This window comes from Ochotona curzoniae, unplaced genomic scaffold, assembly GCF_017591425.1.
Source record: "Ochotona curzoniae isolate NIBS_2020 unplaced genomic scaffold, NIBS_Ocur_1.0 scaffold_4812, whole genome shotgun sequence".
In the NCBI taxonomy this organism is placed as follows: domain Eukaryota; kingdom Metazoa; phylum Chordata; class Mammalia; order Lagomorpha; family Ochotonidae; genus Ochotona; species Ochotona curzoniae.
Window position 1 is genome coordinate 2,240,319 of NW_024467124.1, and position 288,358 is coordinate 2,528,676.

The window sequence follows — 288,358 nt, forward strand, 5'->3', positions numbered from 1 at the left end:
AAGTAGCAGGGAACATCCCAAAGCCTTGGGACCCTGCAACCTCATAGGAGACCAGGAAGGAGTTCCTGGCTCCTGGCTTTGGATCAGCTCAACTCCAGCCATTGTGGCTACGTAGAGTGAACCAGCAGACAGAAAGTCTTTCTCTCTGTGTCTCCTTCTGTTTATAAGTCTGCCTTTTCAATAAAAATAAATATTTTAAAATAAGAAAATATCATTGCAGAATATGATAGATTTGAACCAGAGTATCAATTCTTTAATGCGCTACAAATGTTTCAAGCTGTGATTTCTACAATAGGCAGGCAGTGTTACCGGTTACATTCCAGCAGGGGGCGACAACTGACTGCCAGAACTGCCTTCATCCCAGCTCCAGCAGCTGCAGGGGCTTTTTGGTCAAGTTTCCTTCCTTCATCAGGACCTGACCTAACAGCATCTTTTCCTGGACAAGGGGAAAAAGTGACTTCAGCGCAAGTTAGTACTTCCTCTGTTGGCGATTTCACTGCACTCCCCGGCTTGGGACTATGCCTTGATCAGCTCCCTTTTCCAGGAGAATGCGTGTAACTTGAAGAGAAACTTTCAAAACTAGGCATGTGTGTTTATTGGTCTGAGCTGCACGCTCAGGTCCTGAAGCCTCGTGTGTCCTCTGCACGTTTTGCGCTGAAGTCGTGGCTGCTGCCCCACATGCCTTAGAAAAGGCACTTTTGAAATGATTCCTTGAAGGGAAGTTTCACAGTGCCTGCTCACCATTAAGGAATATGGGAAGATATCATCTATTATTTGCAAATGTCATATCTTTTTATGTAAGAGAGAGCTTCCATGTGCTAGCAGCAGCAAGAACTGGAACAAGCCAACGCTGGGATATCAGTCTAAATCTCCCATGTGCGAGGCAAGAACCTACACACTCAGCTATTCACCACTGCCTTCCCAGAGTGCACGTCAGCTGGAAGCAGAGCCGGGAGGCACTGTAATGCAAAACAGGAGCATCCCAAGCAGCTTAACCACTGTGCCCTGCACCTCCCCACTCTGCAGGTGCTGCAAGCACTTCAGCACACCCTCTGCTGGCTGCTCTAAGAAGCACGGTCCTCCCTCAGAATCAAGAGGGACTGGTCCCAGGATGCTTGTGGACGCCCACATCCAAGGATGCTCAAGATTCTTGCAGACATGTCCCACCACACTGTCCTCGGTGGTTCTTGTGGTCGAGGAACACCGTCATGTCACACCCTCAAGGGTTTGGGGGCCTGCTGGCAGGAAAAAACATCCAAAAATCAAATATTATCAAAGTTTCAAATACTCATTAGAGGGAGTTTCCATCCACTGGTTTATTCCACAGAGGTTAGACCAGGCTGACTCCAGAAGCTGGGATTCCCGTCTAGGTCTCCTACGTGGGTCGCAGAGGTAAAAGTGAGCCTCCACCTTGGGCCATCCTGGTGTGCATTGAGAGAATGCTGGGTAGAAGCAGAGCTGGCTTGAACTGAGGCACTGGGATCCAGGCAATGGGAATCCCAAATGTGTCACTGCTGGGCCAAACACCTGCCCTGGCTATAGTCTGTGTATTAAAGATGGCTTTTCTTCTAACCTGCTTGGTCTGGCAACCCCACTTTACAGACTCTACAGGCACGAAGATGTTGCTGTTCCTTGCGTCACCACCAAATGATTCAAAATGAAATCAAGTTTACATCTTAAAGTCCATAAAAGATATTTTTCTCATGATGCTTTTTTATGGAAATGCCAGTGTTTATCCCCCCAAAACTCATTTTTGGTGACCCAATCCAATATTTAGTCTGCTTGTAATCCAGTACTTTTTTTTTAATGTAGGGAAATATTGATTACATAAAATATACTATCTTAGCCATTTTAAGTGTACATTTTACCACACCCATCTCGGAACTATTATCATCTTGTAAAACCAAAATCCTGTGCCCTGGAAACACTAGTTACCCATTCTTCCATGCCCGGAACTCCCGGCAAATGCCATCCTACTTCCAGTCTAGAGTTTGACCAATCTGAGGATCACTGCAGTCCTATCATTTTTCTGATCGGTATCTTTCACATGGCATGTTTGAAGCTGCATCCATGTCGTAGCATCAGTTAGTATGCCTTCACTGTACTGTAGGTTTTTACCTTGTTTTGTTTATCTGATGGACAGTTGAGTTGCTTCTGTATTTCATCATTGTGAATAGAGCTGCCCTTAATGTGGCTAAGTTAATATCAGCTCTGAATCCCTCCTTGGTGTTCTGGGTATCAGATACCCAGATGTGGAAATTAAGACATATTGTACGCAATACACTATTGATTTTACTTTATTATCTGCTCACAAGAACAACTCTAAAATGTTGCACTATAATCAGAGGGGGTGCAAACATATCTAAACATGGAACATCCGTATGTTAACACAGTTTATTATTTAAGTGCTAATTCAGTGCCCAAACAAGGTGAGACAAAAATAGTCCAACAATCATTTCAAATCAACGGCATCTGAAGACATGTGTTTTTACCGTGTAACAGTATAAATCACAAACCAATCTGTAATATGACACACAAATGATGACATCGTTTTGTGAAAGTTTAAGGAGGCTGCTGTAACTGGAATCACAGCATGTATGAAGGCAGCATTTGTGGGTGCAGCCCAGTGAACAGAGTGCTTCCATCAGCACAGTGACATTTTGACTGGAGAAGGGAGTTAGGGGGTAAGTCACATGGATCCAAAGTGCCCAGTTTGAGACTGGACAGCTGCAAGGAGGAACAAGAGTAAGGAGAGAGAAGGCACAGTGACGGGTTTGATCCTGGAGAGCTCGGCGAAACCAAGTGGGGACAAAGGAGACTTGCCTTGATGGCTCACATGGCACCAGGGTTTGGGAGAGCTGTGAGGAAATGGTGCATTTGAAGCTGTAAACTTGCTGGCAAGGAAAGCCTGAGGCAGCTCGCTGAGCCAGATGAACGGAATATGGCTGACAGCCAGAGCGATGACAAGGGACAGGAGAGCTGTAGAGAGAGCAAGAGGTTCCAGGGAGCTATTAGCATTGGCTCAAGAGGGAGGTTGGAGCAAGCAGCACGGCGAGTCCAGTAACAGGAAGAGGAAATGACAAAGCATAGGAGCTGTATCTTGGTGGATGAGCCTTGGGTGGCTGGACAGAGATGAGGGACAGGTGAGCCCAAGAGCTGCGTGTTGCTGTCCACTTGGAGTGGCATGCGCCTTGCTGAGTGCTGGCTGAGGAAACAACCAGAAGGCCCTCAGAACTATGATGAACACCAACCTGCGAGTCAACGCTCACGGGGCAGCACTGCGCCTGGATATTTTCTCGGCTCTGCTAGGTTTGGAGAGGGGTGGGTGGATCTTCCACAAAGAGTTGTTGAGTGTCCCAAAGGGCTGTAATTTACACTCATCAACATTTATTTCTTCTTCATTCTGCATCTTTTATCTGTGGCTAAATGCTCTATTTTCTAAAGACGATGTTATTGAAAAGATCAGGCAATGGGTGATGTAGGTACAAGGAAGTGTCCCTGGATTTCTTGTAATGACAGTGGCTCTTGCTGTCTGCAACATCCCTACCCCCTCAACAGGAAAAGCACCTCAAATGATAGTCTGTGTGCTTTCTCTGAGGCCACAGCTTCCCACCAGCCTGTTACCTGCTCTTCTTGTCCTATTACCTGGAGCCATTCTCCAGTAACCTCAGCAATATTGTATCCTGCCCAGGACTTGTTTTTGTTTCAGAAGTACTCACTTTTGAACTTATATATCAACTTTAGAATCATTTGTTCCTGGAGGGATTGTGCCTCTTTGTGACATTTCTAAATATCTGAAGGGAGACAACAGCCCGAGCAGGTAGGATTAGGGTCCACCCTCCCTGGGACTGCCCTGGAAGGCCACGCAGGTGTAGGCCCGTCTCCTATCATGTGCAATAATTGCTTTCTTTGTTCTTGAAGTTGTATTGAACAGCCTTACATTCCTTTGTGAGATTCGTATTCATGTTGTCTTAGCCCGTTTTCAGTTGTTTGGCCAGAATACTAAGACTAATTGATAAAGGAAGGAAATCTATTTGGCTTAAGGTCCTGGACACTTGGGAGTTCAAGGACACTGTGACAGCATCGACTCAGCTTCCGGCGCGAGGAAGCAGAAAAAAATGGAGGAAGTTAACTTGTTCCGATTGAAGACCCTTTACTGCAATAGCTGATCTAGTCTTGTGTAGTTAACACAGGCCCAAGCATGCGTCTTCCCCTTAAGAATCCATTCACCTCTTAAAAGCACCACTTCCCAACACTTTCACAAGAGCGATGCTACAGCGGACAAACCGTAGCAGGTATAATTTTCAAAATTATACATGGATTTGTGTGTTCATGTGTCTGCTCTACTGGGCAAAGTCACACCTTTGCCTTCTGATGTCCGTGAGAAGTCTCCCTGAGTAGTCCTAGGACACCCCAATCCCTCAGTAGGATACTTGTTCCAGTTCTTGTTTGCTCTTACTTCAGTTCAACTCCCCTCTTGGAATGAACATGCCCTTCCAGGATTCTCTGGTTAGTGCATAGTTCATTGAAGGTCTCCATCATATTGACTATTTCGTTGGCATTTCTCCCAGAACGAAAATAATGAGGGCCTCGGGGAGGTTATTAGTAAATAACTATTGAATTGAATATTCATCTATTATGTCTGTCTAAAAATACTTCGGTGGTGAAGTTCTTGCTATCAGTCTCCGAAGTGCTCTGCAAATGGAGCTCCTCTGAGTCATCTCATAAACATAAAGCAAACGGCAGAATAAGCCTCTTCTGTAAGATAGTCCCAAAGGAAGCTCTGGGGAGTTAGCAGTTTCCATAAGATGCAGTGAAACTTTCAACTTCATATAGTCTCACTGTCAGCACCATCAGGACTTTCACAGGGAGACAGAGGCATGGCTTCCTCTAGAGCATCTTCCATGTCCAGCAATGTGACCCAGAGCGTGTTGGGAGTAAGGGCTTGGATGAGCCCATTCAGGAAATCATTTCTTTCCGAGTGACGCAATTTAAAATTTATGTTGTCTTGCAGTCATGTTTAATGGCTAATGATTAATTATAAGGTACTACAACATGAAATTTTATATGAACACTGAAGCATTCTGATCCCTGCATAATCAGGAGGATTTCATGGCTATGACCGGATGGAGCCTGTGACAATTCATTTTATGTGCATCAAGACATTTCATTTTTGTATGTGTTCAGATTCCAAATAAGTCAAAGTTTTATAAAAATTGACCAATGCAGGGTTGCATCATTTGTTACATGGTCCAGAAGAACAACTGAGAAAGGAATAAGCACTGAGTGAGCAAACCAGACATTGACAAGGACAGACACGGAGCAGACACTACCTTTGTCTTTGCTACACAAAGTGAAAGTGAAGCAGGATTTAGGTAGCAAAAATAAGTCAGTGCAATTAACCCTAAGCGATTTCAACAGAAAATCAAACACTCCTTTTTCTTCCTTGCATTACATGTTATCTTGGAGCTGAGTCAATTGGGGGGAAGAAAGAACAGAATCCTAAGCTAAAAAAAATGATTAGAGAAATCACTGCTAACTTTTTTTTTAAGATTTATTTATTGTACTTGAAAGAATTACAGAGAGAATTACATTCACTGGTTTATTCCTCAAATGGTCACCATGACCAGAGCTGTGCCAGTCTGAAGCCTAAAGTTTCTATCAGATCCCTCACGTGAATGTAGGGGCCTAGGAACGTGGGCCATCCTCCATAGCTTTCCCAGGCCACTAGCAGGGAGCTGGAGTGAGAGTGGAGCAGCCGGGTAAGGAATCAACACCCATAGAGGATGCTAAGACCACCGGTAGAGCATCACACCACCTCTCTGCTGACTCTCATAGCAGCTCCCAAAGTTCTACTGAAGACACATGTGTATATTTCAATTGATAGAAGCATAGAAAGTGAACTTACATTCTAAATGTAGGTTAGCTGATTTACTACCAAAACAAGAAGTATACGCATTCCTCAGAAGTTGATGAGCGGTCTCATTGTCTAGATGCTGTGACATTCACAGTGTCCAGTTTCCAATTCAGACCTCTCAGCATACAGATAAGCAGGAAAAAAGCAGGATTAATTCTGAAGATAACAAAATAGTGTACAAATGCTGATTCCAAGTCAAGGAATGAAATAACAAAAGCTCTCAATGGAGAAATGGAAAATATAAGAAGGAACCAGGTAAAAGTTGCCAGGCTGCAAAAGTGAGCTATCAGAGTTGAAAACAAACCATTTGATAACTCAATGGGAGAATGGAGATGATCACAGAGAGGCCCAAAGAACTTGAAAACAATGCAAATGGTTGAGAGACAATGAGAGATACACGAAGAGACAGATTTTTAAAAAAATAATCCCAGAATGTCAAGGACCTATGTACTGACTGAGTCAAACAAGGCCAGGAGAAGGAAGTTGGACTAGAAGCTCACCAAATTCAAAGTTATAAGCTTACAAATTTGAGACATTTAGCAAATTCAGGATAAATTCAAAGACAATAATGCCTACGCATATAATAAACTCCATAATCCAACATAATTGGAAATTCAGAAAGCACGCATCACGTGGAGCAAGCTAATGATTCAATATCCGCGAGTTTCCAATCGGAGACCACAGAAGCAACAAGACAGCAGGATTATACCCTCGGAGAACCGAGAGAAAAAAAGAGCTTATCAACTCCAAGTTCTATATCTGGTGAAACTGTGTCTCAGGAATCAAAGCTAGTACATTCTCAGGCAAAAGACAATGAAATGAATTCAATCTCAGCAACCTTGCTCCCATGCTCCCAACACAGAGAGAACGGCCATCGTACAACGCACAGAAACCAGTTAAACATGAGCAGAAGAAGTGAGCATTTTCACAAAAGGAGAATTGTCAATGCCCACCAACCCCAAGAACGTCCTGGACGTGTTTAAACAGATGAAGGAACAGTCCAATTCTACACAGCAACAAGGAATAAGCCACCGATATACACAGCAGGGAGGGCGAGTGAATTCAAAAGGTAGTTTTAGGCAGATACTTACGATGTGATAGTATTTCTAGAAAATTCTAGAAAATGCCTAGGGTCATGGTGGTGGTAGCAACAGGCTTCAAAACCACACAAGGACACTTTGGGAGATGTGTGGGAGCTGGACCATCTGCACGGTGGTGTTAGCTTCATGGGGATAAATGTAGCTCAAATCCAATCATTTTACTTAAGGCTGTTTAATTGATCTTATTTCTCAATACAGAAGTGTAAAAATAGTTGTAGAACGTGGCTTCCCTATTTTATCTCTCATTAGGGAATAACTACTACTAAGAGATCCATTGCAAATTTGGCATGGGCATTTGAATATAATGCTCAAAGTGGGCCCAGAGCACGGCAGGGTACGGGCGCTGTGTGAAGGGCCTGGCTCTGCTGTCACAGGGGCAGCCTGGCCTCCGGAGCTTTGGCGCTTGCCAGCAAGTGAACTTGTCTGTTGCTGCTATCAAAGTGACAGACAACTCTGCGAATGTCGTTATTAACTAGGAATTTCTATGTGTTCAAGATTTCTTCAATGAATTTGCTGCCCAGGAGGTCATGAGAAATCAATTTTTATTCATTTTAAAATTTTTTACATTTATTTATTTTTAAAGATTTATTTTTTCTAACTGCAAAATCAGATATAGAATGAGAGGAGAGACAAAGAGGAAGATCTTCCGTCCAACGATTCACTCCCCAAGTGACTACAACGGCTGGAACTGCACCAATCTGAAGCCAGGAGCCAGGAGCTCTTCCAGGTCTTCCACACAGGCACAGGGTCCCAAGGCTTTGGGCTGTCCTCGACTGCTTTTCCAGGCCACAAGCAGGGAGTTGGATGGGAAGCAGGGCTGCTGGGACTAGAACCGGCACCCATATGGGATCCTGGCACTTTCAAGGCGAGGACTTTAGCTGCTAGGCCACCACACTGTGCCCGAGCAATTAATTTTTAATTGTGAGGTGCTGAGCTAGGCCTGAGGGCGGTCATCTTCTGCCTGTACAAAAACCAGACATTTTGAGGCCTTTTATTTTTCTGGATATATGACGCTGTGGCAGAAACCAGGAGGGACTAGCCTGCGCTTGGAACTAGACCTCGAGGATGCAGGAGTCTGATGGGAGGATGGCAGAGGTGTAAGGCTGATCACGTGGCTGGGTAGCGCTACATGGAGACTCTTCCCCAGGAAAGTGAATACAGATCTTGATTTTAATTCTATTTCATTTTTGTTATCAATTGCTCTTAGATCATCGAGGACTCATTTCTGCTATTTCACATCATCAATCACTCTTAATATTGTGCTTTTAATCTTCCTCACGGTAGTCTTTAACTGCTAAAATTATGTATGCAATTTGACGTTCTGAAATCAGAACGACACTGATTGCTTCTTGTTATGGTTTTTTTTCTGTTCCATCCCTAACAAAGATGTAACTTACTCCCTAGGTACAAAATATTCCAGAAGTTAACATTCAAAATCCTGACTTCTCTTTCCCAATCTAGTTCTTATTATCTGGTAAATATGCCCACTGCGGTGTGTCACTCATTCCCTCAAAACCACCGTGTCTAAGCACATCTCTGTCCCCGCCTCCTCTAACCTGTCTCACTGGTTTCATCCCTAGATTTGCACACCTTTATTTCCCAATGAGAACATCAACTAAAGCACTACAGGTGGATGGAAGGAACTTCATAAGAGCTCAGGAAAGCAGTCACAAACATCAACCAAGAGAATGGCTAATCAAGAGAAAGTAGCATTTGCAATGGTAACACATTTCCTACCAGGCTTCCTCGCTTTGCCCCCCTTCTTTCCAGCCGTAGCAAGCACGATGAGAGGAAGGTCCCTTCGGTACCAGAGGGGCAGGTGGAGCTCATTTGCATCCTTGTGCCTGTGTGTGGGACACTGTTGTTCCCTCGCCCTGACTTCAGGCCTACACAGAATGTGGCAGGACAGTTTGGCTGGCAGGCTGCAAGCTGGGAAAGGCGGCGGAAGGCACGACGGTGCATGCCAAGTGCAAGGGAAGCGCCGATCTACTCATGGCCAGGGAGACATGCACAGACAAGGAAAACTGAGCCAAGCGTATGTGTGTTCACGACAATCACGCTACACAGTGGCGCTTTGGTCCGTGGCAAAGCACATGGACAATGATGATCTCCTAAGATTATAACGATGGTTAAAAAAAAAGATTCCAATCACCGGGGCGGGGGTTCTGGCAAATCAGATAGAGCCACAGACTCTGACGATGCTAACGTCCCTGGGAAAGTAGCAAGGATGGCCCAAGTCCTGGTGCGCCGGAACCCACGTGGAAGACTCAGACACAGCTCCTGGCTCCTGGCTTCAGCTGCCGTGTCACTGTGGCCATCTGTGCAGTGAACCAGCAGATGAAAGAATCTTATTGTATCTCTCCATCTCTCTTTAGCCTTTTTTCCTTCTCCCTCTCTCTTCAGCAACACCCCCCCCCATACCCCTTCCTTTATAACATGTTCTTTCAAATAAACTTTTTTTTAATTGCAAAGTAAGATATACAGAGTGGAGGAGAGACAGAGAGGAAGAGCTTCCATCCCAAGATTCACTCCCCCAGTGACTGCAATGGCTGCTGCTGCGCTGATCTAAAGCCAGGAGACAGGAACTTCTGGGTCTCCCACGCAGGTGCAGGGTCCCAAGGCTTTGGGCCGTCCTCCACTGCTTTCCCAGGCCACAAGCAGGGAGCTGGATGGGAAGCGGGGCTGCTGGGCTTAGAACCGGTGTCCATATGGGATCCTGGCGAGGACTTTAGCTGCTAGGCCACCACACTGTGCTGGGCCCTCAAATAAACATTTAAAAGCAATTCCTGTCATCAGTGACACTGTCGTCCTCAGAAGCCCATGACACAATGCATTACTCACCCGTGGGGTAGCTCTGCCATAAACAAACCTGAAGCACTACCAATTGTACAAAATTCCAACACGCTGCTTGTTCATGATAAGCGAAATAATTGGCTAAGTTTCCAGTATTTTCCAGTCTTAGAAAGAGTTCCAGAACTTTTGGTGTGATCTCAGGCAGCCTGTTGAATGTGAGTAAGCTGTCTCATTTCACAGAGGGGGAAATTCAAGGCCCCAAAGGTAGAGGTTCCGCAGCTCTAATCCTTTGCAGACACCTAGCTGGTTTCTGAGGGGCAGCAGGCGCTTGGCAGGAGGCCTTTCCGCTCATGATCTAGACCACAAGCCATCAGAGGGCGGTATGTTTACCATGTAGGCGTTTTAGGCTGCAGGTGTTTTCAGGCCGTTGACCAAGATGATGCTGGTACAGTGTGGCTTATCACACAAGATGCTAACAAGGATCCTATGTAGACAACGAACAGCAGAAACACAAGTAACAGCCACATGATTTGGAAAGCAAGCTTTGTTCTTTCCATCGAGTATTTAAAGAGCCAGCGTTAGATGTTAGGGAACCCATAGGAAGCCGAACACGCATTTTGATGTCTGCCTCCGCCTCCCCTTCCGCCCCAAGATCTCAGTCTACCACCCCATGTGTGGTGAGTACGGTGGACAGAGCAAGGTGTTTTGTTTAATTACTAGACTTTAAGGAGCATGGTGCTCCCCCAGCCTGGATAGGAGAGGGCCTGCGTCAGCCTGGCACGCAGGGACAGGGTAGACCTGTTAAAGAACAGACGGCAAGGCCCAGCTTGCAGGATGGGGTGCTGCACCCGGCCTGGCCGCGCGGAGTCCACCTGTGGAGGGAGTGGGGCTGGTGTGTTGGGGGTTGGGGTCACGGTGGCGGCGGGGGCCGGTGGCCTCGTGTCGGTTGGGCCAGCGGCTGGCCGTTGGCGTGGCCGTTGGCCCGTGGGCGTTGAGCTCCGCTATTCAGGCTGCAGAAGCAGAAAGGCGCAGCCATCCGAAGCTGGGGTGAGCGTGTGCGGTCCTTCCCGACGCGGGAGGCAGGGCCACGGGGAAGGATGCCTGGTCTGTGCCCTCCGTCATTGTGGGCAGACGGGCTGCCGGGCACGGTTCTTACGCTCTGCCATCAGAAGGACGAGGGGAGGAGGATTTCCATAATGGAGGAAGATTCGCAGTCGTTGGACAGAAGGCTTTGGCAACCAGAATAGGGGTAGGCTTCCCACATTCCAGCACCGGGTGCCTGGGGCGCAGTGCAGTGGGTGGGCAGGACTTTGACAATGAGTGGGACCCTGGGTTGGTCATCTAATTCTCTTAAGTCTTAATGTCCCGCCCCCCCCAAAAAAAAGATTTATTATTTTACTTGAAAGAAAGAGAGACAGATAGGCCACTGATTGACTCCCCAAAAGGCTGCATTTACCATGCCGGGAACCAGAAGCTGTTTCAGGCTGACCCCATGGGTACAGGGGCCCAGGTCCATCGCCTGCTTTCTCGGGCCATGAGCAGGGAGCTGGATGGGCAGTGGAGCAACGGGAACTGGAACAGGCACTCATATCGGATGCCGGCAATGCAGGCAGAAGAGTAGCTTGCTATGTCCCCGTAGCATCCCCAAGTGTTCCCATTTCTCAAATGCAAGAGCAGGGCAGGCCCGGTGTGGCAGCAGTTGTGCCCCCAGCTTGCGAAGTTCCCAGCTCCTGGTGTGGGCTGCGGCCAGCGCCACTAATGCCCCCTGTGGGAGCAGGGGGAGGCGCTCAGAGTTCCTCAAGGTCCCACAGACTCAAGACTTGAACTTGGGCAGGCTACCTCCAGAGCCCATATGCTCAACACTCCAGTGTTGCTTCTGCTGTTGTTAGTATATTCTAGAACAAGCTCCTAGGACCAACCATGAGGTTTGGGCAAATCTTAACACATCCACCAGCAAGACTTTCATCACGATAGCTTACTATCTCTCCGAGCTTTGAGCTTCAGCAGAGAATCCTGTCACCGAGTCAGTATCCCCGGGACTGACCATGCCTGACAACAAGTGTGCAGGTGGAAATGTCCCCTCGGAGTGGGTGTGGAGGAGAGGTGCTGAAATCAGGATACAAACAATTCACCTCACCCAGCGCCTCTCTGATTGCAGTGAAGGGCCAGTTAGCTGCTTTCTAAATTTCCTCTTCATTGTGGCCTGGTATTGCTGTAAAGGACTATAAAGTTGATTCACTAGAACAATGGGGTGTGGTGGGTACACAGTGGGGTGCCTGGAGTTGGAGTCCGGCTTCCAGTGCAGCTTGCTGCCCATGCACATGCCGGGAGGCAGCAGACGATGGCACCACGGCGCCAGGGGGAGACGTGGCCTGATCCGGCTCGTGGCTTTGGTCCTGCACAGCCCCGGCCTTGCTGGCATTTTGGGAGTGAACCAGTGAAGGACTGTGTCTTTCTCAGCCTTTCAAATAACTACACTTTTAAAAAAAGAAATTGAATAAAAAAAAAAAACACATAAAATCGAACTTTTTGTTAAAGAACCAATGAAACTACATTTTAATAACAGAATATAACAGGAAAAAAAGGATTTCAGAATCACATTCATTTGCTGTGTGTTAATACAGGGAATCTCCATGACGGCATGTCGTTAAATGCGCTTACTTATGAATTTGGATTTATGACCTCACTGTGGTAGGATAATGTGCATCAAATGGATTTGTAAATTTCATTTCAATAACTCAAGTTAGGAAAACTAGTGGCATGGAATGTGTTTATGCTACAAGAAAGTGCGATTTTAAGAGTTTCAGCAAGTTCGGGGTACTTGTTTTGAACTTTGATCAAAAATGAAACAAGTGATGCTGTATTTTCAAAATTCATTTGCAATCTGCCCACACCTAGTTGCACAGTTTGTCCTGCAGAGTTAGATCTCAATGACCGTTTGGTGAAAGACACAAGGGCGTGTGCCTATGTGTCTCCTGCGAGAGGAAGGTGACATTTAAAGCAGTCTGCCCAATTCAAGTTCCTAAGTTTTCCGATTGGCATTATTAAACTCATCATCTGCTTTGCTGGTAGTCACTGTCATGGGCTAAGACACATCAAATCCTGTTAAACTGTCCTGCCAAGCTTTTAACTTTCGTTTTTGCTCTTCAAAGACTCCAGTGCCAGGATGGTCACTCCCAGGGCCGATACAAGGGCTGGCAAAAGGACTCGGCCTTCCTCCAAGGTTGCCCATCTCTTTCTCTCAAGATTAGTTTAAAAGGCAGAGTTACAGAAAGAGAGGGAGAAATGTGGAGGGAGACAGCTTCTGTCTGCTGATTTACTGCCCAAAGGCCCCCGTGCTGAGCTGGGCCAGGGCAAACCAGCGGCCCAGAACTTCATTTGGGTTTCCCACATGGAATGGGAGGGCAGGGGCTCAAGCATTCCAGCCATCTTCCCATGCTCTCCCAGGCACATTAGCAGGGAGCAGGATGGTGGCCGGAGCAGCTGTGACTTAAACCCAGCGCTTGTATGGGATGCCAGGATCGCAAGCCTGCTGTGCCACAGTGCCAGCTCAATCGCACTCTAATGGCCCTTTGGTCCCAAAGGACACAACTCTACTATTGCTGCATTGGGAATTAAATAGCAGCACAAATTGTGGGGGTATACATTCCTAGCAATAAAGCTGGGGAAAATTCTCTTTCTACAATCATGTTAAAGTTTTGTGATATTTAAGAAATTGACATTGTCATAATGCATGCGCATTTGTCAAGTTTCAATAACAATTATCTGTTTATTTATTCTGGATTGTTCTTGCATGTTATTAGCCAGTAACTGAATGCATCCAATTGAAAAGTGGAACTCAAGTCCCATTTTTTCTGTTGACCTCACCCGACATTTCTAAGCATCTCTTAGCATTTATAAATTTTTTTCTAGTCTTGGCAACTGAAGAGCAGTGCTGTGAGGAACTCTGCAGGTTTTGATATTTAGAGGTGAAATACTGAAAATCAGCTTCTGTTGGCCTTCAAATTCAAACAACCTTTGTTTGTTTTACACAGAATACCTTATTGTTTTACATTTGTTCGGGAAATAAATATCACTTAAATATTACTAGTTTCACCAATACTTGTCCAGAAGTAATGCTGTGGTTTTAGCATTTTGCCATATAAATTTGCTTGCTTAATATAGCTATCGAATATATAAGGGGCCATCAGAAAATTTGGGGAACAATGGAATGAAAAAAGTATTTTGCTGTGGACTTATTTTTTTTTTAAATTGATGCATTGCTTTTAAGATTTATTTATTTCTATTGGAAAGTCAGATGTACAGAGAGGAGGAGAGACAGAGGGGAAGATCTTCCCTCCGATGATTCACTCCCCGAGTGACCGCAAGGGCAGGTGCTGTGCCGATCCAAAGCCGGGAACCAGGAACCTCTTCCGGGTCTCCCACGTGGGTGCAGGGTCCCAAAGCTTTGGGCCGTCCTTGACTGCTTTCCCAGGCCACAGGCAGGGAGCTGGATGGGAAGCGGGGCTGCTGGAATTAGAACTGGCGCCCATATGGGATCCTGGCGTGTTCAAGGCAAGGACTTTACTACACTATTGCACCAGACCCGATGTAAAGTTTTTTAAACCAAAAACTCTTTTTCCGTGATACAGAATTAAATGTATAGGGAATCAACCCTTCTCCTCCTGATTTTTTAATCACAAACACCTTCCATGAACTGTCTGAGGGCCACGCTCATGTGTTCGTGTATGTATGCATGTGCATATATAATTTGATTAAAACTCATAATTAGAAAGATGATAAAAATAAATGCATACAGACTGAACATTGGATTGTAGCTGACACACATGAAGATATGCCTGCCAAGGAGGTGTCTTCTTGGTTCCCAAAAGCAGATGTGGCATCTGCCATCGCCACACTGCTGTGTTCCCTGTTGAATGAGACAAGGCCCCCGCTCATGTGCTGGGGTTTCAGAGACATGTCGGTTATTAGGTTCTTTTCAAAGCTCCCTCCCGTTCTTTCAACTTGTCTGTTACGAAGAACAGTCTACGAACTGGCAGCACACCACAAACCGTGCTTTTTCTTTTTCAGAAATGTATGTGTTTTAAGACTTGATTTATTTGAAAGGTAGAGGCAGAGCTCTTCCATCCCTTGGTTCTTTCTCTAAAATGGCCGTAATGGCCCAGGCTGGGCCAAGCCGAAACCAGGAGCCAGCAGCTCCATCCAGATCTCTCGTGAGAGTTCTGGGGCCCAAATACTTGTACCATCTTCCTCTGCTTTCCCAGATGGATTAGCAGGGAGTTGGCTAGGACGTGGCGCAGCTAGGACTTGAACTGGTGCCCATGTCAAATGCCGGCATCAGGCAGTACTTTAACCCTCTAAAGGCCAATGCTGATCCCTGCAAAATGCACGTTGAACAGCCGTGTCATAGAAGCCAAGATTGGTACCTGCTCACTAGATAGAAGCCTATGTTGAGCAGCAAATGGTTACCCGGCAACAGGTGAAAAGATATGCCCATTCTTGCTGTACCCTGGTTTATCCTAGCTGATTGCAAGTGTCTTCCCTAAAAAGTGCCCCTTCCTCTCACTGGGCTGTGGTCCAGCGGGTAGCAGGGCCGGTTAGTACGGATGGGGCAAGGTACAGAGGAGGACGGGTTGGAGGCAAGTTCACTGAGCAAACGTGCCATCAGCCTGGCCTGTCCCTCTGGGAGCCCACGTCAGCCTGGGCCCAGCGGGTCACCTTGCGCAGGGCTGTGACTGTATTTTACAGAGAAGGCTGCAGGGTCTAATCAAGGGTGAACGTCACTTCAAGTTTCCAGTTTTCTCTGTGAATGGGATTCTCCTGGGAGTTAGTGACGCCAACGTGAATGTCACTGGACTAGGATTGCAAAGGGCAAGGTGGGTGCTTACTAGCCAAGGTGGTCAAGGCATTTAGGGTTTTTTGCTCCAGATAGGAAACTGAACAGTTAGGGTAGCAGATGGGGCAGACCTAGTGCCAACTCCCAATCATCCCCTCTCATGCAATGGATCTAAAAAGCTGATAAACTCCTGCACCTGCTCTGCAGCCCCAGACCCTGACTGAGTAGAATCCTAAGTTGTACTCCCTTGAACGGAACAGGCTGTCCAGGGTGGGCGTTATGGAATACGCTTCTAATGAATAAGTCAGCAGTTAGGCCACAAGTAGGGCACAGGAGAGCTAGGTGAGCTTGACCGTGGCTCTGGTTTGGAACCCTGAGCTCCTGGAGGGAAAAGAGTTAAATTTCCTGCAGCTGCTCGAGATCTCCAGACTCTAAGGTTTCTTTATTTTTTTTTACTTTTTAAAAATAGAAATTGCACATCTCCCTTTGAGACGTTCAGGTTGATCTGTAAGACCTGCCCTTCATTTTACAGCGTCTGCGGTTTGCATTGTTCCAGCTAGTCACCAGGCCACCTGGAAGGTGCAAGTTCACTGTTTTCACCTGCAGTCTTTCGAGCCAACACCGGGTAGAATGACCTTGCCTGGGAAGGGACCAACACAATGGCAGGCTGGGTGAGCTCGGCAGACCTATATTTGTTTTCACTTTTTATTCAAAACTTACAAAATGCTCGTTTAAAACTAGTCAAAATCACAATAGAAAGGAAAACAAAGCATATAGCTCTTTTATTTCTCGAATAAGCATGGATGGGATATGAGAGACAGGAAACAGTGGAAGAGACAACAGCTACTTCACGGCCTAGGAGCAATTTTGTGCGCCCCCTCTCCCCGCCCCGGTCCCAGGGACTTCCTTCTGGAAACATTGCTCGTTAAGTTAGCACATGCATATGTAAGGGGAGCGTGTGCCTGTGCAGCTACGTGGTGTTGCTGGCGTCTGGGGACAAAGAGGCAGGAAAGCTCTTGAGCATCCTGCAGGCACAGACAGCCTGATCTTAGCTGCTCTGGGCTATCAGTGTCGAAAAGCTAAGAACCATGCTTTGGCTGCATCTTTCTGTTCTCTGCTCATGCGGTCTGTATGGACTGATTTACGTGCATCACTAATCCCAATATTTTGCCCTTTGAGACTTAGGTTTACTAAAATGAATAAAATATTTGCATATCCCAGTATGAGAGGTCTTCAAAACATTCATGAAAATGTATTTTCTAATTTTTTGAGATTTATTTATTTTTTAATTGCAAAGTCAGATCTACAGAGAGGAGGAGAGACAGAGAGGAAGATCTGCCGTCCGATGGTTCACTCCCTAAGCAGCCACAACGGCTGGAGCTGAGCTGATCCAAAGCCAGGAGCCTCTTCTGGGTCTCCCACGCAGGTGCAGGGTCCCAAGGCTTTCCCAGGTCATGGGCAGGGAGCTGGATGAGAATCAGGTCTGCCGGGATTAGAACCAGTGCCCTTATGGGAATCCTGGCGCATTCAAGGTGAACACTTCAGCGACTAGGCTACTGCGCCAGGACCCACCATGTGGATTTTACTGCCTTCATATTATTATCCTTGGTGCAGATCAGTGATAGTTTATTCAGACCTGCTCATGAGCTCCATGGCACTGAACAAATCCGAAAAGACACACTGTGCTGGGAGCGAGCAAGTTGGTGGAATTTCCTTTCCAGGCAGAGCTCAGAGCGCTTGCCAGGTTAGTGGGTTTCCCGAAAGCCGTTCATCTTCAGGCTTGCAGTTCCTTCAGGACAAATCCCGCTACACTTCCGGCGCATGTACCCTTATTGTGAGATGCTTAGATGAGGAAGGCATGGCGTAAGCGAATGTTAACTTTGGCGCTTTCATCGCCTGATGTGTCTGCTGTTGCTAAGTGGTGATCATTTTTGTCTTGAAGGGATGTCAAGCACCGACAGGAGGTGGAGAGATCGTCTTCCTCATCAAGGGAGGCAGCTGTCACATTTCTCCCACGGAGGAGTCAGGACCTGGTCCAGCTGCACGCGGATCTCCGCATCGGGGCGGGGTCTGGCCAGAGCGCACCGGTACCTCCTGGTTCGGCCCAGTCACCTCCTCTCTGGAATCTGGGAAGACCCAACCTGCAGAACTCACTGCAGCTCTCTCAGCGATGTTTTCTTTCACCGCCCCCTGGAAGGCCGGGGTCCCGAGTGACGCAAGGGGAGGCAGAGAAGGCCACGTTCCTCGTCTGGGGTCCTTTAAGCACGAATGCCACTTTTTGTCAGAGAATATTTTAAGAAACGTGTCCTTCTCGAGGAGTGATGTCTGTGCAGGCGGTTTAACTCAGCCTGACTCCTTGGCTTGCTTTCTGGGGGACGTGGGGACAGTTCTCTAAGGAGATGGCATTGAACACTTGAGTTTGGTGGGAAGAATATTGAGTTTCACTGCCTTTCTGTAGCATGAACATAACTTCCTGAGGGTTGTAAGACATTTGTGAAGCGATATTACCCAACTGGGAAAATATCTAAAGAATTATATTGGCGGCGATGGTGAAAATTTCCTCTCCAGCCATCAATATTCTATGAAGCGTTTCCTTTGATCCTCCAATAGTTACAGGGAAGGTCAAATATGGATTGTTCTTGTCTATAGCTTCAAGTTTCATTTCCACCTTAGATGATTTAAGGTTGGCCTGAGTGGTACCTTTTGAAAGAACGCTGAAGGGGCAGGTGCGTGGCCTGGCCATGACTGTGCCCACGTCCTGTATCAGAGAAACTGGGTATTCAGCTCTTCACTTCTGCTGCCCAGGGAGGAGTCTGTGGTGGACGGGCAAACGACGAGTCAATTAGATGGTTCCTTGCCAGGCACCCGGGGACTTTAGATTTCTGGCCCCTGACTTGAGCCTGGCACAGCCCAGTCTCGTATGCAACTAGGGAACGAACCAGATCGGGAGCTCTCTACTTGCCTGCTTTTGTCTGGCTCTCTGCCTCCTACATAAGTAAAAAGAAAGTTGAAGGAATAAAGAGACAACTTCAGGTCCACTTAGAAATCATTGAAAGGAACAGGGATCAAGTTGGTATCACAGAAGACTGAGGGAACTCCCTGGACCTTTCTGCCTCACCCCCAAATGCTCCAACAGGTTGTGTGTCCAAGTCTCCAGGGACATACAAGCCTCCGGGCCTTCTTTTGGTACCTTCGCTCACTTGGTAAATACAGTCTGGGACCTATAACCCAAACAATGGTGAAATGCCTACTGGGGAAACACTGCGGTCAGACGCTTCCCTTTCCGAAGGTCTGTGACCTTAACCTGGAAGGCTTTGGAAGAGTCTGAAACGCTGACGGGGCTCAGCAAAGAGCCACCTGCCATTCCGGACAGGAGACACTTTTTACATTTGGAGTTGGTCACATTATCGCCCAGGGGGTCTGCCTTTCTTTCAGGGGTCAGCTTGTCTCATTTGGCACTGCCATTACATTTCAGAGTCCACACCTAAGTGTTGGGCCTTTGAGGGAACAAATTATTGAGCTATAATTGACATACAATAAACTTTGCATATTTAAGGTGTGCAATTTGAGGAGTTTGTTTGCACGTGTATACACCTGTGCGGTGAACACACTGAAAACAATGCGCATGGCAGGCACTCTGCTGCGCCTTCACACTTGAGTTTCCCCACCAGCCCAAATTCAGTGTTTCCCTTGCTCATTTAGCAAGGTGGTATAGACAGAATTTCAAAGTAAATTGTAGGACTTGTAAAAACTCTTTTAGACCAACTTTTTTGGGGGGGAGCTCAATGTGAAAATCTCAAAATGCTGACCGTGCAGCTGTATCTGGTAGACGGTTTCCAACGTGTTAGGCGTTTTAGTGGATTTTTCCGCACCTGTCTCATTCCTGGCTTTCCTTACGGACTATAGCTGACCTTTCTCAGTTTATCCTGGCACAGACAGGCTGGCTCTCACAAGCTCTAGGTTTGGGAACTGTCCCATGTGCAGGAAGGATGCTGGTGGGTGCAAATCGGCCACATATCCAAGCGTTGCTGCGTGGTGGGATGCTGCGATCGGGTTTCTGAGGCCTTTGTGTGGCATGTGGACTCCCTCAGTGGGACCAGTCGTTTACCAGAGGGTACTGAGGTAAAACAATTTTTGCATCGGAACTTTCTGAAACGGGGTGCGGTTGTTGTTGTTTGAGTTAGAGAGGGAGAAGCAGAGGTAGGGAGATTTTTCCATTCGCTGGTTCACTTCCCAACTGGCCGCTAGGGCTGGGGCTGTGCCAGGCTCAAACCAGGATCCCAGGGCTGCTTCTGGGTCTCCCATGTACCTAGTCCCTCCTCTGCTGCTTTCTCAGGTGCATTAGTTAGGGGCTAGATCAAAAGTGAAGCAGCTGGGACTTGAACCAACTCCTTTACGGAATACCAACACTGCAGGCTGGGGCTTACATCAGCAATGCCACAGTACCAGCCCCCAAAGTGTCCTTCTGAGCTGAGCTGAGGATGGGGCTTAGCAAATAGGCCCTCAGTAATAAGATATTAATATTCAATTTAGTATGCTCTTGCAGCATGTCCCTCAGACTTCTAGAATTTAGGAATCACATATGACTAGATGTTGACCATGTCTTTGTCAACCTATATCAAGTACTGCATTAGCACCTGAATTGGATATTGAGGTACAAATGGAGAAAATGCTTCCTTTAAATGGCTGTGGTTTTTGATTCAAAACACGGAAAGAGTGGAAGGACTCTGATATAGTCAGAGGACAAAGTAGGTTGAGCCTACTCATGGAGCTCGTGACCATCACCTCATGCCATTTCCAGTCGATTTCTCCTACCAAAGGCTACCACTCCTCGACTGTCTCCTTCAAGCAGTTTTTCCTGCTATTGAATTTCACGTCCATAGAACATGTTGTCCCTGGTGTTTGCTAACGGCTGCAGAGGACCTGTGATGAGGGAAACCATCCGGAAGGCTGGAGAGGTTAGGCTCAAGCCTGAACACGACAGGGAGCCGTGGGCGGGGAAGCGGAGGAGCAAGGCGGGCAGGAGAATGAAGAAACAGCCAAGCAGAGAGCCCTGAGGCAGGCTGGGGCGGGCCAGGGAGGACGGCCATCAGAGAGAGCTCAGCAATACCAAGTGTGGGGAATTTTTGCCCAACTGATCCAGCAGAGCTTTCACGAAAACTGAACTAAATGAGCCAAGGTCAGGTGTGAAAACTGAGACTTTGGCAGTCTGGCGATGCCCGAGTGCAGTTAGGTCAAGGGAAACCTTTGTCAGTAGGTACTCTTCCACTTGGGACTATTTAGTGCAACGCATTTTTGAGATCCAACTTGCATGTATTGAAAATTACTTTGGTAGTACTGCATTGTATGAATTACCTGTGTGTATTCATCTCTTCTCTAGGTTTTGTGTATTATGAATAAAACTGAAATGGCTGTTATTATACAAATATTGGAGTGATGTTTTACTTTTTCTTAAATAAACCTGTTGAACTCCTAGGGGATCGGGTGGCTATTAGCACCTTTATACTACCTGGCCACCTTGCCAGGCTGGCTCTCCTGTTTTTTCCATTTCTTGGGTAAGAATGCCAGGAGCTTCAGAGCCTGCTAACACGTGGCATTGCATGTCTTGTTCCTTCTGTGTGGTCTTGTCATTGTATAGTGCTATTACACTGTGATGCTTCCCAGGTGAGGTGGAGTGCCTTTTTATGCATATGTTTTTTTTTTTTTTCCTAGACTTCTGTGAAGTCTTTTTTTTTTTTTTTTGAGTTATCAGAGTTCTTTAAATATTCTGGGTTATGCGCGCGCACACACATTCATCTCTCCTTAATTTGGAGCTGACCCTTTCATTAGCAGTTCATTTACTGAGTAGAAATTTTAACCTTTATGAATCAAAATGGTCAATGATTTGACAGCTGACTGCGGTATACCATAACACAGCCTACTGGTAGACAATCCAGTTTCTAGTCTATTGTCTGAGGACACGGGGCTCACAGCAATAAGGTTCAGTGCTGTTTGATGATAGAAATGTTGCATAAGTGCACAGCACCACCAGGTACGTGGTGTTTTTAGAAGTTCATAAGAACTTATGAATCACCTGAGTGTGTGACTGTTGATTACACAGCCCCCCTAAGTTCCCTCCTCCCTCCCCAGTGTCTGTCTAGATGGTCAGGGAAGCTACAATATACTGTACGATTTACTCACTGAAGAACTGAAGGGCTTGTGCCTCAAAAGGCTAATCCTCCTACAAGTGCTGGCATCCCATTTGGGTACCAGTTCCTGTCCTGGCTGCTCCACTTCCGATCCAGCTTCTTGCTTGTGGCTTGGGAAGCAAGATGATGGTCCAAGTCTTTGGGCTCCCTCATCCACGTGCGAGAGCTAGAGGGGGCTTCTGGCTCCTGACTTTGGATCAGCTCAGGCCCAGTCATTGTAGCCATTAGAGGAGTAAACAAGTAGACGGAATATCTTTCTGTCCTTCTCTGTAAACTTCTTCCCAATTAAAAAAGTATAAGAAGCAAAAGTGTTTCTTACAGACCTCCAGCATCCCTGGAATTGAGGTGATTCCCAGTGTCACCCACTACAGACAACCAGGCTCCAGTTGGTCTAGTGTGAGAGACTGCAACTCAGAGTGGCCAGCTACTGTCTAAAAGAACCTGGGAAGAGATAAGCTAATATATACCCTTGACGCATCCATCAATTAGCTGGGCTCCTGAGAGTGACATGCCGTTAGCTGTGGGGCAGAGAACGGACCTTGTTGGACAGAGCCAGATGCTATACCATGGAATGATAATTTCCATTGGTCATGCTGGCCTCTGTGTGTGTGTGTGTGTGTGTGTGTGTGTGCAGGCCTTTTCACATGGATTTGCCAAGAAGGACAGGGAAGGGATCCAGGTTTGGCTATCACTCAGTCGCTAATCTCTGCATCAAAATCCTGGAGCCACAGCCAGGAAATTAATCAAAGGAATGAAGCCATATTTAAGAAAAGTGCCAAAGAAACAGAGATTCAGAAATGGATGGCCCAGCTCCCTCCCCTTGAATGAGGAGGTGATGTGGGCCACGCAGCCCTCTGGGTTGCTAGAGGCAAACACGGCCCACAGTGATTCCAGCCCGCATCTAGGATGATGTCCAGGCTGTAGGGTGGCAGGCATGGTGCCCACCAGCTGCACTGGGAAGCAAAAAGCAGAGGCAGCACTGGGGAGCCATCCAGGTGCGTGCAAACTGCCTGCACCTTCCTTCACATCCATGGTGGACTTGGCCAAAGCACAACACATACCAGATGCCCTATAACCCTTTCCCAAGGCTGGAAGCTGCGGTTCTTCTGCTACCCGCAACAAGACCACAGGACAAGAAGTAGCGATCAGGATCATGACCCTGCCCTGGGGTTGCATTCACAGGATGGGAATTAAATAACACTTCTCTGCTGTCGTCTAATGACAAACACAGGCAGAGAAAAGAGGGGAAAATGAGGATCAAGACTATTGGAGAGGCGAAACCCGGCAGGGTCTAAACGTTCCAAAGCATTAGCCATTCAGAGTGTGTGCGCACCTGGGTGTGTGGTCTGACCAATGGGGTTGTACTTGGACCTGTTACCAGACTTGCTCTAACGGGCTCTGCTGGGTCTAACGGGAATAAGGGTGTCCAGAGGATGCCAAGATTTCTGACCGGAAGAGCTGTGACATTACTGTTGACTGAACCTAAGGGGGAAACATGGTGGAATGGCTTCTGGGAGCAAGATTTAAAGACCCAGTTAGAACAGGAAAACTTGTCATGTCTTAAAGGGAACATTTCTGCTGTTGAATAAAAACGATGTTCTGATTTGAGGTGAAAAGTTGGCCATGCATTATCACTTGATATCTTGATGTAAATATCCCCATCAGCCCTAGGATAAAAGTCCTGGCAGCCAGGATATAGACTTGCTCTAACAGCTAAGATGCGTGGCGTGTTCAGGCTGCCGCTGGCATCTGGTCAGTAAAGCAGCAGGTGCAGAGCTGGTGAATCTAACCCTTCTTGATAAACAAATAACGGCATAAATAGCAGAAAATGTTGGCATCCCCTTAAGATTAATTAGGTGTGCTGTAATTGGATTAGGCTAAGTGATGACTTTCTCATAGAAACGCTGGCATCTTCATGTCCTCATGTATGTCACCCAGTATGCGTTTATGTTAAGTGGATTGTGGAACACATCATGGATGAACAGCCTCTTTCTCCATCTCTATAGGCCTCTCATTGAAGGTAATGTTCCAGCTCATATCCCTGGGACTGTGGGAAGATAAAGCAGCCAGAGGACGGCAGATCCTATGATCTGTCTGCATGTAAATAGAAAGCCTTTCTCTTCAACTCCCGGGTAGTGTAGTGGACTGACATGCGGTTCTGTTTCCAGCGGGCATTTAGAACCTGGGTGAATCTCTCCCTAGCCCCACCCCTCCGGGTTTCATCCTGTTATTGACAAGGATGAAAAGCACATCTCACCTTGCTTTGCTTCCTTCATGAGAACTCTAGTTAATTTTAATGATTTCACATGGTGTGTGACACAGACAAGTTACTGCTGTTTGGTGCTGTGCCTAAGGGAATTCATTAAAACACATCTGGGGGCCCAGCTGTGGTAGCCAGTGGACTAAATCCTCACCTTAACATGCCTGGGATCCCATATGGGTGCCAGTTCTTATCCCGGTAGCCCCACTTCCCTTCCAGTACCCTGCTTGTGGCCTGGGAAAGCAGCATAGTGACCCTGCACCCATGTGGGAGATCTGGAAGAAGCTCCTGACTCCTGGCTTTGGATCAGCTCAGCTACTGCCATTACAGATATTTGGAGAGTGAACCAGCAGAAGGAAGAGCTTTCTCTGTCTCTTCTTGTGAATCTGTCTTTCAAATTAAGAAAAAAAAATCTTAAAAGAACATAATACCCCACATCTGGGCACTCTTTCAAATGCAGGTGGTCAAAAAGGGTGTCTTTGGATGTTCTCTCTTGGAAAAATGACACGGGGTCATGGTAATCTGCCAAACTGATCCAGAGGATGCTAGTATTTTGTGTTCAGAGTATTCTGTCCATATTCATAGTAACTAAATTGCACTGCTTAGCCACATCATTGCCAAGTCATGAGTTGTGGAGTTAGACATAACTTGAGAGCAGAATAGCTGAGGATTACTTGTTAGAACTGGATTACTTTGTAACTATATTCAAAATGTCTGTTGTCGAAATAGAACTGATGAGGACTTCTCCAAAACAACAAGTCGCAGCATGCAGAGTTAGGGAAGCACAAAGCAGAGGCGGTTATTCCCTTGATGGATGTTCTGACTGTTGTGACAAGTGCTGTCTTTCTGCACACATATGTTGGTATTTATGTGACTGAATTGGAACCCATGGGTGATACAGAGTGACTGTCATCCATAGGCAAGAATTATGTCCCAGCACAGGCCTGCAGAGGCAGTGACAAAAGACAAAAGGTGTAAGATCACACAGCAAATGCTCAAAATGAGTTGTAATCGGCACAAACTCACAAACGAAGAGAACTCAGGGGCTTGCTGATTCATAAAACCCAGGGGGACTTCTGAAAAGCACATTGTCTCCAATTGGTTTGCTCCTCACACCTCAGTATCCTTCTGCAGATACTCAGACAAAAGAATTAGAAGATAAACATGAGCGGGAAATCCCAGCATTGCCCCAACTTCTGATTCTCCTCACTTGCTTGTACAAGCTGTCAAATACGTCATTTTTGAAGACACGCTTGAAAAGGAGAAAATGTTCGGCCACATTGTCTGAGAAGTCCTTCCTTCCTTCGAACTCATGAAGTCTCTTGTTTTCTTCCAGAAGACATGTACATTCAATTTTTGCATTACGTCTGCGATCCAACTTGGATATTTTGTGCTTTGTGAAACGCAGAGGTCAAAGTCGGTTGCCACCGACCTGCCCCGGGCAGTTTGTGGAGTCAATCGACTTTGCACGTATGCGTCTGCTTATGAACTCTGGTGTGTCCCACTGATATTTCTGTGCCCCCTCATGGCATTTCCACATCAGTCACTGTGGCTTTGTAAAAGGTGTCAGAACAAGTTATGTAAATCCTGTGCATTCACTGTTCTTTGCTGTTCTAAGTTCCTTGAATTCTCATAGAAATTTCTCAATGTTTATTTTCACCTCTTTGGAAGGCAGAGACCTGGAGGGAGATGCGCATACACAGAGCTGCAGAGATCTTCTGATGCAGAGGGTCTCCGTCCATGCGTTCACTTCCACAGACGGCTGCAGTGGCTAGGATGGTGTCGGTCCGGGCCCAAACCAGGAGCCAGGAGCTTTGCCTCAGACTCCCTTGTGGGTGGAGGGCCCCAATACTCCGAGCATCCGCTGCTGCTTTCTGGGACATACTAGCAGGGCACTGGATTGGAAGTGGCTAGGACTTGAACTGGCACCAATGCGGCATGCCAGTGCTGCAGGCATGGCTTCATCTGTTGCCCCAACAACCAGCCCCTATAGTAAGTCATGAAATCATTCCCTCAAAGTCATCCAATGTTACCTTTTTTAAAAAAGGACTTTAGGTTATTTTAGATAAATTACATTCCCACCTAAGTTGCATTCGTCTGTTATTTCTACCCTAACTACTTCACCTATGTTATAATGGAGACTGCCTGAAATATACAGATCTGTGAAGAATTATTTTGCCAATTCTTTCATCCATCTCTTCCAGTACAGAAACACGTATAGTTATTGAGTTGTTCTTTAACTTCTATGAGACTATTTGTTTCACATTATTTTGTTAGATGTTTCCATAAATGCAGTTATTGAAGTAATAAGTTCCTTTTCAATTTGCAGCTAATATATAAATAATAAAACTAATTTTCATGTTGATATTGTATGTCATTTTATTTACATTAACTCACAGCTAAAGATACTTTAGGTTCTTCTGTTTACATAATATGAACCTCATTTGTGAAAAGACTTTTTTATTTTTAAATGTTTAGGCCTTCCATATTTCTTGGCTTTTACACTAAAGATATACTGTAAAACACTGAACTTTTGAGTTATGAATAAATACTGAATTTTGTTCAATTATTTTTTTAAAGATTTATTTTTATTATTTTTTAATTGGAAAGGCGGCTATACAGAGAGGAGAGAGAGAGGAAGATCTTCCGTCCAATGATTCACTCCCCAAGTGAGCACAACGGGCCAATACTATGCCGATCCGAAGCCAGGAGCCTCTTCCGGGTCTCCTACGCGGGTGCAGGGTCCCAAAGCTTTGGGCCGTCCTCGACTGCCTTCCCGGGCCACGGGCAGGGAGCTGGAAGGGAAGCAGGGCTGCCGGGATTAGAACCGGTGCCCATATGGGATCCCGGGCGTGCAAGGCGAGGACCTTTAACCACTTGCGCCACTGCGCCGGGCCCTTTGTCCAATTATTTTTTGCGTTTTTTTTTAAAGCATATTCAAAAAACCTCCCCAGAAAAAGGACTCACTGGAACAAGTATAGGAAATAGCTTTTAAAGATTTATTTACACAGAGAGAGGGAGAGACACACGAGAGAGATCTTCCACCCTCTTCTGGTTTGCTTCCCAGATGATTGCAATGGCTGGGGTGGGCCAGGCTGAAGCCAGGAGCCAGGAGCTTCTTGCAGGCTTTCCATGTGGTAGCAGGGATCCAAGTGCTTGGGACATCCTCCACTGTTTTCTCAGGTGCATTAGCAGGGAGCTGGGTCTGAAGTGGAGCACTTGGGATACAAAGTGGTTCCCCCATGGGATGGCAGTGGGGCAGCCAGCGGCCGTATTTGCTACACTTCAATGCTGGCCTCAGGAAATAGTTTTTGTTTATTTGTCTTCTAGTTGCACCATCCAACAACACCATAGCACCAAATGGCTTTGGACAAGACCATTGTCTGCTGGCATGTATGAGAGAGTGGCTCTGATGAAAAAGTTCCTACTCTAAAACTCCTGTTCTTTCACCAACGCAAGTGTGCCTTCAGATTAAATATAAGAATTCTCACGACAAAATTTTTAGATTTCTTTTTATTTTTATGGATAAAATACAACATACATATTCTACTTAAACAATGAAAAAAGATGGAACAAACAGCATCAACATTAATCTCTGAAACGGGAAAAAACATAGAATATTGGCATTTTCCCGGGACATATGAGACTTTTCAATCAAATCAGCATTTTAGAAAAAGAGCTGGAAAAGTTTTGATTCTGCGCATTTGTGTAAGGCTGCTGAAAATTCTTGTAGGAAACATTTTAATGCCAGGTCATATTATTTTTACTAAGCGACATATTTAAGGAAAAGTTGAAAAATGCCTGTCAGAGAAACTTCTTCATTCCAATAATACATGGTCTTTTCAGGCAAGGAATAGCTACGTGAAAAAAGGAGGTGAATATACTTGCTAGAATGAGACATTTTAATCTCACGGCACGTTTCAGAGGTGTGAAATACGTGGGGAGCAATTGAAAACACCACAAACAAAAGCTGAATATTCATTGGCACTTCCCAAAACCTGCACCTGCACAGTCAGAAACATGAGAGACTGGAGGAGGGACACGGATTCAGAGCATCCCACAGATCACAGTTTTGGTTTTAAAGCTTTTGTTAAAAATATGTCACACCATTAAAGGTTTATTATGAAACGAACATGGAAAACTAGCTGCAAGGACTTAAATAATTCTCAGGAACAGATTGTAACAAAAGTTGTTAAAGTTCATTACTTTCCTCAAGAAAGGCAAGTGAGGTAGTTTATCCTGTATATACACTGTAAAGAATTGTTGTAAAGAATTGATATTCCAGTCTGTTATCAGAGATCTTTGACTCCAAAAATCATATCCCCAAGCAAGCTATCGGTAAAGGGATCCTCTTTTGCAGAATGAAGGGTAACATGAGCCGGCCCTAGGACTTTTTCTAAGTGTTCCTCAAATACCGACTTCCTCTAATATCTCCCCAGGGGATACAATTTTTCTAAGTGAATACCAATAGCACTTGGCTTGGATGAGGGTAAGACAGTTCTAAGACGGGCATTGAGTTTTTGTATTTCAGCAGTTTTCAGTGTGTGACAATGGGCGGCATGTGAGTTTAAAATATGAATTTACACAGCCTGGGAAAAAAATTCTTTTGAACAACATATTTGAGGATTTTTTTTTTTTTTTTTTTTACTGTATGTAGTTGCCAAATCTCAAGACAAGGTAGCAGTGACAAATGTCCATACAAGGAATTCTTGAAATACCTGCCTTAGTACGTCTAAACATATAATGAAAAAAAAAGACGAACTCTCCACACAGTTTTGCCCGGTATCTCATCTTTGCACATTTTCACAGACAGGTTACTTAACCTTTTAAAAAAATCAACTCTTAATAAGGCAACAGTTCTTTCAATAATAAGATGAAGGGCACTTCTGAATTTTAACCACATTATTAGTTTTTTGACTGAAATTCATTTCCAGCCAATTAGCGGATCCTTTGACTGCAGATAGAAGTTCTGTCCAATGATCTGCACAGGGCTCTTAACAGTGCAGAGTTTTCGAAACCTGTCACAGTCCTTGAATAAAATGAAGTGAATAATTTAAAACTACCGACTCAGCTAAGTCTTCACCATCTAAAACCACACACACACACACACACACACACGCACGCACACAAATGGTTGAGAAATTCAGAGACTTACTACATCAATCACCATTTATTTAAAACTGATGACAAGTTGGAATAAACCTTAAAACTTTTAGAATTATGTAGATAATGTGTTTCTTATCAAAAGAAAACTCCGAAATAGAAGAGTAAATGAACAGACCTGTGAATTTTGTGTAAAACACAGAAATGAACTATTCCAATGAGATCTAATACAATGAAAGAAGTTCATCTTTTTTCTCATTACCACGTTGAGACGTACTAAGGCAGGTATTTCAAGAATTCCTTGTATGGACATTTGTCACTGCTACTTTGTCTTGAGATTTGGCAACTACATACAGTAAAAAAAATTCCTCAAATATGTTGTTGAAAAGAATTTTTTTTCCAGGCTGTGTAAATTCATATTTTAAACTCACATGCCACCCATTGCCACACACTGAAAACTGCTGAAATACAAAAACCAACAAACATATGGAATATATATTTGCTTTCAACTGGGTTTTCAGATAAAGGAAATAAACTATTCCCAAATATATTCAATGAGCAGATCTTCATGTTTTCTTAAATTCTAAATATGAACAATGCAATTATCTGCATGTTGACTATAAACCATGTTTTATATAGACTACCAAAGCATAACATGGCATATGAAATATTTCTTCTATAGATGGACTTAAATATTGTCATGCATTCTGAGAATGGTGAGTAGCCTAGACCATATTTTCTGTATTTTTGAGGATCTCTATTGATTTGAAGTGCAGGGTCGTCATCAGGGTCTTCCATCCCTTTAACACTGATGTCTCTGCTTGCCGATTGGAAGCCACAGTCCATGTCTGAGGCAGATGAGGTCTCTGCGTACACTGGCTCACGCTGGAAGGACTGCAGGAAAGGCAGAGCTGCCCAAGCTCTCCACACAGTTTTGCTCTGGCCTAAATTGGAAACTTGGGAAATGTATTTTCTGGCCATTTATAGGCCTAGAAAATGACTCCACAGGATCTCGACACATAATTTCCAGGTCCCGAACATGAACCTGACTTTAAAACCTAATGCTCATGTTTTTAAATTGGGGCTTCAAGAGTGACTATCCACAGTTGTAAAATATAAAGAGTGGTAAGTTTGATCAGAAAAGCAAACTGCACAAGGCAAGAGATATTCATGGAGCACCATAATCATGAAAAGAGGTCATGTTACAGCTGACCATGGAAGCAGGGTTATGAGATACTCTTTGTCAGTCTTTTACATTGTGGGGACGGACCTGTGCTGGCAAAAGAATAAGGTTCAAAACTATTGGCTTCAACAGACAACGGTACAGAAGTGTTCACTTGCATCAGAACACTGAAGTCTTCACACACTGTGACGTATGTAACAATGTGGCTTCTTAAAAACGCAAGTTCTTCCTCCAATGGAGGAGCAAGTCAGAGCATAAATATTGTAAGTTTCATGCTAGAAATGAATTAATTCCCTTTGGAAAGCAGATCAGTATTAATCTGGAAGGCAGAGAGTAAGGCCATTTTTGGGATTGTTCCTCAAAGTGGACAATACATGTACAGAACATAACTATATATATAGTTATGTATATATATATATAGTTATATATATATATATATAAAGGTCTCTTTCTCCTTGTGTTCTGTATGTAGCCTTGGCTACATGAAGAACTTACTTAGACCCTGGTATAAGACCAAGTTCACTTCTGCCGAGAAGTCAAAGTACCAGAAATAATTAGAGTTCCATATTTCACATTGGCCTTTCTTCTGGAAGGACCACATCCTCTTTCTTGGCCCTTTTAACAAGGAAAATGATGAGCCAACTTCAGCTTGAATGGTGATCCTGGTCCTCTCCCACCGTACATGTTGACTATGCTGGAGACATAACCGCTCAGGGACCATGGAGCACTGAGAGGGGCACAGAATCAAGTGTGCCAAAGCACCTTGTTGGTTTTCTCCCCTCAAAGTTAGGATTGGCTTGGCATGTAATACATGATGGATATTGCAAAGACTTGGTTAGGGCTTAATTACCCATTCTGCTTGAGGATTTTCATGGTATACATCCAATATATACGCATCTGGATCCAGGCAATGTTGTCCTAGAAGGAAATGAAAATCACAGAACATCCCTGAGAGCGTACACTTCAGTGTGTGCACCTCATGCCTGGGTGTCGGCACAGCTCAAACAAGGCCAGTGACATTCTCTCAGCCACAAGTGTACACTTTCAGAAGCTTCTTGATAAAGTTCCCTCTCTCTAGTCTCCTGTCTTCCTTCTATCCTTTCCCCTTCCACTTGCTTCTCTATTCCTTCATCCTTTCCTTCATTATCTCCTTTCCTTTTTCCTCTCCTCTTCTTGCTTCTCCCTTTTCCTTTCCCTTACCCCTTTGCTTCACTCTCCTCTTTGTCGCTTCTGTTAAAATATTTCAAGCAAATATGTAAGCCTGTGAACAAACCAGACATACTAGACACAGTCAAATTTTTTTCCCCAGGCTCACCACATCAAGTCAAAAATATGATAGCTTGTTTGGGTATAAAATGATCACGCAGATGTTAATACCTGCCCTCTAATGATTTACAAATGATAATTTGACCAGGTCTAGAGAAAATTCCCATCACTTTGTTTCTTTACTGCAGAAGTAATACCCACAGCTCAAACATCTGGAAAAGGATACTTGGCACTTTTTAAAATGTAGGATGCTTTTGCAAAATCAGATACGGGCTTGCCTGTTTGCTTCACTCATGTGCCAAATGTCTTCTGAGTGTTGCTGTGTGCCAGGCAATGGTCTAGGGAGATGGGGCTATATCAAGGTACATGACATTTGTCTTCAGGACCCTTCCAATACATATGAACAAGTGTAAGATAAAGTAAACTTGATGGCAACATTACCAGAGAAAAATCAAATGGGGAATATGTGGTCAGGGAGATCTCACTGACAGGGCGCTGTGTTAGCAAAGCCCCGGAGAGCTGGGAGAGTCAGAAATAGGGATGTCTGAGAGGGAAACCAGCAAGCAAATTGAACACCCCCAGGCAAAAGACATCTGATGGCTGATGAGCAGGTCTGGTGTCTGAAGGAAAGTGTGAGATGCAAATGTGATAGGCAGCAGGTGGAGTGAGCTCACCAAGGAGGCTGAGGATGGAGAAAATGGATTGTGCCTTGCAATTCCCCAAAGCAGAGTGCTTGTGAGGTCAAGGAATAGCAGGCAAATGAATGGATGACGTTGTCAGTGAGGCAGGAGGAAAGTTAGAAGCTCAGGTCCTCCTTGATGTCAGGTGATGAGAATGTTTATCTGATTTGAAAGGCAGAGTGAGAAGGGAGAGAGAGACACACACAAACTCCACCTGCTGGTTCATTTCCCACATGGCTGTAGCCATTGTAATGGCTAGGGGCCAGGCCAGGCCAAAGCCAGGAGAGCCTGGGACTTCCATCCCAGTGTCCCAGGTAGATACCAGGGGCCCAAACTGCTGGGGTCACCTTCTGCTGCTTTCCTGGGTGCATCAGCAGGAAGCTGGACTGGAAGTGCAGCAGTCTAGACTCAAACTGGTGCGTTGATACTGGATGCCAGCTTCCCAAGAAGCAGCTTAACCCACCATGCTACAAAGCTCTTCCCAAGCAGAGCTTCTTAAGAAAGGAAAAAGATCACTTCGGGCAGTCTCAAACACAGAATGAATGACCAGCTTGCACAACACAAGAGTTTTCTGGTGACCTCGACCAGACTGATTTTGGTTAGGTGTGAGGGGCAAGGCTTGACTGGAGTGGTTTCAAGAGAGAGAGAGCAGCAAAAGAAATGGGAGTATGGCCACCCGGTGAAAGGAGCTGCATGTGAAGTGGCTAGAGAAATGGGAGTCAGCCTGATAGGTTGCCGAGAGATTGTGAGCATGGCAGAAACTGTCAACAGGTTTTCTGCAGAGGGAAGGGATGTGGTTGGCAGGGATAGGCTGATGACGCAGGAAACAATCCAGGCTCGCGTGGAGAAGGGCCTGATGGGATGCACATGCCACTGGAGGTGCCAGTCAAGGCCACAGAGGGGAGAGGAGGACACGGCATCCTCGGAAGCAGGGAGGAGTAATTTTCTTTTGACTCCTGTTCCCCCACCCTCACTGCTCACCCACCACCAGGGAAAGAGGAAGAATGAACTTTGGCGAAGAGTAAAGACAGGAAGAATCCAACAGCAAGGGTATCTCGGGTGTGAAAGTTCCCAGTTTTCTTATCTTGAGCAAATCTCCAAAAAGAAGCTTTCCCAGTGTCACACTAAAAAACTCAAAAGTTTACTTCAAACCAGCAGTGTAAAATGCTTTTTGAATTCTGAGACAGTTTTAAAAAATCAGGAACTTACTGGTTTTGAACATTTATCTCAAAAACATAAAATGCATCTTAATCACAACAGGAAGATGTTTCCACTAGGGTGATCATGAAATTTAAGTGTCACAATTATTAAAGAAATGCTTACCTATATTTCCTCCAATCTCATATAATCTTTGGTTCTCAATCTTGATAGATTCTGATGGACTATGACTAAAAAAAAAAGAGAATGCATTATAACTCAACACTCCATTAAGACAGGACAGTACATTTGCATATTAAGTAACACAGCCATGGACATTTCCCGATCCTTGATGTGCTACACCTCCCACATTAAGAGTAAGTAATTCTGACAACAATTTCATGTGTGATTGGCACAAATGAGCAGCCGAGATCCAGAAGAGACGGACTCTCCGTGATCTCTGACAGCTGGTTCCAGCAACGCTGCCGCTCCATTCCCAGCAGGCGATGGCTCCTGCCATCAGGGCTGGCCACACAGCAGCTGGGCATTGAGCACTGCCTTGTCAGGGCTCACACCACCCTCTGGCCAAAAGGAATCGGGTTTAATTCCAGTAATATCCAAAAAAGGAACGCAACCATCTCAGCCCAAGTTGCCTGGTGCTCTGCACTTTTAAGGTTTTTAGGTCTCTCTTTATGAGAGGAAATAATTGCCTAACCTCATTTTCCCACCGCCATGCTGAGACAGTGGAATCTGAAAGGCCACTGTTGATCTGCATTTGAATTCGAAGTGACTTTGAGCCTGGTTATTTTTCCACTCCTTAATCGCAAACAAAAAGGATGTATCTTTTGTCTGTTTCAAAGTTATATTTCAGGTAATATCCTTGTAGACTGTGTGTAGTTGTGACTTAGAAAACTACAGCTCCTGCGTACTCTTTACCCAACTTCTCCCAACAGTATCATTGTAAAATACAGGTTAACACAGGTGCAATATAATAAGCAGAATGTTACTACAAAACCATTCAAGACCCATGACACTTCCATTACCACAAGGATGCATCCTGTGGCCTGCTTTTTTTTTTTTTTTTTTTAGAATTTATTTTTATTGAAAAGTAAGACATACAGAGAGAAAGAGACACAGAAAGATCTTCTGTCTGCTGATCTATTTCCCAAGTGGCTGCAATGGCCGGAGCTGAACCGATCCAAAGCCAGAGGCCTGGAGCTTCTTCGGGGTCTCCCACATGGGTACAGCATCCCAAGGCTATCCTTAATTGCTTTCCCAGGCCACAAGCAGGAAGCTGGATGGGAACAGGGGTTGCCGGCATTAGAACCAGTGCCCATATGGGATTCCAGTGCATGCAAATCTAGGACTTTAGGCTACCGCAGCCAGGCCCCCTGCTGCCTTTTCTTAGCACATTCGCCTCCCTCTTCCAATCTGACCCCATATCCACACCCTGCACAAGCACTACCCTATTCCCTTTTTGTTTTTAAAATTTAATTAATTACACTGCATTATGTGACACAGTTTTATAGGCACTGGGATTCCCCCCTCCCCTCCCCTAGCCCTTCCCCCATGGTGGATTCCTCCACCTTGTTGCATAATCACAGTGCAAGTTCAGTTGAGATTCCTTCATAAGCACTACCCTATTCTATAAGTTTATAAGTCTGCATGTCTTTCATTTCAGAAATGTTATATAAGCAGGGATTTGGTCTGGCAGGTGAGAAGCTAGGTAAGCTGTGACAATTATGTGACAATAATATAATTAAAATGCCCAAACCATAGTCTTGAAATGATAACACACATGTCACTTTATACATAGTTCACAACTTTTTGTATCCCAAATTTTTGTACCTAGAATTTTGTATCTAAATTTTTTCTTAAAATACCCATTGGGTATATTTGTGTAGGTCAATTTCTAGGTTTTCTATTCTGTCCCATTGATGTGTATCTTCCACTACACTATCATGACTATCTAGTTACACTTAATATTTAATAATATGAGCATCTTACTTTATTCTTCCTTTTCAGTATTATTTTAACCATTCTAGTGCTTGAGTCTTTATATACAAAATTTTACAATAAGCTTATGCATATTTACACAATGTCTTGCTGGGATTTTATAAAAGCGGAATAAAATCTATGAGGCAGAATGGGCACCTTTTGAGAATATCCCCTAATTCATGAAAATGCGCACGCGCTCTCTCGGCATGTCACATTTTTAGGCCCTCTTCAATTTCCTTTGCCAACGCTTTGCCATTTGTAGTTACAGATCCTGTACATAACTATTTCAGTTTATGTGTGTTTCTTTTGGAGTAACTATGAATGGCGCTGTTTTTTTATGCTTGATTTGCAGCTCAGTTTTTCACATGCTCCAAGGTAATCCATTTTTTGCACGTTTGTTTTTGACTCTGTGGCCTTGCTGAACTTATCAGATCTTTTTTTAAGTGGAATTTTAATGTGGATGATAAGACCATTTGAAAATAAAGACCATTTTCTTGCTTCCCTTATAACTGTATGCCTTTTACTTCTTACCTCTGGCTTGGCACTGTGGTTTCATTTTCCAATACTATATGTTGAATGAAAACAATAAGCACAAACATCCTTTCTCTAGACGTTAGAGGCAAAGCTGTCTGTCCTTGGTCGAGTATGAGGTTAGCTGTAGGTTTCTGCAGCGATCTTTACAAAGTTTTGGAAATTGCATTTTCCTCCTTTGCTGAGCATTTTGTTCAAGAACTCCTGTCACATTCTGTCGAAGGCTTTTTCTGTTAACTGATGGGCTTACGTGATCTTTATCCTTCTGATACATTAAGGTGATTTAAATGCTGAAATAAATCCCACTGTGTCATGTTGGATAGCTTTTTAAGACATGCTGGAGTATGCATTAAATTCTATTTTGTGAGGATTTTTGCATCTAAATATGAGAGGTATTTTTGTCTTGTCTTTTTTTTTTAAAGATTTATTTTTATTATTTTTTTATTGGAAAGGCGGATATACAGAGAGGACAGAGAGGAAGATCTTCCATCCGATGATTCACTCCCCAAGTGAGCCACAACGGCCATGCCACGCCGATCCGAAGCCAGGAGCCTCTTCCAGGTCTCCCGTGCGGGTGCAGGGTCCCAAAGCTTTTCCGGGTCTCCCATGCGGGTGCAGGGTCCCAAAGCTTTGGGCCGTCCTAGACTGCTTTCCCAGGCCACAGGCAGGGAGCTGGAAGGGAAGCGGGGCCGCCGGGATAGAACCGGTGCCCATATGGGATCCTGGGCGTGCAAGGCGAGGACCTTAACCACTTGCGCCACCGCGCCGGGCCCTGTCTTTTCTTTATATTGCCTTTGGTTTTGGTAGCAGCAAAATAATAAGAACTTCATAAAATGAGGTGGAGAGTATCTTGTGTTTCTAGAAATAATCATGCTACAGGAGTGATTATTCTTTTTTTGCTAGATGTCCCCAGTAAAATATTTGGGCTTGGAGGTTTCCCTTTGAGAACTATTAAAATCACAGATTCAACATTTAATTGCTATATAGGACTATCCAGGGTTTGAGCTTCATGTTGGTTGTGTTTTGGCCATTTGTAGATTTTTGTTTCACCAATATTCTCTTTTTTTTTTTTTTTTTGATTGTTCTGCTTCCATTGGGTTTATTCTGCTGTTACTTTCCTACTTTCAAAAGGTGGGAATTTGGATGACTGATTCTGGATTTTTCTTAGTAATACAGCATTTGACTGCCATTTGCTCTCAAAATAAAAACTGTAAGAAGCGCTGGTATAGGTTTAGAATCTTTGGAGATCACCACGTTGTCTCTCTGTTATTGATATCTTGCTTGATTTCTATGTATTCTCCATGTAATTGTTTTGTGCCTTACAGAATGATTTATTTTTTAGACGAACTTTTTTTTAAAAAGATATATTTATTTTTGTCTGAAAAGAAGATTTAAAGAGAGAATGAGAGACACAGAGAAAGATCTTCCATTACTGATTCATTCCCCAAGTAGCTAAAACAGCTGGAGCTGAGCCGATCCGAAGCCAGGAGCTTATTCTGGGTCTTCCATGTGGGTGCAGGGTCTCAAGGCTTTGGGCCATCCTCTACTGCCTTCCCCACCACAAGCTGGGAGATGGAAGGATCCCATGTGGGGTGTTGGTTCACGCTGCTCTACTTTCCATCCAGCTTCCTGCCTGTGGCCTTGGAAAGCAGTACAGCATGGCCCAAAGCCTTGGGAATTTAAACCAATGTGGGAGACCTGGAAGAAGCTCCTGGTTCCTGGTTTCAGTCAGACTGGCTTGGCTCTGGCCGTTGAACTACTTTGAGAGTGACTCAGCAGACAGAACATCTTTCGGTCTCTTCTTCTCTCTGTATATTTGCTTTTCCAATGGAAAAAAAAATCTTTTAAAAACCCCACTATAACATAAAATTCACTGTCTTAATTTTTAAGTACAGTTTCATGGTATGAAATATATTCATAACTTTGTTCAACCATCACTTACCATACATCTCTGAAACTCTTTTTGTCTTGTAAAGCTGAAATTCTATGCCCATTTTACAACAACCCTGTTCCCTGGGTCACCCCGGCTTCTGGCAACCATCACACCACTTTCTGTCGCTATGATTCTATTTCTATAAGCGAAATCACGCAGTCTTTGTAAATGGTTTACTTCTCTTAGCACAATGCTTCCAAGGTTATTCAATACTACAGCCTGTCAGCATATCTCTCATTTGTAAAACTATTTCTCATATATTTTTATACATATTCACATATTTCACATTCTGCTTATCTTTTAATCTGTCATTTTGACTATCGTAAATAATGCTATGAAGATGTGAATATAAATATCGTGGGGGAACCCTGCTTTCAATTCTTTTTGTAACGCAGCCAGCAATGGAACTGATGGATCCCCCGGGGAAGCTTTTTTTGATGTGTTGTGGATTTGCCATCTTGCTTCTCACAGCAGCTGCACCACGTCGCATTCCTAACTGACAGAGCGCAGGGGTCCGGTTTCTTCACACACACCCCACTCCACCACTTGCTATTTTCTGCTTCTGAAAGCAGCACACACCCTAAAGAATGCAATCATTATATTTATTTTTAGTTCTTTGAATTAAAAGTCACGTAAAAGCAGAAGACCACTGATGCATCTATGAATTTCATTTTTAACATAGAGATAATCTGATAGGTTAGCAAAAGTAAACCTTATTTTACTCTGATATTATTTTACCATTAAAAAGCGATAGTTTGAGGAGACTGGCAAAACTTCTACAATAAACCCTTTTCTAAACTTCTAAAGAGTTTTGAAAGAGCTACACAGAGAAATGGAGAGAGGGACTTTCTATGTGCTGGCACACTCCCCAAGTAGTTGCAATGGCCAGGGCTCGGACAGGTGGAGGCCTGGAGTCCAGAGCTCCATTCAAGACTGCCATGTGGACAGGGGTCCTAGCACTGGCGCCACTTCCCACCACTTTTCCAGGGACAATAGCAGGGAGCTAGACTGGAAGCAGAATAGCTGATACCTTCCTTTAGACATTGTTTTGGGCCAGGTGGGTAAGCAACAGATTCTCTTAGTTGTTCTTCATCTGAAAATGTTTTCGTTTCCCTTATCCTTCTTGAAGGATATTTTGTGCTGAATACAGAATTCACAGTTGACAGTTCTTTTCTTGCAGTACCTGAAAGATCAGCCACATCCTTCTGGCCTTCATGGTTTCAGATGAAAGCTTTCTTACAATTTGAGGTGATGTCGTCCTTAGAAAAACTCACCATTTCACTCTGAATGCCTCAGGGTTCTCTCTTGTCTTTGAATTTTACAATTTTTAACTATAATGTTTTGGTTTACCCCATTTGAGTTCACTTAGCTTCTTCAACATACAGGTTTACATCCTTTGCTATTTTGGGAAACCTTCCTTCATATTTATTAACATATTTTCTAGGGCTCACTGTGTGTCCCCTCCTTTGGGACCCTGATGATACTAAATCAAGCTCTTTTGATATCGTCTCACAACTCCGAGGCTGTGGTCATTCTTTGGATGTGTCCTCAAGTTTGTGAATTCTATCCACTATGATCACTACTCTATATTGAGCATATTCAGCAAGGTTTTAGTTTCATCTATTGCATTTTTCAGTTTTAAAAATGAGTGCTTCTTTCCTTGTTGAGATTTCTCATTTTTCATTTGTATTTAAATATTTCATAAATGCCTGTGGAAACGTTCGTTGCGATGGCTGTCAAACCTTTGTCAGGTCATTCTAACATCTGATTCTGTTCAGTGCTGGCATCTGTTGGTGGTCTTTCCTCATTCATGTTGTAATTTGCCTGTAAGGAGTGATTTTTGCATTGTCCTGTAGACATTTTGAGACTCTGGATCTTCACTGAATCTCCGTTTTTGGGCAGGCAGTCGCCCTCATGAGGTTCACCACAGATCTGGGTGGGCATCTATGTTTAGCTGTCTTGCTAGGCCTCGTGTATGTGGGACACCAACTGCCGCTGCTTTATTTCCTCTAAGTTAAAGGGCAGATCAGCTCCCTGCTGGGCTCTGCTGCCACCAGGGCTGGGGAGACAGAGGCTGTTCAGGCTTCTTCATTCCTTCTGGGTCTCCCTAATACCAGAAAAGAGGGAATGGACGTACAGTGTCAAGTATTCTTGCCTCCCAGCACCTGTTGTCCCAGGAGTTTGACGAAGGCTCAACCTTCCATGTAGTCTAATACCAGGAGGGAACAAGATGCCAAGGAGAAGCCAAGTGTGTTGATGGGAATGGATATTGGAAGCTCAGCTCCTCCGTGGTATTGGTGACCCTGAGAGGGGGAGCAGAGCCGGTAGCTGGCATTGCACTGTCTCGTCAAGTCTCATCACCAGACTGTACAGTCGTGACTCGGGCTGGGAATCAGAGCCTGACCTGGCTCTGCTGCGTGGAGGATGGGAGAATACTCCGAAAACACAGAGATGGTGGGCATTGTCTCCTCTCAGTGCTTAGCTCGAGTAGTCGGTCTGGGCCTGAAGGTGTGCAGTGATCAGTCCTCTGCTGGGGGAGAAGGCTGTTCTGGGAGCTCTTTGTCATTTGGGCCTGTTGTCAGTCCCCAGTAGGTTTCTGGAGTGCCTATGTGGGATTCAGGGGAGGACTAAGCAAACTCCCAGAAGTCATCAGTGTTGTTTCTTAGGGCCTATAGTCTTGGAAGTAAACCTCTTTCAGTCTTCTTGTCCATCGTTATGTCCTCTGCAAGGGTTTAAGGTGCAAACGAAAAGAAAGGCACTCTTCCTCCCTTCTTTTTTACTTTAACAGCAGACAGTGATCAGGCGAGGCAGCTGGGAAGTAAGCCTGGGCTGATAAGGGCCAGAACTTGGCCAGTTGACAATTTTTAAGCTGAAATAGGCCATCGTCCTTACAGTGGACTCTGAATAAGCTGCTACAAAGGGTTCGTTGTAGTTGTAGTTCATTTTTATTCGAAATATTTTCTAGCCACAAAAGTTAAGCTTTTGTAACACATGTAACTAAGCATCAGTGGGATGCCCAAATCCCTGGAATCACACTTCAAGTGCAGAGCAGATCTGCCTACAGGTGCTATTCATAGTATCTCAGGTGTCTAGGTCAGCAGGAGACAGAGATAAATGTCTTCTTGGCGGCTGGTATATAAAACGAATCACAGAAGGGGCAACTCCATGGGACTTCTTTTGTTCTTCCTATCCTTCCTTTCTAATGTAATCTTTCATTTAAAATGTGTTTATGCACACAAATATAAACCAATCTATTCATCTATGCACATAAATAACTTATATACATCATCAATATAAAAGCTGACCAAATTTTCAAGTGGATGTATCATGTAATCAGTACCTTTAGCTTACAGGAAGAACTTGGAAGCTGCCAAATGCCTTCTTAGTCACCACACCTTTCATCCCGAGCAGAGAGCCGCACTCCTAACTTACAGATTAATTTCACAGGCTTTTCCTGTCTCCCTTCCCTTCTCCTCCTACGCCTCTCTTCAGTTTTTTCTTTCTCTTTCTTTCCTTCTCCCTCCCTCTTGCTCTCTTTCTTCCTTTCCCCCCTCCAGCTCTCCCTATTTCTAGACACATCTCCCTCCCAAACTTATCCCTCCCACAAATCTGCCTATCGCTTATATAATCTTGTCATTTCAAAAACATATATAAATTGAATTATATAATATCTGTACTTTTGCAATTGCTTTTCTTTGCTCAACAGGACTATTTTCCTTAAATACAATCAGACTTGTTTGTTGTTGTTGTTGAGAGGCAGAGTCAGAAAAAGAGACAAAGGTCCCAAACACTGGGTCACTTCCCCAAAATCATGGGGAGCATGTGGCTGGAGCAGAGCCAGTTGAATCTGGGAGCCAGGGACTCAGTGCAGGTCTCTCACACTGGTAGGGACTTGACTACTTGAGGGAGCAATTTTTTCCCAAGGCATCTATTAGAGGGAAGTTGGAGCTGGGATCAGAGCTAGTCTCATGCCTGGATCCCACACACCAGCTACCACGTGCACGTGGTGAGTTGTCCATGGGCAGCCAGGGCACCAATTGTGCCAGGTTCTACCTGTTGGCCACCCGGTCGGGGAGCTCTAGGGTTTTGGTTCTTTGAATCGCTGCTTAGGTAGAGCCAGGTTGAATCCACTGTGCTTCTGGGATGTGAGTCAATCCTAAAGATTCCTTTGAAAAACTTGTAATCACTTAACAATGCTGAGCACTGAACACCAGTTCATGCTAAAGCTAAGGCTCGGGGCTTAACCAGCAGGATATCCTATTACCTGACATGATGATGGATCAGCAGACGGGTCACATTAGACAGGGCCATGATATTAGCTAGCACTCGAGAACCATATCCGGGGACAGATTCTGTGGGGGATGTGTGGGCCACACCCTGTGGAAATTCTAGCCCCACTGGTTAGCTCAAGAGATGGGGTGGTGATGGACTAAGCTAGGTGTGATCAAGGAACCTGCCATCAATCACAGCTAAAGGAACCCGCAACAGTCTGGACTGGTCAAGGCAGCAGCACCCGAATGTGCATCCTGAATAGGGTGTGGGGTGGGCTGGGCTGCAATGTTCACCAGCTCATACATGGCCAAATGGAAGACCAGACTGTGCTGGGCACTGGCCTAAAACCCAAGGGCACGTATAAGAACTGGGTCGGGGAGTGGATCAAGTGGAGGAACTTGGGAAACTCCCCTGGTGAGTCACAGCTCCTGCTGGTGAACATGTGGTCCAGACCTGGGGGTCGTACAAGCTGGGCAGGGTAGCTCCAACAGTTGGCCAATGTATGAATTGGTAATGGAACGGGATGTACTGGGCAGGACCGAGCAAACCTTAGCCTACAAGTGAAACTAGAAACCAGCATGGAGCACAGGTCATGCTGAGCTAGGCTTTTGTACCTACTGGTCTGCGTGAGTCAGGGATGCTAAGCCACAGTGTCTAAGGCAGAGGCTGGGACAGGTGAGGGGCTGAGCCAAGCTGAGTCAGAGCAACCACTGGCACGCGCGTGATCTATGGCTGGGAACAGGCCTGGTTGGGGAATTAAGGGGACACCCTAGCTGGGTGGAGGTTCCCAGCAAGGGGTGTGTGGGCTGGAATGGGGGCTGCATTCTGATCAGGAAATGGTTGCAGTCTCCCTTGACACAAGTGTGGACTGGGACTGGACGCACCAGGCTGGGCCAGACCCCAACACTGTCTGGTGTTCTAGAGGACCAGGGTAGATGTGGGACAGACTAGGCTAAGTCTCAACTCCTACTGAGCCATGTGTGAGCCATATGTGGGTATGGATGAGCCATGGCTGGGCTAAAACATCCAACAGCAAGAACCAGATTGGGTTGAAGGCCAGTCAGGAAAAGCCACTGTTCTTGCTAGCATAGGAGGTGAACTAAGTAGGTCTGGCTCTTGGAACCCCTGGTATGCGTAAAAATCTGGCATTGGGAGGGTTTCTGATGGTGGAGCCTGGGCAACTCCTCTGGCAGGACATAGTCCCTGCAGGTAAGCACAAGAAGCATGACAGGAAACAGCCCAGAATAGGCCATGGAAAGTTTCGCACTGGCATACATTTGGCATGGGTCAGGGGCAGACCAGGCTGAATCAGTTCACATCATCCACTGGCAAATCTGAGCACCAGAACAGAGTGTGGGTTGGGCCAGATTCGGTCGCGACAAAAACCAGTGCACAACATGGAATGCCAAGGTGAGGTTGCCTGTACCGTACGTGATTGCAGCACCCAACCAGCACACATGAGAACCAGAAAGGGAGGGGGCAGAGCCAGCAGGGGGAATAAGGGGGGGCTCCCTTGCTGGACAGCTACTCCCACTGGAGAGCGTGGGCTGGGATGGGGGCAGACTAAGCAGGGCTGCAATACCTGTGTGCCTCATGTGGACTAGATCAAGGAAAAGCCAGGCTGGGCTGATTACTCCTACTGCAAGCATAAATTAGAGTGGGTGAGGATTGTTTGGGCTTAGCTGCAGCATCAGCTGGCAGAAGCTGGCAATGGAGGCTAATTCTGTCAAGTTAAACCACAGAACCACCTGAAGAGTGCATAATCCGGGAGTGGGAGTGGCCTGGGAGGGAAATAGTGGGCTCCTCCCTCTTGGGTTACCACTCCCACGGGAGGGCACGAAAACTAGGATGGGGGCTGGGGTGGCTAGACAGAGAGGCACTCAACAACATCTATGAGGGCTGGATAGTTGAGCTGGTTAGACGGAACTAAGCTTCAATACCCATCAACATGTACGAGAGCCAAATGGGATGTGGGACAGACTGGACTAGTCTGCTATACACACTGGCAAACAAAGGGGGGGGGCCTGGTGGGGGTTATTGTGGGTCGCTCCAACTAGGCTGCAGCTCCCACTGGTTTATGTGAGGGAGGGCCAAGTATGTACTGGGCAGAACCAGGCTGGACTGCAACACCCACTGGTTCCAGTGGAAGTCGGGAGTGAAAGCAGAACCAACCCAGCAATTGCAATCACCAGCTGATAGGGGCAATGGACTGTGCCGGGCCCTGTGCTTGCTAAAACACACAAGAATCTGGTCTGGGAATACCTCAAAGTTTGTTTGGGGATCTCCCTAATTGAAATGCTGGACTCAGAACCCTAACCAAGAAAAGAGAGAAGAAAGAACAAGTCAATCAACCTCCTCAGCTATATGTTGGCAGCGAAATACTGGGCAAATGGAGACTCTATGATGGACTGTGTCAACCAGTGGATTCTTTAACGATCACATTTGCTTGGAGTGGTGAGATTGGCAGCGACTCACAAATGTTGAACTATCAAAACCACTTGAGCAAGTATTTCAGGGCATGCCCCACATCCGGGACCTGGGATGGGTGGCAAACTGGGTGGGACTTCTCCCACAATATCCCCCTTTACCTCAGATACATGAAGGAAACAATATGAAAATAATAGTTTTACCTACTTTCCTATAGCCCTTGAACCTTTTTACCCTAATTAGCTATGTAAAGATTGTCAAAAATATAATAAAAAATGAAAAAAAAAATACAGGATGTACATCTCTCAGGCAAAGCCTTATCTGCTAAGCCTAACCCCCACCCCTGAAATTCCCTGAAAGGAGATCCACCAGATATCCTTTACTACAGATCATGAAACCACAATTGCTCCCCAATGCACAAATTTGGAACCCTCAGGGCAAATGTTAATCCTTGAATCAACATACTCAGACAACAATTATGATTTATGCTCTTTTAAGGCAACTGGCAGACACACACAGAATTTGTGTAAGTATCATCCAGATCCTAAGGGTTGTTGAAGGTGTTAAAAGCCACAGCTTTGAGCCCGCAAGGGAAACCAGCCTAAACACACTCCTGGAAATCTACCAACATACTTATAAAACTAACTTGCCATAGTTTTCATTCCAATAGAAGGTAAAATTCCTTGAGTAAATGAAGACTTGAAGACAGACCGTATCAATTAGAAATTTGTAGAAATTCCTTTTTAAAAAAAAAACAACCTGTTGTCACTAACACTATATTGTCTATTAACCATCTTCAAGGCAGCAAATCTGATTTTCCAAAGGCCAAATCTGCAAAGGCCTGGAGAGGCTCTTGATGCATGCAAGCTCTGCTCTCTGTTCAGAGCAATGCCTTCAGGTTCTACTCACCTGTTTTCATACTCGAATTTCGCCAGTATGTGCCTGGCTGTGGTTTGACTGTTCAGCTGAATGGCCATGGACACCTTTGAGAGCAGCGGAGCATGGACCCGGATGACTCCTTCTGGCACGTCAGACTGCCAAGACGAAAAATCCTAGTCATTCCATCAAACTAGCATAAACAGGGATCCAAGGACTGCGCTTAAGAGATGGACATCTTCACCATTCAGCTTAGGGAACCATGTAAGAATGACCAGCTTCTTCTAGAAGGAATCACCTCTTTCTCATTTACCAGGAGACTCACTAATGACTAAATTAAATATTGGATTTTATTTTTGCTACATAAAAAAGGCCTTTCTATAATGCCTTAGAGATAAGACAGGGCGCAAACTGGACAACTACATAAATACAAAATTTCTAATAATTTAATGTCCTAAATAAGTCAATTTAAGGCAAAATTCTTAACTTCAATATATCCTAAGAGGGCTAACTTTCAGAAAATTTTAAGGAGTAATTAGATATAATGGCTTCGTCAAATATAGAAAGATATTACATGCTTTCTCTCATGTGTGGAAGATAAGAAATATTGTAAAAAAAAAAAAACCAAGTGTGGATCTCTATTCTTTGGTATATAAATACTCACAAATGTGATTCTCACTGAATTATATCCCTTAGGCTTACATAATAATATATTTCTCTTTCCACATTTAATCTTTGTCTTGATTTCCACATTAACTGATACTAACATATGTATCCACTGTTGTTTTCTTTCTTTAAAAAAAAATTTAAGTTATTTTTATTGGAAAGGAACATTTACAAAGAGAAGGAGAGACACAGAGAAAGATCTTCCATCTACTGCTTCACTCCACAAGTGGCTGCAATGGCCAGAGCTGAGCCAATCCGAAGCCAGGAGCCAGGAGCAAGCCAGGAGATTTTGCTGGGTCTCTCACATCAGTAGAGGGTTCCAAGGTTTTGAGCCGACTTTGCTGTTCTTCCAGGCCACAAGCAGCGAGGGGGCTGGATGGGAAGCGGAGCAGTTGGAATATAAACTGGTGTCTTTATGGGATCCTGGTTCATGCAATTAAAGGATTTAGCCACTGAGCTGTCGTGCCAGGTTCTGCACTATTGCTTTGAATAAGTAGTATGTAAGTGTGTGAGTGTACACATATATGCATGTAAAATGGCAAAATGTGGGCCTGGTGTGATGGCTCCGTGACTAAATCCTCACCTTGCATGTGCAAGAATTCCATGTGGGTGAATGCTCAAGTCCCAGCAGCTCCACTTAATATCCAGCTTCCTGCTTGTGGCACGGGAGAACAATAGAAGATGGCCCAAAGCCTTGGGACCCTGCACCCACATGGGAGACCTGGAAGAAGCTCCTGGCTCCTGGCTTTGAATTGGCTCAGCTCTAGCTATTGTAGTCACTTGGGGAGTGAACTAGAAGATCTTTCTCTCTGTGTGTTAATCAGCTGCCATCAACCTCCTGGACCGCATTCCACATGTACACTTGCAACTGGACCCCAGGAAGCTTGCTGGCAGCGCCACGCAGAGCAATGTGCTTGGGGAAGGAGGTGTCTCTGCTTTCCTAAGATGCGACTGGCCCATGGACCTTGGAGCCCTGGTCTACATGGAACATTCAAAGACTGATGCTTCCCGGTGAAGTTTCTTTCAAACTCTGAATTCCCAATAAATTAGTTCTCTGCCTAGAAGATGAACAAAAGTAAATTTCTATTTGTTTCAGGATGTGGCCTCTGTCAGGTAATCGTTAGAAACAACTGTGTTCTGCAAGGATGGATTTCTTAAATGTCAAGATTTACATGAATCAAATCAATAACATACCCTAGAATGCATATGGGTTGAATATTGTTGCCTCATGAGATATACCGATGTAATAACCTTCGGAACCTCAGAAGGTGGCCTTTTTTTGAAACAAGTTCTTTGAGATGTGATTAGTCAAGATGAGAATAAGGTGGGCCCTTAATGTAATACGACCAATGCCTTAATAAAAAGAGCACAGACATTGGGAACCACAGAGAGAGGGCCACAGGGAGATGGAGGTAGAGACTGTGGTGTTCCAGGGCAAGCTAAGCAATGCCAAGGACTGCTGGCCTCATCAAAAGCCAGCAGTAAGGCAAGGGCCAGACCCCACCCTCACAGTCCTCACAAGGAATCAATCCTGTTAACACCTTGAGTTTGAATATTGAATCTTCAAAACCACAAGAGGAAAAAAATGTGTCCTGTTTTAAGTCACCCTGTTTGCAGCATCCCATTATGGAAACCTTAAGAAATGAATATCAAATATTTTAAAAGAAGGTTCATTTTTCAGAAAAAAACCAGGAAAGCATGTCAGGGGGGTGGATATTGAAGGAACTGCATTGGTTGGGGGTTCCTTGCTCCTTGCAGCCAAGACTGCACACTTAAAATACTCCTTTGATCACCCCATTTTTCGCTAACTCCCCAGAAGTCCTGGTAAGAAACTCCACCCCTCCATCTTTATTATGATCATAATCATCCCAATCCCCTGAGATTTTCAGTAACGTTCCTGACTTGCATCCAGGATGCCTAACCACACTTCACAAGGCAACAGTGTCTTGAGTCCCTGCTCCATGTATCACCCTGAAAATGTCAAGCTGAAGGAAGGTGCAGCCAGAGCGTGCTACCACCAAGGTAGTTAACAGGGACATGAGGAAATGACTTATTTCCTTACCACTCTTCTTGATGATGGTGATTTCTGTAGTACCTTTGAAGTCTTGGTGCCTGTAATCTAAAATCAAAACAAAAACAAAAGCATACTTAGTGTTTAGGATTCATGTTGTGAAAATAAGCTGTTAGAGGAGGTATAAATCAGTGCAGTTTTTTTATGGAAAATATGTTGGGAATATTTATCAAACTATAAAATGCATATTCACTTTGACCCAACAATTTTACATCTGAATCTATCCTATATTATACTCATTTGTGAAAAAGATTCATACACAACTTCATTCGCTGAAGCACAAACTGTAATAGCAACAGGACACAATCTAACTTTCAATAATATGGGTTGTTTCCATCAATCGTTGCATGTCTGTGGGATTTCATGCCAAAGCAGCAAAGAAGGCCTTATTGATTTACATGGTACAATTACCATTATTTATTTTCATTTATTTATTTTATTTGAAATCAAAGAAATAGAGAGATACAGAGAGAGAGAGTGTCCACCCATGGTTTATTCCCCAAGTGTCTGCAACAGCTGGGATTGGGCCCAGGTCTAAGCTGCGAGTCTAGCACTTAATCTGGGTCTCCTACAGGAGAGGAAGGGAGCAAGGATTTCAATGTCTCCTGTGTGTGAATATGCAGGATGTTGGTAATGGAAGTGCTGCTAGGATGCAAACCAAAGCAATGTAATATATCTGAAGTGCTATATATATCTGCCCGTCATATCTTAAGTCCATAAAATACGAGATGGACAGTGTTTCCTGTGTGCTATTCTCCACTTAGGAAGAAGGGAGAAGCACATGGTCATACCTGCTCATTTGTACATAAAACATCTCTGCAGGCTACACCTGCCTGCTTTTCCCTGCACACAATTCATCATGGATAGCATTATTTCTGTCCAGGAGAGTTAATCCAAATGGCTCCAACTTTTGAATTTGTAGCATGAGAGCAAATTGTCTATTTCAATCAAAGTTAAGGACAGAAAGCTAGGCAGAGCACAACCAAACTAAAGAAAGACTTGTGCTCAGTCTCTAAGTACTTTCGTTCCAGAGTGCTGACAGTCTTCGAATTCTATCTTGGTCCTCTATGCAATGAAAACACTGAAATGCCTGACATCCATGTAGCAACATACATGATGCTTTACATACATGATGTGAGCTGATGTTAATGACGACTCTGTGAGAGATGTCTTTACTACTCTTTCCCCCAATTTGTGAGATAAGAGCATTGAGGTTCAAAGAGAGAATTTCAGGCTAACACGATTTAAAACCAAAGCTTTAGCTCTGCATATCATCCTTGTGCCTTTAATATGTTCCAGAGTGAAAATGGAAGAGCAAGAAGCTCCAAAACACCTGTCTGTCCATAGAGGTAATGGATGAACTGGGAAAGCCAGACATATTGACTTTCTCAGAGCTCAGCATACTAACCCAGAGGTTACAATCTGGAAAATGCTTATGTAAGAAAAACAGCTGAATCTGCTTAAGAGCAATGAACTTTGTGGCTTATACACTTAATATTTTTTCCAGCCCTGCTCCCTGGCTCACACCGTGTCCCTGGCACATGCGCCAGAAGAGACAGAACTGGCCTTACTTACGAACAATTCCACTTTCATGTTCTAACCTGCCCGTGGCTCCCAGAAAGCTTGACTCCAAGGGCTTGCCTTTATCGAGTCTAACTTGGAACCTGAGGGGTGCTAAAAGGAGGTCATGTTGAAAGCATTTATGGGCAGATGGTTCAGTCAAAGCTGTCTGATGCTACAGACAAGAACTGGAGAGAAGAAAATATGACTAATAGTGTAAGGAAGCAGTACTGTAGGCCGAGAGAAGAAGAGCTTTAAAACTTCTGATACACTCCTAACAATCTAGAAATTTCAATTCCTCCCCAAGACTGTTCACATGACCTGGGGCCCGCACGGCAGCCTAGTAGCTAAATCCTTGCCTTGCAACTGCCAGGATCCCACATGAAAGCCAGGTCCTGTCCCGGCTCCTCCTCTTCCCTTCCAGCTCCCTGTTTTTGGCTTGGAAAAGTAGTGGAGGACAACCCAAAACCTTGGGACACTGCACTCATATGGGAGACCTAGCAGAAGCTCCTAGTTCCTGGCTTAAGACTGGCTCAGCTTCAGCCATTGCAGCCACCTGAGGAGTGAGCCAGCAGATGAAAGACCTTTCTTTCTTGTGTCTCCTTCTCTATAAATCTGCCTTTTCAATAAAAATATAAAAATCTTAGAAAAAAAAAAAGACTGTTCACGTGACCTAGAAGGTACTAAGTTTTCACCTCTGGAAGACCTTCAGGCTGTGCAAGCTAGAAGCAAAGGCCACCAAAGAATTGCAGAATACCTAGTTAACAGATGTGGCTGGCCCCAAACACAGAGAGCTCCTGTGCAAAGACTAGGAGCAACGTCTTTTCCCTTTGGTTTCAGGCATTTAAGGAAATCTCTGCCCAATCATTAAGTAATCATTAAGCTAACAGAACAGCAGCCACATAAAACAAAGAATACAGATTTTTACAAAATGGGTTTAATAGAAAAAGCACTAGAAAAACAACCAACACTGACAACCTCCGGGAGGAGAACAACGCTTATTTTCAAAGTGCTCACAATCATAACACACCAACATGTCCAGTCTTCAACAAATAATTTAAGAAAGGCAAAAATGGCAAGAAAATATGGCCAGTACACACTGAACTTAGTTTTGCAAAAAGTTCCAATAGTTCCACAAGACACTCTTCCCTAAGAAACCCAGGCATTTGATTTGCTATAAAAAGCCTTCAAATTTTATTTTAAGTATGCGAAGAATAGTGGAAGCCATGTTTACTGGTGATGGCTACACCATATTCTGAGCATACTAAAATTCACTGAACAACCATGCAGTTTTAGAGAGGCACGCACACACACCCCTAGAGTGAGGGTGATTGTTTCCACTGGTTCTTTCTCCAAAATGCCCAGCACAGTGGGTGCAGGGCCAAGTCAAGGCCAGGAACCATTTGGGCAACCCTTATGAGTTTACCAGGAGTATTGGCAAGGCACTGGATAGGAAACAGAATCGCCAGGACTCAAGTCTATCTAGGATGCTCCATGGGAGCCGTGTTCTGCGTATAGAAAGCTAGCGTTGCAACTTTCATCCTATGGTGGCACAGCACACACCCCGGGCCTCCCTTTGAGAAATGAAAAGCTTGCTGGTGAGTGCCTCCATGCCTCATTTGCTCACGTTACCTCCCGTTCAATGGTCTTTCTCCGAAGCAGCTTTTTCACACTTGGGAGCTGCTTCTTTAACAACATGGTGGCTTCATTCATTCTTCTTACTTGGGTGATTAAGAAGGATGGCACCTGGAGAAGAACACAATTTTGAGTGGAGAACGAACACTGTACCTCCCTAGCACATTCTGCCTTCAGTTGTGGTAACTGATTGAGTTAATATCTCAGAATATTCCGGAACTTGGGTATTTCAGATAGCTGTGGCATTTGTCCTTGTACAGAAAATCTATCAAGATTACAGTCTCATGAGAAAATCATGCTAATCAGGAGCTCTTCAAGAATGCACAGGCATCCTCTGGTATTTGCAGAAGGCTGGTCCCAGGACCCTGATGGAAAGCAAAATGTGCAGATGCCCAAGTACCCTAAAAACAGTATACATGCATATAACCCATGTTCATCCTCCTACAGACTTGAAATCATCGCTAGATTCCTTATAACACCAAACACAATTCCCACATGGACAGTCATAATGCTATATTGGTTATCAGATAATGTCAAGAAAAAATCTGTACCTGTTCAACATAGATGTAACTTTCCTAAAAAGTATTTTTGATCTGTGGTCGGTTGGAGGCTTGAGTGTGCAGCCCACAGCCGTGGAAGGACATCACAAGGAACCTGGGACGGTTTCCCTGCATTCCCTGCTGATGACTAAGCCAACTGCTCCATCACAGAACCATTCTGGTGTGTGCAGCCTTCCCAGGAACAGGATACTGACCAGCTGTCACTCACCTTCCACAGAATCTTCTGGTACTTCAGCATGAGGCGGATGATGTGGGCTGCAGTGTTTGCTAACAGTAATTCTTCATGGTCAGAATGTTTGCTTCTGCTGAAGAAAAGGTTTGGTGCCATTATAGTTGAAATGTTCCACATGCTCATGCGGTTTTTGGCTTCATTGGCAACCACTTTGTTGAAGAATGTCATGAGCGCCTAACAAGAAAAGGACTAAGTCACAGGATTGTAAATGATCAAAAGGCAACACGATTGCTACCACTCATTTCTAAACCCATTCACTGGGCTGTGAGAAAATGGCATGAAGTCTGATGGCTAAACATGTCATGTTTCCCATTCGATTCCTCAACAATGCTAAGAAGAGACATCACCGGTTGATTAACTATCCACACCAGTAGCTCCAGTTTATGCAGGTTATTTTGTTGTAGTTTCTACAAATAAATTTGCATTTTCTTCTTCTATCTTAAATGGGTCTTATAAAAATATCAAAATTAAATATAAGCCAGACAAACATTGCACCGCAAACAATCATGAAACATGGACTATGTTGTGAAGGAAGAAAAGCAATTTTAAAAAATCTTTAAATGAAAACATTACTGTTGAAAACTATTTGCTGTCTCCCTGGGAGAGGAAAATTCATTTAAGTAACATTAGGTTCTCATCCATCAGCTGAAACATAAACCCACCTGAAAAATTTGAAAATATTTACTACTGTGACACGTACTTGGCACAGCAGTAAAATCACCCTTTGGGAGGCCCAGATCCCATGACAGAGTGTTTGTCATGAGCCCTGGCCAGCCACCTGCTGCTGCGTACCTTGAGACGTACCTGGCTCAAGCACTTAGATCTCTACTGCCTATGTGGGAGACCAGACTGAATGTTCGTTAAAAAAGGTAATAAAAAGAGAATTCATGGTGCAAAAAATTTGAAAGTGAGGCATAGTTTTTTGTAATGTGCAATTTGATGAACTTCTCTTAGACTTCTCATACTTCTAACGTAACATTATGGTCTCATTTACTTCTGGCACTGTTCTGTTTAACTATACCCAACACCTAGCTCAGTGCTTGGCATGTGGTAGACACTCGCTAGGTCCTGAAGGACTAGATGAGTGCAAGGCGAATCTTCAAGGAAGAATCCAGGCTTTCTATTTGTTCTGACATGCTCAGGAGGATGTCAGCGGAAGCCTGGGAGGACGGGGGTTGGCAGCATGCTTCAGGTGAAACAGCGAATTGTCACCTCTGTGTTTATTTTTTCCTCTGAGCACTAAGAGCCTCTGATGACAGGCCATGACATCGAAAAGGACATACCTGGGCTGTATCCCTGTTAGCGTCAGGCAGTGCCATGACCATGAGGTGCAAGGCTTGAAGTTGTACTCTGATCTGAAGCCCTCCTAACAAGAAAACAGAAATGAACACATACTGAGACAACACTGACATGGTCTCACAGCATTTCTTGCTGACATCTGGTGGCACAGGAGGGTCCCTGACAGCTTTCAGTGAGAAGGTCTCAGGTTTATGCCCAACAGGGTGCATTTGCTCACTGGGATAGGTGCCTTGGTCTAGCACTAACCTGCTCACACCTCAGCATGTCACTGCAGACACCAGGGGGTCAATAGATCCTTCACGCAACCCTGTGTCTGCATATCACATGTCCTTTCTAAGTCCTTTCACAGATCCTGCCTTCCTCTCAGTCAATCAATAGAAGGCCTGGAGTTCAGTTCATCAGAAAAGAAACCTTTCAACCTATCAAGGGAGCAAAGCGCAATATCAGGAACTCAAGATTCTAGAGCCAGGTTCAAACCTTGCATCTACTGCCTAGTTATGCTGTGACCTTGGGCAGGTTATTTAGCTCCTTGGGTCTAGTTTCTCATCAGTAGAAGGGGAGCAGTCCTTACACTGACCCCACAGGGCTGCTATGGGGATTAAATTGATTGGTCTATATACAATGCCACAACGGCCATACCACCCTGAACGCGCCCGATCTCATCCCGAAGCTAAGCAGGGTCGGGCTTGGTTAGTTCTTGGATGGGAGAATGCCAAAATTTGTACATCTGCACAGTCACCTTTATATAAGTTTTTCCTTGTCTATCTGATCCACAGCACTTAGTCTAGCTCTTACAAGCAGGACTTTCAGGAAGATAAATGTATTTTGATCTTTGGAGTACTCCTTTTTGACACAAGAGGGCACAAGAAGATTGGATGTTTCATTTCGGGATCTCCTTCTCAAATTACAATCTACAGCTAGTCACGCATGAAAATTTAAAGTACACTAGAGAATCTACGTTTTTCTTTGTCTCTCTGTATTCTTCCAAAGTGGTCTCTTGGTGTGTAGTTCCTTGGGGAAAGCATTAAGTTGTAGAATCCCTGGGGAGTTCTCAATCTGGAAGGAAAATCTACAGCCTGCACGGAAGTGGAAATGTTCTTGTGAAAAGCTTCTAGGTTATTGCAGCTTGTGGGTGCCAGAACTAAGGAGCAGATGACAAGTGTATACAATGAAGCAGTGAAGGAACGGGGGCGGGGAGGGGGAGGCGGATTATGGAATCAGATTGGATGCCTCAGCCCAATTTAGATATTTGTGTCAAAGCTGCAATTAAAAAAAGATTCAGGTCCAACATGTTAGTGCGAGCTTGCCTGATTAAAGGAAGTTATTAAGAACACGTCTTAGTACAAATTATTTAGAGGCAGGTAATGCATAAACTGTAAGGTGAGGGTTGTCTCTTGGTCCTCTAATGGAATCCAAAAACACATCAGGGGGCAGGGAAGAAAAAACAGGCAGATGTAGGTTTAGGACCTCTCCTTCTACCATTTTGAGGGAAATTATGAGTTATCTTTTATGCTCAAAAGTCGGCCCATAAAGGAGAGCCTAGTTCAGTTCCTGGCTGCTCCTCTTCTGATCCGGCTTCCCGCTAATGCGCATCATGGGAGGCAGCAGATGATAGGTCATCCACAAGGGAAATAAGGACTGAATTCCAGGTTCCTGGATTTGGTCAGGAGCTGTTGTGGGTATCAGGGGGATAAACCAGTGGCTGGAGCCCTCTCCCTTTTTCTTTTACTTCTCATCTTTCAAATAAAATGAAAAGCACTCAAAAGTTCAATGTGTCAAATCATCCATTTTCATTTTACATAGGACATCCGATCCTACATTTGGCTAATGGTTAATTCATTTGATTCAACCTAGTCAATAATATTCTCTGTACTGGAGGTCACTTTTTTTTTTTTCCATAGTGTTACTGAGCTTTTCACATAAGTTTCTAAGGCTTGACTGATGAACTGTTACTCCTGGGATCTGATGGACAATCTTTAAGCCAAGCTGAAAAGGAGAACATAATTTCACTAGGGCAGAAGAGTCTCTACTGTGCTCATGCCTCGGGTCTCAAGAAGGGCATCTTAAACCCACCCATGAACATGTTCAGAATTCTCCAGAAAATCTTGTGACAGCTAGAGCTCTCCTTGGATGGGAAAAAAAAGAGTCACGAGATCCTGCTGATCGGAGGCCAGAACTCTGGCTTCCTGCAGGGTTGGCTGGAATCAAAATCATTCACCCATAATACAGTAGTTTTTGCTTTCAAAGTCATGTAAAGATGTGGACTCTTTTGTGAATGCTTTTGGGAGAGTTTTCAGGTTCTCTGCCTTCTGTGGAGTGCCCTGGTTGCAGTCAGACAAGGAACAGAGGGTTAGCAAAGCTCACCTATTCGCATGCCCTTCTATACAAGTCTCTGAGCAGCAAGGGAGAATGAATTACTCTGCAGCCTGTTTCTCAGGACAACAAATGTCATAAAAAAATCCTGCGATTCTGCTTTGTTTTACTTAAAAATAGAGGTAATTCTGCTTCTGTTACAGTTGAGGAAGCATCTACCAGCTTAAATGTCCTTCAGATAACTGTAATCTGTAGACAGAGTACAAAACCCAATTGTCTCAGGGATAGGACAGTGAGCAGATGTGGGCAGTCGGGAGAAGACTGGTCATTAGAAACTAGAATTTGCCCAACTTTTGGCTTGGGGTTAGGTTGCGGTTCTTGCTGTATGGAGTGGTCATAAGCCCCTCTAAATCTCTTCCCAATTTTACAGCCAGATAACCACAGGGCAGTGTTCAAGGCAACTATACCCAACATTTTTTTATCATAGAGCTTATGACTGCTGTTTTCTTTCTGCTTGGCTTTAGAGACCGTATGCTTCTGGTCAACCTGCACAGCAAACTGGCTACACTTGTTCATCTCCCACAGCACTGTAAAATTTGAATGTGTAGTCAACATTTTGGCATTGAAGAGTTTTATTACTGAGGCCTGTATTTGGCTCTCTGTTTTGCCAGGCAACCAATACCTACAGCTGGACCATGGCAACCGACTTCAGACAGGCTGTGTCCCCTCAGTGTGGCCGTTGCACTTTTCTGTCCATTATTTAACATGCTTGTACATACTGAGGTTTGAATTTCTCAGGCTAGCAGTCAAAGCCCACACTCTCTTATTCTATTCTATTTTTTCTCTTTCCTTGTCACATCCTTGACAATATTCAACCCTGATGCTCAAACCAAACCTAATTACTCCCTACCTGCCAAATACAACACATACTATCCAGTTTCTACGCTTTCACTCGAATATCTTGCTTAAGATCCAGTCTATGTGATTTTGCAATTCCCCAAACACCACAATGCAATATTTTAATTTTCAGAAACAAAATATCTTGTGTGTAGTATTTATTGTCAGTTGTATCATGAGGCCCAGACTTCACGTTGAAGAAGAAAGGTTGCCTATTTTTGACCAACTATTACACACCAGGCACGATTCTAGGTGACTTCATTCAATACCCACTGCAGCTCTGACAAGTAATTACGATGTGTAATTTATAGGTGCAGCCACACAATGTTAGAAAGTCAGACTGTGTGACTAACACACAGCTGCATAGGATGCTGAATTTCAAGAACCTGGTCATTCTTTGAACCCTCTTACGTTGTAACGTTTATGCGACTCTCTACATCATATCTACCAGGCTTAATTAGATAATAAGTATGAAAATAGGTGACCGGTCATCAGGAAAGTTAATATTTCAGCCAACAATTTACAGGAAGCAGCAGAACTATACATTTATGATCACACTTGATTATGCAACTTTCTTCTGCTCTGTGGCTTTATTGATGGGTATCTTAGTTATCACATTTAACTTTGTCCACCTACTTTCCATGAGAGCGATGAAGGCTGGTATGTACTCCACAGGGAAGAGAGAGGTGGGAAGTTCCCTGAAAAATGCCTTTAACATCACAGCAGCTTCCCGATGACACATTTTGTCCCATTTAAATTTATCGGCACTAAACTTGGCATCCAATTCTTCACGGTATTGCTGCAAAGGAAAGAAAACAGGCAATGTTCAGTAAGTTTTTGCCAGCTGGCATGCTTTTTTTTTTCCCTTTGAAAATTATCATTGCAAAATCTATTTCTGTGAACAGATTAATAAGGCAATATTTACTAAGCGTAACTTTCTCGATGCAGCTAGGATAATCAAAATAGGCATCAACGAATATCAAGGTGGTTTTCTAAAATCTCCTTTTAAAATGTTAGACTTGAAATAATTTGCTAATTTGACACAAATATAAAAGCTGTCTCCTTAGATCTGAGCATCACTTACTTGTGGTTTTGGCAGAACATCACTACTGCCGCATGATAAACGCACAGGCTCAATTTTGGCAAAGCCTCTCTCTTTTTCATCCTCCCTTCTGCCATCCTCTCTTCTATTTATAAAATAGATTAAGAATGTGTATCTCTCAGCTAGTTCACATGCACAATGAAAAACAGCCCAACACAGTAACTCTAGCCTCACTGCAACATGCAGACAATGACAGGTTCATGGCACAGCGACAGCAAAGTTGGATGCCAAGAAACACACGTGGCCTCCAAATGTTTGCATCTTGTCCAACTGTTCCACAGACTTGGAACACTACTGACATACTTTAAAAAAATTCATCAAGCCTCCTTCAAGTTCCACTTGGCTTACAGATTTTAGATTAACCCACATTTGACTATCAACGCCTCTCCATTCTCTATGTTTATTTCTCAAAGTCAAACTCCCTGTACAAGGGGCCCTGAATTCAAAGTTAACTCATGCAAGCTGGACGTTCTTAGTCTAAAAATCCAAAATTCACCAAAATTCCAAACTTTCTGACTAATAATGTGACACCACAAGTAGAACATTCCACATCTGACCTCATATGATAGGTAGCAGTGAACACACAGGTGCACTAATTATCTTTAAATTTATTTGAAAGGGAAATTTTATGTAGATAAAAGGACAGACGGCGGAGGGGGAGGGGGTCTTCTGCCTGCTGGTTCACTCCCCAAATGTCCACAATGGCAGAGCTGAGCCAGGAGCCAGGAGCTTTTTTCCAGGCCTGCCTCCCACGTGAGTGCAGGAGCCTTTGGACTTAAGCCACCCTCTACTGTTTTCCATGTCATAAGCAGGGAGCTAGATGGGAAATGGAGCAGCCAGACCATGAATCAGTGTCCACATGGGATGCCAGAGTTGCAGGTAGAAGATTAGCTTGCTAAGTGACCACACCAGCATGAGGTGCACTGATTTGTATGAAAGCTTCTGTAGTTAGAAGGTATATCAGAAACACACTTGGGTCCCATCCTCAAGTTATCTCATACACACAAATTTTCAAAATCTGAATATAACGAGATACTTTTAGATCAGGAATACTCAACCTGTAATACCAGTCTCCTGACAGACTCCTGACACAAGCTGCTCCAAACAGCACACACAGAAAGGTGACTCTGAAAACCCAGTGTTTCTTGGTGGCCTCTGCTTTATGCTCCAGAGAAACCTAATTCTTCCAGTCTTGAATATGCAGATCCAAAGTCAATCTGCACATCTGACATTCTATTACCAAGTTCAGTTACGAACCAGCCAGACAAAAAAGCTGTCAACTCCCAGAGCATGCAAAACCAATCCCTGGCAGGGATACAATAGCTAGTCAAGGTATCCTTTGCTGACAAATACGCTTAATAGCCTTATGGAAGGATATGAAGTTCCTTCTGGAATAAAAGCTACAAAACACCAGACGTTAGGTGGTCTGGAGTCTAGTTGCAGGACACTATCTCATGAACTGCTAATGGTAAGTCAGAGTGCAAAGGAAGATCACGCTGTTAGGTTGATCATGCATTAGCACTGTGCAATCAGGGGAAAGGCATCAAAAGGAGCCAGGGTCTAGCCTTAGGAGAGATGAAGAGTTTGCCAGGCAAAAAGGACACAGAAGACGGTCCTGGAGAGGAGAAACTACTGAAGCAGTGGCCATAGTGCATAGACACCCTGGGTATCTGCAGAACCAGATAGTTCAATGCTGTTGGACCATTTTGAGTAAGAAATAAGACCAGGGAGTAGACGAGAGCCAGTCCTAAAAGTTTTGGATTGCATTCTGCAGGCAATGAAGCAATCTGGAACATCTCTAAGCAAGGGAACAGGAAAGGCAGATTTATGTTTCCTGAAAGCCCCATGGAAAACTTTGGGGAAGCACTGACTTGGGAGTAGGCAAGAGGCACAGAACCCGGTTACAAGACTGACACCACCTGCAGCAGTGCATAATCAAGGAATGCCCTGTAGGATGGAAAGAGGAAGGAATAGGTAAGAAATGCTTAGGAAGGTAAATGCTGGAGCCTAAGTGATAGGCTGACTAGCAGGCTCCTAGTGAGCATATTGTTCAAGATGACTCTCCAGCTGAGACGGGAGATGCAGGTGCTATTAACAGGGAGAGCAAGTGCTCCTCATTGACCAGTGGGCACCACTGCCATAAGCAGAGGGGAAACCATTCTGAAGAGGGCAGGAAGCACCAATGAGGGCATAACTTGAAACTCTTTTCCTGTATACACCTTCAGTAGGAATCCACTGAGCCATGAATGTGACCACCCTCTGACCTGTGAGAAGGGTCCCAGTATGCATAGTAGCAACATGGCACCATGACATCATGGGAAGATTCCCTAATCACATCCTTTAGCCTTTTATGCCAACTCCACAACTGACCAGTTGAGGAGCTTGTGCCCGCAGCATTTCACTGTGTAACAAGGATAGGACTGGGCATTTTGGTCTAGTGTTTAAGAGGCCACTCTCAATGCCTGGGTCCTGTGTTTGTGTTCCGATTTGACTCTACCTTCATGTTCCTGCAGACCCTGAGAGGAAAGGAACTGCGTCCCTGCCAGCCATGAAAGAGCCCTGTGTGGATTTCTGGATCCAAGCTCCAGCCATCACGATTACATGAGGAGTGAACCAGCAGAAAGGAACGCTTGCTCTCTCTGGATGTTGGTGTCTCCGTCTCCCAATTTAAAAAACACTTAAAATATTAAAATGAGAAGTTGACACTAAGATTAAGTTGGGTATTAGTTAAGTTCTTAAAGTGGCACACAGGCAGCGCTAGATAACGCCAGCTGTTCATTCTACGCCCTCAAGCCTATTCCAAGCTACAGTGGCATCCAAACGAAGTCTTGTAGAGATGTGAATGCAAGTCTTCAGATAATCACACCATGTCTTCTTGGCTGGATGATCGATACAACACAACGCAAGAGAGGATGTTGTCTTTTAGTAGCCACAGGGGTCGACTGGGGAGGGGATCAGAAGGTGTGATGTTTCAGTGTTATTCCTAAAACGTGAAATCCCCCAAGCCAGGTATGAAGTCGTCCTGCTGCAGGCAGATAGCAGAGAGGGAGAAGAGGTGCCCTGTGAATGAGAATTCCAGGCCAGGGGCAGAAGTCCTGACCTCAAATGCCTTTTCAGCAAAATGCAGCCAGCTTCCACTTCTAAGGTACCTTTTTTTTTTTAGAACTTTTTTTAAATTTAATTTTTTATTTAGTAGATGGTAATTACAGGGTTGATCAAGGTGGGAAGGATCAAGAATCAGGGGAAAGTGAGTGAAGTAATTGCTTCCTAATTCTCCATTTCTTCTTATCTATGAAGGAAGGGGGAAGATAAAGGAAGAAGCCACATCTAGCCTCCCAAATATCTCAGCACCCAGGGGTGGGGAACTGCCACCCAATATCAACCCAGGGTCCCACTATAGTGCATGTTCTGAGGGTTCTGATGAAGTGGTTTGGATAGATCTGCAATGCTGTCGATTTTGCCGATCCAAAGGTGATGCAGTCCTCCCAATACCCACTGGCTAACGTAGACCACCTCAAGTCTCCATTTACCCAGATTTTTGCAGCATTGTCTGCAGGGGTTGTTGTCCAATTTGCTCTGTTCTTCTTCCCCTGCGATGGTACCACATGGGCTGCCATATTCTCCATGTGCATCAGGGTCTGCATCCAGAGCTATACCTTCTTATTCATGGGCAGGACTGAGGACCAGGGCCAGGTGACATGAGCCCCCCAGATGCTCCACTCCTGAGGCTCACAAACCCAGCATCCACCTGACAGGTGGGCCCCAGGACCTGGGTCAGGAGACTCGAGCCCCATTGGATCCCCTACCCCTGAGGTTTACAAACCCAACACCCCACCTTGCAGGTGGGCCCCACAACCCAGGCCAGGAGACCCAATCCCCGCAGGATCCCCCACCACTGGGGTTCATGAACCCAGTACCCATCTTGCAGGTGGGCCCCAGGACCTGGGCCAGGAGACCCCAGCCCCGCAGTATCCCCTACCCTTGGGGCTCACATACCCAGCACCCACCTCGCAGGGCCCCAGGTCTAAGGGACTTTTATACAAATGTAAATGATCAGCCTGGGCTTTAACAACCTGTTCAGGACAGGAAACCAACCCACAAGGTAATGTCATTAGAAAACACTGAGAGAAGTTCAGAATCTCTGAAGAGTCAAAAAAGAAGACCTTTTCTACGTTAAATAATCTGCCTTTTTCCATGAAATATATTCCCCAGTGTTTGCCTCACATTTCTGCCTTTTTTTTTTTTTTAAGAAAACCATTAGAAACACTAAAACGTTAAATTGGTTCCAAATGATGTGGGGCCTTAACTCTAGGAACTGGCTTCACAGCGTGTCCCTATTTGGTTATAATCGTGCTGCTTCCCTTTGGAGCTGTCTCCCTGTTGGTTTTACCAAGTGTCTAAGGCACAAAGCCAGTCCGAATTGTTCCAATAATGGCTCATTCATCTATCTGAAACCCCCTCACGATCATCGGACATTGGATTGATTTTTTAAATGCCTTTCCTCAAGCACAGTCTTATGGAAAGTAGTCCAGTGGATAAAATTATGTCTACTTCTTTTTTTTTTTAAAGGTAGTTAGAAGTTTGAATCAAGGAGAGAAATAAGGAAACTTTGAAAACATCAAGTGGCAATGTCTGAAGTCTTTCTTTCAGTTCATGGACTCAGATTTCTTTCACACTGGCTTTTGTAAAGTTCCAAACATGCAAACATCTGGATTATATTCTGTGGAATAACAGGGGAGGGAATAAATAGGCTGACACTACATAAAACCCATTAGTGCGGAGCAGTGCTCTGACCTAAATGTGGTCCAGGAATGTATGTGACCAAAGAACACTTTGAAGGAATGCTTAGCCTTTGATGAAGGCTTTTTCCCCCCAGTCAAGCACTTGCTAAAGAAAAATAACTTCTGCTAGGATGTTAAACTTGGTGCACATAAGAAATGTCCTATCATCTTTTCTCTTTTATGTGTATTTGGAGAAAGAAAATTTAAATTCTACCCATTATTTTACACACACACACACACACACGAATCAATGTATGAATGCAGTTTTCCAACTATGCAAGCAGATCTAGAGGAATGGAGTCCGATTGTCTAGGAAATTCATTTCTTTGCCTCATTTTGGTTCTATCATGCTCTAAATATAATCAACAACAACAAAAAATGTTCATCTTCAAATTTAGGAAGATTTGTTCAGAAGTACACATTAAAAACCAAGCATCTCAGAAAAAATGCAGGTTCAATTGAGAAGGCATCAACCCAATGGAGCCAGTATAAATTGAACACATGCCAATCTGAGCGAATTGTATTCTCAGGAAGTCAGATCTCTTCTCACACACCCCATCCTGGATGCCACTAGTACAGTCTGGGGCCCTTCTCATATGTCCCTTTCAAAACACAGATTGTCATTTCTCAACAGAAAGCCCAGAGCTGTCACTGCCCCTGGGTGTGCTTATGCCCCTTTCTCTGTGGAAACCCAGAGCTGAGGACGTGAGGACCTGCACCCATTCTGCCCAGCACAGGATGTCTGCATCATGGTCTGGACCTTACCCTGACCAGTCTGATGGATGCCCTTTTGATTTGTCACAAGAGCCAGTCCCCAATAACCCTGTTCTCTGTCCATCTCAGCATCTAGTTTCTGGAGGATCCAATACAAACAGCCTGATTATTCTCACTTGCCACTTAGGAAAAAATCTCATCACACTCTACATAAAAAACTTGTGACTTCTGATACAAATAGAACATCTCAAAATATGTACCAAAATGAATTGATAAAGAGCTGCATTTCCACCTCTATGCATTTCCTTTTAATAGTTCTAAACACAGCTAAATTCATTTTTCCCTCAGCATGAGGCTTCTCAGGTCTTCTCATTTAAAACTGCACAGATTTCAACACCCTGAAGGTGGACTTGTGACTCAAGGACAGGAACGACCTGTTCATTGTGTGTGCTCACGTGTGGGATATTTTTCTGAACGTTTATGAGAATCTCTTGGATTCTCTAATATTCTTCCCCTTAATTTTACTGTAGACTCTCTTATGGAACTAAGAGAGCAACGTAAAGGCATTACACTGCACAATGACTTTTATATGGGAATACTAACATTACCATACATGGAATTGGGTTGTAGAACTGCTGAGTGAGTATTCTAGTGGTTATGGTCATTGCCACAATACTTACAAAGACCTTTCACTAAGAGGAAAGCTGAAGAATGCTTGCAAGTTTAAAGCAACATATAATGGAAATAAGGGCTACGTAATATTGGCTTTGTGAATCCTGTGACTGACAACAACACAAAACACTAAAGTGTTTAGATCCCCAAATGGTTGTGGGACATTTCAACTTTTCCAAACCAAAGGCAAAGAGCAGTTGCTGATGCTGAAAAGATGTGCTGTTTCACTATTCTTGCTGATTCCATTTAAAATGACACACCACTCTGGATTTGGAACACATCCTAGCTTCCGAGGGAGACCAGCTGGCACCAACTGATAGAATCAAACAACAAAGATAAGGAACTTGACATGTGAAACTTGTGTACACTGGGGCTATCTAGCTTATTTCTGTAAGTAGGAAAAGGAAAAAAAAAATGTCCAGTACCTTGACTTTGGCAGTGCATCCTGAAAGCCGAAAAATGCCTTCTGATTCCAGACCCGATTCTTCAACCTTCTCAAAAAACTGCAAAGCAATGACATGATTACAAAAACAAGCACCTGTATCTGGTGACAAATGTTTGAAACAATGATGATGATGGCCATCTACAGATTACTCAGCATGTACATGTGCCTGGTGCTTGCGCACCTTGGTGAATATTCACAATCGCCAACAAGGTCAACATGATCCTCCCAAAGGACCAAATGGAGATTCAGATCCTTCTCGGGATCATCCTTTGAGGCGGAGCTCTCTGCAGCTTCCTCAGGACCACTGTATGAGGCGGAGCTCTCTCGGGATCACCCTATGACTTTCAAGCTTGAGGATGTTACTAATGTAATGCTGTCACTAAACATCTTAAGATCTGATTACTATTGCTTTTTGTGCAGACTGGTAAGAAGAGATTCTATCTCCCATCACTAGGTTCAGCCGCTAGGCTAGGAAACTACAGAAATTCTAGAAGTCAGGCCAAGGAGTTAGAAATCATAAGCAGGGTGATTATTTCCCTGAGTCCTCATTGTGGTGATGGTGGAGATGATGAGTATTAATAACAATAATAGTCATTACAAACATAGGCATTTACTGTGTGTCACGTCCTACTCTAAGTATCTTGCATGTATTAATTCACTTAATCCTAACAACAATCCTAAGAAAGGATTACTATTACTATCCCCATTCTACTGCCAAGGAGACCGAGTTCCTTGCTCAGGCTCTCAATGAGAAGGGTGGATACAGTGTCTTGTATTTTCTTTTCAAACAATGATGTTGCTTGGAATTCAAGGGGTTCTTGTACGGAGCAGAGATACACTATTAGGAAGAAGAAGCATGTCTCTAAGAAAAGGCTCATCCATGGGAGTCGAGGAGGATTCAGAGAGCATGATGTGGGTAATGACGATCAGCTAACACCTACTCCGCTGTCAGTACGATCTCAATCCGGGCTAGCATTTACAGATAACCCTTTGTTTGTTTCCATTTGCTAAATTTTGTGCTGGGTTTTTCCACCTATGCGACAATTATAAACTCACATGTTGACTCTTCTGTCTTTGATTTCTATGGCTCTTCTTCAAATCCTGTCTTCTACATAGAAGACAAAGAGCAGAATTCTGGTTTTAATTCAAAGAAAAGGAAATATTCAGGTCAGCATGGACTTAGGACTCGGCTATATGTCACGTTCCTTTCCTCACTCTCTCACGTTGGCCCAGTGTTCTTGGCCAAGTTAGCTCACCTTGCTGAGCCTGTTTCCTCATTGAAAAAGGAAGATAATGACACCAACCTCCTTGGGCTGCTGTGTGCTGACAAGATGTCACACTACCTAAATGACACTGGTCGACCCTGCCCAGAGAGGCAGCTCACAGACAACCCCTGAGTGCAGGTGTATTGCTGGCTTCCTATGGCTACATGGTTGTCGTGTTTGTGCTCCCATCATCAGTCAATTAACTTAAGAAGTTTCTCAGTGTGACACACTGGTGTTAAAACACAGGAGAACTGAAAAAGTATGTGGACGTATCAGTGGGAGTAAAAGAATATATAAAAGTTATGGAAAAAATGAAAGATGATTTTTGTGAAAATTTATTTTGAAATCTATGTGTAACTGTTTCATAAGATGTATTTTCTATGTGTTATTTGAAGATCCTTCATGTGTTTCATCAGTTATATTCCAATTTAAAGATTCTTTAAAAATTCAACAGGATTTGTGTTAAGTTCTCGGAATTTTAATTACACCACTGGAGGTCACTGTTGAATAGATGCCTACTTAGGTAAAATTGTTGACTATAAAAAATTACTTCAATGTAAACTGGCTATTTTAATGTTAGATACCCATATTTGATATTTCAGACATGACTTTCGAAATTCTCCCCTGATAGATTCTTATTTTGACCAAATGTACCCTCTGTCCCGAGTCATACCTGAAAAACCAAAAAATAAGCTGATTTTTAGTCTTTGCTAACCTTAGGAAATTCATAAAGTGATTTTATGAACATGTATTGAAAAGTTCAATCTCTGAAATAAGTCAAGTAACTGTATCATCTATAAATTGTTAAATTAATAATGGTCAACTCTACCCAGACTAAGCAATCAAATACGAGGAGCCTTCAAAATACTTATAACATTTATGAAAAATGTATGTCTGGACATCAAAATTTTTTGTACCAAAATGTACCTGCATTCCGTTTTCCACACTCTTTAAAAAAAAAACACAAATGATATCTAAAAAAAGATTTAGGAAAAAAAATCAAACAAGAGAAGTCACGAATCGTAGCATTGGTGTCAGCCCCTTGATGGTTTATGCTCAAACAACTCAATGGACTTCAGAAGGGAGGAGGATGCAGCAAAGCAAAGTGGTCCAGCACATTTCTGGCCAAGTGTGAGGATGCATGGGGTCAAGTTGAAAAGCATCAAGATGTTAAGTCTTATCAGCAATCCTTCCGTCCTAAAGAACACTCATTATTGGATTTATAAGGGACCAAATCATTAACATTAGTCTCTATTAATTAATTCTGCTTACTTTTTGTAATACGAGTGGAACTTTCACTCCAGGGTCTTTCTTTCGATCATTGTCCAGGAGGACTGGAAGTGAAACTCCAAAAATTCCATTGTCTTCAACATACAGGAGTCAAAGGAAAAAAACAGAAAAACAAAATCAGAAAACACTCTCTTATTCCAAGTGTCAGAGTGCAAAGCAGAAGAAATGGGCCTTCTTAGTTACCTCGTCCTTTTACTTTCTCTGTTTTGTTTCTCTTCAGTTGAATTCCAAAGGCGTCAAAAAAGGCCGTCAATTCAATTAGAGAGAGATGGCGGATTTTCTTCATGTCTTCAGCAGACAAGTCTCCTGCTTCCGTCAAACCAAGCCTGGTTTTCTGCACGGTGAATTTCTAACATACACAATGTAAGATATTTTGTGGCAAAGGCAAATGATTACATTTTTCCAATGCTAGCTAAACAGGCTAAATCTATACAACAAAGCTCATTACCTGCCAAGACAAAACAAATCTAAGGAGCAAGTTACATCACACAAATACCACGTGCCAGAGGGATATGAAGACCTTGGCTCCTGGCTTCAACCTGGGCCAGTCCCAAATGTTGCAGCCATTTGGGGAATAAACCAGTAGATGGAAGACTTCTCTCTCTCTGTGTAACTCTGCTTTCCTGAAACATGCATGCATACATACATAACAAAAATAGGAGCACCATTTGCATATGTCATTATGATAAACTGGAAAGAAAACAGTAGTCTGATTATATTGGTGAGACGATAATATTGATACCACAACTAAGGAAATTGCCTTCTTATGGGGAATATCGCATATTGTCAATGAACATCCAACATTACCTAAAAAAAGTACTTGTTAGGCACAACAAACAATGAGCTGTTAATGCGGATTACATGTGACACACACATAAGCAAAGCAACACGCTGAGGTACAACCTGGGATGGTATAACACGCATCTTTTCTCCTTTTGCCCCCAAATAAGTCCTTAAACCAGACTTTAATTATTCTTTACTGCATGCTTTCAAATATCAGTAGAGGGCCCAGCACAATGGCTCAATTGGGCTTATTCTCCCTTTCAAGTGCTGGGCACCATTTCATGTTCTGGCTGCTTCACTTATGATCCAGCTCCTTGTTTATGGCTTGGGAAAGCAGCACAGAGTGGTCCAAATCCTTGGAGACCCTGGATCCACAGGGGAAATGCAGAGGAGGTTCCTGGCTCTTGGCTTTGGCTTAACTCTAGCCAATGCAGCCACCTGGGGAAATGAACCAGTGGATGGAAGATCTTTCTGTCTCTCCTTCTCCCTGTAAATCTGACTTTCCAATAGAAAGAAATATTTCCTTAAAAAAAAAAAAAGACTAGTAGAAATCTAACTGAAACTGATTAAACATGACTGCTGAAGCAGTTTTTCTACTCCTAGAAATAAACCTAGATATCCCAAACTGTTAAAAAGAAGAAGAAAAGGAGCAGAAAGTATAAATGATCCTACTACATTTTGAAGGCAGTGTTTTACTTTCCAATGTTATAGTCTCCATTTCTGTACTGCGGAACAAAATACACTAATACAGCAACAACAAATCCTTCAGTCATCCAAATCGTGCCAAACATTTATGCAGCAAGATGACACCTTTTTTTGAGAAACAGAGGCAAACAGAGAGAAAATGCTCCTGTTTGCAGATTCACTCCTGTAAAGCTCACAGTGGCCTGGACTGGACTTGTGCCAAAGCCAGATCCCAATCGAGATCTCCCACATGGATGGCAGAATGACAACCCACTTGAGCCATCGCTGCTGCTGCCAAGGTTTATATTAGCAAGAGGCTGGAGTCAGGAGCCAAGGCTGTATCAAAGCCAGGGCCTCCAACAGGAGAGAAGGGTGTCCTAACCACTAGGCTAAACGTATGTCCCAGCAAGTCTTTTTTACAGAAAACTAGGTATTGAGATTAAATACTAGTAGAAAAAAAAACAAAAACACCATAGTCATTTAAATCTGAAAGTGTTCAGTACAAAATACCCACCAAAGTTTCCTAAATTGGAACTTGCCTGGGATTTTTTTTTTTTTAAAGATTTATTTATTTGTTAGAAAGTCAGATACACAGAGAGGAGGAGAGACAGAGAGGAAGATCTGATGATTCACTCCCCAAGTGAGCGCAATGGCCAATGCTATGCTGATCTGAAACCAGGATCCAAGAAGTTCTTCCGGGTCTCCCACATGGGTGCAGGGTCCCAAAGCTTTGGGCTGTCCTCGACTGCTTTCCCAGGCCACAAGCAGCAAGCTGGATGGGAAGTGGAGCTGCTGGGATCAGAACCGGTGCCCATATGGGATCCTGGTGCATTTAAGGCGAGGCTAGGCCACTGTGCCGGGTCCCTTCCCTGGGATTTTTAAGCCACGCATGCATGCATGCATCCATCCATCCCTCTATCCTATCAACCATCCAGCCAACAATCCATCTAACAGTTGTTTCTTGAAATCCCAAGTGTTCAAAAGCGAAAGAACATAGGGCAGGTTGTTATTTGGAGTATACCTTATGGTATTAAATATTTGGTTACTTTACTTTCTGAGGCTAAGGCCCAAAATAACAATAACATGTAACAGCAATGCAAATAGAATCCTCTTGTTGAGCACTTATTGAGCAATTACTCTGTGCCAAAGCCCAGGCTGAAGGCTTCCTGGGAGGTTGACCAGCAGGCTGTCTCCTCAGGCGGAGATAGGTTTGTTGAGGAAACCTGGGGGCTAGCACCGTGGACTGCATGAACCCTTATAAAGATACTAGTGACCCAGTGGCTTCTAACTTTGCCCTGGGACACTCTCTCCACTCCAACATGGCAACTTAGCAATCATTTGGGGGAGTTTCTTTTTCAAGTTAGAATGCAGAGTAACAAAGAGAGGACATTCTTTCTCTTGCTCGCTCTGTCACACACACACACACACAGATCTTTCTTTCACTGGTTGATTCCCTAAATGTGTGCAACAACCACAACTGGGCAGGCGGGACTCCCATATGGGTGTCCATAACCTAAGTACTTGGACCAACATGGACAGTCTCTCAGGGTGTACATTAGCAGGAACATGGATTAAAAGTGAACGCATAACTCAATCTTAGGCACTTTGAATTAGGTGTGTGTGTTCATCTGTAAGCAGTGGCATAACCCACTATGCCACAATGCCCACCCTGAATTTTAGAGTCAACTTAGGATTTAGAATGTGTTGATCAGCCTCTCTGAGTCTCAGTTTCTGCAACTGCAATGGGAGCAGTCCCTAGAATTCATATTATTGCTAGAACTAATACACAGTCAGAACCACAGGGGACGAATCTCCTGTTCTTCCACCGCAGGGTGGTTATCTGGGAATGTCCAGGCTGCCTGATGCGACAAATCTGTTCCTAGATAACTTATTCCTTTATTTCTGAAATTTCCGAGTCCTGCGCATATGCCTCCGGCTCTGATCAGCAGAGTATTTGGGACTACTCAGCAGAAACCCATGCCTTTACCAACTAGCAACTAGATCAATGTAACAACTCTATATGAGGCTTTCAACACATTATTTCCTAGGGACAGACAGAAAGGTGCGTCCGTACACACACACACTATAAATGTAAGACAAGGCTCTCAGGATAACAAGAATCCTATTTGCCTCGTCTGTGATCACGTAAATTCTTAAATTGGTTGTCACGCATTCAAGGTGGCTCACCTGTTAGGGCTGTGACTGACTTTCTGCCATGTGCTCACAGGGCACAAGTACAAAGTTAGGACCTGCACCGACTTATTAGTGAAGACTGGATATATGTGATTTCTTGCATTTCATACAAGCCAGACAGAAACCCTATTCTATCTGTAAACTGGTATTCAAGCCTATATCCTCGTAAGCCTTCCTGAACTCTAGGCTGCCAGGCACAGCCAGGCAGGCTGTGCACTATACAGCACAGGCCACCATAAGTGGCCGTGCCAACACGGATGCCTGATCTATCCAGAGCTCTTGTGCACTGCAAAAGCCACTGGAAGTGACTGGAATAATCACAAAGGCTTTTGCTTACAGTTAAAACACAGTCTTCTTTCTTAAGCTCCAACTTCTTCAAATTATTCGTTTTTGGAGCCTCTGTAACCATTTCTGAATAAGATATTTCGAAGGACAGTTCTTCAGCCTCTGTTGGAATGTTCTTTTCCAGATAATCGTCATCTAAAAAGCAACACATTATATTATCAAACAATACTATCAGGGCTAAACACACACGAACTATTGACAACTTAATCCACAATCGTCTTAACGTGTATATATCAGATTCACCCACAGGAGGAGTTGAGCAAATTTCCATCATTATTATCAAAATAAACTTTAAACTTAATCTTATACTTCAATTTTTATATGTTTATGTTTTATGAGAGTTACTGAGAACTATTCAAGCAAAGCCCTAGATACAGTATTTTAATGTATTCTTAGAGAGACCCCAACAATTAATCCCATCTAGAGCCACTGTCATGGTTATTGGGAAGCCAGAAGCTTAAAGCAGAGGGAAAAAGGGTGGAGAGAACACCACCAGACTGCCTCTTGTTTGTCTTCTCAATCTACGGAATATCTGCCTCTTAGGATTTATTCAAGCTCAATTTAGACGTCACTGTTTAGTTTTGTTCAGGCAAATTAATCTGAATTTCTGTAATTAGATACTGGTTATCTGACCTTGTATGACAAAGATGAAGAACAACTTGAATGGGTTGCAATTAAAGGCTGTGAGCCACTTTGAAAATTAAAGACAAAAGCTTCCTTAAGCAAAACCAAACGAGGCTGTGAGTCACCTGGGCAATGCTAAACTCTCACTTTGGAGTGACATTCTGGCTGGTCCTCTGCTTTAACCACCTGGGAAAACTGCTACTATGCAAGCAAAGATATATTTGATTAGCTCTTTTGTTAATTCTTTTTGACCCTCTTCTACAGACACTGACTAGAAGACAACACACAGAGTAAAAGAAACAAAAGGCAGAATCCCTTAAAACTGAGATGGAGAAATTCATGTCGCTAGATCTAAAAAATCTGATTAGTAAACTGAGCACATGATAAATGGCTACAGCAAGGCTTCAGCAAATGGCCAAAGAAGAGTGAGGGCTTTGACTTGCACAGACAGCTCACATTCAACAGCAAGACAACCAGGGAACAGCCGTCTAACTTCTTAAGGCTCTACGGATAGGTTGTTTGGAAGGCAGAGGTTACAGAAGCAAACGCTCCAGACCACAGGATCATTCCAATGACTTTTGTGGCACAATTTGAACCAAATTACAGCATGACAGCAGAATGATACACACTTATTTCTCGCAAATGCCTTCTCTTTGATTTTGTTTTCTTGCATCAGCTTTCCTGAAATATAATTTACATGTCATACAATTCACCCATTTATTTAAAGAACACTAGTTAATATTTCTTAGTGCATTCATAGAGTAGTATGACTATTCTCAGGGTCAGTTTTAGATTATTTTCATCACCCCAAATTCACTGATTTTTTTTTTTTTTTGAAGTTAATATTAAATGTACTGACTCTGCTGTTTACAAGAAACGTGCATAAATTTTTGGAAAACTTTGAGGACTCGCAGTATGGTTTTCAGGGCTCTTCAGAGGCCTAGACAGTAACAAGAGGATTTCAAATTCTGTCCAAATTGACTTCTCAAGCTGAAGAGGCCCAGATAAAAGCTAACCTTGTGGCTTTATCTAGCACTAGCTGAAGTGGTGTCGCACACATCTGAGCAATCACGGGTGCAGTGGGCTTCCTGGCTTTCTTGTACATGAAGAGCAGACCCAGAGTGCTGCAGAAAGAGCCTCTACTCAAAGATGCTGCCCAGTCAATAGTTTAGACATGATGTAAGGGTAGTGAAGAGAGAAAAGATCTGGCTTTCAATGTGGCTCCACAAGGGGAGTGCGGTATACTAATGGGTGGGAGGACTGAGTGCAGCAGAGACAGAACTAACAGGAAGAAAACCCAGGCCCGTCATGCTTGGAAACATTCCCTGCTAACAGCACTGTGACTGCTTACAGGCCAAGAGACCAGGCGTTACAGCAGCAGGTGGGGGTCACTCACCTCTCTCTGCGGGCTGGACGGGTTGTCCTGGGCCTGGAGATCCGTTGGAATGAACCGGTATGTCAGGAATAGCCTCGAGGATAGACTGCCAAGCAAGGGGTAGAGAACACAAAACATTTGACCTTAAATACAAGTTCCTGAAGCCCCACATTCTAATCTAATGTATGGTATGTGGAACAAAGAGTGCTTTCCACAGGAAACATTTCTTGATGTCAAAAAGAACTTGCACCTGATATTTCCTTTGTTTCTGCGTTCAGTGGAGATGACACAACTCAGACAGGTTTCTCAGAAAGCAACTGTGGAACTTCTTAGTTCTTAAATACTGACTGCTTATTACTTTGGCAAAATGCACAAATTATAAAGCTTAATGTCAAATTCTTTGATAATTACAATCTGTTAGTTGTGATGTACCTTATCTTAATTGCATTATTGTAATGTAATGTTAACATATCAATAACATCACTGCAAAATACAGAGGAAATACAAGCAACACATTATGTTTCCTAAGTAATCTCTTGTTTGTCTCTTTTTTAAATTTATTTATTTGAAAGGTAGAGTGAGAGAGAGAGCAAGCTTTCATTTATTGGGTCACTCCCCAGATACCCACAAGAGCTGGAACTGGGCCAGCTTGAAGCCAGAAATTTCATCTGAAACTCACACACGGATGGCAGTGTAGGCTGAGCCATCACCTGCCAGCTCTCGGGTGCTTTGGCAGGAAGGTGCAGTGGAAGTAGCGCAGACAATACTTGAATCGGGTCCTGTATACACAATGTGGGCATCCCGCGCGGCAACGTGAGCATCTGTGCCACAGGGCTTGCCTGCGCTTCCCCTCTTAACTAGTTTGGTACTTTGTTCCTTAAGATCCTACCAAAGCACTGAATTCCAATGCAATATTATCACAAGTTAAGTATTTATCTTTGCATGATGATGCCTAGCTCCTTATTTCTCACGTGTAGTCGGGTACTAATAAAAAATTTATACACAAATCCTACCTACCAAAAATTTATATGAACATCCCATGAAAGTTAATATGGGAGTTATAATCTATGACTGTGTGGGATGGTAAAAATATTGCTAGTCCATCAAGAATCTTGAATATGATATTCATACACAGAATCTGTTCTTCATCCCCCAGAGCCTGATGCTGTTTCTTTTATTTGCATGTTTATTTAGCAACAGCTGAACACCTGCTTCGTGAAAGATCTTTTATGGCAAGCTACAAATCACACAAGGGAGCCTTGAATGCCGAGCCCGGTGTTCTCTTTCGATCCCTGTTTTATTTCAAAGAAGATGATATCATTGAACCGTGGGAAGCGCAAGTGAATAGTCAGCTAGTTACTAAAACATTGATATCCAAATAATGGAGCTTGTGCAAGAATGAAGACACTGAGGTCTGGGGTCTGGTGACACACTGTCCACCAGATTTTCTGGTGCCTTCTACAAACCATACAGCATGATAAAGAGTATCCACTCACTAAAATCTTAAGAAAGATAAAACAGATGTGGACAGGTATTTTCTTCAATTTTTTTTAGATTTTTCCTGAACATTTAGAGACTTCCACTCAGGGCTTGAGGCCGCTAATGTAGGATGCTGACCAACACTGGTGAATGTTAATTTCTTACCATGTGACATGGAAAAGTGCCCAAAACTGAGTTGGTTTAACTGGCCTCTAGCCAGCTGGCCATGTAAACAACCCTGGAACTTTCCTGAAGAAAAAGTACGAGTCCGTATTCCAGCTTTTGAACTGGATTAATGATCGCAGAGCAGCATTTGGAATATTATTAAAAGACAATCATGCCACTGTTAAGAACTAACATCCATAATCCAAGATGTCTTATTGCAGAGCAGCAGAGGAAAAAAGCACTGCCCAGAAAATTTTACATACGGTATGTCACACACAGGAAATAGCAATGCTGAAACAAAATCAAACTGAATTATTGGAAATGAAGGACACAATAGAGCAAACTAAAAATTCCGTGGAAAGTCTCAATAATAAAATGAAGGAGGCAGAACAAAGAACCTCAGAATTGGAAGATATTTCTTGTCACCAGGGGGAAACAATAATAAAGTTGGAAGTAGAGCTGAATCAAGCTAAAAAAAATATTCAAACAGGCCCAGCGCCATGGCCTAGCAGCTAAAGTCCTCGTCCTGAATGCGCCAGGATCCCATATGGGTGCCGGTTCTAATCCCGGCAACCCCCGTTTCCCATCAGGCTCTCTGCTTGTGGCCTGGGAAAGCAGTGGAGGATGGCCCAAAGCCTTGGGACCCTGCACCTGTGTGTGAGACCTGGAGGAAGTTCCTGGCTCCTGGCTCTGGATCAGCACAGCACCGGCCATTGTGCTCACTTGGGGAGTGAATCATCAGACGGAAGATCTTCCTCTCTACTTCTCCTCCTCTCTGTATATCTGACTTTGTAATAAAAAATAAATAAATCTTAACAAAAAAGTATTCAAACATTAAGAGACACTATTAAAAGACCAAATATAAGATTAGAATTATGGGAGTTCTAGAAGGTACAGAAAGAGAAGCTGGGTTTAAAAATGTATTTAATGAAATAATAAAGAAAAATTTCCCTAATACGAACAAAGAGTTGGGAAACAACACCCAGGAAGGGCACAGAACTCCCAACAGGTTTGACCCAAAGTGATCTTCACCACGACACATGATAATCAAACTCTCTTCAGTCGAACATAAGGAAAAGATCCTTAAATGCACACGTGAAAAAATATGTAATGGAGACTACCACATTCAGACATGAGGACACAATGCAGTATGCATCTCTACTTCCAGATCAAAGATGGAATTCCAATGACATTGTTAAACGATAATAATAATTTTAAAAAGAAGTGGTGAAACATGAGCTACCACTCAAGGAACCATGATGGAAGAGACTTTTAAGAGGCAGAGAGGCAAACAAAAGTATTTAGGCCAAAAGTGCAAGTAGGTGTTTCAGTAGAGAGATACTTGGAATATTTTACGACAAGAGAACATGAGAGAGAACTGGCTCATCATATTAGCTAAATGCAGGAAATCAATCTGTCAACAGAGGGGAGTTCAAAACACAGAAGGTGGGAAAGGTGAGACAGAGGCTGAAGTCATGATAGCCTACTAAGACCTTAAAGGAAAGAATGAACATGGCTATACTAAAGACTGAGCAAATAAAACTTCTGTATCTGGAGATGATATCCACAAAAACACAATATCAAATTAAAAACGTCTTAGTTATCAAAGAAAACTATGTAAGACAAAAGAAAACTATGTAAGACAATGCTATAGAAACAAAAATAAGCTAAAAATACCACAGAAAACAACACTACTTAACACTAATGTAAACTACTTTGTTCCCAAAAATACTCAGCAGAAAATGCGCAAAACTTAAAGAAATAAAGTTATAGCATTTTATTGAAGGAAGACATAAATAAATGCTATGGCATAGGTAATAAAAAGACTCAATGTTTTAAGATATGAATTCTCTATATCACATCAATATTTATGTTAGATTTTTAATAAAAATTCCTAAAAAGATTTTAAGGGGATGTTCTTAATTTTGTCCCCTAAGTTATTTTGAAAGAGAAAAAAAAAACTTCTAAGATTAGAAAAAGGAGAATTTGATTAGATTCTGATGCAAGTGAACTCTTAACAGCTTTCAAAAATAAAACTATACAGGTAGACTTTTGTAAATGTGAGGATTTTGGGCCTGGCACAGTAGCCTTGTATACGGGTGCAGGTTCATGTTGTGGTGGCACACTTCCCATTCAGCTCCCTGCTTGTGGCCCAGGAAAGCAGTCAAGGATGGCCCAAAGCCTTGGGACCCTGCACCCGCCTGGGAGACCCAGAAGAAGCTCCTGGCTCCTGGCTTTGGATCAGCTCAGCACCAGCCATTGTGGCCACGTGGGGAGTGAACCAGTGAATGGAAGCACTTTTCTGTCTCTACTTCTCTCTAGAAATCTGATTTTCTTTTTTTTTTTTTCAAATTTATTTTTATTTTTTTATTAATAAAATTTATTTTGACATTCTTTACATAGTTAGAGTAAGAAGGTTCAAGGGCTACAGGAAAGTGGATAATACTAGTATGTTTTCCATATTGTTACCTTCATGTTTAAAGGGGGGTATTAAGGGAGAAGGCCCACCCATTTTCCCACCCTCCCCAGGTCCCGGATGTAGGGCATGCTCTGAGGTTCTTGCTCAAGTGGTTTTGATATTGCCACAGTTATGAATCGCTGCCAATCTTGCCACTCCAAGCACTATGAGGTCTTTGAAAAATCCACTGATTGACATAGTCCATCATAGCTGAGATGGTTGGTTGACCCGTTCTGTCTTCTCTCTTTTCTTCGTTAGGGTTCTGAGTCCAGCATTTAGATTAGGAAGATCTCCAATGTGGGAATTTCATTTATCTTAAATGTGATACTTTAACCACATCGGGAAGATTATATTGAAATTTTTAAAAAGGTAGTGAAGTCTTTTGGAAAAGATTCTTTAGGGAAATTCTTTTGAAAAAGATAAAGTTAGGGTTCCTAGTTTTTACTATTTTACAATATAAATTTCAATAGGATATGCTGTTGGGGTACCTGGAAATGTCTGAGATAAGGGTAAAATGTCATCTTTATCCCACCAAGATACATTTACTTTTGTAGGTACTCTGGCAGGAGCCCAAAGCCCTTGTTATTACTTTTTGAATGACTGAAAAATCCAGATACATGGAAGAGACTGAGGAATCAAACGATTTTTTTTCATATTGCACATCACACACATTTTCCATGAACTTTTATAAGACCTGCCATTTATCAACAGTAGGTATTTGTTAGATGAATGGCTGAATGATTTCCAATGATGCAGAGAAGTTAGCAAAGAATGAAGAACTAAAAACTCATAGTCAGCATATGTCTTCTAAGAAATAAAATCCTGATGCTGAATCCACTATGGAACATCTAGAAAACAAGGCCCACCCTACTAGCCTTACTTTTGACAAATCAATCATGAAACCACCGTGAGTCAAATTCTGCTTGGCATGTGTGTGGAGCCACACGTGGCCCCTCACTGCTGACTTGCACAAACATCCACAGCTATTACAGTCAGTTAAGGAGACCAATAGAGACTCAAGCTATATTAGTTACTTACATAAGCAAGGTCTCCAAATTCCCAAGAATGTACAAACTATACATGAATTAAATAACTCCATAAGTTAGAATTACCTAGAGAAACTGTGGGACATATTTTGATTTCTAGTCATGGACAAATTTTATTCAAATTATTTTGTTATTCTGTTCAAAAAAAAAAAGCACAATAATCAAAAATCTAAACATGCTAACTTACAGAGGGCCCATAACATTAACTCCCCAACCAAAAAGAGTATCCTGAGAGTGTGTCACTCAAGTGTATATCAGTTTATCCCATTTCTGAACATGGACAGTGGCTAAGAAATGACTGCCTCAGTGGAACTTCTGAATTATGCCACCTCCACCAGTTTCTAGTGTGCTGTCACCTTCTGTCTAGATGCCACTGGAGACCACAATGTCATCCAACAGGTCTACCCTGTCTTCTGGCAGGTATTTGATTATCATCCGCTACCAAAGATATGGAGTGGCCACAATGGGTACTCTCAGTGGAAGTAATGGCAAGTGGAATGACAAGAATTTCAACAAAACCCAAGTTCTGATTCCAAAGGTCATTTGAGTGAACGTGGAAGGGGTTTGAGTGTGTGTGTTCTGATACCTAAGGCTGGAAGTACAGCAGCAGTGGGAGGTCTTTAACATTAGCGCCATGGGATTTAGCTTGTCCTGTGGGTCAAGGGGACTTGGAGTTACAATGGCAGGGTTAAGGCAGATCATCAAACCTCCGATATTCTTCCACATGAACTCAGCCCGAAGAACCAAAGTTAACCAACCCCTCCACACTTGATACACATGAAGAATGTCCGTGGAGTTCTGGCCCACAGTAGCAGGAAATCTCAGGGTCTTGTACCACTCATTCTTTTTTTTTTTTTTAAAGATTTATTTTTATTATTTTTTATTGGAAAGGCAGATATACAGAGAGGACAGACAGAGAAGGAAAATCTTCCGTCCGATGATTCACTCCCCAAGTGAGCGCAACGGCTGATACTATGCCAATCCGAAGCCAGGAGCCTCTTCCGGGTCTCCCACGCAGGTGCAGGGTCCCAAAGCTTTGGGCCGTCCTCGACTGCTTTCCCGGGCCACAGGCAGGGAGCTGGAAGGGAAGCGGGGCTGCCGGGATAGAACCAGCGCCCATATGGGATCCCAGGCGTGCAAGGCGAGGACCTTAACCACTTGCGCCACCGTGCATTCTTAATGGTTGAGTTTGCTGCTTCTTTGGCTGTTATGAAGTTGATAGACCTCTCAGCTGGTATAGTTTCTTTGCAATCTTAGTTCAAGGATTTTAAAATCTGTCTTAAACGACAACGACAAAAACCCTGCTTCCTACACTAGTCACTTTGGCTTGTGTCTTGACATGGAATTGTGCTGACACATGATGACTTACCCGGGAACCACTTCTGGGAACTACAAAACTCACTTCTTCATTCTGTGCTCCCTTGGACAGCGTGGTACTGTTGAGAGAAGCATCACCTGGCTAAATGGAAAAAGAAAAGTACCAATCTTACTCAGGAAGACTTTCTAATGTGTTGTGTGTTGCATTATACGTACACATTGAGATACATGTGGTCACATGCCAAGGTATCACTACCAGTGCAGACAGAACTGCATCCAGCTTACACACACACTGGCCTCTTTGTCAAACACTGCTTTCTCCTGCCACACACTGCTTTAGCCACAATAACGTCTTGGCTTAATACTAGGGAGTTAATTAAAAACAAAAAAACAAAAAACAAGCAAACAAAAAAACACAACGAAACCTTCATTTGCAGATTTGTTTGCGGCTAAGAAGGATTGTGTGATAAGCATGGCTGACAAGGTCTAGTATAATCTTGCCAAGAATGCCTCCAGGAAAGCCCAGGCTTCGCTGATCAAAACCAGCATGGTCAGCTGACACAGGGTCAGAATGGGGTCAGAGCTGGTAACCTCAGCAATTGCATCTTGCACAAACAAGGATGCTGAGGGCTGAGAAGGATGGCAGAGACGGAAGGTTTCAGTTCCTATCAGCACATTGCTGCTCCATCAGATCTGGATCAATTAATTAAAATCTCTGGGGGAAGAAAACAGGAAAAGCAGAACAGAAGAGAGGCTGGGAGCTGGGCACGAAGACTGCGAGGTTTGATGGTCTCAAGCAGAAGCTCTCTCTGAGAACTCATCCATGGACTCTAGTTAATAATACGTCAGTGCTGATTCACTGGTCTTTTAAAACTTACTTTTAACTCAATTTCTCCATGGGCTATTATCTAAAAATTTTTATTTCAAATGCAGAGACAATAGCATACAAAAAGAAAGAGATTTAGAGATCTGTTATCTGCTGCTTCAGTCCTCACACGTGTGTAACAGCTAAGGCTGAGCCCGACTGAGGCACAAGCTTGGAACTCAACCTGGACCCTCGTGTAGGTAGCTGTGACCAATGTCCTTGCTACCTCGTAGGATGTACATTCACAGGAAGCTGCAGTTGGAAGGGAAAGCAAGACCCTGAATCAGGCACTCTGACAAAAGATGGGGACATTCCAAGCAGCTTTGTAAGTGCTGTGCCAAAGTCTTAAAGGTAGTATATTAATCAGTAGGATGTTAATGACAAAGGTACTTTGGCATAGTTATACAGAACTCTGCAGTGCAGTAAATCCAAAACTTCTGTGAAATATAAAGGTTATTAAAAACTACTCCAGGGAACATAGTAAAGAAGGAGGAGAAGCAAGAGGAGGAGAAGAGGATGAAGAGCAAGGGGCTGGGAAGGAAATGGAGCATGGGAGAAGAGGAGGAAGTCCATCAAGAGCTCTTGTTCCACTGGAGGCACAACCTCAACCCAACGTTCCCAGACCAGACAGCTTTCACACTTCGGAGAGGTGTTGTACATTTCCACTGTTTACAGCGGAAAATAATTGGAAAAAACAAACCTTTGTATCTTGGTTGATATCGAGACCACTGAAAAAAACATGTACAAAGTAGTCTGTTATTTTTCTTTTTGAGTTCACATAGATTAAACAACAACAACAACAACAAAAAAAAAACAAGCTTTAATTGAAAGCATTCTCTGTCCAGGAGAGGTATAAAACATTTTATTGTTATTGTTGCTTCTGTCTGTAAACACACAAGACATACATAGTTATGTAGGATTCACCTATTAAATTATGCCTTGCTTAACTTAGAAGCTATGGGTGATGGGGTGACACAATCTCGATTAAGTACAGTTTTTACCTAAAATAAATGAAACTACACATCCTTTATACTACACGGATGTTCATGACAGCATGTTTTATGGCTTGAAACTGAAAACAAATCAAATGCCCATCATCAGATAAACAGACAAGTAATTATTGTTAGGAATAAAAAGATTTCCAAATTACAGTTTTAGATGAACAAACCAGCTACAAAAGAACATCTTTATAACTTCACAGGAGGCTTGTCCATCAAGGAAAGAGTCTGAGAAAGTTCTGGAGTGCCACAAAAGTAAATGGCTTTATACATTTCAGTTCATGGGTGAGGGTCCAGTGTGATGGTTCAGTGACTAAATTATCGCCTTCCACACACAGGGATCCCATGTGGGTGCTGGTTCATGTTCCAGCTGCCCCACTTCCCATCCAGTTCCCTGCTTGTAGCCTAGGAGAGCAGTGAAGCACGACCCAAAGCCTTGGGACCCTGGACCCATGTGGGACATCAGAAGAAGCCAGGATCCTGGCTTCGGATTGGCTTAGCTCCAGCTGTTGTGGCTATTTGGGGAGTGAACCACTAAGTAGATCTTTCTCTTTGTCTCTCCTTCTCTCTGTAAATCTGATCTGCCTTTCCAATACAAACAAAAAAGTCTTAAAGAAAAGAGTGATGGGTGAGCATGTTTATTAAAAATAGTTCAATTATATACCTAAAATAAATAGCATTTAGAAGTTATACTTCAAAAAATCCAATGAAAGTAATTTATTTATTTTTTGAAAATAATTCAATTCTTATCCTGTGAGAGATCTAAGGGTGTGCTACTGCTTTTAATCAAGAATATACTGCTTTAACAATGAGTAAACGAGACAGAAAAAGTTTCTTTTTGAGAAACAAGAATATTGAAACTGATATTTTTTTTAAAAAAATGAGACAAACCTGATGATACTGTGACGAAGAAAATAATACCAATCTGAAGCACAAAGCTGAAGGAATGTGGTACATAGGACAAAGACTAATGAGAAGAAATGAGACAATGAAGTTCAACTCTAGCAAAGCAACAGTCATCTACAAATTATTCTAGAAAGGTGGGATATGGTCAATGGAGAGAAAAATAACAGAAGAAAATGTCCAAAACAGAAAAAATAAATAAATAAAACAGTTTTCAGATGGAAAAGACTGAGTGTTGACCAAGATGAATGAAAAAAAAAAAGTTCTGTGAAAGTTCATGACTTCGGCAATACAGCAAAATAAAGACATATAATAATTCAAACAGTTGCAGATTATAAATAAAGCCTAACAAATCTTATTCCTAAAATTATGAGACGAAGCAACTCAAGCAGAAAATGATGTAAAAAAATCATAATGCCTTAGAACAGTATGAAAGTCAATAAAAATAAAGAGAATCAGCTCAAGCACTTGGCATAACACTCCCAATCCTGGCTAGCATCAGCAGGATTCCACATCAGTGTCTGAGTTTGCCCCCGGCCCAACCCCTTCCAGTGCAGCCTGGGAAGGCAGTTTAAGTTGGTGAGTTCCTTGCACCCATTACGGAGACCTGCATGTGTTCCCAGCTCACAGGTTTGACCAGGCCCAGCCATGATCATGATGGGCGTTTGGGGATTGAACTAGCATATGGAAGATACGAGGCTATCTGCTAAAAACAGACAATCAGCACGTGTTTCCGATAAGAACATCACCACGGCATCTAACATGTATAAGGACTAAATCCACATACTAAGGCCATATCATCACAGAAAAGTATCCGAAGTCCACGCTGGAGTTACCACTGCATTATTTTTCAGTTTTTTTCCCTGGTCCACTCAATCATCAATTTTTTGCTTTGCTATTAAAACAAACTTCTACTTGTTTAAATCAAGGTTCCTTAGTTTTTTGTATGAAGTAAACACAGATGTAACTGATGACTTTTAGCAGATGGTATGATTGGATTTTGTAGTGTAACTTTGATTTTCACTTACGGCATTGGAAGTAAACTAGATGGATTACTTTGCTTTTTACAATAAACTAACACCTCAACTAAATATTTCATTTATATTGCCTGAACATAAGGCAAATGTCTTCATTCCTATAACAAGTGATTTGTAAAGTAAGTTAGGCTGGAATGTAAACATTCTGGAAATGCCTAAATTTAGTAGCATTTGTGATTTACAGTCAAGGGTCAATGTCACATAATACATGATTATTGCTTTAGTATCTATCAATGAAACTGAACTTCAACATGGACTCTATTTTGACAGGTTTGTTAAGACAGAGCCGACATGCAATTAAGGACTTGAGGAGCTTTGGCAAAAATATGGACCTGTGGAGTTATTACCATATTTAACAGAATGAACAAAAGCAGCATCCCCCAAGTGCCCTCACGCCTTGAGAGTCTTCCTTTCCCCTCCTGCTGCCCAGTTCTCAATTCTCCTGACAATCGCCAACTTTCTTTCTCTCACCTTAGCAGAGAAATTATATTTCTATAATTTTATATACATGGAAGGATTTTTTCTGGCTTCTTTCACGTGGCATAATGGCCTTAGATCATTTCGTGTTATGTGAATCATCACGTCATTTCTTTTTCTTGCAGAAGGGTATCACATTGTGTAGACAGATGCTTCATCGTTGGAGCACCTGCAGATGGACACCTGGCTTGTTTTCTACAGTTCGGGCCTATGACAAACAAGGATTTGTAGAACAGCCTTTACATATGCTTTGTGAGTGGAATGGCTGGGCCTTATGATAGGTAAGCCTTAACAGATCGAGAGGTTGACCAACTCTTTTAAGTAGATACATCACTTCACACTCACCAACAATGTTTAAAATCTTCCAAACTTGGCATTGCTTGATATGGTCAGTTTTCTTCATTTCAAATTTCAATTATTCTACAGGTGTCTAGACATATTTTAGCGTCATTTTATTTTTAAAGAAACATTTACTTTTATTTGAAAGTAAGAATTAGAGCGAGTAGGGGAGAGACAGAGGTTCTCCATCCACTGGTTCACTACCAGAATGGTTATCAGTACCAGAGTTGGGCCAGTTCAAAGCCAAGAGCCAAGAACCCCTTCTGGGATTCCCACATGGGCCTGGGGCCTTCCTCTGCTGCTTTCCCAGGACATTAGTAGGGTGCGGTAGCAGTACATGTGGGATGCTGGCTCCACAGGCAGAAGATACCAATCAGCCACTCTTGGGCCCCTTATTTTGGTTTTATTTGCATTTCCACAATCATTAAAAATGTTGAGCAATTTCTCTAGATTTGATCTGTCATCCTTCAATCTCCACAAGTGAAGTTTCTGTTCAAAACTTTCACTCATTCAGAACAGTGAGAAATGACCCAGTAAAATGTTCATGCTGGAAAACTATGGAGCTTTTTTTGAAAGTTAAATCTGATGTGTTTGAAAAAGTAGATGGTTTTTGTAGTCAAACAAAGGTTTGGAAACAGGTAGAAGATTGTGGAGTATTTTTGATATGTAAAGCAGCTTTTGTATTACTTTTGTAACAAGAAGGACTATGGTATAGGTGTCGCCGAAGCGAGCAGAGAAGGACTATAATATGGGAAAAGATGAATGTTAAGCCAGATGATCAAGCCTTTCTCACAGTTTAGTAGAATAAACAAAATGCAACTAAACAAGGAGTGAAAAAAAATTACCCTAGAAGCCCTTGTACAAGTTGCAGTCAAAGAGAAATTGCAGGAACAATGCTGTTCTTCTCCAAAATCTACCTAACTTCCCATGAAAACAGCATGGAAATAAGCAAATGATGAACGTTATGGAAATGACTCCTACTATCTCCTTTAACTTATGAAGGAAAATGACTAACAAGGAATAGCCAGGCCTGGCTTTGTGCATGACTGCCGCTTCAAAGTAGAAGTCTCCCCTAACATCATCTCAACAGTGAACATAGAAACCACTGGGATTTGCCATTGTGCTTTTTTTTTTTTTCCTATTTGGGAGAAAGAAGAAAAGATTTAGCAATGGAAAAGCAAAAGGGAAAATATTTTACATCAGCTACACAAAGGGAGGCTAAAGATAGTTTGGGCTAGGACTGCTAGTAAAGACAGATGCAAGAAAAGGCTCAGGATGTGCCCTAATCAAATCCAAAATCTTGCCCTATGGTACGTGAATACAGGCCTGATCACTGGCTTCAAGTGTGGCTAATTACCCTGTTCTAAAAAAGTGGGCAGCAGGGGCAGATGTTGTGGAAAGGAACAAGAATGGGAGGAGGAAGAAAGGAAAAAGGAATCGGGACAGCCAGGGTTCAGCTGCTATCAGGAGGAAGACGTGGGAGGATCCGTCCACACTGGGCAAACACTAGAAAACCCCTGGACAGCTGATGCCCCAGCAAGTAGACTTAGGACTTGGTGACACTAACATTTCCATTTTAAATTCAATTAAAAAATTAAAAACATGAGATCTACAAAGAAAAGAAACTGGTTTCCAAAGTATGAATCTATTCTTAGAGATGCAGTTATTGGTTGATTTTCCTGTTAAACTTGAGCCCATTTACAATTACTGAATATTCTTTGTTACAAATTGATCAAAGACAGACAGGGATGCTGACAGCTGCAATTCTCCAGTCATCTTTGTGATGTTGTGATTTTTTTTTTCAAGTTCTGCATGACTGTCTTGAAGAAATGGCCTCTTGTTCCGCTGCCACCCCTCTGTCCCCTGCTGTAACTTACCATGGAATCACATGTTTTGATAACTCCTGGGGGCTCCTTGTTTTCATCAGTGCCATCCAACTGAGTAGGGTGCTTGTCACAAGTGTCATCTGGCTAATGAAAGAAAATGAAAGTCACTTTTTAAAAAAGCTTTTACAATATATTTATTTGAGAGGCATTGAAAAGGGGGAGAGGGAGAGAGAGCGCCCATCCTCTGGTTCATTTCTGAAATACCAGAAATAGCTGGGATTAGGCCTTGCCAAAGCTAGGAGCTGGGTATTCTACAAGGGTACAGGAACTCAAATGCTTGAATTATTATCACTGCCTGCTTAGACTCTGCATTATCAGAAACTTGGGGTCTGGAGCCAGAGCTAGGAATTGAAGCCGGGTACTACATTAAGGGATACGGATGTCTTAGTGGGTATCTTAACCACAAGGCCAGTCACCTTTCAAGTCATTTTTATCCAGGTATAGTTGGTATAAACATGATTAGCTAATCATTACACAACTGCACAAAAGATGCATACCTGTACAGCTTTGTGGAGTTAGAGAGTTAAGATCACCTGAGCATCTACAATGTCACTTACTGATCTGTCCACAGTATATGGATCTGCAGAAATGCTGTGTTAGAATGGACTTGCTCTCAAGAAGCAGACATTGTCAGTTGCAAAATTCTACTTCCTTTCCTTAATTTAGCAATATTGCGATTTTACTCCAGATGCTACCTATCTACCCCAGAGTAAATATGATGAGGTGATAGTTTTGCCCAGTGAGAGAAGTGGAATTGTACCCAGTGGAATAACCCAGAAAAGTGAATGTTTTCTTGCTAAAGTGGATGAACCCAACTGACTGATGCTCTTCTAGCATAGCGTTTGTGTTGCCCACAACTCCTTTGAGGATTGGGTGATTAGCCCATGTACAGAGGACAATAGAAAGCAAAGACTAAGTCTTTGCCTGGGCTCTTTGCCCAGGCAGCCATACCAGCCATGGCCATCTTATTTTCAGCTTGCTCCGTGAGGAAAACCAATCTCACATGTTCAAAGGATACAATTTACTGATAAAAACCTTGCTGTTTTGAAATGAGACTCTATAGCAGTATTCTGTATGATTTCTAAATCAATAGCAAGAAAAGGCAGTTTTGAAAAGTTATGATAGGAAATACAGTGGGTTGAATACCTCATTAATCCATAGGACAGAATTAAATACTTGATGCCAATTCGCTAAGTGTTGGCAAAGTTCCGACTTTCACTGAGCAGGAAGCATATTTGGAAACCAGGCTTCTTTCAGGGATGGATTGCATTATAGGCCTTGTGTATAAGTTTTAAGATATCAAAGAATTTGTAATACATGGAGTCCCCCCAAATGAAGCAAATATTACATTCCATGACTGAGGAAACTTTTTCCAATTTAAACATATTAGATATGAGCAAAATAACAAACTGGCATATGAGACCTTAGAAAGTGAAATTTTCATCTTGTTTTCTAACTCTCTTCAAAGCGTAGAGAACATATTATCAACACACACATGTTTAAGTGGCAACAATGCACAAGAAACAGTACAGGAGAACTTCAGGGTGGAGGACTGAGAACATGCTGCTTCCTAAATCCTCACTCATTCACTCCAGGGTAACAAGGGGTGTATTTTCTCAAGGAAAGGTCCAAAATGGCACTGAAAACCAAGTTGTTCACCCAGAAATAGTCGTAAGTTTCATCTTGAAGCCACACAGCCTGCGGTTGCTGGTTGTTCCTTCTGTTCCCAGTGCATTCCACACATGCCTTGTATGGTATGAGTGTCCTCCTAAGGCTCTAAGTAATAAACTGGCCAATAAATTGTAGATGTCACGTCACGGTGTCAGGTGTTCAGCCATATGTACAACTCCTGCGTGACAGCCTTTCTCTCTTTCAATGCACCAAGTGGGTGAGAAGGCTATCATAACAGCAGGTGGAGTCGGGCAAGGCAAGGTAAAAGGCTCAAAGAAATCCATTATTTGGGCTTGGCAGTTGCACCTAGGAGTCAAACCACTTATCTCCCATACTGGAGTCCCTGGGCTTGGCAGAGCTCCAAATCCTGACTCTAGTGTTGTGATAATGCAGATGTGGGAGGCAGCATTTAACAACTCCGATAGCTGGGTCCTTCCCACCCGCAGGGAGGATGTGGATTGAGTTCCTAGCTCCTAGAATCGGCCTGAGGCATGTGAGGCTTACACCAGCAGATGGGAGTTCTCTATTTGGCTCTTTCTCTCAAATAACAAATTTTAATAATTACTAGCTTTTTAAAAAATATCAGAAAATTGGGCCCAGTGTGATAGCATAACGGTTAAAGTCCTCAAGTCCTTGCCTTGCACACGCTGGGATCCCATATGGTTATTGGTTCTAATCCCAGTGGCCCTGCTTCCCATCCAGCTCCCTGCTTGTGGCCTGAGAACACAGTCGAGGATGGCCCAAAGCCTTGGGACCATGCACCCATGTGGGAGACCCAGAAGAAGTTCCTGGCTCCTGGCTTTGGAGCAGCTCAGCTCCAACCATTGCGGCTGCATGGGGAATGAACCATCAGATGGAAGATCCTCCTCTCTGTATATCTGACTTTCCAAAAAAAAAAAAAAAAAAAAAAAAAAAACTTAAAAAAAAATCAGAAAATGAAAATTTAGAAAAACGAAATCCCTTATTTGGAAGTTCTCAGGTCTGCCTTAACTTGTCCCTCCTTGGTCCGAGGGTGTGGATTTGCTGCTGGGAGGGCCCTGGGCAATCTAGACCATCAGTGTCCTGCTACAAGTATGGCATAGAAACGCCCTGCTCTGAAGCAGCATCCTAAAGGCTGAGAACACCTGCTGCCAAGGCAAGCGATGGAGTCAACAAATACCGAAACCACCAAACAAAATTAGAGATGAGACACTTGAACAGGACTGCTCGCAGCCCTAACCGACTACGCTTCCTCATGGGGTCCCATACTGCCCTGGGGCAACTGAGCCACTGCTGGAGCACAAATGGGCACAAGCAATTCTACCAAACCCCACAACAGACCAAGTAAGACTAGCATGCATTAGGATGTGAAATTTGGGGAAGAGAAAAAGAAAATGTACCAAAACAAAACATCGTCATGTTTTCCTTCTTTATGAGATCTAGGGAGGTACAGGTGTAGGGAAAAGCAAAGTGTGGAAACCTATACAGAAGCAAACTGAACCACAACAGAGCGATGTCTCTACTCCAACATTCCTGCAGTCCTTAGACCCAGGGGAGGTCACCGTCAGCCACCTTGACCTTTTGTGGCTCATACCGTTGGGAAGGAGAATCATGGCATGTGGTGCAGTGCATGGCACAAGATTCATCTCATAAGTAGAAAGCTTGCACTGGCAGAGAAGAGCTCAGGTTCCCATTCTTTTTTTTTTTTTCTAAGATTTGTTTTTATTGGAAAGTCAGATATATGGAGAGGAGGAGAGACAGAGAGGAAGAACCTCCATCTGGTGATTCACTCCCCAATTGGCTACAACGGCTGGAGCTGAGCTGATCCGAAGTCAGGAGAGAGGAGCCTCTTCAAGGTCTCCCATGTAGATGCAGGGTCCCAAGGCTTTGGGCCATCCTCAGCTGCTTTGCTAGGCCACAAGCAGGGAGCTAGATGGGAAGCAGGGCTACCGGGATTAGAACCAGCAACCATATGGGATCCCAGCGTGTTCAAGGTGAGGACTTCAGCCACCAGGCTACCGTGCCAGGGTCCTCAGGTTCCCATTCTTTGAAGCCATGACCTAAAATGGAGAAGATGGGCCAAGACCAGGTGTTTTCTCCCTGGGTTGGATCGCACATTTTCCCGACTTAACTCATGTAGGAGGATAGAGTGCTGCCTCTCACAAGACAATCCTATGTTAAAAATGATCCGGCACCGTCTCCCATATGATATCCACATTTTGAAAACAGCTGAAATATCACAGTATTTCTTACGGTGAGAAATCAGTTAATATTGAAAGACATGTGTAGGGCAACATGAGATTTTGCATGTTGAGCTCAACCAAGAAAACAAAAGTGGAACAGACACTCCCACATTGATTTCTGCCTCTGGCCGTCACTGTGCAGCTTATTTTTATCACTGTAGACAGACGTAGGGCACACAGTTATTTGTGAATTTAGCCATTAATAATTCATGTCTGAGTTGAAGCGTCTCCCTCTTTTCGTCATTGTATCAAGGTAAGGAAGTATGCTCTGCTCCAGGTTTTCCTATCTCAAAGCCTTACTTTTGCTTACCTGCTTACACCCATCTCACCAGTTGACTACCTCTGCTGGGAACAGCTAACATCTCTTCTCTATCAGGGTCACACCCAAAAGAGGAGTTGGAATGCAACAATAACAAAAATACCACCTGGCTACTGAGAAAAGCAGAAGTGCATTTTTATGCAGGAACAGTCTCCCATTGTTCACTGTTTACGTGGTAAGCGTAGTGTGTGTATGTTAGCAAAGAGTTGTGGAGATAGCCACAGCTATGATTGCTTACAGACAGATCATTGCATTGGTTATTCATCAGCCAACACTGAGAACTCACTAAGTGCGAAGCCTTATGACAGGCATTATTCTCTGCTGACAATACTGTTGCTCTGTGCACCCTAAGTCTGGCTTGACACCTCCCTTAACTGTATCTTGGTATGTTTTTCAGAAGGTTTTCTGTCCAGCTAAAAATAAAATCAGTATTTCAGGTTCCTTTTCAACCAGGAATGCTAAAGCTCTGAGCAAGGATAGATAACTAGAATTTCTACCAACTTTGGCTCTCCAGGAATGTAAGGTCAGAGGAACAGAGACACCGATATAAGTTTTAGGAACTTGGATATAGTGCCTGGAGGGACACAAGCAACTTGTAAGCGAAAAGATGAAGGCTTCACAAGAAAGCAGTAAGAATAATAAATAAGAATCTGGATTTATATTATGGAAGAGAATCACCCACTACTAGATTTTTCTGAAGAGAAAAAATAATCTCACATTTGTAGAGTTTCTTGTTTTCTTGAGTTTTCTGTTACATTCCATCAAATGGATTCCTAAGTGACATAATCATATTTTTGAAATCATGCTTTATTCAATTCTACTTATATAATCAGTTATAAATCAGTTTTACCTTTAGCTAATTTAATATCAATTAAGAAATTACAGATGAATGAAACTATTATTTCTGCAAATGTGCTACTAAACAGAATATTTAATTCACATCTTCTGAATACTATAAATAAGTACTGGGTACTGGAATCCTGCTTAAGATAAACAGATATGTAGATTGCAGGTTGCAAATCCAGAGATTGAATCAGCACTACTGATTCAGTGTAAGATGGATCAAGCAAAACAAGGGTTAAACACTATATTCCTTACTGTAACAACTCAATCGAAAAATTAAATTTATCTGATATTTAATGCAACGATGAAATGCATCTGGGTCAATATAAATCGCTATTCTTTACTTTGTCTCTTTCTATGTCTTCTGTTTCCAGTAAAGATTATGTACTATGTTTGTAATAAAAAAAAAATTCATTTTTGAAAGGAACAAATGCTATTGAAAAAAAGTCACTACAAGAAAATTGGATCAAGATAGCAAAAAGCACATACCACTTTCTCCTTCCTCTGAAAACCACTCAAGGTGTCACAAGAGATATCTTTCTAAGGGAGTAGATCTAAAAACCATTAAACATTCCATTATCAGAACAGAACTTGCTGGAAGCTCCTGGCAGATAAAAAGCAGGAAAGAGCAGTTTGATAAAGGTAGAAAACCTCATCCTGGAAAAAGACACAGAAGAAAAACGAGTAAGAGACAAATGCTGATGTGGGAAAAGCACATATCCAGAACAAAATGAAAAGAGCAAGGAGACAGCCACCACGTGGAGGATGGCAAGGTGACCGGACAAAGGGCAGCTGCATCATTTGCTCTCCCAAACACTGAAGAACAGGTAGCAGCTAATTCTGAGTACCTGCCCAGCAATGGAGGTGGTAGTCCCAGGGAGGGGATGGTGGCCACACCACAGAAGGAAGGTTGGATGGCACTTCATGATGAAAAGCAGAATTTAATTTGCGAGGGAGGAAGCAAATTACAATTTTTCAGACGTCTCCTAATTTTAGCATTGAAGCCAGATTTAAGGGCTTTCAAGTGCTGTGGTAGCAACTAACACACTTCTGTATTCACATGGGGCCACACCCCTACTCCCAGGAGAGTTCTTGGGAAATGGATGTTCTATACAATTACAAAGGAGCTAGTAAGTCATTACCTAACTACTCTTGTTGCAATATTAGATTGAATGCTGGATTTCCCAAAAAGGCTTAGGTGTTAAAGGATTTGTCACAAAAGCCTTTAGGTTAATGGTACTAAAGGTAGAAATTAATTTGTTTATGGTGTTTGCAGATAGGGCCTTTGGGGAGCTGATTGGAGTACACGGAATGGTTAGGGTAGAAGCTCTGTGACAAAGTATCGGAATTGTTGTAAAAGAAAATGACATATCCAGAAGGGAAACGGGGAAAGCAAGGAGATATCCACAATGCAGAGGATAATAATGGAAGGTAACAGGAGGAAAGAATGGGCATAGCATTTCCTCTCAAAGCCTGGACAGGTAGGACCTCTTGTTGAACCCATGAGACCTATCAAATCTTGGATTAAAGATCTCCGTCAGCATGAGCTAAAATAAACTTCTCCTTCCTTCATAAGTAGCTTGCTCAGGTATTTCCTAGTAGTTACAATAATCTGTAACTCTTGAATTGATTCATACAATCTATTCTGTGAAATGTAGAATTGATGTAGTTTTTCAGTTATAAACACCGACAATAAGGATCAAAACTGATTGAGCAACAGCAAAGGGAAAGTAAAGCAATGAGGCTTAAAATAAACAAATGTTCATAAAGAAAAACAGAGAGCTTTAGAGCTTAATATTTAACTTAGAACGCTGAGAGAGCTAAGAGGCTCTGCAAAACAGAAAAGCAAGAAGAGACTGTTGTAATAAAAGGGCAACGAGGGAAAAGCAGGGAATCTTAGCAACCAAACCACTCTTGAAGAGCTATCCATGAAGGTAGAATGCATGTACATGTGTGCGTGCACACACACACACACACACTCTGAAGGAATATCATTTAACCACAGAATTTTATATTTCAAAGGGTAAACTGACTTCTATAACCCATATATCTGATTTTTAAATGATTGCATTTGTGTCCATACTAGATAAGTAGACTTGGTCAAATTCCTGCACTAATATCTTGCAAAAATCACCTTATGGAACTTATGGTAAGCCTCCAATAAGAAAGTTAAATGGAAAAGGTTAAATCATTCTTTAACTCAGGTAGAGACATGATGCCAAAGAAACAGACCAAGAGTGGAAAGGAACAAATGAGCAATGAGTCAAGGACACACACACAGAGACTAAGGAACAAGAAGTGAAGAATGAGGAAAGAAAAGAAGAAAGAAAGAAGAGCCACGGGTGGCAGAAGCAGCAGCACAGAGAGAGACAGACCAGGACAGAGAACAGAAGAAGGGGGAGAGAGTGGTGTTTTATGCTCAAATTCCAACAGGAAACCCAACAACGCTCCCTAAAAACTCAGAAATATCTTTACTTTCAAAAAATGATGCTTATCTTTTTTTAAGGGGGGGGGCAGGGAGAAAAATTTAAGATGCTGACTAGGCCTGATATAAATGCAGCATTTTTAAAATGTTCGTTTTATATGTTTTCTTTTCATTTTTTTGTTGAGGAACAATATACTTTTTTTTTTTAAAATCAGTTTCCATTTGTCCAACTAGCCCATATTTCAGGGTGATGCAGTATCTCTCTACTCTACAGAATATGTGGTCAGTCTTAGCTACATCCCGCCTGAGTCTTCCTTTTCAGTTCACTCCAGAAGCGGAGTTTCTCTTGGACAACTGGAAGGAGGAATAAGCAGGTGAACAGCAGTCATTTCTGCTCCCTACCAAAACGTGCTCTCCTCTGTTCTTCCTGGAGGTGATAGCCTGCATTTGACTGCACCTGCATATCATTGAGAAACAACAGTTGGGTCATTTCTTTTCATACTTAAGGACTCGATGAGTGAGGCTGGCATTGTGGTGCAGTGGGTAAAGTTGTCACTTGCAACATCAAGCATCCTATACTGGAGCAAGGCCCAGCCTTGGCCTTCAGTCATTTGGAGAGTGAATCAGTGAATGGAAATGCTGGTAGCCACGATATGACTGATGGCTACCATATTGGAAAACCAAAGAACAGATAATTTCCCTCAGTGTAAAAAGTCCTGACACATAGTGCTAATCTAGGACATATCAGCAGAGATGCAAAGGCTAACTAGACATATGTCAGTTATTCTGGGACTGCACCATTTACTCAATAAATCTCAGAAAGAAAACAACTTACAGGCAACCTAAAGTAACTCAGATCGAAGACTGTCTTCAATTGTAATTTTTACCAAATACTTTTGGAGCTATATGTCATTATTCATTTTATCGTGAAAGATAAAAAACGCTACTGATCAGCTAACATACCCCAGGTAACTTGGTTATAATTAAAGCATAACATAAAATTACCTTTGTTCTTCTATACACTAATTACCTCAAGAGTGTCAAGAATCTTTTCTTTTTTTTTATTTTCTTTTTTTTTTAAAGATTTATTTTTATTATTTTTTATTGGAAAAGCGGATATACAGAGAGGAGAGACAGAGAGGAAGATCTTCCGTCTGATGATTTACTCCCCAAGTGAGCGCAACGGGCCCGATGCTATGCCGATCCAAAGCCAGGAGCCTCTTCCGGGTCTCCCACGCAGGTGCAGGGTCCCAAAGCTTTGGGCCGTCCTCGACTGCTTTCCCGGGCCACAGGCAGGGAGCTGGAAGGGAAGCGGGGCTGCTGGGATAGAACCGGCGCCCATATGGGATCCTGGGTGTGCAAGGCGAGGACCTTAACCACTGCGCCACGGCACTGGGCCCAAGAATCTTGTCTCCATGAAAATGTAGTACTTCACATAATGAATGTATTCCATAACTATTTGTTATATCAGTGATGCAACTATCGTGATACAACATTGTGGTGAGGCAGTGAATCAATGAACCAACAAGTTCAAGGTGGAGCTAACAGCGAAGCAACTATAGACACATGAGACCATGACTGACAGCATCAGAAGTACGGGAACTTTCCAGGGTCACCTGGAACCTCAACCAGCAAGTGCGAATCCCTGCACAGGTGATGCTTGCCTGGAGTTTCTCTAAATCTGTCACCCACATCACACTGCTACCTTCCACTTTTGACCATGTTCATTCACTTGAGCATAAAACTGCTCTACTTTCTCTACTGCCGTTTAAAACTGCCTGAACCTGCTTGCAATCCTTACACCACCTCCCTTCACTCCTTTGCCTGAACACAAAGTTTTCATTCAGTCCTTACTTAAGGCTGTGAGCATCCCATTCCAAAGACTTGCCCCATCATCAAAGACGTTACTCAAGTTACTCACCCATAGCAACAAAGAAGGCAGTACATCTGGTGTGGAGGGAGACCCTGAAGTATTGGAGATGCCAATGTTCAAAGCTCAAATCGGTACAATTTTGCTCTCTGCTATTTAGTTCTTTTTTTTTTTTTCCGCCCCCTGAAAATTAATGGAACCAGCCTTTTCTGGTATTTCTTCCATGCCAGACCCCCAGCAAAAATGAAACAGAGAACCTTTCCAATCAGGAACATGACTTACAGGAGCTTCGCTGGCTCCAAAGATGTCTCTGACATCCCGGACGGACTGCTTGTTCTTCTTCCTCAGGGTCTGAGTGTAGGTTTTGTACCTCTTCTTCACTGCAGCTGCCTGCGTTCGGGTCAACGTGGAAAGCAAGGCTTTGCCGTCTTCCTCCTCATTGCCCGAGATCAGAGTTGATAAGCCCACATCTTGCAACCACTCTGCTTCAAGTTCACCTTCTGCAAAGCAGCATCATCAAGGATGAGTTAGACTGTTTTAGGACTGCATGATGTACATGCCTACAAGTCTTCACACGATGGGAAGTAAAAAATAATAATAAGCAACATACAAGTGCGTTGTTTTCTACAGCAATCAGTGAGAAGTGTGTATTGTATCTCTTACACAGATGAATTTTTTAAATTTCTTTTTAAAAAAGATCTATTTATTTTTATTAGAAAGGCAGATTAGATTTATACAGAGAAGGAGAGACACAAAAAAAAGAAGCTTCCATTCAGTGGCCAAATGTCAACAAGGGCCAGAGCTGAGCTAATGTGAAGTCAGGAGTCTCTTCTGGGTCTCCAACATGGGTGCAGGGACCCAAGGTTTTGGGTCATCCTTTAATACCAGGCCAGAAGCAGGAAGCTGGATGGCAAGCGGAGCAGCTAGGACTAGAAGTGGCACCCATATAGGATCCTGGCACTTGTAAATGAGGATTTAGGCAACTGAGCCATCGTGCTGAGCCCAAAATACTTTGTTGTCAAGTGAGATTAACTGGAAGACTGTGAAAGGTAATTTTCCTCAACAAAGGGCATAACAATTTAAAAATTTAAAAACAATAAAAAAACAAGACAATAAGAATATTGAAACTAAAAGCTTAGTAGATAAAGGCATGGTTCAATGGAACACAAGAGTTTTAAATCACTCAAACAGAGATTGAAATTCCAGTGTCACCATTTAAGTGATGATTTGGGAACCTTCTTGCTCTAACCCCATGAATTAAATCTTCCCTCAGGAAACCTCCTGTGTAAGACCTGGACCGTAACAAGGGCTTTGACTTTTTTTTGACCTCTTGATCCTAACCTTCTGAGTATCATACAAGTCCTGGATGGCTCCCCTCCCCGCCTTCATTCCTCCTTTCAGGGGCGTGCCAGGAATAAAAGTGCTTCTCTCTTTTAATTTATTTTGTTGAGTTATCTCCTTTGTGTCTTGCCAGGACCTTTCCTGGCCAGGGTTCACCTAGAAGTTACTTATTTCTCTAGGAATAACCAGGACAAAGGTCAGACCAAAGCCACAAGAACATCTGCTGGGATCAACAAGGGTCCAAACAGAGGGAACTTGGTCATGAGTCAGATGCCTGGACAGCCAGCCAACCACAGGCTAAAGAAGCACCTTTCCCTGATAGGCACAGTAAAATCATCCACATGTTCCTGACCAGCAACTCCATTAGGGAAGGGGAGAGTTGACAGCCCTTCTCCTGAGATCTGAAGGCAAAGAAGAGATAAATATCAGAGTGGGAGCAAGGTGAACAAAAGCATTACACTGGCATGAGGCTTTCTACTGAAGTATTACTGAAAGGGTAAAGCACAGGGAATAAAGCAGGGATGTGATACATGCTTACACTTCTGCCACCCTCCTTTTCTGAACCTCAGCTAAGCATTCCTCTTCTTCAGAAAGCAGGTAAAAATTCTACACTGCTATTGTATTTTAGATGTAAAGAAATACAAAAATGTTAGGGGAAAAAAAGCAACATTCTATAACTGAAAAAAGCAAGCATTTCCTGGCACTACCTGATGAAGACCAGAGAACAGTAGACTGATTTGAACGCAGCCTGTGAAAACACTGACCCAGGAAGATGACTCTGCTTACACTACTGCATCACTGGGGATTCTGGACTTACTGTCCAGAATCTATGGGATGCTTGGCACTACAGGAGAGTACTTCGTCTACTCTGTCATGGCACCATCCCCAACAATATGCCTTTTGAATTACTGAATTACACTTCCTTCACTCAAACCTCAAATGAGACTTTTTTTCTGAAGATAGCATTTATAAACACAGTTTAAGATCTGGAATTTTCCCCTCTACCTTTGTGAGAAGTAATAAAAGCCAGAGGAATGAGGAATTGGTAGGGCTGGAATTAACATAAGCCAGCATGAGAATGACTTAAATCCTTTGATTTGGACTATAGCACTCACACAGCTAGGAAACATCTCTGGCAGCATCAGTGTTTCCACTGTTTGCTGAATGAAATACAAAGCATTGCAATGCTCCCTACTCCAGCTGCCTAGTAAGTAAGTTCAACACAGAGCATCCTGGAATGCCAGTCCCATCCACCTAACTGCATACTTGATAATTACTTAGTTCTCAGCCATCCATCACATTCAACAAGTTCAGACCTGAACTCATATTCTTCATTCACAATTCTAGACCTTTTAAGTAAACCATATTTCAATATACAAAAGTCAGCGTCCAAGGAATAGAGCAAGCAAGCCACATCTCCCTTGCCTTTTCCCATCAAGGTGACAGTTATGACATCTCCATTGCTTGTACCCATCAATTTCAACATCAGTGTGTTTTCACACTCCCCACACACTTTACTTTAACCCAAGGCCTTTGGACATGCTAGGCCTTTCTGATCCCATTATCATTGGCCACTCAGTTTATACATCCTTTCTTCAATTAAGTTTTTTTTTTTTTTTCCTGCACTCCTTAGGCAAGGTCGTAATCAACTGCAACCAAGCCAAATACTGGATATTTCTGTTTCCTTCCAAAATTTCCCCCAATCAACCTATTCATATTATTTCACTAATGACTTTTTCTTTTACAAGATGAACTCCATGAGAGAAAGAAACATTCCTGCTTTTACTTGTAACTGAATAGTAACGCATTGCAGCTTGGCATACAGAAGCTATATATACACCTGTTGTGAACTAAGTAATAAATTTCCATTGAAAATACAATTAAAGAAATTATCCAAATACATTAGAAGATGTCAACTATAAGACACAAACATGGCACATGGTTTAAGTCACTGCTGGTGATGTTGGCATCCCACATGAGGGTGCTGGCTCAGTCCCAGATGCTCTGCTTTCAGTCCAGCTCCCTGCTATTACACCTGAGAAGACAGAAGAAGACAGCCCAACGACTTGGGTCCCTGCCCATGTAAGAGACACAGATGGAGTTCCGGCCCTTGACTTCTGCCTGGCCAAACCCTGGTTGTTGAAAGCATTTGGAGAGTGCACTAGAGGATGGGAGGAGTTTGTCTCCCTCTCTGTCACTGTGCCTTTCAAGCAAATAAATATGTTTTTTTAAAAAGGAGTAATTAATACAGTGTGATTAAAAACATAAATGTCAAAAAACAAACTTAACTATAATATAACCCATTGCATATGAAAGTCCACCAGCTCAGTAAATACGTAGGGCAAAAATATCAAAGAGGGAATATAATCTTCTAGGAAAAATGGAAGAACTTGTGTCAAATCAATAGTCCTGTATCTAATAATTATAAACTCTGAACAAAATACATAAAATGATTACTATTTGAACATATCAGAGCTTTGATGAACTAAGTGCAAGTAAGAACTGAGAGTTAAATACAATTTTTACTGGAAAAAAAAAAGCCATGCTGTTTTTGTTTTTTTTTTTTGAACTGGCAACTTGAATTTTGTATTGACGTTTGGTTCTTAATAACAGCATCCAAAATGTGTTCTGTTCTTAGAGCGCTGCAACTGAGACTGCATTGGGTGGAGGGTGTATGTTGTCGGAGGCTCCCTTGGGAAACGGGGAGGAGCTGGTAATGAGTAAGACACTGATTTTTCTTTGGGACCTATATGCACCAGGTGGAGAGCTGCAGCAGGTGCCTTGGCTCTGATGAGGGCTGGGGAGGCAACCCCAGCCAGCCTGCAAACACATGGGCAAAGTCCCTTGCCCCCAGCCTGTGGTAACACGGCTGCTGACGGGCCAGTGGTGGCAACTCCAGCAGAGCAGAGGGAAGGCTGGGATGTTACACTCTTGAGGCCTTCACAGGTACATGTCATTGTAGCCCGGCGGGGGGAGATGGTTGGGGTTTGGATCTGATGGGCTGGTTCCAATGAGCCCAAAAGGGTCAAAGTACAGCATATGTGGGGTACAGCACCCACATATCTATATCATTTCTCCATTAAGGTCACTCTGTGTTAGGTCTCATAGAGCTCCAACAGAAAGCTACAGAAAGCTTATTTGTGAAGTCAGAGTGTTCCCAGATGTATAGATCAGGAAAGCTGGGCTGTGAGGAACACTTTCCTAAAAGTAGGGCACCACACAGTGTTAATATCTGTGCATAAAGTCTCATCAAATTCTTGATTAACCCTTGAGATAAAAGGTATGTGGGCTACCACAAGTATCCCACTGGAAAATAATAGTTGAGGGCTCAAAGAATGCATTAAGACTACAGATGGTGCATAAAGCAAGGGAGATTGTTGGGAACATGAGTTATTAAGTTCATGACTAGAATAAAAATGAATTTCCTTTAGACTAAGATAACGGAGCACAGTTGTGTCTTGATATCTTTATGGGACTGGTTCCAGAACCCTTTCAGAGACCCAAACTCATGGATGCTCAGTCTTGTCCAATAAAACGACACAATATTTGTAGCTAGTCATGCATATCCTCTTGTATACTCTATCTCCAGAGTATTCACAATACCCACTTAATGTGAAAGCCATATAAAAATGATTATTTTCCTAATTGTTTAGGAAACAATGGCAAACAAAACCAAAACAGCAACCAAAAACGGAAGAGAGAAAAAAACAAAGAAAAACCAATTTATTGTGAGAAAAAGTGGTCAGTACAAAGTGTCTCTGAAATGACAGCTGTTAAACCTATGTTCAAGAACACAAAGGAAAAGATGCTCATTATGAGTAGGCAGGCAAATAATCTGAGCAAATAAGTGCAAACAAAAATCATGAAACACAACTAAAATGGACATTGTAGAACTAGAAATCAAAATATATTAAATGTAAAAATTGGCTGTGGGTGGTTAATAGCATTTTAGAGGTTTTAAAGAAATCTTCAATGAACTTGAAGATAGATCAACAGAAATTATTCAAATTGGGGCTGGCATTGTGGGGTTGAGGGAAAGGCTTCACCTGCAATGCTGGCACCCCATATATCTACCAGTTCATGTTCTGGCTGCTCCATTTCAAAGCCATCTCCCTGCTAAAGGCGGTGGTATGTACTGTTCAAGTGTTTGGGGCTCTGTACCTACATGGGAGACCCAGATAAAACTCCTGGTTCCTGGCTCTGGTCTGGTAAAGACCTCGCCATTGGTATAGTGAACCAGTTTGCTGGAAGACCTCTCTTTCCATATCTTCCTCTCTGAAACTCTGACTTAAAAAAACTTATCCAATCTGAAATATGTAGAGAATAATATTTAATAATAATAATAATTTAATAATAATATAATAATAATAACAGAGAAGAGTCAGGAATACACTGACTCTTCATCAGAAACAATGAAAGGCAGAGTACAATGGAATGGCATTTTTAAAACGTTAAGGGAAACAAACAAAACCCCTGTAAATTGATGATTTCCTACCCAGTATAAATATCCCTCATGAATGAAGGTGAAATATATTCCTTACCAAATAAATAGTGAGAGAAATGTATCCCAACAAACTTGTGCTGTGAGAGCTGCTAAAGGAAGCACTTTAATTTAAAAGGAAAGATCATCAGACAGAAATTTGGATATATAGAAAAGATGAACGGAAAATATTAAGGATGTGATATTACTTTTTTAAATGAAAGAAAGAAGAAAGAAAAAAAGAAACAAAGAAAAGGGAAGGACAGTAGAAAGAAAAGGAAAGGAAGAGAGGAATGAAGGAAGAAACTAGCAAAGCTGAATTCCATCTGAGGAGCAGATGTAACTGGAATACTATGATCATTCTCTCTGTGTAATTAACAATCGATACACAAGGCTAAAAGTCACCAAAATTAGAATTCTCCGTCTACCTGACGACAGTGAATCAAATCCACAGTCCGGGAACACATCTCTAAGTGGTGGCATGTGAAGGATCAGCCTGAATTGTGTCAAGGTCCACACAGCCTACAAGAACACGTCATCTTGAACAACAGCCATCCTGAGCCAGTCTTCCACATAGAAATCAAGGGGAGCAGGAAGCGGATATGACAATTTCTACCAACTCATTTGCTCAGCCAATCATGACATGATCTCTGCTTGTCAACCAAACAGAAACAGACAGCTCAACAGGCAAAGAAATCAAACCCTCACCATCCACGGGCTTGGCCTCGGTTGGCGACTGCTCCTCTTGCCTTCCCAGGCTATGCTCTTTGATGCTCTCTATTTCCCGCCAGAAATCCTCCATGGAGGCGCTGTCTACGGAGGCTTGGGAGTTAGAGCGGCTGAAGGCAGGAGAATGCAGGGATTCGTTGGAGAGCATCCTGTTAATTCTTCGGCAGTGAGAAATGGATTTTCTAAGGAAAGAAGAACAGACGTGAGTAAAATTTTGCTTGCAAGTCACCGAGTTCACTTTTCTTTTAAAGATTTATTTTTGTCTTTATTGGAAAGTCAGATAGACAGAGAGGAGGAGACAGAGAGGAAGATCTTCCATCTGATGATTCACTTTCCAAGCAGCTGCAACAACCGGAGCTACAGCAATCTGAAGCCTGGAGCCCAGGGCCTCTTCCAGGTATCCCATGTGGGTGCAGGGTCCCAAGGTTTTGGGCCATCTTTGACTGTTTTCCCAGGCCACAAGCAGGGAGCTAGATGAGAAGCAGGGTTGCAGGGATTAAAACGAGCGCCCAAATGGGATTCCCACCCATATAGGATTTCTGTGCATGCAAAGCACGGACTTTTAGCTGATACGCTACTGCGCTGGACCCACAAAGTTCAGTTTACCATCAATGGAGAAATGAAGTCAGTGTGACAGAGTGGAATTCTTAGAATAATCTGCATTGATTGATAGGCATTCCTTTTTTTTTTCTCTCTATACTGATAATGACTGAATACCCAGAAATACACTTGAAAATCTGCATTATAATTTTCAGATTCATAAAATACAATGTTAAACCTATGAGTTAAAACATACATAGCCAAGACTTGTTCCAGTAAAGTACCTCGAGCAACAACACAAGAAAGTAGTAACTATGAAAAACAACTGGAAAATATAAACTACTGAGGATGAACATAGAGGCATAGGAACCCATGTGAATTTTTGGTGGAAATATTCAATGGTACAGAGGCTATGGAAAATACAGCAGTCCTGAAAAAAAAAGTTATCATATGCTGCAGAAATACCAATTCTAAATATATTCCCAAAAGAACTGCCGGTAGGAACTCAAAGATTTTCTTGTATATGTCTAAGCATCATTCACAGCAGTTCAAAGGTAGAAGTAACCAAGTGTCCATCAACATAAAAACAAGCAGGATAGATACAGACAATGGCATATGTATTCACTGCTTAAAAAGGGAAATTTTGATATTTGTCATCGTGTAGACAGAACCTGAGGTCACTCGTTATCCAACAGTGCCAAGGCCAGCGCCGGACACAAACAGCCTGAGCAAACCCCACAGCCACTTCCGGGGCACGCTACTCCTGGGTCTACCAGCAGCACCACATGCACCAAACGCATGGAAAGCATTCATGACTTCAACGTACCCAATGAACATCTGCTTCCAGTGACAAGAACAAGGCACGGGAGACAGATGCAAAATGCTGCATGATTCTGGTGATTCACAGAAAATAAAATACTTGGCTTCCATGATAGGTGACTGACAAAGAGTACATTTCCTTAGGAGCATGATGCTGGATGAACAGAAATACCTTGCTCTTCAACCATTAACACTGGGCTATTTGGTGAAGCAGAATCTTTCGCCTTATTTTAAAGTAAGTGTGCGTGTGTTTCAGTTTTTCAAATTTGAGTAAATTTGCAAAGAACTTAATGGAACCAAAGGCCGAGGTTGCCTCCCACCGATTGCAGTGAGAGCTCCCGGCTGCGGAGAGGGAATGAGCACACAGGACAATTCATGGAGATCTGCAGAGCACCAGCGCATTGTCAGAGAAACCGATGGCCTACAATACTGTGAAAACATCGGTACACATGCAGAAAGAAAGAAAGGGAAGAACGCTTCCACAGGTAAGACAAATCCTTTTGCTCATCTTCCCTATTCCTTTTAAACTTTTAAATCACCTTCAGTAGAAGTTTCTAGAATGTATTATTGATTTTGTCATGCCACCTGACTGTAAGAAGTTCTAAGTATCTGCAAGACAGTAAGATGGCTAATTTATTTCCAAAAATCAAAGAAAAATCTGAAATATTCATTTTACTTTATTATCTGTTGTTGATAAAAAGAATTTAGGTAGCTTTGATAACTGTATGATAGAAAGTATTTCAATGAATTCTTTATGGTTTAATAGGATAGGATAGGCACATTCTTGTGGTTGAAGTAGGTATGAAAGCAAAAAGATATTAAAACAGTTACAGCTCATTATTATTTTCTTTTAAGAATCTTCTCCTTTAGGAACAAACTAATACTGAAAACCACTAATAATTTCATAAAACACTGGTATATATGAGGGTCATTCAACAGCTTCACGGAAAAATGGAGCATTTAAATAATCTATAATAGTATAAAGTGAAAATGGAAAGTTCTCTCCAAATGCATGTATTCCATCCACATCGTTCAACAGTAATTTTGTTTACCTGACTCAAAAATATATTATTGACTTTTTTTCCATGTCAATGTAGTGATACCACCTGGTGGTTGCGTGGAGTTGTACAATTTACCTTAAAACTTAAATAGGAGCAGGAGTTTGGTCTAGTGGTGAAGGTAAGATGCCCGCATCGCACAGGCAGGCTGCTGGATTTCAGTGTCAGCTGTGGCCCTTGGCTGAAGTGTCGTCACAAGGCAGACCCCTTGTAGTGACGGCTCAAGGAACTGGATGCCTCCCGTTACATTGCAGACACCTGCATTTCATTCCCAGGTTCTGTCTTTGGCCCTGGCCCAGTCCAAATTATCCTGGGTATCTGGGAAGAGAAACAGCTCCCTTTGTTTGCACTTCTGTCTCTTGTTTCCTCTAACTCTCCCTCTTGAATGAATACATGAATGAGAGAATAAACATGAAGATATCATTAAGCACTGAAGATATTTAAAGACATGCGAATGTGGGAAGAAGTGATTTTAGAGCACAGGATGAAAGAAAGATACAATTGGGGTTAATAATGATAATTTCATTGATGGCACTGTTTCTTCCTCACAGACTCTCGCAGAAGAGATCTTCCTAAAGTCCTGCTATGGCAGAAGGAACAGGTGTGAAATCCTGGCCAGGACCACATGAGGACACACTCTGCTTCATCCTGCTTCGTCGGTAACAATCCACCCGCAGAACACTTTAATTGCAGTGATCAGCCCCCACCCCCCGCTTTTCTTCTTGGCAAAGAAGTCAGCATTTTTGGGGTAATTGCACTTGGAAGAGATTGCTTTTTTAGCTAAGAATCCAAGTATTTCCCCTTGACCCCAAGACAGACCTTCCTCCACAACCTTTCACTCTTAAAACATTACGTATGCGGTCCTGAGGGCCCAGCCCATGCTCTGATGAGCTTTAATCCGCAGTCTCTTACCTCACCATTTACGGAAAAAATAAGCTTTAGGCGTCATCAGATGTCTATTTTTCAATTCCAAAAAAAAAAAAGTGAAATGTTACATGAAAAACAGAATGCAATTTTGCTACAAAGCAACAAGATTGTAATTACCATAAATTCAAACCGTCACTAAAACTACAGTAAAGAATTTATTATTCCATTTTTTCCTATTGTGCTTTTAGCTACAATTTGTGTTGGATTTTAATGGGTACCAAAATTTTTAAACTTACAGCCATTCATGCTGAATTTGTATTTTACATTTTTTTTGTCTCTCCTCTAATATCTTTAACATACTTATCATTGCTTTGAGGCAATTCTTAGTTCTCAGTGCTGACACCTGTTTTAAGTTTTGACAGGTGGAGAGCACTTCACCTGCTGACTCACTCCCCAGGATCCTTGCAATGGCCTGCTGGGAACTGCTGCCTCCCAGGGTATGCATTAGCAGGAAGCAGGAATCGGCAGCAGAGCAGGTTATAGAACCCAGGCAGTGCAACACACGATGTGGCCATCCTGACAGCCATCTTCACTGCCGAGCCAAAGCCTGCCCTGGCTAATACTGATTCTAAACAGCTGTTTAGGAGTCACCTATGCCTTAATCTTCACATATTTCTTACCTTTCTTATCCTACTGCTGACCTTGTTTCTAAAGGGCCTCACGAAAACTGGAGTCAGCATGCACTTCCTTCAGAAAGAGCCAGCTTTTTGCTGTTTGAAGTGAGAAGTAAATCACTTAAATCCATTAGGGAGCTGAGCTGGATCTGGTTTTGTTGTTGTAACTTTAATTTGTCTTAATGTGCATCTCTGGCTCCAAAAGCTTTAAAGGGATGTTTACCTTGTGTGCACAGCAGGTCACTCCTTTGGGATAAGCCATGAATGACAGAACCAGCTCCCTGCTCCAGAGCTTGCCCGCCCCCCGCACCCACCTGCCCACAGCCTCCAGTGTTGCTAGAATTTCTGCAAAATTCTCAAGGGGGAAAGCTGTGAGGTGCAGAGAATCAGCTCTACATTTGGGGCACCCACAAATTCTTGTCTATTGTGCTAATGCACACCCCATTAAGAGCTCCACTGGTCTCTCTTTGCCCTTGTAGAACTCTTCCACCTCTCTAAGTATGAGCTTCTTCTCAAAAGGAACAGACTCAGCAAATTCTAGCACACGCCCAGTGAGAGAATGACCCTAGGTTCTATTCATCCAGGGAGAGCTTTGCATTCCCCAGAATGGAGCCTGTTTTAACATCTCTGTGTCCTCAGTTCCCAAATATAGCTTTAAGAAGACACAGTTCTATCATTTATCCTATTCCCCACAGTGGGAATCACAGGCTGTCACAAAGTAATGCATGTCTAGGTGGAAGAGGAATGCCCACAGGCTTCGTTCACAGGTCTTTTAAGAAGTTGTGTCTGTTGGGGTCAATGTTATGGTGTAGTGCCTGTGACACCCCCATCTATCATGGCTACCAGCTGCTCCACTTCCCATCTAGCTCCCTGCTTCAGAAAAGCCGCAGAAGACGGCTCCCACCACTCACATGGGAGACCTGATGAAGGTGCTGGATTCTGGCTTCAGCGTGGTCCATCACTGGCCAGTGTAGCCGTCTGCAGGGTGAGTCAGCAGATACAACATCACTTGGTCTCTTCCTCTCTCTCAAACTCTGACTTTCCAATAAAAAGAAATGAAGCTTTTTTTTTCAAAAGTTGTATCTGTTTACAGATAAACCTCCATTATCTAATCACAATTATAGACAAGATCCTCCAAACTATGTTTAAAAGTTCTACCTCTTGCTAAGAAACACTTACTTTTGTGGGCTGTTAGAATCTTTTACTTGATGGAGAATTTTACATAGACTAATTTTCTGTCACACACATGACATCATTTGATCTTTAAGCTCATCACACAAAGTGCTCAGAGCCAGTATCCTATGTCTCATCTGATGAGGGAGTTACTGGGAGCAAAATGGGGACACAGCATCCCACTGCCATTATAATGAAACACCAATTCTTTTCCATGGCCTCAAGGCTCAGCACAGCATCCCATATAGGATCCTGGAGTGTGCGAGGCAATGCCTTTAGCCGCTAAGCTACCGCGCTGGGCCTGGCACACTCTTCTTGTCTCTAAAAAGGTAGGATCTTTTTTTCCCTTGGGAAGTTTGCTTTTTCTGTTCTGTTTCTGCCTGGGACCTTCTCTCATAGCTGTTTCCCCAGCAAAGCACTGCTCACCACTCAGCTCCCAAACCAAAGGACACTTCCTTGGAGAATCCGCTCAGGAGCATTTCCCCAACTGTCCACTGCCTTAGCTTCTGCGTTTGCTTCTTAACCATCAACAATCTACACTTACTTGCTTGCTTCCGTCAGTTTGGGGGGCTTATTTTTCCCACGCAAACACACAGGACCCACGTCTAGCTCAGTTAGATATTGCCTGGCAACAGACAGGAACTCGGAAATATTTGTTGAATGAATGATTCCTGTCGGTAGAGCCAGGAGATGAACTCAGGTCTTCCCAGGCCTGTTCCAACACTCCCCACCCCCAAGTCATACTGCTTCGTGTTGGAATCTGCCTATGGTTATTCACATTTTACAAGAGAGAAGGCTTTAGATACTGCCGACAGCTCCAGGTTTCAGTGCAGGCTTTGCAGCTTCCTGGCTCTGTAAGGAAACTATTGATCCTTCGTGCCCCTATTCCCTCATCTGTGAATTGAGGCTATAATCACCCATACCACAGTCATTGTAAGAATCGAGTTACACTTAGCAGTCCATGAGTTAATGATGGTTGTAATTTGCTAGATCACGTTTTAACAGGTGCTAGAATATCACAACGGCATTGAAATATCACTGAAAATATAATAAAATACTATTTCATTATTCATCCTAGCCCCACTCGGACTCTGTCCCTTTCCCAAGCCTTGTTTCCCCAATTCCTCGAGGACCAAAGTGGCCCCAGACACAACCTGGCCAAGGTAAAGAAAACTCTTTTCCAGGCTTTCATCGAAATCTGTTGTTTTCCTGACACAAGTGCTATCCTTTTCCTTCTTTTCCCCTTTTGGAATGTGAACAAGATGACTGGTGCTTCAACAGCTATCTTGCAACCAGGAGAAAAACAGCCATGAGATTGTAGTGGATAATCTTGATATTATGAAGACTTGGAAATAAATCTAGATGCTGTTCATTTCTAGACAAAAATGGAAGAAAAATTCATGTCTATTTAAAAAAAGGCTAGTCATTCTTTTTATTGCCATTCACAGGCAAAATTATTCCGAACTGTTGTAACGAGAAGGAATCATTGAACACCTCACTTGAGATGAGATGAGACAATCCACTGCACTCCAGGGAATGCCCAGTAACCACACTTGCAGTAATTGTCACCCAGCTAGAGTGTGGGCTCCAGTGCCTCTCAGCTGAGAAGGCAGCACAGTTTGCATCCCAAGCCCGCGTCTTGTTCTAGACTGGATGAGCACTGCGTGGGCTGAAGCATCGTTCCTATCCAAGGCGTCCTCATCTGAAGGCACACAGACAGCTTCCAACGTGTGCTGAAGCTGAGCACAACCCTAGACTTTCCGATTTTCCCATTTTCCCCTTCCTTTCCTCCACAAGGGGACTTGCTTTCACATCACCTGTCACAGGCCTTGAAGGATGCACAGAGCAACGGTATGGTTCCACATTCTGAGCAATCATCTGGGATTCTGACTGCTGCAGGCCCACGCACGAGAAAACTGCCAGCAGACCTGGGCCATCTGCACCTGCTCAGCTGTCTGCCCTCTTGCTTCTTCTGGAAGAAGATGAAGTGGGAGAACAAAGCCCTTGTCTCTAAGCACTGGCTTCTACCTTGTTGCAAACACACTCGGATATTTTTTTTTTCTGCAAAAAAACACTTGAGAGGACAGAATGAGAAATAGAAGCTATAGCTTCAGAGTGGCAGGAACAAGGCCCCAGGGCAGGGTGCTCTTGTTTTCTCAGGCTCTCTGAGTGATTTCCTATTACCTGGGTACTCTCTCATTGCATTCTGCCCTCACAGTTTTTTCCTGCCTGGCCTGCCTCATCCAAATTATGGGCAAAAAAGAAAAAGCTGAGGAAGTTATACGCTAAAAGAAAGGGATCTGACCAGGCCCTTCTGTTGAGAATAAATGATACAGAAAGTGTGGACATCCGCTGAAAGTTTCAAACAGCAAACAAATCCATAGTCACACAGCAGGGAATATTAAAATTCGGTGTTTTTAAACAATGTATCCCTGTCAGCAATTATATTATTGGGTATTCAGAAAATCGTCTTTGAGAGTAAATTCTGTGCTAGAAAAGCAAATGGTGGCAATGGAAGAAACAAGGATCTCACTCATTATGCTCCAAATCCCAGAGATTTGCAAGTTTCTGTAAAAGAAAGTCAAAATCCCTGTTTGTTCAGGTGGAGTGGGGACCCACATGTGTTTCTCTACTTTGAGCTATGCTAGTCAAACAACTGGACATGCTTGCCTTTGGACACAACTTAACTTCTCTCTCTGCTCCATCAAGGTGTTGAGAAGGCTACAAAATAGCCAGCATTTGTATAGTTACCCCAAGGGTTAAAAAGATAAATCGTAAATGTATGTAGAACTAGGTTCTTGACAAAACTGAAGGACAACCTGCTTAACATCTCCCTACTCTGCCTAGGAGTGGGCACGGGAAACGGGCACAGCCTGCCTTGGATACAGGATTTCATTTTGGAGTGGGGAGCATGTTCTGAATTAGACAGGGGCAAGGAGACCACAGCTATAAATGTGGTAAAAACCGCTCAAGCCAATTTATACTCAGAAGGGGTGGATTTCATGTTACGTAGATTAAATCTCAATCGATAGTCTGTACGAGAAAATAATTACCTCTGAATTACACTTTGGGTAATGAAAACTGCATTGAGATTTCCAGTGATTTTTAGAAAAAGGCAACATAGTCAAGGCACGGCATGAATTTAGAGATTGAAATGTACTGTCGGAAAGAGCCGTGGGTGGCTTTCAGCAAAAGGGAGTCACCACTGGGAAGTGGTTCCACTGACAGTCATCTAAACCAGTGACAGAGTGAGTCACCAGGCCTGAGTGTTTTATGTCCTACCTGGGCTAAAACGAATATGCGATTTATGAGCTTGATGTATGTATTGATTTTCGTGCAGTTCAATCAATCCCACAAGTGACTCTTATCGCATTAGCTCAAAGATACATTAAAGTTATGAGTGGAGAAGGGGCCCAGGGACACCTCATCATCGCTCAGAGGCTCCTATTTTTTCACCCAATTAGGAGACACTAGGAAAGAATCTATAAAACAGAAAGTGACTCAAAATCAGCTTTCTGAATTCTTAGATTTATCTCCTTAGTGACCCAAGAGAGTCTTGGTAATCTACAGGCTTTGTGCTTCTGAAATTCCTAGTTTTCAGCAAGCAATACTTCTAAAAAGACTGTCTTTATTTTGAAAGTAAGTGACCTGGTCTCTATGGTTTAGCCCCGACACTGCAGTAGATATTTTTATGCTGTGTTTTGGAGGGCCCTGCTGCAGCTGACTTTCCAAGCTGAGTCCTGCTTTCTGACATCATCAGAGGGTCTGCCTCTCTGGTGCTGTGATGCAGCTGCTGAACTGCAACCATTTTCCCTTCATTTCTTCCCCATCTCTGGTTGCTGCTACCATTATCACCTTGTCACTAACGTTCAGCCGTGAAATGTGACAACCCTGCAATACTGTGTTATTGCTACCTCCTCGTTAGCTCCGAGACAGCAGGACAGCAGGGCGAAGTGCCTGCAGGAGCATCAGGGGGTCTCTCCGCCTGATCACATCACCATGTGGTGTCTCCAGGGCCCTGAGCCCCACAGCCCACCCTGACAAGGCTTCCTGAAGGGCTGACCTTCTTCTTCACAGGTCTTTCACATCAGCTCAGCCTCAAGTGGGGCAGTCTGCTCCTCCACAGATGCCAGCAGAGGACAGCTGGCCATTTGGGTGATTCTCAGGCTCCCTTCACACTCTCATCACTCAGCCTCACTCCACGACCGCTGGATTTTCCAGGGTGGCCGTTCGCAATCACCATTCACATTTCACTTCTTCTCAGTTAACTTGGGCATGCCCGTTTCCTAACACCTGCACCGACAGTAGCACCTTTGAACTGGGACTTCGCAATGGAGATTTCTAGAATTAGAAAGCTTATTCCAATTTTGAGAGTCACCCTCCCATCCCCAAAATAACCCACCACATTTAATAGATACGAAAAATAAAGCTCAGAGATGTTAACTAAGCTGTCTAAAACCACACAGCTGATTCTTGAGAATCCAGATGCCTGAGCTTGGTCTCCTCGTAGCTCATCCGCGCTCTTATCCCCCTAATCAACTGTCTCCTATCTGGATATTTTAGTCTTCACTCTCTCGCCCAAAAAATGTAAAGATTCACACTCTTACACCAAATACTATCAGCTCTGTTCCCTTCAATTATTTCTTAAAAACAAAAGGTAATTAATTTGATTACCTTAATTATCTGAATTTATTGTCTTAATTGACTACTTTGGTCACATTTTTAAAAGACATTTGAAGTCAGAGTCCTGAGAGAGGGAGAGAGAAAGAATCTTCCATCCACAGACTCACTCCGTAGTCGGCTGTAATGGCAAGGGCTGAGTCAAGCTAACATCCAGAGTTTCAACTGGGTCTCCCACGTGTGTAGTGGCAGGTGCCCAAACACTTGAGCTAATTTATGCTGATCTTCCCAAGCAGGGAGCTAGATGGGAGCAGCAGGACTTAGCTATAACCACAGGGGATGCTGCTACCACAGGCAGTGGCTTTTTACCCACTATGTCACAACACTGGTTCCTCAGTCACATTTTACATTATCAAATATGTTGACAGTTATATACTAAGTCAAAATCATCGCTTAAAAAAAAAAAAAACCAAGGCAACGAGGGCTATAGGCAAAGTGTCACAAAGTATGAAGGCATTTGAAATATATATATTATATAAAAATCTCTAAAAAAAAAATTGAGGGTGAACTAATAAACTTGGCAAGTATAGCAGACCATGTAACTTGGCTATACAAACTGTATGTAAAGTATGAAGACATATTATGCATTTAAAAACAGCTACTGCACATTGGATCTAAAAGGAATATATTAGCACTGTTCACCATTAAATATTAATCACATTTTAAATTTATACACTAGTTGACATATTAGAATGCATGAAAGATTCTTCACAGAGAGTCAATAATTCATGTATTCTATTTTAAAGCCATTCAAGGAAGCCAAGCCACAATTTTCATTTTACCAGTTTTCCTTAGGATACTAGATCTATTCCCAAAGTATCAGAGTCAGGTGAAAGCAAAACATTCATTGTAAATTTGCAATTTTATTACTGATGCACTTGATAATCATAATCCCATTGAAGGCACTCGTTCCCTCCCATAGCCTCTCTGGTTTATTCAAAACACCGGTCATCCTGCACACTGCCTGAGCCACCTTAGAGCCAGCAGTGAGCATAGGCCATCCTCTCTAAACATGCCATGAAAGCCACCACCAGAATTAGGTCCTCAAAATCCCTCTCTCACGATGACAAGAGACACTCACCAGCAACCTACACGTTCATGGTAAATGCGAATTTGGGAAAGACAAGAGCTGTAGCTCCATCACAAGGAACCCGAGGAAGTCATCTTACACTGGCTGACACTTCACACAGTGCCAACTCTTGTCCTACAGTCAAGAGCGATAGCTTTAGTGGCTCCATAACTAATCTCCAACAGCAGCCCAGAAACTATAAATCCCTGATCAATAGCACATGTCATGGGAAACAGGGAATCGTTTATTTTTTTCTGTCTTCTTAGGTAAAGGTTTTTTTTTTCCCCCCTAAGAGAAATAACCCAACCCAGGAAGTTTTGTTTCCTCTAAGGCTTCCTAAGCCATTCAATTTCCAGTAATATTATTACTTTTCTTTATCACTGGCCAGGATTAATTATGACAATCAGTAATTCTTTGAACGGACTCTGCTGTGAGCAAATCTGATAAGCTTTCATCTGATTTCTTTTAAACACAAATGGCAAAAAGAAGTTAGCTTTTGTATTTCGTTGTATTTACTTGCATGTATTTTTTTTTAAAAAAAAGAACCTACCATTTAATATTTTGCCTTTAATAAAATGTGCAAAAGATATTGAAGGACTGTCTCCACTGACTCTCATTTTTCCATCCTGAAGTTCCCTCTTTAGAACACACGTTGCCCATATTGTGCTTAGCATTTATATATTCCAGAAGTCTGTAAAAGGAAATCACAATAGGACTCCCACCAGTCCACACAGCACCTTGTATAAACTTATTAAAGATTATTCTTTCTGGGAAATGTAGTTCAGTTAATGGAGCAAGGCTGCATCTCAATCCATAATTGTCCTCTGGATATTGCTAGTCAATAAACAACTACAGTTATTGATCTTGAATTCAACCAAATAACTCACAGCTACTCCTTCATGTCCCTACACCTCTCTTAGGAAAAAAAAAAGTCTGTGCAGCAAAACTCCCAGAATCACATATTTAAGAAAAATAATCATATTCTACAATGTTTGCTCACTGTGGAATGATTAAATTAGTGATAGAAAGTTAACAGTTATAAAAAGTTTGTAAATGTTCGTTTTGGCTACTTGAGTAAGAAGAAATGAAATCTCTCACAAAATATTTTTAGGTTTTATTATCATACACAAATAAGATTTAAGGGTTTCTTAAAAGGAGATAGAAAAATAAATACAGTAAAAAAGAAAAAAAAGACGATAGAAATGCAGTGTTAACAACTCCAGGAGAAAGGTAAGTGTAGGCTTCCAGAGCTTTCCCAGGCCTCTGTTATGGTTCTTTATCAATTTTTAATTTTTTTTCAATTTTTACAATTTCTGTTTATTATGGTTCTCAATCCAGTTAAACTCTGTTGTACCTGGAAGTACATTTGCTTTTCGTAAAAGACACACAGTAGGTGACTACTTGGCAAATCTTATAAAATGTTTACCAACTGGACTGAATAGGTCTCAAAAACAATATTTTCATTTAATTTATCCTTGACACACACACAGTGGTTGCATCTGGTAATTCACCTTTCAAATGGGCTGACCAGGGCTAGGCCAGGCCAAAACTAGAAGCCAGGAACTCAATCAGGGACCATATTACTTGAGCTGCTGCCTCCCAAGGAATGCATTAGCAGGAAGCTGGAGTCAGGAGCCAGGGCCAGGGATAGAATCTAAGCACTCTGACAGCAGACACTAGTGTTCTAACTAGTTCTTTTTTTTTTTCTTTTTAAACATTTATTTGGGCCTGGTTCAGTGGCCTACCAAGATCCCATATGAGAACCGGTTCTAATTCCGGTATCCCCGCTTCCCATCTTGCTCCCTGCCTGTGGCCTGGGAAAGCAGTCGAGGATGGCCCAAAGCTTTCGGACCCTGCACATGCGTGGGAGACCGAGAGGAGGCTCCTGGCTTCAGACTGGCTCAGCTCCAACTGTTGTGGTCACTTGGGGAGTGAATCATCCGACAGAAGATCTTCCCCTCTTTCTCTCCACTCTGTATATCTGCCTTTCCTATAAAAATAAATAAATCTTAAAAAAAATTATTTACTTTCATTAGACAGATAGTCTTACAAAAAGAAGGCAAGACAGAGATAAAGATCCTCCATCTGCTGATTCACTCCCCAAAAGAATACTCACAGACAGAACTGAGCCAATCTGAAGCCAGGAGCCTCGTCTGGGTCTCCTACACAGGTACAGGGACCCAAGGCTTTGGGCCATCTTCCACTGCTTTCCCAGGCCACTAGCAGAGTCCTGGATAGGAAATAGAGCAGCTGGGACACAAACTTGCACTCATATGGGATATCTGCATTTGGAGGTGAAGGATTAGCTAGTTGAACCAATGTGCTGGCCCCCTAACTAGTTTCTTAATCATTAAACACCATGCCCAAGAAAACTTTGAGAAGGGCATGCCAGATCCATTTCTAATTTTGAGGAATAATCATATGATAACCAGGAAATGCAGTGTTGACTCAGTAATGGTTTTGGCCCTTGCTTTTAAATCTTTGCTCCTCTCTAGCCCATCAAATTAGTTATTAATATCAATGATATTGAAATGACTTACTCATGTAGTCCACATTTCTTAGGTTCACATATCATTGACTTTTGCGCAGTTTTGACACTGGGTGATACTGGCTACAACAGCAACAAATTTCAGGAACATCTTGTTCAGGGCCAGACCTGGAGGGCATTTTTGCAGTGGGAATTGGACTGGAACTTTACACTGTATGTGACTCCTTGATACTCTACTCCAACATCTCATGGTATTATTTTGTTAAAAATTTCTTAGAAGCTTTATCAGCTGATGGTCCTATGCACTGCAATTTCAAGTTACAGGATGTGGGGAGAGGTCCGGGATGTTTTCCCAGGCACCCCCGTACAGAGTCCACCCTAACCACCCTAGCACCCCTTAATGATGACTATAACCCAGATCTGTCACCTAGCATGAAATCACTCCTGCTTCTCATGCAGCTTCGCTCAGTAGAGCCTCTCTCTCCTTTCTGAGTCTTCTTCAGTCAGCAATCTGTACTTACTGATGTTCTCAAGGCATGATCTTCAGAACAGTTTTCTACACTCAGTAGAGACATCTCCTCCCTAAACCTCTTCCAACTTCAGCGCTTAGCTAAGCTAGATGCTGTTATGCGATGTCACCAGTCTCTAAGCACATCGATGACGTGGCTTTCTTACATCCAACAGCCCACATCGACAGTCTCCTCTAGACATTGCAACGGACTTCAAGATGGTAGGACGTGTCCCTCATCCACACATGCTGTAGTCTGTGCCCATTACTTCTGCTCAGGAAAGTCTTACTGTGCTTGGAATATTTGTCCTTGCTCCTATTGACTCAATTTAAGATTCATTTTAGGTGATCCCTCCAGAAGGTAAGGGCTCGTCAGGCCCATCTTACACTCCTCTAAACATCAGTAAATGAAATTCTGACCACATATTTGCATCAAAGCACTCATTGGCATCTCTCAAAAGCATGGACAGATTTTATATGCGACAGCACTGGAATATATTCAAATGCACAGGTCAAAACACTTTTTCAGGTTAGCTCCAAACTTTTCAATAGTTAACAAAAGTGGAGATACATTGCAGTATGCATTTCTCCTCCAGAATAAAGAGAACTCCCAATGAAACTGTTAAATATATCTGACAATAAGATGCTGGACTTTCTATCAATGTGTATACCTACAATGTCATGATACACTTACATAGCAGAATGATGAACTAGTGACTATTGACGAAGGATTATACTATTGTAATAAAGGGGGGTACAGTAGGGGGAGAGGAGTGGAAGGGGAAATCCTGTACATATGGAATTATTAAAAAATGAAAAATTAAAAATAAAATTTAAAAAGCAGAAAAAGAGGGCCCGGCGCGGTGGCGCAAGTGGTTAAAGGTCCTCGCCTTGCACGCCCGGGATCCCATATGGGCGCCGGTTCTAATCCCAGCAGCCCCGCTTCCCTTCCAGCTCCCTGCCTGTGGCCTGGGAAAGCAGTCGAGGACGGCCCAAAGCTTTGGGAACCTGCACCCGCGTGGGAGACCCGGAAGAGGCTCCTGGCTTCGGATCGTAGTATCGACCCGTTGCGCTCACTTGGGGAGTGAATCATCGGATGGAAGATCTTCCTCTCTGTCTCTCCTCTCTATACACCCGCCTTTCCAATAACAAAATAATAAAAATAAATCTAAAAAAGAAAAGAAAAGCAGAAAAAGAGAATACCAGATTTCTAAAAGCACATATAAGTAAGATTTTATTTGAGGCTAATTGAAGCATCAGAGTGACTTACAGTATATAGACAAAGAAGACTAGATACTATTTTTATTAGTTTTATAAGCTCACACATTCTGACTAAAATATGAAAATGATGATAATTAGTTTCGCAAACATTTATTGAGTACCCTCAAATGCAAGGTATGAAGTTGATGATGCTGGACACTATTTTAGTGATTGCAACAATAGAACGAGCAAAAGTCCTGGCCCTCACTGAACTCTCATTCTAATAAAGGCAACCAGGGCCAAAATGAATACAGTATAGGGTCACAGGTCCAGATGTGTATGTTCAAAACATATCCAGTGAATTTCCAGTTGCAATCATGGAACAACAACAACAAGGTCCAGAATTACCTTCCCCTGGTAAACAACTAGAAAACGAGACACGGAGCCCAAGCCTCCCAAAGGTGAAGGAACAGAAACCAAGGCTTGGGTTGGCTGAGTCAGCGAGCATGTGCCGGCCAGGGCACCAGACAGGATTAGCAGGAGTCCTAGAGCTGGCACAGGGATCATCCCCCAGACTCTAAGTGAATTCTTATCAGGGCTGCATAAAGCAAACCTTCACAAAATCAGGCAAATGTTAGCTCCTGGCAAAGAACCAGAGAGGTGGGATCCAAATGTTTTCCACAAGCCATACAGGGCAAGCAGGTGAATTTACACTGGCATCAACATATATGTGTACTGGTCTGTCTGTATTGCTGCTGGACTTCTGCTGTCAACCGTGACAGAGTAACCAAGCTCATCCCAGCCACAGTAAAGAAATTAAAGCAAGCACACAGGATATGCTCAGGAAACTTTACAAGTCTCATGGCTGATCAAGAGGAACAATTTGTCTTCACTGTAAGAAAGGCTACACCAGAATGTATCTACCCGCTGTTCTCCAACATCTAAAAGCACGCCAACTCTAGGCCACAATACACGGTATATACTCTTTCGAGAATCACAACACAGGCATTCAACCACCTCAGACTCAAAAATCCCACAATCCAATGAAAACTATTAGATTTATGAAGAAAGCAAAAAAAAAAAAGAGTCATAATCAGACAAAAATTAGTCTGCATGAAGACAGAGATGATGGAATTAGCAGAAAAACTCCTAAAATAGTTATCATAAAAATGCCTAAAAGATTTACACGAACACCATAAGGAAAGAGACAGAAGATATAAAACATGCTCTTTCTGTATCTAAATTATGTAATATATAAAACAAACCTTTGCTGAGTAGAATTAACAGCAGTTTAGGTATTAGAGAAAAAAAAGATGAGTGAACTTAGAGGTATCAGTGGAAACAGAAACACACGGAGGAGTGGGAGAAGAACAGCCCCCTGCAACCAACGGGAGGATGCCAGGGGTGTAATAATTGTGTCAACTTCCAGCCAAGATGAAGTAACAGGAACCAGAGTTACCCCATCACGAAAATAAAGAAAAACACGCGCACATGCCCACAAAATACATGAACTGACTTTCAAGATATTGAATGTCAGGAAACTAAAAACTGTAATCCTTGAAAGACAGGAAATAAACAATCTGAGCCCCACAATGGCACCCATCTGGACGCCTAGAGAGAGCTTGCAGGCCATAGGGTGAGCCCAGAGGCCCTACTGGGCTCTCAAAGGTGAACATGGGAATTTGGGAGTCAACACGACCCTGGAACTTGCCAAACAAGGACTAGGGGAGAAACGGGGAGAGAGAGAAAGAGAGATTTTAAAACTTGTTTTTCTTGACAGGTAGAGCTAGAGAGAGAAGGAAAGGCAGGGATCGTCTATCTACCGATGGAAAATCCCCCGATGGCCTCAAGGGCTGGAGCTGAGCTGAGCTGAGCTGAGCTGAAGCCAGGGGCTTCTGGCTTGGTCTTGTGGGTGAAGGGACTCAAGGGCTTCGGCCAGCCTCTGTCGTTTTCTCAAGCCATAAGCAGCGAGCCAGATCAGAAACAAACAAGTAACTGGCACACGTACTGGCACCGAGATGCCAGCATGCCAGCAGGACCACCAGAGGATTACCACTTGCAATCATGTACTACTACTAAGCAATGGTACTGGCCTCTCAGATATTTTTGTCTAAAACAATGCAATCCAATGGGTAGCAAACATTGCTTAAATACTTAAAGGAAATCTATCAACCTAGGATTCTATTGTAAATGGAAGTAATAAAAAGGAAAGAAATGCTTGTCCAACTTGAAGAATTAATATCGTTAGACAAATTTTCAAGGAAATCAGTCCTTCAAACATACCCAAAGACACAGCTGAAACTATAGTGCTTGTATTACAAAGAAATGAAGAACTTAAATGGCAAGCAGGAAAAATTGGCAAATATACTAAAGCGAAGTATTTCAAAATCCCTACCCCTATAATTTATAGAATAAATAGATTAGAAATCAGCAATTATAGAAGAGACAACACACTTAATTGGGTTTTATAGGAAAATCCACTCATGATTAACAGAAAAATACATACTTTACAAGTGCAAATAGAACATTTATCAATTCAGAAACTATCTGACCTATGTAAAAAGTGAGCAAATTAAAAAGTAATAAAATCGTACAAACAGTTCTTTGATACAAGGTCATTAGACAGATATAACAAAGATATAACGAAGACATTTGGAAAATCTTATTTTTCCTTGGTAACTAAAAGACCTATTTCTAAATAACCACATTTAATTAGACCCATTCTATGTGGCAGCATTACTCAAAGGCCAAGATAAGACAGACATTGAAAGAAAACCACAGATCAATTCCTTATATAGAGAGCTTCAAATATTCTTTAAATCACTTAGGTATGTTAAATCCAACAATATATAAAAAAGCATACTACATTGTTACCACATGAAGTTCATCTTTGGAAAACAGAGATGATTAAACATTTGAAAAATAATTAATATGATTCATCATAAAAACAGGTTAAAACCAAACACCAAATGATCACTGCAACAGATGCAAAAAGGTACTTTTAAAAAATTCAGTATCCTTGGGCCCAGCGCGGTGGCACAAGTGGTTAAGGTCCTCGCTTTGCACGCCTGGGATCCCATATGGACGCCAGTTCTATCCCGGCAGCCCCGCTTCCCTTCCAGCTCCCTGCCTGTGGCCTGGGAAAGCAGTCGAGGACGGCCCAAGGCTTTGGGACCCTGCACCCGCGTGGGAGACCCGGAAGAGGCTCCTGGCTTCGGATTGGCATAGCATCGGCCGTTGCACTCACTTGGGGAATGAATCATCGGACGAAAGATCTTCCTCTCTGTCTCTCCTCTCTGTATATCCGCCTTTCCAATAAAAAAAAATAATAATAAAAATAAATCTTTAAAAAAAAATTCAGTATCCATACCTGCTTAAAAAGAACATCCAAAAATCTGGCGCAGTAACCTAGTAGCTAAAGTCTTCGCTTTGAATGAGCTAGGATCCCATACGGGAACCAGTTTTAATCCCAGCAGCCCCGCTTCCCATCCTGCTCCCTGTTTGTGGCCTGGGAAACCAGCTGAGGATGGCCCAAAGCCTTGGGCCCCTGCACCCGTATGGGAGACCCCGAAGCAGCACCTGGCTCCTGGCTCCTGGCTTCGCATCGACTCGATTCTTGCCGTTGTGGCCTCCTGGGGAGTGAACCAATGGATGGAAGAGCAGTCTCTCCTCTCTTCTATAAATGTGACTTTCCAATAAAAGTAAATAAATGTTTTAAAAAATGACATCTTAGTAAAAATAGAAGGCTATTCTTCAACAATGGAGGACAACTAAAAAAAAAAAATACCAGCTCATATATCGATCAGTGAATGACCAAATGCTTACTCTCTATGATGAAAACAAGACCTGAGGACGATTACACTCATTCCTTCTCTTCAGCCTGGTACTGATGCACCCAGCCAGGACAGTTAAGCAAGAAGACAGAAAGAATATCCACATGGGAAAGAAAGGAACATCTTCATGTGTAGATATCCTGATTATTTCAGTAGACAATAACATGCAACCAATGAACAAGTTTAACAAGCTTACAAGGCACACGGCCAATATATATAAAAAGCTATGATGTTTCTGCACACTAACCGTGAACATTCACTAAAGAAAAATTCAAAATGATACTACCTATATTTACATCAAATGAGTAAGTCTAAAAGGTAAGAAGTCTTATGCACAGAAAACTACAAACATTCCTGCGAGGAATTAAAGAAGTACTAAATCAATGAAGAACACCTTGTTCATGGATGCAAAGTTTCAATATTTCAGCATATCAGTTTTCCGCACAATGATTTATAGATGCTTAGTAAACCCAACCACATTGCATCAGATGACTTTCTAGAAACTGACAAGCTTTACAGAGTTCATAGAGAAATGCAAAGAGCCAAAGACAGTCAAAAACACTTATATGATTTGCATGCAACACATTATAAAGCTACAGTAATAAAGCAGTGTGCTGTTGTTATCAAGGGACCAAATCATTAACAAACAAAATAGGAACTCAAAAATATACCCATACTTATGTTAACAATTACTTTTCAACAAAGATGCAAAGGTAAATTGGGGGAAAAAAATCTTTGCAATAAATGGCACTGGAATGGTTGAAGATTTATATGGAAAAAAAAAGACAAGAGCTGCATAAGTGCATAAAAGTCAGCATCATAAAGCTAAATATCCTAAAACCTTTCCAAATTGCTAGAAGAAAACATAGGGGAAACAAAAATCTCCGTGACTTGAAACTAGACAAAGATTTTAATATAGGACACATAAGAGAATACTCTCTAAAATAAAATATTTATGAAACTTTAAAATTCTTCCGTCTTCAAAAGACACTGCGAAGGGGCAGCTGTTGGCTGAAGTTACAGCACTGGTTAGCACACTTGTGTCTCACAGGATACCTGAGTTCCAAATCCAGCCCCTGCACCTGACTCCAGCTCACGCAGGCGCAGGGAGGCAGCGGTCAGGGCTCTTGTCAATGTGGAGCTGACCCTCACGACCCGGATGGAGTGTCCAGGTCCTGGGTTTGGTCCAGCCACACTCAGCTAAAGCATGCATGTGGGCGTGAACTAAAGACAGGAATAGTCTAGCTCATTCTTTGTATCCCTGCCTCTGAAATAAGCACATAAAATTTAAAATGTCATTTCTTTTAAAAAAAGAAAGAACACTGTAAAAAGAATAAAAAGATATGTCAGGGGCAGATGTAATGGACACAGTGGTTAAATGCCTGTTTAGGATGTCCACATTTCATATTCAAGTGTCTGAGAGTTCAAAGAACAGCCCTGCTTCTGACCTAACTTCCAATTCATGATAACTTGGGATTCAGTAGGTGACTGTTCAAATACTTGGCTTCCTATGTACTCGTGTGTGACCTCCAAGTTCTGGGCTTTTAAGGTTGACCTGGGTCAGAGCGAGTTGTTGCAGGCATCTGTGGAGTAAACCAGTAGCTGGACAATCTCTCTCTTTATCTACTTTTAAAATAAATTTTTAAAAAAACTTTAAAATTGAAAAGATATGCCAGAGACTATAATCAAACACTGGCAAACCACACAGTGACGATGTGCTTGTATCCAAAATACATAGAGAACTTTGAAAACTCAACACTAGAACGGGCTGTCGTGTTGCAGAATGTTGAGCTGGTATGCCTACAGCAGGGTGCCCTGGATCAAGTCCCACCTCGGCTTCCAATCCAGTTTCCTGCCACTCTGCACCCTAGGAGGCAGTTGACGTGGCTCTGGGATCACTGCCACTCCTATGGGAGACCCACGTCGAGCACCTGGCTCCGGGCTCTGACCTGGCCCTGGCTGCTGTATGCACTGGGAAATGAACCTGCAGAAGGAACACACCGTCTCTCCCTTCTGCTCTGTCACCACCAAAAACAGTTCTAGTAAAACTGAGTTTTCTAAAGCTAAGTATTTGAGCAGACAAGTTACCCAGGAAGAAAACCTGTATACATTGTTAAGACAAAAATATGTAGGTTTTTATAAATAAGAAAGTGTAGAAAACAATTCTTTGTAATAAGTTCTTTGATCTTATCAGATGGAAATGATCAGCCACCATGCAATGCATCATGTTATAATCCGCTAACTTAATGATAGGACTTATCTCAACAATACTACTGAAATGACAACTATGCAGTAGAAACGACAGGGCCCGATGTGGTAGCAGGGGTTAAAGTCTTCCCCTTGCACGTGCTGGGATCTCATATGGGCAACAGTTCATACCGTAGCAGCCCCACTTCCCATCCAGCTCCCTGCTTGTGCCCTGGGACAGCAGTCAAGAGCGGCCCAAAGCCTTGGGACCCTGAACCCGTGTGGGATACCCGGAAGAAGTTCCTGGATCCTGGCTTCGGAACGGCATAGCATCAGCCGTTACGCTCACTTGGGGAGTAAATCATCAGACAGAAGATCTTCCTCTCTGTCTCTCCTCCTCTCTGTATATCTGCCTTTCCAACAAATGAATAAACCTTTAAAAAAATAAAAAGAAAAGAAAATAAATCTTTAAAGAAATTAGAAATCACATTAGATTTATTATGGCATGATGCCTTCTTGCCAGTTTAAATACTAGGGCACAAACATGGATGAATTGTACATAGTTATGGAAATCTCTTCTAAAAATGAATATTGAAAAAAAACATTTTTCAGATAATTATTTTCTAGGTTTAATAATTTATGATGCATTTTTAATATATTCTAGAAAAACTTGTATTGGACAAATAAACCTCTATGTTCTTTCTCCTTCCAAATGTAACCAAATGTTTTCCTTTAAGCTGATGGTATCATTAAAAATTTTTTGTTAAAAAACAAAACTTGTTTTTGAAAACATTATCTAGAGTTCTCCAGTTTCCCTTCTCTCGTAGGTCCCCAAATTGTGTAGAAATCTGTTCCAGGCAGTGCCAGCTCTGAAGAGATAACACAGCTATGCTGTTATGGAAGAGAACAGGAAACAGCCGACTGAGGAGGAGGCGTGGGTGAGACACTGCTCGGAGGCTCGCCGAAACACAGAGCCCTGAAGCCGAACCTGTCGCCCAGGAGAACCCTGGCGGATCACGCTGGCCTTGCACCACAGCTGAAGCACAGGCAGACACCTTGACCTTGAGAGCCTCAGGAAGGTGGGGGTCTCTGCCTGGGCGGCCCTCCCTCCGTCTCCAAGTGATGTAGAACCAAGTGGAAAATCCCTTAAACACATCTGAAGGTCTGCTTCGAATGGGGCATTATTGGTGCTGCTAATAGAGTAGGGAGAGAGGACCATCTCATTTTCCTTTAGGTGTTTGTTCATTTAAGAAACATTTAAAACTTTTAAATAATTGGTGTTCTTCAGGGGTCTGTGTTGTGGTCCAGCGAGTTAAACACTGTCTGTGACAACAGAATTCTGTGAGAGTCACTGTTGCTTCACTTCCAATCCAGGTCCCCTGCCACCCATGTGGGAGACTTGGATGAAGTTCAAGGTTCTTTTGTTGAGTCTAGCCCACACTGTGGAAGCCATCTGGGGAGTGAACCAGCAGTTCAGCACAGGCAAGTTCCGTGTGTGTGTGTGTGTGTGTGTGTGTGTGTGTGTGTGTGTGTGTGACTTCTCTTTAACTCTGCCTTTCAAATACATCAATAAATCTTTTCTAAAAATGCAACTTGAATGCTTTCAGAAAACATGTATGTACAGTGTGTGTTTTCTCCTGTGTGTAGATGTGTGTGCGCTGTTCCATGTACTGACAGTGACTTCCGTTCATGAGTGCTAGCCCACATGGCAGTCATGCCAGTCACGTACCAGCAGCTACCTGGGCTGGACCATCAGTCACCAAATCCACATCTTAGCATGCTGCTGCATATTTCACCAAATAATTTCATTCGTGAAGTCACCCTCAAACACAATAGAAGCCTGTAGATTTCGGATATGACACTCTGGCTTTTGTCACAAGTTGTCATGTTAACTTAGACTCCAATGTCACATATGAAATCTCAGGGTGGAGCTGTTCCTTGGTCATGTGTTTTAAAATATTTAAAGGGATTTCCTAGGCCTAGCAGTACCCCAAACACTTGGGGGAGCCAGGCCTCTAAATATAAGGTTACCCTTTCTATGTACACAACTTGGCTATTCACATGGGCTAAGGCATCACTAGACCAGGCCGCTCCAATTCCAGTTTTCAGTTCTCTAATCATGTGCCCAAGAAGCGGCAGAAGATGCCCAAGTCCTGGGGCCACTGCTGCCCACGTGGGAAAGCAGGAAGCGCTCCAGGCTTTGGGCACCAGCTTTGCGCATTTCCCACTACCAGTATCATTGCCATTTGGGGAATGAATCAGCAGATGGAAGATCTCTCTCTGCATACGTTTCTGCCTCTCTCATCATTCCAACTTTTAAATAACTAAACCTCCAAAAAAAAAAAACCCATCCCAGGATTTGGAAAATTAGACTGTACTAAAATGAATGCCCAGAAAGATCTTCTGATAATCTGTGGATATAAATTTTGGGTCTTTGAGTTGATTCCTCCAGGAAGCCTGCCTAAACTGGTTTAATCTTTCTTTGTACATCCATAAAAAAATTTGCAATGGAACAATGAGGTTGATCATGAGACTTTAGAACCCAGAGTCTCATGTTCCATGGAACAAACAAAAAAAAGCAAGATCAGGAAAAAACTCACGAGACTCTTAAAGAAAATCTGAAGAAACTACATAAAAATAGAGAACCACTTGGAATTGGTAAAAGCGTAAGTTAAGAACAGCAACACACTCAAACGAAAGTCCTGGGGCTAGTTCTGCCCTGCAAGCGGCAGCAGAGCAACACCTGTCCTGGAGATGCAGCTCCTCCTCCTGGTAGGAGGAGCCACCGCCCGGCCTCCGCCATCCCCCGGGATGCTCGCCTCATTTTCCTCGTTCCATCCTGAAGATCAAAAAGGCATTCTTAAAAAGTGACAATTTCTCCAGTGTGTTTGAAGCCAGTCAAAAACATAAATCAAAAGCCATTGCAGTTGCTAATTAGAAAGAAAAAAAAAAACCACAATAGAATAGAAAAAAATTTGCTATTTTTTTTTTATGAAACTGAGTTATGTGAAGAGAATGAGAGCAGGTTAAGAGAGAAATAATCATCATTTTAATGAGTTGAGTTACAGAAAAGGTGGAAAAGGCTTGGTAGTTATTTTAGGTGCAATTGTTTGAGCATCTATATTACAATACCTTAATTCTGTAATCTCACAGCATCTGCATTTTGTTAAAGAGAAATACTGCAGATCCCTAACTAGGAAAAGAGTTTAATAGTGCTTGTTATCCACATTTCTATTTTTGTGACTAAAATGACACAGCATTACTTGCATTATCTTACAGAATTGAGGACATGCGATTTTTCTCTCCCCTTTCACATCCATTGTGAGGATGACATAAAAGAGCCTGTAGCAAGCAATTCAGGACACTGCCACAGGAGTGAGTGAATGTGAATATGAAGCTCTCCATTCACACGACCCTTAATCTTCATGGGATCCTTTGAAGGAACAAGTCTACTGAAGTCCACACACACCTATACTGCTGAAGGCAAGTAACAGAGTATAACTGACATTCTCTCAACACTGCTGCCATCCAAATGTATTTACATTCTTTTTGTTCCAAAGATCTATCCGTTTTTACTGGAAAGTCAGATTTACAGAGAAAAAGATCTTCCGTCCATTGACTCACTCCACTGGAGCTGAGCCGATCCAAAGCCAAGAGCTTCCTCTGGGTCTCCCATGCAGGTGCAAGGTCCCAATGCCCCGGGCCTTCCTCAACTGCTTTCTCAGGCCACAAGCAGGGAGCTGTAAGAGAAGTAGAGCTGCCGGGACAAGAACTGGCACCCATGTGGGACCCTGGAGCATGCAAGGCAAGGACTTGAGCCACTATGCTTCTGTGCCAGGCTCGATATTTACATTCTTTAATATAGTTGTATGTGTAGGAAGCAAAAAGACAGGCATTTAAACAGATCACTTAAGATGGCCAGCAACTCTTCGAGAAACCATCCTCCAAAGTCCCAAATCTAATTCTCTTCTTCAAAACCGTCTCTACCCACCCCAGATTTGTCCATGTCCTCTGGCTATAGGAAGCTAGAACGGATAAGAGGAGAAATTACATAAATGAAACAGAGGCATATATTTACACATACATATATACACACATACATGTGTATAACAAAAGCATCTACGGACTGAACACTTAGCTCAGAGCAACACTGAGAGTAATGAGCAGTAATGTCCCTCATTTGTTTTTCTGTCAAGCCTAGGAGTAACTCACCTCCTCTTACAGACCAAGGTCTTCTACATCTTGTCATGCAACCTTTTAGGGGTTTATGTTTAACGTGTCTCATAAATATTCTAACTGCATAGAAACAGGAGTTCCAGATGTCAAATAACTTTCCAAGGTCACGTAAAGCAAACTGGAGTGGACTTCTGGGAAGAAATGTTGAAAGCCTTTTCCCTCAATATGGTCAGTACCTAAAGGCTTTCAGGGTCTTCATTACGTTTTGTTTAATGTTGATGCATTAAAAATAAAATTAAAATATAAGTGTGAGCTGGGTAACTGTAAGCATAAGGCTAGAAGCAACCTTAGGAGACATGTAACACTGCAAGTGGTTAGGGAACTGGCTAGATGAAAGTCATTGTCATGGGAAATTTACATTCATGTGCCTAAAGGGTCATGAATGAACCCATATTCAGAGGAAGGAAGGGATGTTAGGAAATTATGTAGAACTAGTGGGGGAAAAAAACGCCATCTTCTGAGTGGGGAGAGAGCTAGAGAGTTCCACAGGGGTCACTGTTACTACATTATTATGTTATTTGCGCAGTTCTTGCTTAGCCGGCGATGTAGACCTGAGAAGCAGCACTTGACGGAGTGAACCCGTGCTTGTCCTTGGATTGCGTGCCTCCATGGGGAGTGCTTTGGAATGCTGTGGGAGACCTTTCCAAGTGGTGTAATCGGCAAGGATCAACACTAGCAATCTAAGATCTAAGTCCTGCCCAAGAAGGAATTAGCGTGTGTCACATGTAACTTTCAAATCTCCGAAAGACTTGCAAAAATAGGCAAAACCCCTTTCACAACTGTTGAAACTAGTTGGGTTTGCTTTTTGGACATGAAGACGGAGCATTTAAACAAATAATTACGTCTCTGAGAGGCAGAAGAGAGTCAGATTCCATTGTACGATTCACTTCTCAAATGCTCAAAACGGCCAGGACCAGAGCCAGGGGTCAGAAGCACAGTCTGGTGTCCTGTGTGGGGAGCACGCACACAGCTACTTGAACCGTCACTGCTGCCTCACAAGGTGGGGTTTGGGGGACACTGGAGTCGGGAAAAGGGCCAGAACCGACCCCCGGTGCCCCAATGTGATATGCGGGCCTCCTAACTACTCACCTACATGCCTACTCCAAATACTGTTTTTATACACAGAATTTTCCAGTAACGTAGTTCTTCTTTAAATGGAGAGAAAATGTGCATTTTTAGCTTAAACATTCAGTTGTGGAGATTTAAATCATCCGCAGCAATGCAGGAACACAGTTCATATAAACCTGTCCCCATCAACAGCCTCACCAGACTCAGTAATTCTACATAAAACTGACTTCTCTCAATGTCACCAACCTAGTTTACTCATGAACTTAAGTTTACATAGGGAAACGTTTGTTACAAAAAATACTTCCCTTATTCTTCTTTATACAAAATTGCTTCCAAAAATTCACATAAAATGGAAACAAATCAGTTTATTGCTGTGAAAAAAAACTGAAATCTATGCATATTTTCCATGAATTTATGAACATGGATTGCAAAAAATGTTGTACCCAAACATATCATTGAATTGCATTTTCCATGAAATTTTTGAAGTCTTTCATGTTATTGTTGAGGTATTCTGGGAATCACACATATCATACATGAAACAAATAAAGAATAAATGCATGGTGAGCACTTGAGCCAGCAGTTCAGATGAGTAAGTCTCATTTCAGACAGCAGCAGTTCACTATAGAGCTATGCCTTCTAACCTTCAAGGTGCCTATGAATCACCTGGGAACCTTGCTAAAATGCAGACCAACCTAAGAGCTGTAAGTCAGAATTTCTAAGAATACAGATTTTCAACAAAGGTCTCAGGGTTACAAATACTGCCAGTATATGGTTCAGACCCACCTCTAGTAGTAAGGCAGCCGAGGGGAGTAGGCACTGAGAGTTTATAACTGCAGGGACTGGATTGGTGCCTGGCAGAAAATAAACAGCAACTCAAACTGCAAGATTTCCTAAGAGGCTATGTGGCAATTTTCAGAAAGTGAACACCACGAAGGAAGCCAACAAGAAATATTTAAGGGAGTTTTGGAGACCGAAGGGGTCAGTGCGTTAGGTTCAGACTAATCTTCTGTGTGCAGAGCTGACATCCCATTAAGGGCATCAGTTCAAGTCTCAGCTGTCCCATTTCCTGATCCAGCTTCCTGTTTATGGCCTGGGAGAGCGGTAGAGTATGGGCTCAGCCCCTGAGCCCCTGCACTGAAGGACCCGGAAGAATTCTTGGTTCCTGGCTTGAGGTCAGTTCAGCTCTGGCTATTGCATTTGGGGAGCAAAGCAGTGGACAGAAGATGTGTGTGTGTGTATGTGTGTGCAGCTCTGATCTTAAAGTCAAATAAATAAGTCTTTTAAAAGCAACTGAGTTTTAGGGCCCAGTGCAATAGCGTAGCGGTTAAAGTCCTCGCCTTGAATGTGCCAGGATCCCGTATTGGCACCAGTTACTGCCGCTTGGGGAGTGAACCATTGGATGGAAGATCTTCCTCTCTGTCTCTCCTCCTCTCTTTATATCTGCCTTTTCAATAAAAATAAATAAAGCTTTTTTTAAAAAGCAATGAGTTTTCGAGAATGAGGCCATCAGTCTCAGTCCAGGGTGTCAAGAGGAATGTTCAGAAGTAATACTTCAAACCCAAGCACCAGAGGTGATGAGTCCCACAGAGATGAGGCGAGTCCCACAGGAGGTCTTTATTTCAGCAGGAGAGGTGGCCACAAGGAAGGGTTTTATTCTAGTGGAAGAGGGGCCGCAGGGAAGTAAGAGGCAAGAGGAGAGAGGAAGATGGCCGTGGGAAGGGAGAGAAGGCAGACAGCAGAGAGAGGTTTCCTGCCATGGTAACAGGAGAGGCTCCAAGGGAGGCCAGTGGGAGAGCCGAGGGCTGGGGGAGCATGAGCCAGAGGAGCAGGCAGCTGGCAGAGAGGAAGGAAGGGAACTTGCCTTTATAGCATAGGGGCGGGGACTGGGAGTACAGGGTTGTGGGATTGGTAGTTAAGAGCCCTAGGCGGGACGGGGCGGGGCGAGGGGCAGGGATATAGCGCTACAAGGGACAGTGGACAGGGCTGTCAGGGAACAAAAGCAGGTGTGTGTGGAACTAAAGGGACCGAAACTGAAACTGAAGCCTGAGGGCATTGAAAGCCTAAGTGCAACTAAAATTTACAGGAGCTGAAGCCTAAAGGAAACAACGAATTAAAGTGGAGGTGGGTCTAAATTGGTGGTGGTGGTGGGGGGTGTCTCATCAATCTTCAGAGCTGATGTGTGAGTCACTCCTCCCAGAGAGGAAGTGCTGTCAGAGCTGCAGAACTCGAACTGGAACGGGAGCAGGAAGGCAGACTCCTGGGAGAGCTGCGGTCTTAAATGTCTCCGGTAGAATGGGAAGGACAGGAAGAACAACCCACCTAGTTGCAGTCTCTTCCTTTCTGCTTTCCTCCTGTGCCCCGCAGAGGCCGAACCCAGCTGGGGAGCAGAGAAGAGCAAAAGCTCTGTGGATGAGCCCCCAGTGCACGGCGCAGGAGAGGAGTAGCAAGCTGACTGGCAGCAAGGGAACTGCTCAACGAAGAGGCTCTGACTTGGCAGTGCATCATTTCCTGCGGTTAAAGGAAATGCCCTTACAACTGAGAGTAGGACTTGTGTCTTACAAAGACGGCAAGGGCAGATGAGAGTTTATCCTTGCCGCTAAGACCCTGTTCCCTCCCCTGTTCAACTCCTGGTCAAGTTTCTCACTGGAGCTTCCTAACAGTACAGACTCTGGAAGGCAGAGGTGAGGACGCCAATGATTGGGCTCCTGGCCTTGAGGAAAACCTGGTGTGAGTTCCTGGCTCCTGGTCTAGGTCCTCCTGCCAGTCATGGATATTTAGGCTGTGACCCACTGGATCAAGGTGTGATTCCCCCACCCGCATACCCTTGCTCTCAATCTCTGTTCAAAGAGAGGAGAAAGAGAGACTTTTAAAAGACTGCAATGAAGAAATGAAAATCAAAGACCTTCCTGAACCAAAGGATGCTATTGTGTGACCTAGGAGTCACAGAGGAAACTTAAAGGAGGGTTGGAGGGTCGGGAAGCGGGGAAGGAGAAAAATCCCAGAGCCTATGGAACTGTATCATGGACTAATAAAATAAATAAAATTTTTAAAAATATTAAAAAAAAAAAAAAAGACTGCAACAAGTCCATGTTTCCCTAGGTAGTCTTCAGGAAGAAAAGAAGCTGGGGAGGGGTAGTTTTACAAATCAACAAACAACAAGCTGGACGCCTGAGGCAAAGGCACACAGGTGCTCAGGGAAGCCACTTTGAAAGGCCAGTTCAGGAAGTGACCTCTGCCGGATCACTTGGAAAACAGGAGACCAGCAGCTAGGATGGGGCAGTCAAGGCACTTGGGGGTCACTCATTAGGGAACCCTTGCCTGGAATCCTCCAACCCTTTTATAGATTTTACATATCACTGGTAGATTTGCAATGTGTGAGGACAAAAATCAGACTCAAGGAAAATAATAGTGTGTATCATATATATTGACAATATACATATGTATATATCATGCACCTGTGTAAGTAAAATATACATGCTACGTGATACACATGTACATATCATGCACAGAATATATATCATGCAGATAGAAAGCATACATAACACAGCAATGTAAATAATACACATACGTGTATGTAGCATACCCAAAAAGTCACTCCTCGGTATTCACAAGCGATTGCTTCCAGAACCTCTGGTTACCAAAAACCACGATGCCCAAGTCCTTTACACAGAGCTGTTTGCAGCTTGCGCATAGCCTAGCTTACACCCTCTCTAGTTTGCCAATATTACCTACTGCAATCTAAATGCTACATGAACGGTTGTTAAATGGCACTGTTTAGAGCATAATGACAACAAGGCAGGTCTGCACATGCTTAGCACAGATACAATTTTTAAGACGAGGCACAGTCTGTTAAGATGCAAGCTGTAGCACGGGCATGCCATAGGGGAGCCAGTTCAATCCAACTCCCTGCTAATGTGTCTGGGAAAGCAGGAGAAAATGGTCCAAGCCTTGGGCCCTCGAATCCATGTGGAAAAATCCAGAAGAAGCTCCTAGCTCCTGGACGTTGCAGCCATCTGAGGAGTGAACCAGTGGGTGGAAGATTTCTCTCTCTCTTTCTCTGCCTTTCAAATAAATAAAATAAATATCCTAAAAATATACTTGAAGTATACTTGGATTTCAAGTATACTTGAAATCCAAGTTTGGATGAATACACAGATAGACAACCAAGTTATACGGATATATACATCCAAGAATGCATCACCAGTACATGAAGGACATTAGACAAACATCAGAAAATAGAGCAGCAGCTTCACCTCTGGCTTTTCAACATGTCACGAACAATGAGCATTTTCACCCTTGCAACTCAGTTCATTGTTGCTTCCCCACTTCTAAAGAAGGTGCTGGGTCCTCCTTAGTAATAGCAGTAAGCCCAGCAGTCCCAAGGGACTAGGACAACAAAGAATGGCCAGAATCACAAAATAGGGAGAAAGACACTAGCCCGTGACTGGTGAATCACAGCTGGGAGCTGAGGCAGGATGATAGGAGAGCACGCGAGTGGCTGTGTTCTCTTGTTGCCACCTCCTCCAGCAACCAGCCCTTTGCCAAAAGACAGGGGTGGCCAGGTCACCATTTGCCCCAGAAATTACCTCAGGAAAGAGAGCGAGAGAAACCAAGAAAACAAAAATAGCAAACAAAGATACCAGATTCTTGGCTGTAGTCCAAATGAGAGTCAAAGACGGTTTTGAAAACAGATACGAACTGGCAAAACAAGTTCCTTTGCCATCCGGCTCCAAACTCCACAGAAGAGAAAAACTGGGAGAGGAAAATGATGGTCACCAGTAATCAGAAGCCCTGTAGGAGTTCCAGCCCCAACCCTCCAACAAAGCCACCACGTTAGGGTGACCATCGGGGTCCTCGTGGTCAATGTGGGTGGACACCTGCTTCCTCCTTCCGCTCCTCCAATTAGGGGAAGCAGCTCCCAGGCAGAGCCATGTCACAGGCTGTGTCACAGGCACAGCCATGTCACGGGTGGGAGGGGGCGGAGAGAGATGGCAGATAGGCCCGTGCCTGCTGGCGGTCAAGAGTCCCGTGCGTGGAGGACATAGAGAGCTTCTCCGAGTCGGTCAGACACTCGTAGCTGGGGTCAGGGTGTGGATGGCAGGAGCCGCCAAGTGGTCAGTCCCTGCCAGAAACCAGCAGAAGCCTAAGCTGAGCTCCTAATGGGGAAGCTGGAGAGAGGCAAGAAAGGGCCCAAGAGCCATGTGCCCATGCCAGGAGCTTTGCATGCAATCCCTGTGCGTCAGGGCTCACAGAAGTCAGGTGCGCACTGAGTCAGGAACCCTCCACCCTGCCTGCTCTAGGGAGGCGACAGGAGGAGGAGGGAAACGAAGGAGAGAGACTGAATACTCCTGAATTTCACCCAGAAGCAACTTGGAGAGCACAAAATTGGATTAACTGACTGGCTGTGGCTTTGACTACATTAAGCTTTCCTGCTGTCAGAAACGAGGGATCAGAGGTTAGGCCATAAATTTTACCATCAGAAATGAGAAACTCATATTTTATGGCTGTGATGTTCATGTACATCACAAAACTGACTGATTTTTTTTCTCCCTCTTCATTACTTAAGCGTTATATATGGTGATTTGTCTGAGGCCAAATTCTGTCTGCAAGCAGCACCGATGGTGTAGCCTCGGCCCAGTGGACTCATGTTGGCCATTCATCTGGTCTTGATGTTAACCTTATCTGAGCAGTCCAGCCCTTACAGAACACACGGCAGCCCTGCCTGGCAGCACCTGGGCCTTACCAAGGTCATCGATCCTGCCTTTTCTGCTCAGAAAGGACCAGGGCCCGCTCTCTTCCGCAGCCTCAGATTCCCCCTGAAGTCTGCCAGCCCATCTAGTCCAAAGGAATCTCTCAGACGTGAGCTCAGGGCTCTCAGGTTCAATGTCAGTAACATTTTTCTTTCTTTTTGATTTACTTTCATAACAGTCTGGTTGAATTCCTGCCTTAAATTTGTTAGAAAGAGGCACACAGGCTAAAGTAATTTTGAAGCAATAAAGATTTGTCAGAGGCCACCCAAGTCTTGACAAATGGATCTCGCCACTGCCTAACATGTCATTCCTCATGAGGAGGAAGATGGTTAATATGCTATACAGGAATGGGCAGACAACTGTGCCCTGCTAGAACCAGGGCCTATAAGACCACTGGAAGTTAACACACTGAAACTTTCACTAAAGAATTCTGACGACAGCCACATGGGAAACCTGGAAATACAAATAGTGTTCCTATTTAGCTTGCAGAAACAATAAGGCCTCTGGTCATCTTGTTCCATCCGAGAAAATTGATGTATATACAATTCCGAAACTGTCCATTTTGCCAGCACCATTATTTTATTTTCTGTCATGCAAATTCCATAAACCTAATCAGCAAACCAAGGATATCACTGCAGAGCTTCAACATCTATCTAAAACTGCAATTTGGAGAAATTGTCAAATAACCTGATGTAAGATTGCTTTTATTATTATTATTATTATTATTATTATTATTACTATTATTATTTGATGGGCAGGAAGACAGAGAGCTCCCATTTACTGATTTGCTTCCTAAACGTCGTCCATGTCTAAGGCGAGGCCAGACACAATGGGGGAGCTGAGGAACTCAATCTAGATCTGCCACGTGGGAGACAGAAACCCATTGATTCGAGTCATCACTGTTGCTCCCCAGGGTCTGCCTCGTCAAGAAGCTGGAAACAGGCTCCAGCATCGGAAACCGAACTCAGGGCCTTTAACCAGTGTCTTCACCACTAAACGAAATGCTTAGTGCTTATGCTTGCTTTTCCATGAGATATACTGTACACCTGGCAAGAATACATGGACCCAAGCTGAGTTTACCATTTTTGGTGGCCTGCAAGAATCCAGGCTCTTATGTTGCTTAGTTCTATGACAGAGTCAGTCAAGGAAGTACTTTCACAACACTCTAGCAAACCTTCTTTGTGACCTGATCTGGAGAACAAAGGAAAAGAACATACCAGAATATCTGCAGATCACTTCAGATGGTCTGACCCCTGCTGAAGCGGCAGAGTTAGGCCAGCTTCTGCTTACAGATGTCAAGTGGTGAATCTGTAAGAGGAAGGGAGGAATACCCTGAAAAAGTATAGTCTTCCAAAGTCCATTTCAATGAGCTGCTGAAGAGCTCGATATCCCAGATCTCAGACAATTTATTATTCGCAGTGCCACCCAGCTAGGATCTATAGTATATGCAGAAAAGTTGGACTAAAAATATTTCCAGCGAGCATAGCATCCTACAGAGGTATTGCAGAGTAAATACAAAAAATTGACCTGACTCCCAGCTGTGTTAATGCTCAATAATTATACTTAACATTTTCTAGTACTGAATATTAACTAAAATATCCGTTGAATATCTGCAACAATTTCATTGAAAAAATTCCTATATGTTGGGCCCGGCGCGGTGGCGCAGTGAGTGGTTAAGGTCCTCGCCTTGCACGCCTGGGATCCCATATGGGCGCCGGTTCTATCCCAGCAGCCCCACTTCCCTTCCAGCTCCCTGCCTGTGGCCTGGGAAAGCAGTCGAGGACAGCCCAAAGCTTTGGGACCCTGTACCCATGTGGGAGACCCGGAAGAGGCTCCTGGCTTCGGATTGGCATAGCATCGGCCGTTGCACTCACTTGGGGAGTGAATCATCAAACGGAAGATCTTCCTCTCTGTTTCTCCTCTCTGTATATCCGCCTTTCCAATAAAAAAAAATTAATAAAAATAAATCTTTTTTAAAAATTCCTACAAATACAAGTTCAATTATAAATACAATTAAATTAAACCAATTTTTTTTTCAGAAAGCAAAAAAGTAAACCAAGGTCTGAATACACACTGCTTGATAAGACGAGCTGGGATTCAAACTCAGGCAGTCAAACTCTTTTTTTGTTTAAACATTTGTTTATTTTTATTGCAAAGTCAGATATACAAAGAGGAGGAGGAGAGTCAGAGAGGAAGAACTTTCGTCTGTTGACTAACTCCCCACATGACCGCAAAGGTTGGGGCCGCCTAAAAAGAAGCCAGGAGCCAGGAGTTTCTTCTGGGTCTCCCACATGTGTGCAGGGTCCCGAGGCTTTGGGCCAACCTCGACTGCTTTCCCAGGCCACAAGCAGGGAGCTGGATGGGAAGTGAAGCCGCCAGGATTAGAACCAGCATCCATATGGGATCCTGGTACATGCAAGGCGAGGACTTTAGCTACTAGGCTACCACACCAGGACCAGGCAGTCACACTGTTTCCTGGGACTGGCATTGTGTCACAGCCAGCTGTGCTGCTATCTATAATGCTGGGATGTCATATGGGCATCCATTTGAGTCCAGGCTTCTCCACTTCTGATCTAGCTCCCTGCTAATGGGAAAGTTCTCTCAATCCCTGGCACCGCATCATTATACACCTTGCCATTTTTAGTCCTCCCTCTTTGTGTACACCGCAGTGGATAAACGAACAAATCCAGGGAATCTCCCTCAACCATCTCTCTCAAATACATCCTTCTGTATTCTGTTGTATGCCAATGTCCACATCCGCGGTACATCCAGGCCTAGTGTACCTCCTCACTGATCTCCTCATCTCTAGTCCCCTCCCATTATGGTGTCCTTGACAGATCATTGCAAGAGTTATGTTTTTCTAAAACACTTTAAGTATTAACAATCGTTTGTTGAGTCCTCTCTAATCATCTGGAGGACATGCCAAACGTGTCAGCTTGTATCAAACTTTCTTAACTTCCTGCCCTTCTCTTTCCAAGACCATCCCACCAATCACACATGCTCAAAATTCATCCAGAATGACCTAATCATGAGGCTGCTGAATATGAGCCAATGAGGACAGCAATTAAGAGAGAGAGTTTTGCAGGTGAGTGCACGTGCCAGAACACCCTACAGAATACCACTTTGAAACCCAATCTTCTCTTGTCTCACAGACGAGGTAATGCAAGGGTGCCATCAGAACTAAATACGATAATCTGAACCAAACATGACAATGTGATGGTTGCTAGAATCCTCCTTCTGGCTGGATGTTTTTAACATAGATAAAAATTTTCAAAGAACAAACACTTTGCAGAAATATATTAATGTTTGCAAATTATTGGCCTGAACACTCTTGAGCTCTGATTCTGAAAAAATGTAAAAGTGCTTTCTATGGTTCATCACTTGAAACTCCTCACGTCCCAAACCCGCCCTCCTTTTCAATGTAATTACTCCCATAATTGCTGATTGCTAATGCGTTCCAATCTCCTATCTATTAGTCTGTCAAGCTTCCTAGGCTGATTGTCAAGGAAGACAACTGAAATAGCTTTGTGACAATTAAGAACTAACCCGTTTAAGTTCTTATCATGCCCACTTTTCTGCACCACTGACTTAGTAATTAAATGAGTACAGAAGTTCCTTGTAATATCCTTCTATTATTGTTTTAATAACTATGTTTTTATGTCTCTAAGTAAGCTTTTGAGTGCGCAAATCTTACCTTGTCCTTCGTGCCTTTTCCATACTACCCAACCCAATATAAAATTTTTGGTAAAACTTCAGTAAATACTCAGGTTAGTGTCAGGGGTAGGGTAAAGGCTGCTCTTCCCAAATAAATATCAAAGGTTTCCAAGGCTCCTTGACAGCGGTTTTTTTCTCAGATATACAGAGAGGAGGAGAGCAGAGAGAAAGGTCTTCCAGTTGTTCATTCATCCCCCAAGAGGTCACAACAGCTGCAGCTGAGCCGATCTGAAGCCAGAAGGCAGAAGCCTCTTCTAGGCCTCTCACGTGGATGCAGAGGCCCAAGGTTTTGGGCCGTCCTCGACTGCTTTCCCAGGCCACAAGCAGAGAGCTGTTTGGGAAGTGTGGCTGTCAGGATACAAACTGGTGTCCATGCAAGGCAAGGATTTCAGCCATGAGGCTACCGCACCAAGCCCACAAGTAAAATTTTTAAAAATTATTTTTGACCTATGATTAATTAAATCCCGGGCATAGAACTGCTGTATACAAAGAATAGACTATAATTATTAACACTTCAGATATAGAGGAAGACACATGTGTCCCTTAATCTGTAGGTTGAGAAGAGCTTCTGAAATTTTCCCAAAGAGGTACTGTGAGGATGGGGGGAAGATATACTAGATTTTAAAACGTCAAGTATTTACTTTTCTGAGATCATTTTCCTGACTTGTCTAATAGACAATTTTGGATAATAACCCATCAGAGAAGTAATACACAATTGGAAAGACTTGTGGACTGAAACTAACAAGACAACCATGAGTATGAAGTGTATTTGTAGCATGATCACTTCTGGCGTGAACAGAATTCATGTGAAAAAGAACAAGGAACTGTGGCCAACAGCGGTTGTTTCACTGGTAAAGCAAATGGGCTCTTAAGTGGCACAGAAGCCTAGAAGTATATCCTACAGAAAAGGGGAGATACTGGTCCTAAGTCTAGCAGACCTGCAGTCCAGCTCTGAGAAATGCTCGTGAGGAAGGGTGCGGGCAGGACTGAGTCAGGCAGATGGTCTCAGTGAGACTTACCAAGAAGTCATTCCACATGGGCGAACACCGACTGCACTGCAGAATGTGAGACGGCTCTGGGGAAGCATGATCATATTCTTCAACTATCTCAAGAATTACCTTGGGGGAGAACAACTGGTGTACACTCACGTAACAAAAACAAAACCAACGGGAGGATAAAATCACCAAGGAATCAGCTCCTAGGAAAGGCCAATTCTCTCAGCTAGGACAAAAGAAGGGGTGTGCTACTGAGGTCAGAGAAACAATGTGTGATCCAATGGGACGTTCAGGCTGGATAAGGAGACCAAAGCTGTCCCTGCTGGGTCTGCAACTGAATAAATATTACAGCGAAGCTATTGGCACCATGGTCTTCAGCAGTCTGGCGAAGAGGCGGCAGTGCAGAGTGGGGAAGGAGAGGGTGTGCAATTTGAACTAGAGAATTTGACAGAAGAATCTGTTTACAAATCCAAAGTAGTCAAGCATCAGCCAAAAAGCCTAATCTTCAGCAAACAGAGTTGTAAGCAGATGACTGGAAGTGCTCAGTGAATCCATTTAGAGCTTAAGAGTGTGTTACAGTTGACTGCAATGCACTCCTTCTCAAAGCTGATTCCTTTCCCTTATTTTCCAACAACAGTACCTCCTACCACATGGATATACTTAGTTATAAATACACACATACACACACACAAGATTTACACTGTAGTACAAAAGGAGTATATTTAAAAAGCGAAGTAAGTGGATAAAAATGGACATAAGAAGGCCATTAATGAAAAGAAACAGCCCTCCATTATTACTTAAAGATGCATAGCTACTTCTACCATAACTGTAAGTTTTCTACTACTTTTAGACTGAACAATGCAGATTAATTTTATCATTCACTGAGCACTGTGAAGGAGAAAGTACCCAGATCCCTGAAACCATCACCTTTGAGTCTTTTCCCTACATAGCTGTGTAGATTGGTCAAGACGCTTAACCTCATGTGACATGACTTCCTTGTCTCCAACTTGTGGATAAACACTTTTACATACAAGTTTTTATTTTGCTTTATTTTGTGGAGATTAATGAAACTATATTTGTAATATGCATGGACCCTGAGGGGTACACACCTGTAACAATGTTGCATTTATGCAAACTGTCTAAACATGGCTGCTGTTCCCTGTGGTGCAGAAAGTGATCTGTGTCTCTCTCAACTAGCATCTATTTATATGAGAGGGAAAGAATGAGAGGCAGAGCAAGAGAGAGCTCTTAGCCATTAATGATTCACTCACAAATTCCTGCAATGACTGGGGCTGGGCTAGAGCTGGGCTGTAGATGGCGACTCCATCTACATCGTCCACGTGGGTTTTAGGAAACCAGTTACTTGAACCATCACAACTGCCTTCCACAGTCTATATCAGCAGAAGCTGGAAATTGAAACCAAACAACTCTAATTTCAGAATGTGGGAGGATTAAGCAGCATCTTCCCCACTATCCCAACCACCTGCTGTCAGACAGATGATTAATGACCAGAAGTGAGCAGAAGCTCTCGAAACTGACCAACCAGCAGCCATATGTATTTGATGACTTCAACTCCGTTGAATTACAAAGTTTACTCATATAAAAAACTCGTACAAAAGCTAGCAATTGAAAAGTTAAACTGCAGAACAGTCCTGACTGGATCATGGATGAAGATACAGAGATTAGATTCTCTTTCTCCTTTTATCCCCACACACCTCACCCCAGAATTTTTCTGAGCCAAATATGAAAATTTCTGTATCAAGTCTTCTACGTCAAACATCCTATCTTGCTTCAGCATGTTATGCTTTTATTCTTATAGTCAACACAAAACCTTAAGGTGTCCTATGCATGGACGTTTTGATGCCACAGGCACCTCTGGGACTTTGGACTCCACACCATTTCCTAAGAGGACTTTACTGAATAGTGACTGCTGCTCTCTTTCTAGTGTAAAAATTAGAAGGCAGCCTTGAAAGATTCAAAGTTTTTATTAATTAAGGAAATTCAGGGCCTGGTGCAATGGCTCAGTTGACTAAAATCTTCCTCTTACAAGTGCTGAGATCCTATACAGGCATTGGTTCACAACAGCTCCCTGCTTGTGGCCTGGGAAACCAGAGGAGCATGGCCTACGCCTTGGGACCCTGAATCCTAGCAGACCTGGAAGGAGCTCCTGGCTTCCGATTGGCTCAGCTACAGCCACTGTATCGTTTCTGCAAATTTGCGTTTCCAATAAAAATAAATGTTTATATGACAAAGGAAATCCATAGATTCATCTACTTCAAAAGAGAAATTGTGGTTTAGAGTACTTGATTTTTGGTTTTTTTTTTTGGCATTGTGACCTAGCTGGTTAAGCTGACATCTGTGATAAACAAGCACTGGTATAAGCACTGGTTGTTCTACTTCCAATTCACCACCCTGCTAATGTGTCTGGGAAAGTAGCAGAAGATAACCGAAGTATGTGGGCCTCCGTCACTCATGTGAGAGCCCCAGAGAGTTATTGGGTACTGGTATAAGAAGCGCCCAGTTCTGATGTTTATGGTCATTTGGGGACTGAACGAGTGGATGAAAGATCTCTCTCTCTCTCCTCCCCTTTCCATTTAGCTCTAGCTTGCTCTCCCTTTCTGTACTGTCTTACAAACAAATAAAAAGAAGCTGCCAAGGATGGATCAAAGGATAAATCCCACGTTTTACCAACAACACCAGCAGACTCATACCTACTGATAATTCATGGTTGACAGAGCATGAAATGAATTACAGGCTAAAATACGATTTATTAGTAAAGAACCTTGAAACGTGAACTCGCCTGAGAGTCTCCATTTCAATTCTGTTTGTTACAAAGCACCCTGTGTGAAATATTCACAAAGTTGTTGTAGGTGCACAGCACAAAGCCCTCGGGCACCGAATGGTGCTGGGAACTCTGCTGGCACCTGCCAGCAGGCAGACCTGCCACGTGATTCCTCTACCTCTGCATGTCTAGCATTCCTGTCCAAGTGACGGCAGCACTATCGGGGATGAACAGGAACAGGAAGAAACACGGCGCCCAAAATCCCTAGCAGAATCTATGGGCTCGAGAAGTTGTGGGCTGTCAAACTCCACTTTCATGCACAAATAACTGAAGTGATCTGCCGGGCAGTTGTCTCTTCAAGCAAATCAATGCATCTATTTGGAAAAACAATTCCAAACAGTGCTTTGGGGAAAACACACACTTGTATTCTTGCGAATTCTAAAGTAGGGTGATCTGCAGCTAAACTGGAAATAGCCTCTACATCCTCCCAAACGTATCATGTATCTTCCTAAGAGGAAAAAAAAAAAATTAAATCTTTGAGTGCATTTAATCAAACATATCTGCTCAGTAGAGGAACTATGTGAGTTTTCATACTTGATAAGCACAGGCCTGTTTGCTTACTCACCCAGGCTGGTTTGGTCAATGAGCCTCTTAAACCTATCATCCACTTGATACTGAAGTCACCTAACAACAACGACACTGCCCAAACACTCGATTGTTTTTTCTTTCTCCCCTGAAATACTCCACAAACTTCTCCATCACTAAGAAACAATCCCCTTCTTCTGAAGCTCTCCTTCGGTGTAGATAAGTAGGGGTGTGATTGTTTTGGTGCAATCGTCCATGTCCGAAGTGACCTTATCAGGAATTGTATGGCGCAGAAGGGAAGCGCTGCTCAGGGCCTTCACTGTAAGTATACCATACACCTGTTTTCACCCTCTACTTTCGGAAAATATTAGCAAGATTGATTGAAAACACCACCTGCAAACAGGCATGCATGCATTCAGCTCCACTGGAGGCCACAGGGGGCCTTCCACTAAATCATTTCCTTTCAGCTCATCCCATAGGCTCTTCTGCCATATTTTTCCCTAAAATTGAACCCCTCCCCCCGGGTCTTACTTAATAGGACTGTCACGGGAAAATATTTTCCTGTGAAAGATTTTCTTTGCTTAGAGAGGTTAAGTGCTGTTCTGGGTTCTGATTTTTCCCATACCCCTACCACCTTTGCATTTATAATCATACAAATAATATCTTTTGTTTATATTTTCAAGGCTAAACATCACTCTTGTTTTACTTGCCTTAGACTAGGACAGCTGCTACTCATTTAATCTTTGGTTTGGAGTTTAACCAAGGCTTCACAATATTTGTAGAAGATGGGCCCATATACCATGGGACCTCACAGGAGAAAGGAACCGAGATTATTCTAGGAACCACAGGGACCATCAGGAAGAAATGGCATCATGTGGAAACAATTTCTAGATAGAACAAAAACTTGTGGTCAATTGAAATGAAATCACCTGGTAATAATCAAAATACGTGGGGATTATTATTTCTTCAGATGAGGACACCTGGCTAACAGCACATTCTATGCATGATGCTAGAAACTTATCATGAACTTTGATTTCTATACCTTCTGACATACGATACAGACTAGCCATGTCACTGAAGAAGATCTCTTTACCACACTCAAACCCAAAAGAGAAACTCACCAGGATCAAAGTAGACCTTACATTCGATGAAAATATACAACTAAAACAGTTTAAAGACAATAAACTAGAGACACAGCTTTGTAAATAGAAAGATGAGAATCCGTATGCCCTAAAGCACATGATCCAAATCTAATTTAAAGAAAATTATATTCAAATCAACAGCCACAGAACCTCCCTTGCCATATCTCCTTCCTCCTTAAGACAGCACAAAGAAAAGGAATAAAAATAAGGACAAGTAAGCAGCCAATGGCAAGATGGCTTCATGGATGACAGTGCCTAAAAATCAAACATGAGAAGAGGCTTCTCAGGGAATGGACAAGCAGCCTTGTGCGTCAGCTGTCCACGTCCCACAGTGGAGAACGTGAGCTCAGTTTTCAGCTCAGACTCCTGAGTGCAGCTTCCTGCTAACGCAGACCCTGGATGGTGATGATGATCTTTCACACAATTGGGTTCATGCCACGTACATGGCAGATGCAGATCATATTCTCAGCCAAATCTTACCCTGTTTGGGCATTTGCAGAGGAAGCCTGCAGATGACAGCTCAGTCTATCACACACACTCTCTCCTGCTCTCAAAGAAGAACAAGAAGAAAAGCAATCTTGATTGTCAAAAATATAATAAAAAAACATTTTTTAAAAGAAAGCAACATCAACCAGAAAGATGACTAGATATTATAGAAGCTTCTCTGGGAAGAGTATGCATTTGAGTTTCTCAAAGTAGAGCCACTGTTGGCTACCGATGGAAAAATTAAATCATTTGGCTTCCAGCAAACACCTACACGCTAGGCCCAGGTGCAAACTAACCTTGAAGAAGTTACACAGGTCAGAAGGAAGCAGAGGCCAGAAAAAGTATCGGTGGAAAATGACAAAGGCAGGTCCCCCAGATCCCTAAGGGGAGAACTCTTCCTGCGTGAGCAGACCAAGAATAAGGAGTTCCTGTCCACTTACCTGTGTTCTGTAGGACAGGGTCACCAGCAGCCACTCGGGCTGGCACCTTTTGTTCCCAGCACTGAAAACGAGAGGACAGGTTTGGTAGCCTGACGAAGAGTAATGCATTATTTTCACTACAGAGAGGAACACTTTGCTTAGGCAATAGTCTACCGCAAGAAATGTTTCTAAAGCTAGATGATTATCTAGAAAGTTTAGTTTAGATTGTCGAAAAACAAGCACTGGAATCGAAAGAGACCTAAGCCATTCATTTTAAGGCAACTATGAACATTTCATTTTAACTATGTTCTCAGAATAGCAATCAAACTTACCAACTTTACTGACATATCTGAGCTTTTGAAACTCAGTTACACCATAACAAAAAGGTTAAAAAATTACAAATCACCAGCACTTAACAGGATGGGCCTACAAACTACTAAGAAAACCATAAACCCTCCCTTTATACAGTCATGTAACAATGGATTAAAAATTAAAAAGCTCTAGCTTTAGCATGTTTCGCTTCTCTTTTTAAATCAAAGCGCCAACCTGCAGGAAGAAGTCTGTAGCCCAATTTACTGATTTCAGAAGCACTTGGAATCTTACCTTTCTGGAGATTAGAAGTCACAGTGCTGATATTCTTAAGGGAGAAGGCAAAATCTCGGTGCCAGGGTGTCCTCATGGCCCGGAGGCAGGGAGGCTGGCACCCACACCCGCTGAGTGCTGCCTCAGCCTCTGAAGGGACAGCACTGCTACCGGCAGCCTCTAGCACAACTCAACCACGAACAAAGGGCAATGGAGTCTTTTCTCTAAGTGGAGAACGAATTCCCCGTGCACAGCAGCTATTTAAAGAGGTGGTGCCTGTCGGACCACTGCTGCCTCCCCAGCCTTCCTGTTTGTGTCTCAGCTCAAACTTCCATCCATTTCCTTAGGAAGACTGCAAAGTGTAATCAGCTACGCCAAGACAGATTCATGAAAATTCATGCAGGACATGTGTGAAAGCAATTTCCCCCTCCTCCCCTTCTACTCTCTCTCCACCAAACAAACACCAGGTTTTATGAAAAGTACTTACAAGTTAAAACCAAATAGCTGTCATAATTTGGTGAAATTTACCTACTAACAACCGTTAATTTGAAATGTACAAAGGAAAGAATTTGTGGGTGGTTTATCCGATATAAAAGGGTATTATGAAAAGTGGACAGAGCATGAAATTAAATCAAACCACCACTGGTAAGACTGTTATACTATTATAGCTTGAATGATCTGTGATTTCTTTAAAATTTCTTTTTAAAACAGAAGATAAGTTTATTTTGGTGCCAAACTTTTGAAATCTATACAAGCAAGAGATCTTCAAAAAGCTTACAAAAAAGTGCATTATGACATTCATCTTTTAATTTCATTTCCACTAACTTTTGGAAATACCCTGGTTCTCATCTTTCAGGCAATATTGCAGAGAAATACCATGTAATTGTTGGCCAAGAGGAAAGGGCTAGCTTTGGGACCTTGAGAAATTCAAGCAACTGTTTCCCCCTCATCCCCTGAAATACATGGACATAAATGATTACATAATACTACATAATCGATACAGCTCTTGGAGAACAGCATACGATAACTGTAAAAGATGCCATTCTTGGACATAAAATCAGATCATGCTATCATTAAATTCTGGTATCCTATTCCAAGTCATTGTTACATTAATGGCTACCTATGAGTAGTAGAATAAAAAGGCCTGGCATATCTCCTATACAAAATTATTTTACCTATGCCTGACTTCCCAAGTAGCACTACCATTGCAGATGCGGTCAGAAGCCACATTTGCTTTGCTGATATAATTTCAAGTGTACTTAGTTGGCACCAAAAATTAATGGCAAACATTTATACGCAGTAAGTATTTGTTAAACAAATAAACTGAGACACAATTTTGTAGAAAAAACAGCACAATGCTCTCCACACACAAGGTAACCCTGGAACAAATACTGATTGGGACTTGTTAATGAATACAACTTTTCTAATACAGGAACATCCTAGGTAATATGCAATCGAATAAAACGTTCGGGCAAGCCAGAGTCCTTGTAAACATTTGCACTAAAGACAATGTCCTACTGGATTGCTCTGTTCAAATACGAACTTCATGTAGCATGAACACTTGATCTGAATTAATTCAGTGAAAAAGAATTCAGCCTAGCTTAGATTCTACCTAAAACTTTCCTTCAACCTGCTTTTGTTAAAAATAAAATAAAGTAAAAATGAGCTTCCTTTTCATTACCCTGCTTGGCGGCAGTGAAACTCGATTTGTTTAAGAGCATTACATAGACAGGATAGGATAAAGACATGTGGTCCCTTGTGGTCCTTATTGCCCCAGTATAACCTAACAGCATGCTGGGAGACAGGATCTACTGAAGGATCTGAAACAACATATTTAAGCTGGACCTTCCCAGTAGTGCCTGAATCCTGTTCAGGTCTAGAGGGAATACAAATCATTTCCTTGATGATATTCAATAATCTGTGCAAGAAAGAAAGTGACTCATGAATATGTGCCCATCTTATAAAATTAACAACAGAGAAAAAAATCCTCTAAAGATTACAAGAGGGACCGGCATTTAGCACCGGGATAAGACACTGGTGGAACACCTGAATTCCACATCAGATTTTCTGGTTTCGAGTCTTGGTTCGACTTTCCATCCGGCTATCTGTTAATATATAACTGGAGAGGTATCAGGCAATGGCCCTAGTCTTTGGATTTCTGATACCCATGTAGGAAACCCAGATGGAGTTCCCGGTTCCAAGCTTTGACTTGGCTCAGGCCCAGCTGCTGAAGATGCATAAGCCAATGGATGGGGTTCTGTTTCTCTATTTCTCAAATACATGACTAAACATTCTAAGAAAGAAAATGTGAGATGATGGCCTTACTCCTGGGACAGGAACCTGCACATCCCGCTTTTCTTTTATGCTGCCTCTTGGCTGCTACATTTTGGATCAATCAAAAAATGTCATACTACAATCGTTTTGAGAGAGCTGTATAATGGTCAATAAGGAACGAAAGCTGCTCTCTCTGCAACCACTTTAGATTGAAAATATAGAGGAGAATTTCTTAAAGACCGAACCTTATTGCTCTAAAGATTTGGGTCAGTAAAGAACAACTCTGGAGAATAGAAAACAAGGTTGGAAAGAGAATGGACTGCCTTTCCTGAACATCTTCATTACACATATATGTTATGACTCACGTGTTATCTATATAATTTCATATTGTATATTATTCTCCTTATGTTTATCTGAATTCAAGGACAACATTGCTCCCATATCCTTCTTCCTATCTTTCCTCTCACTGAAGCACTAGTGTCATTTTCTAACTGGATAATTAAGGATTCTACAGAAGTTCTCAGAGATTCATAACAACTTCCAGCAGGCAAGCTTTCTCACCTTACATTTAGCCCCTGGCGTGACAAATACCAGCTCACAGAGCTTGTGAGTTCCACTATACAGACTTCTCAAATGTGGCTTAAATGACTCCCAGAACATGCACATTTGACCCAGGAGAGGGAAATGAATTGTGGGAACCACCACCCTGTTGTCAAGTTCTTTTCTTTATCTAATGTAAGGAGAAATCTTTCAAGTATCCAGAGGCTCTGCCATCCCAGGGGGATGTTCATGGAAAGCCAGCTATTGACTGAAGAAGAGCTTGAATGCTCCCTTGCTGACAGACTGAACCAACACTATCATCTATACTGTATTTAGTTAGCAAATAAAACGGTAATTTCAAGTTACCGATGACAGGGTCTTCTTGTGCTGTTTCTATCATTACTTGAGTCTATGCATCTTATTTCAATAAACATCCACCTTACGGTTACTAATTACCTTGCATTACTTAACATGTCAATAGCACTTGCTACAGAAAACTTAAAAAAATATATGTCTTGGGCCAAGCCATTAGTCTTAGAGCTAAGACGTCTGTGTTCTGCATCAGAATGTCTGGGTTCATTTGCAGCTCTGGCTCATGATTCCAGCTCCTTCCTATTGCGGATCCCAGAAGGCAAAAGTGAGAGCTTCAAGAACTGGACTCCTTGCATCCAAGTGCAAGACCTTGATTGAGCTCCTGGCTCCAAAGGAAGAAAAGGAAGGAAGGCGAGAGAGGGAGGGAAAGAGAGAGAGAGACAGAAACCAGAGAAGAAGGAAGGAGAAAAACCTATTATCATGAGTACAAGGATCAAATATCACAGGAGCACATTATTCCTAAATCTGTAATCATGGCATATGTACACAACAGAATCAATAGAATGTTCCTTCCTTGTTGCCATCTCCTATTTTATACAAGGATAGCTGATTTTTATCTGCTGATGGCAGTAACTGTGATGTGTCAGATATAAACTAAAACAATGACATTAACATTTTGAGTTTTAGGGCCATGTATTGTGATAAGGGAAGCTTGCGGTTGGCAAGGGCTCTGCTAGAAGCTGTACAGCCACAAGAGGTAAGTTTGGTGTTCCCACTCAGAATCAGTTAAAAAAAAACTGTACTTTGGCACAGAGGCAATCTATAGTAAAGAGAAGCATATTCTAATATTAAAAATGAAGAGCGTGAAATGAGAAAGGCTTAGGTCCAAATCCTGGATCCGTGGTTTCTAAGATGTGGAAGCTTGGGTAAATGTCTTAATTTTTCCAAGCCTCACTTTCCTTCTGGGCAAAACAGAAGGATATCTCGAAAAGTTGTAAACAAAATTTTTAAATGTGTTCAGTTAGTTCAAACAACATTGGAAATGCACATGTAGTTTCTTCATCATATGCACCTTCCATGAAGTTTTTGAGGACTCCTCATGAAACTCATACTAGTGCATGGCATAAGCATCACAGTGGAAATCAAATGCGTTCATGGATGCAGCCCTTTAACAGAATTCTGATGTTTCGATGCCATCAATAAACAAGACTGATGAAAACATTAAAGAAATATTTATAGTACTAAGGGCACTAAAGAGGGAAAGAAAATTCACATCCATGAGTGAAATCAGAGAATCTGAGCTTTCACAGTCAAGGAAAACTTTGCTTCCTTGCAACAACCTGAAAGGACATGTTGTGCTTGATTTACAGCCTTTTGGCTATGATCAAGTGTAGACCCTTTATATCCGGAAGATGACTTGAAGAAGTCACTCTCTGACTCCTGTTTGTCATATCCTCTACATTTTTGGGAAACTCGACCACAGACTTATAGCTAATCTCAACTTTTACCTTTCCTGGACACAGTAAATGGCTTTGAAGTCTCTTCTCTTTCCATGCACAAAATCATGCTTCTCTTTCCACACCAAAGGTCTCAAAAGCTACCTTAATGTATAGGTGAGACACCAGAATATTCATGAAAACTAAAATTGTTTCTGGCCCAGACACATCAACTGGGCTGGATGAACCTACTCACCAAAAATAATCAGAAAACTTGTGCTTACACATATTATGCCAAAGAAGTGCCAGATGTGAACAGAGAGATGGAAAATGGCTGACTCTTCTAGTTCTCCCGGCTGGCTCCCCAGATGCACAGTGCATGCGGGCAGTGCCCTGAGAGGAAACCCAAGAAGAGTTCAACGGACACAGAACAGGGCTCAGGGACGTTCAGACAGTTGGAATTTGCTAGGAAAACAGAAGTCGGGGTGGAACTATGTGGCCAAGTAGTTTAAGAAATCCATATGGGACCTCTCGGAGTTCGTTGCTGAATATTAGGTTGCCTATATGCAGGGTCATGGATTTGGGCAAAAGCAAACAAGGATCCGTAAGTTAAACAATTCCTGTAGATCCCAAAGGGTCAGGAGACGTTTGAGTTGTGAGCAGTCAGAACAGAAAGTCTTTGTAGAGATATGGGGCTTTAGGTCAGCACCTAAGAGTCTCACATTTTAGTAAATCAGTTTTTAAAGTAAAAGGTACTCCAGTCCTATTCTAATAAAACTTAAACATAAAGGCGACAAGGACATGCATGTGGTACAGTGGTTACAACATCACTCAAGATGCCCACATTCCACATGCAGGTGCCTGGGTGCAAGTCTCAGCTACCTTCCAGTCCCAGCTTTCTGCTGCTGCATGCCCTGGAAGGCAGCAGTGATGGCTCAAGCAAGGTTCTCTGCCGCCCACAAGGGAAACTCAACTGAGATCTGGGTTTGTGGCTTTAACCTGGCCCAGCCTTGCTTCTGCGGCCCTTTGGGGAGTGCATCAGCAGGTGGAAGATCTCTGTCTTTCTGTCTTTCAAATAAGATGAATGTAAAGAGTTTTTTTTTAAATTTCAATTAAAGGCAGAAAAATCTGACAGTGATAGGTAAAAACAAATCAGGCATTCAATTTGAAATTATTGAGTGTGCCAAGATGACAATGAGACATAAGCAGATTTAGAAATGACAGTGTATTCCACACCTAATCACCTTGAACAGATATCACAATTAGGTTCAATTAACCAAGAGTTTGAAAAACGAAGATATAAGGAGAGAAATGGAAGATTAAAAAGATTTACATTTTTTGGAAGTAAAAAAAAAAAGATCTCACTATCTACACTATGTGTTCTTCTCAGCATGTTAATTATATGCTGAACAAGAAACAAATAGATTTGAATATAAAACAATATAAAAAATAGCAAATTGAAATATGTAGAGGACAAAAAGAACTGAAGCCAGTGACCAGTGCGCCAGCGACCCGTAGGGAAGTCTCAGGGTTCTAACAAACAAGGACGCCTCAAGAAGATTTTTGGGAAAACGGATTTGAAAGGTGAGTTTATTTTGATGAAAGATTTCTGAAAAGAAGGCACGGATTTTTCATAATACACGTTTCCCATGAACTTTCTGAAGACTCCCTTCATTTCTATTACTGGAGTCTTGGGACAGATCTTGGAAAGAGAAAACCAATTTAAAGAAATTGTGGCTGATCATTTTCCAAATGTGTTCAAAGCTCTCAATCACAGATCCAAGCAACTCAAAGAACTCCAAGAAAAATAACAGAACGAAAACCCCAGGCAAACATATCAGGATGCACTTGCTGAAAAACAAAGATAAAATACTGAAAGCAGCAAAAGAGGAAAAACAGATATACTATACACAGAAAAATGGTGATAAGAATGAATACGAGCTTCTGGTTTAAAACAACCCAAGCCAACAGCAGAAGAAAGTCATCTATATACGGGTGGATGAGAAAAACAGCCTAGAATTCCACAACCAGTGACATTATCCTTCAAGAAGGAAAACTAGATGAACACTTTTTTGGATAAACAAAACACCAACAATTGATGTCCAGTCAAATCACACTGCAAGAACTGTTAAAGCAAACTTTTGAAGCAGAAAGCAAGTAACACCAGCTGGAAACTTAGACCTGCAAAAGAGAATAAAGTGTATGGGAAATTACAAAAACCTGGGTATGTACAAAATAAACTATTTCCTTGTGTTCTTACTTTTATAAAATAAAACTGTTTGAAACACAAGTAACAATAGTGTGTATGGAGTTTATGACACAGGCAAACAAGTAAAATGTGTGACCACAACAAAAAGGACATTAAGGAAATAAGTGAATATGAACTCCTGGGATTCTTACATTATACATGACATGACATAATATCATCTGAAGGTAAACTGTGATAAGGTGAAAAGACAATTTATAAACTCTGAGGCAAACACAAAAAATGATGAACAAAGATGTGGCAGGCACTTTGTAGTGTTCATGCAGTGGCTTTGGATGTCTGCATCCCTTCAAACGACCTGAGTTCCATTCCTGGCTCTGAGCTGCTGTGAGCATCTGGGTAGTGACCCAGTGAATGATACATTCTCTCTCTCTTGCCCTCTCTTTCTTTCTAATTTTCCCCTTCCCTCCATGTGCACGCATCGCAAATAAATCAAATGATTATTTAAAATAATGAACAAATAGTGATAGTACTAACATACAATATCCCGCCCCTAATCCTCAAGAAATATGAGAGATACAAAATGTACAGCAGATAGCAGAATAACCCTAGGAAAACACGCTATTCACCAGAAAAACCTTTTCACTATGAAAAGACAAATACGGTAAGAAGCACAGGTCAGCATTAACCACAAGAAAGCTGAATGGCTGGGTGAATTCAGACACAACCCACTTTTTTTTTTTTAAAGATTTATTTTTATTATTTTTTCATTGGAAAGGCAGATATACAGAGAGGAGAGACAGAGAGGAAGATCTTCCATCCGATGTTTCACTCCCCAAGTGAGCGCAACGGTCAATGCTATGCCAATCCCAAGCCAGGAGCCTCTTCCGGGTCTCCCACGCGGGTGCAGGGTCCCAAAGCTTTGGGCCGTCCTCGACTGCTTTCCCAGGCCACAAGCAGGGAGCTGGAAGGGAAGCAGGGCTGCCGGGATTAGAACCGGCGCCCATATGGGATCCCGGGCATGCTAGGTGAGGACCTTAACCACTTGCACCACCGCGCCGGGCCCACAACCCACTTTTGAATCACTTTGGGTCCTGCCTGGTACAGATGTCAAGACGGACTCAGAGCACATTTTGTGGAGGAAACAGCACTGAAAGGTCAGGTAAGTAGGAGGAGAGGATTCGGCACAGAAAAGACTTCAAGAGTGAGTGAAGAAGCGACACCGGTGAACTGGGATGGAGAGAAATACGGCTTAGGAAAGAAGAGCTTCACACAGCAGTGCTGGTGCCCAAGGATCTCAGCCTGCCCAGCGGAGGAGGCTGCCCTGGGCAGAAAGGGGCCAGCTCTAATGTGCACAGTGCTCCATCAGGGACTGGCAAGACTGCAGGGAGAACACTACAAAAAGACTGGGCCAATGCCAAGTGTGGCACCAGGGACTACAGGCCAAGGACAGATCACTGAAAAGGAAGCCTGAGCAGCACAACCACACAGCTGCAGAGGCCTCAGCACAAGGCCATGACCAAGGACAGAGGGACTGCTCTGCGTGGCAAAATGCTCAATTCAGCTACGGAACCGCCCTAAGTGTGCACGGAGGGAACCACAGGGTTCAAAATGCAAGTTTCAGAGGAGAACTGTCAGAATGACAAGGACACACAGACAAATGCACAGCTCTAGTTGGAGATTTCCTTTCAGCGACAGGATAAGAACACAGTAAACCACGAAGATACCAGAAAACTTCAGCAATGAATGTAAACAACCCCCATCCAAAAGAACAACGTATACATTATTTTTTGGTTCACGGGAAACATCACCAAAATAAACCACATGCCAGGTCCTAGAACAAGTCTCAATACATTGTAAAGAACTTCACTCATGCAAAGTTTGCTCTATGAACTCAATAGCATTGAACCAGAACTTGATAAAAAGACACTCATAAGTTGCCCAAATAGCATAAATTCAATGGCATATTTTAAAATAACCTGGATGGCAAGTAAGCAATCCTAAGAGGAACTAGAGAATGTTTTTGATTGAATAAGGAGGAAAATTACAGCTTATTAACACAAGAGGCATTTAAAACCATCCTTAGAAGGCATTTCACAGAAATAAATGGTAATATTTAAGAAGACACATTTGTAAAAATTCAAAGATTTAAGATTCAATCTTAGAAAAGACAGTAAAAGAAAAGTTAAATCTGAAGCAAACAGAAGCAAAGAAGAATATATATATCAGGGCCTGGCACAACAGTGTAGTGGTTAAAGTCCTCGCCTTGAATGCACCAGGATCCCATATTGTCACCGGTTCTAATCCCGGCAGCCCAGCTTCCCATCCAGCTCCCTGCCTGTGGCCTGGGGAAGCAGTCGAGGACGGCCCAAAGCCTTGGGACCCTGCTCCCGCATGGGAGACCCGAAAGAAACTCCTGGCTCCTGGCTTCGGATTGGCTCAGCTCTGGTCATTGCAGCCGCTTGGGGATTGAACCATCAGATGGAAGATCTTCCTTTCTGTCTCTTCTCCAATAAAAATAAATAAATTTTAAAAAAAAAGAACATGTATCATTGGAAAGACTAAACAATTAAACAATGGAGGAAGGAAACTTAAAAAGTCAGATTTTGAGATGAATAAAATCAATATATTTATAAATAAATTTGATCAAGACGAAAGACAAAATGCAGCATCAGGTCAAAAAAGGATCGTCCCTAGAAATCCTATAGAGAGCAAATAAATAATACTAGAAGGTTATCAACAACTTTATGCCAAGAAATTCAATAGTTTATTGAAAATGGATAGAATTCCTGAAATATGAACTATTAGACATGACAAAGCAAAGGAATCTATCCATGTTTATTAAAGAAACTGAATTCTTAATTCAAAACCTTCCAACAAAGAAAACCCCTAACCCCAGATGGCTTTGTTGATATGCCTTCATTCAACATTTAAGGAAGAATTAGTTCCAGACGCACACAACATAGATATAAAGGGAACTTCTTTCAAATCACTTTGAAAAGCCAGGATGGCCCTGATCTCAAAATCATACAAACACCAGTTCACTCTTTAAAGTCAGAGTTGGCTTAGGCCGAGAGTAGGATGTGGGAATTCAATCCAGGTCTTCCATGTAGGTTGCAGAAACTCAGTCACTGAGACTATGACCTATTGCTTCCCAGGGTGTGCATCAGCAGGGAGCTGAAGTCAGAGGTGGAGCCAGGATCTCAATCTAGGCACGCCAATGTAAGACGCAGGCTCTCGACAGGTGTCTTCATTGCTAAGCCAAACTCCTGTTCCACTGAATCTCTTGAGTTTATTTCCCAAAATATTTTGGTCTGAAAAAAACTGCTTTCACTCACTTTTATCTTCTTTTCTTGCCCTATTAATTAAGAAAATAACTACATTCTCAAACAATGTACATAAAAATATAAAGCTGTGTTGGGATTGAGATTCCAGCCAGTACTTGGCTACCCTTATACTTGGAGACTTCCCATTAACCATCCACCCATATACATGCCACAATGTGTGAAGGAAAAGTTCCCGCAAAATGAAAAAAAACAAACAAAAACAAAAAAACCAACCATTCATCAAATTTTCAGCATAAGAAAATCCAAAATAACTCCATAAATACCAATTTTATTTCTATATGACAGTTATCTTGAAAACACAAATGGCAGACAGATAAACAATTATTGAACATCAAGGTCAAAAGCAGGTTTTCATTTTACTTTCTGTGAATCACTCAGTCTTTATGCAAATGAGAAACCTTCATGTAGCAGCAACACTTCAGAAGGCAGTAGCTTAATACTTAACTTCAACTTCCAAGGCAGTTCACATACCAGAGTTCTCAGTGCTGTCTTACCCAATAAGACTGTGGTGCATACTACATGTGCCCAAAACAAAGTAAGCCTTGTATTGTAAAGTGCCTTTCTTCAGAAATAATGAACATCTTGTTTCTTTCTTTCTTTCTTTTTTTTTTTTTGCTTGTTCCCCTATTTCTACCAGCTTAGTAATAGCATAACTGATAACTGAAGCAGGTATTATATAAAGAAACCTTTATGTGACGTGGGTAGGGGAAGGCAGGAGGCCAGAGAAAGGATAAAGAGGATGAAACTGAGGGAGCGTCAACTTATCCCAAGACACACACAGAATCTGAGCATACGGCACATTTCAGTTTGACCCAAGCTAGTACTAACACTTAAGTATCAAGTCGTTCATTCAATAGGTACATCTGTGAACTTGCTGTGTATATGACTTAGGGCTGGGGAGACTAGACATAAAGGTAAGCACATACAGATGCACTGTCTGTCTGCCTTCCTCAAGACAGCTGTCTACAGGGAACACCAATCAGTGGACTGCAATTACAGCAGGTGGAAAGCGTGGTGAGGAACAAAGGACACGCACAGGGTGGCCTCATCAGAAGAAGGCAAAAGGCTCCCCTAAGTCCGTGCTGGTGCGGCTAGAATGAGAGTGCCCATAAAGATTCTGCCAGGTAGAAGGCACGAAGGGGAGGCTGACCTGGGAAGCACATGACAGGCAAGGCTGCTGGAAATGTCCAGAGTCTTGGACAAGAGACAGCAGGGACATCTAAGCAACTTGGGAAAAGCTTGGTCACAGGTGCCTCTGGGCGCCAAGTGGACCCAGGAGATGTTGGGTCCGGCCACCACATTCCTTGTTGAAGGAGAAACCGCTGATGAATGGTGTAAGCCAACTTTCAGTGTTGTCTCAAACAAAGTATACTATGAGAAAGCAAGGAAACCTGAATAAAAACAATTCCATGAAGTCTTCCAGCAGGGTATAACAGTCTCTTTCACTATGCAATCAAAGCAGCTTGCTTTCAAGAGAAAACGGTCAGGATTTCTTTCCTTTCATTTCCAAAATATTTACTGAGTACTCAACTGTTTGCCAGACATGACTCTAGGGAGTTGACATTCTGAAAAAAAAAAAAAGAAAAAAGCTTGTTTTCATGAAAATTAATTCTAGTGACCAACAGATAGTAAAAAAAATAAAGACTATAACTCAGTAAACAAGAGTACAAGAGAACTACAGTTTATGGAAAATGGATTTCAAAGCTAGGCATTTGGCTACAAAGGTTGAAAATGCATGCATTCTTCTTTCCACAATATGAATATTGCATGAATTTTTGAAGACTCTTCCTCTAAAAGGATTTCTCAACTGTTCCACCAGAATCAATGTATCTTATAATTCCACTTTTCCATGAAATGTTTGAAGTACACTCATGTTTGGGAAGATCGTGTCACGGAAATGAGAAAAAATACAGAAGGCTACAAATGACCAGGAAGTATACAACATAACTGTACAGAAGGTGAAATTTGTACAATTTTGGTTGTTTCTAAGACTTTGACAATTTCTGCTCAAATAAAGGAGTTGTTCTAATTGCCACTTCTTGGCACACTTCAAATTTATTATCTGAGACAAGGAGAACAGTGAAGTGTTAGCTACTACTCAACTCACTGTTTCCATTTTTCTGTCTTCTTGTAACAGTCCTATTAACCAAACATTTTGAAAACTGATCGATGATTTTACTATACTTTCCGTGTGGTAATGATTTATCTATGGGCACTTGAAACTCAGCTTCACAAGTGTTACATCAATTTCTTCCAACTGGAAGATGCTTCCAGATTTGTATTTTCAAAGTCCTTATTGTGCAAAGTGTAAACAAAACAAAAACATCATAGCTCATGGTGTCAAATAATGGCAGAGGGGGACATATATGTGACTAAATTATCATTTTTATTATCCTAATTACAAGTAATTTTTAAGTAGGCTTCAATAAAACTCAAGATCTTAACTTGGGAGTCGGGGTACACTGGGTTGAATTGCCACATACGACAGCAGCATCCCATTTCAGAGCAATACTTAAGACTCCCTGGGCTACTCCACTTCCTATCCAGTCCCCTGCTAATGCACTGGGAAAGATACCCTAAATGTTTAGAGTCCAGTCACTCACATGCAAAACCCAAATGGAGTTCCAGGCTCCTGGCTTCCACCTGGCCCAGCCCTAGCCATGAAGTCATCTGTGTAGTGAACCAGTGCATCAAAATTATCTCTCTCTTTCTCTGCCTTTCATATTAATAAAAATATATCTTTGAAAAAGGTCTTAACATTTTTGGGGGGGAGGAAATAAAAAGTCTGTAAGTGAAACTATCGCTTCTTCAACAACACAAGCAGTTCATAAATGATCATTGGGAACAAAAGCAGAAATGGCTATTCGAGGGCCAGTGCCATGGTGCAATGCGTTACGCCATGGCCCGTGATGCCAGCATCCCATACAATTGTTAGTTCAAGTCCTTTAAGTTCTGACCAGCTCCTTGACAATGCCTCTGGAAAAGCAAGTAGGCCCCTGCCACCCACTCACATGGGAGACCCAGTTGGAGTTTCCGGTTTCTGGCTTGAGCCTAACCCAGCCCTGGCTGACACAGCCACTAGGGAATGCTCTTCTGTCTGAAAGAACTATCTGGATCTCACTCTTCTCTTTCTGTCACTCTGCCTTTCAAATAAAATACATCTTAAAGAAAAAAAAAAAATCAGGAAGAATCATGTTCCAGGCTAGCAAATAGCTTTGTTTATAGTAAACTGGGGATAGCAGTCTCCAATCATGAGCTGTTATGTACCAATGATTATTAACTCAACTGCATTCTGAGAACATTAAGTCACAGGATGACTTGTTGTTGCACAGTGATTCTACTAAAGCTTGGTTTTATTGCCCATTTTCAATAGCTTAGGTTGTACACATCAGCCTTCAGTAATTCTTCTATAGGAAACAAACAAGGAAGGCTTTGCCATATAATCACGTAGACAGGCAACAAAGAACAGAAAAGAACACCAAGCCTGAGGCGGCATTTGCCTTACCTAACAGAGCTTCACTTTTGACAATTAGTGACCATTAACAAATAAAACCATTTTTATTTTATTCCAGTATTTATGTTTCACATAGCAGTAAGAAGCCAAAGCATTGACAACACATGGGTAGGGAGACATGTATATTCAAGATGTCATGCCAGGCTTAAATACGGTAAGGATAAAACACTTCAGGCAAGAAGCAGTGGGGATCAGTGTTCCAACTGTTTTACTTACAATAACTATTCTCATAGTCATTACCACTGTGAGATTATTCCATCTCCACCACTATTCTATAGGTTAACACTGGGATCAGCATCGTGGCACAGTGGGTGAAGCCACCACTTGCAACACTGGCATCTCATATGGGTGCTGCTTCATGTGGGTGCTGCTTCACTCCGAATCCACCTCACTAGCATGTCTGACGGAACAGCAGAAAACGGTCCAAGTGTTTGATTCCCTGAATCCATGGGAGAGACCTGGATGAGGCGTCTGGTTCTTGGTTTCATCCTGGCCTAACCCTGACTGTTGGGACCAATGAGGGAGTGAATCAGTGGAGGAGAACTCTATCTCATCCTCTGAGTAACTCCTCCAAATTTAAAAAAAAAACAAAAAAAAAAACAGTAGGAGATAGAGGCACGGAGAAGTTGATGTGACAGGGATGGCACTGCTAACCTTCTGATACTGTGCAAGTTGAGGAGTTCCATGTGCCAGTGTCTACGTGTGCTTTCACATGGCAGGAACTTACACTTGCACAACCTTTCTATTTCTGGTAAGGACATGTTGTAACAATATTGGCATTTTTGTTTGCATCTGTCTATGTGGGTATAAATATACTGAATTTGGAAAAAAAAAAAAAATACAGCAGGTGGGAATGGTGACATGGTTCTCCTGTGACCCTAGCAGCAGAGGTCAATGTGCCAGGATGAGAAGCCCTTTCAATAATGCAGTAATACACTCTCCAGGCTACAAGCACACTTGCCAACAGGACAGCAGCAGCAAGGAGCAGGTGTTAGATCCAAAGCTCAGCTCAGTAGAGCACGCCCTGCAGAGGTGGCAGACCCAGACGGAACAGGAGCAAGGCAGCATTCAAAACAAAACTGTGAGCTAATCCTCCCATACTGAAGTAAAGAAACGATACTACATCTATTTGCAGAAACTTGCCCTGTAAGCCCATTTGCTAGCACAATAAAAATCATGCTCACGCAAGTGTTCACTTGGAATAGAAGAACTACAAAGAAAAAGTCAATGCCGCCTGAAGTTGATATGACTTGTCAAATGAGAAGCAGAGAATTGCTGAGTGCCCAGGCTGGGCCAAGCACTGGACTATGTTGCTCCCATTTCATGTAATCACTTCCTGACAATACACCTAGAAAATGTGATGCTTCTAGGGATTCGGAGATTGGACATTAAAGGGGATGATATAAATTCTCTGAGTAAACATGGGTGAAGCAGAGTGACCTCAAATCTGCCAGGCTTCTGAGGTTGTGTCACAGCCCTCAACACTGTTTGCCCTCGTTCTCCCGGCTGAGAGGGGCTGCCCTGGGAAGACCTGGACCACCTCCTTTGATGCCAGACTGATCAAGGGTTGAGCTCTGGGGCTCCTTGAGTTCAAATCCTAGCTCTACACACAGATGACTAACAACACAACCTTCGGCAATCTCATGGACCCTGCTGGGTCTCCATTTCCCCAGTAAGGAATGATAACAATGACTATTTCTGTAACTAATGAATGAATTAATGCAGATAGGTAGAGCTTTGGATAATACCCAGCACAGATGTGCTCAATACATTTTCTAATTGCTACTGCTATTAAAAATGCCTCTCTATTATAATACAAACTATTTGAAAGGAAGCATTCCACTTCAAAGCAAGTGTTCCATATCCAATGTATCCCTCACTCTTCTCCTTCCTGAAACAAAATACATAGGAAGAACAAGAGTTGTAAAGACTAGATGATTGTCTACACTCAAAGATTATGAGGTCTTTAAAATGGTGTGAAAGGTCTTAATTCGTCCGATCTGCTATCCCCTCTGCCTATCATCCCTGCCCTGTTCATTGCACTCTTACAAGCACGACCTCTCCTCCTTCATGTCCAAATTCAAACATTCTTTGCTGAGCAAGGCCCTCTCTAACACTCCATTTTAAACCACAACTTCGCACTTGCTTCTCCTATGCCTTACCCCTCTCATCCATCTTTCATTTTTCCTCCATTGCTCCTATCCAGATTCTAGTATAATAACAAAAAATCTAACTATATCTGACTTGCTGTTAATTCCCTGGAAAGACAGCCTTCCCTAGGGCAAAAATCATCATCTGTTCGGCCTTGCACACCTCCGTACTTAGCTGTGAGGCCATACATGGCGGCTAACTGAGTAGTTTCAATCAACTAGTGCTGAATGGTTAGTGCAAATAAGCTATTAATTTATTAAAGATCATTATTTCAATTTTGTTCGAATCTGTATGCACTAATATAAACTACAGGCTAAAAAATTATAAATGAACTGATACATGGGCAAGAACAGGGATAAGGAGTAAATTATAAATGCTTCTTATATAGGAAATTAGTAGCTAGGCATGTAAATTGCAATTGCTGCACTGTATCTATATTTGTGAAAAATAGAGAAAGTTATTTTATTAAATGCTTTTTCACAAACATTCATACATAGTAAGTAGATCTTTTATGCTGTCTGAAATGCAGAATGACTCTGCATCTCACTTAAGATAAATCCTGAGTATTTTTCTTTTAAATATCAACAAAAGTATGATACTCCTGTCTTTGCTTTCTTTCTCCTAAATTCCTAATGAGAATAGACCAAGATTATTTTGTGCTCTCAACAGGCTCTACCACAGGTGGACAGGAGGAGGCTTGTATCCCAACCCTGAAGACTCGGATACTCACCAAGGACTATCAGTACAGGCACCAAGGACTACATCCCAACTACCAAGAAGACCACGGGGAACTGGAGTGCCTTCAGAGGCCGAAAACTCTTAGGTCACTCACCGCTGTTTGGATCTACTACATGGGATGGAAGAAGCCCAAATCCTTCTTCACAGGATCCAAGGCCATCAAAACAACAGCCAGGAGCCCTAAGTGGTCCGCAGAAACAGAACAGTAAACTTCCTTTGGGACTAGGGAGAGAGCTTTCTCTGGTCCTTACTTAGTTCCAACTTTGGCTCCCTACCCTCTCTCGCAGTGAACATCAGGGTCGCTCCAGAGCCCGCCCCCCTAAAAAAAAAAACAGCAACAACAAAAATTAGAATAGATGGACAGAGAACAACAAGGAAAGCTTAGAACCAGACAGGAAATAGTCAGCATGGACTCACACATACCTTACTAGGTAGGACACAAAGATTAGTTACTCCTCATTAGGGCATTGAAGATTTCTCTGTACACATCTTCTAAAGCTGTTCTGCACCTCAACTGTTGACAAATGCCTTGTTAAGAGTTGTAAGCCAGTTTAGACTATCCTAAAATCTGCCAAGTTCAGCAAAATTATGCTTCAACACTATAAACTGCTAAATACTAAAATGAAAATAGACACGAGACAGCTGAATAGAACCCTATAGCCATTTTAAGGTGTGCAGAAGCCGGTTATATATAAACTAAAATTGAAATGTCAATGAAGTAGTCACAGGATGTGGTTAAGAACTTGCATTTTTTAACATATTGGTTACTCAATACCATGTCAAATAATTCCATAATGTTGTAAATTGCTGTTGATGTTATGTTGGGGCTTTTAATTGATCGGGATAATATTCTGCCAGCTCTGCCTTTAGACCAGAGACAGTCTCCCAAAGAAATCATTGAATTGATCTGGACAATAAGATGCTGGACTCTATGCTTGGTATATGCTTGCAATGAAAGAATCCTGACCGAATTTGAACTGTAATACTGCAACAAGGTGGAGGAATCCACCATGGGGGGAGGGTACGGAGAGCGGATGGGGGAATCCCAGAGCCTATGAAACTGTATCACTTAATGCAATGTAATTAATAATAATAATAATAATAATAATAATAATAAGACACTGGTTTACGAAAAAATAAAGAAATAAAGATTACAGATTTTAATCCCCCCCCAAAAAAAACAGGCTTTACCAAAATTGATTGTAGCCGTGGGAAAACACATACACACACACAAAATGCCTTGAGCAAAAACATTCCTCCCACCCACATACAAAAATACACAAGTCTTCATTCTATTCCTAATATTACAGACATTGATAAAATACATTTTTCAGAGCTGTTTAGATACAAATGGACCTATGCACACCTCATCATATACCTTTGCAGGATATTGGACTGTTCATGCATTTCAAAATTACATTTGGCATCATATAAAGAATGGTTTTCACAAACAACATTTGAAAGTGAAGGCCCAATTTCTGTTCTCATATATTGTTTCAAAACTTCCAAACTGAGTAATCATCTTTCAAAATTCCCTGTACAGGTGTCACTAGCTCCAAGAAGTCCATTTTAGAGTCATTAACTTATTCGTAGGTACAGCTTACAACTTTGAAGTTGCTTACATAAGGATCCCTCTATGTGACTGTCCTTGTATGTCAAACCCTAGAATATAGCATGGCATCAAGTAAAAGTCCAAAAATATAGATTCCAGGTGATTAGTCAATGAGACTTAGTGATATCAAATATTTTCCAGATACACAGTTAGTATACTTTAATTGCGGTTATCAAGTTCTGAAGTAATTTTTAAAAGGTTATGTTATTTATTTGTAAAGCAGAGCCAAGAGACACAGAGAAACCAAATCTGCTCTTCCTAGAACATCAGCGCTGAGCCAGAAACTTAATCTCAGTCTTTGGTGTGAATGGCTGGAACCCAAAGGACCTGAGCAGTTGCCTGCTGCCTTCCAGGGTGTAGCCTTCTGACACGGGACATGGGTGTCCCAAGCAGTGGTTCACCTACTATGCACAACACTTTCCCTGAAAGTCATTGTTGAACACCTTTTCTTAGAAATAACAGTACACAGGGTGCCAAAAGAACCATCTAAGATAACTTTATTTCTAAATGTAGGCATATATTTTTAAGAATTTTCCTTTAACAAGTCAGTCCAAAGGCCACTGCCCTACAGAACTCTCCTGAATCCCCAAGCAGTGATTGCTGTCATCTTTGTGCCCACAAATCAGGAAAACATTTCTAACTCAGTCCCTGTTGCATTTATTTTCTTCTCAGCCTATCTAGCTCTGCCCCTATACTGAAACTCTTCTGAAGGCACAAGTTGTCTTTTTCTCGGCATACAGTTAGTGCTGAATAAATATCCACTCCCCAAAATGAACTAAGAACTTCTCTAAGTTTAAAATGTTAATTTTGACCTCACCTGGTCTAGCTCTCACTGTGGGCCTGGATCTGGGCTTGCCCAATATTCACGGATCCTAGACACTAGGAATGCCTATGAAATTCTAGAAAATGTGCCACCTTCCATTTTTTTTAAAGCAAGCCAATTACTGAGCTACTGCCCTTCATTTGACTGAAATTATTCAGTCTTACTCTCTTATGTCTGTGTCAGCTCCTTCCATGCAGGAAGTAGAAAAAGTGTGCAAAATCAGGTTTTCTTATCTGTATCCTAATTTTCAGATAAAAATTGTCTTAAAGATGTCACAAAAAAAAAGAAAGAAAAACAAAACCATCAAAAGGATTGCAGGGAAAAGGATTAGATATAATGTGTTCTTAGTCATTGCTTCTCTACTCATCCTTTCCTTTTCTAACCCCAAATAAACAGATCTCCAGGTGAGAAGAGGGAGAGCGCAGAACAGCTGTGCTCACCTGGGCTCACCCTGCAGCTACACCTGGGCTCTGGATTGCAGCTTTGCTGCCTTTTCCTTCTCTGACTGAGAACCAGGCAGGACTGCACCTGCCACCGCCTGCCTCGGCACTGGAGCTAGGAAGACCCAGGAAATATTTCCAGGTTACATCCTGTACTGGACACTGGCCAATCAGTGGGTGGAGAAAAAATTCAGGCACTGACTTTGTGCTCCAGGAGCTTAAGGATTAATCGAGAAGAATATTAAAGTATCTGCTATGAAGGTGAGTGATAGTTATGCTATGGTAAGAAGGATAGGCTGAAGTCAAACTTCTGCAATATTCTACCTTGACAAGTAAGAATCCGGGTAGGGAGATGAGGTCATAGGCACTAATCAGAAACTTCACTTCCTCCCAGGGTTCTAATAGGTATATTTAGGATGATAATATCTTCCTCATAAAGTTATTGTGGGAATGAAATGAGATGACATAAGTCACAAATGGGGACAGAGCCTGACTCCCACCAGCACAAGGTCAGTACACCTTTGGTGTTGTCACAACACAGAAGGGCACCTGGCCTAACCCACAGTGTCCCAAAAAAATCACTTCAAATATCATTCCCCAAGAATGGAGATGGATTCACAAGAGTGCAGTTGTCTGCTTGAGCTTCCAAAATGTTACACACTGGACAGCTCAGACAACAGAACTTGTTTTTCAATAGTTCTGGAAATCATTAATCAGATGTCAGTAGAATGAGCTTCACCCTGAGGCGTCTCTCCTTGACTTGCCCAGCTGTCTTCTCCCTGTGGCTTCACAGTACCTTCCTTCTGTCTGTGCCCCATGGCCTTGTGCCTCACAGCAGACTGACCTTATTTTAATTGAATGACCTCTGTAAGGTCTTCATTCTAAGCACAGTTAGTTACATTCTATGGGACGGGAGTTAGCGCTTCGACATGTGAATTTGGCCGAGTGGGGAAAGGGAGGTGGGACAGTTGAGTCCCTAACAAGGAGAAAAGCAGAGAATGGTACAGAGAACTATTTTTTTTAAGATTTTTAAAATTTATTTACTTACTTGTTTATTTATTTATTTTAAAGTCAGAGTTACAGAGATAGAGGAGGAGGAAAGCAGAGAACCTCCATCTGCTGGTTCACTCCTCAGATGATCACGTGGCTACAATGGCCAGCACCCAGTCATACAGGAAACAGGAGCCTTTTTTCAGGTCTCCCACATGGGTGGTAGGGGTCCAGATATTTGGAGCATCCTCCAGTTCTTTTTCCTAGGCCACTAACAGGGAGCTGGATCAGAAGTCAAACAGTTGGGTCACAGACCAGTGCCCAATTCTACCAGTACTGCCGGTGGCAGCATGACCGGCCCTTTCAGAGGACTACGCCTTACAGGGGAGAATGTGTTTAAATTGAAAGAGGATGGTTAAACAGAAGAGAACTGGACAAAATTAAACCCTTGTTCACTATAGAATGTAAGCAGAGACGCACGGGCAAACCCAGCCGTGGAAGGCCTGGGAAGACAGAATAAAATACTAAGCAGCTGATGAAATCCCAAGGGAAGTGGAAATCATTGTAGAATTTCAAGCAGGCTCTATGAGTAGCATGATTGAACTTGCATTTTGGAAAAACCACTCTGTCTGCATTATAAAGAATTATTTGGGACAATGTGAGCACCTGGGAGGCATTTCAAGCAAGCCAAGTCAGAATGGCTGATGGCCTAAATTGTGCCAAGGAAGATTAAAAAAAAAAAAAAAAATACATGCTGGCAACCCGATCAATGGATGTGGTGATGGTTGGGTGGCAAAAGGAAAGGAGGATGGTTTCCCTGTTACTGTAAAGTTGGGAGATAATGGGAGGGAAGACGGCAAAGCCAAAATTGCACTTGGAGAATTTATGAATTTGAGAACCCTGTGGAACTCCCAGTAGATCACCGGCTGCTGATACTAGCTATCACTTATGAAACTCCTGGCATCCATCACACAGTGCCAAGGAATCAATATATTGTATCACTTCTCTTACAGAAGAAGCTGAGCCCCACTGAGATAATATAATGTGACCAAAGGCACAAAACTAGTAAGTCACAGAGTTCATGGAGGATTAGATTTTGCAAATTACAGAGTACAAGCTAAAAACCATGATTGCTGTGATGGAGAGCTTTGGCAGGCACTGGGGCTGGAAAACATATTTGGAGATCAGTAGATCCTAAAGAATTTTTCACCTGCTGTTTTCACGTTATATTTCCTCCTCTGAACACTGGCCCTGCCTATCTGATCCCAGATCTTTACCCAGTGTAAAATGGCTGGTAATCAGTGTTGGTGCTTGGAGCCAGACGTCTTGGTTTATGCCACCGATGCTGCAGGAAGGATCTCTGCTCTCTGCCATCAGTGCAGGTTGGACTCCAGAACCTGTGAGATCCGTGCCAATACACAGAACCACTAAGCTGCACCTAGAGGGAGGATCCAAGCCCTAAGCTAGGGAACCACCATTCAATGCTAACTAATGTGACTTTTCCATGTAAAAAGAATTTAATGTAATTTTAAATGCAGAAAATGAACAAACCATTAGTAAATAGTTTGAATTTTCACCACAACAGAGGAAGGAGGACAGAACAAATCATTCAACTACCCCAGCCATATGCTGGCAGTGAAAATCTGGGCAAATGGAGCCAGTGGATTCTGGAGACATTTCATCATGCTTGGAATGATGAGATTAACAACAATTCAGAACTGTTAAACTGTCAAAATCACTTGAGCAAGACCCTCGGAGCATGCCCCACATCGGGGACCTGGGATGGGTGGGAGGTTGGGTGAGGTTTCTCTCTTTACCTCTCACCTTACCCCAGATACAGAAAAAAGTAATCATAATAATAATAATAACGTGGAAACAATGGTCTTACCCACTTTCCTGTAGCCCTTGACCCTTAGTTCCCTAATTGCCTATGTAAAGATTGTAAAAATAAAATAATAATTAAAAAATAGTTTGAATTTTCACAGAATACACCTACTAAATGATCTTGAAATCAAAAAAGTTAGAATAACCCAGCAGCTCTCTCCATCTGCACTCCCAACCCCCAGGGAACTGCAAATCTGATTTCTGAATCCATATATTACTTTTGCTTACTTTTGTACAGTACATATACAAAATTATTGTACATCCCATAAACTCTATGTCTACATGTATTTTAAAGTCTGAATTTTAGCTTGGAAAAACAAAAGAAAAATTGTAAGCAGACACACAATAATCTTCCGATTATGCCCATATTCTGAGACCCACTGACATGAGCATATAGTACCATCAGTCTTGTCCATTTGTATGTTGAGTCTTTGCATCCAGGGAAAAATCAGTAACATGAAATTAATCTGGAGAGATACAAGGCCCTTTTCAAGGTTGGGTCACTGACCCAGACTAACTGTAACAAATCCCTTACCATGAATTAAAGATTAGAATGTAAAGTAATAGGAAGGGTGGTGGAGGTTTTAAAGAGAAAGTTCCATTGCAATGGCTACTTAAGATAAACTTTGGACAAAAACCAATCTGAAATCAATTCTAATCCTTTAACAAAATTATCCCCTTTTCAAGTGAGGAATCTTTACATCGGTGAGGAATGAATGCTGCTTTTGAATGTGTTGTAAAAAAAATAATGTCAGGAGAAAACAGACATTTTGTTACCAATGTAAAACACTCTTTTGGGGTCTGGCTTTTGGCACAGAGGCTAACATGTCACTTTGGGACAGGCTGTGCAGCACAGCATGTTAAACAGCTGTAGGAACATCAGCTTCACATACTGGGGTACCCTCAGGTGAGTTCTGGTTCCTCTGCTTCAGATAAACTCCCCAGCAATGCACCTGGGGGTGGGGGGGCAATGATGGCCCAGACACTTGGTTTTCTGCTACATATGGGGAGACCTGGATGAGGTTCCTGGCACCTGGCCTCAGCTTGGCCCAGCCCTGGCAGATGCCACAATATGAGGGGTGAACCAACAAATGGAAGATAAATCTCTTTCCGTCTTTCCCTCTCCCCCATCCCTCTTTTTGTTGCTTGATCTTTCTAATTAATTGAGGATTGAATTACTACAACTCAACAACAAAATAAAATGCTGGCTGAGACACTAGCATCATCTATGACAGTGCCTGGGTAAGTATTTCTTCCATCTCCTGATTGCAACTTCCTGCCAACTCAGACCCTGAGAGGCAACAATGATGGTGCAACAACTAGGTCCCTCCCCACCATGGGGCTGCCAACTATAGCCCAATCACACCACAGCCATCCTAGGAATCTGGGGAGTCAAGCAGTAGACAGGAGATTCTCTGTGCTTGTCTGTCTCTCTTTCTCTCTCTCTCTCTGTATGTGCTTCTCTGTCTTTCAAATATGTACAACAAATTTTTTTTAAAAATCACTTTCTACAACAGTTTCACAGAACTTTCATATTCCACTTTTCAACATTTTACTCTAAGTAAATACAACCCAATTGTATGTTCTTCTTGCTGAATTTTGAGTCCTTTTTTCCTTACCTGAACCTAATAATTCCTTGATAATGTGGGTACTCTAGTCTTATTTTTAGGACAAAGTATCCTGACATTGATATCTAATATCAATCACAGCATGCAAATTATTGCTTTAATTTGGAAGATGTAAGCAATTATATTTACATATATACTATTTTCCAGAATTGCTCAATACTTAAGGGAAAAAACGTGCTCATTCACTCAGTTCTCCAGAACATGTGGTATGCGTGTGTTTGTGCATGTGTGCATGTGTGTGTGTGTGAGGTTACATGGATGAGCATGATTAAGATATAACTCCATTGTGCAGAAGAGAGCTACATTTTGGGGGGTGCAGGGGGCACAGTGACTTTCCTGAATAATCTGGTGCAAACATTTTGGTCACAAGTTCCTTTTAAGCCCCTAAAAGGCCTAATTGTATTTTGTTCTTCCTCTCAGAGAAAAAAAAAAAACAATTAGAATAGCTTTCTTGTTAAACCAAACAAGGTTCTGATTCCAACCTTAATGAATTGTCCTTTAAGAAAGGAATCAACCACCTGTGACCACAATTTTCCCTACAGGACAATGTGCCTTTAAACACAGCGGGAAGCCAGGACACCCAAGCTGAGATTTTTCAGTTGTTTATTCCGTAAGGAATTCTGCACTTGGGTGTATGAACCTAAACCTTGTGCTATTCTTTAATATTTTTTTTAAGTGGGATAGGAATCTGTGAAAGTACTCAAATTTTAGCCACCACTTAGCTGTTCCATTTTGATTTCCACATTTATTTCCTGATATTGATGAATGATAGATTTCAGTTCCCTCGTTCATTGCGGATGAACATTCCACAGGTATCCCTGACCTATTTAAAATTCTTAAACTTCTCAGATGCCAAGTTAAGCTCTAAATATGTTTTTTGGGTTTTTTGTTTGTTTGTTTGTTTGTTTTTACAGTTAGCCAGCCAACCTTCACACAACACAGCTTTAGGTAAAAATCGGTAAAATTTAAAAATAAAGACAGAAATGAAGACTAGTCACTGCAGCTTCATCCACAGTGCAGAAAAGATTTCAGATCAAGGATCAAGGGGCCTGTGTTGATCACTATGAGGATGTTCCAAACGAGGGCTCAAATGGTCACAGCCATTCCTAAGACTTTCTGCTTGAAAAGCCCAATTTGTTCCAAATCTGCCTCCCAGCTCTTCTATAAATCTTTCTGAAACTCGAGTAACTGTGTCTTAAAGGAGTTGAGATTAAAAATGAAATCTCCATCTTCCAGGATATCTCAATTTGCCTCTTTTCACATTACATGCAGAGTATGTGATAAAGACACAAGAAACACAGTGAGCACTTGGAGGGAAAAAAAAAACCTCACTCCATGCATACCAACAGCTGTAGTGACGGGAGACTAGCCAATGATTTTAGTTAGCGTGTCTTACTGCGTCATATGTAAAACCAGTGTGATAAAGTCTTAGTCATAAAAACACATTTAGTTGATCAGCAACTTCCACACTATTTTAAAGAACATTTAAGCCAATATTATGTCCTCACCTGGCTCTTAAAATAAATATTTTGCTACTGATCTTATCAGAAAACCACAGCCCAAAGCTCCCATTTTCTCTGAGACACTAAGAGAACACCTTCATTATGATGCAATATTTCTGACTAAGCACCACGTGAGATGTACATGCCCCATATCAGGGAACCTGGGTTTGAGTCCCACTTCTACTCCTGATTTTAAGGTAGACTTTGGAAGATGGAAGTGACAGCTCAAGCATCTGGGTTCCTGTCATCTACATGGAAGAACAAAATTATGATCTTGGCCCCCGGCCCTGACCCTGGCCTTAGTCCATCCTGGCTGTTACGGACATCAGGTGAGCGAACCAGTCCATGGGTGCCAGCTCTCTCATATCTTGACAAACCAGAGAGAAAGAGAAAGAGGGAGAGAGAGAGAGAGAGAAAATGAGTGTGTGTGTGTATAAAAAATAAAGAACACAGACTCTTCCAGAATCTATGCCCCCAACTACAGAAAAGGACAATCTTAATGGTGCTTTTGGATTTTTAAACTTACTCATCTGTCCATTCTCACTCGATGCTTTAGTTGCAGTATTTTGCCACAGAATTTTATTTGAATATTATAAACATAATCTTTACCACACCTTTAATTCCATAATGTTTAAAAAAATGCTGAATTCCCCCAAATTTGGGGGAATTTGCAATTTAACACAAAATAAAAACAAACAAAACTCAGCAGCACTTGAACATGGCTCTCAAAAACAAAACAAAACAAAAAAAACAAAACAAAAATGATGGGCCTGGGCACAGAAATAATAAGGCGTGGTCCCATCCATGGCCATCCTCAACATCTTCTCAAGATGCGCAGCTCATTAATTTTCTTTGGGGACCGAGAGATACTTGTCTCTCATCCTGCTGGAGGCTGAGCAATTCTATACTCGAGGCTTTATTCCATTGAACTCTGGGAAAATCCTAGACATCTAATTTTAAACAGCGGTTATTCTGCCGGCTCCTTGTGTCTGACATCACAGGCCACACTCTGGAGTGATGAAGAGGACAAGGAGAAAGAAACCACATTCATAACTGGCGCTGCCTAATTCTTTAATTCAACCGGATGGACAGACTATCAACAAACACTTACATGCTCTATTTATCAAATCTGTATGAATTTTATTTTCCTAGGGTTGCAATATCAATGGTAATTATAGAAGCTAAGCTTTGTTTTAGTCATCAATATGCTCCTATAATCCCCAAAGTGAACAGTTCTCCCAATACTAAATCCAGCCGACTCTGTCTTCTCATTAAGTTCTACCTCTGATTCAACTTTCTAGAGACATTTTGCTTCTCTAAGTTTTACTGCATCTGTTTCCCTGCCTGTCTCTCAACCTTGCTGTCCCCAGGCCCCCAGTTTTCTCCTAAATCTCTATAAAATAAATAATAGAGCTTTCTCCTATTTACCAAACTGCAGGTTTAAGGAACGGTAGTTCCATTGATCAGTTTCCATATTTCAAAAAACACTGCTAGTTCCTATTTGTGAGAATTGTTTAACAGGCCATATTCCCCGTAAAGCAATATTCTGATAACTATTTCAATGACATGCATTTTCATTCCTCATTCTGACTTCCGACACTTTAAGATGGTGGAGGGAGAGGAAGCTAGGAAGAGGAAATGATGATTGAAAAGATGGTATAAAAATCAAATGGCTCTTCCTGAGAATAAAATATACAATAACTGTTCCTTCTTCAATCTATGGGGCAGTCACTGCTGTAAGTTCTGTATATGTATGAATGTTTTAATTCTCACAGTAAAATTAAGAGATTGACACAATTATGATCCCAAGGTAAACTGACGAGTGAGAGGATAACTAACTTGCCCAGGGTCCCCACAACCAACAAACAAGTTGTTCCTAGTCCATCCAGTCTTCCAGAAAGGTTGTCCTTCACCGTTAAATTATGTCTTCAAAAGCTAACAGAGTAGGTTATTCAATACTGATGAGACAAAGTGAAATTAACAGTGATTTATAACCAACTGCCCTGATTCTTTCATGACTCTATAGCTGAACCAAAATAATTCAGCCGTGTATGGACTATTGATAGTTCTGGTTTTTACTGATGTGCAAAGAAACAGCTCAGTGTTGCTGAAGAATGACGCATGTTTTAGGACACGTTAGACCTATTTTATGATTCTTGGATTCAGGTACAGGAAGATCCTACGTCCTGGTTTGTTCAGGAAATACCAGTTTTGTGCTACTCAGACACAGCACCTTCTTTCACTGGCAGGAGTGCCCCATTTTGAACAAAAAAAATTACCAAGGCACCAGCTCATGGAACATGAGACTGAAAGATAAATTTATTTAGGTTAAAAAAAAAAACTTGAAATCCATATATAGGTTTTTTTTCCTATGATTTATTTTCCATGAAGTTTTTAGAAGATTTCTTCACAGATATAGATTTCAAAACGTCAGCAATGAAAAAACTTGTTTTCTAATTTCTACTTTCCACAAACCTTTACTAACAATTACTTAATTTTTAAACTTAGTTTATATATTTATTTGACAGGGGCAGCAAAAGAGGAAGAACCAGAAGGAATGAAATATTTTACTCATTGATTTACTCCCTAAATGCCTGCAATAGTTAAGAGGTTGGCCAGGAAAAAGCCAGCAACTAGGAGCCAGGAACTCAACCAAGCTCTCCCACCCGGCTGGCAGGCAAATGGAATGATCCTGTGCTGCCTCGTGGGCACATGAGCAGGAAACTCGATCAGAAGACAGAGCTGAGACTGGAACCAGCTTTCCAATTGGGGATGCAGATACCCCATGCAGTGCTTTAGCCTGCTGTGCCACAATGTCTGCCCCAGAGCCCACAAACTTTCTCAAGCAGCTTTGCATATAGTTGTCTTATGTACAACCAGTAAAATTAGCACAATTTCAATTGCCCAAGATTGAGATCCAATCCCTTACTCGCATTACGTTTAGGTCATTTTAAAATAGCAATTCCAAAAGCCATCGATCTAACACATTTATTCTATTATTTTCATGTGATTTTTCATCCCCAATCTTTCTACTTAGCAAGAACCTTTTACTTCATTTTTTTCTCCCTGTAAAATTATTAGGACTACTAAATAATATCTCTAAAAGATAAGAATCAAAATTAAAACATCCTCTTTCCTCATCCCTCCCCCCAAAACCAGTAATAATAAAAAAGATCTTCTATGTACCTGAACTCAGTAAAATTAGTTCCACAAATTCCTTGCAACCTCAGGTACTCATAAAAGGGAGTTCTCTACTGACCTTTTCTTCTCAAATGCTTTATAGCATTTGTACTATCTCTGTGTGAATTTTAAACGATTTTTAAAATTCATTTCTTTAGAGTCAATATCTGCTTAGGGCCGCACTCACGTTTAGCAATTCTAATTATTTCATGTCCTCATCCTAAACCCGGTTGCTGTCACTCTGGAAAGCTTGATGGGGCCTTTCCTCTATCCTCTCTTTGCTCTGCCTCTTCCTACCTTCAAACACTTTCTTCATAGTCTTCCAGGAAAAGTATTGACTGTCCTCCTCCAAGGCTTACTGATCCATAATCACCACCTAGTAACATTTCTTTCTTTAAACATTTTCTGAAAAAAATAAAAAAGATTACTTTCTTTGGGGCCCTTAAACAGCACCCCTGACCTTGTTACCCTTGGATCAAATCCATCTGTTCTCTCAGGTTTACAGTCAGCTTGGGAAACTCAGTGGCTAGATAATGCCTGTCAGCTCCTGGGCTTCATCTCAGGGGATTGCTTCCAGAGATCCTTAGGAAACAGATCCACAGAAGGAAGTGAAAGTTCCTGCCTTTTCTCTGCAGGTGAGTTTAAGCATGCCTTGAGGCACCCAGACCCTACCCAGTGTCTGCAGGTCCTGTAACCCAACACTTCAGCCTTTACCCTCCACAGAGGTAGCTTCATTCAGCCCCGTCCTGGCAAACTTCTGAGGGCCAGTGATGAATGAGTATGAAGAAGACAGCCTTGCCCTAACCTGCTCAGAGATGACAAGTCTTGATCATGTTCTTTCATGGCCAGCAGAGGCTCTGAAGATCCCAGGACTTAAACTGATCCCTTTTATGAAACCCAACACACAGCTGTTCAATTTCCCTTCTCCTCCCATAACTTGGCAATTCTCCATGATCTTGAACAGGTAAAGAGAGGTTTAACCTCATCATCCTACAGACATACCATTAATGGGTTCTCCAGTAGTTTCTTTTTTTTTTTTTTTAAGATTTATTTTTATTATTTTTTTATTGGAAAGGCAGATATACAGAGAGGACAGACAGAGAGGAAGATCTTCCGTCCGATGATTCACTCCCCAAGTGAGCACAACGGGTCGATACTATGCCCATCCGAAGCCAGGAGCCTCTTCTGGGTCTCCCACGTGGGTGCAGGTTCCCAAAGCTTTGGGCCGTCCTCCACTGCTTTCCCAGGCCACAGGCAGGGAGCTGGAAGGGAAGCGGGGCTGCCGGGATTAGAACCGGCGCCCATATGGGATCCCAGGCGTGAAGGTGAGGACCTTTAACCACTTGCGCCACCGCGCTGGGCCCCAGTACAGTTTCTTAAGTATGTAGTAATTTGGGGGGAAAAACTTCAATAAGACCTGAAGATCACATTTAATAGAAAGAAGAAACTTTCATAAAATATTTTTTTTAAAAAAAAAGAATTACAGCTTCAGAGTTACAAAATCCAATTGCATATTCTAGTCCATAATAATGTTCTGAGCAATCATCTTTTCCTAACTGCTTGTTACCTTGCTCCTACATGCAGATAGTCTAGTTTGAGATAAGTATACCAAGAACAAAGAGAAGCATGTGTCTTTTTAAAATCTGGTATCTACTTATTTTCAGTTTTTATTTGATCTTCCTTTCCCTGCTTCACTCCCAAATACATCACGTATTTTAGAGCTACAGATGCAATGCTTAGTATAAGAATACATTTAGTAGCACGCAGATACGAATTTGACCAAATCTTAGTCGTGAAAAGTGATCATGACTCTGTTTAGTTAAACTCCTATGAGAATTCCACCAACCAGATCATATTTACTAAGACAAAAATTGGTATGCTTGGGATAAAATGTATGAGGGTGAACCTCCTTTGGAGATTCAGAAATGTGATGTAACAGTGCCTCAGGGAAGACAGACCAAACTCAACACAGAAAAAAATGCCACATCCAACCGTATCACATTTCTCCTGACACTATTCTTTCATTTAATTTAGAAAATACCTACTTTATTGAGGAAAATCCTAAAAAGGCAATGCCATACCAGACTCCCCACTACTTAAGGCTGTAGATGGTATGTTCTTTCAGCTGTGGTTTACATTTACAGAATAAGCTGAAACTTCACTGCATGATATGGGATAAATCCCAATCATTTGTAATTCATTAAACCCATGAATTACAAATAGAGAAGCATACACAGAAAGAAAAAAGATAGTTGATCTTATTTTGGGCTCATGAAAACAATGGTCTACTTTTACAAGTTAAAATAAGAATATTCTAACAAGCTCTACTTGAAGGAATCTACTCTTAACAAAAGCAGTGACACTCAACTCAAAATAACTTTCTTTCTCACTTTACGCTTTCAACAATTGTAATGCTGAATATTGAAGGTTAGCAGAAATATTTTAATAGTCTCTTTCAAGGACTCTTCCCTTAAAAGGAAACAACTACAAAATAAAATCACTGGTACCATTTTAAATTGAATGCCTACAGAGTACACATCACTTATTTCTCTGTCCCCTCCCAAGTCACGGCCTTGATGCAAGAATCATTTGTGAAAGCGAAATTTGTGGAAGATACAAAAGCTATTAGCTTATTAGGAATAGCTTAGGAGCATATTTTTACCTCAACGAAAACCACCACACGTAGCACTTACCACAACAACAAGAAATCAAAAACAAAAGAAAATAGAATGCCTAGGAGGGTATAAAGAGAAAATATAAGCCCCCACACTTGATGTAAGCAAACTGCTTAATTTCTTAGAAGACTAACTTCTGCATTCCTGACTGATGATCCGGGTGGTGATGGAGTGCTGGGAGGAACAAGGCAGCTATTGTTACCTGTCTATCTCTTTAGAGGCGCAAAAGCTTGTTGCGTCACCACCCAGCAATTTCAGGCTCAGAACTGACCTTGAGCCCCCAGAGAATCTTCCAGAGCCGGCTCCACAGGCGTCTTCTGCATGGTCCTCCTTCAGCAGAGGCTGAAGGGGATTCAGCCACTGGTGGTTTTGCTGTGATGCAATCTTGTTGTACAGCTTTGAGTTTGTGTTCATTGCAAACACAAATAGCCTGAGATGGCAGACAGAAAAGAATGCAAGAGACCAAGATAAAGAGGATCAAGGAAAAACCCATAAAGAAAATTGAATGTGAGACGCTGGTCCAGGCCAGTGACGCCAGTGATGCAATTGGAACAGGCAGGCACGTCTGCTCTGTTTCACTGTTTGGAGTCGAGTCTGAAGATCCAATAATTTATGATAATGTTCATTCTGTCGGAGCAGTTACAGAAAATGCGTCTGTTGCTCTTAGGGGAAATAATTACCTATGTCCTTAGCTGTGCTATCTTTCTAAGAGTAGTAAAGAAAACTAATAATAACAGTAATAATAAAAACAGCTTAGTAGAAATCTTATTAGTCTACTGGGGATGAACCGGCTTTGGCCAATTTGTGGCAATGGAGCTGAAATTAAATTCTTAATACACTTTAAAGTCAATTAAATGCACATAAAGAATGACCACCCTGAAAATTAATTTATTTAACAGTTATGATACTATCAAAAGAGTCTGCTCTTACAAATGAAGCCATCTCTTTTCTAATGAAACAGAATTTGATGAAGGTGGATTTCCCAGACGCCTGGATTTTTCATTTTTTAATCTGTAGTCATATCTTCAAATCAGGGAGGGATGTGGTGATTTCTTATGATAAAAAAAAAAATTTGATATCTTGTTTTAGCAACCGCCAGTGAATTTTACAACCTTAGGAAATTTCAAGGACTTAAAATCAAACTGAAGTCAAGAAGGAAAATTATATGACAAACACTACAGCTCACACAATGGCAGAGACTACAGTATTCTACAATCTGTGATGCTTCTGGGTAGCAAGTGGTATCGCTGGGTGTGGCAGTTCACTCCATGGGTGAACTGTCTCAGCCAAGGATCATTTGTAGGGGCCACCAATTGGATGCTAGTTTTCTGCTGGTTCAGTTGGCAGAGCAATTTGCCTTTGAACAATTAAGATCCAATCATCTTAGTTTGTACATATGAGAGTGCTTCGAAACATTCATGGGAAAATGAAATGATGTTGATTACTGTGCCAAAGCATTTCATTGAAATTCACGCAGTTTTCATCATACATATTCTTCATGAACTTTTTCAAGTGCCCTTGTATTCCTCAAGGCCACCATTTCCCTAGTCTTTAGGAGTACATTCTAAGTCATGGAGCCTTGGGCCCGGCTCAGTGGCGCAAGTGGTTAAAGGTCCTCACCTTGCACGCCCGGGATCCCATATGGGCACCGGTTCTAATCCCGGCGGCCACGCTTCCCTTCCAGCTCCCTGCTTGTGGCCTGGGAAAGCAGTCGAGGACGGCCCAAAGCTTTGGGACCCTGCACCTGCGTGGGAGACCCGGAAGAGGCTTCTGGCTTCGGATCGGCGTAGTATCGGCCGTTGTGCTCACTTGGGGAGTGAATCATCGGACGGAAGATCTTCCTCTCTGTCTGTCCTCTCTGTATATCCGCCTTTCCAATAAAAAAATAATTAAAAAAATAAATCTTTTTCTAAGTCATGGAGCCTTAAACACTTTAACAGGAGACAAATGATCAGCTTTAAAGAGGGAGTGCCTCACCATGAGACCATGGAAACCCCAGCTTCACAGTTCAAAAAACAAAAGCATTTCTCTTTCTCTTTCATCTCATTGGGATTCTCATTCATTTTCTCTCTCTCTCTCTCTGTCTGTCTCTCTCTCTTTCTCTCTCTCTCTATCCCTCTCCAGGAGATAAAATCTGACACAGTGAAAACATAAGCTGCTGGCCCTGTGGAACTTGACCTACATTAGCATTTCTTAGAATTTCACCATATTCTATCTCTCCAGGCAAGAATTTGTCTCCTGTAATAAAGTTTTACCAAGATCAATGACTTTATCATGACATTTTGGAGAACATAGCTTTTATGTCTCCTCCCTTCATTCTGCAAGCATTTCTAGAGCATGCTGCTGGCTACTGCTGGGTAGTAAGATCATAAAGACAGATCCTGATGCCTATCCTTATGGAGGCAATGATCCCATTGGGGCCGTTGGGAAGCCTAGGAAAAGCCAATATCATCAAGACTACCAGGAATCCTAAATTTAGGGTTGTATTTGGCCCAGAGTTTACCAGGAACATCAGGAAGTAAACTGGAACCAGAATGGAAAGACTTTTGAGACACTTCTAATTTATGACCCAATCTCCAAGGATAACAGGACTTGAGCAGGTGTACAATGGAGGTATCATAAATACTATTGTGGTCTGCACATATCACCACAGAAAAATCAGCAGTGTGGGTTTTGGGGTGAGTTTACCATACTTTGTTGGGATGTATTACTTAGGGTTCATATGCTTGAATGCTTGGTTGTCAAGTGTCTCTATGAAAGGTATTGGAGCCTTTTAGAGGTGGGGTTTAGTAGGCGGTTGAAAGGTCATGGAGAGTCAAGAGGCCTTGGGGCCTTTCTCTAGAGCTCTCCAGTAGTTCCTTCCAGTCAGCTGTAGCAAGAGAGGCAGCTTGACCCCTCCACACTCCAGGGCTTCTGTTCTCACCTAGTGGTCTCCCCTGTTTGCACACAGTCCTGTGCCCTCATCAGAAGCTGAAAAAAATGGGACTGTCAGACCTTGGAATTTCAGCCTCCAACACTATAAGATGAGTCAATCTGTTTTCCATGCCTTATCCAGCCTCGGGTATTTTATTGTAGCTATGGAAAACCAGATAAGCCAACCTCGTCGTCGGTGTAACACTTTCTAAAGTAGGTGAAGCACTTGGAACCAGACTTGCTTTACAGGAATCACTAGGTGAATATTAGCAATTGTTGTCCTGCACCCAGACCCAGAGGTCAGTGGGGGCAGGGAAGTTAAAAAAGCATGGTGAGTTGAAACGGCCTTCTACAGAAGGAAAACTTTTAATAAAAAAAAAAAAAAAGAAACTTAAGAATAAATTAAAAAAAGAAATTGAGAGAAAAAAAATTGAGCTAGACGTTCTTGGATATGACATTGTGATTATGCCGGTTTTTCCTTCCTCAAAGATTCACTGAACTTTACATGTGTGCCTTAAGGATATTGTTGAATCTACATATGTCTCAACTAAAAATTAGCTACCTTTACTTTTACATTTAAAAACTAAAATAATCCGGGCCTGTCGTGAAAGCCTAGTGGCTATAGTCCTCACTGTGACGCACCAGTTCTAATCCCGGCAGCTCCATTTCCCACCCAGCTCCCTGCTTGTGGCCTGGGAAAGCAGTGGAGGATGGCCCAAACCTTTAGGACCCTGCACCCATGTGGGAGACTTGGAAGAGGCTCCTGACTCATGGCCTCAAATCAGCTCAGCTCCAACCATTGCGGTCACTTGGGGAATGAATCATCAGACAGAAGATCTTCCTCTCTGTCTTTCCTCCTCTCTGTATATCCAACTTTGCAATAAAAATAAATAAATCTTTTAAAAAAAAAAAAAGTAAAACAATCCTTCCTGTTAAAATACTTAGCTAATGCCATTCTAAATGGGCCCCTGTCCTCATGACTGAGATGGGATACAGCCTGAGTCTGTGGACATTCAGCATTCCCACACACACTGCTTTGGCTAAAGGTCAATTGCCAATCAGTGCATCAAGTCATGCTACACTCTAATGTGAATGTTCCATGGAAAAGAACGACAAGGAAGGAATATGAAAACATGATGAGCTTTTCTCATTTAAACAAACCTAAGTGGGAGAGGGCATTTGATCTACCAGTTAAGACAGCAGTTAAGATGGCCACAGGGCCTGGCTTCAACACTCACTTCCAGCTGCTGACTCCAGCTTACGGTTAATGCAAGCCTGGGAGGCAGCAGTGATGCTCAAGGGGCTGGATCTCTGCCGATCTCCGGGAGACAGAAGCCGAGTCCCTTTGCTCCCAGCTTCAGTCTGGCCCAGAGATAGCTGCTGCAGCCAGTCGGAGAGTGAACCCATGGATAGGAGCTTTCTCTTGGTCTGGTTTTTCTTCTTTCTGTCTCTCTCTCTCTCTCAAAAACAAAAAGAAAAGCAGAAGAGGAAGAGGAAGGGAGGGGACGGGAAAGGAAAGGATATGAAAATAATGTGTCCTCCTGCTAGGTGCTATCTAAAGAAAGTTGGGGTTCTGATACCCTGTCAACTAACTTCTCTGGGTGAGCATTTGGCGCAGTGGTTACAAAGGTTCCTTGAGACACCCATAAGCTATACCAGAGTCTGGATCAAGTACTGACTCTTCTACTTCCCATCCAACTTCTTGTGAAGGTGTGTCCTGGGAGGCGGCAAGTGATGGCACAAGTAGTTGGGTCCCAGATTAAGTGCCCGGCTCCTGGCTTCGGCTGACCCAGACCTGACTGGCTTGGGCATTTGCAGAGGGAACTAGGAAATAGAAGCTCCCTCCGTGTCTCTGTCTCTCTGTATTTCAAATAAAATGAAAATGAATAATTTTCTTTTAAAGAGACTGGTAAACAAGGAAACGGAATATAAAGGATATCTCTTCAATCCATCCATGAAACGAAACTGCTCAAGAATGTTTGCTGGAGGCAGTGGTATCTGGATTTGGGGTTTCTAACTGTCCTATAAAGATAGGACATAGATGCGTTACTTGTGACTTTAAAGCCTTTCTTGAGCTGGGATTTTGAGTGTCCTGCAGCCCACTGGATGGATAATGTGCAGACAGAGCAGCTCACTTGTTTGCTCTGGCTGGCGTCCAGCTCAAATATTTGTCTCCTGTGGTAATGATCATATTGGTCAGAGATGAGTTAGAGGCTTTATCCTTAATTTCAGTAATGTTGCACTGACACAAGCAAACACTGCCCCCCTTCCATATGGCCACACAACACCAGGGACACTGATCTCATACACTTCGCCCAAAATCTGAGGAAAGCACTAGAAAGTCTAAGAAATGTCCATTTAGGAAATGGGCTCTTTATTGTAAGTATGAGATCAGGAAAAAAAAAAAAGATTCCTTTCCCTTGACTTCCTACTAGGTAGCAATTTCTCTACAGTTAATTATACACATGAGAAATACTGCAAGGCGTCCTTTTCCAGTACCTTACTGGGCCCTAGCCAACATTTTTAACTTTGGAGGACACAAACACACCACTTATAGAGGTATCATCTTGTTTGCCAAAGCTCCTCCCAGCCTCTGCTCTGCCACTTCCCCACTTTCTTCTGTGTCCAAGCCACAGAAATCACCCATCGTGTCAGGTCTTCCTGTTGTCACACTGATTACAGGGAGACAACACAGAGGACAACCTCTGCCATAAGAGTCATGCTAGCTCGCCTTATTTTAGCAATGTGCTATTTTTACATTGAACTTACCCTGCATTTGTTCAAAGCTAATCTCTCAGTACTAGAAAAACACTCTTAGTGTTGCTGTTTAGGTATATAATATAGCCACGACAGTTATAAATATGAAGACATCTTGGATGTGCATTGCTTTCCCAAAGTAGACTTTGATGAAGTAAGCGGTTCATTCATTGACCACTTGCTGAATCTGAGGTCCAATCATGTTCGGGAATGTGCAGAATTCTATTCTAGGAGTGACATCATTTTAGAAAAGCAGAAAACCTAACAATCTATTTTCACCACTTTCCCCAAACAAATAAGGGTACATTCCAAACATTAGTAGCCACGAGCTGAACTGCAGCTGGCCACATTTGAATTGACTTCCAAATCTGCTGTGTTACTAGCAACATTCTTGCCTTCATGGAACTACCCAAAAGATAAAAGTTTTATTGAATACTGACTCAAAGTTTCCGCCCTTCTGCCTGCATTGTGTGCCTTTGGTGCACAGCAGTAGGAAAACTCTTACCCACAAAACACAGCTGGGTCACCCAATCGCAAGCCAAGTCAAACACAGGAGAAGCCTGAGTCCACGAGGGAATAGCCACGCACATCTCCACTAAACATGACTTCCAACTCCTGAAATTTGGCCAAACCACTAGGATTTCAGCCTACGTTGATGATGAGTTACGAAGGCAGCTGTTAGGCCAACCACTCCCAATGTGTAACTTGCTTTCTGTCGGTCTTTTGGAGAACTTTTTGTTTGGGGTGTAGAGGTAATGGGAGGACATAAACTCTTCAAGCATTCAAAAAAAATTTAGTTTTTGTATTTATTTGTTTAAAATTACTATCTTATTGTAAGACCACAGGGTATTATAAAGAGTTAAAGATACTCTCTCAAAGTCAAGCACTTTCATCTGTTTTTCATTGCTGTGGATACAAAGATGACATCTCCTTGACAACTTGTCTGTTTAGCTAGCCCTCCCTTCCCTGCCCATCGAAATGAAATTGTTTCATCTGTTTACAGAGTCTACTGTCACTCCTCTCACTGATTCTCAATATCTCCAACTTGAAATCCTGGCCCTTTTTACATATTGTTCTTGCCATCCAATCTGTTCAGACTCATATCACACAATGTATCTACATGTCCACCTCAAACATTATTTCTCATTGAACCAAACCCCATTTTCGCTCCAGAGGCTGTAAGGTGAAAACAGACATGGTCCCAACTCTCTGCGCCTCCAGCACACATCCTAGGATAAACTCAAGCACATGATCCCCATCTTGTTTAGCTTTGATCTTTCACCATCAGCTCAAGAGAAGACAGCCAATGAATTAGTTCTAAAAAGGAATAAATATATAAATAAAAAAGGAACAAATATCTCAATGAGCTAAATATCAGATAATCAAGGAGAGGCTCTTTACTCAGTTAAAATTTTTATTATGAACATCCCTCACACACTTTTAGAACAATGATAAATCCACTATCCTCAGGTTTTTTCCACACTAATAAGCCTGCTTGCTAAGTGTGTAATTCTCATCCTTTCTTGACCAACTACTGGTTAATCACTCAGAATCCTACCACCTGAATTTCTTTGCCTGTTTCCACTGTCTGTCTGTTGTGGTTCTTTAAAATGCATGAGCTGAGATACTCTCTCCAAACTTACACCAAATAGGCAGAGCAAGAATCTGGCTAAATCAGGGTTGGATACTACGGCCTATGGATCAAAACTAACCCAATAAACCTGTTTCTGTAAATAAGTCTATTAGAACACAATAAAACCACAGTATATATGCATTGTCTGTGACTACTTTCATATTAACATTAGCAAAGTTGCAACTGAGATAATATAAACAGCAAAGCCCAAAATATTAACATTTTACAAAAAACTTCACCAGCTTCTGGTGTACCTGGTATGCACTGATGCGTATAACTTTCTCCCTAAACAAGACTCCTGTGTTCCCTGACATTGAAGCATCTAGCTTTCACCATTCACACAGTAGCCATGTGATTCTACTGGGCACTACAGGGAAAGTAGGACTCTAGGAAGCTAAAGCAATGGAACAGACAAAAAAACACACTTGCTCACATTCCGATTGTGTCTGGTTCTGCCATACAGAAACACATCTCTACATCCAGTATGCCGAGTTCAGTCTTGATTTAATTTTCTGAGACTGGTGAGTTTTAATTTAAAACAGATTCCATGCTTTGCTTTTCTAATATCCAATAGCCATTACCTACAAAGCAAAATGATGGATGACAGGTGTGATAATAAAACACCAAGCACTCTGTATACATTGTTACCATATTAGGGCTGTGAGGAAATGACTTGTGTGAAACTCAAAAAATATTAGAACGAGTAAAGGAAGCCAAATACAAAATAGTACATTCAACAATACCGTTTCTATCACTTGCAAGAACAGGCAGGGTTAATCAACAGTGAAAGCAGTCCAGAAATAGGCGGGAAGTAACTGAAAGATGGAAATATCTGGCAATGTTCTATATCCTGTTCTGGATGATTCTTACATCGGTCATCTCAAACAATGTTTGGCTTTGCATTTTGCCATACATTGTATGCGACTCATACTTTTTAATGGCTGTTACATTTAAATTAGGACTTTCTTTTAATTTGTTTGTGGGTATGTCTTCAGAAATTCTGGAAAGATTATTGCCAATATATAATTTTTTCCCTCCATAATAGCAGATAAGAAGGTAAGATGAAAAGAAAAAGGGCAGGAGAGGAGGTTCTAGGTAGAGGTAATTGCTTTCAAGTCTGCTAATCCATTTCCTTCACAAGTACATTACTGCAATAGCTCATCAGATATCAGTGTTAAGAACTAATATGCCTAAGAAATCTGAAAAACAGAGAAAGAAAAATGAAGTCTAATTTTCCCTTAAGTAATGTATCCTACTAAACTATTAAAAGTACATGAAATATTCAGCAATGTTTACTATACTTAAATCACATTCAACGTATTCTAGTTTTTTACCAAAATAAAATATAAAAGATCTAAATATAGTTCAATGTAAGTTATTACATCTAGCATGTATAATATTAATAAAATTTATCTTCACAAAAGCAACTGTTAATATTAATTTGAAAAGTAAAATGAAGTTCATTAGCATTCTTAAACAATATCCAACATTTGTATTAATTCAGGTATCAATTTACAAAAAAACGAAAAAAAAAAAATCAGTGAAAAAGACAGGTTTTATTTTTCAAAGAAGAGCTTAAAGACAAGCATTTTACCAATTCACTATCCTGAATTAGGTTGCCTGGTTGAGATAAATTAAACTTTACTTCAAGCAACTAGATGCAATAAAATCAGGATGCACAACTCACTTTTCCATAGAGACTGCAAATAAGAGACATAGAGTTTGGGGTTGGAACACAATTAGGAGAGTTCTAAAATCTTGGTTTAGTTAAAAATTTGTGATTATCTAATTACTTTCATTTCTGACTTACAGAGAAAAACAGAATTTAAGTGTTAGAAAGACCCTGGAGGTCAACTAATAGAACCGCTTCATTATGCAGCTGAAGAAACTGGTCACATGACTGAGTTCAGTCAACACTAATTATTTTTCCCAAAGTGCCCTTGCTCGTTTCATATTAAATGGTTTCAGTAATCCCATCTGCTGTGGTTCCACGGTGCTATGCCTGCCCCGTATACTAGTTCTTCTGCCAAACACAGTTACAATCCCCTCTGCTAATCTCTGCTCATTGTTGTTTTTTTGATTTGAGGGAGAACGAGAGCGCTCTGATCCACTGGTAACTGCATGTTTAGCAGTTGGACCATCACTGCAGCTCCTGGAGCCGGTCAGAAGCCACAGGCAGGATCCAAGCTTGAACCTAGGTACTCCGATGAAAGGCATCATCTCAATCGATTCCTTAGTTCCTGTGCCAGTCACCTGTGCTCTTCTGCTTTTAAGGCTGAATAAGTAAGTTACTGACTTAATGAGGCTTTCCTTAATCCTTCCCTTGCAAGCCCTGAGTCCAAAGTGTAAGTCACATCTTCTCTGCTTTCCCACGGTACCTCATGCATGCCTCCCCAGTCATTCACTCATTCATTCATTCACTTAACCATTCAAATACTGAGTGCCCATTCTGGGACACCAGGCTAATGGCTGGGGACACTGAGATGAGAGACACAGTTTCTGTCCTCCAGGAGTGCAAGCTATGGATGCAGCTGAAGTTGATCCTTAACGCATCCATCCATTCATCCTCCCTTAAGGACCAGCTACAATCAGCTGTGAAGTCCTGGCGTCTGATACCAGGTACAATCTACACAAGCTCAATAAAAGTTTGATAAATTTCACACGTACTATGAGAATCAGAGACTGACCTTTTCTTGTTTCAGTGAGATAAGAAAACTTTATTCTTCAAAGCTATGAGGGATGCAGCTACCTTCTTCTAGTCGGAAACTACCCTTGTTATATTTGGTTGTACACATCAAGATGATCAGTTACAATTGTTGCCAGGTTTTTTTTTTTATTAATTATTTTTCACTTTAGGGTACATTGCAAATACTTTACGCTATCCTATGAATAAAGATGAAGTTAGGGGCTCCTCTACCTCAGAAAAGATTTGTTAAGGAAGAGATGTTCAGATTTGGAGACATCCACAATAGCTCAGCCTGCCCCACATCCATTCAACTATCTGTTTTAAGATTTTACTAAGTGTAATGTCCTTTGGTGGGGAGGAAGACCGTGACCACGGACTCAGCAACCATGAAAGCATTTACAACACCTCCATGCCATTCGAAGCCTAAGAAGAAAGTTTCATCCTATAAGCAAAAAATGCACTGAGAGAATGTTAGGTAGGAAAATAAATATGGCTAGGTCTTGCATTCCAGAAGTGTTAGGTTTATTTCCTGACTTTTGTCATAATTTCAGCCCTTCTGAGTAAGTTTTTAAAGCCTTTCCTTCAATAATGCAACATCTCTCTTTTCCTCCTCTAAGTTAAACTTTCAGAACAAATCATTTCCAATTGCTGCCTTCGTTTCTTTACTTCACATTCACTTTAAAATATGGAGCAAGTCGGCTCCCACGTCTCCAACTCTATTAGACCGAATGTGGCAAAGATCGCTGTAGATACTCAGACTAGTAAATTCAGTGGATGATTTTCAGCTTTGACTTTTACATTTACATTGAACTACTCTTGATGCAGCTTTCCAAGCATCCTAAGCCTACTGCAATTGCTCCTAGAACGTTCTTATCCTTATGGTCTAGTCATGGGCTCCCCAGTCCCACCCTTCTCTAACTGGTATTGCACCCTAAGTTTCCATATTTGTTCCACAGCTCACCTTAGAAATACACTACTCTCTTCCAACAGATCTCATCCAGCTCCATTGTTAACTAAATCCAGAAATGCTGAAGTTTCACATGAATAAGTAGCTTAGAACTTTCCCTCTTGTAAGTTTTCAACTGCCTACAGGGCATATATGAGGTCTTCAAAAAGTTCAAGAAAAATGTGTATTATGAAAAAAAAAACTACACATGAATTTCCTTTCTTTTATGCCCCCAAATATTTTTAATTCTACTTTTCCATGAACTTTTGAAATATTTTCATATACTACATTATCTTAAAGAAAGCAAAAGCTCAACATCTCATATATTAAACTTGTCATTTCCCATCCATAATTTGTTCATTTACCAGAAAGCCCAGTTTCAATTCATAACACTCCCAGAGGGAAACTTGTCATCTTCCCTTGGTCTACGCATGCATCTAATCACACCAGTCTTTGCTTGTTTTCTCAATAGAATGTGTCCTATCTTTCATCCACACTCCCATTACTCAAACCTAGGCACTCAGTAACTTCACTTGCATTAGTGCTCTAGGCCATTTCTCTACTTCCTCCTGGCTTACCTAAAAACCATCTTTTATACACCAGAGGAAGGATCCTGGAACAGAAGAAGCAAACGGCTCTCTAAGATTCCAAGCTGATTTTTACATTCTTTTTATTCAACAGCTTTTAAACCAGATGAAAAGAGTAATGAACTGATTTGGGTCTGGTCAGACTACAACAGCCAAAGGACAAAATGACCTATTATAAGATTTGGTTAACTGAAGAACATTCCTCTTAAGCATTCCAAAAATCCTCTGAGCAACAAAGCACTTCCATGAACTCTAAAGAGAATCTAATCTGCACTAACTTTCAAAACTCCCGCAATAACAGCACTTCTAACATCTGGCTAAGAGGAGTATCGTGTTTGTTTAGGATCAGTATAATCAAAATCAGCTTCACTGGGACTTCGTATAAGCAATGACTCATGTTGTTTTAGCTGGTACAGACTCACTGCCCCACAAAGGATGACACAGCTATACACACAAGGTACATGGCCCGTGTTGCCAATCCCCTGCTTGCAGCCACCGCAAGAGGTGGGAGGCCTGCAGCATGGCGCTTCTACAACGAAGCACAATTCAGATATTACAAATGCAGATGCCAAGCGGACCTTGTAATCCCAAGGAAGGAGAGGAGTTCTGCTGTGGTATTTAGGGATCACAGGACCAGGCATCCTCTATTTTCCAAAACAGAACCTACAGAAACATTCAGTCAGCTGTTTCTCTCCCCCTCCCCGCCGCCTCATTAATTGCTTACCCCATTGAGGTCAGTAAATGTTTTTCTTCGAGATGCCAATGAGAAGTCACAGTGTGTGTGTTTTCCAAGATTCTGGGAGTCACACTCAGCAAGATAAAGTGCCCTGGTAGATGTAGCGGGGTTTGAGAGGAAGCTAAGGAAATGCCATTCTCAAATCACACCGCCTCCTCTCCCGTCCTAACCCTTGATGTTCCCCATTTCCTCTCCTCCTGGATGCAGAGCTCACAGAGCACAGCTGACCACGTTGTGGGCTGAGTGAAGTCCTCTGGAGGATGCTGCTCGTTTCTTCCCCCATGATGGGTCTACAGGGATCCCGGCTACCACCAGCAACACACTCTGGCAGGTTAAAAGTAGTGAGAAGAAATCCGACCGGTGCAGTGAGAGGTGCCTGGCTCACTGTTCACACAGTTAACATGACTGTCTGTTCTCTGTCGTTCTGGAATCCTGGGAAACAAACTTGAGCCAAGAGAACACCTTGAAAACATGAGAGGCCAGAGAAGGGAGACAATTCTGGTCTCCCTAGAATTCTGACTTCTCTAGAACAAATATTGAGGTCCAAACCAAAATGGGCCCCAAATTAGCTTGCTGAATAGAAATTCTTGAAACCCGTCTTAGGTCAGTATCATCCGTGGGTCCAAAGTCGTTAGTAGAGAAGCACTGCGGTCAGGCTTATGGAGACTAGGAATGCATCTGGGCCCATAGTTTCACTACCTATATTATCCTAAATGTTTAAACAAAATTTGGAACAGAACTGATCTCTACAAAGACTTGGTCTAAGAACTGACTTGGTCCCTTGCTTGAATCAGGTTAAGGTGAAAACCTGACTGAATACTGATAGAAGAAGAAGAACACATTAATTCAAATGAATTATTGCTTCTCAGCTTATATTAAAAATTCCTGAAGCGGGGGCAATACAGTGGTGTGACAAGCTAATCCTCTATCTGCAATCTCTGACATCTCATATGGGCACTGGTTCTTCTCCCAGCTGCTCTACTTCCCATCCAGCTCTCTGCTAGTGGCCTGGGAAAACAGCAGAGATGACCCAAAACCTTGGGACCTTGCACCTATATGGGAGACCCAGAAGATGCTCCTGCCTCCTGGCTTCAGATTGGCTCAGCTCCAGTCATTGTAGCCATTTGCGAAGTGAACCAGCAGATGGAATATTTTTCTCTATATAAATCTGCCTTTCCATTAAAATAAATAAATCTTTAGAAAATAAATCATAAAAATAAAACAAAAAGTCTTGGGATAAGTCTCTACCATGCAGCAGAACAATGGCTAAGGTCTGGACGTTTTGGCATGGTGGATTAAGCAGCTGTTGGAAGAATGTCAGAGTGCCAGCTCAGGTCCTGGCTACTCAGTTTCCAACCCAGTTCCCTGGTAATGGGCCTGGGAAAGCAGGGGGAAATGGCTCAAGGACCTGGGCTCCTGCCACCCACAAGGGAGATCCAGATGGAGTTCCTCACCCTGGCCAAGGCTTGGCTATGACAACCACTGGGGAAATGAACAAGTGGATGTCTCTAGCTCAGTCTCCATGTTTCTCTGCTGCCTCTCTTTCCATCTCTCTGTTGCCTTTCCTTTCAGATAAAAGAAAGAATTTAAATGCACATTTAAAATTAAGAATAATTAGTGAAACAAATAGCCAAACTAAAACAGAAAAAAAAATCTAACGTTTAGTTATTAAAAATATGAACCTGAGTATTACAGGATTAAAAAATTGTCCTCCCTTCTACCAAAAGAGCAAGAGAGATTTCTCTGTCTCTCTGTCTCTCGACAAGGAGAGAGAAAGCCATAGCAATATTGCCTATTACCAATTGTTTAGATTTTATTTTGCTGGTCAGTTTGAATGACTCCTCAAGCACATTTTGTTTGGTTTAAAATATCATTACCTAAGTAATCAGCATGAAGAATATAGCTTTTAAATGAAAAAAAAAAATGCTACTCCTGAGTTTTCTAAAGCAATAACAAAATCAATCAAGCTATTTATTTCTATTCATAGTTAACCAACCATCCTTTACCTATTCTTTAAAACAACAGAAAAGTTTGTAAAGGGAGAGACTAACTGGAACATTTATGATATCTACTAGGTGAAGGCATCTATTGCTAACTGTTAAGGAAGATACAATTACATTATCTCTGCTCTCGATAAATCTAAAATTAAACTAAGGCAGAAAAACAAATCCGTAATACATTAAATGATGTTACAAAGTTTAAAAAAAAAAAAAACAGATCAAAAGCATCAATTTTGAAAGGAGCCTATATTGAAGCATGGCTCTCTCCTTACCATGCTGTGAGAACTTGAGCTACTTCTCTGTACCAAAGGTCCTTCCTGTGACATGGGACAGTTGGACAATCAAATGGATATCACACCCAGCTCTCAAGGCAGTGCTTCTGTGGTAAGCTCTAGGGGAACTCAGGGTCTTATATTTCCATCAACATCACAGGACGGTCATGCAGGAGTAATTACCAATTGATTTACAGCAATGGATTGTAGCTTATTTTGCCGTGTGAGACCTCTTACACTTACTACTATACAGGATACCTTCAGAAACGCTGAGTCTTTATTTTTTTTTACCATGTTTATTCTTTTTTTTATTTTTAAATTCACATCTCTTGCCATTATGGATTTAATCCCAACCACTGACACACGAATTTGTACTACTGCATAAATTGTTTAACTGTAGTGTGAGCACAGCAGAGAATAAGAAATCAAAATTTTATCAGTTACATGGTCATTTTAGGGTATTTAAAATTTTTGAGCACCTGTAAGATTTCCCTAATGGCTTGTGACAGTATAAATGCATTGATGATTGTCTGCATAAAGGCAGCACATGATAGGGCTGTATGTGCTTCGAGGCAAATGTACTGGGCAACTTTTTTAATTTTCTTTAAGATTTATTTATTCATCTGATATTTATTTATTTATTTGAAAGACAGAGTGAGAGAAAGTGTGAGACCTTCCCTTCAACAGCTCACTCCCCAAATAGCCAGGACAGCTTAAGTGGGCACAGGGCAAAGCCAAGAGCCAACAACTCCATCCAGGTCTCCCACCTGCTGGCATGAACCTAAGTTCTTCAGCTACTATCCACTGCTTTTCAGACACATGAGCAGGAAGTTGGACTGGACACACAGAGAACCCAGGGCTTCAACCTCTACTCTGTGGGAAGTGTCCCAAACAGAAGAGAACTCACTACTTCACAACATGCACTCCTAGTTTTTAATTGGTTTTCATCAGTGAATACTAAACAAGAAAATTCAGGGATTCTTTTCCCTATCCATTACAGATGGATGAAAATAAATTTTCTGGCTAACCACAAAATTTAACATAGATATTTATCCCTTCTACATAAAAGATACACAAAGAGACAACTCAGAATTACTGAAATGCTACAAATAAAGCTCAAGCAGTTGATGATTTTAAAACATACTACATGATACTTTGTTTCTGGTTTCCAGACCACACCCCGGCCTCTAGTACTGTGTGTGCTGTCAGTATCAATTCATCCAGGGATCAGGAATGGAATGCACAGATTTAATTAGTTTTGAAGAGTAACATGAGACGTACAGCTGGTTCCCTAAGTGATGTTTAGCATATGCTCTCCCACCCTTGAGTCACATGGCCCTTAATGCCTGTCCAATGGATCACTGGTCTACAACTTTCCTTTGCGAAGAGCGACATAACACATCTGATACTCAAAGAATATGTTATAAACCCCAGATATTTAAGAAGATAAACATATAGTAAAACAATCTACCAGTTTCTTTACATTGCATTTTAGAGAGAGGGAAAAAAAAAAAAGCTGCCAGCTTTGGGGCATGCTGTTATGCTGCTCTAATGCTTATCCTCTGAGAAATGCAGAGAAATGGACGGATGATGCGAAATGTGGAAAAGAACGGCATTAAATAAACACTCGCAAGTCAAGGAATCAGAGCACAACAAAAAGTTTAAAGTAAAGGGGAAAAAAGTCAATGTAGTAGCATTGTTTACACAAACAGTATACATTTTAGTCCCTTGAACAGGATTGCTCACTAGTTCTAACAAGCTTCTTTAGTTCATCAAAGGTACATCACAAAGCTTGATAAAGCTAACAATATTTACAAACACAAGTTCTTTGAAAGACTTTCAGGGTGGCCTGGAAACAAGGGAGAAAGAACAGCAATAATAAATGATCATTTAAACCACAAATAAATAAAACAATATACCAGTATTGGTACTTAGCATCAAGCAAGCTAATCTAAACACTTACTTAACCATAGCATACTAAATGCTGCTGTCCGAATGGTGACACTCACTAATTTCCATAAGCTACTTAAGAGTAGACTGACTTTCTATATCCATCCAAAGAGGTGTGAAAACAATACAAACTCTGCGACTTGGATAGCTTGAATCCAATTTCAAATTTTTCCTTAAGGAAACACTGCACCTACATCTTTTCATTTGCTTCAGGCCATATCGGCCAAAACTATATGACTGAGAACTAGAAACATGGCAATTACTTTAGAAAAGAAAAAAATGTTTTTGAGGATGGCATGAGGACAATGTTTGATTTTATGTACATAAGAGAATTTTTGGTTTTGCTAAAATACATTTGTAGAGGTTCATGTTGTATCTCCAGAATCCTGGTAAGAGAGAAGTGTTTTCCATTAGGTGCAAAAATACTTTTGAAATAAAAAAAAGTCTCAGTAACACTCTTCAGGCAAAGTTGGAACAGCTACACTCTCTAAACATTACTTATAAACAGCAAGTTTCTGAATATTTCTCCTCTTAAGCCTGTACCAAAATTTTGTTCTCAAAAAATAATGAACCTGGGCCCGGCGCGGTGGCGCAAGTGGTTAAGGTCCTTGCCTTGCACACCCGGGATCCCATATGGGCGCAGGTTATAATCCCAGCAGCCCCACTTCCCATCCAGCTCCCTGCCTGTGGCCTGGGAGAGCAGTCGAGGACAGCCCAAAGCTTTGGGACCCTGCACCCGTGTGAGAGACCCAGAAGAGGCTCCTGGCTTCGGATTGGCTCAGCTCCAGCTGTTGCGGCCACCTGGGGAGTGAATCATTGGACAGAAGATCTTCCTCTCTGTCTCTCCTCTCTGTATATCTGTCTTTCCAATAAAAATAAAATAAATCTTAAAAAAAATGAACCTTTAAAAATTAAGAGATGCACAGTTTTCACAAGGTAAGGTCAGGTAAAATTAAACTATCTTTTTCTGATTTGTGTCAAAACAGAAAAGAACAATAGATGAAACAATAATTGCTGACTACGTCTTTTTGATTCACTTTTTAAAGGTAAAGAGATAAAATGATAAAATCAGAATGAATACTGAAAAAAAGGAATGAGAAAAAACAGGCGATCAGCATTATAATACTTTAGTAATAAATGTCATTGTCAAAATCAAAAGATAATTCCTAAAACCAGCAGAGGAAACGGTTCGAAAACACAGGGCTAACTGCATAGTCACAACGTATTAATTAAGGGGAAACAGTATTACTACAGTTGAGATAAACTGCAGATAGCACCGTAGCCAGGTGATCCTACCTGACAGCAAAGTTAGTAAGATGTATTATACACCATGCATCTGACACATTGAGGAGAGCTTAACATCACATCTGCAGAATTCTCATAGGTGGGCCTGGAGGACAGCATAGTGGTTAAGGTCCTCACTTTGAACCCACCAGGATCCCACATGGGTACAGGTTCTAATCCCAGCAGCTCCACTTCCCATCCAGCTCCCTGCTTGTGGTCTGAGAAAGCAGTTGAGGACAGCCCAAAGCCTTGGGACCCTGCACCCACTTGGGAGACCCAGAAGAAGATTCCAGGAAACTGGGCTCGGATTGGCTCAGCTCCAGCCATTGCGGCCGCTTGGGGAGTGAACCATGGGACAGGAGATCTTCCTCTCTGTCTCTCCTCCTCCTCTCTGTAGATCTTTCTAATAAAAATAAATAAAATCTTAAAAAAAAAAAGAATTCATAGGCTTCCTTTCAACCCCAAGAAGACTTCAGGCCAACCCAAAACTGAAAAACTTTCTACAAAACTCACCAACCAGTCCTCCAAAAGTGCCAAGGTTGTGAAAGGCAAGGACAAACTGTCACTCAGAGGAGACTCGGGGACACAACAAAAAAAGTGTGGCCCTGGACACAATTTTGTAATGGGAAAATTCCAATCCCAGTAGAAAAACTGGTGAACACCGAATGTGGGCCTGTGGTAGTTAACAGTACAATACCAGTGTTAGTTTGAAGCCTGGTAATTCTGGTTATACAAGATGCCAACATTTGGGGAATCTAGGTGAAGGTTACAGGGGAACTCTCTGTACATTGCTTTTCCAAGTTATCTATAGTTCTAAAATTATACCAAGAATCAAAAGTTTAGAAAAATCCATCTTTTTTTGTGTGAAAGTGATTGTAAGATCTCTAGATTCCTTGAGTTTTTGTGGGTACATTAGGGATTCGTGAACAGAGAATAGAGCAGGTTAAAAATGAACAGAGTAACAGGCCAAATGTTTAGCCAAATGACAGAATCAAAGGGAATGTGCCAGATGTTTTCCAACAGTTCCACACATGGAGTCAGCTCCGCTCAGCAGGGACCCCACCATGGAAAGAAACCAGAGAAGAAAACTCTAGTTTCCACCATAACACAAAGAATGACCTCTAATATCCACTCCCCCATAAAAATCCTAGATCCACTATTTTTTTTTCTGAATTCTCTAGAAAGAATAGTCTGTCATCCCCCCCCCGCCGCCATTCAGAACTTGGGATCCCTAAGAGTTAGTTGTACCTCGAAGGAAATGTCTTTTTAATTAATTTCAACCCAGAGCAATACATGAAAAATGCCATTCAAAGTTTTTAAATGCAGCTTTTCCACCAAAGAAAAGATGTACTTCCCATTCATGAATTCTGGGTAAATCAAATCATTCTCATTATAAAGAACTGTCTGAAGAGTCACAATAGTAGGACAACATCCTTTTTACAAAAGCCTGAGCACTGTAGCAGAATTAGGGCTCCCCGGATAACCTTGGCCTGCTCCTATGTTTGTTTTTGAGGAAGAGTTGTACCTTTTCCTCCTCTATTTTTATCCTCCCTCAGGAAGTTCATGGTATAACCAGATAACATCAGAAATAATCATGGCCATTTCATATTATATCCTCACCCCCCAAAAAAAGTTGTGCTTATTACAGTAACAAATACTTTAGGAAATCCTTGAAGAACAAGATCTCTTTTATCTCCTGTGACCTTCGATTCGACAGATGAAATTACTCTGTGTACACGTCAGCATCCTCACACTGCATTATGAACAGAAGTTCGGCCTCTTGCGGAAAATAAAAAAAAAAAATCAAAATTTTAGAGACAATTTCAAAGTTTCCTTTAACAAAACTCAGAAGGCACAGTTCTTCATTCTCTTTGACCCCAGAATGCAGGTTTGGAATGTTTGTATCAAAGGTACTGCTTTCCTCCCAAGCATGAGTGAGTCTCTTCGAGTGAGTGAGAGGATTTTACACTGCTTTCAATCTCTGTAATCTAAAAATGCACTTGACACCAGGCCTGGCACTCGCTGCCACTGCTGAGTACAGAATTAAAGATTCTGTTTTTCTAATGAGGAACAGACCTAGATTATCCAACAAGATCCATCAACCCAGTATTTCAGTGACAACTGCAGACACAAATGGAAAGTGAGATTGAGATTTTCCACTAAAACTTCACCCAAAGGAGGTATCCTCTTGTTTTAAACTGATGAAACAGAGAACCCTGAACCTTGATGGTAATACTGCCTTTTAACTACAAAGAAACAAACTCCAGTTCAGTGTTCCAAGCATGTCATGCTACTAAGAGGCACAGGAAAAATAGACTTCCTAGGATCCTTCCAGTTAAATCCTGCAGGATTCCTTACATTAAATCCTAGAGAAACTTTCAAGGCGTCAAAATGTGGGGAAATCAAATTATGAGGATGAACAACCAAGTCTATACTGAACAGCCACCTTGACCCCCAAACTCTAACAGAATCAAGTAACAGGGTCAAAGAAATTATAGAAAACAAACAATAAATGATTCCTAAAGGAATAAGGGGTGGTGCATGAACAACGCCCACGTTGAATGAGTATTTTAAATGCCAGCTGTTTCCCCACCGCAAACACGAAGAAGCGCAAAACCACAGAGACAAACCACAGAGTTGCACTGCTGCAACCCACAGATCAGTCATCAGCCTCCCAACCAAAAATAACTTACAGCTCAGGGTCATCTACAAACCATCTACCCCCCATGCCAGAATCTCTTAGCTATCCACCACTCATGAAGGCCTACACATGCCTACGATTTGAAGTAGCTTCAAACATAATGTTCTAAATACAGTTTTAAGCAACTCATAAATTGAGATAAGCAGCATCTCCCAGATCCTTCCCAATTCTGAGACAGAAACTTGAGTCATTAAGTAGCCCTTGTTTTCCATGGAAATTCTGGCCCACTTGACCCTGCTTCATTTTGTCAGGGCATCAGGGTTCTAGAAGCTGTTCCACTCTCATCTACACAACAACCAAGAGGAACAGCAACAGCAATAGAACTAATGACGTTATCTCTGTGTGGGCAACAAGGTAAAAAAAAAAATACATAGACTCAAAATCCATTAATTCAGACGTAATGAAGTCTGGAAGGAAACAGTTTGCTTTGATTGGAACCTGTCCTACCTAGAGCGAAGCAATGATTCTTAGAAGTCAGATTAGAACAGCCCAGGCTGTCTAGGCCCATTCGGTCGCCCCTCCACAAATATGGTCCAAACATGTTAGCAATTTGAAGGAAAGGGTGTCCTTGAAAGACAGAGTGCCTTCTTCAGAAGTAGAACAATACCATCTTGCTTCTTCGCTTGAAAGGAAGTATTGATCAGTAGTTAGTGAGTCAAAGGTTAATAACTTGGGCCTGATTATTTCTGTTATCAGACCCATGATTAATGGCCCTGTATCTTCTGGTCCCTCATAAATACAGGAACCTCTTTTTGATTGCTTTCACTGGGAACCACGGATTTGAGCTATTCTTGCATGATTCCGTGGCAGAGGGCAGAGGGCAGAGGGCAGGGGCTCCATCCACCTCCTGCATCCAGCACAAAGCTTCCCATGAGGGAAGCATGAGCTGGGCAGTTCAGCAACCCTGCCAGCTTCACCACACACGTGCAACTTGCAACGCCTAGAGAATACCCCAGCTAGGACAGGCAGCTCTTCTGGCACGGAACTTGCAACGCCAAGAGAATACCCCAGCTAGGCCAGGCAGCTCTTCTGGCACGGGTCACCTTCCACAGGACCACGTGCTGACTTCACAGAGCTCCTTCCAGTTTGCTGTGGCAACGGATGGAGTTTCAGATGGCCCCAATGGCACAATGGTGCTCCAGACAGCTGCTCGGAGTTAGGATGGCTGGTACAACAGACTCAAGTAAAAAGCGCACATCCGTGGCCATGCTTCCCATCACGCAATGTGTCACTCAGCGACTCACGATGGGAGGAGAGCCAATGATCATGCTTAGAAGACACGCTAAAGTCAAATGTGAAGTCGTATCTTCAAGGAGCCTTCACTCCATGTGCACACACCCCTGATGCTCTTTATCTAGAGATAAAACTAAGAATTCACATAGCCAGCTGTTTTTGGAAGAAACAATACTTTCCTTTGTCAGCCAAGCTCAAGAGAGATCTTGGGCCAAGGCAGTTTATTCTCCTCCTGGATACTAGTCAAAAAGTGATTTCTTAAAATTAAAAAAAAAAAAAAAACCACTCCATTGCAGACCCACACATCAATCATATTAACAAACAGAAGTAACTATTGTCGTGTAACTCTAAGATCACGCTGGGGGGGGGAGGGGGAATGACTGAAAACAAACGGGATGAAATCAAAACACACTGCTCGAACTAAGAAAAGGTATTCCTCCAAGGTCCCCAGTCCGAGAAAGCGTGCTAAACAAATACAACTCCTCCTCAATGCTCCCGTGTCGAACCATCTCACTTACTGCCACCCACCTAAACATTTTTGGAGTAGTTCATGGAAGTCTCGTTGGTCTTGTCCTGGCATCAAACATATCATTCACGCACCTAGCCAGCTACAGAGTGCTTGGGACTCCAAGGAGAGAAGCCACAATTGCATGGACCACGGCGTCAACACTGGCAATACTAACGCATTTAAGCCACTGGAAAGCGTTTGCCATCTACAAGCAAACTACTTGTCACTGAGCCTAACTTTCCGGAGCCCCTCCCCGCACGTGCGGTTTGCGGTTAGCGCTGGACAGTTTCCTGTGATTTGCCACACATTTCAAATTTTTTTCTGGTGTGTCCTGTAATTTGCCACACATTACGTTCAGTTTTTCAACTGTTTCTTCTGGTGTTTAAAACTATTCATGTGTGTCCATTTCTACTTTTCGGCAGGAATGAGGAATGCAGGTCTAGGATTGGACGGCGGAGGACCCCCGGGGGCACGGCTGAGGAGGAGCTCCCGCCGCCGGGTCCCACTCCCCTCCCCGAGGCCAACACGGAAGCCGGGGGGCTCCCTGAGGTCCGGCCCCGGCAGCGTCGGAGGTCGCACGCCCCGTGCCCAGCCCTGCCCAGCCCTGCCCTCCCCTCTCGGCCGTCGTCCCTACCTGCTGAGCGGGTGGCTGGAGGCGGCCCGGGGCGCGCAGCGCGGCTCGGGGCTGGTCGGCTGTGAGCGCGCGTACGAGTGGTAGGCGGTGAGCACCACGCCGCCCGAGTCCTCCACCTCCATCGTCAGCGGCGCATGTCCCCGCGCCGGCCCCAGAACAAAGACCGGGACCAGCATGGAGCGGCGCGCCGGAGCGGCTCTCCTCAGCAGCCGGGCGCTCCGCCCTCCCGCGGCTGTCAGCGCTCCCCCGGCTCCCGCCGCCAATTAGCATGCAATAGGGCCACGCCCCCGGAGGGGAGGGGCGTCCTGTGGGCATGGCCGAGCGCTCCGCCCTCCCCGCGGCTGTCAGCGCTCCGCGCGCCTGCCGCTCTTAGCATGCAATGGGGAACCACGCCCCCAGCGTGGGCGTGGTCGGCCGCTTCCTGGCCCTCCGCTGGCTGTCAGCGATTCGCGCGCCTGCTGAGGATTAGCATGCAATGGGGACCACGCCCCAGGGAGCCGGGCGTCAGTGTGGGCGTGGCCGGGCGCTCCGCCCTCCCCGCGGCTGTTCCTGCCCACCAGCCGCGGATTACCATGCAATGGGGACCGCGCCCCCCGAGGGGCGGGGCGTCAGCGTGGGCGTGGCCGGCTGCTTCCCGGCCCCAGGAAACTGGAAACCCGCCGGCGGTGCTGGAGGCTCCTTCCAGGCGCTCTAGGAAAAGTTTTTTTTTTTTTTTCCTTGCTTTGTTTCTTTTTTTCCCCTTTTCTCACCACCCCTTTGGAACCGGAGTCTTATCCCAAGGGCGGGCTGGCTGGCTGGGAACATTTCCTGCCTGGCAGGCAGAAGTGAGAAGGAGACGGGCCAGGACTTGGGGGAAGTAGGAAACCCGGCGCTCGTCCTGAACACGCTGGAATCCCATGTGGGCGCCGGTTCTAATCCCAGCAGCTCCACTTCCCATCCAGCTCCCTGCCTGTGGTCTGGGAAAGCAGTCGAGGACGGCCCAAAGCCTTGGGACCCTGCACCCACTTGGGAGACCCAGAAGCTCCTGGCTCCAGATTGACTCAGCTCCAGCCATTGCGGTCACTTGGGGAGTGAACCATGGAACAGAAGATCTTCCTCTCTGTCTCTCCTCCTCTCTGTACATCTGCCTTTCCAATAAAAATAAATAAATCTTAAAAAAAAAAATTGAGGAGCCGAGTTGCGTGGCTGTGCCCTCGGTGTCAGCCGACTTGATTTCCTCCAGGGTCGTTCCCTTCCCGAGCCAAGAGGGCACCTCCCACCTTCAACACCACACACAACCCCGGGGGTCTCCGGCTAGGCTGAACTTAGCGTTGATTGTTGTGGCTCTAATGGATGCTTGTTTTAAATGCAGGGTGTGGAAGAGATAAGGACTAGCAAGGATGGGCGAGGAAAAGCGGGGAGGAGCCAAGCATAACTAGAAATTTTGATTCTGAAGTATTTCTTTACCAGGGCATTTCAAACAGTTTATGAAAAACAGAATTAACAGACACATAATTTGGTGCGCCCCCAAATTGAAATCCGTGTATCAAAGGAGGGAGTCTTCAAAGTTTTGCACAGTTTTCAAAAAAGTTTCCCGATAGAATGAGTTTATCTCTTAAGTCTGTTTTCCTGTACGTTTTTGAAACCGACTTCTGTGAGGATCACAGCTAATAGGAAAGAGAGTTTACTAGCAAGGTGATCTAAAGTGGGCTGCCAACACACACTGCCACCTGCTTGGTGTTCACTCTCACACCTCCGAGCCCTGTGCCCTTGGCAGTGCCCGGCCCATTCTACTCACCATTCCTGAAAATGTTCTTCACTGTGGGAAATGGGTAAAGTAGCATTCCCTTCCTGTGGTTAAACGCTGGGTTCTCCAGAAATGCTGCTTCACATTCATCAAGAAGGAAAACGTTGAGGCCTCGCGCTGTGCTGGTTCAAGTCCCACCTGCGCCACTTTAGATCCAATTCCCTCTGTTGTACCTGAGAAAGTGTGTGATCCCTTGCACCCATGTGGGAGACCCTGAAGAAGCTCCTGGCTCCTGGACGGGCTGGGGAGTGAACCAGCAGATAGAGGCTCTCTGGTGACGCTTCCTCTCACTCTGACTCTGCCTTTTTATTTAATTTAACAAATACATCTTAAAGGGGAAAAAATGTTCCAACTGCATGCTCAGATGTTGGGAAAGTATAAAAATGCCTTTTAAAAAATGTTCAGTTGACTGAAGGGACAAGATAGCAATCACTGGCATTAATGAAAATCCAACTCATTAGCTCTTCAGGCTTCCCCATGGGGTGGGTTATGTTATTTCAATTTTATGGATATAGAAACTCACCAAATCTTAGTGCATAGAAAAAGCACACAGAAAGAATGTTTTGTTCTTCAAAACTGTCAGGAAGAAAAGAGGTAACCACTATGCCTTATACCAAACAGCAAACCTAAGATCAGACTTTTCAAATCAAGACACATAAGGGGACCTCTAGAAAGTTCCTAGAAAAAGAGAAATTTAAAAAGCAGGTTAGGGGCGCACAGTTAAGACACCCCCTTCCGCCTCAGAGCGCCTGGGTTCCAAACTGCTGACCTCAGACCTTGGCAGACAGCAGGGGCTGCTCAAGGCGCTGGGTTCCTGTCATCCACGTGGACGGCTTGGGTGACTTCTCAGACTCCCAACTTTGTCCCCAGCCCAGTTCTAGGCATCACAAGACCACAGGCATTTGGGAAGTGAGCTAGTTAACAGTAGTGTTCTCTGTGTGTGCGTGGTCTCTATTAGTCTCTTTTCTCTCTCTCTCTCTCTCTCTCTCTCTAAAATAAACCTATGTATTTTTAAAGGACAAGATTCCTGGGGCCACAAAGCAGCGCAGCGAGTGAAGTCAGCTCCTGCAGTATCAGCATCCCATTAGCTTGGATTTCTTTAGCGTTTCAGCTTCAGATCCAGCTCCCTGCTCACGCACCTGGGAAAGTAGCCAAACATGATTGAAGTGCTTGGGACCCCGAAGCAGCTCCTGGCTCCCAGCTCTGGCCTGGACCAGGCAGGGTGGTTGCAGCCATTTGAGGAATAACCCCAATGGGTGGAAGATTCTCTCTGTGAGTCTCTCTTCCCCTTTCTTTTTTTCTTAACCTTTCATACAAACTTTTTAAAAAGTCATTTTCAAAAAGACAGTTTTGTATTAACTCATACATTTTTGAAATACATGCATAACTTTTTCCTAAAACATATTTTCCACAAACTTTCTTGAGAATTCATATATGCATCTTTGCAGCAAAACAAACACCTTTTTATTCCCTATAAACTTGTTGAACTATCTCTGCTGTGAAGACATTAAGGTATGTCCATAATATCTCCTCTGAAACCTTGAACCAGATGTTTCAGAATGTAACACAGTTACATATTTTATATATTTAAGAATACACATATTAATTTTAAAAGGCAATTTTGGCCCCTGTACCAAGTTGGGTGCATTTAATATAGAATATCCTCAGTCCAGTTGATTAGGGGCAGTGTCCCATATTCAAACCTGTCATTTTTGCAACAAGAAGAATGGACATTGATCCTAAGTGGGACAAATAAAACCTATCAACAGACTCACAGCTTTCAGCTGAAGTTTATCACCAAGTAGGTTTTGGTACCCAGTGTTTTAATATCTATTTTCACAGCTTTTTGATGGCTGAAATTACCACAAGGAATTACAGGAGTGGAATTTTTCTCTGGACACGCAAATCCCTCCTGACATTCCCATCCCCCAGCTCCTCCTTCTCCCTCCACCTCCCCGCCCTGGAATTCCAAACCCTGCAGGGTGTTTCCTTGTAAGTATTGTGACCTTCACTCTGCCTCAGGATGCACAAGTTGTCAGCATGCTGCCCTGGCTTCATTAACCCTCCTTCCTTTGGACACCCTGGATCCACTTTGACTCCTTCCTCTTAAACAACGAGCAGATCTGTCTTTTACAAGCAGCCTGCCAATCAGTCTTCCCGTTCCCATCATGGATGTCTTGTTGCTGCATCACCCCATGTTACCCGGGCCAGAACAATCCTCACTTACTTTTTTCCATTTTTTTAAAAAGATTTTTACTCATTGATTTGAAAGAGTTATAGAGAAAGAGAGAGAGAGAAACAGAGATGAAGAGATCTTCCATCTGCTCATTCACACCGGCTACAATAGTGACCAGGCAGAGACGTAGGCTTCAGGAGCTAGGAGCTTCTTCTAGGTCTGTCACATGGATGGCAGAGAGCCAGACTTGTGGGTCATCGTAGGAGGACAAGTGATTGGATACCTGTATGAGGACAATTGATCAGATATAACAAACAAAGAGATACTTCTAGGCAAGGGTACAGAAACAATTGATGGGTTAAATAGAGAGGCTTATGGGAACTATGTGAACTATTCAACACCTCCTTCCTTATCCTATGTGACCCTCAGTCTATGAAACATGATGCCACTAATAAACTTCGGCTATTGACAGTCAGTCAGTAGTCCATGTGTGTGATTATGTGCACCAAGTCCGTCGCTGACGGACAACACATATCTCATCTGCTACTTTCCCCAGGCTATTAGCAGGGAGTTGGATAGGACAAGGATCAGCTAGGGCACAACCCCGCGCTCCCATGGGAAGCAGGCTTGGCAGGTGGTGGCATTACCCACTATGCCATAATGTCAGTCCATGGATGCTTACTTTTCTTTTGTCTTCCTCCTAAGGCTCCCCTTCCAAAATTCTGGTCAAGGGATTTTTTTCCTAAAACTAAACATGTTCTCCAATGGCCTCAATTGTAGCCCCTTTTGATACAATATAATGTCCAAACTTGTTCATATGGGCCTATATTGATCATTGTGATTATTCGCTACTTACTTAATCACTCCCCACACCTGGGGCCATTCACAACAACCTGCCCGTGTGCCTTTTCTTTGCCTGTTGCTTTCTCTGTCTAGAAATCCTAAAAAGCCTTGTTTATCCCTACGAAGCTTGGCAGGTGCTTCTAAGTAATAACGTCCCCTCCTTCTGCCCTCCTGTTGAAATTACTCTCCCATGGAAAGAACAATTTCATTCAGCCGTGTAGTTCAATCACTGTCAGCCAAGTCATGTACCATGTGCTTTCTCTGTCCTGTGTTCATGTCAGATGTTGTCAACAGGCCTTAGGGCCTTTTTCCCACCGGCCCTGAATGCGGACACTGAAGCAGGAAAGCTATTCACTAAACAGAAATATTGGTTTAATAACCGCCCCCCCCCCCAAATTAGGGTCTTAGACCAAGTTGGTAACTATTAAAAGGGCTAGTATCTTATTTTTCTTTTTAAAACCAGAGTTCATAAACCTTCAGTAAGGGATATTTGTTGAGTGAATGAACATAGGACTTAATGAGTGAGAAATAACTCATTAGTATGACAGCTCCAAACTTTTGAAGTAGATAAGCAGTGATTATGATGGCCCATTATAATGGCAAGCACTAAAATCAAAAAGAGAAAACCATCCCTGGGTATGCGCTAATATTTTTCAAATGTTTATAGATACTGTCAACTTAATAAAAGGCAGATCTTTTTAAGCACTCTTTTTTTTTTTTTTCTTGGAAAGTCAGATATACAGAGAGGAGGAGAGACAGAGAGGAAGATCTTCCATCTGATGGTTCACTCCCCAAGCAGCTGCAATGGCCGGAGCTGAGCTGATATGAAGCCAGGAGCCAGGAGCCTCCTCTGGGTCTCCCAAGTGGGTGCAGGGGCCCAAGGCTTTGGGCTATCCTCTACTGCTTTCCCAGGCCACAAACAGGGAGCTGGATGTGAAATGGGGCTTCCAGGATTAGAACGGCTCCCATATGGAATAATAGTGCATGCAAGGCGAGAATTTTAGCTACTAGGCTGCCACATCGGGCACTAAGCACTCTGGAGTGCTCAGGTTTCAGAGAGATAACAGAGCTCTAGGACTGCACATGGTTGGATATTTTGTGCCTGATATTTCTGCTTGCCTTCTCTAACCCTAATCCTAACCCTAAATGCAGCCATCTTAACCACTAACCCAAATGCTCAATCTAAATCATCCATTGCTAATGGGTCAAGTGATTAGATTAGATTGCTGTCACCCATAGGGAGACCTGAATTTTGCTCCAGGCTCCAGTGTCAGTTCCAGCCTAGCTCTGGCACTTCTGGGCCTTTGAGGAGTGAAACAGCAGATGACAGTACTCTAGCTCACTCTCAAAGAAGTAAAAGAGGGCCCAGTATGATGGCCTACAAGTTTAAGTCCTCACCTTGCATGCGCTGGGATCTCATATGAGCACCGGTTCTAATCACAGCAGCTCCGTTTCCCATCCAGCTCCCTGCTTGTGGCCTGGGAAAGCAGTCAAGGACTGCCCAGAGCCTCGGGACTCTGCACCTGCATGGGAGACCCAGAAGAAGTTCCTGGCTCCTGGCTTCGGATTGGCTCAACTCTGGTCATTGCAACCACTTGGGGAATGACCCATTGAATGAAAGATCTTCCTCTCTGCCTTTCCTCCTCTCTGTGTATCTGCCTTTCCAATAAAAATAACTAAATCTTTAAAAAAAAAAATAGAAGTAAAACAAAAACAAAAATGTGTTTGCCTCTTTGTTTTAAATCAGTCATAGTCAGACACATTATACTTGTGCAATTGATGCTGGTCCCCTTCTCTCGTTTTTGTTGTCCTCAGTCACCCGTCGTCCATCTCTTCCTCCGCAGAAGCGTCATTTGGTGTAAGCCTCAGGAGTGAACCCAGACTTGGGGTCCCAACGGCACATCACAACCTTTACTGAGAGATGAGTCGGACTCAGTTCTCACACAGAAACCTCCCTGGGGAAGCCCCCACGTGCCACCAGCCGCAGGATTACAAAGTACAGAGGTAGCCCAACCCGTTCGTCTCTGCCAGGACAGGCAGGAAGACAGAATGTTTACATGAAACCTTAACATGAACAAAAGAAAAATGCCATTGTGGCCCTTGGACACCTTATTTGGCAAAACTGATGCATACACAATCATTTAATACCAGAATAGGAAACAACTATGCCTGCATAAACCTTTGTGATTTATTTATTTATTTATTTATTTATCAAGGAAGAATTGTGGAGAGACAGGGGTAGAGAAACAGATCTTCCAGCTGTTGGTTCACTCCTGAAATAGCAGTAATGTTTAGGGCTGGGAGAGGTTAGGCTACAGCCAAGATCCAGGAACTTCATCCAGGTCTCCCAAGTGGATGGCAGGTGCCCAAATCCACTGCCTTTCCCAGGCTATTAACAGGCAGCTAGATTAGAAGTCGAGCATCCAGGACTCAAACTGGCAACCAAATGGGATGCCAGCATCACAGGCAGTGACTTAACCTGTTATACCGCAACCCGACCCCAGCTGCAAGTTTTTGCAGCTACTGAATGAAGTTTTCTTAACAAGAGGGCCAAAGGAATATAGAAACTGGCTCTATGTGACTATAATTAAGGACCAGTTCTTTTCTACCTAGGGGAACACACATTGATTCTGCTAAATCAATGCCTTGCACATGTTTATCACAGCCCCAAATTCCTGGAAAAAGATTTGGTAAAATTAGAAGGAATAAATGCAACATTACATGCGTATGAGGGCCCTTCAAAAGTTAATGGAAAATAGAACTAGAAAGTACATTAATGCTAGCAAAAATTTTTAAATCCAGGTACACAAGGGGCCTTCAAAAATAATAAAATATATATCATTAAAACCTGATCATGTATTTTAAGAAGCTTTTTGAACCAAAATAAATTCTTAATTCCATTTTCCATGAAATTCTTGAAGTTCTTGCATCTAAAGGACAAATATTTTGAAAATGATGCTTGTTTCAGTGATTTCAAGACAGAGTGACACAGAGGGACAGAGGCAGAGCTACGGCTGTTTGGTTGGTTCACTGCACAAATTCCCACAACGGCCAGGGCTGGGCCAAGGCAAAGTCAGGAGCCAGGAACTCCATCTGGGTCTCCCACATGAGCAGGGGTCCAAGTATTTGAGCCAAAATCATTTGGGGCCTCCAAGAATGTGCCTTAGCAGGAACCTGGACCTGAGACTAAAACCAGGCCCTCCAACAAGGAATGTGGGTCACTGAAATATATATATACACATATATGACTTGTTTATTTTTTTTATTGAAAAGTCAGATATACAGCAGGAGAGACAGAGAGGAAGAGCTTCCATCTGGCATTCACTCCCCAAGTGGCCACTACGACTGGAGCTGCGCTAATCTGAAGCCAGGAGCCTGGAGCTTCTTCCGGGTATCCCACACAGGTGCAGGTTCCCAAGGTTTTGGGGCCATTCTCAACTGGTTTTCCAGGCCACAAGCAGGAAGCTGGATGGGAAGCAGAGCTGCTGGGATTAGAACCGGTGCCCATATGGGATCCTGGTGCATTCAAGGCAAGGACTTTAGCTGCTAGGCCTATTGCACCGGGCCCTGAAACATATACTTCTTAAAGTGTTTTCAGACGTCACATGTAAGTCCTTCCTCTTTGATTTAGCTGACAAATCTTGAATTGCTACTTTGAATTTAAAAATTCATTGAAATTATTGCATTATACACATTTATTTTCCCAGCACTTTCATGATGGATATAGGATTTTTAGGTTCCTCTGATTTTCTTATTACTTTCTTGGTATCTACTTTGGAAGAAAAGCCAATATTTATTTTTCTTCATTAATTGTTCCAGGCTCCATGATCATATTTGGTAATTAGGTTAAGCAGATTATGTCACCACGAGAACTACTCAAGTATTGAGTTATTTATGCGGGGGTCATAACTGAATCACTTAAGTGAATTCTGCAAATAAATCAAATCATTATGCATTTGGGAATAAATTACTTCTAGCAGGTCCACACAGGCTGTGGGAAGAAAATAGAGTAGCTTTAAGCTAAAAAGGTATTCTATATGGATTACTTAAAGCAGTGCCATATGCTGCAATTCTAAAACCATTTTATTCATTCATTCATTCATTCATTCATTCATTCATTCTTCCATGCACGCCTCTCACAAACCTACAATTATTGTCATCACAAACACCAAGATGTGTAAGAATTTGAAAGCGCAGAATACGTCAGTCTCTGCATGCAGTTTGGGGAGGTTAGGGTAGACCATCACACTGTTGAAAGATGAGCAAACTTACCTGAGGAGGTAATGTTGGAGATGCTATTGAAAGATGGGCAAACTTACAGGTCTGAAGACAGTAAGAATGTTGGTGACAGAGGTAACAGACTAAAAGCTGTCCAGAGAAGAGACATACAGGGACATGCCCTTGCTGGTGAACAGGTGTAAAGGAGAGAACCCTGAGGACAGACGGACACCGGCTCGAGGTCAGATGGAGAATTATTGAAGAATTCCAACATAGGGGTACTGGGGGTCAGTTTGTGCTTTCAGATCATCCCTTTGGATTCTGCACAACCAAGTCTTCAACCAATTCTTGTGATGTCTCCTGTGGATGTCATCTCACTTGGAGAGTCGAGAGAAGAAGCTCATTTTGGCAAAGCGCTAAGCCTTGAATAGAATTCTCAGATAAAGTCCACGCAAAGAAATTCAGTAGCTGTTGAAAACAAGTTTGGCTGAAGGAATCACATGGTGTTTCAGTAGCAAACCTGGGAAGGAACCATCCGTGCCCTTTCTCTGCCACTATTTGCCTGCGTGGTCAACCAGTCGCACTGGGCTGGGCAGGCCACTTGACCTCTGGAAAGGCATGGAGGGGACACAAAGTGTTAACACATCAGGCATTACTGCGAGGCTTGGGGGCAGAGGCAGTCAGCCTCTCATCACTTTAATTGCAGCACCTGAGGAGCCCTGGGGCGAAAAGCAATCTTCTGATTTACAGGTGGTAGTTCACAGTTCAAGACCCAGCACCTGATAAAGCATGGCAATGTGGAGTATGTGCACAAAGTCAATCACACAGCAGCCAGGAAGCCAAGGAGTTCATTTCCTATACTCAATACAGATAGCCTCTCCTACAGCCACCATGATTCAATCACCAAGCTCCACCCAGCAGCCTAATCCAATTCACTCGTGTCCCAAAAGCCCTGCCTGCAGATGCTATAACTGGATGGAGCTTCCTCTCTAGCCCACCATGCATTAGCAATAATCCATGAGTTTTAAATATCTCCTAAGTCCTGTGCATGCAGTATTAAAGCTTATCAAAGAGTAGGAGAACTCTTGGGTCGAAAAATCACAGCAGAATGGAGCTGGCATGATGGCTCAATTGGCTGATTTCTGCCTGCAAGCACCAGCGTTCCATGTGGTTACTGGTTTGAATCCTGGCTGCCCTTCCCATCCTGTTCTCTGGTTACGGTCTGAGAAAGCAATGGAAGATGACCCAAAGCCTTGGGACCCACATAGGAGACCTGGAAGAAGCTCCTGGCCTACAGCTTTGAATCAGCTCAGCTCCAGCCATTAGAACCATTGTGGCCAATTTGGGTGTGAACCAGAGGATGGAAAGTCTTTCTTCCTTTCTCTCTCTCTCTCTGTAAATCTGCCTTTCCAATAAAAATAAATCAATGTTTAAAAAAAGAATGCAAAATCACAGCAATATTTATGATTAACTAAAACAGAAAAGACTGTCTTAGAACAATCTAAGGAATAGCATGGGATTGAAGGTAAAAATCTTAAAGCCAGCTTGAAGCAAGAATGAGATCACAGACTTGCCAGGATGCTTCTTTAAAAGTTAATGAATGTTAACTTTTCCTTCTATTGTTGCTTCCTTCTTCTCAAGTTACAGATTACCAGAATTTTGCATCAGATTGGCTGAGTTTAAGTCACCTACTTATCCCATATGTGACAATCTCTGGGCACTAATGGGGCCTTCAGGGAGCTCCTGTCTATTCCAATAGTAAGGCTGGCTCCAAGATCACATATGCTAAGAAGGAAAAATCCCCAATTTGACACCCCAGTGCCTTCAGACAGCAGGAATGGCTGCTAACAGATTCACCATGTGCGTTTCCCACAGTGTGATGTGGTGAGGACTCCAAAGTGAACCTGGAAGCACTGGCCAAGCAGCACACTTGGGACATGGATGGTAAGATTGCCAATGTTAGGGGAGCAGAGGGGAGCTTGCAGGCAGTCGGGTGAAGGCAGAAAACACAATTTACATTTTTGCCCTGAGTGGGTGTGGAGGTATTGCAGTCTTGGGAGCAGATCTGATCTAGGTATACTCTTTCCTCTACTTAGTTTTGTGGAACAATGACCTAATTTGTCTCATCTATAAAATGGATTGTGACAATTCTTGATATGTGGAAGCTGTGACCAGAATTTAAAAAAAAAAACAAAAACTTGTCAAATCAGTATGTACATAATGCTCAATAAACATCGTTTACTTTCATTATGCTATGCATTTAAGAGATTGTTACTTTTTAATCTTCTACTTCATTAGAAATATCTAAATGAGTTTCCAGTGAAATTTGATCAATTTGATCAGCTCTGGCCACCGGTAGTCACCTAGCAGACATTTCAGTTTTTTGGCGGACACTGGGATCCTGTTTGGTTGTGAAGCCACAAATAACCAGCCTCCAATGAGACTTCCTCCAAGAAAAGTTTCATGTTCTTGTGACAAGAAAAGGTGACGGTGAGATGGCAGAATTTTCTGGAGGAACTATCCCTTTAGAGGAATTGCTCCGTAAGAAGCGGTTTGCCAGAGTTTTTGTAGGAAAGGTTAAGGGAGTGTCCAGGATGAAGAAAAGAGGCAAGAGAGTTCTTGAACAAGCTGTACCCACCCTCAGGCACTATGTGCTCAAGCAGCTGACCCCAACTGCTCCGTGTTTCTTGCCATCTGGCCCCCTCTGAGTACAAACAACATTGCAAGATAAGCTTTTCTGGAACAAGCTCTGAACAAGCAGCTGTACCGAGAAAACTGTGCCCAGGTCTCTGCTGTATTACTGTGTCTTTCTCTTACCTAAATCCTACTCTCTTGAACACAAATTCTAAGACTAAATATTTCTGCATAAAGAGGTGATGATTGTGTTATCAGAAGCCAGGCATTGACACTGAGCAGGCATTGGCAGATAGCAGGAAATGAATGTTTGTGGAAACCACTGAGTGTTGGAGGTATGAATCTGTGATTACAGATTGTCATCTAGTTCAAAGACATTCTAAAAAGCTTACATGCCTTGGCATTCCAGGGAGGGATAGAAGCAGTTCTTTGAGGAGGAAGTCTCTGTTCACTGCTGGAGTTCCAGATTGGTCACTTACAGTGGGAGTCTCAGAAGGACGTAGTGTTTGGCCTACATAGTGGGCCTAGATTTCACGGATGCACATGTCCTCTCCCACTCAGTTTCTGCATCTGTAAGACAAAGCTACAGGCTATGTTTGCAGCACCTTCCTGTGGCTTCCTCAGAATGGAATACTCTGTGTGTTATAGCCATGAACTATGCATGCAGCCTGGCTGGAATGTTTCTTACACAGGAACATAATACCAGTTCCTATGCTAGCTGTAGAAACGGAACATCTGTTAGACCCAGAGAACGGTTCTGATGTCTGGGCTGTCACCTGCCAGCCCAAAGACCATGCTGTGCCTTTTTTCCCTCCCCGTCTGCTCTTGAGCACCTCCTTTGGGGAATCCAAACACTTGTAACATCTGGCTGAATAGGAACAGTGTCACACCAGGAAATACAAAAAGGAAAGCACGTGAATAAATGCCATGATGTTAGTTCAGTGCAGTTGTTTTCACAGATGTCAGAATGCTCTAGAGCACAGGTACTCTCAAGAAAATACACACTTGCCTGGCAAGGCAGCAGAGGATGGTCAAGACATCTGTGTCCTTGGCATCGATGTGGGCAATGGAGTTCCAGGTTCCTGTCTTCAGCATGGACTAGCACTGACCATTACAGCCATCTGGGGAGTGAACCAAAGGGTAGGAGACCTCCCTCTCTCTCTATTACTCCACTTTTCTGTCAAATAAATAAAAATTTTAAAAAGCAATTTTGAAAAAAATCAGTGAAACTGAAATAGAAATTAATGAATAGTAAAAAAAATGAATAGTATTTATTAAAAATGCATGAAAAAGTACATAAAAAGTACTTTTTTTAAGTGGCTGCTTTCAAAATGAGAGACATTTTACAAGGTTTCATAGCAGCGAAATTATAAAAGGTCTAAACTGTATTATATAATACGATCAATATGCTGATATAAGAAAAAGAAGAAAGGCTTACCTTTATGAACTTCACATTTAATAAGCCAATCAGTCAGTGCACAGATAAGTAGCAGAAAGCAGAACACTGTATACAGAATCTTTCCCTCCTGCCTCCTCCTCTCCCCCAATATTAAAGTTCACGGTTAGGAAAATAATTAGGGTGATTTTGCCACGGGACAGCCGCATGACTTCCCCCAGGAATGCCCCTACACTAAATGCCTTCCTCTTTCCTGGGCGCCTGGGGCAGCCAATCATCCAGGAAGAAAAAGTAGCCATTTGTCCTGTGTCCTTAGAGGATGTGTACGGACAAGAAGGGGCAGCAGCGGGGAAAAAATAAGAGAAAAAAAAAAACCCTAGAGGAAACCAAGTGGCTACCAATCAAATTACCTTAAGAGGTATCTTTCATGTGGTGGAGATTTGTGGTCTCCACAGAGCAGCTATTTCTCTGATTTGAGAAATGTATCTTTTTCTAGCATGCCAAATGAACCCAAGTCACAACAAAGGGCTTCCCAGTTCCTCAGAAGCTGGGAATAAAGGGTGCAGTCATTCACTTCTCAAGCATCTTATCCGGTTAAGCCTCTTTCAGTCACCTGGAGATGATCTTTAGCCAAGCCTCCAGTGACTGTTCATTTCCGCTCGTGATGATGACACAGTCAGCTTTATCAAGACGCCAGGTCCAAGCTATGGCTCAGCCTTTCTGTGTACAAAGGAACAAAATTGTTACTGAGTTTTTTTCTAAGGATGCATTTTTATTTATTTATTTGAAAGACAGCATGAAAGAAAGAAAATTGCACAGAGAGAGAAAGAGAATCTTTCATTTGCAGGGTCCCTCCTCAAATGACCATAATAGCCAAGGCTGGGCCAGTCGAAAACCAGGAATCTGGAACTCCATTTGAGTTTCCCACACAGGCAGCAGGGAATCCAGTACTTGGGCCATCCTCTGCTGCTTTTCTCAGTGCTTTGGAAGGGAGCCAGTTCACAAATGGAGCAGCTGGCACTCCAATGGGTACCCTGGTAGGGATGCCAGTGTCATGAGCAGTGGCCTAACCTGCACTGCAATGCTGTCCCTAGGTGATTTCTGGGCAACAACCGATCATAATTCTGAGTAACCAGTTTCGTCCTAAAATCATTAGTAGACACAAACTCACTTTAGCCACCCCCTGCCCACCCAGTATCATAGGAATATATCCAAAACACCTGTTTTACGACAAACCAACATGCATCCCTATGTTCATTGCAGCACAATCAGTAATTGCAAAAACATGGAAGCAACCGAAATGCCCATCAGCAGAAGATTGGATAAGAAAGCTTTGGTTCATCTACTCCATGGAATACTACTCAGCTATTAAAAAAAACAAAATGCAGTTCTTTGTGGCTAAATGGGCACAACTGGAAACTATAATGCTAAGGGAAATGAGTGAATCCCAAAAGATTAGATACCACATGTTTGCCTTGATTTAACCTGTAATTTTTGAATGGTTGTTTGTTATTTTTTGAACCTGTCATTGATACTGTCTCAACCCAGATGTTTCGAAGAATGGAACTTGCATTATTTTTAACATATTGTTTACCCAATACTATGTCAATTAATTCCATAATGTTGTATATTGATACTGAGGCCTTGTTGGGGCTTTTAACTGACCGGATCTTTACTCTGTTAGACCTATCTTCAGACCATAGAAGGTCTCCCCAAGAGGCCACTGAACTTATCTGGACAATAAGACGCTGAACTTTATGCTAGGCATGTGTTTGCAAGCAATGAATCTCAACTGAACTTGAACTATGGTTATGCAACAAGGTGGAGGAATCCACCATGGGGGGAGGGGTATGGGAGGGGTGGGGGGATCCCCAGCGCCTATAAAACTGTACTACATAATACAATGTAAGCAACAATAAAAAAAAAAAAAAAGAATGAAGGAAATGGAATGAAGTGGTCTACCTACAGCGTGCTGTGATACAGTGTGGTGCACTGGAGGCTCTGGGATGCTAAGTTGCTTGTCCAGGCTCACAGCCTTCATCTGGATGATCAAGAGACAGCCTGGCATCGCTATGTTCCTGGGTCCTGGTGCCATATGACCAGGGTTGGATCCTATCTACAGTCTTTCTAGGTTTGTGACTTTGGGCTCTCATTTTGTCGGTGTCAAGTGGTGAAGATGCTAATGGTACTTACTTTGTGGGGTTGTTGTGAGGACTAAGTGAATCAATGCTTAGAGTAAATGGCATCTCATGAACACCCTGTAAATGCTGGCTGTGGTTACTCTCCTTGTGGAGCAAGCAATGAGAATGTGATTTACCCTATTGTATGCAGAAGTGGTGCTTTTAGCTCTCAACATGCCTTAGGATGGAGATCTGAATCATGGTCCTAGGAACCCTATAGTAGCTCAGTTTAATTTCTTCTTCGATTCAAGATACATCCTATAGGCCTGTGATGGCAAAAGACCCTTCCTTCCAGAGGCAGGAAAGTTCCCATCAAGAAAAGCCAGCAGATATCCTAAGGAAGTAGTCCTGCTCTGGTCCTCATTCCATTCTCAACCATAGGTGATGCCAAGGCCCAGTCTAGAGGTAAGCCCTGGGACAGAACACCTGACTCATCCAATCTAAATGGCATCGCCTGGCAAGAGTTCTGCAGGAGGGCATTCAAAGTAATGTTCCAAAGGAAGGAATCAGGAAAAGACCACTGTAGTGATGGTCTCAGTGGATGGCAGGTGGCAGACCAGAGAATAGAAGTTCTGTTTATTTTCAACAGTAGTTCTATTTCTCCAACCATAGATTATGCTCCTTTTACAAAGCTGTTCCGACTGTGCCACAAACACACACCAGAGTAAGGTTCATATGGCATCATATTCTGTAGTTTCAACCCCTGTTGGTACTGCTATCCGCCATTGGTCCTATCATATTCAAGTCCTTACCCTTCTTGAGAAAGCCATACTGAATGTTGGTCCTGTGGCTCCATCTCACGGTGACTACAATCCTACACATATCTTAACAGATGCAGAAGCCGGAGGCTGTCATTGCAGGGGAAATGGAGAGGCAGGCGAGACATCAAGCTTAAAATTTTGACTTCTGAGATGGTTTCACCAAGTACTTTCCAGAGATGTTAGTGAATAAAATAAAATTTTAATAAAACTTGACATTTGAGAGTTTTAAAAATCCTGAAAATTTGCCAATATGTGTGTAACCAGCATTCTGAAGACTGAATGTGGAGGGTTTTAAAGCACAAGGTGGAAGGTGGCAGTGATGTCTACATAGAAGGGCAGTGTTGCTGCTACACAGAGGGAGCTTGCACAGGTGGTACAGAGACAAGAATTATACTCAAGCGGGTCTCAGAGAGGAAGAGGAGCTCTCAAGTTGGCCTTGCCCTGGGTTTAACCTCTAGGGTGTAGAGTAAAAGTGACAATGGTTTTGAGGCCCTGAGGACACAGAGGCCTGAGGGGCATCCCCTCGACACCTGGGATGAGGCGGTGCTGTCAAGAGAGACACTGAGATGCCCAGCCCCTCCCCGAGCTCTCCACAGAGGGCCTGGCAAAGATCTAGAAGTTCCTATGTCCTCCACCAAAACTAAACGACCAGCTCTCGGGGGGAATTTCCTGCTGTTATAAATAAAGTCATCTAGATTTCCATCTAGACTTCCCATGTGAGTGGCAGCAATAAAAACACTAAAGCCACATTGGTTTCCTTCCAAGTTGGCATTAGCAAGAGCAGGAGTCAGGAGGCAGGCGTGAACACCGAAGCTGGGTCCCCTGGTTTAGGACACACATGTCTTAACTACTGTCAAACACCAGAACAAACATGTAACCTCACTGTGGTAGTTGATTTCTGGCTCAGAAACAGCCATGTGAGCTCAGAAGTGGAAAGATCCCAGGGATCGCATGTACTAGGGACCAATACGTTTCTTAGTATTGCCCAAGGGAGGCTCTGCAGTGGAACATCTGTTTTCAAAATATACCCCATCGCAAAGGTGATTTTCTTCCCAAATACTTTGAAAACAAGATACAAAAAAATGCAGGTGCAATGGTGGAATGCTCATTTCTCAGGGAAATCATAGGTGCAGAAATAATGTCTGTGTAGGACACTAAAGAGAAAGGTTAAAATTACGGTTTGGGGCCTGGCACGATAGTCTAGTGGCTAAATTCTCTCCTCGCATTCACCAGGATCCCACATGGATGTCGGTTCATGTCCTGGCTGCCCTACTCCCATTCCAGCTCCCTGCTTGTAGCCTGGGAAAGCAAAAAAGGACGGCCCAAAACCTTGGGACCCTGCGCTGGTGTTGGAAACATGGAAGAAGCTTCTGGCTCCTGGCTTTGGATCAGCTCAGCTCTGGTTGCTGTGGTCACTTGGGGAGTGAACCAGCAGATGGAAGACCTTTCTCTCTGTTTCTCTCCTCTCTCTGGAAATCTGAATTTCCAATAAAAAAAAAATTGTTAAAAAAAAAAAAAAGAAAAAACCCACTACAGACTCCAATAAGGTTCAAGACTCGAAGTGAACTTTGAGCAAGTGAATAAACAGCCTGACTTTGTGCTTAGCACCTTGACCAAGAGGCAGACATCCCAAAAGAGACCAGGGTTTAAATTGTGGCAGTGATGTGGGGCATGCAACAGCAAGGGTACTCCATCATCATGGAGAAGCATCGTCATCAGTTCCTCAGTAAGGGAGAAGCAGACACTGGCATCAAAACCCCTCACCTTGCTTTCTAGTTAACGTACTGTGTACCTCAATCATACAGAGGTCTCATTACAGAGTATGGGTTTAGTCATTCTCAACAAATATTTTTGATGCTTCTGTAACATTCCAAGTTAAATATCATTCAGTGCATGCATCCTGACAGCTTATTAAAATCATGATTCTGGCAAAAAGAGAACTGGCAGGATGTTTTTGGATGAGTATACTGGATTGGCTATACTTATTTATATACATCTAATCTTCTAGTCCCCTATCATCTTTCCAAGCTTGCAATCCCATGGTATTTTGGGTCTCTTGTGTATCTAGCCCACAGGAGGCACTCCTTTCTAAGTCAGCCTGGGAGCTCCTTGTAGTTATAGCTGTGCTGTGCTGGGGCTGGTTTGTACTTGTGCTGAAGAGCCAGTGATTGCATTTTCAAGAATTTCATGAGCCAGTTATTATGCCCAGCTGTTATTAAAAATGGAACTATATAAAAACACAGGTAGGTAAGAAATGTTTTCTAAGATGTAAGGTAAGAACTGTTTTCTCCTTTTTTTTATGTTTTATTCCTTTTATGTCTTTAAAGATCTTTGCATCCCTTGTTCTGGGATGGTGGGGATACAATATACTGGTTGATGTGAAGATGTGGATGTGTTGTGTCCCTCAAGGGCCCACATTTTGGAGGCCTGCTTCTCAGTGTGGTGATGGTTGGAGGTGGGACTTTTTTTCTTCCATTTTTGACAATCTTTACGTAGTTAATTAGGGCATAAAGGTTCAAGGGCTATAGGAAAATGGGTTAGACTATTATTTCCACATTGTTTTTTTTTCTTGTATCTGGGGTAAAGGGAGAGATAAAGGGAGAAGCCCCACCCAGCCTCCCACCCATCCCATGTTCCCAATGTGGGGCATGCTCCGAGGGTCCTGCTCAAGTGGTTTTGATAGTTCAGCAGTTATGAATTGCTGCCAATCTCGCCATTCCAAGCACGATGAAGTCACTGCAGAATCCACTGGTTGACAACAGTCCATCACAGAGTCTGCATTTGCCCAGTATTTCGCTGCCAACATATAGCTGAGGTGGTTGATTGAGTTGTTCTGTCCTCTGTCCTTTATGGTCAAGGTTCTGAGTCCTGCAGTTCAATTGGGGGGATCCCTAAAGAAACTTCATCTGAGGTGTTCCCAGACCAGATACTTGTGTGTACTAGCAAGTACAGGGCCTGGTGCAGTCCATCACCCCAATCAACTGGTGATTGCAATTGCTGGGTTGGTTCTATTTCCAGCCCTGTCTTCCACTGGAACCAATGGGTGTTGCAGTCCAGCCTGGTTCTGCCCAGCACACACTCAGCCCTCACACAAACCAGTGTGAGCTGTAGCCTAGTCAGAGCTGCACACAATAACCCCCACCAGGCCCGCACCCTGCCCTGGTTCCCGTGCTTGCCACTTACTACAAATGAAGGACTGATTATTTTTTAAAAATAGATCTATTTATTTTTATTGCAAAGTCATATACACAGAAAGGAGGAGAGACAGAGAGGAAGATCTTCTGTCCAATGATTCACTTACCAAGTGACCTTAACGACTGGTGCAATGCCATCCGAAGCCAGGAGCCAGGAGTTTTTTCCAGATCTCCCACATACAGGTGCAGGGTCCTACAAGGCTTTCGACCATCCTGTTCTGCTTTCCCAGCCACAAGCACGAAGCTGCATGGGAAGCAGGGTGCTGGGATTAGAAGCGGTGCCCATATGGGATCTCGACACGTTCAAAATGAGAACTTCAGTCTATAGGCCGATGCACCAGACCTGAGAGAACTGATTATTATGGCAATTGTCTGGACTTTATCAAATAGTAGGAGAAGTCTTGACACCACAGATTAAACTTAGCTGTAGGTTATGCATATAAGTACTACAGTGTAGAGGGCACAAATAAATGAGGAAATATCCCTTCATTTTAGAAATAATTTTCTGGTTCAGCAATGAGGTAACTCACCCATAAAAAAATCAGGTTCTAACATATGACTTCACTGTTGTCTTATTTATTAATATAAATGCAAATATTCAGCAACATTCATGTCATAACTACACTCATTCAGCTGTTGCTACCATAGTTTAGCTGCAGATACAAGATTCAACAAAGAACAAAATAAAAACAATTTGTAAACATTGATTTATGAAATTTACAAATAAGGGTATACTCACTGTAACTTGTGTACAACATATCCCATATATAAAATCTGTAACACTTAGCTATACAACACACAATATTTTTCTTCAGTGAATCAGCTGTCAAATACACTGTCTTGTGCACTTTTTTACAGAGAACGGTCACAACTGGTTCAATTTTTTTTTTTTTTTTAATTAGAAAGGCGGATATACAGAGAGGAGAGACAGAGAGGAAGATCTTCCGTCTGATGATTCACTCCCCAAGTGAGCGCAATGGCCGATGCTATGCCAATCCGAAGCCAGGATCCATGAACTTCTTCTGGGTCTCCCACATGGGTGCAGGGTCCCAAGGCTTTGGGCCAGCCTCCACTGCTTTCCCAGGCCACAAGCAGGGAGCTGGATGGGAAGTGGAGCTGCCGGGATTAGAACCGGCGCCCATATGGGATCCTGGGTGTTCAAGGCAAGGACTTTAGTTGCTAGGCCATGCTGCTGGGCCCAAAAAATATTAAAATTTACCATGTCTAAAAGAAGATAGCTAGTTTTTAACTTTAAAAGAAAATTCTATAAGTGGTTAAAAATATCTCCATCGATTAAAAGAAGGCACCAATTTTTGGATAATATTTCTTGTAAAAATTATTGACTCATTTGAAACTCATAGTTACAAGCAGAGAGAGAGAGAGAGATAAAGATAGAGAGAATATGCCACCCACTGGTTTACTCTCTAAATGGTCACAGTAGCCAGGGCTGAGCAAAACCAAGCTCAGGAGAGTGGAATTTCATTCAGGCCTCCCACTCAAGCCATTTCTGGCTGCTTCTCTAGAAGCATTAGAAGGGAGCTGGATCAGAAGTGGAGCAGCCAGGATGCACACTGGTGCTCATGCGAGATGCTGGCATTGCAGGTGGCTGCTGTGATGCAACTCCAGCTTCTGAAGATAACTTTGTACTCTGTGTTCAAACATGAACTATATTGAGTCTAGCCCTCACCACCACAGAAGGTTAGGTGGGAGCTGAAGAAGTGATATTCAAAACTCCGTGCATGGGCTGAGATCTCGGGGGGGTGCCAGTTCATATCTTGGCTGACTCACTTCCCTTCCAGCTCCATGCTTGTGGCCTGGGAAAGCACTTAAGGATGGTCCAAGGTCTTGAGACCTTGTACCCACGTGGGAGACCCAGAAGACATTCCTGGCTTCTGGCTTCGGATCAGCTCAGTTCCAGACATTGTGGCTACATGGGGAGTGAATCAGCAGACGAAAGATCTTTCTCTCTCTTTTCTCTGTAAATGTGACTTTCCAATAAAAATAAGTAAATCTTAAAAATAATAGCAGATGGGAGCAGGTGTTTGGCTCTGTTCTTAAGCTGATGCTTGGGACACCTGAATCCCATGCTGGTGTACTCAGGCCCCGCTCTTGGTTCTAGGTTCCTGTTAATGCACAGTTCAAGTACTTGTGTCCCTGTCACCTACATGGAAATTGGATTGAATGCAAGCTCCTGACTTTGGCCTGGTCCAGTCCCAGCCATTATGCACACTGTGGCAATGAACCATGGACTGAGGAATTTGTCTCTCTGCTTTTCAACCATATTTAATTCATCAATTTCCAGAAATGTATGATATATGCAAGGGATCAGATGTAAAGTCTTTTTTTTTTTTCTAAATAATCTTACCTAATTGATTAGGGTACAAAGGGCCAAGGGCTACAGGGAAAAATATCATTGTTTCCACACCAATAGCATCATTTTTTCCCCTGTATGTGGGATCAGGGGAGAAACAAAGGGAGAAGCCCCACCCAGCCTCCCACACATCCCAGGTCCCCGATGTGAGGCACACTCTGCGGGTCCTGCTCAAGTAGTTTTGATGGTTCAACAGTTGTGAATTGCTGCCAATCTCGCCGTTCCAATACCGATGAAACCTATTCCGAATCTACTGGCTGACAGTCTCTTCATGGTTGGGGTTCTGAGATCAGCAGTTCAGTTGGAGGGATCTCCAAAGAAGCTTCATTTGAAGTGATTACCGACCTGATTCTGTGTGTGCTTGCCAGTTCGGGGTCCAGCATCTTCCGTCACCCCAACCAGCTTATGCACATGCTGGTCGCTGGGCCAGTTCTGTTTCCAGCCCTGTCTTTCACGTGAAACGATTGGTGTTGCAGTCCAGCCCAGTCCTGCCCACTTCATACTCAGTCCTCATGCAAACCAATGGGAGCTGCAACCTAGTTGGAGGTGACTCCCCATAACCCTACTAGGCCTGCCCCCTGCCCTGGTTCCCGTGCTTGCCAGTATGTACCACAGACTTGTTCAGTCTGTTCCACATTCCATTCAGCTCTCATACATGTCAATGGGCATTGAAGCCTAGTTCAACCCAACCAACCCTACTATCCAGTCCACACACATACTGGCAGGTGCCTTTCTGTCTAGCCATCCCTGCCCCTGTCCTGGTTTTTGTGCTCTCCAGTGGGGAGTGGTGTCCCAAGAGGGAGGAGCCCACTATCTCCCTACTAGGCCACTCCCACTCCCCCCCCCCATCATGCACTTTCCAAGTGATTCTGCAGTTTAATTTGACAGAATTAGCTCCCAGTGCCAGCCTATGCCAGCTGATGCTGCGGCTAAGCCCAACCATCCCTCACCCACTCTAATTTATGCTTACACCAGTCAGAACAGTCAGCCCAAGCTGGCTTTTCCCTGATCTAGTCCACATGAGGCCCACAGGTGTTATAGCCCTGCGTGGTCTGCCCCCATCCCAACTCACGCTCTCCAGTAGTTGTAAAGTCTGTATTCAGGTCATAGATCTTTGTTAGTATAGAGCTTTCAACACACGATTTTTCACGGAAAAGTTTTATTTGTGTAAGGGAAGACAGAAACAAACAGAAGGGCTTAGGAAGCCAGCAACTAGAATAAAGGCTTAGGAGCAGCAACTAGAATAAAAAGGAAAGACAAATCTCATATCTACTTCTTTCCTGACATGTTAAACAAATAAGAAAAATAAATCACATTAATCACTTAGTTATTTATCTCTATGATTCAAAAGTAATTCAAGTATATCAAAACATATGAGAGATGGAGAATTTGAGTCACTATTAACATGAAAATTTCATCTTATTGAACTTTAATTTGCTTTCTGACTGGCATCTCAATAACTGTCCTGTTTAAGAAATGGCTTCTTGGTTTCTAGCGAATTCTAACAACTAAAGTGTTATTATAATCACTGACTTAAACACTCAGGGAAACCATTAATTATGAAAATAACATTTGATGGAAATTGCCATTTTCAATTCAATAATCCCTACATTGGTTTCCCTTAAAGATGTGCAGTTAAATTTTCCCTTAAGATGAAAGTAACTTTTTAATAATTGTGATCTGTGAATTTAATAACGTGTTCTCCTAATGATGGATTATGTGAAATAGATGATTTATTATTATTAAAATGAAGATATATTTACCAACTACAACTTCTCCATTCGGTACCAGTCAGTCAAAAACATTCACTGGCTCTACTGTTAAGCTGCTGATATTTTCAAATATAAAAGCTTGAAGAATATTTAAAATCCATCGACTCTGGGGGTGGCATTTAGCCGTTCAGTTAAGTTGTTGACACCATCCCATATCAGAGTGCCTGGGGTTCCGTTCCCAACTCCACTGCACATTTCAGCTTCCTGCTAATCCGTACACTGCGAGGCAGTAGAGATGGAGCAATTCGGTGAGGTCTCAGTATCACATAGGAGAACAGGGTGCAGTTACTCACTCTAGGCTGAGGTCTGCTCCAAGCCTTGGCTATTGTGGCCATTTGGAGAATGACCCAGTATCTGGAAGCCCAATTTTTTTTTCCCTCTCCTCCCATTCTTGGAAATAAAGGAAAACATATTAAAGAATCCATCTCATTCTACCTTCAGATTCAGTTTAGGCATTCCATTCAGTTCATCAAGAAAGTTTTCCTTTTGTGCTCAGATCTAGTTCATCAGACTTTAAAATAATACTTACATAACCTTTAAGTTTCCTGTAAATCTAACCATCAGTGACACCACTGGCTAATTACCACATCAGGAGGCTGGTTTGCAAAGCCCAAAAAGCTCTCTTGGGGAGAGTTCTGACTTTTAGTAACTTTTTAAAGTCATTAAAGTACCACAGGGTGGTACTTGTAACTGAATTAAAATGACCCAAATTTCTGGAAGATTCAGTTTTCAATGCTGTCATTTGGGCAAGGCAATACTAAGATCATCATATTTTTCTGATTCCCACAACTCATGTTTTTCAATATAAAACATCAAGAGACTTTATATCTGAGATTTAAAAATACATTATTTCTGTAAAACTACACAGTGGCTAAAGCTGTATCAACAGTCTCCAATTTCTAAGAATGTTAAAATAGGCAACATCATTCCATAACTTTTCCCTTGGCTGCTTAGATTTTGCTGTATTTCCAACATTTCATATCTCCATGTATTCTTCCATGCTAGTCCTTTAATACAGGATATAGCAAATCATGGCATATGGGCCAAACGCAGACACCCAGTTGTTTTTCGTTGTTGTTTTGTTTTATTTATTTTAAAAATACATAAAGACCTATGGGAACAAAGGCACTCTACATTGTCTATGCATGCTTTCATGATACACAGCAGAATTGCAAAATGAAGTGCAGAGGAAAAAATACAAATATAAATCTTACACCCTCATGTGCAACCCTAGTCCAAGAAGACGGACCTAAAGATAGAAAACACTAATCAGTTATTTTAAACTCTAAGCCTACAGATCCAAGAACAATGAAACTCAAAAGCAGAAGAAATAGGAAGAAAACCACATCAAGAAACATGAAGAAGGAACAAATCCACATGGCTAACAGACATATGAAAAAATGCTCAAGCTCCTAGCAATAAGGAAAATTCAAATAAAAACCACACTGAGGTCCCACTTAACTCTAGTGAGAATGGCACACATCCAGAGAACTACCACCAACACCTGTTGGCAAGGATGTGGGGTAAAAGATCCCCTACTCCAAATGGTTCCAACTGGAGACCATTATGCTCGGTGAAATGAGCCAATCCCAAAAGGACAAATATCGTATGTTCACCCTAATATAAGACAACTTCCACCGGAAATATAAAATTAAAAGTAATGGTAAGGAAACACACACTTGGAACCTCACAAAGAAAGGATGTAATGGAGACCAGAGTACCAAGAATCAAAGAGAATTGACACAAGGCATCTATGCTACTGAATAAAATAGGCTCCCAATGAAACTTCTAAACATACTGAGACAACAAAATGTTAAACTTTTTACCACTGCCTATACGAACAGTGTCATGACCTATGCATGTAAATAGCGGGAAGTTGGAGTCAAGACCACACTTGATGGACTATCTTACAACAAAATACAGGGGACAGTGGAGGCGGGTAGGGGGAGAGAAGGGCATGGGTGGGGAGAAGGAACATGCCTGCAAAATTGTAAAATGGAAAATAAGGAAAAAAAAAACATGAAGAAGATCACATCAAGGCCCAACATAAACACTTTACCAAAATATCTACCAAATTTAAAAGTGAACAAATTATTTTCCAGAGAAACAAACTATCTCAGAAAAGTAAGTTTATATGTTAAGGACCATGAATGGATTTTTAAATGTATATTATATTTTATGAACTCCTTTTTCATGATAGGTTTTTGTAGGTATAGGGATTCCTCCCTCCACCTTCCCTTCCTCCTTTTCCATTTCCCCCTCCCAAATATTTCCTCCCACCCTGCTACAAAGGTATAGTCTTTCAGCAACAGTTGCAAATCCAAGATTCTGCTATTTAAGTGTATCATGGCATTGTAGGTATAGGCAATAGTAGAAAATCTAGTGTGTTTTTAATGCATGTCTAACAGTTTCATTGGGAATCTCCTTTATTTGGGAGTAGCGATGCATATTGCAACATATCTTCACTTCCTGGTATGCCAAGTCTTCCTTATATAACACATCTATGAGAACACACACACACACACAATTTGCTTAAGCAGAATTAAAAATGAAGCCACAGGGAGATTTAAACCAATAATCAATAACAACAAATGAGGATGCCAGAAACGGTAAAGATGAAGGTAAACATATATAGATATTTTTCATTTAAAATCGTAACAATGCATTGAAAGACAAAATTGTAAAAGAAAATGATTGGTACTGTTGTTGTGCTGAAGTGGCTAGAGCCGGGTGCAGATTCATGCCCTGGTTGCTACACGTACGACCCAGGTCATTGTTAGTGACCTGGATAGAGCACTGAAAGATTACTTACATGTTTGGGTCTCTGTCATCAACATGGAATACCCAATGAAACCGCTGGGTTTGATTTGGTGCAGCCCTGACTATTGTAGCCAGCTGAGGGAATGAACTAGTGGGTGGGAAATCTCTTCTCTTTCTCCTTTTCTCTTTCTGTCCCTCTCTCTTGTATCTTTGACTTTCAAATAATTAAAAAAAATTAAAAATGATTTGTTACAAACCACATAGAAGTCAATAACCAAATACATGTTATCAAATCAATTGCAAAGACAGAATCAGTTCACTAGGGAAAACTGAACTCATTTAATTCAAAGGAAGGCAAGAAAGGAAGAGAAAGGAAAGCAATGACCAATTTCAAGATGGTTGAGTGAACCCTAACTATACAGATGATTCTATTATATGAATAAACACATTTCAATCACAATTGAACGGCAGAAATTGTCAGGACAGATAAAAACTGTAAGATCCAAGTATATGTTGCCTATAAAAAACAAAGTAAAGCAAACAAACTAAAAATCTAAACAGTAAATGTAAATATATCACCAATATGGTAGGCTATTAGCTAAAGTCCTCGCCTTGCACGCACTGGGATCCCATATGGGTGCTGGTTCGTATCTCAGCTGTTCACTTCCTTTCCTGCTCCTGCTTGTGACCTGGGAAAGCAGTAGAGGATGACCCAAAACCTTTGGACCCTGCATCCAGATGGGAGACCCAGAATTTCTAGGTTCCTGGCTTCAGATAGGCTCAGCTCTGGCCGTCGTGGCCACTTGGGGAGTGAACCAGTGCATGGAAGATCTTTGTCTTTTCTTCTCTCTGTAAATCTGACTTTCCAATAATAATAATAATAAAATCTTTTAAAAAATCACTAAAGAGATGGAAATGCATAGTATGCAGATAAACAGCAAGAGAGAAAATGATGAGACTATCAGATATAATAGACTCTAGGATAAAGAGTATTTCCCAGGAATAAGTCTAGTTCAAGGAGCAGACATTTGTGATAGCAATTCAGTCACTGATTGGAATGCTCACATACCCCTCCTGAGTGCCTGGGTTCGAGTCCTGGCCTTGGCTCCTGGCTCCAGCTTCACATCAGTATACACCCTTGGAAGCAGCAGGTGCTGGGCCCTGCTGTGCTCTTAGGAGAGCTGGCTTGAGTCCTTGCTGGAGTTCTGCCAGGCATTTTGTGGATCGCTGGGGCAGTGGGGGCAGGGATGAGGTGCGGCGCTAAGTTATAGGGAGCTTCTCTCTCTTTCAGACCCTTAAATAATCAATTGATTAAATAATTATAAAAGTAATTACAGTTCATAATGCTATAAAGGCTATGTCATTTTCCATTGCTTTTCCCAGGCCATGAGCAGAGAGCTGATCAGAAGTGGAATTTTAAGCACATGAACCAGCACGCATGAGGGCTGTTGGCACTGCAGACAGTGGCATTATCTGTTATGCCACAATGTAAGCCATATATAGGATATAGGATCTTAGCCATTAAGTTAAATGTTCACCTGCAGTGGATAAAGTCATGTTTTTAACTCAAAAATAACAACATACAGAACTTAGAAACCTATTGAACAACTTTTTATAAAGCCAGTCACTACCCTTGATATTTCTACAACATGACTTCATTTTTAATAATTGGGCCAACCCAGGAGCTTCCTCCTGGCCTGTCACGTGGATGCAGTGGCCAAGGCCTCAGGCCATTCTCTGCTGCTTTCCCAGGCTACTAGCGAGGAACTGGATCAGAAGTGGAGCTGTAAAGGACACGAACCAGTGCCCATATGGAATGCCCATGCCACAGGTGGAGGATTAGTGTGCGATGCCACCTTGTTGCCTTCAAGTATTCTGCAATGTTGCTCAGCATTGTAAGCACAAAGAGCATGCTTTGGGATGAGAATAATAAATTGAACTTCAATAGGTGATTATGCTGCTGCCTTCAACTCGGGCATCCCAGAAGGGTGCCATTTTGCATCCCATTCACTTCCCTGCTAATGTGCCTGGAAAAGCCACTGAAGATGATCCAAGTCCTTGGGCCCTGGCTTTCATGTGTAAAATCCAAAAACAAAAATTAAAAAAAACAAAAACCAGAAAACAAACAAACAAAAAAACCCTCTTCAGTTCCTAGCTTCAGCCTGGTCTAGCCCTGGCCATTGTTGTTGCCATTTGGGAAGTGAACCTTGAATAGAGAGTCTTTGTCTCTCTCTCGGACTCTCTGTAATGCTACCTTGTAAATAAATAGCTAAATCTGTATTGCTTTTTAAAGATGAACTTTCCTGTGGAAAGAATCCTGAGATGAATTTCCACAGGCAGTTGAACCTTTATCTCTGGAACCAGTGCTACCTCCCCAGTGTGAGTGACTGATGCATCTTCAACCTCTTGGGGGATCATGACTTGTAAGAGCTGCACACTCCACACAGCCAGCCCCGTTACTCCATTAACTTCATCAGAGTATGGGGACTGGGCTAAGATTACATCCACAATTTGACATCCAATGAAGCATCGATCTTTTGCTTTCCAAATTCAACAACTGATTTCCTTATAGCGGAACATGCACATATGCTTGTGCTGCTGTCTGCCATTTTTAAAAACAGATTTTCTAGGTCCACCTGCCTACCGCATACACCCTGCCAAGGATAGCACCTGTTTTCTGGGGAAGTTTTCCCTGCTGCTTCCAGTCACACTGGGTCACCAAAGCAGAAACGAGGTGTTCATGCTCTTCCGCCCGGCACTCAGAGCTTTCCCTTCTGTACTTCTCAGGAAACACAGGCCTGCCTCACTTCACCCTTGTTAGAGCAGATGTGAGGCCTAGCAGGGCTTTCCCATTAAGGATTAAGAAGGATTGTTTTAACAGCTCTGACACTTGCGAGTTACTTGATGTCGGATAACTTTCTTAATCTGTGCCTCAGTTTCTTCCTTGCAAAATTGGTTCACCAGTTTCTACATCACAGATTTAAAGGATTAAATTAACTAAAATGTGTAAAATCCTAAGCAACGTGTAGAGCTCCTAGTATGTACAAATAACTGTTAAGTAAAATTGTTCCCGTAATTAGTAATACAAATGCTTTTTCATTTTGGAATATCAGCTATGCATTTTTCATTACTATTTTCTAAGACCTATGCTCTTTTTTGGGGAGAAAAGACACAGGGACAGAGGAGGGAAGAGATAGAGAGAGAAATAGAGAGAGAGAGAGAGATCTTACATCTTCTAGTTGACTCCCTGAAAGGCTGCAATTGCATGGGCCTGGCCAGATCAAACTCAGAAATGTCAACTAGCTTTCCTCTGTGCGTGTGGAACCCAAATGCTCGGGCCATCCCCTTGCTACTTTCCCAGGTATATTAGCAGGGAACTGGATCAGAAGTGGAGCAGCCTGTGTTCAAACCAGCACAGATACAGGACACCTGCTTTGCAAGCAGTGGTTTGATCTACTACACCACAATGCCAACCCCTAAAACCCCTTTCATGCATAGTTTTCATAATATACATTTTTGGAGAACCTCTTTTTTTTGGTTTTTTTTTTTTTTTGCTTCTGTGTTTTGTGATACAGAGAGAAAGGGAAAGAGGGAGCTCCCATTTGTTAGTTTCCTCTTAGATGCTTGAAACAGCTGGCCAGCTGGGAGCAAAGCCAGGAGCCCAGAACTCAGCACGGCCTCCCACTAAGTGGCAGGAGCCCAGTCACCTGAGCCGTCACCATTGTTCCCCAAGAACTGAATGTACATGCTTTGATGTGAAACACGGGGACCTTGCTGTTAGACCCAGTGCTTGCCCTTGCTTGGTCTTCTCCTGCTTACCCATCTCTTTGCATTCTATTTAGACCTCTCTGAGTTCAACTGTGCTGTAGCTCACAACACAAGCTCCTCTTCTCTCTAGAGTTAGATGCCAGATTTTAAAAGTATCTATCCAATTAAGTACATAGCAGGTGTTTTTTTTTTTTTTAAAGATTTATGTTATTTTTGTTGAAAAGTCAGATATACAGAGAGAAAGATCTTTCATCTGTTGAATCACTCCCCAAGTGATCACAATGGCTGCAGCCGAGCCAATCCAAAGCCAGGAGCTCAGAGCCTCTTCCAGGTCTCCCACGTGGGTGCAGGGTCCCGAGGCTTTGGGCTGTCCTTGACTGCTTTCCCAGGCCACAGGCAGGAAGCTGGATGGGAAGTGGAGCTGCTGGGATTAGAACCGGCACCCATATGGGATCCTGGTGCATGCAGGGCAAGAGCTTTTAGCCACTAATCTACTGTGCCTAACCTAGCATATGGCAGTTTTAAAAACACCGTTGGGGGGCTGGTGTTGTGGCACAGTGGGTTAATCTGCTAGCGTCCTGTATTGGAATGCCAGTTCAAGACCTAGTGCTTCCTGCTAACATACCTAGGAAAGGAAGATAATATGGCCCAAATACTTGCTCCTTGTCACCCACAAGGCGCATCATGATGAGCTGGCAATTGGACCATCGGGGAGGAACCAATGGAGAGTATATCACTTTGTCTCAGAGTCTCCACACTCCCTCCCACTTGCTCGCACTCCCTACGCTCCAGTTGCTCCTGGATGCTTCCAGCACTGCCTTTCAAATAACTCTTATAAAATATATTTTTTAAAAAGATCTGCAAACATTTTCTTAATAACCATGTCAAGAGAAAGTTAATACTAATCCTGATAAGAGTGAGTCAAACATGTACAACTCATCCCTGTGTCCACAGATGGACCCTCAAAGTGTTTATTTACGGAAAACAACCAGGGAAAGGGAGACAAGGGCTTTAGCAATCGCTTGCTGATTTTGATGGTAGAAACTCAACAGAAAAAAAACTATTGAAAGTTGTAGTTGGTTGTTTTCTTTAAGTGATTGTGTTTTGCTTCATTTGTCAAAAATTCGCTTATCCCCGATACGGTGCACAGGCTGGTTCGTGGAAGACAGAAGGCCTGCTACTCCCAGGCTAACTTTTGGAAGTCCCTAGTGGGAAATACAAGCCACACTTCGAGTGTGTTTCTATCATGTGAGTGTCCAAAGGTGACTACGTCCTTGCAGATGTTTTAAGAAGCTTCGCACAACTGCCAGCACGTACGTAGAGCCAGGCTACGTCGAGACTCAGGGAGACTGACATTTAATTTCTGCTTGGAGCTAGCCTGCTCTGTGTTACTTTGAGCAAAGACCCCCGTGACAGGAACATGTCTGCCAGTTGCCTTCTTTGCCCTTATAAGTGAGCAAGCCTCCCCTCTCCCCGACCCAAATACAGAGCAGTCAATTTAAGTTCAGGGATTTGTTTTAGTGCTGTTCTTGTGTCATATGAAAGTATTCAGTGAAAACATTGTCTTCAGAAATCATTTACACGTTATAAGAAGAGTTGGTGTGGTGGTAGAGCCCGTGAAGCCGCCGCCTGGAGCTACGACATTCTGTATGGGCACTGGTTTTCCAATCCCACTGAGGGGGGAAAAAAGCCCACTTTTAAATCCAGCTCCCCAGTGATGCACCTGGCGCAGAAGGTGGGCCAAGCGCTTGGGTCCCTGTTCCCCCTTGGGGAGGTCTGGAGGAAGCTTCTGAGTCCTGGCTTCACCCTGGGCCAGTCCTGGCCACTGCTGCCACGTGGGCAGTGCCCCCACAGATAGAAGACTTCTCTTTCTCTGCAACTCTGCCTCTCCGCCAAAGAAAGAAATCTTTGAAGAAAGAAGAGGAATAAGGGAATAGGACATTAGCAAAATTCCTTAGGCCATTAAGACTGAAGTAAAGCAGAACTTTCTCTGACTTTAAATTCCATACAGTGTCTTAGTGCAAAAGTGGAAATTTCAAGTGATTTTTTCTTTTCCCCTACATTAAGGGCCAAAGACAATCAATACTTTGCCATCTTAATAAAGAGAAACATAAAATCAATGTGTCTGCTTGTAAGATAAAACCCAATAGGAGCAGGCTTCAGTTCAGTATTCAGGCTGGACAAAGGGAAAAGATGACAGAAAGTACAAGAAAAAAAAAACAAAAACAGTTGGCCAGCTTAGGCCCGCCGCAGTGAGGTCAGTAGTGAGCGCAAGCAAGTATGATGCATTCTCTCAAGCTTTTTCAGTTTCAATTACTCTATACTTTTTGTTCAGATACTCTCATTTATTCTTGTCCGCAGGTTCTGACTTTTGGTTTGAAAAATGTTGCCCACTAACCTCCTTCCAGCACCTCAGCCCGAGGTTCCCCCCTGCTGGAGTCTCAGTTCCCCTGCCTGGTCAGTAGCTAGACAAAAACCAGATATTTGGTTCCCCTTTCAGTCATTCCTCTTTCCTCCACATCCAAACAGCCCTTGGCGCTCATCTGTTTAGGCATCTCAGTAGTCCCACCTTCCTTCTCTCTGGGAGAGCCAGCTATTCCAACCTGGCCGACTCGCACCCTGAACTGCTCTCTGAGCCATTAAGCCAGCCCTATGTCTGCCCCCACTGGACACAAGCATTTTGCTTTACTGGCTCTGTGCGCTGGTGCCCTTAATATTTCCAGACTGCCTTTTGGGCCACAGGTTCCTTTTCTATAAACCTCAACGAGAAAAAAGAAAGATCATTTCTTTGGTACTTACCTTTGGTCATCCAACTAATTCTAATTCCCTCTTCTCTGAGAGGTTCTCCAAATACAGTTAAGACAAACAAATATGGGTATGCAAATAATTTCAATAGCTCAAGTATTTACCTCGGAAGAGAAGTATATTTTTGTCTGTACTAGGCAGTGGGGATTGGAGCTGGCACTACACTCCAAACTAACAAGATATTCCTTGCTCTCAAATACTATTGGACTTGAATGGGTGGTGGCTAGGATTAACAATTAACTAAATAAGGCAAGATTAAATAAGATTAAGCAAAATCAGTCCGGCTTCAATGGCATATTGGATTGTAGGGGGAAAGGATGAGCTATGAAAATTCACGTGTCTTTCTATAGTGAGGATGAAAAGGGAAGCAAGTACTTCTACCAGAAGACTGAGAAAACCTCTGTGGCCGAAAGGGCTTTCCAACTAGGGCTGGAATGACCAAGGAATCTCAACAGCAATCAAGGAGAACATAGAAAAACACTCGGTGTCCCTCCCTACACTCTTGTGCCCTAAAACCTCTCTGGGCATTCTTGCTCACATCCAGTGGAGAAGAATAATAGGTTGCCAGGGTTTCTATGATAAAGTACAGCAGACATGTCTTCCAAGTTCCCCTGGATGCCTGAAACCACAGATAGTATTTTTTCAAATGTACTTAATCTTTCGAAAGGCAGAAAAACAGAAAGAAAAGGAAAGAGAGAGAAAGAGAGAATGCTCCCACATTCTGGTTCACTCCCCAAATGACTGCCATGCTAGGGATAAGTCTGGGTGAGCCTACAGCTCCCTCTGACTCTCCCATGTGGGAGCAGGGGCCCAAGTATTGGAGCCCTTCTGATGCTTTTCCATGTGTGCTAGCGTGCTGCTGGAAACAGAGCAGCTGGGACTTGAACTGATGTTCATATGGGATGACAACTCAACCTAATAAGGCACAACACAACATCGAGCCCTCTGTATTCTATGACTTTTCATATGCCTATATATCTATTATGCACTTCAGTTTATGGGGCCTAGTACAGTGATGCAGTTTGCTAATCCTCCACTGTGCAGAATTGGCATCCCATATGGGGACCAGTTCACGTCCTGGCTGCTTTGCTTTCTATCCAGCTCTCTGGTTGGGGCCTGGGAGATCAATCAAAGATTGCCCAGATCCTTTGGATCCTACAGCTGTGTGGAAGACCCAAACAGACTCCTGACTACCAGCTTCGAATCAGCTCAGCTTTGGCCCTTTGTGGCGATTTGGGGAGCAAGCAGTGGATGAAAACTTCTCTCTCCAACTCTCCTTCTCTGCTTGTAAATATGCTTTTCCAAGAGAAAAAAAAATCAAATAGATAGATCTTTAAAAAATATATAAGGTTTAATTTATAAACTAGGCATAATAAATTAATAGCAATAATTAGAAAAATAGAATAACTCTAACGTGCTGTAACAAAAATCATGGATGTGGCCTCTCCGTTTGTTTCAAATTACCATATTATACCATATTCACCATTTTTAGGACAGGAAATGATACAGTATGCATTTGATGAGATGAAGTGAAATGAATACAGTACACATTGTGATGCAGGATCAGGTTGCTGTGTCAGCGTGACTTGGACATCGTGATAGTCAATCTGATGGCAATGGCGGCTCAGTGGCGAAGGGGTGTTTAGCATGTGTGACATGGATATGCTGCACAAATGGATAATTCCACTCTGTGGGTGGGATAAGTGGAATGGCTCCAGACCTCATCAGGCTACTCAGAGGGCATACAATTTAAAATGAATGGGTTGCTCACTTAGTGTTTTTGTACCATCGTTGGCTGGGGCAGTTAAACTCATAGAAAGCAAACTATGGCAAGTGGAGGATTCCTGAATCCCCAAATAGGTGACTTAACCAATGGAAACCAGTTTTCCCACAGTCCTGGAGGTTAAGATGCTGGCCAGGATGGTACCTCCTGCATGGTGAGGCAGAATCCTCTCACCTAACTTGTTGAGTTTTGCTGCCAGTCCTTGCTGTTGCTTGGCTTACGCATCTTGTCAGTATGCTTTTATCTCCACAGGGTGTTCTCCAAGTGTTCCCCTTCATGAGGTCATGCTAGATAAGAGTCATCCCAATGACTCCATTTCCACTCAATAACTTCTGAAATCACCACATCTCCAAATAAGGTCATGTGCTGAGGTCCTGCGTGTCATGGCTCCAACTTTTGAGTGTGGAGGCACACAGTTCAGCCCATAGCATGAAGATACTGAAAAGAGTGTAATGATGTGTGAATAACATTACTACTTAATAGTAAGAATTTAGTTACATACAAGGGGTACTTTCAAAGCTTGTAGAAATTGTAATTCAAATTCAAATTTATTTTGGTGCAAAAAACATGTGGAATTCATGCATAGTTTCATAACACACATTTCCACAAACTTTTGGAGGCCAAATGGTAAAAATTATCTCAAAAAGTTGTGTATCAAAAGAAACATTTTGATTTTTCATTTTCCATAAGCTATTTGAAATATTGTATAACAATAAATTAAGACTAATGTGGCAATACTAAATACATATTATAAGTGAAATATACGACACAGATATAGTAACAATAATCCTCACTGTCCACTTATTATGGACCATGCCTTTTTTCATAATTTACTTCTTATAACATCCTATGAAGAGATTAGTTTACTACCCTGAACACATAGCACATAAAAAAATTATGTCAAGATTTTCACATCTCCATAGCCTGCACTCTAACAACGGCTAAGAAGGAGGCTAATGTGCATAAACATCTTTAAGTGAACAGTTGTGAGATGAGAAAATGTATGTGATCTGTGAAAACAGTTCTACACTCACTGTATACACTAGGATGTATTAGGCCATTAGACCATTAGACAGATTATCATTATTTCAGTACAAAGGCATTCGTTATTTACTGTTTTTTTGCTAGTTACAATGGTGATTGTTTCTCAAATTCTTGACCTTAAATCTCAAAGCACCTTAAAAAAACTCAAAGTTTCCTGGTTTTGATCTTCTATATATTTTTAAAAGATTTATTTATTTATTTTTTTACTTGAAAGAGTTATATATATAGAGAGAGGCACAGAAAGAGAGAGAGAGAGAGAGATCTTCCATCTGCTAGATAACGCCTCAAATGGTCACAATGGCTAGAGCTAGGCTAGAGCTGGGAGCCAGGAGCTTCTCTGGGTCTCCCAAATGGGTACAGTGACTTAAGGCATTGGGTCATCTTCTGCTGATCTCCCAGGCTATCAACAGGGCGCTGGATCAGAAGTGTGGCATCTGGAAGATGAACTGGTGCCCGTGGGGATGTCAGTGTCACAGGTGGAGGATTAGCGTGCTATGCCACCATGCTGGCTATCGATCTTTGGGCTCTACACAGAGTGAAGGGCATGTCTTATGCCTACAAATTCCAAATGCACAGTGATTTTTTTTATCTTCCCATGACAGATACATGCAAAAAGGGAACAGATAGTGTATGGTGGCATAGCAATGTCCAAATTGGAAAGATTGACTTCTGGAACAGAGAGATGGCTTAATGCTGTCTACTGAAAAGTTTCTGTCAAAAGATATCAAATTTAGAATGGAGTAAAGCAAATTGGGTACTTTTGTTTCACATTAAAGTAATAGGAGTTGGGGCCTATTACTAGCGGCTTAAGTCCTTGCCTTGCAAGAGCTGGGATTCTTTATAGGCACTGGTTCTAATCCTGGCGGCCCCACTTCCCATCCAGCTAACTGTTTGTAGCTTAGGAAAGCAGTCAAAGACGACCCAAAGCCTTGGGGCCCTGCATCTGCTTGGGAGTTCCAAAAGAGGCTCTGGGCTCCTGGCTTCGGATCAGCGCAGCTCCATCTGTTGTGGCACCTGGGGAGTGAATCAACAGACACAAGATCTTCCTCTCTGTCTCTCCTCCTCTCTGTATATCTGCCTTTCCAACTAAAAAACTTTGAAAATCTTAAAAAGAGGAATAGGTGTTGTATACAATGAACCACGATGACATTAATACTTAGAGCTTTAGAGTTTCCTTTTTATTTATATATTTGAAGGGCAGAATTATAGAGAGAAAGCAAGAGAAAGAAAGAACTTGCAGTTACTAGTTTAATCCCTGAATGACTGCAACCACTGGGGCTGGCCCAGATCACAGCCAGGAGCCTGGAGGTCCGTCTGTGTCTCCCAAACAGGGGAAAGGGACAGACACACTTCCCTCGTCTGTCGTTGCATTCCCAGGTGTGTTCATGTGGAGCTTGACCAGAAGCAAAGCAGCAGAACCTGACTCAGCAGCTTCAACATGGGAGGCTGGCGTTGCGGGTAGCCGGTTAGCTCACTGTGACACAACAGTGGCACCAGTGCGTTAGCTTCAAAGTGTGCTTATGTTTTATTTCATTTGATTATAATAATACAGGAAAAGTAAGTGTAATGAGTCTTGTGGGCAGATTAAGTGTAGTGAGTCCCATTTTACAGATAAGGAGACTGAGGTCCTTGGAGTTTGTGTGATCTCCCAGCTAATATCCAGTGTGAAACAAATATTATATTCCAGACTTTCAGAACAACTTTTTGTTGCTATTTTTTAAAAGATTTATTTTTTATTAGAAATTCAGATTTACAAAGAGAAGGAGAGAGAGAAAGATCTTCCGTCTGATGGTTCTCTTCCCCAGTGATGGCCAGAGTTGAGCCAATTCGAAGCCAGGAGCTTCTTCCGGGTTCCCCATGCGGGTGCAGGGTCCCAAGGTTTAGGAGCTTCCTGGATTTGGAAATCTGGGCAGCATGGAGGACTAGAATGCTGATTTATAAAATGACGAAACTGAAGAAAAAGCAGGTCTGAGTGCGTAGACAGGGAGTTAAGTTTCAGTTTTGTGAAATCTGAGTTTATCTTCAAGACACAAAAATGAAGATGACATCATGTTGATAATTGCATTTTCATCTTAGCATTCAAAAGCACTGGTGGTCCAAAATGTGTTTTCTAAGCCACATGAGGTCATCGGGGCGGCTGCATGCCGAGGAGGCTCAGAGCGCCGCACAGCTCTCCCCTGGGGAGACGTCTTGGCACTCCTCCACCCTGCAGCCCGGACAGCTGCCCACCACAGGCAGAAACGACCCTGTCTGTACTTTCAGACTTTGCTCTGCCCACACTGCCATGAGGGAATTCTTCAGAAACCAAAACAGGAGGTTGAAAAAGAATAGTTGAAGGGCTTTAGGGAAACTGCAGGAAATTTCATTTTATATAAACTGCTATGCCTTCAGATATGAACACATAGGAAAATAGTAGTTGGTGTGGGCTGGATCACTCTCCCTGAAACGAAGCATGATGGAATCGGAGGCTGAATGGCGGCCGCTCCTCCTACATCCAAGGAGCACACATCGTTAGCAAGTGTTTCTTGGACGCAATTGCAGTCATCCCGGTGTACCAGTAGCTAGGCCTCCATGGGTATAGCCAGCCATGCATGAAAAACATTCAGGAAAAAAATTGCATTGGTATTTACCTTGTATAGATTTTTTTTGGTCTTTGTTATTATTTCCTAAATACATAGGACTTGCAGTAGGTATTATTTTAAAAAATCCAGGGTGTATTTAAACTGTAGGGAAGACATGCATAGGTAATATGCAAATACTACTCTATTTTACAGAACACACTCGAGCATTCTCAAAGGATTTAGACCCAACCTCTAGCAGATAGCCAGAAAGGACTGTGGTTTTCCTACAACCGTGTTATCAAAAAAGAAGATCCCCTGGAGAATGTGTATGCTCCGAGGCGGCAGTCAAATGCCTGCACCATGACCTGCTTCGCCACGGACGTCAGCTGCCACCTTCCAACCTCCAAACCCAGAGGTTCTCAAAGTGGGGGATTGGGGGACCCGACACCCCAGAGGCAATCTGAGAAGTCCAAACTGTTTTCATAATAATCCCAAGTTGTGACTTATCTTGTCACTGTCACGCTGCCTGGGGTGTCTAGTGAAGTTTTACAGACGCTGTATGACACACGGTATCACGGGGAAGAATGGGTTAAGAGATAGGGGAACGAACAAAAAAACGTAAAGATGCAATACCACTCTTCTGCTTTGAAAAAATACAGTCTCATTTCATAAACACGTCGAGATGTAAGAGGGTCATGACAGTTGTAAGAAAGATTGCTAAGTTTCCCTGTATCATGAGGCAGCAAATACTGATGGGTGGAACTTACATACAGTTCTTTGTGGTTCTCAGTAGTTCATAAATGTGTAGAGAAGGCCAGAGACGAAGCCTTGCCACGCACTGTCTTAAAGCACCCCAAGAAGCATTTTAAAAGCTGAAACAGGGGCCAGCATTGCAGTATAGCAGGCAAAGCCACGGCTGCCACTAGGCCATCCCATGTGGGCACCCTTTTTAGGCCAGTTGCTTCATTTCCTATCTGGCTTCCTGCTAACATTCTGGAAAAAGCAGCAGAAGTTGGCCAAGTACTTGGGCTCCTACTACCTCCACGGCAGTCCTGGATGAAGCCTCTCGCTGTTGACTTCTGCCCTGCCCGGCTCTGGCTTGTTGCAACTGTTTGGGGACTGTACTAGCAGATGGAAGATACGTTTCCTTCCCTTTCTTCTCTGTCCTCCCCTTTCAGTTTCTGTAACTGCGATTTTTTTTTATTAAATAAATAAAAATCTTTAGAAAACAACCGCGTAACACAGGAAAGAATTAAAAAAAAAAAAACCCAGAAATAAAGTCAGCTTCCCGAGGACCCCCTCCCTGTGGCTTGCATCGATACAGTTTCTGTGCTGAGGAGCGTCTCCAAGCTTCAGCTCCAGCTTCCTGTCTTCCAGCCTTCAGCAGTCCTGGGCCTCTGAATCCAAGTCCACATCATTTTTACAGGGCACGGTTAACTGCCTGTGGAGGAGCAGGATCATGTCTGAGCTCAGCCTCTGTCACACACACGTGGAGAATTGCTCAAGACTGCCCAGTGCCCACTGTCTGTTAGCATCTCAGTGGATGACCCATCCTCCCCTCTTCTGATGCCACAGAGTAGTCTGTGGTCCAATAGGAAAGATCCGCAACTGACTTAGAGAATTTTCTCAGCTTCCAGACCACTGTGGCTGGAACAAGTGGCCCTTTTCATGGAGCTCTAGACACCCAAGGGGCAGTGGCCTTGTGAAACAGAAAGCTCCTACAACTAGGATGTATAGGATGCCAAATCATGTAGCTCAAGGTTTAGAACCACTTCCTTCCCAAGGCCAAGCTAGCAATGGTAGATTCCCATCGCTTTCAGCAGAGAGGTCTGAGCCTAGAGATTGTTGCCCCAGGGATCTGATCATAGGCCAGGAGAAGACTTTTAAATTCGGAGGTGCTAAGCAGGGTGGGACCGAGCAGTTGGCTCATGGAACTTGAGTTTAACAGGCAGTGGATGCCTCGGGTAACTCAGAACAACAGGTGCTGTGTTTCACAAACTCCTAACAACTCAGCTGCAGTAGCCCTCACCTCTAGCCTCTGCACTCTGTCACACGACTCAGAATCTTTCAGTTAAAAAGAAGGCTTCTTGCAGGATGCCTTTCCCATGCTTAGCTATTATAAATTTTTTTGTGTGTTTTCATTCCAAAGTATGGTAATCTCAGCAAGTTGAACCAATGATTAGCAAGTTAGTAGATGGTGATTCTGATCATCCTGGTGCTGTATGTACTTTTTTTTTTTTTCTTAGATGCAGGGAGTTATTTGAAAAATGCATGTACATTAAAATGCATTCCATTACTGGGGTTTCAGAATGACATTTAGATTTGTAGAAATTGACACTGTCATGTTCCCATAGTCATTTGCAGTGTTACTCAGTGCTAGGTGTTCTCCTGAAAGAAGGTGAACCATTTCAACAAAGCCTTCGCATTGGCAGTGCAAGCCTTAGTTTAAAACACCTGGCCAGTTCATCAAAAGCCTGTATTTTACGAGATCAAGCGACAGTACGGTGCACTGAGTTTTACTGCACAGGAAATGTGGAGGAAACAGCATAGGAATCTCTAAAAGTGCATTCCTGGTTCTCATAAAAGGCATTTGGCAACTATTAAAAGAACTGCATCCTGGCAATTTTTCAGTAAGCTTGGTGACTTTCAACATATTATGGTCCTCCATGCCGGTCAAGAACCAAGAGTAAAGCTGGGCTGCATTTTGGTTAGCACTGCTTCGAGTTTTCTGTGGAGATACGTTTGAGAATGCAGTAAAGGATAAAGAGAGCTGAGTCACAATATCTACTCTGACGTTGGGGAGGCCCGTTCACCTTACCAGATCGCAAACATTATTAGACATCATCAACAATGACATAGAAACTATGGAATGCAGAGGAATGACTGTGTTCTGGAAGCATAGTGGCTGGAGGAGCACACAATTTATCACCCAGCCCTCTGCAGTGTCAGCACTGCATTGGGGGCTAACAATGAGCCTCAAGGAATCGGAGATCAAATACCAGGCTACACTGGGGAAATATTGTTTCAGGTCCATGAGGTTTCTTAGAAAATGAGAACTGCCACTGGGTTTTGCCTCTGAGTTTAAACGTTATGCTGTAATGATTGATGGTGGAGTACACGGAATTGAGAGGGAGTAAGAAAGGTTGGAGAGACATGCCCTCAAAGAATAAGCTGCGTTCTTATTATGTAGAGACTGACAAGTTGACAAAATGGAAAACCATACAGCTTCAAGTAGTGATGTAAGACAAGTGGCATGATGGTTAAGCACTGGGACTCAAAAGTCAAACTGTCTGGGTTTGGATCCCAGCTTTGTTCCCAATTTTATGAGTCAGCTCAGTGACTTCCAACCTATTTAAAAAGTACCATGAGGCTTAAATAGGGAGATGCACATAGAGCACTTCACAGGATGACTGGCTCAAAATATCTGCCTTGTGGGTGTGGTAGGGTGAGAGAACTTGGAGGTGTGCTCCTTTCAATTCTGTCCCAACATGTAGCTTGGACAAGCATAGTTTAACACCAGCAGATGGGCCATGCTTGTCCAAGTTACATAATGAAACAGAATTCAAGGGGACACAGTTCAGAGGAGGTATGATCCCAACAGGTGGGCATTAGAAACTCCTGGAGAAATCACTGAATCAAGACTCAAATCCAAGCCCAACAGGATTGTTATTGGTTGTTTGGATTCTAGGAAGGAAGGAACATTGGGTATAGAAATGTTCTGATGCTTACTCCCAAGCCAGCAGCATAGCACACAGAACTTAGCAACATTACCAGGAGAGTAAAGGTCTTCTTTGATCCATGCTGTATTTCAGTTCATTTGACTTTAGATATATGATATTTTAAAAAAATTTAATTTGTTTAGTTGAAAGGTAGTGTCACGCACACACACACACACACACACACACACACACAGAGAGAGAGAGAGAGAGAGAGAGAGAGAGAGAAAGAATCTATCCATTAGTTTACTCCCCATATGCCAGCAGCAACCAGTGTTGGACCAAGCGAAGGACAGGAACCCTAAACTCCACTTGAGTCTCCCACATGGCTGGCAGGAGGCCAGGGACTTGATTCTCCTCATTGCTTATTCAGGTGTGTTATTAGCAGGGAGCTGGAGCGGAAGTGGAGCAGCTGGGACTGGAATCTGCCTATATGCTGTGTGGGGTGTTCAAGTCACAGCAGATGGCTCACTACAGTTCACTGCAGTGATGTGCAATTTAACCTTTCGGTATTCATAGGCAACAAATGAAGATTACAGAATTTTGATAACTTTCTTCACATATTTGTTAAGAGTATAAGAATAAGTGTGTGAAATAACTTTGGAGGAAGACCAAGATGCTCAGAAATGCAGGACTGGAACTATATATCTGAGAGATCAGTCGGCCGACTGCCAAGGGTGTCAGGCTACGGACACACAGCACACAGCAGACAAGTGTGCAACCTGAGCTACAGATCTAGAGCCTAGTGTCCTGGTTCCAAGCCCGGTCCTGACAGTCAGTAAGTCTGTGACTTTAAACCAGTGCAGAAGCCCTTTTTCTCTTTACCTTTCTCATCTGAGAAATACAGATAATAAATTCTTACAACTTGATGTTATTCTGAAAATCAAATATACATGCAGTGAGCAGATTATGACATCTTCTAGCGTTATAGAAATATCAGTAATTAGTATTAATACAACATTGATGTGAATAATTTTCTTTCTTTTTTGGGTGTTCATTATTTGGAATTAATTTTCCTCCCTCTGGAGATATTTTAAGCTCGATCTTCTACTGAAGTTTATGGCTCCGAGTAGGATTTATCGCAAACGTAAGACCTAGTGCTACTCTGCTATCTTTTGAAAACATCTGCTTTGAAACATACGACTTGTAACAGGCAAGTGCTATTCCAATCTGACATAAAAAGCATATCAACAAATTCAACATGATTGATGACAGCTTCTCTTACTTTAGCTGTGCAGGGAAAAGTCGCAACAGTTGGTCTATCTGTCACTGTCCTCAAAGAAAAGCCATTTTGTACAAGAGCTATCATGCCCATTATTATAACTGATAATGTGCTCTAATGCTGAAGTTTAGTGTCCTATTTTTATAGAGAAAAAAAAGTTTGCCTAAACTACAAGGCATGTGTTTACTACAAGTTTTTGCAATTGAGTACTAAAATAAAATTATCCAAGGACACATATATTTATGTCATTTGTAGGCTATAGTGCTCCGTAGAGATTAGTTGGTGAGTGTTGCATTTCATGGACTTTAAAAATAATTATCTCTCACCACCCCCTTTGTTAGCAAAAATACTTTTACATTGCTTTCGGTCTTACTGCAAAGAGAAAACGTAAAGTTTATCTTAAGTCTTTTAAAATCATTTCCCCAAATTGCTGAGGACTAAAAAATTCCAAATAAGGAAACAACACTGTTTCCTTCTCAGTTTTGTGTTCCAAGGAGCTTGAACTTTTTTCTCAAATGTGAAACACATTGATACCAAGGGGGTGAAATGAATTTGAGAAGAGTATCACAGTTCTCATGGGGAGAAATTAAGCTTATTGTTTCCTGCTGCAATGTTCTGATTAGGTTTGCCCAACTAATTTCCCAGTATATTTTTAGCCAATGTGTGTCAATGATGTAAAGTATGCTATGGATTAACAGTCTGGAAGAAATTTCTCAGTTCTTCTGTACTGAACAGAGGGTACTGAACAGTTCTTCTGTACGGAACACAGTTTCCCTCAGTGTGGTTACCCATTGTCTCTTGGCTCAGCCATCCCCATCACACTGGCTGGCTCCTTGTTGGGAATTAAGTCACACCTAAAGTGACTTCTCTGGGCCAGCATTGTGGTACTGCCACTTGCTGCAATATGGGCACCCGGGTGATGATGTTCCAGGCCTGGCTGCTCCACTTGCCATCCAGCTCACTGCAAACACTCTTGGGAAGATAAAGATAACTTACCTATGTGGCTGAATCAAAGAAAGCTCCTGACTCTTAGTCCCTGGCCCCTAGCTCCTGGCTTTCGGCTTCAGCCTGGCTCCTGGCTCCTGGCTCCTGGCCCCTGGTCCCTGGCTCCTGGCTCCTTGCCCCTGGCCCTGTCCCCTGGCTCCTCGCCCCTGGCCCTGGCTCCTGGCTTCAGTCTGGTTCCTGGCTCCTGGCTTCAGCCTGGCCCAGTCCCAGCTATTGTGGTCATTTGGGGAATGACTCAGAAAAAGGAAGATCTTGCTCTTTCTATCTTACCCTTTGTCTACAACTGCCTTTCAAACAAATATATAGATCTTATGAAAAACAGCTTTTCTCTCCCTTTCCCAAGCCTAATACTTGATCCTGTTCAAAGGAAAAGGAAGATAGGTTAGATTGGATAGCTTGAGGCCTGCGCTGCTTTTACTGCACCGAGTCAGGCTTGTGCCTGGTTCTGGCATCAAGGTAAGAAAAAGGTGACTTATTTTCCCCAAACCTACTGGTTTTAGTTTTTTCTAAAAGGAAGGTTTTTTTTTTTTTCTTTTTAACCATATGATTGGCTGATATTTTAGTGTAGCCTTTTTTTTTTCTGATTATGACAGTAATCCACATTTTACTTACTTGCACTCTTTCTCAGGGAGATACTGGTACTTTCAGGCAGAGGATTAGCCAACTGAGCCATTACACCAGCCCCCACCCACCTCTGCTTTATTTCACTCACTTGTGTTTTCTAAATTCTCCACAATGATTATATGTTGTGCTTATAATCATAAAAGAAAAGCATTTAAATGCAATTTTCTTAGAAAAAAATTTAAAAGTTATCAAAAATGGAATGCAAAATAAAATTACCCATATTCTCACAATCCAGAACTAAAAGCCTTTTTAAAAAAAAAAAACACATGCATTGTATTTCCTTCTGGTCTCTTTTCCATACACACATCAGACTCACACTGTGTGTTTGTTTGACTTGTTCATTTTAGCTAATGGAAATACATGATTCTACTTGCCGTTAATGGGCACATGCCAGAGTGTGACAAGAGCTATTGGTCACCAGCGCCTCCCTATCCGCCAGGTTCGTGAGGGGTATCTTCAGTGGGGGCCCCTCACATGCTGAATGCCACCCTAGAGTTCAAAGACAGAGTCGGCTGCACTATTTTAGAGCAAAATCAGCCCCTAAGCAGAAGCTGAGATAATTGCTAATTGACTAGGGAACAGCGATCCACGGCAGAGCAGGCTGACTGGTCGAACCATACAGACCTCAGCGCAGTTTACTAAGAAGGATTTTTCAAAGGTGCTTTTGATGTTAAGCAATTTGCAACTTGGGTACTGAGATACGGCTGTGAATGCAACATTAGCTTTAACTCCACCTCATGAGGAGAAGATTTTTTTTTTAATTATTTTTTCTTTGTTTTTGACAATCTTTACATAGTTAATTAGGGCAAAAAGGTTCAAGGGCTACAGGAAAGTAGGTAAGACCATTGTTTGAACATTTTTTCCCCCTGTATCTGGGATAAAGGGGGAGATAAAGGGAGAAGCTTCACCTAGTCTCCTACCCATCCCAGGTCTCTGATGTGAGGTACACTCTGAGGGTCTTGCTCAAGTGGTTTTGATAGTTCAGCAGTTATGAATTGCTGTCAGTCTTGCCATTCCAAGCACAATGAAGTTGCTGCAGAATCCACTGATTGACATAGTCACACTAGAGTCTCCATTTGCCCAGTTTTTCACTGCCAACATATGGCTGGGTAGTTGACTGATTTGTCCTGTCCTCTGTTGTGGTGCCAGGTATCCTCCGCAGGTTCCGATAGACTGTCATATCCTCCATGTGCAGCTGGTTATGCGCTCCACTGCTCCGTCTGAGCTTCTGAGGAAGCTCGGCTCTGGCACTTGCTCTCCATGGCAGACCATGGGTTCTGAGTCTGGCAGTTCAATTAGGGAGATCCCCAAAGAAACTTTGTCTGAGGTGATCCCAGATCAGATACTTGTATGTACTAGCAAGTACAGGGCCCGGTGCAGTCCATCGTCCCAATCAACTGGTGGTTGCAATTGCTGGGTTGGTTCTGTTTCCAGCCCTGTCTTCCACTGGAACCAATGGGTGTTGCAGTCCAGCCTGGTTCTGCCCAGCACACACTCAGCCCTCACACAAACCAGTGTGAGCTGCAGCCTAGTCAGAGCTGCACACAATAGCCCCACAATAACCCCTAGTCAGAGTGACCTACAACAACCCCCACCAGGCCTGCCCCCTGCCCTGGTTCCCGTGCTTGCCAGTATGTACCACAGACTTGTTCAGTCAGTCTGTCCCACACCCCATTCAGCTCTCGTACATGTCAACCCAATCAGCTAGTTCAACCCAACCAGTTCCACAATCCAGCCCACACACATACTGGCAGGTGCCTTTCTGTCTAGCCATCCCTGCCCCTGTCCTGGTTTTCATGCTCTCCAGTGGGAGTGGTGTCCCAAGAGGGAGGAGCCCACTATTTCCTTTCTAGGCCACTCCCTCTTCCACATTATGCACTCTCCAAGTGGTTCTGGAATTAAATTAGACAGATTTAGCCTCTGGTGCCAGCCTGTGCCTGCTGATGCTGTGGCAAAACCCAACCTACCCTCACCCACTCTAATTTACACCAGTTGGAACAGTCAGCCCAAACTGGCTTCTCCCTGATCTAGTTCACATGAGGCGCACAGGTGTTATAGCCCTGTGTGGCCTGGTCTGCCCCCATCCCAACTCAAGCTCTCCAGTGGGAGTGGTTGTCCAGCATGGGAGCCCTCCACATTCCCCCTGCTGGCTCTGCCCTCTCCCCTACTGTTCTTTATGTGTGCTGGTTGGGCGCTGAGGCCACCTCTGGTACAGGTCACCTCACCTTGGCATTCCTTAATGTGCACTGGTTTTTGTTGCGACCAAACCTGGCTTGACCCACACTCTGTTCTGATGCTTGGATTCGCCAGTGGGTGATGTAAGCTGGTTCAACCTGGGCTGTTCCCGACCCGTGCCAGATGCATGCCAGTGGGGAACTTTCCATGGCCTGTTCTAAGCTGTTTCCTATAACGCTTCTTGCACTTACCTGCAGGGACTGTGTCCTTGCAGAGGAGTTGCGAGGAGAGGATTCTTGAATGTGGCCAGGGCCAGGCCTTTCTCCCACGAGGTTCTGTGCTTCAAGTAGACAGGATGCTGGAAGTTCTGCGCCTATACTGCATGTTCATTACTTAAACTGAGTGAGAGTGACACTCGGATTCACTGAAGACTGAAATCTCTGTGCGGGAAATATAATTGAAGTCTGTTGAGGATTCAGCAGCAGACACACAGCCTACCAGAATAGAGGGATTGAGGAAAGCTGAATGTCTGGGAAATCTGGGAGACTTCCTGAGAAAGCCCTTACTGAGAAAACTCATCGAGGGAGAAGGGGTCAGACTCAGGAAGGCACTGGTCAGTACCAGGGAGTCCAGTGGGCCCAGGGTTAATACAGTTCTCTGTGTGTCCAAAAACTCGGACTTGGCACTTACTGCTTATTCTCAGAAGGCCTGATGCCTGTGAAGCAGAGGATCTTGGTGTGAAAGAATCAACCATACTTCTAGAAGCACAAACTAAATGCTGCAGGACTTGCCACTCCTGGAACAAGAAGGAGAAAAAAGCAAAATATCAGTGTTGACAAGAATAGGGGAATACCCTAATGAATAGTGCATGGAATTCAAGGGCCAGAAAGTGGGCAGCACGAGTCCAAAATGCACAGGTGCCTCTGCCTGGGCACCCAACAAAAGGCGTCCCCAGGCTGACCTAGCTAGTCCTCCTCTTGCAAGTGTCCTGGTTGCTTTGCTGCCCATGCAGCTCCCTGCTTCTGTCCTAGCAAAGCAGTGGAGGATGGCATAATGCCTTGGGATCCTGCATCCACCTGGGAGACCTGAAAGAAGCTTTTAGCTTCTGGTTTTGGATCGTCTCAGCTTCAGCCGTTGAGGACATTTGGGGTGTGAGCCAACAGATGGAAGAGTTTTCTCTGTCTCTCCTTCTCTCTATAAAACTACCTTTCCAATAAAAGTAAAATAAATCTTAAAAAAAGGAGTTCCCCAAATCTAAAACAGTGGGTGAAGATGGATAGGGCTAGGAACTAATGCATGAGCCAAAGAAATTGATACCAGCAGAGCCTCAGCAGAGAAGGGGGCCAAAAGGTGACAAGAGAACCTGAGAATGCACCCATGTTGTGAGCAACAGGGAAACACCCTCTCCTGTCCACTCAAAGGATGGACTTGGACTTGCAAAGTGCCGCAAAAGTGGACCTTTCTTACTAGTCTTGCATGGTGTCTAGTAGGCAGGCGAGACTGGGTGGTTTACAGTCAGCTACTTATTTGCTAGCACTCAAATCCCTCCCCTGGCTCCTCACTGGCTGGGTACCATGGAGGTTATACTCATATCCAATGTGGTTTAGTATCTCTACCTGCTTTAGTTTTGCTCATTACCGGGTTTGCTGCCCGACTTGGCAGGTGTATGGACTTCGTGGTTTGTAACCTAGCTGTCATGGTAGCTAGTCATTAGTAACTTTCAGCTGTATACCTGACTCTGAAAATGAACCAAATGTCTCTACTTCTCACACTGTCCACCCATGCAAATGACAACTAGGGAGACACTGAGTGCCACTTCTGAGAAAATTTACCATTACAAAGATCTAAGGAGAGGGGGAAAACAACACCAAACCCACATCCACTGCCCTGTTTAGAAAGGTACTTGGGAATTCACAGAGAGAGTGGTGAACCTACATGACAGACATGATGGGTGCACAGGTGTGTGTGAAAAGTCCTACGAGCATGTATATTAAGGAATCATGCTTTTCCACACAATCAAGCTGAGCTCGCTCATTAAAGATGCTCAAGGGAGCGTGCCCGCCCTTTGATTTGGTGATACCTTGAGAAGGCACTGTCCATGTGCAACACACCCTCGTAAGATGCAAGATGCCGAGTCTGCCAGTGTTAGCCTTCCAGCCTCCAAAACTGGGAGACAGACATTTCTGTTGTTTGTAAGATTTGGCTGGTGGTATTTTTTTGTGATAGCAGAATAGCCTCACTTAGGCAGTTGTGTTATCTGCCAACCTGCACGCCATGATCTGTTTGTGGTGAGACCTCGGTCTCTTGGGAAAGGTCCAAACTCATTTCAGTCCCACCTGGATAATGCAGGCTGCTTTTTCATCTCAAAGCCTTGAACGTCTCAATAGACATACCATCTCTTTTTCATGGGTTTCCCGAAAACCCATGGACATCGTTGGGAAACAATTTGTTCTGCCTACCACACTCATCAGTTGAAGGTAAATGTGAAAGCAATTGGGTTTCCTTGGCCACGTTAAGAGGCTCCCCTCTCCTGAAACTGGAGGATGGAAAGCACTGAGAACTACACTGGCCAAGATAAGAAATCAGGACACTCTTGGAGGCCTGGAGAAGGTTACTTGTCAGCCCTGGCAGTCATGCTACACTCAAGCACGAACATAGAAGGGATGGGGAGGGAAGCAGAGGACTTGTCTGAAGTGTGACAGGTGCTTGGAGGGATGTCTGATGTCTGGGATTTGATCATCTCGAACCTCCAGGTTCTTCCGGGCTCTTTGAACTGCCACAGGTGGTCACTCCTCTCTGGCAAAGGTGAGGTCTACTGCTTGGAGTGAGGATAACACGGGGACCTCTGCCCAATGAGGCAGCACATACCCCACTCAGTGTCTGACCCCATCCTTCTCTCTTGACCAGAGACCAAATCATAAATTTATCACAACAAAACCTCTTTGGACAAATGCTTTCTATGTTAAGAGAAGAATGGAATTGTAAAAGAATTCCGAAAGAGTTGTAGGATGTTGCTAATGTGAAACCAGTTGGAGTCAGGAGAGTATCAATTGCTCTGTGTTCTGCAGGTACTTTATGAAGAGGAGTGGATAATAAAGTTAGAAAAGAGAGAGTTTATCTACACAGAGTGCCAAACCCTGCTTCATATTGCCAGGATAGCAGGATGCCCAGAATAAGTGAAGTACAAAGGCCCAAATGCATCATGGGAAAAAGGATCAAAATGCTTGACAAGGCAGACATTGCCGAGTGAGTGTGTGTGAGTGCTGAATTCTTCAGTGGCACATTGGTCATTCAATTGCATGTTATTTAACATCATGGTGTTGTAATTTTTAAATTTCACTCTTGTGGTTAATTTTGTTTTACAGTTTTTCATTTAAGGAAATATATAGTAACTGTGTAATAGGGACTATCATATCCAGATGTGAAGATACAATGCAGTCTGCATCTCTACTTCCAAACCAAAGATGGACTCCCAACAAAACTGTTAAATATATCTTGACAATAGGATGTTGAACTCTCTGCCATAGTCCATAGCTACAATGTCAGGATACAGTTAAATACCAGAATAATGGACTTATGACTGCTTATGAAGCAATCTGTTATTGTAATAATACAGTGGAAATCAGTGGGGGAGCGGGAATTTGGGAAGGGAGTAAGAGAAATCCTAGAGCCTATGGAATTGTATCATAAAATAAAATTAAAAAAATAAATTAAAAAGAAAAGAAAATCCACCATATGGCTGTGCTCCAAGGGAGGGCCCAGAGGAAACGCCTGGCACTGCAGGGCTCAGCAAGGGCTATCAACAGAAACTGTTCGCCATCTGCTACACACTGGTGTGGTGGCAGAGCTGTTTCAGATCTGGCTCCCCTGAGAGCAAAGGGGATGGCAGGACCAGAACAACAAAGTTATACCTTGCAAAGGGCTGTAGAGGGGATGAGCAGGACGTGACATTCCATGGGTATGAGAGGTGGGAAAAACCAAGCAAAGAAAAGCAAAACAAAGACCGAACAAAGGTTCTCTCAGTGAAAACCAAAAGGTAATCAGACACATGACCGAGAGACTGAATGCAACCATCCCAATACAAAGTCAGAATCCCCAGTTCAGCTTCAAGCTTGAGGGAGTTTTGGACCAACAGTCCACAGACCACAGAAGAGCTTAGGTCTCCAAGAGAAGGGGCCGGAATAATAAGTGTGGACCTGCTTTAGAAAATCCATGGGAATGCATGCTGTAAGCAAATGTGCCTGAGTCACAAAAGTTTTGCACCAAACAAGTTTGTTTTTTAAAGACTTATTTATTTTTATTGCAAAGTCAGATATATATATATATATAGAGAGAGAGGAGGAGAGACAGAGAAGATCTTCTGTCCCATTATTCACTCTCCAAGTGACCACATTGGCCAGAGCTGTTCCAATCTGAAGCCAGGAGCCAGGAGCTCCTTCTGGGTCTCCCACGCGGGTGAAGGGTCCCAAGGCCTTGTGCCGTCCTCAACTGCTTTCCCAGGCCACAAACAGGGAGCTGGATGGGAAGCGGGGCTGCCAGGATTAGAACCGGCACCCATATGGGATCCTGGCACTTGCAAGGAGAGGACTTTAGCTGCTAGGGCACCTTGCCGGGCCATTTTTGGTTTTGTTTTGTTTTAAAATCCCATTTTCCCTCAAACTTTTTGAAGTACACTCACAAACAGCACTGCATCCTGGTTCTTCTCCAGAGATCTCTGGTGATTTATTCAAGTAACAATGGAGACAGCAGATATTTCAAGGATTGTTGGAGACAGAATCTGAGTTGACCTTGAGTTAAGGACTCATTGTGACTGCTCTGTGAAGTCCTGCTGAAGATCCAGCCTGGTTCGATCCAGCCAGAAACAACAATCAGTTCTCCAGGCTCATGCTGTTTCACTGGAAGGGATTGAGCAGTTAGAAGGATTCTCACAGGGATTCTCCTCTGTGGGCAAGAGCTGTCGCAGTGTACAAGATGAAGGGAAAACCCATGACTTTAGCCTCACTGTCCCCAACCACTGCCATCTTCCTCTCCCTCTCTCTCTCTTTCTCTCTCTCTCTCTCTCTCTCACATCACATACATGCACTAGCTAAAAATCAAAGCAAAACAAAGCAAAACTACAACAAAAACTACATCTTGCTGAGAAACCAGAGATTAGTGTCACACTGAAAGATCTTCAAGAACACAGGGATAACGTGTCTTTTTGTCCATTTAGCTCATCACTTGAAGCAAGTTGATGAATCTTGCCAACCATGGCGAAAAAGCGACTTTGTAAAAACTTTGATCCTTCACTTTAACCACTGGTGATTTTGCCTCATCTAGCTATTGGTTATTTTTTACAGGTCCCATGTCACTACACATATTTGTTACATAAATTATACACGTTAACCAGATTCCAGTTGATGTATCCTAGAAATTGAGCCATTTGTTCTCATTGGAATAAAATTTGACATGTGCTCACCGTCTCATATGGAAAGATGGACACACTACTTTTCATGAAGCAGACTACATTTCATGACTACTTTTCACGAATCAATTCTATTGACACGTTTTCTTTTTTTTTTAAAGATTTTATTTTTATTATTTTTTCATTGGAAAAGGCGGATATACAGAGAGGAAGATCTTCCGTCCGAAGATTCACTCCCCAAGTGAGCGCAACGGGCCGATACTATGCCAATCCGAAGCCAGGAGCTCTTCCGGGTCTCCCACACGGGTGCAGGTTCCCAAAGCCTTGGGCCGTCCTCGACTGCTTTCCCAGGCCACAGGCAGGGAGCTGGAAGGGAAGCGGGGCTGCCGGGATTAGAACCGGCGCCCATATGGGATCCCGGGCGTGCAGGGCGAGGACCTTTAACCACTTGCGCCACCGCGCTGGGCCCTATTGACACGTTTTCAAAAGAGGTATTTCTAGAGCTATTGTTGTAGCATAAGGCATGAAGCTGCCACCTGCAGTGCTGGCATACACCTGATATAGGTGATGGCTTACATCGCAGCTGCTCTACTTCTAACCCTGCTCCCTGTGAATGGCCCTGGTCCAAGTGTTTAGGTCCAGGTCACCCATGGGGGAGACCCAGATAAAGCTTCCAACTTCTGGTTCCTAACCTTCACCCGTCTGGGGAGTGAGCAGCAGACAAGAGATCTCTTGTCTCTGCCTCTCTCTGTAACTCTTTCAAAATAAGTAAGCACATTTCTAAAAGAACTATGAAGAAAATAGTTCATCTGATTTTAACAGTGTTACATCATATTTTCAACTTTATTTTTTGAGGATTCAATAAAGAGTATCTGTAGTTGGTGAAATTATTCTAATGACAGCGATTTTCCACAAATTGGTGAAGAATATCTAAATATAAGGGTAAAGTCAAAACTCTCTGAAAAGGCATTGAAAGAGAAGTTTATTTTAGTGCAAAAAATTGTTTGGAATCCATACACATGGAAAATTGTATGTTATAAAAACGCTATGTATGTATCTCAAAATATTTTCTACCATAATAAAATTGTGTCTTAATTCCATTTTTTTCTGTATACATATTCAAATAACTGGTTATCTTCCAGGTAGATGCAAAAAAAAAAAAAACCAAAGTTACTGATCATTATTATTAAAAATTGTGTATTACTGTTTGAAATTTTGGAAAATTTCAGAAGGTAAATTTCCTATTGCAAAATTTAAACATTGTCCTAGAGGAATAGAAATTCTTCACTGAAAGATATTTAAATAGTTTAAATAAACATTAGAAATTGTTCTTATATGTAATCTCATAAATGTTTTAAGGTGCTAGAAAAGAATTGCAATGGAAACCTTTTCCATATTTTCAGCCTGGGTACTGTAGATTTTAGTTTTATATGCAGGATTACCAGAGCCAGTTGCAAGTAGGACTGAACAAATTAGCCTCTAAGGGAATGAACACTTTTCTTCTTTGGCCATAATGTATCTCCTTGAATGTTGAGGGCTGAATTTGATATTTTAAAAATCTGTTTTAATTGCCATAATACCCTGGAAAATCTCAGAATAAAACAAAATAATTCACAACAGGATCAACACTGCAAATTCTCTATTTGTCCTGTCCTGATTGTAACAGCTTCATACTTTTGTCCAGTAGAAAAACTCTGATTTTCATCCTTTTTAGCAGCAGATTTATCTAGATTATCCAGGAAGCCGTTTCTTCAGACAAAATGGTTCGATAACTTTTTAGGATCACTGTTCATCTTACTATTTGGTATTCACTTCAAAAGTAAAGGGCAAAGTTATCCCTCACAGGACAGTCCCCTGTGTAGCCAGGGCAACTCAGAACCTCCACTGGGCAGTAGACAAAACCCAGGAAGCCTGAGGGAACAGAAAAAACACTTGAGAAATCATGCAATATTCATGCATGTCTCCCGTGATGAGGTCTGGTCACTTAGGGAGCTGCTGAAGGCTGGTCCCTTCCTTGAAACTGGGATGAATTACACCCCTTTCCATCTCTTTCTCTTGTTTTGCTTTCCAAATTCACCCACTCAGCAATTCTTCAGGAAGCTCCGGAGACTTGTTGAATTTTACCTCTGAATTTCAAATTACATTATAAATAAAGATCCCTTTGCCTATTGATTTTTGTCTCAGCTTTCTGGAAGCTCTAAATGAGTCTTGGTTTTTCCACAACAGGCTTGAGGTAATCTTTTTCTTTTTTCTTTGGCATGTCTTAAAATAACTCAGCATAATTGTGTCAACTTAATTCTTTCTCATAAAGCCTCCATTCTAGTCTGGAAAACCACTCAATGATTTTAGAAATGTTCTGCTTAGCTTTTTGGCTGATTATTTTTAATAGCAAGTAGAAACAATAATCTTAATATTGCATTCATTTTTTTTTATTATCAGGAAGAATCAGAAAAAGAAATCTCGAGAAGTGAGGGCTTATCTGACATTAATGCTATTGTTTCAGACATCATTGCTAAAACATACAACTGCCCTTTATCAGGAGACAAGTATACTCAAGGCCATCATTGTTCAACTCAACCATGTCAGAGGAATGGTGTTTCTTCTTTCCAAAATCAACCCAACACCATGCACAAAAGCAAACTATTTTCACAGATGAAAAGAGTCTTTCCATAGGAAAGTTTGAAATGCTATATGTTCTATTTCTTATTGTAGATACACATTCTCTATTCTGAAAATGGTCACACAGATCTTGCAGCAGTTACTCAGCCTCATTCACAATGGCCAATGCTGGTTTATTCTACTTTCCATGAGGTAAATAAAATTATTGCTTGGGTATATCTAAGGATGCCTGGTTAAGGAAAGGCATTTTTATCTTTATTTCCCATAAGATAAAAGATAAGATTTGTAAATGGACAAAAGTATTGATCTCACTGTTCTATTTTAAATAATGAGTTTTGGGATAATTTAAAAATCCAGTAGTATGGAATTGGTTCAATGTGAGCACAATCATGCACTGTATAACATCTGATTGACAGAGGACCACATGTGCAGACGGTGGTCCTGTAAGAGTATAATAGAGCTAAGAACTTCCCCTCATCTAACGACAGCGTAGCCATTGTAATGTTATAGCACAATGTTCAGATTTATGCGATGCTGATGTATATAATCTACAGCACTGTCAGTCCTATAGCACCTATGATTCTGTATAGTATCTGATACTTGATAATGATAATAAGTGATTCATTTAATGGCATATGTATTTGCTGCACTAGATGTTGTATATTCATTTTGAAGTATACTTGTAACTATTTTTTAAAAGGTCACTGTAGGCCCAGCACAGTAGCCTAGTGGCTAAAGTCCTTGCCTTGCACACACTGGGGTCCATAAGGTCACCGGTTCTAATCCCAGCAGCCCCACTTCCCATCCAGCTCCCTGCTTGTGGCCTGGGGAAGCAGTTGAGGACAGCTTAAAGCCTTGGGACCCTCTACCTATGTGGGAGACCTGGAAGAAGTTCCTGGCTCCTGGCTTTGGATCAGCACAGCACCAGCCATTGAGCCTGCTTGGGGAGTCAATCAATGGATGGATCTTCCTCTCTTTCTCCTCCTCTCTGTATAACTTTAATAAACCTTAAAAAGTTCACTGTAAAACAGACTGCAGCCCCCTGTGCCTTGTGTTTCTTGATTGCATGTCTTGTGCACTTGATTCCCTCTCTGTTGTGTTGTTCATCATGAGTGCAGAAGGAACAGGCTTTACCTGTTTAAGTGCAGGCTGTACCATCCGGATTTTCACAGTGTACATTCTACAATGCTCTCAACAAGGAACTCTAATGAGGAGATTCTTGGCAAATGTACTCTGCCAACACATTAGAATACAATGAAACTCCGCCAGGTGATGCGTGTCTTTATTCATAGGTGGAAAAATAGCTAAAAGACGTTGTAGCTTTAATGTAGACTATAAAATAATTCATAGAATTCTACTTGTTGAAAACAGTATGTGTGTATATATGCACACATTGAGTTGCTTAGAGAGCTGTTTCCCCGAATGTAGAGGATGGTAGGATTAGGGGTAATGTTTGTTTTCTTCAATTTGATTGGAACTTTTTCAAGGTTAGAATGATCTGCCTGGGGGTAGGGCAGGGTGCAGGACTTGGCTGGGCAGTTAACACGCCGCTAGGAGTGCCTACACGCTCGGTCAGAGTGCCTGGTCTGCGTACTGGCTCCACTTCCGATTCCAGGTTCCTGCTAATGGTCACCCTGGGAGGTAGGCACTTGGAAGACCCAGAATGAGCTCCAGGATTGTGACTTGATTGACAGCTATTGGGAAGGAAGGCGGCAGATGGAACATATCTCTGACTTTCAAATAAAATGCATATATCCATTAGCATTTAAAAACTAAGATGTCAAAAGATAAAACTATGTGATTATTTTGTAACATAAATTTCATCAAAACTAATATCACGAGACTACCTAGCATGTCCCGATTTTCCTTATGCGTACACGAAGGTATGTCAAACAGCTCAATAGAAAACTTACAGCACAGTTATTTGAACTTTCTGTAGATTTCTCATATGACATATTTAAAAATTAGAGAAAAGCACAATTATCTTTATTTTTGGAAAAAAAAATTCCTGGCTGTTTAATTCAGCTTCAGCAATACCAAACTGGCTAGAAAATGAGGTAATAATGAAAGAATGACTTTCAGTGTGGACTAGGCACAGTGTCTTAGAGAAGTCCCTGTATTTCAGTTTGCCCAGGATTATTTTGTGGTAGATTTTGATTTAGGTGTTTCTATCAGAAGTTGCAAAATTTGGTTCAGATGGGAGATATAAAAGGGCAATGAAAAAGCTACTCATTGCTTGAGTGATGCCATAGACTTGCCGGAAACGTTGATTGAAAAACACTTTGACTTTTTGTCCTCTTGGTTTTTTTTTTTTTCCATGAAAACATTTTGGAAGGTTGCCAGGCATATGTGCAACAAATGGTTTATGCTAGGAATTCTTTGCCCTAATCACAAACTGATTGAATAACCGTGGTAATTGAGACGCTCATTCTGTCCATGTGCTTCTATACTGTGTTCATTCGCTCCAAGTACGTGCTTTGTTTGTAGCTAAAATCAACTTCATATGTGTTGAAAAATAAAGAGCTGTGTCTTTCCATAGCCATATTGTAGTAACATGAGATCTGGAGAAGATTATAGAAGTAAGTTAATAATCATTTGGCATCGAGTGAAAACAAAACTATATATGGGATATATTTTCATAGCAAGAACATTTGATTTTGGTCAAATCCATGTCAAAGAAGAATTAAAATTCATCTTAATGTTGGTATGCCTGGGATGTGGACAGCCAGATTACCTTAATTGGAAACATGTTTTCGCGTTCAGAATTCTTCCTCTCAGACATGAAGCTTCCATTTCAAACACTGTAGGCTTGTACGGCCAAGCCCTCACTTATCTGAAAACCTCAGATCACCACTGAGTATCAGGAACACAGCAAAACAAGACTTCCAAACACCACCATGGGAGTCCCAAATCCTCTGCACACCAGCTCTGCTCCGAGAAGACTTGCATAGATCAGGAGCCACAAACTCAGAAAGGATACCTGGAAGTCGGACTGCGAATAACACGAATGGCTACTGCTGCCATTTTAACAGTCAAAAGGGCAAACAAGCTACACAGCGGGCACTCTGAATCTGGCCCTTGACATCTGGGGCCATTTCCTGTAGACCCAGAGTGGCTGTGCTAATTACAAGGCACAATTAACCATTCTGGTTATTTGCTTCCCAAATGCACCTCTCCCTACTTGGCTGCAGTGTCTCTCCACGCACATAAGACCGGTTACTTACGCAGCACGTGGAAAGCATGTCTGTTCTCATTGTTCTCCTCACTGCTGGGTAGCTGCGGGAATTCACGGATGATGGGGAATATCAAGAACGCAGTTTCTCTTGGCAGGGGCTTACCAGTGAAAGCACAGCTCAAAGAAGTACAGTTCCATTGTCCTTTACCTGAAAGAACCACTTCGGATTTCAGAATTTTTCAGATTTTGGAATATTTGCATATACATAATGAGATATCATGGAGAAAGGAGCCATACCTAACGAGTTTCATGCATGTTTCATATGCACCTTACACACATACGACTGAGGGTAATTTCACATTGTTTTGGTGCACCTGTGTTTTCATGGTGATCTGTCACATACAGCACGGTGTCAAAGTTTCCACCTGTGATGTCATATTTGTGCTACACAAAACCCAACCCTTTGGTTTTTGCATTACATACTTTTTAATTGTAGATGTTTAACCTGTATATAATTTTGCCTAACAGTATTTTCATATTTCTGAGACATCTCTAAGTTTTCATATGAAAAAAAAAGCACTTAACTAACTAGGATTTAACTATTTTTTTTTTTTTAATTGGAAAGCCAGATTTACAGAGAGAAGGAGAGACAGAGAGAAAGATCTTCCATCAGCTGATTCACTTCCCAAGTGGCCACAACAGCCAGAGCAGAGCTGGTCCAAAGCTTCTTCCAGGTTTCCCACATGGGCACAGGGTCCCAAGGCTTTGGGCCGTCTTCGACTGCTTTCTCTGGCCAGAAGCAGAGAGCTCGAAGAGAAGTGGAACAGCCAGGATATGAACTAGTGCCCTATGAGATCCCAGTGCAAAGTGAGGATTTAACCACTAGGCTACTGCACTGGGCCCCACGATATAATTTTGTATGTTTGTGAAACAATCCAGTGCTTTAGTAAGCATCATCATGCTTTGTGAGTATTATCACTCTCCACTCAGAAAACTGGGATTCAGATGCATTTTCTTGGTGATCAGCACATGAACTGGAAAAAAAAAAAAACAAACCAAAAAAAACCCCCCAAAAACGGGGATCCTGCCTGGATTTTGTCAAAAAACATTTCTCTTCTGTGTTATCACCAAAAATTGCAGGCTTGGCCAATTTCTATGCCCATATTCCAAAGGCTTCCAGGCAGCAGGCACTGATTAGGCCCAGCAGCCCACCTCACTGCAAGAGGGGTTTCCTGTTCATGGCATTGGTTTGGGGCTCTGAACCGCCCTGATTGAAATGGAATTGTATTACTACTTTTGTTCTGGGTGGAAATATTCCACGCAATGCTGAAGACTGGGGCATTTTTGTAGAAAGCAATACAGTGATGAGAGCAAGGGGTAGCTCTGTCACACACTGTAGCAAGATTGCTAAGAAAATTCTGCAGGCACGAGGATGTGCAAAAAGATAATGCAGGTGCATATTTTCCTGCTTTCTGTTGCTTAAACTGCCTCTGCTCTCCTGTGCAATACCAAGATGACAAAGAGGTTCCCAGCAGGCATTTATTACTGATTGGGCTTCTGACACTGGAGGTGAGGCAATAAGCAGTGTGGGAACAGAGTCAGAGGAGGAAAGAGGCCCACCAGCCACAGGTACAGAGTGAAAAGGTTGGCATCTCTGTATGTATTCTGCAATAGAGCCGCACAGGACAATAGTGTTGAATATCCATCCACAGCGAAAATACTTTGAAAATTCTTAATGTTTAGAAATTCTGATGTCACATTCAATTAATATGTATTTATAAATATTATTTATATTATACGTGTCAAGTGCATGATTTTCTGCTTCAAGGGCCAAGGAAGCACTAGTGAGGGCTTGCAAATATCTCTGAAAATCAATTTTTCTAAAAAGTGTATTCCTCCCAAACATTAGCCTTCTCAGGCACACATCCCAATTTCCTAAGGCCTCAGCTCACTCCCCTTCTTCCTCTTGCATCTCCTTCAGGTCCAACTTTGCTACCACCTCCTCAAGGAAGATTCCTCGGATTTGGACTCCTAACTCCACCGGGGCACTGTTGAGCACCTGTGCTTCTTCCGTACAAACCCTGAATCCACTATATTGTGGCAGACCTTCCGCTGGTCCCAATTTTGTGCTCGACTCCAAGCTCCATCAGGACAAGAGAGTGAGAATTAGGAGCCTGGCCTGGAAATACCAAAACAGACATTGAGCCAAGTGTAATGTGGTGCCATATGTCCCATCCAACTCACCCCCTCTTCACTATGGCATGGTAGGACGATAAGGTGGGCATCCTGTCTTCCCCAAGGTCACACAACTAGAATATGGCAAATTCATAATTTGAACTCTGACCTTTGTAACACAAGGTGTTGGTTCTGACATCTCGGGTTCTAGAACAAAGTCAGTCCCCAAACTAGCCAGTGCATCCTGAGTTAATTACCTAAAAGTGGATTTCACTTTTATCATTTGAAAACTATGATAAATACTATTTACTACAAGGAGTTGAGAGGATTCCATGAGATAATGCATGCAGTAGGCAGTGGATAGCACACTCAGCTTTGTACTTGCTTGTGTAGCCAATAGTGTAGGAATTAGGCAAGAGGGTAGCAGCAGGAAATGACACAGAACTTGAAACAATGACCTGCGCTGCTTGGTTGTTAGAGAATGTTCTAGCAAACCTGGGCCTGCAGCATTTTACTCAGTGGGGGCCACACCACTGTAAACAAGGAAAGCTAAAAGAAACCAGATTGTGTTAGGTTTATTAATATACAATGTGTGAAGATGGAAGTCGTAAGAGCAGGGATGACCTCTTTCTAGATCCTGGTCGTATGATGGAAGCTGGAAAGGCCTTCTTCTTTATTCAAGATGTGTTATATCGATCTGAGTGGCAGAATGATGCTGAGAGAGGGAGATGGAGAAAAAGATCTTCCACCTGCTAGTTCACTTGTTTCGTGTCCACAAAAGCCAGGCCATGGCAAGCCTAACGCTTTATCCTGATCTTCTGTGTGGCAGACAGAACTCAACGCTTGGGCCATCTTCGGCTGCTTTCCCAGGCACTTCCGCAGGAGGCTGGATCAGAAGCAGGGCATTTGGGACCTGACCTAGCACTCCAATAGCAGATGACAATGTCACAAGCAACAGCTTACCTGCTGTACCATTGCAGTGGTCCCTGGAAGGGCATCATGCCCCCGCTTTTCCACATCCTGAACACTCCTTTATTTCTTCATAAAAGCCGTTGAAAACTCCTTTTTTGAGGGGCAGTTTCTTAAGGAAACTTTTACCTTCTCATTTCTTCCCTTCACTTGAGACAGGTGAATAAAGCTCTCTGATGAGCAACTCCTATTCGAGGTGCCTCGTTTGTGTCCCCTTACATCACATGATCAAAACTCAATAATGCGCTTCTTCGTCTTATACTTGTTAGTCCTCTTCTTCCTTCTCAGAATTGTCTGCACCTTTTAGTAGAATAATGACAGTGGACGCCAATAAACATTATGGTTGGAGGAATCAGGGTATGGATGAATGAAGGAATGAATAAAATCACCGAAATAAATTTTCATCTGCCTTCCCTCTGTCTCAGCCAGCTACTTCCCTCTTGAGCAGACTACGGTGACCAGACTGTGACACCTACATCCTTGGACAGAGCTGGCTTTTCTGTAGTTGCACCATTTCTCCCTCACTGTAACATGATCTGTTGAAGAGAAAAATTGTGTCTCAGCTAAAAGTAAATGAGTAGTCAGGTTGTACAGCTTGCAACACAAGACTGGTGCTCGAAACACACTTGAAAGTCTTTGAAAATTCTTGTCATTTCCAGAAATACAATTTGGCCCCAAATTCCAAAGTATTGTGTTCTAAAGGTATTCAAGTAATCTCAAGAATTTACCTTAAGTTGGCATTAAGGATTTGTCAAAATTTTGCTGAGCTAAGTCAAGGTAAGCATTCTTCAAGACCATTCCTGTTGTGATATTATTGTACACTAATATCAATAATGATAATGAAATTAGTATGATCATTAGTTGCACTTATAACATCTCTATTTTTGTTTTTGTTTACAACTCAAAAATAGTGTCAACATTTTTAAGCTGTCAAATTTTACTGGGGCTGAACACGATGAACAGGCACTGGCCACATGCCACACCCAGAGGTTAAACAAGCCAGAAAGCAACACTAAATGCAGTGCAGGCATTCTTGAATGCAATTCCTTCGTAAAGGAGAACTGATGACATCCCACGTCTTCTCATTCTTGCCAAGTCCTTCCCTACTTTCTTTGCTAGAGCGTATTCTTAGGGAGAAAGCTTCCATGGGAACACTTTTCTATTAAGTGGAAATTGTTCTGTGTTCAGTTTCTGCCCTTTCATAGAGAAATCAGAGCACTTGTGTCATTCCCTAAACAATGGATACAATTTCTGTGTCCTGTGCACCTGTGTTTGCAATTCCCTGCGCGCACTGGGGATTGCGCCTGGGACAGACCGTGTCCTGGAGAGAGGGCAGGTGGAATCAGGCCCCGCTGTGTCCACTGAGGCGTTTCTTCCTTGTCCCTTTGGTTTCCTTCATCGCCTCTTTGTCCAAGATGGTTCTACTGCTTGGCTCTTGTGGTTACTAGTGGGAGTCTGCTTTGGGAAAACATGTTGCTTCTGACTTTGTGGCTGGCTCCTTAATTCTAAATGACAACAGAAAAAGAATCAAAATTTGTATGGAGACCACAGGTATTCGAGGGTGGTCCCTCCACAAATTGCTTTCATTGTCCTGGTAGAGCATTCAGAACCAAGAAGAGACAGACCTTTGGTACTAAGCACAGCTCCGCTATCTGTTCAACATAGTTAATGAGACTGAAGAAATAAATCTTCTGTTTTAATGCAATGCTTTGGAACTTTGAGTTTGCCTGTTTCTTTCAAAAGTGTTTATTTCTATTGTTTTTCTCACATTTTTCATACTGCCTTAGGAATTCGAGATTTATTTTCAGTTCTAATTTTTCTTTAATTTTGGAGCTCTATCCGATGAAGTAAAAAAAAAATGAAGATTAAAAGATCTCTAGAAAAGAAACAATCAATGAGATTTAATTTTCAAATATATTGGATTCAGGGACATTCTTTTTTGCTGATAGAGGCTTTTAGGATAAATGTTTTTGCCATTATAATTTGTGATGAAAATATATTTGCTATAAATCTCTATTTTCATGTGATGAAACAGGCAATTTCCAAAGCTTCCACTCTCATGTGAAAGATCTAAATTATTTAGCTGTTTGATTATTTAATCAAAACAAGGCTTGATTTAATTATATTAATTAAATAAACTGTGATCGGTAAATTACAATTTAACCACCGAAACTTTACTTATAATGGCAAAACTTAAAAGCAGCCAACACATTTTCTATAGGTCAATGGATAAATTGCGGAACAACAAGATAATGGGTGATTATTCAATGATAAAAGAAATGAGTTCTCAAGCCACAAAAACATCTGAAGGGAGCTTACATTCATGTTACTAAATGAAAGAAGTCGATCTGCAATCCCTCCTGTGGAATTCCAACTAGATATGATATTCTAGGAAAGACAAAACCATGGAGACAGTACAAAGAGAGGTGGTTGCAAGGACTCACAGGAGAGTTGCTGGGTACGCAGGTTTCTCACTGGGGTAGACGTACTCTGCATGATACTATAGTGACGGGTACATGTCATTAAATACTTCTCCGAAGGTATAGCGAGTACACCAGCAGGGCTGAACTCCAATACAAACTGTGGATTCTGAATGTTGCTGGTGACGTAGGCTCATCAGCTGTAACCGATGACCTACCTGGACAGGGACGTTGAGAACGGGGAAAGCTGCGCATGCCAGGGAAAGAGGTTGTCCAGAAGATCTCTGCTGACTCCCTTCCACTCAACCTTTCTTTTTCAGTTTTGCTAAAACTGCCCATCAAAATTCCACTAAAGAAAATAACCATAATCAAATCTTTACATTGTATTTATTGATGGTTTGTGTGACCATCGTCCAGGCCTCTGCTAAGTTTCATGATACGCTTGAAAATTGTTTAAATAGAGTAAGATTCAGGAAACTGGAAAGATATCACACAGTAACCTCACAGAAACTCTTACAACATTGCTTCTGCTGCCGAGTATGTCCACGTGGTGGGCTAGAATTTGTGCATGTGCTGCCGAAGCGAGCACTGTGGGCTAGAATTGGGATCTCTAGCAATATGTAGGGTAACAGATGTGGCTCCTCTGTTGAGAAGAAGAAGGGCCTAAAAGCGAGGCATTCAGCAGCGGCTTTTAGAAGCGACCTCCCATCCCTACCCTTCTCACTCATACATTTAGAGTCTTTTAATCTCAAATTGCTATTCATGTCTATCTGTTGTTCTCATGTCATCCCTCTCAATTCGCTTTCTTTCCCTTAAGCGTCTGTGTATTAATTGGATATTTTTCTATGTCTTTGTAATTGAGGACTTGTTTTACATGGTAACTTAATCTTCTATTTCTTTGCAGATTCCATCCTGGCGGTCTCAGAAGCTGACTCACAGGGCTTATCAAAATTGCCTACTCGAATCCCTCTGCAGTGGGATTCCTCAAGATGACAGTTTGCATTTGACTGACTTTGTTGCTGGGAGAAATGGGGCTCCAGCTGCGATAGAACTACCCAACTCACCCTTGGCAAGTCCCACTGGCATGTCTTTTGTGTCCTTTAATTCTTATTCCCTTGAAAGGTGTTTAAAACTCCATGGAATACATGTACTATGTAAAAGCTATACATGGGTTTTAAAAAGCAAATGCACCAAAATAAAGTTATCTTTTAATTTCATTTTCTACACACTTTCTGAAGTACGTTCATTTCATTTATTTATTTTTTAAAAAAGATTTATTTATTTTTATTGAAAATCAGATATACAGAAAGGAAGAGAGACAGAGAGGAGGGTCTTCCGTCTGATGGTTCATCCCCAAGTGGCCACAGCGGCTGGAACTGAGCCAATCCCAACCCAGGAGCCAGGAGTTTCCTGTGGGTCTCCCACATGGGTGCAGGGTCCCAAGGCCTTGGGCTATCATCAACTGCTTTCCCAGGCAGGAAGCTGGATGGGAAGCAGGGCTGCTGGGATTAGATCTGGCCCCCATATGGAATCCCCGTGTGTTCAAGGCATGGACTTTAGCTGCTAGGTCAACACACTGGGCCCGTAGTACCTTCATTTTAGTCTTTTTGTGATGTAAGTACTTTCTTGAAGTAATATTTTTCATTATATAATTAACCATGTCTCTTTAAAAAATTTTATTTTTGATGATGTCTGCATAGTTGAGAAGAATGCATGCTCGTGTGGATCATAGATTAGGACAGGAAGAATTGGGGAATAGGGAAAGGTGGACGAGACCATTGTTTCCAATTTCCTTTTTCTTCTTTCTGTATCTTCTTTCTGTATCTGGGGTAACTGCATCAGCACTCGGGAATGGGGAACGGCCATCCCACATCGTCCCAGGGACTCATTAGGGACTCATTCTCTCTCCACTCTACTTCGCTTCTATTCTTATTCACATCTTTCAAAGGATTTTAGTAACAAATGTCACTTTAAATTATGTCTTTCTAACGGGCGTTCTGAAAAAGCTCATGCCACGTTAAATTGTTCTTTATCCTGATGCAGTCATTATACCATCTTCACAGACAGGTGACTGCCCACACATTGCAGTGTCTTCCCGAGTCTCATTAAAGTTTGATCTAGGCATTCCTTTCATTTTTATCTATGAAAAGGAGAACTTTAACTTTCCCCCATACATCTGGTGTCTGTAACATTTGCAAAGAAACACAAGGTTACTTCTCATGGAGAGTTCTGAAAGTTAGCTGGCAGAGAGGGGCACCCTGGAAGGCTCAGCACAAAGCCTTTGCGACAGCAGCAGGTACCTTCACCTTTCCTCTCATGGGGGGCTAGGACTCAACGGCTCTCATTTCTCCTAAAGCTTTTCCTGTTTTCGCAAGGGCAGACAAGGCAAAACAAAGATTGCAAATTGGGAGCCTATTGGCTGAATCCACCAGCCTCTTCAGAGGATTTAAAGTTAGCCTGCTTAATTGCCAACATTTAGGAATGAGGACATTTTGCCTGAAAATCTGGATTTCGATGTCTTTAGCCAAGGGGAACATTCAGAGCTGAGGGCCCTTTTCCTTCTGAGGAACATGTGATGGAGTCCCACAATGGCAGCTTTGTTCTCACACTAGTACTTGCTCCGTTTTAAACTAAGCCTCCACAATTCCCTTATCTTACATTCATCCATCTCTTCCCACTTGCCTTATATTCAGGAGCTCTAGGAAACATGTGAGTTGCTCTTTCAAAGAAGACCCTTTGAAACAAGTCCTTAGTGACATTCATGGTAAAGGTACAACTTTTGGAAACAGATAAATTAAAAACAAAGCTCCAAAATGAACAGCTTGCTCCTGTGCTACTCCTTACAGAGAGCTTATTTGTCCAAGATTGTTAATTTGATGGAGATGGAAAATCCAGGGAGGCAGATTGTGGGGGGAGACTGCTATGTGCTCCCCTGGTCCCAGTCTGGGCACTCATCCGCATTACACTTCCAGCATGGAAATGTCTCAATGTCTCTACATGACTGACAATGTGGGCAGAATGGAGGATGCCCACTATGGACCTGGTCCAAAAACTTTTCCCACACAATCTTCCATGCTTTGTCTTCATCTCCAACCTCCCAGAATATGGAGAGGATTCAGAAGGTCTAGATGTCGACAGATGATAGAAGGAATCTAGGAAACAGTTCCAGACCCATCCCACACCCGAAAGCCCTCCATACTGACCCTCACCTTGAGCTAGAAGTGAGTACACAGTGTCCATGAGAAAGCTGAGATTGGAGGCTGTTGATTACACTACTTTGTCTGCCCTTGATCAATACTGAACACCAAGGCTACAGAAAGCCAAACAAGCCAAGTAAGAACTGAATGATGGAACAGATCCTTAACGTTATTGAAGGTTGTGAATAGCCCTGTTTATGCTACCGAAGAATTAAGAATCCTAAATGGGCTAGGAAGCTTGCTACTCCCAGGTTCTACCTCCCTGCTGAAGAGCAGGTAAAAAGCTGCAGATGTGTTTAGGAAATCATTTCCACACAGCTGTGCTTTTCCTACCCGAGTGGAGAGAAACACATAAGAAGAAATCCCATCTGTTTGGGGACTGTTCATGTGCCTTTGGGCTCCAAAGTACCACATACCTGAAGACAGAAGTAGCGAGATTCTAATCAAGAGCCCCAATTCTGCATTGGAGTGTGTCTGAAACCCATGGTTCCCTAGTGGGATACACAATCTCAAGTTAGAACTTTTGTATACTTAAAGCTGTTGCAGCAATAGCAGTCTTAAAATGGAGGTTTCCATGAGCATTATTTTAACCACAAATGCTCTCTTGTCTGTAAAAACTTGAAATTCTTTTCTTCCTTAAATGATGCTAAGCATGCCAGAACTGTGGTGAGAGTTTCAAAGGATTTAGCAATTTGTTAAAATGACTGCAAATAGAGAATTGAGATGGCAGAATAGGGTAAGTACACATTTAAACAGATGGAGAAACATTAGCCAGTGTGAAGCGGAGAGGACACATTCCAGGAAATAGGAGAGGACAGAACAACAGCACAGGGGTACCTGGAGACTGACAGACACAGCAAAACAGCAGACACAACGGTGTGGTGATGCAGTGACTGAAACTCCAGCAGCATTCAGCTAATGGCCATCTGAACTCCACCAGCAACCAGGTGGGAAGGGACTTTTGCTGGGAGCTCCAGAGGTGAACCCAAAGAATTGCCCATCCTGCTGGTCTGTTAAATTTGACCAGGAGCAGAGACAGAGCAGCAGATCCCAGACAGGCAGTGTGGGAACAGGGTGGATTTCACCGCCCACTCCACCCTTAGAGCCAAATTGGGCATCATTTTGTTTAAGGAGACAAAGGCTATGGACAGTACCGCACAAGCACTGAGCTTGGAGTGAACTCATTTCTGACTCAGTGAACTAAAACAATGTGGCATCCTACAGGTTCCACCCAAGACAGGTCCAGATAGATCTCAGATCTGATGGCTAGCAGATCAAGAACTCTAGTAGTGGCACATCAGCCACCATTTTGTACAGTGCGGGAAAGCTTGAAGACTGCAAGGGACAACAGTGAGCTGTGCATATGCTGAGCTTGGTGAGAACTCACTGAGTTCCGTGGATTGCACTGGTCCCTCAGGAAAATAATAGCGACTATGGCATTGTATGGGTCAAAATAGGTCCATGTGGCCCAGACCTAACGACCAACAGGTTCAGGCAAGATTAGTATCACCAACCAAATTAGCTATATAGGACACCTGGTGTTTCCCTAAACCTGGGACCTGCTCCAATAAGAAGTAGGAGAAAGGTTGTACAGACAACAGTGCAACCTCAGCACGGTATCATAGGAGGTGGAGATTGGTGAGCCAAGAGCTGGGGCTACGGAGACAACGGTGGAAATCTAATATAAGAACCCAGACCTGGAACTCACTGGAGGGAGTGGCACAATGGACTGCAAACAAAGAGCCGTGTGCCAACCACAATAAGTAAAATCGAACTGTAGACCTGTGGGCGACACAGCTTAGAAAACATGCCCCAACGAGAAGAATCTGCTAACCAGAAGGACAATGACCAAGAGCAAAAGAAGAGACAAAGGCACAATAAATATTACTGAAGACTCCCCTGCAAAGGAGCAAAACCCTATGCCAACCTCAGAGTTCACTGAGGAAGACATCAAGAAAATAGGGGGTACAGAATTCAAAACAGTTGTTATAAAGCTTCTTATCAACAACAAGAAGCACGTAAAGCAGGCATTCAAGGAATATGTCACACTGGAAATGAATCAAATGAAACATGATATGTCAGAAATGAAGAATACAGTGGAGCAAATTAAAAGTACAGTGGAGAGTCTCCAAAATAGAATGAAGGAAGCTGAAGAAAGAATCCTCCAGCTGCTAGTAGAAATATACAAGCAGAACAATAGAAATCCTTCCCATTCTGTCTGTGAATGCCTGAATGAGCATTTAAGACCTAAGACTTGGCCATGTCCCTAACATGCATACTTTAAAGATTTTGTAAAATAGGTTATTATTCTCTGCAACATCGAGACTTTTGTTATTTTGAGTTAAGGTGAATGCTCTGAAAGTGAGCAAGGGTGAGCTGAAGAAGGGATTACTCTTTTAAAGTAAACTTCTTGCGGGCCTGGTGCGATGGCACAGTGGTTAAGGTCCTCACCTTGCACGCCCGGGATCCCATATGGGCGCCGGTTCTAATCCCGGCAGCCCCGCTTCCCTTCCAGCTCCCTGCCTGTGGCCTGGGAAAGCAGTCGAGGACGGCCCAAAGCTTTGGGACCCTGCACCCGCGTGGGAGACCCGGAAGAGGCTCCTGGCTTCAGATCGGCATAGTATCGGCCGTTGCGCTCACTTGGGGAGTGAATCATCAGACGGAAGAACTTCCTCTCTGTCTCTCCTCTCTGTATATCTGCCTTTCCAATAAAAATAAAATAAATCTTAAAAAAAAACCAAATTAAACTTCTCTGGCTTATCTTCTGTTAGCATTTATGAGCATCCTTTCGCTTACTCCTCACTTAATGAGAGCATGCTGTGTATCCTGATGCAATAGAAGTGACCTCTGGAGGCTGTAAGAAGTGGATGTCGCATTTCATGGCTCCTCTCTCTACGTCCGTGTTCCAGGTATACCTTCACGGCAGTTCATGCTCACAAGAGCCTAAACGGGGCAAATGCTGGGAACCAAACCCAAGAGGATCGATCTCCCTGCAAGACAGCCCATAGACAGAAGAAATGGGGATAATTCTTGAAGAGGTGATGAGGAAAGAGTTGGGAATGGGAAGAAATGTTACTTAGCTCCTACAAGTGGAAGGTCTGCTCAAGATTAAATGCAGAGAACACACCCCCACAATGTTCTCTCCTGAATGATCTCTCTCATTTCCTAAGACTGGAGATGATGGTACAAAGAAACAAACTGAGGGGGAGAGACAGAAACTGGTGATCAAATTCAGTACAGGGAATGGGTGGGAGGGAGGAGCTGTGAGTTTACCTGTATAAGTGTAGGGTTCTGTTGAGCTCTGGCCTGCTTGAGTGAGGGGGTTTGTGGTCCGTTGGGGTGGGGTTATTGGGCAGGCAGTTAAGTATGCACGTCTGGAACTTGGAAGATATGGTGTCGTTCCTGGCCTATGTGCACATCACCTTTTGCAAAATGCTACTCTAGAGTCTACCAAATGGCACATTGTCTGCTTAGGCACCAAAGAGTTTGCAACCAAAAGGGTCACTGAGCTTAAATTCCTTTCTAGAAAATAGCATAATTCAGTTTTCCCTTCTGTCCTCCCATCCTCAAGGAAAGAATGGACCAAAACATCTCCTTTGTGCTCTTGGATTCCTCATCTGCTTCCAATGAATTGTGCATGTCGTTATATTCAAATTGTTCCTTCTAAAAATTAGCCTATAAAAATCAGATGTAGCAAAGGTATAATCTCTTTTGTTGTTACCAGATGGTATTTCATCAAACCAGGGTAGAGTAACTTCACATTAAGCAGCCTAAGTCCAACTTCCTATACTTATAAACAATTTATTAAAAAAAAAAAAGAATTGTTTGAAGGATAGAGAAGGAGTTAGGGAGACATATGTAGACAGAGGCTCCCATCCTCATCGGCAGACCTCTGGGGTCTGGAATTTGGTTTGAATATTCAACCCAGGTGCACCGGCATAGGATGTGGGCATCCTCACTGCTGGGTGAAGTATCCACCTGCACTGCGCTGTTTTTATTTCTTCTATCATAGTAATTCATGATTTGGGAGAGACTCTGAGGTGCTGAAGATTGGAGCACTCATTAACTTGACTGATCAGCTCTATGGGATCTCCAAACTGGGAAGAAAGATGGAAGAAACAACATTAATTCAAGGCAAGGTCAGTAAAGGAGTGCAGACAGAGTTACAGCCGTCATCATGTGTGAGGAAAGTAGGAACACTGCCAGGCAGCTGTCACCTCCAGCTATACTGTGCACAGTGGACAACGCTGCAGCAAGCCTTGTAATGACTCCTAGGGAGCATCTCCTAGGAAATGTTTGAGACCAATATTTACATCAAAAGGATCTCAACTTTTAGTGTAAGACAAATCATCTGAGGCTAACTTTGTGGTCCAGCAAATTGAACTGATGCTTATGTCCCTGGCGTCTACATCAGAGCACCACATCAAGTACCAACTGCTCTTCTCTGGTCCAGCTTCCTGCCAATGTGCCTGGGAAGTCAGCACAAGATGGGCCCAGGACTTGGGCCCCTGTACCCATATACTAGACCTGGATGGGGTTGTAGGTTTCTGGCCTCAGTCCGGGCCAGCCCTGCCTATTGCAGCTATGTCTGTCTCGCCTTCTCTGCTATTCAAAAAAATTTTTTAATTCATAAATTCTTTCTAAATGTTAAAGAAAAAAAAACCTTTATGTAATTAGATGCTTTCTCTCCTTGCCTTTTTCCTCTTTTTTTTTTTTTGCATTAGACTTTATTCTTGAGATTTCCTTCTTTCTTTGTAAGGAAGCATGCAGCAGAGATGGACAGTTGAGGACTTTGAGATTGATTTTGTTAGGCAAACAATGGTTAGGTATAATGTGCTGTGTGTCTTCTGGATCCAAGCTCTGGCATGTGGCAACCATTCTGTTGTAGGCTCTCCCAGGCCTTATTGGGGTGCAAGGAGGCACTGACCCTCACTCCTGACTTGAACCGATGCTGACAGAGCTACAGGGTGGCCAGCACGGTTCTGCTACTCTGGCTATGATCCTGCTTCTGAACTCCCTTCTTCCAGAGTTATTACTCACTGGTCAGGTACCCTATCCACAGTCAACTGCCCTTGATGAACCTTCTGCCCAGGGGCTATTGTGGCCTCTTCCAAGAAGGCCAACCCCAGAAGCCTACCTTCCCAATCAATAATAGTGCATTTAAACAAAAGCATACAAGACTGCTTTGTCATCTCAAGCCTCAGGATGAAGGGGAAGGCATTTCAATAGCACATTCTCTGTTTTGCAGCCAACAACTAGGTACCCTGCTGAGAAACATGTGTTTAGATGCACATTGAAATCTAAATAATCTTATTGGAGCACTATTCTGTAAGGTATGCTGCTTATTTCAAAGTCATTCTGAGTGTCAGATGGCACATCAGCATATCTTTAAAGCATAAAGAGAGATCAACAAAGACGGAAAAATGCGAGTTGTTCCAGAATCACCCTGCCAGGTAGGATTCCACCAGACCTCCTTACTCCTATGAATTGCTGCCTCTTCTGATCCTTAAATTCTCAGCTTTCTGTTGTATGGCACCTTTTGCATGATATCATTGCAAAGAAGGCACTCAACAGCCTAATTCCACCTGACACCTTCTGCAAGCAGATTGTTCCACTTGAACAATCTGCTAGGTTAGGGAACAATCTGCTAGGGCTATACGCTTTCATTTGATCTATGCTGTGCGCTAAGTACTTCTGACTTGTTACTTCTTTCTATTCTTCCTAAACTTTAGCCACAACTTTCTTCAAACACCTGATTCTCTCCCCACCCACCCTTCTCCTCTTCCTTTCTCTTTTCCTTCTCCCTTTCTTTTGCTACTGCTTTTGCTTCTTTTTTGACAAGTAGAGATGAGAGAGGGAGAAAGAGAGAGACAAACAAACACTATCCACTTGTTCACTCCCCAGTGGCCAGGTGACCAGGGATGGGCCTGGCCAAAGCTGAGAGCCAAGAACTCAACCCTGGTGTCCTACATGAATGATGGAACCCAATTACATAGCATATCGTGTTTTATGTTATCAGAAAATTAGAAGCAGCAGGGAGAGCTAGGAATTGAATTCAGACATTCTTATGTGGAACACCAGCATCCTAACAAATATATCCTAACCGCTCACACAACCCCAACTCCATACATCCTGGTTCAGACCACTCAGCTGCTTTACATCTTTGTAGAGGAAAGTGACATGCTTGTTCCTTCCTGGTCTGCCCAACAATATGAAGCTACTCTCCACCAAAGCCACTGAAAGGAAGGCCTCTTCTTGGCATCTGCTTGCCCTGGACCAAGTAAGATCAGAGTAGGTGGACATAGGACCAGCCATGTTGTCTATTTCAGAAGACCACCATTCAGGGTATACTTGTGTTTCTTTTTTGTTCGCTTGTTTTTGTTTTTGTTTTATGCTCCCTAGGAATTCTGTAAAAACTACAACATGACTGAGAAATGTAAATTATTACAACAACACAATGGAGTAAAATGTATACAGCTAAAATATTCCCTGAACTTCCAAATAAGAACTACCAAAGTTATTCCATGGTATGGATCTGTTCCAGTGTCTTGAAGTCGAGCCTCACGATTGTCTCCGGACTGCTCTGTGTGTGTGACTCTGTGGCACCCAGCCCCCACTCTGCGCCAAGCTCACATGCTGTGCCTTCTCACTGACCCTGAGGTGGCTCAGCTTCTCTTGCGCACAATCTCTCGGTGATTAGACTTGAAGTACAGTCACTTCATTCATGAAGTTCAGCTGCCTAAGACTTCACAAGCTATTGCACAAATCCCTCAAAATCGGAATCTAATTGCATTTATTTCCACCCACTTACTCTTTGCAAAACGTTAGCTGTGCTGCATCCAGGGATAGAAGCTCTACTTTCAGATTGTATTTCAGTTTAAACATTCCTTGGTCCTATCACTTTCTGAATCCCATTACTGGGTAGAGACGCGGGGCTCAACAACCTGAGATTTTGCTCTTCGCAAATTCACATTCAGACTTTTCATGCCTTCTCATAAGTTGGTTTAAGGAATTACATGAACCAGGATATTTACTGATGGGCTTATGTTGAGATTTCCTTGTAGCCCTCACAGCAGCTTACATGGGTTCTAACTCCTAAGGCCGTAAATTATTGCCTCATATACCCCTTCTTCATTGTTTAATTTCTAGATCCATGATGGCCTTATAATAAAAGGCTAAGAAACAGGGAGGAGCACTGTGCTACAGTCAGTAAAGTTGCCACTTATAGTACTGGTATCCAGATGGAAGCAGCAGTTCAAGGCCAGGCTGCTGTATTCTAATCCAGCTCCTTAGCAACACACCTGGGAAAGCAGTGGAATGTTGCTCAGGTTCTTGGGATGCCACCCTGTGGGCGCTTCTGGCCCTGACTGTACGGTAATTCGGGGAGCTAAAGAGTAAATGGAAGATCTCTCTTTCTCTCTCATCTCCCCTTCTACCTCTTCCTCCTCTTTCTCCTTTTCTCTTTCTCTCTCTCTTCCTCTCTCTCTCCTTCTTTCACTCTGTTTTTCTTTTTCTTTTTGCATTATCTTGTCTTTCAAGTAAGTAAATAACCATTAAAAAAAAAAAAACTGAACACCTAAATGACCTAGGATGTAAAATAATGAAGCACGGATGTTTTAGCCACTGTTGAGTTTATTCCTTCAGAATGCCTCGTGCTCCCTAGAAGTATCAGAGGAGCACGTAGGTCTACTCTGGGGATACGGTAGTCTCACTTATCAGTAGGAAATGTGTTCCAAGACTCCAGTGGATGTTGATACTCTGAAGAGCACCAAATCTCATACTTACCTTGTTTTTTTTTTTCTATACACACATGCCTATGATAAAATTTAATTTATACCTAAGGCACAGTAAACGATTACAACAGCACGCATTGTGGCACAGTGGGTTAAGTCACAGCTTTTCCTATTGGAGTGCTTATCTTGAATCCTGCCTAATCCACCTCTGATATAGCTTCCTGCTAGTGCACGTAGGAAGTGGAAGATTATGACTCAAATACTTCAGTCTCTGCCACCCATGGCAGAGACCCAGATGGAACTCTTGGCTTTAGCTTGTCCCAGCCCCAGCTGCAGTGGCATTTGGAGTATAAACCAGATGGAAGATCTCTCTCTCTCGCTGTGTGTCTTATCTCCCTGTCTTATTCTCTGCCATTCTACCCTTCAAATAAATACATGGATAAATCAATACAACGTTTGAAAAGGGAGATTAACAATAACTCACTGTAGATTTTTTGTAATCTCATAGTATTTATTTATTTATTTTCACTTTATTTGAAATGCAGAGGGATAGAGAAAAACTGAAATATATAGTCAGACAGCGATGTCTTCCATTCTCTGGTTTGCTCCCCAGATTCCCTTCATGGCTGGGGTTGGGAAAGGCTGCAGCCAGAAGCCCAGAATTCCATCCAGATCTCCTCCGATGTACTGCGAGGGACAAGGTGAATGAGCCACCACCTGCTGCCTTGCAGGGCACATCAGTGGGAAGGAAGATTTGATGCTGAAGGATTAGGACCCAAACAAGCACTCTGATAGGAAATTCTGCCACTGCACCAGGTACCTACTCCAAATATTCACAACTTCAGCATTCAACGTACCTGCTTCCCCCCATCAAATTGAGTATTTTTGATTTAATGGTGGATAAGGTGAAGTATTATGACTTACATTCAATCAACATTGGTGGTTGGCAAAGAACACATGTATCTATCATCTCATTTAATCATTTCCATAATAAAGTTGGTGAATATTGTTGGCATCTGACTACAGTAGAGATGGAATCTTCGTTTCTGTGCTCCAAGATAGGGACCTTTCTATTACACTTTTTGTCTTATTTTCCTTCTGTTCATTTTTAGCTTGCTATGACAAGGCTTTCAAAGGAATTCTAATCAGGGTACCCTTGTCCAAGGAGTCCTGTGGTTTCCATTTTGTTGCTCGCCAGCATTCCATGGATAATGAATTCTCAGTACTTAAGTGTTTTGGACAATGTGTTGAATCTATCTTTCCTGGCAGGGAATCAAGATAAATTGTCCCAGGTGGCGTTAATCCCATGAACCAGATTGTGACAGAGGAAGTACCAATTTGTTATTGGCACAAGTTACAAGCAGTATGTGCTGATTGGGTCTAGAACAGGATGCCAGGAATAGAGCTGGAGCACTGTCTTTGGAGGTCAAATGAACCATCAAAAGCAGCAATGCCACAGGTAGGTTTTAGTGAGTGGGTGGCAAAAACATGGATTCCAGGAAGGAAAACCCACGAAATGGGGAGTGGTACTAAGGAAAGGCAGAAGAGCTGGGTGAGTCCCCAGTATGAGATGCTGGTGCACTTGCTGGGTGATCAAGAACTCTGGAGCATTGGGAAGCAAAGCCCTTCTGTAGACACAGCCACAGAACAAAAATTGCACACTTTCTGCTGCTTAGGGGAACATTATGAATTTGAACATTATTTATTAAGTGCTTACTTTAAGTTAAATATTTACAATTCGACCCTTAAAGTGCTTACATTACATAAAGAAACATAAATTGTGTACATATTGCTAAATCACAAGACTGTATAAGTTAAGTACCAGATGAGTCATATAAACAACTTGCTTTAGCTATGCAGACAGACAACATATGAACTTTTCACCTAAACCACAGGTTTTTGATTAGAACAGCATGCACGCTTTATAAACATTTACCTGGAGGCAGAATGCAAAACAGGTCACAGATGAAGTGACTGACACGCAGAGATCAGTAAGGAGATTTTGGTAATAATTCAGGCATAAGGGAAGGAGGGCTAAGTATGAGCCTTGATAGTGAGTATCTTTTGGATTTACCATTTAACTTAATTTTATTAGGCTTTTCCCCTTATAGAATAACATATGTAATGTGCAGACATGATGAATGGAGTATATACATAGTGTAAGGAATATTATCATGAATTGTTGTATAGCATGGCTTCTTGGAACAACCACACGCCACACTGGGGTAACTACGTTTGAGTCCCAAATTGGCTTCTGACTACAGCTGTTTGCTAATGCAGATTCTGGGATGCAGCAGTGATGCTTCAACTAATTGGCTCATACCATCCGTGCCCAAGACCCAGGATGAACTCCTGGCAGCTGACTTTGGGAGTGAAATACCAGTTGGAAAATCCCCCCCACCCTCATTTGTCTTTAAAATACATAATAATTAATAATTATAAACCCAGAAAACAGGCATCAAGGGTCTGCTTGTACTTGTGCCCTATGTGGAGTTTTCTCTCTGGCATGAGCAGGTGCGTGAGTGGGTGAGTGCCCAGGATTTGGGTGATGAACCACATCTGAAAACAACGTGGCTTCTGAGAGGGCAGCAGCACATGACCTGTCACTCCTCTGGCTTCATGTGACTAAGCCCAGTGGAGAAGGAGACATCCCTGAAAACACTTGGTGCCGAATTCAGGCTTTGAGGGAGGAGAGGGACACACAAGGATCGCGACACAGGCTTGGAAACAAGTGTGTGTTGCCCTTGTGCCTGTGATGGCAAACGGAACCAGCAGCTGATGACGCTTAGCTGTCACAGTCGGTGCTCCGGTCCTTCACTGGGAACAACTTCCTTATTGTCCTTGTTTCCCTATCCCTAAACCAGTAAATAAAGACAAACAATATTGTGAACTTGAGAATATTACATTACATGATTTTTGCAAGGTGCTACTAAGATCCATGCAAACAGCAAGGAAAGAAATTGCCTCCAAGGACCTATGGTTTCTTAACCAACACCATCCAAATTCCATCCTCTATGAAAACAAATGAAGCAAAAATACCAACATATCAAAATAGGGTGGAGAAACTGTCAAAATAGTCGAGAAATGTGTATGTCTGCACATTACATATGTTATTCTATAAGGGGAAAAGCCTAATAAAATGAAGTTAAATGGTAAATCCAAAAGATACTCACTATCAAGGCTCATACTTAGCCCTCCTTCCCTTATGCCTGAATTATTACCAAAATCTCCTTACTGATCTCTGCATGTCAGTCACTTCATCTGTGAAGTCGAGAAACTGTCAAATAAGATGTTAAACACGTTACTTTCCAGCAAATATTGAAGAAATGTATTTCAGACCCATTTTCTCAAGCATGAAGGAATACTAAAGGAAAAGGTGACAAAAGGAATGCCCTGGAAAAGCCTGGCTTATTAAACAGCTCACTGAACACTGAGGATAAAGTTTACTGACCTGTGACTTCCCTGGCACAGACCACCTAGTTAGCATCATTGAATGTCTTTCATTAGCTTGGTCGACAGAAATAACCTGCTGAACCCTGGGTGGATGCGGCAGACAGAAATCCAAACATCACCCAAAGCAACAAAGGCCTAGGCATTAACCCCCAACAAATATTTATTGAATATCTGGCAGCCCAGACATGCTCATCCCCAAAGAAGCTGACAACCAGAGGAGGCACAGACAGAGGCAGGCATGTGACCAACAACAGTTTATTTTTGCAAGCAGTACATTCAAGAACAAAGGCCCAGGAGGACACAGCAAAAACCAGCATAGATTCTGCCTAGGGCCTTGGAGTAGTCCAGAAGAATTCATGGGCGTGATGACATTTGAAAGAAGTTTTAGAAAGTGCAGAAATTCACGACACTGAGAAAGAGGGCATTTTACATGAGGGTGGGGAAAGCATGATCAAATTAAGGCAGCAAATATCCCATATCACATTTATGGCTGGGATTTAAGGTGTGGGGTAGGAAGGCGGCAGATGAGACTGAAGAGGCAGTGCCGTCAGATTCTGCAGGAGTGTGTAGGAGTCCTGTTAAAAAAATAAGGTTTTCTAAGCACTGTGAAATCTTTCGTCGTCCATTCATTCAAACAATGATTTTGGGAAGTTCTCTAACCTTGCAATCAAGATGCCTACATCCCACATCAAGTGCGCGGGTCCAATTTATGGCTCTGGTTGTTGACTCCAGATAGATACCTGCTAACAAAGGCCTTGAGAAACAGCACCAAGAGAGGGCTCCCATGGTGGGGTTCTTACCACCCATGGGGTACAGCTTCACTGATTGCCCAGCTTCTGCCCTCGTGCAGCCCTGGCTGCTGGGGGAAGCTTGTGAATGAACCAGTGGACGGGACCAGTGTTTGCTCTCTCCTCTCCTCCCCTCACTCTCTTCTCAACATTTCTTGAAGAGTCAGATTTTCGGAGGAATGGACCATGTGTTAGAACCTGGATACCTTGGAAACTTAAAGAAACACCCATGTTTTCCAGAGGTTTTCAGACTGTATCCTGGGGCCTGGGGAGACAAGAACAGGCCTACCCGGGAAGTTCAGGGAGAACAATCCCCGCAGCTACTACTTATGCAGCTGTTAGTTTAGTGCTGGGACCCACTGTGCTGCAGATATTCTTGTTTGTTCACCCTCATAACCACCACAAGAGGCAGGTTCTCCCGTGGTATTGCTTGGGTGCTGAGATGGAAACAAAAAGCTTTAGTGATTTGTCGACTCTCCACGGTACGTGGGCGCTAGAGGCAAGATTGGAAGTTGGCAAGCTAACTTTGAATCTGCATGCTGAACAACTTTTCTCCGTCTCTTTAAGGAAAAAAAAATGAATTTGATATAAGGCTTAGGGATGAGATGATGGAGACCTGTAAGATGAGCCTGGAGAGATGAGAGGCAGTCCAGGCAGGTTGGGCATCGGGGGGGGGGGGTGGATGGCTCTTGGACCACAGAAGCAACACACTGTGGTCACTGAGCACTCATTCCAGTCAGATCTAGACTCTGGAATGATCTACACTTTGGAATGAGCTTCTATGCTCAGACCCAAAGAGTATGCTTTAGGACAATTCACCTTTTTTCTGACCTGATACAGTTACGCATTGCACAGTGATACATTTTAGTCAATAGTGGACTGCATGGACAGAGGTGGTTCCACACAATCAAAACAGAGCAGGAAAATTCCCACCATCTGGCAACCTTATAGCTATCAGAATACTGGAGCAACACATCACCCACCTGTTTGTGGTGATGCCAGTATATACATACCTATTGCACTGACAGTCATATAGAAGTATAGAACCTTGGAGTTGGCATGATGGCGTGTCAGTCCCTGCTTATGACCTAGAAAAACAGTGGAGGTTCCCAAGAGCTTTGGCTCCTGTACCCACATGGTAGACCCAGAAGAGGCTCCTGGCTTCTGGCTTTGGAAGAGTTCCGCTCCACCCATTGTGACCAATGGAGGACTGAACCAGCAGATAGATATCTCCCTCTGTGTCTTCTTCTTCCTGTAAATCTGCCTTTCAAATAAAAATAAATATATCTTATAAGAAGCACAGCACCTACAACTATGTAAATACATAGTTCTTGGTAACAAGTGATCACTTGATAACAAGTGATTTTTAAAAAATATCTTCCATGTCATACTTATCACCATTACTTTGAAGTATACTCCAATTTATTAAATAGAGTTGATATGTGTTGGAGGTGTCTGTGTTGTGCTAAGCTGCTACTGGAAGTCAGTATCCAATATCCCTTAGGGGAGCACTGATTCAAGGCTTGGCTGTACCACTTTCTGCCCAGCATCCTGCTACTGTGCCAGGAAAAGCAATAGAAGATGGGCCAAATACTTGGGCTCCTGCCATACCCTTGGGAGCTGCCATGAAGCTTGTGGCTCCTACACAAGCCTTGGCCATTCAGCCACTTGGGGAATGACCTAGGGATTGAAAGATCTGTTTCTGCTTCTCCCTTTCCCTTTCAAATAAATAAAATTAAGTCTTAAAAGAAGTATGTCGTGTTGCATGTACCTTACTCATTTCCTTTTACTTGGTCTCATGACCCATATCATGTAGGAGGTGTAAGTACCAGCTATGATGCCCACATAAGAACAAAGTCACTTAACATGCATGTTTCTTGTTAAGCAACACACAACTGAGAGAGTTCTCAGGGTCCTAATTTCTATCTTTCCCAAACTATATAAATCAAAAGCCTGTTTATAGATTTTACATTAGAAAAATGAAATCAGGCAATGGAGGTGTTGGCTGACTCTAAGACCCAAACTAGATAAAATCACAAGGAGTTTGTGTCCATCTCAGTAGCAGCATCTTAGTGCTTTGGTCAACATCTCATGGCCTTCAACTCTGCCTCAGCTGATGTCCCCTGATTTCGGGGGGCTGTCTGTATCTGTGGACATTCTCTACCTCCTGTTCTCACTGCTGAACTGCTCAGCTGCCTCAGAGCTCTTCTGCCTCCAGGCTTTCTCTCAAGGCCTGAGGCTCAGGCAACTTGAGGTGCTCCCACAAGTGTGTGTTGGGCTGAAGAGGGAATACACAGCGTACTTCCCAAAACTCATGGAAAATGCAAGTGAAAGATAAGTTTTGTTTGGCACAAAAAGTTTTGAAGTCCAAATATACAGCAGATCTTCAAAGGGGTAATGGAAAATACATATTATGACAAATTTGTACTTGGATTTAAAAAGATTCTTGCATTAAAATAAACTTCATTGTTTAATTCCTTTTGCACTTGAAGCTTTTGACGTTGCCTCCAGGTCGCTAGGTTGGGAACACTGATGTGTGTTCTGCATATGGCTCTACTGGGACCCAGCAAGACTGAGCCTGTTGCCTACAGTGGTAGCCAGTGGTTGACCACTATTTCCTCTTCTTTCACCTTCTCCAGTTCTGTCAACATCTTGGCTCCTGCTCCCTGAAACCCCAGCCAGGAAAACCCAACCTGCCCCCCAGGCTCAGGCTCTGTTTGAGCAGACTCAAGTGATTTTGCTTTTTGGTCCTGTGTAGTTTGCTTGCTTCATCAGATGCCATGGGGTTTCTGGGCTACACATCACCCAGTGGAGGAAGCCTGAGGTGTTAGTGACCAAATAGAGGGGAGTTGATCACCACATAGAGAAGTGATGTCTTTTGGTGGCTGTCGGTTCAGATGGTCACTGATGCACTTATAACATTTTCCTCCCAGACCCTTGAAATCTCTGCAAGGAAAGGAAAGGAAAGGAAAGGAAAGGAAAGGAAAGGAAAGGAAAGGAAAGGAAAAAGAGGAGGATATCATTTTGTGTGGCACAGTCTGACAGTTCTGCAGCTAGGGCGCAGACCCCATCCATCCTGAGCTGCCGATGGGTTGAGGTGGCATCCCAGAGCAACAGCTTCCATCAGATGGGAGGATTTGGAAACTTGGTGACATCTTTATTCTGAAGGCTGTTTTCCTTTCCCATCAAAGTGTGAGCCTTTCATCTCTCCTTCCCTCCCTGTTTTCTTCCCTCTCTCCCTCCCTCGCTTCCTTCCTCTCTCTCTTCTTGTCTCTTCATCTCTATCTCCCTCCTGCTTTCTCCCATCACTCTTTCTCCATGCCAAGCTGGACTCCTCCAACATCAGGCTGCTTAGGGATGTGTGAATTTCAGATGAGGATGGAAGCTGCTGGTGGGAAGCTCAGCGCCTAGAGGCCTCACGGCTACTCTTTGATCCTCACTTCCAGTCTGTGTAACCAGGAGGAGGGAGCATGCGAGGAGGTTGCCTTGCCTCTAAGAATCCTCTAGAACATCAACACCACAGTGGAATACAGCAACTCCCAAAGCAGAATTGAGGGACCACTAAGATCTCCAGGAACAAAAGTGGATTGTCGCCTACTGAATGTGAGAGAGATTTGGGGCAAATCTATAATTGGTGGGACCTTCTGAGGGAAGCTCCGAGTGTGAAATGAGCATACTGCCTAGGTCTGGTTCTTCCTATGAACTAGCTGTCAGCAAATTCTAGCCAGAGTGCTAAGGGATGGTGGTTTTCAGCTTCAACTCTAATGAAAAATGCTTAAGCATGAAAACACCTTTAGGGCCAGGTGCAGTAGACTAGCAGCTGAAGTTCTTCCCTTGAACACACCAGGATCCCATATGGGCACTGATTTGTGTCCTGGCAGCCCTGTGTCCCATCCCGCTCTCAGCCTGTGGCCTGGGAAAGCAGTCGAGGATGGTCCAAAGCCTTGGACCCATGTGGGAGATTTGGAGGAGGCTCCTGTCTCCTAGCTTTGGATCAGCGCAGCTCTGGCTATTGCGGCCACTTGGAGAGTGAAGCGGCAGACAGAAGATGTTCCTCTCTGTCTCTCCTCTTTTCTGTATATCTGCCTTTGCAATAAAAATAAATCTTAAAAAAAAAAAAAACAAACCACCTTTAGGACAAGAAGAAATACGAGCTAATGGAGCGTATACAAGCAGAGTGACATCCACCAGACAGATACTTGGGAGAGAAATGAGCCCAGAGGGTTCAATTACATCCACATCCTGGGGAGGGCCCATTATCTGTGCACTTGTCAGACACACCCCACAGCCACCATCATTCACTGTGTGAGAAGGTGAGGGATAAGATAACAAATTAAATAACTTAGAACTCCGCATGCATAAGACGCTCAAGAATTCCACAGGAAGATAAATTTGTATTTCCAAATCTGTTTTGAAGATCAAAAGTAAAAGCAGAACGTGCTTTCTCTGCGTTTGGGGTGAGTGGCCCAGGGCCGTGAACACAGATGACCCAGGGCTGTGAACACGGATGGCTGGGTGGATGACCCAGGGCTGTGAACACGGATGGCTGGGCAAGACTCTGCTTTCAACTGACGGTGAGGATGGTGGTGAGTGAGCACTCACAGCCAGGAGCAGAGAGGTACGGCCATTCCCTGCAGATGAGCAGGCTCACAGCAAAGCCACTGGGACATCAAAGCCATAGGAAGAGTCACTGACGGAGAAAGAAGCTCTTGGGTACTTGTTCAGGCACTTGCTTTAAAGACTCTTTACATAGTACCTGGAAATACATTAGCATAGATATATAAAATTTCAAATCAAGATACTGTATTACATGATTTATACACAGCATGGAATATAATATTGAGATTATACTTTTAACATGTTTGCTTTCTTCCAGTGATCTCACTTTGCAACTATCTAGTAACCTTAACTAAATGTAGTGTTGCATTGTCATTGGAAAGAAAGGAAAGGACACGCTGAGGACAAACACTGGTAATTCTTGGCAAAATTCTTGGTGAAAATGTTAGCAATTAATCCATAGCACTACAATATTCCCCAAAATGTTTATTCAATATTCTTTACCCCATGCTGATTGCCTAGAATGATTTTTGTAAAAGTAATCTAATGATTTAAATATTTTTCAGAGGGTCAGAGGGCTGGTGAATGGTGTATCTTATGTGGAAGAAGCTGTCTGCTAGAATAAAGCAAGACCATCCAGGAGATCAGCGTTTATTTACTAATGCTATTATGGCTAAACCCACTGGCTGGTTCCAGCTGCTGGGGCTGGCTTTCCTCCTCCTGGCTTGGCTGTTGGCTGCAGTTCTTGGGAGAAATGAAACAGTGTAGCCAGCAGTATGGCTCAGGTCTCTCCTCCACCCAAAACAGAAGTGAGGATTAGGCAGGCTGTGGAAGAGTAACTCATGACATCATTCTCGGCTGACATCGGCAAAGGAAGCTACACAAATTCATCAAATTCAGGTTTCTTCTGACTACTTCTGTCTACGCATTTTGCTTGTTGTTGCTGTCCTCAAGAGGGTTATAAATCTTCCAAAGTTTCAACTGCTAAACAAGCGGTGAGAAGGCAGGCAGAAAGAGGGTGTGCGTGGGTGAAAGAGAGATAGCCCTCCTCCTGGAAGCCCCATCAAATCTCTCATCTTACTTTGTGTTGGCCAGAGTTCGTTACATAAGTACATCCTGAGAAACAGTCTGTTAGCTGGCCATTCCCCGGCCCCATACCCTTTCCCTAACTTCCCCTAAAAAAGGGAGAAGAGGGGCTAGCATCACAGTGTGACAGGAGACCCTGGAAGAGCTCCAGGATCCTGGTTTTGGCCTGGTCCAATCTCAGTCAGTTATTTGGGAAGTTAACCAGCTGATGCATCTCTTGCTCTCTCTCATTCTGTATTTCAGGCAGATAAAACAGATATTTGAACAAGTAAAATCTAAAAAAAATAACATTTAAAAAAAAGGAAGAGGAGGCTGAAGACGGGGAGGCACCTGCTGCCTAGACATAGCCAGCCCTTGTTGAAACACAATGCTGTTTTCCCTCAAACCATTTATTTTCTTCCTTGTGTCTGAAGAGAGGATCCGTGCTTTGTAGCACGAGTTCAGACATTCTGTCTGATCACAGGTCAAAATATAAAAGACAATGACACAGCTTCCAAGTAATGCTACATGTTTAATTTTTGAGACCAAACCATATTAGGGTTCTTAAGAGATTTTTTTTTTTCTCTATGAAATCTTTCTGACATTCAGCATTTAAGAACAAATTTTGGTTATTACTAAGTAAGTACAGGATTATTCAAAGCAAGGGAAGATACTAAATATCATTCATCATTAGGTACAAAGTAAAACTTAAATGAGACACAACTGGGTTGGTTAAAATACGAAATACTGAGACTATCAAGTATTACTAAAGCAAGATTAAAACTAATAAAGGTATGCTGTTAGTGGTAGTGTAAAATTGTCTGCTATTTTGGAAACCTGGCTTATGGTTTTAAAAAGGTTCAACCCACTTTTAGCAGTCCCATAATTCCCTGTCTAGGAATTCACTCCAAAGAACTGAAAATTTCTTATGTAAAGTCTTGACCCTAGTGTTCCCAATTGGAGATCAACAGGTGCATCAAAGGATAAACAAACTGTCATCTCTTCATGCGAAGGAATGTAAGGGAACTCTGAAAAGCTGATTCAATTTTTTCTGACCACTTTGAAATATCCTTACAAGACTCAGTTCTAAGATGGATTGAACTACTGTTGTAAGCTACAACATCTGGCCAACACCCAAAATCTTAATATATACTACAGAAAAGAAACCAGATGGAGAAGAGTAGCTCTTGTATTATTCTGCTTTTAGAACATTCTAGAAAAGACCAAATTGTTGAGAAATGGGCCAAGTGTTGAGGAGAAATGCATTGGGGGTGTAGATGTTTTATTTTGCATTTTGGTGATGATTTTATGACTACATGACTCATCAAAATTCACTGAAGTCAGCGCACAAATTTGTAACTGATGCTATATAGAGATGCTTGTAAAAAGAACATCGGGATGAAGCAACAGTCTGTTTACCCTGAGTAGCTTACTATGAGTGCGTCCCTCTGTGTCCATGCCCTCAGCCACATAAACTCTATCAGCTCAAGGGGCGTGGCCAGCCTTGAAGAGCGCCATCTTGAGCAGGAGCTGGGAGCAAGTAAAGTTCAGGCTTACAAAAGTCATGGACTGAAGTCTCAGGCCACAACGCCTCACAAAGTGATTCCTTTTGGGTCAGGCCTCTGCAATTAGGCTACATTAGAGACCATTAGGCTCTGTTAGATTGTGCACTATTGGCAGTCTGGTGTTCTTGTAAGAGGGAGGACTGTATGAGACAAGGAAGCCATACGTAAGCCAAGGAGAGTGACTGATCTCGGCCAGCCCTGTCCGTGCTTGGATCTTGCTCTTCCAGACTGCAGAACCTGGAGAAGACCGATTCCTATAGTTCCTATGTATTTTTTTTTGGGGGGGGGGTCTTAGCAATTGAATACAAGGAATACTTTAAATGTTCATAGAAACTAAATCAAAAGATAAGTTTAATTTGGTGCAAAAATCTTTTGAAAACCATGCCTATTTTATCACAGTATGTACTTCCATGAACTTTTGGAAGACCCCCATATATGCATGGATTTCATTTATATGTTTTAACAAAATAAGCAACTTTTTATTCCATCTTCTATGAACTGTTGAACCATACTCTGGTACTTCAGATAATGCTTCCTAAAATGAAAATTTGATGAAATTGCTACCAACATACTTTGCAAAGACCCTTGGAGTGTGTAAAATAATGACAGAGATGGGTCTAATGTAGACATTTGTCTTTATTGGCTTAATTATTTGAGAAGCAGAGGCAGCCAGAGAGAGAAAGCAAAATCCCATCCACCAATCTACTCCCCCTGTGCAGGGTTGGGTGAAGCTGAAGCTGGGGGATGAGAACAAAACCAGTTTCCCACAATGATGTCAGGGACCCATGCACTTGCTCCGTCACCTGCTGCCTCCTTAGGTGACATCGGGTAGCCTGGGATCAGGAGCAGAGCCAGGACTCACGATAGCAAATGTGGTACTCAGATAGGCAATGCGGGTGTTACACCTGCTACGCCAAATGGCCACCTAACATTTTGTGTTAATTTAATAACTTGCTCCTGTGCAGGTAAGACAGGACTTCAGCAATGAAGAATTTAATTTCTACACTTAGGGTTAATTTTATACAATATAGATGTTCCATTTATATTCACAATTTGTCCATTTGCAGATGCAAAATTTGATACCCAGATTTTCATGTCTGATGCTGGCAAAAGAAACTACTCTGGGTACAATTAGCCACCTGGCATTCACTAAACACAGTTGACTAATTGGCTGGCTTGCAACAGAGGGCTGGAACAAACTTACTGTGTCTTCCCAGATGTGTGTGTGGAGGACTTTTTAGGCATAATTTTAAAGATGGAAGTAGAGACCTTAGAAAATTTGAAGTCTCCCGAGAGGCTAGTATTCCAAAATAATGTTTTAATGCCCAGCAGAAACTTGTTTGGGCTTCAGTAATTTTAACACTTGCTGAAGTACACACCATATCTTTACTATGTTATGCTTATTCCATGATTTCGGTTTGTTTTCTTTATCAGAAGAAATATGCTTTGCTCCTTGTTGACTTCAGAGTTAGAGATCCACTCTTTGTGAGTTACTTAAACATAACCACACAGTATTTTTATATGTGTGTGACTTTCATTAAAAAAATTATTTAATTTTTATTTAAAAGAGTTGCAGAGAGGAGAAACAGAGTCTTCCACCCGCTGGTTTACTCCCCACATAGCCACAGCAGCTAAAGTTGAGCCAGTCTGAAGCCAGGAGCCTGGAGCTTCTTCCAGGTCTGCCACGTGGATGCAGGGGGCCAAGGACTTGAGCCATCTTCTGCTGTATCCCCAGGCCATACACAGGGCACAGGATCGAAAGTGGAGTAGCTGCCCATAAGAGATGCCAGTGCCACAGGTGGAAGCTTAGCCTACTGTGCCATAGTGCCAGCCCCATGATTTTCATTTTACAAACAGTTCATTAGAGGAAGGTGTGTTTGACTTATTAGTATTCTCTCCAGGCTCCTGACTCCGACTTCCTGCTAATGCAGTTGCGAGAAGATGACAGATAAAGTCAGTGAGTTCTACCACCCGTGTGGGAGCCCTGGATTGAGTTCCCGTCTTCCGTCTTGAATGCTGGCCCAGTCTTCCTTGCTGTTTGCGGACATCTGGGGAATGAACCCATGATGAGAGCCCTGACTCTCTCTCTCTCTCTCTCTGCCTCTAACTAAACAAACTGTACTTATTACAATTATAATCACAATTCACTACTGCCAGGGACTTCGGGAAAAACATACATTAAGTCAGTAAAAGAACACTGCTGTGATGATCTGAACGTGAATATTTGATGTAAATTCAAGCATAAATGATCATTATGTTTTCCCCTTAGATTTGGGCACATCTTCGTTTATACAATACAATAAAATGATGTAAATATGCTTTTCCGTGTTATAGACAACTGGATGAACCCCCTAGTGGCACTGAGCTTCCCACTTGTCCTGGGACTAAGCCAATTATACCCTTGAATTTCACAGAAGTTATTAATTCATAATTACAAGCATTGACATTGAAAAAATTAATGACATTGTTGTGTTACTGCAGGCCTCAGGGTAATGTGATGAGAATGAGTCCAATTAATGAGAAAAAAGGGGAAAGCGTTAGGGTTAGGAAACTCTTGGCATCCAGGGTTCTGTTAGGTTGATATAAGGAGCATAACCCCTGTCCTTCATGTAATAGCATTGTCCCTGCTCCTATGAGGATATAGAGAAACTGACTTGGATCTTATATTTACATGTACTTGACATAAAAGCCACTTTAAAAATTACAGACATTTCTTTCGTAAGCACCTAAAACAGCTGGGAAGATCAATTATTTTGAATGCTGTCAGCTGATGACTAGAAGGAAAGGGCGAAGAAAGGAAAGACATGGCAAGTTGGAGCTCATGCTGGTTACAACAGGATATTCCAAGGGACTCATTAATGTTAAAAAAAATGCTTGCAATATTGCCTCAGCTGAAATGTCTTAAAATAATTAGTCTATTAGCACTTTGTGGCCACAGTGGTTTTTACAATGCCATGTAATAGGCTTCACCTCTGTGCTCTGTTCTCGGCTCTTCCTGACTACCCATCAGAACGGCTCAAGGGACTTTGGAAGAAGTTCAAGACCTAGGTTCCATACTGAATAAATAAACTCAACCCCCAAAGAAGAGCACACACAGTTGAATCTCACAAATACTTGCTGCACTTGTGTGCCCAGAGGGAATGTAGAACTACTGGACTACAGTTCTTATCATTATAAGAATTGCTTTATATAGTTTCACAAACACTAATAACGTTCATTTCTATTTGACACACTTTATGTTACATCAAACTAACACACTATGAGAAAAAAATTAAGTGATGCATTTGCGATTATAAGGGAGAAATCCTCAAATACCGCAGCAATAACCGCCATCAGTTTGCACTAGATCAGTTTTCAAAATATTGTAACAGATATGTTAATGTGACATGAGTCTATGTAAATTACATAACCACATAATTAGCACCTTGAGGTATTGAGTCAGTTTCTCCTGGGCTGTAGCTATGAAACTGAGAATTCCGAAACTGGCTGTAGAGGGACGATGGTTTCCAGTTAGGCTGCTTTCCCTTCGCTAAATAATTACGAGCTCTGTTGATTTTAGCAGCCTGTGGGTAAGAACATAGAAAGACGGGAATGTCCTCATTAGGAAATAATGTGCTCCTG

The 288,358-nt window shown here is 42.7% G+C and overlaps 1 protein-coding gene across 1 annotated transcript; it reads right to left on the minus strand.

Annotated features, from left to right (window-relative positions):
* Positions 1–31,215: 31,215 nt before the first annotated feature.
* On the minus strand, positions 31,216–198,945 carry ARHGAP28 (Rho GTPase activating protein 28). Its single transcript, XM_040970562.1, has 18 exons — positions 198,824–198,945; positions 101,856–102,058; positions 95,609–95,826; positions 85,968–86,060; positions 79,524–79,613; positions 73,028–73,112; positions 71,000–71,142; positions 67,186–67,351; positions 66,985–67,076; positions 64,428–64,505; positions 57,370–57,532; positions 53,508–53,590; positions 52,201–52,398; positions 51,430–51,543; positions 48,229–48,285; positions 45,534–45,658; positions 33,650–33,714; positions 31,216–31,298 (listed from the first exon to the last, which is right to left on the minus strand). Exons 1-18 carry the CDS (start codon positions 198,943–198,945, stop codon positions 31,216–31,218), a joined length of 2,178 nt encoding a protein of 725 aa, XP_040826496.1.
* Positions 198,946–288,358: the final 89,413 nt, after the last annotated feature.

Coding starts and splice junctions, on each gene's coding strand:
- ARHGAP28 (XM_040970562.1), bottom strand. CDS start 198,945: ATGGAGGTGGAGGACTCGGGCGGCGTGGTGCTCACCGCCTACCACTCG. Junction 79,614..85,967: donor TCAAAACATGTGATTCCATG/GTAAGTTACAGC, acceptor TTTTCCATTTAG/CCAGGTGATGCTTCTCTCAA. Junction 51,544..52,200: donor ACCAGAAGATTCTGTGGAAG/GTGAGTGACAGC, acceptor GTTCTTCTCCAG/GTGCCATCCTTCTTAATCAC.